Here is a 239,306-nt window from a genome sequence, read left to right as displayed (position 1 = left end):
TGGTAATTTGCATAGTTCAGATATCACTGTGGTTTGTTTTCAGTCTTTTCACAGTTAACATGCATAAACATTTCCCAGTGTAAAAGAACAAAAAATGGAAGAACCCCCCCCCAATAAAAAGTCAAACACTTTTAAAATTCGACATCAGACAACTGACAATTCTGTATTTTAACCCTTAGACAGGTCCCTACAAATGAAGCTTTCCTTTGCTTTGCAAATGGACAGAAAGGGTTTGTGAAAAGACTGATTCTTCCTTTTATTCATAATGTGAACATGCTCAATATTTGTCTTTGTCTTTCTCACCTGCTTTGCTACACATACTTCCCTCAGGCTCCTTCCATTTGGCTGTAAATGGTAACGTCACACCGTTCCTTATAGCTGAGTAGTGTTCCCTTGAATACAACATACCCCACAGCTTTATCCACTCTTCTATCAGTGGACACTATGAACACTTTTTAAGTTACATGGATCCTTTTTCTGTCTGTTCATATAAGTAATACTTGACCATTACAGAGAGGATAGAAAAGGAGAGGGAAAATAATCATCCCCTGTACTCCACTATTCAGCCATAACCACATTACCATGGGAGATCTTTGAGCTTTTATTTTTTTTCAACTTTCAAGTATACACATACACTGACAATTTTCTGCTGGCAGTTATAAATAATTATCCCGGAATATACATCTGTGTTTTTATTTCTTTACTTTTTATTTATTTATGCATACAAGAACTGTGTTGTAGGTCAGAGGTGCGGAGGGTGAGAGGATTCACCAGAGACGGTGGGGAGCACAACAGGTGGATCTACTGAAATACACTGCTGAGGGGAGCAGTGGGCAAGACAGGAGAGGTCTGCTGTGCCATGTGGGTCAGCTCCCTGGCTGGGGATTGAGCTTAGTCCTCAGTGGTGAAAGCGTTGTAGCGCTGAGACTTAACCCCTGCGCCACCAGGGAGGCCCTGGAATATACATCTTTGTACACATCTCTGGGCATGTCCATGAAATAAATTCTAAGAAGCCTACTGGTTGACTCAAAGGTATACACGTAATCAGGGCCATTGATAACATTGCCAGAGAAACTGGATTCTTAGTGTCACTTGCAGTAGAGTTCACTTTCCCCAAACTCCTCCAACACCACTGTTTTTATTGATTTTAATCTTTGCCAACTTTTAAACTTTGCCAACTAGGAAAACAATTATAGTTCTTATGTCAAATTGCATTTCTTTGAAGTTGACTTTTTTTTTTTTAAGATTTTATTTATTTATTTATACAAGCACTGGGTACAGTCAGAAGTGCGGGAGGGCAGAACAGGCAGACGGAGAAATACACTGCTGAGGGGAGCAGCAGGCCAGACAGGAGAGGTCTGTCGCACCATGTGGGACCCTTGCCCGGTGGCCAGGGATCGAACCGGCCAGAGGCTGCGGGCAGCTTCGCAGCCCAGTGCTCAACCGCTGCGCCACCAGGGGAGGCCCTGAAGTTGATTTTTTTTCATTCACGTGTGTTGGTTATCTGCGTTTCTTCTGGTGTGACTATTATGTTTCTATTCCTCTTGGGCTTTTAATTGGCAAGATTATCTCTTTCGTGTTGGTTCTTTTTTTTTTTTTTAAGATTTTATTTATTTATTTATGCAAGCACTGGGTACAGTCAGAAGCGTGGGAGGTGTGAGAATTCACCAGAGCCAGAGCAGGGAGAAGAACAGGCAGAAGGACCCAAGTACACTGCTGAGGGGAGCAGCGGGCGGCAGGAGAGGTCTGTGCGCCAGGTGGGACCCTCGCTGGCGGCTTGGAATTGAGCCGGCGCTGCAGAGGCTGCCGGCAGCTTCGCAGCCCAGCGCTCAACCGCTGCGCCACCGGGGAGGCCCTCTTGTTGGTTCTTAAGATTAAGGAAGGGGCCTCCCTAGTGGTGCAGTGGTTGAGCGCTGGGTTGCGAAGCTGCCGGCAGCCTCTGCAGCGCCAGTTCGATCCCGGCTGCTCCCCGGCCACCGGAGCTGCCCGCAGCCTCTGCAACGCCGGTTCCATCCCCGGCTGCTCCCCGGCCACCTGAGGAGGGTCCCACATGGCGCGCAGACCTCTCCTGCCGCCCGCTGCTCCCCTCAGCAGTGTACTTCGGTCCTTCTGCCTGCTCTGCTCCCCGCTCTGGCTCTGGTGAATTCTCTCACTCTCCCACGCTTCTGACTGTACCCAGTGCTTGTATAAATCAAAATAAATAAATAAAGCACAAATGTTTAAAAAAAACAAACAAAAAAAATTAAGGAAGAAAGCTTTCCCTCTTGATTATAGCTATTAAGTTGTGTGTTTTGCAGATATTTTATAAAGCATGTTTATTGCACAAACATACTCTTTTTTTTTTCTTTTTTTTTAGAGGCATGTTTTTATTTATTTGTTTGTTTGTTTGTTTTGTTTATACATGCACTGGGTACAGTCAGAAGCGCGGGAGGGTGAGAGAATTCACCAGCGCCAGAGCGGGGAGCAGAGCAGGCAGAAGGACCAAAGTACACTGCTGAGGGGAGCAGCGGGCGGCAGGAGAGGTCTGCGCGCCATGTGGGACCCTCTTCCGGTGGCCGGGGAGCAGCCGGGGATGGAACCGGCGTTGCAGAGGCTGCGGGCAGCTTCGCAACCCAGCGATCAACTGCTGCGCCACCGGGGAGGCCCACAAACATACTCTTTAATGACTGAATATACACAACACATCATTTAAACAATCCTCTCTGGGGCCTCCCTGGTGGAGCAAGGAGTTTAGCCCCGCACTGTGAAGCAATCCCCAGCCACTGCAGCAGGAGTTTGATCCTCCTGCTGGCTGGCCAGGGAGCAGCCCACATGGCGCAGCAGACCTCTCCTGTTTTGCCCGCTGCTCCCCTCAGCAGTGTATTTAGGTCAGTCTGCCTGTTCTGTTCCCCGCTCTGTCTCTGGTGAATCCTCTCACCCTCCTGCATCTCTGGCTTGTACCCCAGCTCTTGTGTGCATAAATAAATAAATCTTTAAAAAAATAAACAATCTTCTCTGGACATTTAGATAAACTTTCAGTTTTAAAAATGAAGCAGTGGATGCCTTTTCGTTATAAATATTTCAGGAAATTTGTTAGCTGGTATCCTGATGTGTCTGCTGCTGACCGTTTTACTTCAAATTCATGACCCCCACCCCAGTACCACCTCCCTTGCTGCTGCTGCTGCTGCTGCTGCCCTAGCCCTGCTACCCCAGGTGACTGTTTCGTACCCTCTCCTGTCTCTCCAAACTTCCCTCCCTGGATCTTAACTGCTGGCTTGCTTCCTTCTCATTCCCAAGACTGCTAGCCCAGTGGCCACTTCTCACTCCTCTTGTTCCTTTACCAGGTCTGTCACAGGTGTTCACTCTCCTGTCCTTGCTGACTCTTCCTCTTCTCCCTGACCTCTGACCCTGAGGGGTCCCTGCGCTCATTTCTCTTCACTGGGTCTCTAAGGGTCTATACAGGGGCCCTCAGAGACTTCCTCCATGCTCCTGGCCTCACTCCAAAGGTGCAATTTACACCTTCAGTTCATTGCCCTGAGTTCCAGACTGGGAATGCCCACTTGGGAGTCTAATGGCATCTCAGCTAACAGTGACAGTTAACTTTATAACTCAAAGTTAGCAGATATCAACTAATATCCTGACTTCTCCCCATCTCCCCCAATATGCTCTGCCTGTAATCTTCTCTATCCTTCCTTCCCAGTTGCCCAGCCCTAGTACCCTGGAGTTCTTCCTTGGCTTCTTGTCCACTCATACTCCACTAGCAAATTAGCAAATCCTGTCAGGGCCATTAGCAAATCCTGTCAGCTCCATCTTTTAAATATATCTGGAGCTGGTCTGATCACTCGTCTGGATTATGGCATTATTTCCTAACGGTCCCCTCCCCTTGCTCCATACATTTCATCCTCCACAAAGCAGCAGAGTAATCCTTTGACAGTTTGGCAACTCCTCTGCCTTCCCAAAACACTCATTGCAAAAGTCAAAGTTCTAACAATGGCGCACAAAGCCAGGCATGACAACCCTCCACCTCATTTCTCACCATTCGACCTCATGTTCACTCCATGAGAGCAGCTGTGGTCACCTCAGTGTTCCCAGAAGAGCACACACTTGCTACAGGACATTTGCACTAGTGGTTCCCGCTGCCTGGGCCTCTTTCCTGTCAAATAGCTTCATGCTGGTTCCCTCATGTTCTTCAAGTCTTTATTTACATGTCACACTACCCGGTAAAACCTTCCTTTACCAAGTTTTATAAAAGAATATCCTCCTCCCTCTCCTGAGCCCTGTCACTGCCAAGCCACTCTCCTACTTTATTTATTTTTTAAATATTTATTTATTTATTTATACAAGAACCAGGGTACAGGCCAGATTCATGGGAGGGTAAAAGGATTCACTAGAGACAGAGCAGGAAACAGATCCGGCAGACTGACAAAATACACTGCTGAGGGGAGAAGCGGGTGCGACAGGAGAGGTCTGCCACTCCATGTGGGACCCTCGCTTGCCAGCTGGGATCGAACCTGCGTTGCAGAGGCTGTGGACAGCTTCACAGTGCTGCGCTCAACTGCCTGCGCCACCAGGGGAGGCCCTGTTGTTATAATTGTTCTGTTTTATTATTAGTTATTAATTTCTTACTGTGCCTAATTTATAAATTAAACTTTCCCTGGGTATGTGAGTACAGGAAAATACAGAGTATTTATAGGGTTTGGGAGGCCTCCCTGGTGGCACAAGGGATTAAGACACAGCACTATGAAGCTATTCACAGCCACTGCAGCACAAGTTCAATCCCCAGCCAGGAAGCTACCCACATGGCACAGCAGACCTCTCCTGACTCAGCTGCCCTCCCCTCAGCAGTGTATTTCAGTCAGTCTGCCTGTTCTGTTCCCCACTCTGTCTCTGGTGAATCTTCTCACCCCCCACATCTCTGGCCTGTACTCCAGTTCTTGTATGCATAAATAAATCTTTATAGGGTTTGGTACTAGCTGTGGTCTTGGAGCATATGCCGTGGGGGTAGGGGGTACTGAACACAAATGAAATATGTTCAGTGGTGTTATGTGCCCACAGCTGGGCTGTGAAGCTGCCCGCAGCCTCAGCAGCGCCGGTTCGATCCCCGGCTGCCGGCATGGGTTCCATGGCTCGCAGACCTCTCCTGCAGCGCCCGCTGCTCCCCTCAGCAGTGTATTTCGTCAGTCTGCCTGTTCTGTTCCCCTCTCTGACTTTGGTGAATTCTCTCACCCTCCGCGCTTCTGACTGTACCCAGTGCTTGTATAAATAAATAAATAAATCTTTAAAAAAAAATAATTATAACAACATAATGTAGAAAAAGTTACATGAATGTGGTATCACTCCCAAAATATCATATTATATGTAATATTTTTGGACTGTGATGGCTTGTGGGTAACTGAAACAGAACCACTGGTGGGGGGTGGGGAGAGTGACTGTATTTGCTCATTTTCTGTCTTCCATAACAGAATACATACACCTGAAGACAGGTACTTTTTTCCATTTTACTCACTCTGAGTCCCCAGCATGAGGTGCCTGGAAATGTAGTAGGTACTTTTAAGTATTTGTAAATGCATAGATTCAGAAATGGAATTGCTCAGTATGATTCCTTTTGCAGAACTTGAGACTGAAAAGATTTTCACTTTCACCACCAGTGGGCAGGTTATTGATGTTAATTTTAAGTGAAGCACCTGGAACCCAGGGAGGAAAGATTTATCCCAAGTCACCCAACTTGCTGGTGATGGAGCCTTGGATTCCTGGCACCCAGAAAATGCTGCGGGAATACTGTGGGTGACTCTGGGAGGGCTTTACAGAAGAAGGGGTACTTTTGGTTGGGGGTGGACATGGAAAGAACCATTCTTTTTTTTTTTTTTTTTAAAGTTTTATTTATTTATTTCATACAAGCACTGGGTACAGTCAGAAGGGCGGAGGGTGAGAGAATTCACCAGAGCCAGAGTGGGGAGCAGAACAGGCAGAAGGAGCGAAGTACACTGCTGAGGGGAGCAGCGGGTGGCAGGAGAGGTCTGCGCGCCATGCAGGACCCTCCTCTGGTGGCTGGGGAGCAGCCAGGGATCGAACTGGCGCTGCAGAGGCTGCGGGCAACTTCGCAACCCAGCGTTCAACCATTGCACCACCGGGGAGGCCCGAAAGAACCATTCTTTTCAGCTCAAAACGAGAAGAAATACTGCTCCAGGTCAGGAGTGCTATACGAAATGACACTTGGAAGGGTGGATCCAGGTGGTTGGGGGGCTCCTTCAAGTTTTAAGTGATACCATGGGCACCAGAGAGCCAGGGGGTGTTTAGAGCAGAGGGATGTGATGACAAGTTTTCGGCAGGCTCACTGGCTGCTGTCTTTCAGTACACACGTCTTTGTCCCTCTCCGTGTCTGTGAGTTGCTGTTGGCTGGTCCCTTTATAGCTAAGTCATTTCCTTTTCCATGTCCCAACCCTGACAGTCTACCAGGGAGGGGATGAGCCACAACCCTAAGTCTCTCAGCTTCCCCTGCACCTCCAACCCCTAGAGTGACTGTTAGGGGCTTGCCTCCCCTCCCCCTCCGGGCCAGGCCTCTGGCCCTTACAGTCCTTGGGCTGATTCTCTGTACTTAGTACCAGCCAGTGCCAGCTGGCAGCTCTCACCACAGACGGAGGTGGCCCAAATACGGATGGGGTAGAAGGGAGGAGGAAGTGGGCAGGGGCCCAAGGGGAATAGGGGCCAGGATCCGAGGAGGTGGTACTAAGAAGCTGGGTGGTCAACGTGGGAGTCGCATGGTATGAGGAAAAGGTTAGAATGAGGGGTATGGGAGTTTCCTGGAGAACAAGGTGTCAGGCCATTCACTCTGGCCGTCCTGGTGCTGGCAAACCTAATCTCCCCACCACCCTCTTTCCTCCACATCCACCCCCTTAAGCTGTCCCTAACTAATTCATCTTGGGCCCTTTAAGAGCTTCCTGGGAACTGGGGCACTGGAGGGGGCTGGCAGGGCCCCCCTCCCCCTGCCATGCCTGCCTCTGCTCCACTAACTGCTTGCACAGACCCTGCTGGAAGTCTCCTACGCCTGGGTTAGGGGCTCTACTGCTGGGCTAGGGGTAAGGCTTGAAAGTGATGGGGAGGGGGACCCGAGGTCCCTGGGGTGGGATGGGCGGGTGCACTTTCCTAGCACCCGGCCATGGTGTATCTGTGTGCCTGCTTGGGTGGATGCTTAGGGGCTGAAGGCTTAGGGGCCAAGGCTGGATGATCCTGGGACCTCAGACCGGGGGAGGGGCAGCTCCAGGATCTTGAGGGCAGGGCCTAGGGGGGCAGGATGCCTGGATCTCCTCAGGTTCCACTCCCCATCTCATTTTCCTGGGGCCCCTAATTGCTAAACTCCATCAGCCCTTCCTGCAATTAAAGACACAGGACCCTGATATCCCTTGTAGAGGAGGAAACTGAGGTTAGGCCAACCCTAAGAGGAATCTTGTGGCCGTGGCTGGGGAGCCGGAGGTTAGGCCGTAGAGAGGTTTCCTTCCTTCTCCAGCCCAGGCACTGGTCAAAGGGGACCAGGTGTCGAGTTCACCCCAGCACATTTCTGACTAGCTATAACCACCACCTGACACTGAGCCCCAGCCCCTCGTCAGGACAACTCAGCTCCTTTCTGGAGGTTTCTGTTTCCACATGTCAAGACCCGGAGAGGGTCCCTGAATCCCAGCTGGGTCACTTGGGGGAGGGTGGAGCCTGAGAGGCCTATAGGCTCCCCTAATTGATGCCCTTGGGTTATTTCAGATGTAGCCCCTTCCAATTCTGCCACAGAGACTGGGTCCAACTCCCCTAAAAGAAAGGAGATGGGCATGAGGACCTAAGGACATCCTTCCCTCCATGCTGCTTTCTTCCTTCCTGTTGCAGGACTAGCTTGGTTTCTTCTAGTCCATCATTTCTTCCCCTCTTGCTATGTGTCCGATCCTGGAGGAGAAGATTCTCAATGAGTAGACCCCTCTGGGTCCTCAAGGTCTAGATGCTGAAGCCAGCAAGGATACAACATCAGGAAGTGTGGGGGAGGTGACAGAAGCTCCTCTCAGAGCCCACTTCTGCTTATGGCCTCCCAGCCCCACCCCAGAGGAAAACGCTCACCCTTCACTCCGCCCCAGAGCTAAAAGGGAGCTAAATTTGGCCTGTGAAACCCTCTGCCCCAGACCAGCACCTGCATGCTCATTTCCTCTTGTTAAAAATACTAAGTCAAGAGATGAGCCAAACTCAGTCCCAGGTAGACTGGAAAGTCATTATCTGTGTGAATCAGAGAGGGCAAGAGCTCTATCCAAGATCATACAGCAAGTCACAGGCAGCTAGACCTAGAACTAGGCCTCTGGCTCACCATTACATGGTGCCTGAAGTCAGTGTTGGAGATGTTGGGTTCAGAGAGTGGGGTCCTTGGGTTAACTCTGGGAAGTTACACCAGAGCTCCCCCTTCAGCCATGCATGGTGAGTTTTTCCACGAAACAGAAGCGTTAATTATATCCAAAAGGGCAGGTTCATTATTTTAAAAAAGGGAGAGAGGAATAAAGGACACTTGCATAGAGATAAGCGGGCCAAAAGAGCTGCTCTGAAAGGGACAGGTTTGCTAAAAGAGAGGCCTGCATAGGCACAGACGGGCAGCCTTGCAGGAGCCCTGCCTCTGCTGCTTTGCAAAGAGAGGTCAAGAAGTGAAGCATCCACAGTCACCTGTGAGCAGGAGAGCTGCTGCCAGCGAGGATGGCAAGAATACCCGCGCAGGTATAGGTGTTGCCGCTGCCCCTCTCCAGTGCAGAGATTGCACTGATAGAGTCTTCTTCTCTTTGGGAGGGGCTCATTTCTTTGTGGAGCTAACTTGTTAACCTAATTATGTCTATGGTGGGACTAAGTTGATTTCTAAGGACCAGTGATTCTTTACAATGACTTCCTTCTCCACATCTCACCTCTGGCCTGTGCCTTCTCGTTCTTTTGATAGCATCTGATACTTGCTATAGCAGTTGGCACCTAAGGATTTTTCATTTCTGTAGTTGGTTTAACGTCTATGCTAATCACTTCTACCCCCACCTCCAGCTTTGGGCCTTGTGTGGGCCAGGTTTCTGGTCATGTGGTGCCTCCTTTCCAAATTTCTTGCTCTTAACTTCCATCAGCGCCTTTTTCAGTCTTCTCACAAGCTGGGAGAGCCCAACCTTGGAGGGCACATTCCATTTTACTAATGAAGTTCAGGACCCAGCAGAGACAGGAGGGAGTTCTGGTGGTTGCTCAGAACCTTGGCTGGAAGGGAACCCAAGACCCAGTTCTCGTGCCCCCATGGAGAACCTGCTTGCCTCTGCTTCTTGCACATGGGAAAGACTCCAGCTCAGGCTTGTCTTATTTATCTTTATCCCTATCTAGACGAGGCCTTTGGGAAGTCCTTTCTAAAGTCAGTCCTCCGTGCCTCTCCTTGACCACAAACCTCCCCCTCCTCCTGGTTCTCAGGAGGTTAGCCAAAGAAGCCAGGCAGCTAGCTGGGCAGGTAGCTCAAGAAGAAAGGGCAGAACCTGAAGCTGGCAGTGGAACTCTCTCCCCAGAAGTCAGGAGGGCTTCTGAGGCTTCTTGACAGAGACCTTGTCTCTTGGTTTATTTGCATAGGTGTTTGGGTGTTCTTTTGCCACCCCTTTGGCAAAGGGGTTTGCCTGGGGTCAAGTTGGCTGCCATGCAGATATAATCCCACCCGCACACACACACACACACACACACACACACACACACGCAGTTCCCAGGGAAGCGTGAACCAGTGAAACTGACCACAAAGCGAAATTGGCCCCAGCTGACCCCTGAACCTGGCTGGGGGACAGCTGCATGCACTGCAGGGGCTTCCTGACAGTGGGCAGGGCCGCTGAGCAAGTGCTCCAGGGGCTGGTGTGCCTCCTCCCGCCTCCCCCACATCTGGAGCCCCACCTCCTCTACACATGTGGATCCGGGCACCGCAGAAGGTGGGGCGCTGGGGGACACGGGTAGGAGGAGGAAGAATATGGGGAGATTCTAGTCCCTCCCACTTAGAGATGCGGTCGCCATGGTGACCGAGGACCAGTGAGGCGGGATGGGGTTGGGGGTGGGGGGCGGGGGTGTGGCAGGGACACGAAGGCACCGGCTGGGAGACCTACGCCAGGCATTCCGGAGGGAGGGAAACGCAGCGGCATCCCCAAGCTCCAGGTAAGGAAGAGAGATTGCTGACAGTTTAGAAGGAGGGGGCGGGCCATTGTCTGGCTCTGGCTCTGCCCTGAGAAGGGGGCAGACCGAGGGGTCGGGCCATTGTGTGTGATACTCAGACAGCCTTTCCGCACTAGGCAGACTGGAGGAGGAAACTGAGGGTAAGGGCTGGGGGTGGGCTGGGGGTGGGCTGGGAGGGTAGCGAGAAGTCTGGCAGACAGCGGGGGTGGTAAGAAGAGGGGGATGTTTGGGGACATCCCGAGTACCTTATGCAGAGTAGTCACTTGATAAATACAAGTTGATTTGACTTGCTTGTGATCCTGGAAGGAGAGCAACGGGAGGGGAGACAGGTGGGGGTGAGGAAGGGGAGCCAGGAAGCTGATGTCTCCAGGAATGTGCTCCTTTGAGGCTGCCGCTGAGGCTGGATGGAGTGGGCTTGGGGGCAACTGGACCTGCTGGGTCTTTCTTTGATGAAGGCAGGAGTCGCTTCTCTCCTGACTCTGGGAGCCCCTCCCTCGGTGAGGTCTCCTTGTTCTGGAAGGGTGCAGAAGAGGGTGCAGAGCCCTTGGGGGAACCATGGGGTAAGGGTAGGAAGCCTTATCTCCAGCTCCTCACCCACTTCCACCCCCATGTTAGTCTCTACCATGTGCCCAAATGAAAGCTTGGCAGGTTGGGACTGCTGTTGGATGTCTGTGGTCCAGAGGCCACAGATCTCTGGGGAAGGAATCTCAGGAAGAGCTGGGCCCTGCCAAGGAGTAAAGGGGGAAAGCTTTAACTCAGTATTGTTGTCATGGTGGGGCTTCTCCAGGCTGGACTCCAGGGCTTGGGAGAAAGCAGCTGGGGAACCCCGGATGGGGCTCTGAAAGGCCACAGCCTTCACGGCCTGCTGGGTCTGAACACTTGGCCCCTGCCCACCACCCCTCCTGAACTTCAGACCCAGCCAAGACACTTCCCCTCTCGCCTTGTTTCCTCGTTTGTACCGTGGGGGAGGGGCAGCCCGGTGGCTCTGAGATGATTCCTCATCACTGTGGGCAGGACCTGCTACATCACTGCACCTGCTGCATCATCCGCGAGACCCAGAGCAAAGGAAAAATGTGGGGCCCCATGTTCAAAACAGCAGCAGCAGGGCGCTAGACTGAGCGTGGGCCCTTCAGAACCCGGCCCTATGTGGCTGCGCGGGTCCTGTGCCCACGGAGCCTGTAGCCTGGCTGGGGACTTGCCAGCTGCTGGGAGGGAGACGCTGCATGACTTTGGACCTGACTCCAGAGGTGCTGGTGCAAGAGGGAGGGAGCTGGGGGGCAGGCTGCGACTCTCCCTATCTGGCTCTTCCATGGAGCTGGACCTGGAGGCCCTTGTGGAGGCAAGGCTGATGTCTGTTCCTGAAGGCCATTCTTTGGGGAGTTACTAATCTCTCTTGAGACAAGAATCACCCCAGAGATGAAATTGTTTAGCCCTGAAGCTTGCGCTTGCCAGCCCTTCCCCTCCCCCCACCCCCAGTAGCCTGCATCTGAGAGGCTGAGGGTGGGTTGCACGCACCAGGGCAGGAGAGAGGACTGTGGGAGACTTCAGCTCTTCAGAGGGATTAGCTTTTTGAATGAGGCAGGTCTGAATTTAAGTTGTGCTTTAACTGTCTAACCTTCTGGAGCCTCACTTTCCTTATCTGTGAAATGGAATTACCTATCTGTGAAAATTGCTGGGTAGACCTAAGCCTGATAATGCAAACTATTCATATTGGCTGGAGGGGACAGGGAAGGAGGCCTGGGCCAGGAGGAGAAGCCCTGGGTCTCTGGAGGAGGAGGAACTTGGGAATGGGCTTCAGGCTGGCAGGGTGGGGAAGAAAGGTCCTACCCTACGCCACCCTCAAAACTCCTCCCAGCGACCCAGATAAGCCAATCTCTCCAAGCCCAGAGGCCCAGGGGCAGGGCGGGTGCCCAGATGTCGGCTGGCAGTTGGGGAGACACTGCAGGTGGGGTCCTGGTGGAACTTATTTTTTTATTTTTTTTTTTTTAAATTTTCTAGAGGCATGTCTTATTTATTTATTTATTATTTGTCTGTTTGTTTGGTTTATACATGCACTGGGTACAGTCAGAAGCACGGGAGGGTAAGAGAATTCACCAGAGCCAGAGCGGGGAGCAGAGCAGGCAGAAGGACCGAAGTACACCGCTGAGGGGAGCAGCGGGCAGCAGGAGAGGTCTGCGCGCCATGTAGGACCCTCCTCCGGTGGCCGGGGAGCAGCCGGGGATTGAACCGGCTGCAGAGGTTGCAGGCAGCTTCGCAACCCAGCGCTCAACCGCTGCGCCACCGGGGAGGCCCCTGGTGGAACTTCTTTACTGTGAATCTGGAAGACCTTCTCTGGCCGCTTGACCTGGCCTATGACGTCTCCTAAAAACCTGCAGCTTGCCTCCAGCAGGATCTGGGGGTCTTAGGCAGATCACAGCTGTCCTGCTGTCCTCTGGAGTGGACCCCTCCAGGAAATGGAGGGAACACGGGAGCAGGAGAGAAGGCTCCATGGGCTGACAAGGAATTCTGATTAAGTAGCCTGGGCTGCACACGTGTCCTGTAGGCTGGTGCTGCGGAAGAAGCATGGAGGTTGCACTACAGGAAGGACTTCCTGACCAAGGAATGTACATTTAAGAAGGAGGTGGATTATTTATTGAGGTCAGATTGGCCCTGGGATGTCTGTGCTCTTTAACCAGCCGTCAGCTGTTTGTGCTCTTTAACCAGCAGTCTCAGGCTGGGTGGGCAGGAAACTGCCCATTTTATAGGTCACTAAGCCCTGGGTGCTAGAGGCTTCATTAAGCCTGCATTATGAGGTTCCCTGGAGCCTTCAGGGAGGGTGAGCAGCCACCACTGGGGGTTGGGTACCTCAGAAGTATGTTCCAGAAGTCCAATCTCAGATGGCAACTGTCCTGGGCCTCCTGTTGCCCTAAGAGTGACAGACGTTAGATTACAGGAGGGACTTCCTTGGCAAGGCCATGGCGCAGAGCCTAATGCCATGTTTTTGGTTTATAAAGACTATGGCTTAGCTGAAAGTGGGAGGTTTGAAGGTTATACTGATGTCAGTTTGGAGAGATACTGGGTTCAGAGAGCCAGGTGCTTGGGTTACCTCTGAGGAAAGTTTCATCAGAGCTCCCCTTTCAGCAGCACGCAGTGAGTTTTCTCAGGCTCTCCATAAGGTAGAGACATTTAGTTATATCCGAAAGGGACAGACTTATAAAAATGGGAGGGGAAGTTAGGGATGCTTGCACAGACACAAGCGGGCAGAGAGCTGCTTCTGCAAGGGACAGGTTTGCTAGCTGGTCACAGGCGGGCAGCCTTGGGAGAGCTGCCTCTGCTGCTTTACAAAGGGAGGTTGGTGAAGTGAAACACCTGCAGAGTTGCAGGCGGGCAGGAGAACTGCTGCATCTTGTCAGAGCAGAAATTGCACAGATAGGCTTCTCTTTGGGAGAGGCTCGTCCCTTTGTGGGATTGTTAACTGCTGTTAAGTTAATTATTTTCAGGATTGGCTCCTGAGGATTTTTTTCTATATTGGGTTTGACTAGGTAGATTTGAAAGGACCAGTGATTTTTTCACAATGGCCCTCAATCTTTATAGCCCCGCCTCAGGTCTGCGCCTTTACTTTTCTATAGCTTGTTTAATGACTATGTTAATCATTTTTACCCTCACCTTCAGCTTCTTGTCTTGTGTGAGCCAGTTTCTGGTCTTGTGATACCTCCTTCCCAAATCTTCTACTTCTGGCCTCCATCATTACCAAGCAGGGACTTCCCAGAAGGTAGGAGTGAAGAGGCCCCACTTTGAGACTATGTGAAAAGAGGAATGTAAAATAAAGTGTCACGTCTCCTCTGGGAAACCTCAAACAAAAGGACAGTCACTGCGAGGTCAGTTCCACTAGAAGCGACATGATAGAGGGGCAGGGTAATGGCTGGAATAACCTAGGAACTTTCTGGCCTTTTAAGTCTTCTGGATGGAAGGACTCAAGGGGAGGGGAAGTGAGAGAGGTGTGTCTCTTTTTATTCCCCTCCCAATCCACCAGCTTCCGCCCAAGCCAGGGATCTGTCACAACTGGAGAGGTGGAAAATCTGGTTTCCCTGGCCCAGAGCTTCCCTGCTGGCTTTGGCACTATGGGCACCTGGAGGGCCGCACTCCCAGCCCAGCCGGGCTGAGTGAGTCTTCCAACCTCCCGTGCCTTGCTGTCCCCGGTCCTCCCTGTCTTTTGGGATCTGGGCACCCTCTCCTTTCTCTTGGATGGCACCTCCACCCAGGAGTTTGGATACCTGGATTCCACATGGTAGCTGGCTCAAGGGTATGTGACAGGTATTGGGGGTTGGTAGGTATGGGGATGATTATGCAGAGACAGAGCAGGACCACAGACACCAGGGATTGAGGGGGCAGCCTTAGAGGCCAAGGGACTGCCATCCTCTCCCTGCCCGGGGCCGTGGCCTGGGAGGGCTGTCCTCTCATGGCCTCTCTGCAAGAAGAGGTACAGGCAGGCCTGAGCCAGAAGGACTCAGAAACTGGCTGGGCTAGGGAGGGAAGGGGTCAGAGCAGGCCAGCCAGACGTGTGTGGGGTCATCAGAGAGCAGGGGCGAGCATGTGGCACCGGTGTCAACAGGAGCTTCAGGTCTGTGGAATCTGTATTTTGAGTACAGGGTTCTGCTCCTCAGAAAGTCCCCTGGCCCGGGCCAGAGTGGTTCAAGCTCTGGGCTCTGGGTAGGAAGGACTGCCTGAGTTCAAGGTGAGGAAAGGTAGAGTGGAGCTGTTGGTAACAAGCTCAGAAAGGCAGGATGGGGAAGAGCTGGGCAGCTCCCCAGACGGGCAAGTGAGGCAACAGGCTGAGGCCTGTGAGGGTGATGGAAGTGAGACTCTGGGCCCTCTGGAGAGGAAACTGCCACCTCCCCTAAAACCCGCGCCTCCCCCACCCCACACTTCTGCTGCCTGGGGCTCTGGGATTGGTCCTGAGGGGGGATGTGGTGAGGACTGCTCACCCAGAGTGCCCTGCTGCCTGTTTCCCCAGAGCCTTCTGGTGACAGCCTCTGGCTGAGCATGGCCCTCCCCACCCTGGGCCTGGACCCTTGGAGCCTCCTGGGGCTTTTCCTCTTCCAGCTGCTTCTGTTGCTGCTGCCGCCTACGAATGCCGGGGGTGGTGGACAGGAACCCATGCCCAGGGTCAAATACTATGCAGGTAAGTGTCTGATGGCCAGTCAGTGGAGCGTGGGTTGGAGGGGGAGGAGGAAGGAGCCGGAGACATGTGCCGGGGAGGGGGAGAAAGCGAAAGAGCCAGAGACAGAAATTCACACTGATTTAGGAGGATGATGAAACCCACTCGGGGTGAAGATTGAGGAGAGGGAAGAGGGTCAGGGCACTGCTCCTTCTGGTTCTCCAAAGTCGGTGATTTTTCTTTCCCTCTTTAAATGTCACTGTCGTTAAACTGGGCACCTCAATCCCCAAATCCCTAACTGCTTTCACATCCTGAAGACCGAGGCCCATGCCAGAATGTCACCTGTGCACCTGGCGACCCAGGACACACCCCGCCCATGCCAATGACGCAGGTCACCCTAGGCCAACTGTGTCCTGTGCTGTGCACACTAGGAACATGAGGACTTAGGGTGGCCCCATAGGGGTACAGGCTCTGGAACCCTGTAGGCACAGTCTGGCTGGTTTCTTTTTTTTTTTTTAAGATTTATTTATTTATGCATACAAGAACTGGGGTGCACGGGGTGAGAGGGTCCACCAGAGACAGAGCGGGGAGCAGAACAGGCAGACTGACTGAAATACACTGCGGAGGGGAGCAGCGGGTGAGACAGGAGAGGTCTGCTGCCCCACGTGGGTCACTTCCCTGGCTGGGGATCTAACTCTTGCTGCAGTGACTGCATATAGTTTCATAGTGTAGGGACTTAACCCCTTGCGCCACCAGGGAGTCGCAACTGGCTGGTTTCTTACTGAGGTTGTGGAGGCTGTTAGTGCTCTCACCTCCAGGGAGAGGATTCAGGGAGGACAAGAACTCTATTGGAGTTATAAGGTCTCCTGGGCATGGCTGTGTCTTTAGCATCTTTCTGGGGCAATATGATAAAAGAAATGCATGTTGCCAGTTGATGGAGAGGCCACCTTGGTGTCTGGTGCTTGTAATACTGATATAGAAAAGACTCGGCTTCTGCCCTCAGGGTGCTCACAGTACCCAGGGAAGTTAGAGGCGCAGTCCATCATGCTAGAGGGTGATCAGTATGGTAATTGAGAGGTTGATACCATTCTGGGGGAGCCTGACCTTCCACCCACACACCATTCACCATCTTTTCTTCTTTTTCTTCTTCTTCTTCTTCTTTTTTTAAAAAGATTTATTTATTTATGCATACAAGAGCTGGGGTACAGGCCAGAGTGTGAGGGGTGAGATAATTCAACAGATAGAGTGGGGAGCAGAACGGGCAGATTGACCAAAGCACACTGCTGAGGGAAGCAGTGGGTGAGCCAGGAGAGGTCTGCTGTGCCATGTGGGTAGCTACCTGGTCAGGGATCAAACTCGTGCTGCAGAAGCTGTGGATAGCTTCATAGGTTGCGTCTTAACCCCTTGCCCCACCAGGGAGGCCCCATCCTTTCTTCTTGGTCCTAAGATTCTCTGAGCCTCCAAAGGGTCCAGTTTGCTAGTCAGTCCCTTAACTAATGCAAAAGTGCCACTGTGCTCAGGAGAGAAGGTTCAAGGAGCTCTTTCCTCTTGTGCCAGTGAGACACACACACACACACACACACACACACACACACACACACACGAGGGGTAGAGAGGACCTAAGTGAACCCCCCACAACCAGCTCACCTCCCCTGCCCAGCTGATTTCCAGGTATGCCCACAGGGACTTCTGAAAAGAAGTGTTGCCTTTCTGTTCAACCTATCGCAGTGATTCTAGTAGTGGAAATTTCCGGCAGTAGAGGGAGGGGGAGGAAGTAGGGTGGATGTGTGAAACCTACAATCTTCAGCTCTTCTGACCCACAGTCCTGTCTATGTCTAGCTTTCTTATCTGTGGCTGCTGACACCTTCCTGTTCTGTCTGTCCTTGGTCAGTGAGGTCCAAGGTGTCCTCCCCCATTGGAGCCCCCAAAGTCCCATTGGAACTCCCCCATTGGACACTTTATTTCCTGTCTCTTTGTCCCTTGGGTGCAGGCCATCCTCCCCCAGTCGCTGGCTGTCATTACCCTGTCTCTGCCTGCCTCGCCTCTACTGTGGGCTCAACACACAGAGTTCCTATGGCTGCCAGAGGGAGGGGCAGAGTGGGGAGCTGCTGATGAAGAGCAGGTCCAGCTGCCAAGGCCTGGAGAGTGCTCTGCCAACCCTTCCCCTCCCCTGTCTTATCTCAGAAATCAGCTGTCTACCCACCAGCCCTCATCACTCACCCCTTCTTACCACCTCCCAACAGGGGATGGACGCAGGGCTCTTAGCTTCTTCCACCAGAAGGGTCTCCGGGATTTTGACACTCTGCTCTTGAGTGGTGATGGAGGCACTCTCTACGTGGGGGCTCGAGAAGCCATTCTGGCCTTGGATATCCAGGATCCAGGGGTGCCAAGGCTGAAGAACATGGTGAGGAGGCCAGGGATAAAGGGCATGGGTGAGAGTGATGAGGGGGCCAGCAGCTGCCTGTGTCCGGGCTGCCTGTGCATGAAGAACAGTGCGACTTCTGTTATTTACATAACCAGCAATAATCAGCAATACTTGTTATATATACAGTCCTCCAGCAGGCAAGAAATGTGATAGTGGCTTTGCTTTTCATTGGTAGATCATGAATACTGGTTGAATAATATTAATTGCTAAAACGGTTGATGTGGGAATCACTGACATATGAGAGAAACATTGACTCAAATTATGTCAATAATATGATATCCACCCACAGGCAGAAATCACTGAAGCTTCTGTGCTAAATTCTAGTCACCCTACTAATGGGAACAATGTGAGGGAGAAAGGGAGAGGGAAGTAGGGAACAATGACTTACCATCACCACGGTCTGTGTTTCTCCACCCATGGCTTCCGGACCTCCTGCTGAGATGGCACGCCAGTTAACAAGGCAGATTCTCTGAGGTGTGTCCCAGGAGTTGACATTTTAAACAATTTCCCCAGGAAACGTGTGGTTTGATGGCTCCTGCTCTGCAGGCCATGATTGCATTAGGTGCTTTATAAATGCTACCTATCCGTGTCCTCCAGGAGCCTGGGCAATTGACCAAGGTCACTGAGTCAGTAAGTGGCTGAGCCCAAATTCAGACTCAGATCTGTCTGATTCCATAGACCCGAGTTCTTCCAGGGAATTGTATCCTAAGGCAGGTCAGCATCATCACAGTAAATGGTCATAAATCCATGTTATTAAAGCCCACCAGTATGCTACTCGCCACCATGCCTGCTAGGGATTCACACCAGAGCCAAGAGGGGGTGGCTATTCAAAGCTAGACCTGGAGACCTGATTTCCTTTCCTGTCCCCCACCCCAACTCTCCACTTCAGATACCCTGGCCAGCCAGTGACAAAAAAAAGACTGAATGTGCCTTTAAGAAGAAGAGCAATGAGGTAAGTGGGGGAGATGGTAAACTCTGGTGCCCCCAGACCATCCCTGGATGACCTCAGGTTGGGCAGGCAGCGGAGGACAATTGTTTGCGTGACTGCTACCTGTCAAGTTCTGTAAAAATATATGGGGGCTGCCTTAGCAGAGCCCAGTCCTTCTTCCCTCTAGGAAATGATGGGCAGCCTCTGGGGCCTGGAGTTTGGAGCAAGTGTCCTGAAGGCCTGAGTTTTTTGTCTCCCTCAGACACAGTGCTTCAACTTTATTCGTGTCCTGGTCTCCTTCAACGCCACGCATCTCTACGCCTGCGGCACCTTTGCCTTCAGTCCTCTTTGTACCTTCATTGTGAGTTACCTGACACCCAGCTCGCAGGCCCCAACATCTCTCCTCACATCGATTCCCAGTCCACCCTCCATAGCTCTGGGAAATGTCCAGATGCAGGATCTCCATGAGCGTCCTGGCCCCAGACTGATTTCCTCTATGTCCCTTTCCCTTCCTCCCTCACACCCCTCATGGCCCAGACATGAGATGCTGGCGTTCTGGCCCCCCAGCTTTTTCCCCCCTCTAGGAACTCCAAGATTCCAACCTGCTGCCCATCCTGGAGGACAAGGTCATGGATGGCAAAGGTCAAAGCCCCTTCGACCCTGCCCACAAGCACACAGCTGTCTTGACAGGTGAGTATCAGGTTCCTTGGTGCATCCCATATCTGCTTTCCCAGGTCACTCTGTGAAACATGGGGTCTGACAGTTTCCTGAAAGGCAGGGACAGAGGGAGGGGAAGCCAGGAGCCTCAGAGCACAAGATTAGAGGGACTACCAGGCACTCCAACCATCAACTCCTGCTGAAGTTGCTACAAAGGAGGTGGAGAGATACAGAGGCAGGAGGGTTCAGGAAGGGTCTCTGGCAGAGAAGAGGCCTGAGATCTGGTTGTTTGTTCAACAGATGTGCTCCCTACTTCTCCGGGGAGCAAGGAATCATGCAGGGAACTGTGGGGGTTACAAAGAAGAAATCTGACCCTGTGCCCTCCTGGACACAAACCTTTACAGACTTCTCACCCTGGCTTCCTGGAAGAGGGGGCCTTTTGAGGGTAACCTTGAAAGATGGTAGGAAAGCTATTCAGGAAGAAATGGGTAGGGCCTAAGGTGTGGAAGCAGAAAACACAGGCGCCTTTGGGAACGAGTGATTCTGGTGGCAAGTGGTTCCCCCCTGTGTGTGAGGGAGTAGCCAGAGAAAGCCTGCAGAGTGCCGAAATGGCTGTTTATCGTGGGACGACCTAAACAGGGTGATCAGCATGGGGCTGTGAATTGGACTTTGGCACTCCACAGAAAGATGTAGAACAAAAAGAGAAGCCAGAGACTGATGTGCACGCTGGCCCAGTCAGAGGGCCTGGGCACCCTCCAACTGATTAGGTCTCCCTCCCTCTCCTCTGACCCAGATGGGATGCTCTATTCTGGCACCATGAGCAACTTCCTGGGCAGTGAACCTATCCTGATGCGAACCCTGGGATCCCAGCCTGTGCTCAAGACCGACAATTTCCTCCGTTGGCTACAGTGTAAGCACCTGAACCCCTCCCAGCACAATTTGGCCTCCCTTCATGCAGTCCTGGAGACCTGGCATTTGAAGTGCTGTTAATTCACTCAGCTCTCATATGTTGAGGGTGCACTACATGCAGGGTACAGGGGGTACAGCCAGGAGCAAAGCATCCCACCTCCTGAGCTTTCATCTCATATAAAGAAGCACCAATGGCCTCCCTGGTGGTGCAGGGTTTAAAGTCTCAGATCTGTTGCCAGCCACTGCAGCTTGAGTTTGATCCCCAGCCAGGGAGCTACCCACATGGCACAGCAGACCTCTTCTGCCGTGCCTGCGGCTCCCCTCAGTAGTGTACTTCAGTCAATCTGCCTGTTCCCCACTCCGTCTCTGGTGAATCCTCTCACTGGCCCACTCGCCCCACCTCTGACCTACACCCCAGTTCTTGTATGCATAAATAAATAAATCTTGGGGAAAAAGAAGCAACAGCACCACCACGAAGTGCCCCTCCCCCAGTGGCTACTCCTGGGACAGCTGTGGCACTCAAAGCAACCAATCTTTGGGCCCCCAGAGCCAACCCAAGGGTTTCAGGGAAATCAGGGTTATCAGGTGCCCAATCCCTAAGCCTCTCTTCCTCACTCCTGCAGCGGATGCCTCTTTTGTGGCAGCCATCCCTTCCACCGAGGTCGTCTACTTCTTTTTCGAGGAGACTGCCAGCGAATTTGAATTCTTTGAGAAGCTCCACACCTCTCGGGTGGCCAGAGTCTGCAAGGTGTGTGGCTCGGGTGGGCGCCGGCACTTGCCGCGTGGAGCCCCTGGGGGAGGTGGTAGAGGTGGGGCTTAGAATCTAAGGCCCAATCGGAGCTGGGATAGAAGAGGCAAGGGGCGGGGATTGCGAGGCCAGAGGGCGCCCCCTGACTCAGTCTGGCCGCTCTCCCCAGAATGACGTGGGTGGCGAGAAGGTGCTGCAGAAGAAGTGGACTACTTTCTTGAAGGCCCAGCTGCTCTGCGCCCAGTCTGGACAACTGCCCTTCAACATCATCCGCCATGCCGTCTTACTGCCCTCCGATTCCCAGGTCTACGCAGTCTTCACCTCTCAGTGGTGAGCCGTAGGAACGTGGGGACTGGACACCAGATGCGGGTCAGCACCTGTGTTTCCGAGTCTCCAAGGGACTAGGAACTGACCTGAGCCGAGCACATATCTCCCAGGAATTTGACCTACGTCCTTCATGTAGAGGGGAAAAATAAAACTCAGAGAGGTCCTTGTAGTTTGTATCTTGCCTAGTTACAAAAAGGAGGCATCTTACAGAAGACAAAAATTGAAGTAGGACCTCCCTGGTGGCACAGGGGTTTAATTCACAGTGCTGTCAAGCTATGGCCAGCCACTGCGGCATGAGTTCCATTCCGGGCCAGGGAGGTGACCCACATGGTGGAGTAGACCTCTTGTGTCTCCCTCACTGCTCCCCTCAGCAGTGTATTTCAGTAGATCTGCCTGTTCTGCTCCCGACTCTGTCTCTGGTGAACCCTCTCCCCCGCCATCTCTGGCCTACACCGCAGTTCTTGTATGCATTAATAAATAAAAATAAATCTTTAAAAAAACAAAAATTAAAGTAAAATAAAACTGCCAGGGAAATGGGAATAAAAGGAGAATAAGAAAAACTAAGGGAGGGTCAGCACCTAACAAGTGGTTTATCATTGGATGCTGGTCTCAAATTTAGCTCTGCACTTCCTGATTAATAGAGCAAAGAGCTACCAACATCATCACATAAAAATAAAGTCATTACTTGGAAACTGGGAAAGGTTAACTATTTGCCTAAAGTTCCATGGTGTAAGTCTGGCCCCACAATGTCTAGGTACCGGCTCACAAGTGTCAGGTGCCAGGTAGACCTTTTGTTTCCTCAGACCATGACTGAAGGAATAAAAATCATTTTGTCGACCTTGATTGGTTCTCTGAGGACTGGTGCCCAGGCACCCAAAGGAAGAGGGTTTCCTGGTCTTACCAGGAGCTGGTTATACTGCCTCTCCCTTTGGTGTAGCCCAGCCTGAGAAGTACCAGAGCCAGCCACCCCAGAGTCTGAGCCCCAATTTATTCCCATTAAAGATAATTAAATTTCAGATCCTAAGTTGGGCCAGAGTTAGGGCCTATCTTAGTCCTTAGCCCTGGGGTGCTGGGAAAAGGAGAGGCAGCTGGTTGAAACCCCACACTCCTTTCCCCCTAGGGTTTTTCACAGAGGCTGGAGAGGGAACTTTCTGGTATAGCTGAGATCACAATGTCCCCTTCTTGGCTATCTCCAGGGAGAGCGGCGGGACCAGGAGCTCAGCTGTCTGTGCCTTCTCTCTTGAGGACATCAAGCGTGTCTTTGAGGGAAAATACAAGGAACTGAACAAAGAGACTTCACGTTGGACTACTTTTGGGTTTTCCGATATCGATCCCCGGCCAGGCAGCGTGAGTACCACCCCTCGCACTGAGCAAAGCCTACGCAGACACAGACACACACATAATATACATGTAAAGAACCTATCATGATATGAAAAATGCCCAGTAAATGTTAGTGCTCTTCCCACCCCCTCCAACACACTAGTGTTGTCTGGTCAGATATACACCCGCTCCAGCTATCCATATTCCACAGGTGTCCAACCGCCATCCTACACACAAATCAAACCCCCAATGCCCCAGCTAATTGCACTTCAAATACCTGGGTGTTGCTACTTCTTAATGTTTTATTTTCAGACAGTATCTTATCAATTCTCATTCTGAAGAGTGAGGATTTCATTGTGTTCCTGACTCCCACCTCCACCCAGAGACATGCTGGAGCTTGGGTTGCAGCAACTAGCAAGAACTGTTGGCATATCTCTTTCAAATTTGTGTTCAGTGACATTACACTGGGAACTTGAAATCAACCCTGATGAGAGTATACCGTCTGGAAATTGGCCAGTACTACGGTTTTGCCCCTGAACCCCAAAACCCACCTCACAGCCACCTCCCAACACACCACTGCACCCACCCCTAATCTCCCAGCATCATTTCATTGTCATTTTGGTTAGATCAATATTTACATATTCACTGTTATTATAAACAACCGAGCAAGGTAGTAAACCATGATTAATTTTCCTTTTTGCATATTTTTTTCCCTGGGAGTAGTAATTACCATGTTTTTTTGTTTGTTCGTTTGTGTTGTTTTTTAAGTGTTTATCTTTTTTAAAAATTTATTTTTTTAAAGATTTATTAATTTATGCATACAAGAGGTGAGGTACAGGCCAGAGGTGCAGGGGGTGGGGGTGAGAAGATTCACCAGAGAGAGTGGGGAAACAGGCAGGTCTACTGAAATACACTGCTGAGGGGAGCAGTGGACGAGACAGGAGAGGTCTGCTTCGCCATGTGGGTTAGCTCCCTGGCTGGCTGGGGATCGAATTTGTGCTGCACAGGCTATGGATTGCTTCATAGTGCAGTGCTTAACCCCTTGCGCCACCAGGGAGGTTCCTCTAAGTGCTTATCTTTAATTCAGCCCCAAACTCATCCTCAATTATATGAGTCTCTTCTCAAGACAGACCCCTTAGTTTTTCTAAGTTTCATCTTCCTAGAGAACCTTCCCTTGGGCCATGGTCTGGAGCACAGTTGTCATTCTGGAATCTCCCTTCCTTGTCATTCTGGGCATTCCCTCTGCCTCTTTCTTGTGACGAGCTTGTTTCCTGCATCCCCTGGCTTCCTCTTACTGTCTTTTACCTCATTTTATTGGCAGATGGAAAGGGATACATGGCTACATTTTCTTTGTGACTTTGAATGTCTGAAAAAGTACTCTTACTTTCACGTTTGATAGTTTGGTATAGGTATACCTTCCATGAAGATAGACTAGAATAATCTTCCATGAAGATTTGGAATAATCTTCCAGTGCCGTTGCTGAGAACTCCAAAGCTATTCTGATCCCTGATTTTCTCATCTTGTTGTACCATTTCTTTATCTCTGGTGGTTAAATTTCATGATGCTGTGGTTTATTTGGGCTCTTACTCACTTATTTGTACTGGGCACACAATTTGTCCCTTCACCATGCAAATTTAATTCTTTCAGTTCTAAGTTTTCCCAAGCTACTTCCTCCTCTGTTTTTTTTTTTTTTAAAGATTTATTTATTTATGCATACAAGAACTGGGGTACAGGCCAGAGGTGTGGGGGTGAGAGGATTCACCAGAGACAGAGTGGGTGCGCCACCAGCGAGACCCCTCTTTGCCTCAACAAATATTTTTTGAAGTCAAGTGCTACTCTTCTATGTACTGGAGATACAGCAGTGAACAAAACAGACAAAAGTTCCTTCCTTATGTAGTTGATATCCTAATGTTAGTATTTTCTCACTTCTTTCTGGATACCCTGTTCTTTTTTTTTTTTTTTTAAAGTTTTATTTATTTATTTATTTATTTATTTATACAAGCACTGGGTACAGTCAGAAGCGTGGGAGAGTGAGAGAATTCACCACAGCCAGAACAGGGAGCAGAACAGACAGACTGACGAAATACACTGCTGAGGGGAGCAGCGGGTGGCAGAGAGGTCTGCGTGCCATGTGGGACCCTCGCCCGGCGGCCGGGGATCGAACTGGCATGCAGAGGCTGCGGGCAGCTTCGCTACCCAGTGCTCAACCGCTGCGCCACCGGGGAGGCCCGATACCCTGTTCTTTTTTTAGTATTTATTTTTATTTATTGATGCATACAAGAACTGGGGTGTAGGCCAAAAGCGTTGGAGGGGTGAGAGGATTCACCAGAGGCAGAGTAGGGAGCAGAACAGGCAGATTGAATGAAATACACTGCTGCGGGGAGCAGTAGGCAAGACAGGAGCAGCCTGCTGCACCATGTGGGTTGCTCCCTGGCTGGGGATCAAACTCATGCTGCAGTGGCTGCCAATAGCTTCGTAGTGCTGAGACTTAACCCCTTGTGCCACCAGGGAGGCCCCTGGATACCCTGTTCTGATCCTCTAACTTTTAAGTCTTTTCCTGTTTTCCAGATGTCTGGTTTTGTTTTATTTTCTCAAAGTGTCTCAACTTTATCTTCTTTCTGGTCCTTCTTTCAGATTTTACATTTCTGCCAAAATATTTAATTTCCTGGATTTTTTTTAATTTTTGAACATATTTTTTTAAATATTCAATTATAGAGAATTTTAAACATAAATAAATATATAATGGAACTCCATATAGCCACCAGTTAGCTTCAAGTTAGAGCCAATCAAACTTGTTTTAAGGCCTCTCCTGTGGTGCAGCGGTTGAACGCTGGGCTGCAAAGCTCTGCAGCGCCGGTTCAATCCCCGGCCGCCGGGCAAGCGTCCCACATGGCGCGCAGACCTCTCCTTCCGCCCGCTGCTCCCCTCAGCAGTGTACTTTGTAAGTCTGCCTCCTCTGCTCTACCCTCTGGCTCTGGTGAATTCTCTCACCCTCCTGAGCTTCTGACTGTACCCAGTGCTTGTACAAACAAACAAACAAGACAACTTGTTTTATTTGTACCCCACCCACTCTGCCCTTATTATTTTGAAGCAAATTCTGAATAACATATCATTTCATCTATATTAGTTTCCTTTGGTTGTCACATACATTACCACAAACTTGGTGGTTTTAAAATAACAGAAATATGTTCCCTCATAGTTCTGGAGACCAGGACTTTGAATCAAAGCATCAGCACCAGCAGAGCTGGTTCCTTCTGGAGACTGAGGCAGAATCCATTCCATGACCCTCTCCTACCTTCTGCTGGGCTGTTGGTCATCCTTGGCATTCCTTGGCTTAGAAACACACCATTCCAATCTTTGTCTCTGCCATCGCTTTGCTTTCTCTGTGTGTTTCCTCCACTTCTATAAGAAGTGTCCTTTTTATAGATAGGACAGTTGTCATTGGATTTCGAGCCCTCTGCAATCCAGAATGATCTCATTTCAGATCATTAATGATATCTAAAGAGACTCTTTTTGAAAATAAAGTCACATTCCCAGGTTTTAGATGCACATATCATTTCAGGGGCAGGGGGAGAATAATTCAACTCACTATATCATCCATAAATATTTTAGTATTTTCTCCAAAAGACATGGTTATAAAACAAATTCATAGCCATAGTACCATCATCACACCTAAAAACTAAATAATCTGCATGTAGTCTAATCTACATTTGGTGTTTCATTCTAATTGTTTAATTAAAAAAGCAATGTTTATTTGAATCAAGACCCAGATAAGATCTATCCATTTGGACTGGTTGTTCATTTAAGTCTCTTCTAATTTATGTGTTCCCTTTCCAGCTTCTTTTTTCTTTTGCAATTTATTTGTCATATAAAGTTTTTCTCAGTTTGGTTTACCTCTGTATATTCTGTAAATTGGCTGGACTTAATCAGATTGAAATTTGATTTTGGGCATAAGTCTACTTCATGGAGGTAGTTAGTGTGCTTTTCCTTCAGGACATGCAATATCTCACTTCCCTTTCTGTTTCACAATTACAGTAATAGCACTTATCTCTTCTAAGATAGTAATGATAGTTTGCTGTGAAGCTACCCTTTCTTTGAATCAATTCTGTTTCCTTTTAGGTTTTTGTTGTTTGTGTTGGTCTCTTCACGTTCATGGTTTTATATGCACATATCTGCTGATCCTTGGCTATCTAGTCATATTTAAGAATAGGGAACCATGAAGTTATTTGGAAACTACCTGTGGGTATGACTTGGCAAGTTGGGCTCCATAGTAACTTCACTGAGGAGTGTCTGATGGTGCTGTTTTGTTGGGGACCTTTGATGTCACTGTCTTTGTTTTTTTTTTTTTTTCTTGGATTGTTCATCAACTTTCCCAGAGTTGACTCTTCTAGTCTTCTGCTTGGAGAGAGGTGGTTTGGCTCCTAATGTCTAGAAGCATAGGGATGAAGATTGTGTGTACGGAGAATATCTTGAAGCTTCTGTGTTTACCTGCACCTGGCCCTCCTGTTGTCATGATAGGGTCCTTCCTCAACTATACCTGCTGCCGTCCATGCAGAGACCCTCTCTTTACCCTCTGTATATGTTATAGGGCAGCCCTGATACAAAATGGGGTGCCTGACTGTGGGTCCTCACCCACGCGCTTAAAAGGACTTATTAATACTCTGCTGCAGGCACACGCAGAAGGTTAATAAAAGGTTTATTTACAAGGGAAATGAGGAAATGTACAGCTCAGGGAGAAAAATGGGAGACAAAGTTTTAAATGTGTCCTACCCGATCTGCCGATCTGGAATCCCAAATGGCACTCTGAGAGCTGGTCACGAGCCAGGAGCCATGAAGCCAGGAGGCGAGCGACAGAGCAAGAAAGCCCAAGGCCCACGTGTTTGGTTTTTTATACCAACCCTGGCTGCTTAACTCCACCCTCAGGTCCCAGCCACCTTCCCTTTGGTGGTGATGGGATTTGTCTTTCCCAATGTCCTGATGGCTTTGGTCTGGAGTGGGGGTGGAGTCCACAAAGCCTGTGTGGGATTAGCTCAGGACATCCTTTCCCCCTAACATGTAGAGTAAAACCTCCAGTTTTGGTCATGGTTTCGAGGGTCAGTAACCAGCTCCATGGAGCTGGGAGAAGGTCTATCTGTTTCTTAAATTTTCAAATAATCTCTATCAGGTCCTCTTTTAACTCACTTGCAAAAGTGACTGGGGCAACTAGTTCATGAACTTTAGGAAATCTGCCTTATAAATGAGAGTGTTTTGGGCCCCCTGGGCTAGCTTAAGAAGATTCCTTTTTCTCCTGGTTTACTATTTGTTCATTTGCTTTCCAAACTCCAGAATGCGGTGCTTTAGCTTCCTCTCCATGTAGATTTATCTTTTTTTAAAAAAAAAATCTCTTTAGGGGAAAGTGAGAGTAAGTGCATACTCATTCTGGCATCAAAATGATACGTAGATGTCACTGCCTCACTTTACAGATGAGGAAATTGAGGTTTATAGCGGTAAAGTAAGTTGTCTGAGGGCATAGCTTGCTGGTGACCGGGGGGAGGAGGGGGCTGGCCTAAGGCAGCTCTTGGGTGTGAAGGATAAGGATCCTGACCGCAGATCAGGATACAGGTGTTCCAGAGCCACAGCATGCTCATATTGGCAGGGCCTTTACACAACAGCCGGTCCAACCCCCTCATTTTATGGGTGCCCAGAATGGAAAAAGGAGACTCTCAGAGTCGTGCCACAAGCTCATGCAAAACCATGATGAGAAACACTCCCTGCTACACCACTCCTTTTGGTGACAGCCTGCATTCAGTCGCTGACTTGGCAAGCATTTGTTGGGCACCAACTGTATGCCAGGTCCTGTGTTATGCGTGGGGCTACAGATAGGAGTAAAGCATGTGTCCTCACCCTGCTTCCTGCTGGCTTCCAGGCCTCCTTGATGCAGGTGGTGATGGCGAGGAAGGTGATAACAGCTCACAAGTGTTGAATACTTGACCAAGCACTGATCTAATGACTTTCATGTATTAGTGCTTTTCATCCCCTCAACAATCCTAGGATGAAGTGGTCATATGCCCCCTTCAATGTTCAGGAGCCTCAGGCACATGGAGGCTGGAGTCCAAAGCCAGGCAGCTTTAATTACCCTCCTGAGATGGGGGACTGCCATGAGGGAGGAAGGCAAAGGGTTTAGCAGAAGGGGCTGGGAGGGAGAGAGGAGGCGAGGGGTGAGCTCACTGGAAAGAAAAAGCTGACCTGACCTACCTGCTTTCCCTTTCCCCTTCAGTGCTCCGTGGGCCCCTCCTCTGACAGAGCGTTGACCTTCATGAAGGACCATTTCCTGATGGATGAGCAGGTGGTGGGGATACCCCTGCTGGTGAAGTCTGGTGTGGAGTACACACGACTTGCAGTGGAGACAGCCCAGAGCACTGATGGGCATGGCCATGTGGTCATGTACCTGGGCACCAGTGAGTACAGGGCTCCAGGACATCCTTGGGGCTGGAGCAGGGCCTGTGACTCAGGTTGAGTTCATTCAGTCACCCCTTTGTTAAACAAATGTTTGCTGAGTACCTATTCTACACCCTGCTATGTTCTGAAAATACAGTGTGGGTACAAAGCATCCCAATCCCTTCCTCTTCTGAGCTCCCAGTCTGGTGGGAGAGAGCAGCACGGAGGTCTTTGGTGGCCTTAGCAAGAGCTGTTTATCCTGTAGAGGGAAACCTTGTTGGGGGTGACAAGTGAGTAGGTATAGAGAAGCTGGAAGCAGAGAGTGTACCCATGACTCCTTGAGGATGCTTGGCTGTGAAGGGGGAGAGAGGAGGTGGGGGTTCCTGGAGGAGGGTGTGAGGTCCAAGCTGCATTCTTTCTTTAAAGATGAGACCGACTGTAAGGATCCAGTAGAGGGGAATGATGAAGAGATGGGCAGGTGAGGGGATCACTGGCAGGGAAGGTTGCAGAGGGAGCAGGAAAGCAGAGTGTAGGACACAGGTGAGGGATGGGCCTTGAGTAGAAGAGGGGGCACCTCTGCTGAGGTGGGAGGGAGGGTAAGGAAGGGGTAAGGTGGGAGTATACAGACTACTCGAGGGGGCAGGAAGCAGAGGGAGTGCCTATGTGAAGGCTTTCTTGCGTTCTCATGAAGCAGGGGGTGCTCAAAGTCATGAGCTAAGACTGAGAGGTAGGAAGGAGGGAGGTTTGAGGGGTTGGATGCCATTAGTCATTGTGGAAAGAAGGGGAGAGGGTCTAGCTAAGATGGATGAACTTGAGCTGTAGCGGAAGGATCCACCAGCTTCCTTCACTTTCAGCACATTACTGTAGCAGCCATCCATGTATTTGGAAATACAGTAAAGACCAGAACAGACAGAAATGTCAGTCCTTGTGGAGTGCATGGAGCAGACAATAAACATACCGACGGAGTCAGTGACGTAGTACCCTGAGATCAGGAAATGAAGTAGAGCAGCTGGAGAGTGGTCAGGAATGTCAGTTGGGGAGGTTGCTATTTTTAAAAGGGTGGTGGGGACACTCACTGAAGTGCGTTTTGAGTAGACACTTGATGGAGGTGAGGGAGGCTGGTGATGTGATTTCCTGCAGAAGTGCTCTCTGTCCACTGCCTTGTGTCCATAGAGAAAGTGGATTTCTGGACTCACTGTGGACACAGTTTTTCCAGGCAGTTGCAGAAGGTCAGGGATAAAGATTCTGAGCCATTTACAGGGGAGCTTATCTCAGTACAGAGAGGGAACGGTCTGGCTATTCTGTGTCCTGTGCACATTATACTTCAGAAAGAAGTTTCTAGAGCTGGGGAGGCCACTAGAGACAGAGAGGGCCACAAGTGGGGTCTGTGGTTGAGGTGAGACAATTTCCACTCTGTCTCTTCACAGCCACTGGGTCTCTCCACAAGGCTGTGGTGAGTGGGGACAGCGGTGCTCATCTGGTGGAAGAGATCCAGCTGTTTTCTGACCCTGAACCTGTTCGCAACCTGCAGCTGGCTCCCATCCAGGTGGGAATGCCTTCCGGGGGGGCAGCATGGGACGCCAGGCCCTTACTGGGTGTGGTGGAGGCGTGCTGACACTTTCTCTGTCTGTTCCAGGGTGCAGTGTTTGCAGGCTTCTCAGGAGGCATTTGGAAGGTTCCCCGAGCTAACTGTAGTGTCTACGAGAGCTGTGTGGACTGTATCCTTGCCCGGGACCCCCACTGTGCCTGGGACCCTAAGTCCAGCATCTGCCGCCTCCTACCTACACATATCCCGTGAGTGCCAGTCCTGGATGATCGCTGAAGCTGGCCCTTGAGGACCTTCTAACCCAGTTTCTGCCCCTGTTCTTCCTCTGTCCAGGGGTTACTGACAGTTGTCCCCAAGATTTCCTCTTCCTGTGGTGGGCTTCTCCAGGGATGCAGTTGTGCCAGGCAGCTTTGAAGCAGCTACGGCCACCTTGGGTTTCTGTGTTCTCCACTCTCTTCTCCCTTGCCCTCCACTGCCCACTTCCTTCCTCAGCACCCTTCCCTCTCTTCCTCCGCTTACCATTTTTTGTCTATTTCAATGGGTGATTTTTCTTTCCTTGCCTTCTCAGAAAGTCCTGGAGGCAGGACATGGAGCGCGGGAACCCAGACTGGGCATGTGCCAGTGGCCCCATGGCCAGGAGCCAACCACCTCAGAGACGCCCCCAAATCAGTGAGTGTGAGACTGGGGAAGATGCAAAGCCTCCAGAAGACTTCTATCCGGGGCGGGGGGGGGGCATTTCTGCCTCAGTTTATCCCCTCACACCTGTCTGACTTGAGACCTGAACACGCTGAGTTGGGATGGATTTGGATCCTGGCTATATGGGGGTGGGAAAGGAATTCTAAGCTGGAACTAAGACTTAAAGAGTTAAAGTTGCTTTTGGTGTTCGAGTCAGGGGGGCTGGAGGTCAGTCAGGGGTCCAGACCTGAGATGAGGAAGCGGTCAGAGTTCTGTTTGGGAGTTGGAAGGAAAGTTGGGTCCAAATGTAAGGTAGACTCTCTCCTGCCTTCCTCTGCACCCCCCTCATGCCCTCCATCTTTTTGTCTTTTTCCTTCACCTACAGTTAAAGAAGTCCTGGCTGCCCCCAACTCCATCCTGGAGCTCCCCTGCCCCCACCCCTCAGCCCTGGCCTCTTACCGCTGGAGTCACGGCACAGCCGCCGTCCCGGGAGCCTCTTCCACTGTCTACAATGGCTCCCTCTTGCTCCTCCTCCGGGATGGGGTGGGGGGCCTCTATCAGTGCTGGGCCACAGAGAATGGCTTCTCATACCCCGTGGTCTCCTACTGGGTGGACAGCGAGGACCAGCCCCTGGCCCTGGATCCTGAACTGGCGGGCATTCCACGGGAGCGTGTGGAGGCCCCTCTGACCAGAGTGGGTGGTGGGGCCGCCCTGGCTGCCCAGCGGTCTTACTGGCCCCACTTCCTTACCGTTACTGTGCTCCTTGCCTTAGTGCTTTCAGGGGTTCTCATTCTCCTCCTCGCCTCCCCCTTGGGAGCCCTTCGAGCCCGGGGCAAGGTCCAGGGCTGTGACACACTGCCCCCTGGGGACAAGGCCCCACTGAGCAAGGAGAAGCACCTCCACCCCTGCAAGGAGCACAGGACCTCTGCCAATGCTGTGGATGCCGACAACAACCGTCTGGGCACCGAGGTGGCTTAAACTCTGGACACAGGCTGAGGCTGTGAGGTAGTGCAGGTGGGAGCAGCACAAAAAAAAAACACCTTCCCACAAGAAGAGCTCTCCTGCCTCTGTGCCACCAAGACTTCACTCAGTGGGGTCTCCCACTGGACTCAGTGACTCTCCCACTGGATTCTCTCCTACCAAGCACACGGACTCTAACAGGGTTTCCCGGCCCTGGATCTAGGCCATGATAGAAGGACCTGCAGAGGATCCTTGGGTTCTGGTCATTCCAAGACCCTCCAGAAACATCTACTCCAGGAGACCCGACTGTTCCAGAACGCTGTGATAAGAAATACCAGACATCCAAAAAAACATATACCTGCCGCTTCTGGAGACTCCATCCCGAAAGCAACTGCTGCCTTGGAGACCAACATTCCCCTCTCCCAGGGATCTCAAGGGCTCTTCAGGGAGCTGCCCCTCCTGCTCTGGTTATCAGCAGTGGCCCTGACTCCAGGGCAGATGTCCCTGACTTTCCTTCTTGTTTCAGTTGGGGCAGGCTGGCTCCCTTCTGGCCTAGCTGGATGGCAGGCGTGGTCTGAGCCTTGTTCACTTCTTCACCCTGACTGACGTCATGCCCTCTCTCCACTCCCTTTTCCTTTGTTTTGGGATTCAAAAAGCTGCTTGTCACACAGTTTATTTTTTATTAAAAAGACAAAGTTGATGACTTGTTTCTATTTTGGGGGAGCAGAGTACCCTAGCAGAGGGTTGGTAGGTGTAAGGGGAGGAGGCATTCTGAGGACATCAGCTTGGGGAAGGGCTAGTTTGTGAGATAATTCTCTGGCTTCTGCCCTACAGTTGCACCCTGAGCTCCAGCGCCATAGTCCTTTCTTCAGCCCCAACACTGTTAGGAGCTGTTGGGCCACACATCTCTCTTGTCCAACTTCACCTCCTGTCTGCTGGTCTGTGCCCTGTCCCCAATAGAGGTGTGCTAGGTGTTCTCAGGTGTGCTAGGTCCCTATAAAAAAAAAGGGGGGGCCTCCCCGTGGCGCAGGCAGTTGAGCGCCTCACTGTGAAGCTGTCCGCAGCCTCTGCAGCATGGGTTTGATCCCGGCCGGCCGACGAGAATCCCACATGGCGAAGCAGACCTCTCCTGTCTCGCCCGCTGCTCCCCTCACCAGTGTATTACGTCTGTCTGCCTGTTCTGTTCCCCGCTCTGTCTCTGGTGGATCCTCTCACCCCCTGCATCTCCGGCCTGTACCCCGGTTCTTGTATAAAAATAAATAAATCTTGGGCCTCCCCTGGTGGAGCAGCGGTTGAGCGCTGGCTGCAAAGCTGCCCACAGCCTCTGCAGCACCGGTTCAATCCCCGGCCGCCGGCGAGGGTCCCACATGGCACGCAGACCTCTCCTGCCGCGCCAGCTGCTTCCCTCAGCAGTGTGTTTCGTCAGTCTGCTTGTTCTGTTCCCTGCTCCGGCTCTGGTGAATTCTCTCACCCTCCTGCGCTTCTCACTGTTCCCAGTGCTTATATAAATAAATAAATAAATCTTAAAAAAAAAAAAAAAAAAGCAGCAGCCCTTTCAACCTGTCTCATCTACCCCCACTGGCTTCCTGTTACCATCAAACACCAAGATTGTCTGGCTGCCTCCCCCACCCATGTCTCCCTTACTCTTTTTTTTTTAAATTTATACACTAGCTGGGGTACAGGCCAGAGGCACGGGAGGGTGTGAGGGTTCACCAGAGACAGAGTGGGGAGCAGGACAGGCAGACAGACTAAAAGCACTGCTGAGAGGTCTGCCGCACCATTTGGGAATCTACCTGGCAGGCCAGGAAACAAACCCGCGCTGCAGAGGCTGCGGACAGCTTCACAGTGTTGTGCTCCACCCCCTGTGCTACCAAGGAGGCCCTCTTTTTTTTTTTTTTTAAGATTTATTTATTTATGCATACTCTTGTGTGGGTATGCAGGGGTGTATGCCAAAGGTGTGTGGGGGGTGTGTATGAGAGGATTCACCAGAGACGGTGGGGAACAGAATAGGTGATTTGACTGAAATACACTGCTGAGGGGAGCAGTGGGTGAGTCAGGAGAGGTCTGCTGTGCCATGTGGGTAGCTCCCTGGCCAGGGATTGAACTTGGTTGCTGCAATGGCTGCTGATAGCTTCAAAGTGCTGCATCTTAACCCCTTGCGCCACCAGAGATGCCCTTCCTTACCTTCTTTAATCCCCTGTGGTCTGGCTTCTCCACCTCTGTTCAAACGATTCCAAGGTTACCCATAAACCCCCAACTGCTGAACTAGACCCTGACCTCTGTGTAACCTTCACACATGGGCCATCCTATTTTCACGCTTTTGCTGTGGCTTTTTCTTTTTTAAAAAAGATTTATTTATGCATACAAGAGCTGGGGTACAGGCCAGAGATGCAGGGGGCAGGGGATTAGAGGATTCACCAGAGACAGAGTGGGGAACAGAACAGGCAGACTGACCAAAGTACACAGCTGAGGGGTGCAGCGGGCGAGTCAGGAGAGGTCTGCTGCGCCATGTGGGTTGCTCCCTGGCCAGCCAGGGATTGAACTCGTGCTGCAGTGACTGTGGATAGCTTCATAGTGCTGATGCTTAATCCCTTGTGCCACCAGGGAGGCCCCCTGGCTTTTACTGTTAAGAGCACCCTTCCAGATTTCCTCTCTGTGAGTCCCCTAATCTCTGCCCCCCCCCCCAACCAGGCATCATCTGCCTGTGGAAAAGGCACTGAATCAGGAGTGTGTTCCTTGGGCACTGGTCTACAGTTAGTACATCCAGACAGACTTTCCTGTGTGCACCTCAAAATCTGTACCTGGAACAAGGAATGCACAGCAAGCTCTCCTTGCTTTAAGCATTATAGATTCCTCTGGGTCAGTTTGTTATAGAGCAGCCCCGATATTGAACGGGTTCCTGGCTGTGGGTCCTCACCCGTGCGCTTAAAAGGGACTTATGAATACTCTACTACAGACACACACAAAAGGTTAATAAAAGGTTTATTTACAAGAGAAAAGGAAATAAGGAAAATGTACAACTCAGGGAGAAAATAGGGAAATAAAGTCTTTAACGCGTCCTACCCGATCCGACGACCTGGAAACCCAAAGTCACTCTCGGAGCTGGCCGGACCCTGCGAGCTGGCGGAGAGCCAAAATGGGGGACCCCTCCATAGCCCACGTGTCTGGCTTTATACCAACCTGGCTGCTTAACCCCACCCTCAGGTCCAGGCCACCTTCCCTCTGGTGGTGATGGGATTTGGAGTTCCCAGTGTCTTTGGCTTTGGCCTGGGGTGGGGGTGGAGTCCACAAAGCCTGTATGGAATTAGCTTTAGGACATCCTTTTCCCCCTAACAAGTTGTACAAGTCCAGAGTTGAACTTTCCCCTGTGCTCCAGCCAGTACAAGGACAAGCTGTGGTCGCATTTATTCAGGTGACCTGTTTGTCTTTTCGTGTTGAATTGTGAAATACTCTTTTGAAATGAACTGACTCACCACCTCAGGCCTCCCACGCCTTCCTTTAAATCTCTCCTCCTCTTCTTTCACATTATGTACAGGCAAATAGTTACAGAGCTGGAAGAGACCCTAATTGTCATTTGGTCGACCTCCACTAATGTCCCCTACTCCTGCAGTTTTTTGAGTTCCTAAACTTCAAAATTGATGGTCTAACCTTAGTCTTTCCTGCTGCATATTGGCCTCCTGTTTTAGCTTTCTCATCAACGGATGAGAAAGGTTACCAAAAAAACACAAATTAGATTTGGGTTGAAGGATTCCAACAGACCGAAACACAAGGTGACCCACTTGGAAGAGAATCTTCGAGAACGCGGGGTCACGGCCAACCCCCGGCGAGCAAGGGCACGCACGCGCAGTAGAGCCGAGGGCACCGCTAAGCCAGGGTAGGCGTGGCTTCTGCCCGAATTTAAGATGTCCTCCGGGCCGCCCGCTCCTGCCGCCGGGCGGGGAGGGGCGGGGGAGACCGCGAAGGCTATTGGTGAAACTGTCCCCGGCTCGTCCCCGCCCCCGCAGAGGCAGGAATGACAGCGTCTCTTTCCGGTTCCGGCAGTGCCCGGAGCCGGGTCGAGATGGAGGAAGATGCGACCCGAGGCCCGGAGTCGCCGGGAACAGAGGCTAGCGTGGGGGCTGCAGCCTAGAGATCCGAACTTGGAGTTCGCCCCAGACGCGGCGGAACCGCCCTGATTTGAGAAGGTGAGAAAACACCGCCTTGCGGTGCGCGAGGACTGTGGTCTCTGAGGACCTGGACCTGTCAGAGAGGCAGCGGCTGTCCGCAGCCCGGCTGCGGTGCCGTGGGGGCCTGCCACGCAGTTTTGGGGCTGAAGGATGACTCCTGCGGGGCGTCTCCTCCCGTCGGAGGAGCAGGAGGTTGGCTGACAATGAAAGAAGCGTGGCGAGCGGCGTGGCCGAGGACCCAGAGGCTGCTGTGCTAGGGGCCCCGACTGAAGCTACAAAAAGGGGGTGTCACGTGGAGCAGGTGGAGAGGATTGTCATGTGGTGTCTGTGATACGGGATCACGTGGGTACCTGTAGAAGACCAAAGGAAAGATGAGTGGAAATCTCATCCTACGGGAGGGAAGGGATTATTTCCAGGGAGGAGCTGGGGAGGGGCGGGGGGGGCGGGCATCGCCAGGGATACTTGCCTAAGGAAGGGCATATTTCATTTCGTGGGTGCGCATGTAAATATATTCACTGTTCATATGGGAGATATCTCCTTGCACATGCGTAGTAGAAGCAGTAGGAGGAACAGAGGGTGGAAACAAAGAGTTTCTTTCCAGCTGAAAAGTGAGCACCAAACCCTAATCTTGTCAGAAGCTGTAGAAATTGATCTACTTTGATGATGGGGTGGTTGAAAGAGAAGATCTGAGTAAATCTAGTGATTATCACTGGGCTGAGTTCTGGTGACAAGTCAGGATCCACTGGGGATTCCTAGTCTAGTCATAATGGGCCCAGCATAGCTTTTATCATTGTTATAATGCTCACAGTCTTTAAAGTAGTGTTTTCCAAACCCTGGCACATATACTAATCACCTGGAGATCTTGGTAAAATGTTGGCTGTGATTCAGCGGGTCTGGAGTGCATCCTATAGTTCTGTATTCTTAAGGCTTCCCCGGGGATGCCCCATGCTGATGCCTGTGCACCACTCTGAACCGCAAGGATTTCAAGCAGTGCTATCCACCAGAGCTCTCTACGGTGATAGAAATGCTTTTCTCTCAACAAAATGCTGTTCACGTAGTAGTTCATATGATTTGTACCTCACTGTTAAATAGCAATGGCAGGCTTTATTAACTCTATTTCAAAGATGAGGAAACTGAATTTCAATTAAGTGACTTGGATCCAATCCTACTAGTAAGTAAAGGGAGTAGATCTCAAACGTGGACATCCTGACTACAAGTATTCTTTCCATTGTATGATCCTGCTTTCTCAGTGACACTACCTTCTCCTAAACATTAATCTTATCTCCGAACCTACTAAAGAGTCTGATGTGATTTTTCTGGAACAGGGCAAGTGGAAGTGGAGAGGAGGTGTATCTGCCTGGGCCAGTTTGTTCCTTTCCACATCGAGGGTAGTGGGAGCTCCACCCCAATGTCTCACTTGATGACTTTGGGACACCCTGGGTCATCTGGCGGATCTCCATAGGAAGCATTTCAACCTTTGTGCCTGAGCAGTATAAGAAGATGGGAGAAAATTTAGAATTGGAGAAAATTTAGAATTGGAGCCATGCCCACAAATAAGGTTTGGGGAAGAACCATAGAGAAGTTGGACTGGTTAAGCTGGGAGAAGGTAACTTTAGCTGAAGGAACTTTGCATGCTGGTATGCAAGGAGAATTTGTGCTGAAATGACAATGTGTCTGTCCAGGCACTCAGCCTGGTTACTCCACAGCACACTGGGAAAGCAGAGGCAGCTCTTGGTCTCTCTGGATCAAAGCTGAGAGAAATCCCTGGGCATCTGCATAGCTAGGAGCTTATGTTTAACCTTTGGGTGACCAGCAGTCATGAGGGCATTAATCCTGCCTCCCACAGGTGGGAGTGACCTGGCTTTGGAACATGGAGTAGAAGGCATGGCAGAGTAGAGCAGATAGCCTGTCTCCACCTTTGACCAACTGCATGACCTTGGGCCTTTTCCCTCTTAACTCTCCATTTACCAACTAAGCAGAAATGTAACAGTACACAGACTAAGTGTAGGGATGACATGGGTCATGGGTAATAGGTATTCAATGAATCACAGTGTCTCTTTGTCTCAGTAGTAGTGTAGACATGACCTTGGAAGTCTGGGTGACAAATGCTCTGGGGCGGGGATGATGGTGAAACCTTCACTTAAAGGGCCTCCAAATTGAGACTGGGGAGGAAAGGTGACTTGTGCCCTGTAGCAAGTGGCACCTCAGTGTTCCTAGAACACTGGTACCTAGAATCTCATTCTAGTCTCCATTTTGGCCAACACACTTCTCTCGTCACCTCCAAGCCATTGTTGTCTCCCTTCCACTGTCTGTTTTCCTCCTTCATTCAGACAAGGAAGGCTTGATGACATGTACATCATCTGAGTCTTCCCTCTGCCTACATGTACTCAGTTTGTACTGCAGGTAGCTCATACTTTGATGAAAGTGACACAGTCCAGCTTGGGGAATTCTGAAAAGAGCGCCTTGCATCCCCACTGACTTTGGTGGTAGACCAGAAACTATTAAAGCTACTTGGGACCTTTGGTTGGGGAAGGCAGTTGATTAGATGCTTGATAGGAGATATGCCAAAGCATTGGCATGGGGACTCCTTTTGTAGAAGATGTCAGGCTTCTGGCATTGTCTCTGGACATGGCTACCTCCTTTCCCAGCCCTTAGGGAGTTTTTTCAGCCCCTGACTGGGTGTTCTCTTCCTAGAATTTAAATTCCCACCTTCCCTTCTGACTGAAAATGTCCATTATCTTACATAAGAAACATTATATTGTTACTATATAGTATTTATGATGTCTTCTTACTTGGCAGTTCTTCAGTTGGAAGCTCCTGATTTTGCAATTATCACATTGGTAGGCTTATTAGTGTTGTTTGAAATTTTAGGCAGTAGATACACTAGACATTAGATGACATTATACATTAATTTGGGCCTCCTTGGTGGCCTAGAGGTTAAGTCTCAGCAGTATCACCTCTATGGACTGAGTTCAATCCCAGCCAGGGAGATAACCCACATGGCACAGCAGACCTCTCCTGTCTTACCCGCTGCTCCCCTCAGCAGTGTGTTTCAGTAGATCCTCCTGTTCATTTGTTTTTTAAAAGATTTATTGGGGCCTCCCCGGTGGTGCAGCGGTTGAGCGCTGGCTGCGAAGCTGCCTGCAGCCGCTGCAGCACTGGTTTGATCCCCGGCTGCTGGCTAGGGTCCCATATGGTGCACAGACCTCTCCTGCCGCGCCCTCTGCTCCCCTCAGCGGTGTACTTTGTCTGTCTGCCTGTTCTGCTCCCCACTCTGGCTCTGGTGAATTCTCTCACCCTCCTGTGCTTCTGACTGTACCCCAGTACTTGTATAAATAAATAAATCTTTTAAAAAAAAGATTTATTTATTCATTCATACAAGAACTCTGGTACAGGCCAGAGGTATGGGAGGTGAGAGGATTCACTAGAGAGAGTAGGGAACAGAACAGGCAGACTGACTGAAATACACTGCTGAGGGGAGCAGCAGGTGAGACAGGAGAAGTCTGTTACCTCCCTGGCCGGCCGGGGATTGAACCAGGGAGGCCCTAGATCTGCCTGTCCTGTTTCCCCACTCTGTCTCTGGTGAATGCTCTCACCTCCTGTACCTCTGGCCTATACCCCAGTTCTTCTGTGCAAAAATAAATAAAATCTTTGAAAAAACCCAAACAAACATATACATTAATTTGCCTTGGTTTCTTTATCTCTTTATCTTTGTATTTTATATCCATTTCCCAGAGGGCTACTATGTCTATGGGTGTTTCTTAAAGGCAGTCTTCTCTATCACTTGAATCTCCCTTCATTATCTAGCCCTGGAGTTATGATTTATATTTTGGGGATTGAAAGGGGCTAAGTAAGTTCTCTGATAGTTCTCAAGGCTCTTCAGGGGCACTACTCAGCTCCCGGGGCGTTCTTTGCTTTCTCTGGAGTGAGTTATCTAATAACCAAAGAGGACTCTGACCTTTGACTTATTCTTAATTTTCTAACTCTTTTCATTGGCAGAAGAGGAGGTGGTAGTGGGAGGTGCCCTGGGGTATGAAAGCCCCACTTACCTTCTTCCCTACATTTTCTTCTGTGCAGGCTGGAGAATATACATGTAGTGAGTGTGGGTCAGGGGACCAGAGATAAAGTAAAGTAAAGCCATGATAGATGGTGACAGATGAGGAGGAAAGACCAAAGGTGGTGCCTTCTCTTCTATTCAGGAAAATAAAAATGGAGTGCTTCCCTTCAACCTGTAGGGATGGTTTAAACATAACTTAGTGACATTCCATTAGCCCAGTTAAAAGCCCCATATCCTGCCAACTGCTCAGTTTGTCTGGAGCCTCCTGAGCTCTGCTCAGTGAACCAGGGAAGAAGAATGGGCCCTGCCACCAGGGCCCGGCAGAGGCAGCAGAAGACATGAACCTATAAGCTGGGGGTCAGGAGTTGAGGTGGGAATGGAGCCAAGGAATCACTCAGGTGAGGAAGGATTTCTAAGCAGGGGCCTGAGTGTAAGAAGAAGGGGCTGTGTTGTGATGTGTGAAGAGAGATTCAGGCATAGTTGGCAGAACCAGGCTGAGTGAAGTCTAAGCTTTGGGGAGGTGAGTACCACCAAGAGGAAGCCTGAGAATGGCGTTTCAGAGCCTGGTCAGGAGAAGAAGGTTCCAAGTTCTGACCTCCTTCCTTACATCCCTCTACTCTGCTCAAGCCCCCAGGTCTGCAGGCACGATGGAGGACAAACGCAACATCCAGATCATCGAGTGGGAGCACCTGGACAAGAAGAAGTTCTATGTGTTTGGCGTGGCGATGACAATGATGATCCGCGTCAGCGTCTACCCATTCACCCTCATCCGCACTCGGTTGCAGGTTCAGAAGGGCAAGAGCCTCTACCATGGGACCTTTGATGCCTTCATCAAGATTCTGCGAGCAGACGGGGTAACCGGCCTCTACCGGGGGTTCCTGGTCAACACCTTCACCCTCATCTCTGGCCAATGCTACGTCACCACCTATGAGCTCACCCGGAAGTTTGTAGCTGACTATAGCCAGAGCAACACAGTCAAATCGCTGGTGGCTGGTGGCTCGGCCTCTCTCGTGGCTCAGAGCATCACAGTGCCCATCGATGTGGTCTCCCAGCACCTGATGATGCAGCGAAAGGGTGACAAAATGGGTCGTTTCCAAGTGCGTGGGAACACAGAGGGACGTGGGGTAATTGCCTTTGGCCAAACCAAGGATATCATCAGGCAGATCCTGCAGGCTGATGGGCTTCGAGGCTTCTATAGAGGTTACGTGGCTTCCCTGCTTACGTACATCCCAAACAGTGCTGTCTGGTGGCCCTTCTATCACTTCTACGCAGGTAAACAGGGGCCAGGGGAGTAGGGTGGAGGGTGGGTTTATGAGTGGGGTTGAGATACTATTCTCTCTGTGTTGGATGGCACATTGAATGGGAGCATGGGTCAACCATTCAGCCAAAGTTTGTTTCCAAATTCAAAGATGATTGATACCTGGTTCTTGCCATCGAGGAGCTCATAATAAAGTGAAGGGGGAAGTCACACAAAGTAGATGGCTATAGAGTGCCTCCCCGGTGGCGCAGTGGTTGAGCGCTGGGTTGTGAAGCTGCCCACAGCCTCTGCAGCACCGGTTCAATTCCCGGCTGCTCCCCGGCCACCGGAGGAGGGTCCCACATGGCGCACAGACCTCTCCTGCCGCCCGCTGCTGCCCTCAGCACTATACTTCGGTCCTTCTGCCTGTTCTGCTCCCTGCTCTGACTCTGGTGAATTCTCTCACCCTCCCGTGCTTCTGACTGTACCCAGTGCTTGTATAAATAAATAAAATAAATCTTTAAAAAATAAAATAAAATAAAATAAAATAAAATAAAATAGATAGAGGCACTTGTGGTTAGTTTATTTAAAAAAAAAAAAAAAGTAGATGGCTATAGAAATAGAGGTTGTACTTGGTGCCGTGAGGGTTTGTGGAATACTGGCAGAGAACTGGAAGATGGGGAAAGAGACAATTCATAGGACTTTTGGGATTTGAAGATAAACTTGATGGAGCTTTTGAGTTGGGTGCCTTTCCTCAGCATTGTTAAATTCAAGAGGTGATATAAACTTGGACCTCTACACTCCTATAATGCATTTTGTTATAAGACATTTTACTTTTTAAGTATTTCTTAAAAATACTTAAAAACCTTGAGTCAAAAGGTTTTGAGAGCTACAACAAGTGTACTGCAGATTTCCTTCTGAAAGGGCATATACATCACCAAGGGCAGGAGCTGTGTATTGGCTGCCCTGTGACATCCACAGCCTTGAGCAGTCTGCACCTGCATCACCCCTGCTCCTGGCCCTTCACAGTGTGCATTTTGTCCCATCCCATCTGGAACTTTCCTGACCAAGTTTTGTAACGACTTCCTAACCTATAATCATTACTTCTCCTGCTTTCCTATTTTTCTCCCCCTCCCCTCACCGGCCTCATTATGTTGTTTCCCAACATAAACATCCAATGTTAAAAAAAAAAAAACTTTCCTAGGAAATGTAAGCATTTTCTCTGTTTTAGCCCTTTTCTCCTCATTTGATTTCATTTAAATTGTAGTTGTATGATTCTGATATATCCAAAATCTATTTCTGTTACAGACTAGAGCCTGCTCAGAGCTCTGGACAGACAGTCTGACTGCTAGTGCATGTGTTTACATTAGAGATTTTATTCAATTAACCATTCTTTACCCCAGACCAGTGTTCCTTCTCATGCCAGTGCCTATGTCATTCTCCAAATCACTGAGACTGAAGTCTTGGAAATTGTGCTTGGCCACCCTCTCTTCCTTGTCCCACATCTTGACCCCCAGAGTGACTTTCCATTACCATTGCTTCCTAGAGACCGTGCCTCTGTTACCTCCTTCTGGAATGCATCAGCCTCAAGCTGTCCCCTCTATGTCTCTTCCTGCTACTCCTGCACACAGCTATAACAAAATCATTTTCTTTTCTTATTTTTTTTTTAAATTTTTTTAAAAGATTTATTTATTTATATATACAAGCACTGGGATACAGGCCAGAGGTGCTGGAGGTGGGAGGGTTCACCAGAGACAGAGTGGGGAACAGAACAGGCAGATTGATTGAAATACACTGCTGAAGGCCTCCCCTGGTGGCGCAGGTGGTTGAGCACCGTCCTGTGAAGCTGTCTGCGGCCTCTGCAGTGAAGGTTCAATCCTGGCTGGCCGGCGATGGTCCCACATGGCTTAGCAGACCTCTCCTGTCATGCCTGCTCCTCCCCTCAGCAGCATATTTCATCAGTCTGCCTGTTCTGTTCCCTGCTCTGTCTCTGGTGAATCCTCTCACCCTCCCGCGCATCTGGCCTGTACCTCGATTCTTGTATAAATAAATAAATCTTAAAAAAAAAAAAAAAGAAATACACTGCTGAGGGGAGCAGCGGGCGAGTCAGGAGAGGTCAGAGGTCTGCTGCACCATTTGGGTTGCCCCCTGGCCGGGGATCGAAATTGGTGCTGCAGTGGCTGCGGATACTTTCATAGGTTGCGTCTTAATGCCTTGCGCCACCAGGGAGGCCCTCTTGGGTTTCTTTTAAGATTTATTTTTTTTATTTTTGCATACAAGAGCTGGGGTGTAGGCTAGAGGTGTTGGGGGGTTGGTGAGAGAATTCACCAGAGACAGAGTGGGGAGCAGAGCAGGCAAATCTACTGAAATACACTGCTGACGGGAGCAGCAGGCGAGACAGGAGACGTCTGCTGCGCCATGTGGGTTAGCTCTCTGGCCAGGATCAAACTCTGCGGATAGCTTCATAGTGCTGCGTCTTAACCCCTTGCGCCACCAGGGAGGCCCCTAACGGAATCACTTTCTAACCCTAGTTGTGATATTGAGTGGCTGCCCCTGCTAGCTGAGTAAAGTCCACATGCTTTGGCCTGATGTCATGCTCCCTTCACAGTGAAACCTGCTGCTTCACTGTGAATCACCTGTGCCATTGCCACGGTCCCCCAGCCAGGCGTCACCTCTGCCCCTCAGCTATGTTCCTGGCATCCCTCTGTCCCGGTGCCTTCTGGGTTCATTGAGCCCTGGTGAAATCATGACTTACCTTAAAGTGCTCCTGTTGCTGCTTCTCCCAGGCTCTCCGTAGAGCCTTTAACTGGAGATCTTTCCCTCCTTTCCACCCAGTGACGAAGCTTACGTCTTTCATAAGGCAGGTAGAACATTTGCCTTGATGTCACTTGTTTGTGCCATATCTCTTCTACTAGTGGGAAGGTTCTTTAAAAAAAAAAATGCAGGGGACTCTTGGTGGCACAAGGGGTTAAGATGCAGCACTATGAAGCTATCTGCAGCTACTACAGCATGAGTTCGATCCCCGGCTGGCCAGGGAGCTAGCCACGTGGCGCAGCAGACCTCTCCTGTCTCACCCGCTGCTCCCCTCAGCAGTGTATTTCAGTCAGTGTGCTTGTTCTGCTGCCCACCCTGTCTCTGGTGAATCCTCTCACTCCTGAGCACCTCTGGCCTGTACCCCAGCTCTTGTATGCATACATAAATAAATCTTCAAAAAAATGCATTTTTCCCCAGCTTTATTGAAATGTTATTGACTGGAGAGTTCTTGGAAGGGTCGAGGGGAGGAGCCTAACATTTATTGAATGCCCATGATGAGCCAGTCTCTGTGCCCAGACCTTGCATCTCCCTCATTATTTCGTTCTCACAACAACCCTATGATGTGTGTGTCCTCATAGGATACTTTCCCTGATGTACCAGTTTAGTTTTGTTCCCTTTTTATATGTTCTCATGAAACCACACAACTGTCTCCTACTAGGCTGCAGCTTCTGTGAGCACAGGGGCCTTGTCTGGTTATGTTCACTATTGTTCCTCCCAACTTGTGACTCAAGGTTTGGTGATTAGCAAGTGCTCAGTGGGTATTTGTTATTTGTTTTTGGTTTTTTTTTTTTAAGATTTATTTATTTATACAAGCACTGGGTACAGTCAGAAGCGCGGAAGGGTGAGAGAATTCACGAGAGCCAGAGCGGGGAACGGAACAGGCAGACTGATGAAATACACTGCTGAGGGGAGCAGTGGGCGCGGCAGGAGAGGTCTGTCGCACCATGTGGGACCCTTGCCGGTGACCGGGGATCAAACCAGCACTGCAGAGGCTGCGGGCAGCTTGGAAGCCCAGCGCTCAACTGCTGCGCCACAGGGGAGGCCCGGTATTTCTTATTTGAACGAGTAGATTGGCTCTTGTTACCCTTTTTTTTTTTTTTAGAATAAATGATTGTATTTTCCATTTTATTTTATTTATTTCCTTTCAAAGATCCATTCATCTATGCATACAAGAGCCTGGGGTACAGGCCAGAGGTGTGGATGGTGAGAGGATTCACCAGAGACAGAGTGGGGAACAGAACAGGCAGACTGACCGAAATAAACTGCTGAGGGGAGCAGCGGGCAAGTCAGGAGAGGTCTGCTGCACCATGTGGGTAGCTCCCTGTCTGGCCGGGGATCAAACTTGTGCTGCAGAGGCTGCGGACTGCTTCACAGTACATTATTCAACCCCCTGCGCCACCAGGGAGACCCTCTTATTACCCTTTTTGCTTAAAATCTGCTAATGCTGCTGGGACCTTCTCGTGGCACAGGGGTTAAAGTCTCAGCACTCTCCGGGCCTCCCTGGTGGTGCAAGGGGCTAAGATGCAACCTATGAAGCTATCTGCAGCCACTGCAGCATGAGTTCGATCCCCGGGCAGGGAGCTACCCACATGGCACAGCAGACCTCTCCTGACTCGCCCGCTGCTCCCCTCAGCAGTGTATTTCAGTCAATCTGCCTGTTCTGTTCCCCACTCTGTCTCTGGTGAATCCTCTCACCCCCCACTTCTCTGTCCTGTACCCCAGCTCTTGTATGCATAAATAAATAAATCTTTTAAATAAATAAATAAATAAATAAATAAATAAATAAATAAATAAACCGGCCAGGGAGGTGACCCCCATGGTGCAGCCGACCTCTGCTGATCTGACTCGCCCACTGCTACCCTCAGCAGTGTATTTTGCTCAGTCTGCCTGTTTTGTTCTCCACTCTGTCTCTGGTGAATCCTCTTACCCTCCGGCACATCTGGCCTATACCCTGGTTCTTGTATGCATGGATAAATAAATCTTTTTTTAAAAAAAAAGATCTACTATTGTTGCCATCTAGACACTTAGAGTAAAATCTAATGCTTCCCACGGTCACTGTAGGTGTTCCTGTCTACTTCTCCAGCCCATCTCATGCTGCGCTCTCCTTCACTGCCTGGTCTTCCTCACTGCCTCTCTCTCAGTTCCAGACACATACCAAGTGCTTCTCCTGCGAGACCTTTGCAAATAATGTTCTTTCTGACTGGAATATCCTTTTGTGTGGCTGGGTACTTCTCCAGCTTCTGGCCTTAGCTTACACATTACCTTTGCAAAGACTACCCTTTTGGAAAGAGGGCTCTTTCTATTTTCTTTTTTTAGTCCCTTGTTTCCTTCATAGCACTTGTCATAATTTGAAATTATTATATCTATGACTTCCAGCTCTTTCATTTTAGATTTAAGTTCCATGAAGGTATTTTCCTGTCCATTTCTCAGTTTTTATGGCTAGTGTTTACCTGGCATCTGGTAAGCATTAAGTAAATATTCATTTATATTACTTGTCCAAAGTCATTTAACCAGGAAGAACTTAATACCAGGTCAGCCTGGGTTTATCTTCTGCCTTAATAAGCATTTGCTGAATGAACAGAGGAGAAGGAAAGACAAGGGGCTTTGTTCCCCACCCTCTTGCCTTTATTTTTTCGTTCTTCCCCTAAGCCCCAGGAATTGGAGTCTGAGTCCTGCTGCCGATGGCAGGTCTAGGGGCAAGTGCAGACAGGCACATGAGGCTGGCAGTGCCAGTCTGGATGTTACCTGCTAGTGATTGCAAAATGCTTTCTGAGAAGAAACAAGACTCCCAATTCACTTTGTTTCTGTTTGTGTGCGGACCCTGGGGAAGAGGGCGATGGAAGCCGAGGGAGAGGTGCTCTGGCCAGGCTCAGGGAAACTGGAGACCTGCACTCTGCCCTGCCAGCGCCCACCTTCTACTTGTCCCCTACTCTTTAGTTTCCTGGCCACAAACTGCCAAAATGAGAAGTCTGAAAACAAAATTCTTAAAGATATGGTGGCTGAGGGTCTCCCCGGTGGTGCAGCGGTAGAGCGCTGGGTTGCGAAGCTGCCCGCAGCCTCTGCGGCGGTGGTTCAATCCCCGGCTGCTCCCCGGCCACCGGAGGAGGGTCCCACATGGCGCGCAGACCTCTCCTGCCGCCCGCTGCTCCCCTCAGTGTGTAGTTTGGTCCTTCTGCCTGCTCTGCTCCCCGCTCTGGCTCTGGTGAATTCTCTCACCCTCCCGCGCTTCTAACTGTACCCAGTGCTTGTATAAATAAATAAATAAATCTTTAAAAAAAAAAAAAAAGATATGGTGGCTGAATTGTAAAGCGAAAACTGAAGGACTCTGCGATGATAACCTGTTTTACATCCAGTCTCACTCACTGTGGCTTCAAGGCCCTCAGCGACTTACATCTTGGACCCTACCTGCTGCGCCTCCCTTCATTGGCTCTGCCCTGTATACTGACCTTGAAGACTCCAGGCATGCTCCTGCCTCAGGGCCTTTGATAGGATTTTTACCTTTGCTTGAAAAGCTCTCTCCACAGATCCATGTGGCTTGCACACACCTCCCTCAGATTTTATCTTCTTTTTTTTTTTTTTTTAAAGATTTATTTATTTATGCATACAAGAGCTGGGGTACAGGCCAGAGATGTGAGGGGTGAGAGGATTCACCAGAGATAGAGTGGGGAGCAGAACAGGCAGACTGAGTGAAACACACTGCTGAGGGGAGCAGTGGGCAAGACAGAAGAGGTCTGCTGCGCCATGTGGGTTGCTCCCTGGCCGGCTGGGGATTGGACTTGTGCTGTAGAGGCTTTGGATTGCTTGATAGTGCAGTGCTTCACCCCTTGTGCCACCAGGGAGGCCCCCAGATTTTATTTTCTTGAAGAGGACTTTCACAACTCTTTTTTTTTTAAAGATTTATTTATTTATGCATACAAGAACTGGGGTATAGACCAAAGGTGTGGGGAGGGCGGGGAGAGGATTCACCAGAGACAGAGTGGGGAGCAGAACAGACAGATCTACTGAAATACACTGTTGAGGGGAGCGGCGGGCAAGACAGGAAAGGTCTGCTGTGGTCATCTCCCTGGCCGGGGATTGAACTCGTGCTGTAGTGGTGGGTGATAGCTTCATAGTGCTGAGACTTAACCCCTTGCACACCATGGAAGCCCCACAACTCTTTTACGTAGTCACCTCCACCCTTGCTGTTCTCCTATCTTCCTTTCCTGCTTTATTTTTTATATCTAGTTACCATATATCACCTCCTGACATAGTCACACATTTTGTTTTTTGTTTTTTTTTTTCAAAGATTTATTTATGCATGCAAGAGCTGGGGTGTATGCCAGAGGTGCGGGGGGTGAAAGACAGAGATAGTGGGGAGCAGAACAGGCAGTTCTACTGAAGTACACTGCTGAAGGGGCAGCAGGCGAGACAGAAAGGGCCTGCTTTGCCATGTGGGTTACCTCCCTGGCCGGGATTGAACTTAGGCCATCAAGGTAATAGCACTGAGACGTAACCCCTAGACCACCAGGGAAGCCCTGTAATTTTTTTTTTTTTTAATATTCACATGGTTCAGAAGTCAGTAGGTAGGAAAAGGGATGCACGGAAGCACCTCACCTGCTGGAGTGGCCCAGTTCTTAATATGTCCTTAGACACATTGTGATAATAAGTGCACATGTGGGCCTCCCCGGTGGCGCAGCGGTTGAGCGCTGGGTTGCGAAGCTGCCCGCGGCCTCTGCAGCGCCGGTTCGATCCCCGGCTGCTCCCCGGCCGCCGGAGGAGGGTCCCACATGGCGCGCAGACCTCTCCTGCGGCCCGCTGCTCCCCTCAGCAGTGTACTTCGGTCCTTCTGCCTGCTCTGCTCCCCGCTCTGGCTCTGGTGAATTCTCTCACCCTCCCGCGCTTCTGACTGTATCCAGTGTTTGTATAAAACAAATAAATAAATAAATCTTTAAAAAAAAAAAAAAAAAATAAGTGCACATGTAAGGAAAGAATTAAGTGTATGTTCTCTAGTTTGTGAGTTGAGAGGAGCAGAACACAGGCATAATAAGATTTTTACATCAGGATTTCTGTCAGATGAAAGCTGTCAGCAAGCTAAGTGATTTTGAAATCCCCTTCTCCAGAGCAATCTTGTCCTGTTCAAAATGGGTGATATGGTGGTGCAAGGGGTTAAGCACAGCTCTGTGAAGCTGTCCACAGCCTCTGCAGCATAAGTTCGACTCCCCGCCGGCCAGGGAGCTACCCACATAGCACAGCAGACCTCTCCTGCCTCACCTGCTGCTCCCCTCAGCAGTGTATTTCAGTCAGTCTGCCTGTTCTGTTCTGTCTCTGGTGAATCCTCTCACCCTCCACACCGCTGGCCTGTACCCCAGTTCTTATATGCATAAATAAATAAATCTTTAAAAAAAAAGTAGGTGATAATGTTGGAGATGATTTCTGGATGGGAGCTTAGATTTGTAATTTTTGTTGGTATAGATGGAAGCAGATGAAAGAGAAAACAGGGGCTGTGGGGCCTAAGGTGGTTAAGGAAGGAGGATTTGTTATCAGGGGGAAGGACAACTGGTAGAAACAGCGTGAGGCCAGCCAGGGTGATACCTCATGTCTTGAGACAATGTCTTTCCTTTGATTCCAGAACAGCTCTCCCACCTCTGTCCTAAGGAGTGTCCTCACATTGTCTTTCAAGCCATCTCCGGGCCCTTGGCCGCAGCCACTGCTTCCATCCTCACCAATCCCATGGATGTGATCCGAACCCGAGTGCAGGTAAGAGCAGTTTCCTTCCCCACTTTCCTCTCAGATTAACCATCAGAAGTGTGATCTTTGGCCCCTCCCCCATGTTCCCATCCTTTTTGTGGCCCTCTAGTCCAGTTAACTTTGTCCTGGTCATCCAAGCTCCTTCTTGCAGTTACTGTTGCTGTTTACAGAAACCAGCGGGGCACTTGGGAGCACCTAGGATATTTCTCATCCTCTCTGCTACATTGCAGACCTCTACTTCTTTACTTACCTGTGTCTCTAAGAATTCTTGCTAGTTCCTTCCAATCTTAATCCTATTAGCAGAGCCTGCCAGTCACCCTTTCCTTACCTGTAGGTTTGTGATTACTAGAAACATCTATTTCATTTAATTTCCCAAGTCTGTCTGGTTTCTCCACTAGGCTGTGGGATCTCTCAGACAATGAGAGTGACTGTCCTTAAATTGTGCTGTGTGGACTCAGCAAAAATACTAACTTGGGTGCTACTGTCCAGAAATTAAAGTCCCTGTCTTCAGTCAACTCAAGGACAGTTACACAGCACCTAGACCCAGGAGGTGGGATCTGAATGATGATGTATAATATATAAGTGGTAGATTGTACTATCCGTGGGGGAGGAGGGGGTCTTTGACATTTGATTTAGGCAGCTTAAGAGGAAAGGTTAGCAACAAGATGTCCAGGCCAGTGGGGTCATTGGGTTGTGATGAGGGCAGGGAAGGAAAATAACTTTTTTTAAAGATTTTATTTATTTATTTTTGCATAGAAGAACTGGGGTATAGGCTAGAGGGGCAGGGGTGAGGGGATTCACCAGACAGAGTGGGGAGCAGAACAGGTTGATTTACTGAAATACACTGCAGAGGGAAGCAGCTGGTGACAGGAGAGGTCTGCTGTGCCATGTGTGGGTTAGCTCCCTGGCCAGGGATCAAACTAAGGCAGAAGCAGTGATAGCGCTGGAAACTTAACCCCTAGGCCACCAGGGAAGCCCAAGGAAAATAACTTTAACGAGTTGGAGGTGAGGTCAGATTCCCTGGTACCAGATGATAGGATGGGGTGGCTCATAAATCGTTATTTTTATCTCTAGGAAAGATCTGCCTTATTCCCTCCCCCCACCTCCATTTAAAAATGAATAAATTGACACCTGATTGGTTTGCAAATAATAAAACTCACAGGTTCTGTCCCTATTGTCTCCTGAGCCTTGTCTGGGTGTTCCAGCAGGAGATCCAAGGGGAAAGACAGGCCACTGTTTTGAGGCCCTCCGAAGCTAGAGGAGACAGAGTGCACGTGAGGACTGGAGGCGTGCTTGGAGAGCCTGGGTGGGGCTGTGGATGAGTGGGAGGGTTGGGGAGCAGAGGTGATGGGATGAGAGCATTGTGAAGGAGTGTGCTGAAGGGCACAGGGAGGCGTGGAGCACCGCTGTGAAGGCCACAGCGGATAGGAGAGGTATGATCAGGGAGTGCATCGCCTGCATTGGCTGAGGGTCGGAGGGAACATCTCTAAAGGTGTACTTTGGTGGCAGGGAGTGTGGCAGGACTGTTGAGAGAGAAGAGCGGTGAGCTCTTACCTAGCAAAGCTTCCAGTATGATAAGGAAGAGAGGCCACAGGGTGCATGGGAGACAACAGGGTCAGAGGGGAGGCTCTAACTGGAGTTTCAGAGGGGTTGAGATAATTAGAATCAAAATCACTATTTGAGGGCCTCTCTGGTATTGCAAGGGGTTAAGTCTCATCATAATGAAGCTATCCACAGCCACTGCAGCATGTTTGATCCCCAGCCAGGGAGCTGACCCACATGGCACAGCAGACCTCTCCTGACTCGCCTACTGCTCCCCTCAGCAGTGTATTTTATTCAGTCTGCCTGTTCTGCTCCCCACTCTGTCTCTGGTAAATCCTCTAACCACCCATCTTGGCCAATACACCTCTGGCTTATACCCCAGACCTTGGATGCATAAATAAAAAAAAAAAATAAATCTTTTAAAAAAAAAAAAATCACAATTTGGGGGAGCTGTAGAAGACCTTAGAGATGGTTTAATCCAGCCTTCCCAAGACCAGAGAATTACCCAGTCCCAAGACTCATGCTATATGCTTACCTGCTGACAATAACAATAGCTGACATTTATTTATTTATTTAAGGTTTATTTATTTATTTATTTATTAAGGATTTATTTATTTATTTATTTGTACAAACACTGGGTACAGTCAGAAGCGCGGGAGGGTGAGAGAATTCACCAGAGCCAGAGCGGGGAACAGAGCAGGCAGAAGGACCGAAGTACACTGCTGAGGGGAGCAGCGGGAGGCAGGAGAGGTCTGCACGCCATGTGGGACCCTCTTCCGGTGGCCGGGGAGCAGCCGGGGATCGAACCGGCGCTGCAGAGGCTGAGGGCAGCTTCGCAACCCAGCGTTCAACCGCTGCGCCACCGGGGAGGCCCTTAAGGTTTATTTTTTTAAATGCATATAAGAAATGACATATAGGTTAGATAGATTAGAGGTACAGGGGCTGAAGGTTGAGAGGATTCACCAGAGACAGAGTAGGGAGCAGAACAGACAGATCTATTAAATATACTGCTGAGGGGAGCAGTGGACGAGACAGGAGAGGTCTACTGCACCATGTGGGTCACCTCCCTGGCCCAGGATCAAACTTGGGCAACAGTGGCTGATGATAGCGCTGACTTTAACCCCTGAGCCACCAGGAAGGCCTCTATAGCTAACATTTATTCAATGCTTACTGTCTACTGGACACTCTTTTCTTATTCAAGAATATTCTTTTTTACTGCTCAGATGGCATTGGTCAATTATCACTGTTTTATATTTGAGGAAACTGAATGCAAAGAATTAAATAGACTGTGGACCAGAATTTAAGCCTGGGCAGTGTGCACCAGAGTCCATCTGCAGTCACTGTGGTATACTGTCCCTCTGGCTGTTCCTTCCGACGCCAACCTAAGGCAGAGGGAGATCGCGCAGAGGGGCTCTAAGTGCGGGCCGCAGCCCTCCACTGTGCTGACTTTTCCAGGTTGAAGGCAAGAACTCCATCATCCTGACTTTCAGACAGCTGATGGCAGAAGAGGGTCCTTGGGGCCTCATGAAGGGCCTGTCAGCCAGAATCATCTCAGCGACGCCCTCCACCATTGTCATTGTGGTGGGCTACGAGAGCCTCAAGAAACTCAGCCTTCGACCTGAGCTGGTGGACTCAAGGCACTGGTAACAATGATAGGGAGAAGCCTGCTGCTTCCCAACACTACCTGGGTCAGGGGTGGAGTGGGGAGGAGAGAATCCTCTCCAAGTGCCCCCACCACTGACCTAGCCCTGTCCGGGGCAGGTGGCCTGTCTGGGACCGGGACAGAGACTTTGAACTGCTCTTATGGAAGAGGTTCCATACCTGGATTCCCTGCCTTCATTATTTTTAATTCTCTTGCCAAACTGGGCTCCCTCACTTAGTCCTGCCCTAAGGAAACCCACCCTCACCCCAGTCCCACTCCACCTGCCCTCTTCACACTTCTGGCTTCTGCCCCCACCTGTATCCCTCAGATCCTGAAAAGAGCTGTATATAGAGCTTGCTGACTACTGCTAGTTTTTCCTCTGGGGCTCCCAGCCTACTTTCCAAGCAGCCCACCCTGCTTCGTCTCTTAGGCTTGCTCATTTTTATTTTGGGACTGAAATGCCCATCAGACTACTATGCTTGTCCCTGCCACTGGAGGCAAGGTGCCAGACACTTTTGCATAGGGAATAAGAGAAGCATAAACTTCTGGTTCTCTGGAACACTAGTCTTCCTTTGGAGAGTTACTAGGTTGGGGAGAAATGTGGGTACTTTATTTTGTGGATTTTTTTAACACATGTGAATTAGGCTACTTGTCTTACTCCTGCTAAAACGCCAGTCCTGCAGTCAGAGCCCACCTGTCCCCCGTACATGTGGAAAACTGTAATATAGCTCTTCCCTCAATCCCTCTTCCCCGTCCCTTCCATTTTCCCTTTAGCCCCGGCAACCCCAGGACAATATAAGCTGTTAGTTTCCCCTGGCCCAGGTGATAAGAGTGGTAGGCACAGGCTGGCAGCACACTGGACATGGAGCACAGCCCTGAAAAGTCAGGTCAAGGGTAGTTGGATTGGAAAATGCCAAGAGAATATGTGCAACTCCCCAGGCCACAGCCTAGTAGGCGAGGGCGTGGAGGTTCTCGGCCCAGCCACTTGACATACACAATCACTTGGACTCCTGGAAACATGTTGTTTCACAATGGGAATCCCTGAAATGTGGAACTGTCTGTGTTTTTCTTCTCCCCACTGTGAAGAGCCATCCCAGTCACAGTACCCTCTGGAGGGATGCTGGAAGAATAAAGAGCAGATTGGGAAGTCACCCAAGACCAAGACCACTGCATTTACCAGCCTGATACTGCCGAGATTATCTGTCAAAGCTCTCAGGATTGAGATGATAAGAGCTCCTTCTTCCCATTCTCATCCTCCCTGCTACTCCCCACCTCCTCCTCCAAGTGTGGGTCACAGGAGAGAGGTGCAGTAAATGGAATGAGAAGGGGCATGTCAAACTCTGCATTTCTACTTGAGACATTTGGCCTAGATGAGCCTTCAAACTTTATTGGTCCCACCCCTGGGAAAGGCCATGGTGCCAATTTGAAAGGTGCTAGCTACCTGATGCCTTGATGTTTCTTAAGGCGACCCCAATTCTGTCACCTGCCAGATCAGAAGCTGAAACACATGTTACTCTACCTTCACCACCCCGCTGCCTGTCTTGGTCCCTTATCTTTGAGGAGTATTTTCCCTTTAATTTATCTTGATTTTTAAATTCTATTTGTCCCTTGCATTTTAAGAGCCCTCCAATTTCTATTCACAAATGATCATCCAAAGTTTGGACCCTTGGACCATTCTGAATCTTCCCTGCCCCTCAGTCATCCCTTAACCCTAAGAATCACGATATAATGGAAGCCAGGGGTCCCTCCTTCCTTGTTAAGCTTATCTAATGAGACTTTGGAGAACGATTTCTTCAGCTCCATACTTTCCCTTCCTAGAAGCGTGTCTAGTCCTTCCTCATAGTGGCGAAGAGGGTGAAGTGTCAGACCAGGAGCTAGTCCCCACCTCTCATGTGTTAGGGTTTTCTTCCCTTCCAGACTCCTTTCCTTCTGTTTTATTTTCTTGTACAGTATTAAATAGCCTCTCCCCTACCCCCTATACACAGTTTTAAAGGACGATGTGTAAATAATGAAAGGGACTCCTGACCCTTCCTTCCTATCTAATAGTTTAGGGAGTCGGCTTGGGTTTGATTAAAGTGTCTTGGCAGGGTTGGGGCAGTGGGCTTCCTTCTTCCCAGGACCTCAGATTGGACAGCTGGGAATTTGCGATGTATTGGCTCCAAGCCACAACAGGAAGAAACTTCTGGGAAGCCGGGCAGCCAGGGAAACCTGGAATTGTAGAGGGACAGGGGAATGAAAATGCAGCTGTAGTAAACATTTGATAAAGTGGACTCTTGTGAAAATTAACAGCAAACATTCACTACTGCACTGTAAGAAGTCTTTGAAATGTAATTAAAAATTTTTATTGAGCCCTAAGCTTTGGCCTGCGCTCTTTTCGCCGGGTGGGAGCGGCAGGTGCGCGCTGCAGAGCCGCCGGCCCGCCCTCTCCCTTCCCGCCGCGGGCTCGGTGACGGGCACTCCGCGGCGGCCAATCGCGGGCTCCGGGGGGCGGGCCGGCCGGGTCTCGGATTTGGCGGTTCGACTTCAACATGGCCGAAGCGAGCCGCGTCGACGTAGGTAACGAATGTGAGGGAAAAGGGCCTGAGGCCTCGTCCCCGGAATCTGTGCCCTGCAGCCCCGCCATTTCGAGGGTGAAGCTGCTGGACACCATGGTGGACACTTTTCTCCAGAAGCTGGTCGCCGCGGGGAGGTAAGGTGGAGGAAGCCAGTCCGCGGCAGCTCTGGCAGGGAGGCAACTCTCGCAGGAAGGCAACTCTCGCAGGAGGTGAAGGGGCGAGAAGAGGGGGGCTGTCCCGCGGGGGGCTGATTACGCGAGACCGGCGTGGCGGCCGGACGCGCGCAGTCACGTGGGCCTCGGGCTGGCGGGTCATTGGCCGCGCTTAGGACAAGCCCTTCCCGGAAGTCACGTGGTGTTCGCCCGTCCCCGTAACCCGGGGGCGCCAGTTGTTGGGGGCGCCAGCGAGCCCAGTTACTACTGAAACTCCAGGTGGCAGGAAAAACACAGGCTTTGGAATTAGCTCGGGGTTCAAATCCTGACGCAGCAGGGCGTGAGCCAGGCTTAACCGCTCAGTACCAGGGTTCCTCAAAAGAAAATGGCACAATGGCACCCTTTTCAACGGGGCGTTTTGAAAATCGAATCAATAGTAGCTCCCCTGGCAAGACTGCCCATATGTTTTTATACAGGTCTCTCTTTTTTCAGTCTCCTTTTCCTAATAAACCTTTGCGTTTGAAAACCTTTTGCATTTGAAAATGTAAAACAAGAAATGAATAAATACGCTTAAGGTGCTTAGAACAGTGCCTGCCACATAGAAAGCATTGTGTTTTAGTTCTTTTTATGGAAATAATACCTTCTTTAACTGGGTAGTGTGATGACTGTTACCGTAGAAGCGCTTTCTGCCTTAATTTTTATTTTATTTTTAAGATTCATTTATGCATACAAGAGCTGGGGTGCAGGCCAGAGGGAGGAGTGTATGTGAGTGTGTGAGAGAGGATTCATCAGAGACAGAGTGGGCAGCAGAACAGGTGGATCCACTGAACGCTGCTGAGGGAAGCAGTGCAGGCGCGACAAGAGAGGTCTGCTGTGCCATGTGGGTCACCTCCCTGGCCTGCGAAATGGTACTGCAGTAGCTGCGGATAGGTTCATAGTGCTGACGCTTAACCCCTTGAACCAGCAGGGAGGCCCCTTAATTTTTTTTTTACATGAACAAATTGTAACAGTATTGGACACTTTAAAGGAACAGTTCTGCCCATGATCCCACCATCCCAGCACATTAATGCTGAAACCCTTAACAGCATTTCCAGGAAGTTGGTGTCTTGACCACAAGCTGATACCGAATATGCCCTCAGTTTCCTTCAGCCAATAAAAGGAAACAGTTTGAGGAAAAGGAAAGTGGTTTAATTTGTCGACAAATGAGGAGGGCAGCAGACTCATGTCTGAAAGACAACAGTCCTGCACTTTGGCAGAGTGCGGGGGTATTTATACAAAGGGAAAAAAGGGGGGAAGATGGGCAAGGGTCTGCAAAGGGGAGAGGAAAGGGGTCAGCGTAGAGCCGGGTGGATGCCAGCTTACTTTTTCCTTGGAATGCAAGAAGACTATCAAGCAAGGGGGGGATTGCAAGAAATATGGGAAAGACAAACTTGTTAATGCTTATCTGAGAGACTGGTCATAAAAAAGGCAAACTTGTCAAATAAGGGGGAAATTGCAAGAGATGGGGGAAGACAAACTTGTTAATTCTTATCTGAGAGACCAGTCATTTGTAACTGCACCAAACCTCTCCTTCCAGCCCTCTTTCCTCCCCAGTTCTTTGACCTCATCAAGACTCCTGTTTTCTCCTAATCTGCTTTTTTTTTTTAAGATTTTATTTCTTTATGCATAGAAGAGATGGGGTGCAGGCCAGAAAAGTCGGGGGTGGGGAAACTGGGGGGGAGGTGAGAGGATTCACCAAAGACAGAGTGGGGAGCAGAACAGGCAGGTCTACTGAGATACACTGTTGAAGGAGCAGCAGGGGAGACAGGAGAGGTCTGCTATGCCATGTGGGTGAGCTCCCTGGCTGGAGAGCTAACTCAGGCCTTAGCAGTGATAGCCCTGAGACTCAACCCCCAGGCCACCAAGGAGACCCCCCTTCTGGTTTTATTATTCAACCTGTCCTACATAGACACCTTAAGATCCATTTCCTCAGGCTTCCCTGCTGGTGCAAGGGGTTAAGAGGCAACCTGTGAAGCTGTCTGCAGCCACTGCAGTGCGAGTTCTATCCCTGACCAGGTTGCTACCCATATGGCGCAGCAGACCTGTCTTGACTCACCCGCTACTCCCCTCAGCAGTGTATTTCAGTCAGTCTGCCTGTTCTGTTTCCCACTCTGTCTCTGGTGAATCCTCTCACCCCACAACTCTGGCCTGCACCCCAGTTCTTGTATACATAAATAAATAAATCTTTTTTTTTTTTTTAAAGATCCATTACCTCACCCTGATTCACTCAGCAAACATTTGAGTGTCTACTCTCTCGGGTGCTGGGGATGCTTTAAAGAAGACAAGATGCCTTGGAGCTTACATTTAATGCATAAACAAAATAATCACAGAACTTGGTAAGATAATGAACAAGTGATATGATCGCAACTTGGTGGAAAGGAAAGTACTACATAGCAAGGTTAGGAGAACCCCTTCTGAGGAAGTGATGTTGAGCTGAAATTTGAAGAATGATAAGGAACTGACTTTTTGAAGGAAGAACTAAGAGAAAATGTAGCCAAAGGAAACCACTTGTGCAAGGGCCTTGAAATGGTAAGTATAGCCTAGGAATTGGCAAAGGCCTTCTTGGCTACAACATAGTGATCAGTGGGAGAGTAAAAGCAGAGGAGGATGGACAGGCAGGTGATGACATTCTTACCATTTGACAAGTAATTTTGACATTGATAAAATAATTTATAATTATTTTTAGGGACCAGTCATGATACCATCATTATATGTCTAGGCAAGGTTCTCCTCCTTTGTCTTATTTTTTTTTCCTACTACTTGTCCTCCTTTCTCCTTCTCTTAGTTTTCACTTTCTATTGCCTATATGTCCATTTATTAGTTTATTCAGTTGCATATATTTATTGACCATCTACAGTGTCCCAGGGGCTGTGCTAGGAGCTGGATATTCAGCAGTGATCAAGACAGAAAGGTCCCTGGCCTCCTGGAGTAGACATTCCAGTGCCATAAAAAAGACAGGGGCCTCCCTGGTGGCACAAGGGGTTAATTAAGCACAGCACTATGAAGCTATCTGCAGTCTCTGCAGCACGAGTTCAATCCCCTGGCTGGCCAGGGAGCTACCCACACGGCGCAGCAGACCTCTCCTGTCTCACCCGCTGCTCCCCTCAGCAGTGTATTTCAGTCAGTCTGCCTGTTCTGCTCCCCACTCTGTCTTTGGTGAATCCTCTCACCTCGCATACCTCTGACCTGTACCCCAGTTCTTGTATGCACAAATAAATAAATCTTAAAAAAAAAAAAAACCCACCAGGGGGCCTCCCTGTATTGCAAAGGGTTAATTGGCAGCCACTGCAGCAGGAGTTTGATCCCCAGCCAGGGAGCTGACCCATCAGCAGTGTATTTCAGTCAGTCCACCTGTTCTGTTCCCCATTCTATCTCTGATAAATCCTCTCACCCCGTGTACCTCTGGCCTATACCCCAGTTCTTATATGCATAAGTAAATAAATCTTTTTTTAAAAAATGATGAGATTAAAAAAACCACTCAGTGTGAAGGAATTGTGAGCAGTGAGGAGAGGGATCTGGGTCAACACAAGTGCAAAACAGTGACATATTAATATGTTTGTAACCTTCTAAAACAATGTTTTATATGTGTATGTTTCAAGTTTCTGTGAATGATAATTACGTTTCACATCTTTTTTCACTCAATACCATTTAAAAAAATCTCACCATGCACTATAACATGGTTCGGAGCTTCTCAGAGTTGCTTGTCATTTCATGGTCTGCATCCAGCACTTGCCCGTTCTGCCTCGTGGACACCTGGGTGCCTCTAACACCCTCTTCCACAAGTTATGCGAGGGTGGATATCCTTGTACGTCCCCTCCTGGACTTGTACTAGAATTTCTCTGACATCTGTATCAAAGAGGGATCAGAGAGGTTTCACACCTTCCTGTGTATTGTTAGATTGCTTTATGGAAAAGTTATTCCTGTCTCCCACATCCCTGGGCATCCACCATTCTAGCATTTGCCCCTTTGACAGGTTTGAAGGGGTATCTCATTATTGTTTTAATTTGCCTACCCCGATTCCTCATCAGTTTGGAGATTTCCTCATATACTTGTTAGTCATTTGACCGCAGCTTCTGTGAACTGCTTACTCATTTCCTTTTGTTCTTGTTTTCATGTTTTTTTTTTAATTTTTAAAAAAGATTTATTTATTTATGCATACAAGAGCTGGGGTACAGGCCAGAGATGCGGGGGGTGAGAGGATTCACCAGAGACAGCGTGGGGAACAGAACAGGCGGACTGAAATACACTGCTGAGAGAGGAATGGTGGGCGAGTCAGGAGAGGTCTGCTGCGCCATGTGTGTCCCCTCCCTGGCCCGGGATGGAACTCATGCTGCTGTGGCTGCAGATTGCTTCGTAGTGCTGCATCTTAAATCCTTGCGCCACCAGGGAGGCCCCTTTATCAGCTTCAGACTGAAAAAGGAAATATCCTTATTAGATGTTAACTCTGTTAATAATGTCCTTTGAGGAGCAGTAATCCAGGAGGAAAAGCATCCACATCCCCTATTAAATATAATTTTTATCTAATTATATTAAAGTTGCCATTGACTAGTTGACATGTTGTATTTTGTATTCATTTAAGATAACTACTAGTTTGACTTTGAGCTTTTATTTTTTGAATTTGGCTTTTTTTTTTTTTTTTTTTAAGTCTAAAGCATTTTGTGTGTCCTAGAAAGCTTGTCAGCCCAAAGTCCTGTGGCTGGAGCGTCAGCCGTCTGGCAGGTAAGAGATGTGGTGCAGATGAGAGATGTGAGTGGATGTGAGTAGAATGGATTAGAGGGCAACTCGAGGGAAAGGGAAACAGAACGGAGAAACATGTGACTCTTCAGGACGGTGTTTGGCCTGATGGGAAGAAACACTCCCCACTGAGAGTGGAGGGGTGGAGAAACAGGTCCCGGATTGAAATCATGATCTCTGGAGGGGTTCAGTTGGATCCATAAGGCAGCTGACACACTTCTCTTTCTGGCCACCTGAGCCCCCTTCCCTTCCAGCCTGGTAAAACCCCAAGTTTAGTAGTCTACACCCCTGTGCCCTGACATCCAGCCTGCTGAGCAGCTAGTCACCCACCGTGGTCTTAGGTGGCAGCTGGGGGCTGGAGGAGCTGCTGATCCTCATGGCCCAGCCAATTCTCTTCCCTTCTCCAGGGCAGCTGTTGAAAATGTTAATCTCTCTCTGGCCCATTTCCTGCTGCCCGACCCCCTCAGGGAATCATCCCAATACCTAGTTTGTAGAGAATATTGAGGCCACCAGGCAGGAGTTTCTCCGTCTATAAATTTGGCTGTATGCTGCAGGCTGCCTCCCCTTCAGTTGCCTTCCCTTTGTATCCTGGCTTTGGCTTCAGGTCTCTACATTCCAGGCTCTAGTTGTCCACGTCCGGTGGTGGTCTCAGCTTAGAGCAATTCACCGCCATTCCTTTAAGACTAGCCCTTTCCAGGTCATTAATATTCCTTGTTGCTAAATCCTGTGGATATTTTTTCATCTTTATCCTGTTTTCTCTCCTCGTAGCATTGGACTCTGAAAACCACTTCTCTGTCTTGAAAATTTCTCCATTGGTTCCCAACACTGTTCTCTGCTCCTCTACCTCACTGGCTGCCTCTTCTTGGGCTTCATCCACTGCCCCTTATCTGCGAGCATTACCTGTCCTAACTTCACCTCTGCACGTGAATGTTCACATTTGATACCTTGCTGTTGCCGAAAGCCCTTCAGTGGCTGTCCATTGCTCCTTGTCCAAGCCCCCTTACCAAACCCCCAGTTGTGTCTCCCTCCAACCATACTCGGTCATACTAGTTTCATTTCCTGGACTGTCAAGAGCTTTCCCTGCCATCGGGGCATTTGCATTTGCTACTTGCTCCCCCAGGAATGTTTTTTCTCTGTCTCTTCCCTGACCCTCTCTAAAGCCACAGTTATTCTTTATCATGACACCTTGTTTTATTCCCTCGTGTCATAATTCTGCCGAGCAGCAGAAGTGGAGCTTCTGTGTGTAATTTTATTGTCTGCTTGCATGTTTGTTTGTCATCTGCCCCATATAAAATGTACAGTTCTCGAGGACAGGGTCTTCTCTGTCTTGTATGACACTCTCCTTGCTGCTTATCACAGTGCCTGGTACATAACAGACACTGAGAATGTAGGTTTGGAATGAATGAGGATTGCCAAGCTACATCACCTGAGCTTTGACCTTCCTCGCCAGCTCTCTACTACAAGCAATCAATGCTTAGTGTCCTACAGAACCATCAAGCTCAGTATGATAGAAATAGGATTTCACTATTTACCTACTTACTAGGCCAGAGATTTTGGAGTCCTTGTTCACCCCTTCTTGCTTCTCACGTCCAGTCAACCACCAAGCCTTTCTCCTCAACCTCCTCCTTTCCTGAACAACTGCTTTGATTTAGCCCCTCACCATCTCCCTGGATTGTTATACCAACCTCCAAGTTGGCCCTCCAGCCTTAGCCTGGCCCTTCCTGCAGTCTGTGGCTCAAATTTGAGCATGTCCTTCTGCTTAAAATGTTTAATTTGCTCAGGGTTGCTTCCAGAGTCAAACATAAGCTCCTTAGCACAGCGTCTGAGGCTGTTCACTCCTCTGCCTCGCCCACTCTAGCCAGGTCAGGGCTGTGGCTATGGCTTGCACCTGCTTGCAAGTGCAGAGACACCATGCATGCAAGCTCTTTTGCAGCACGAGGCCACCCACTCATTCTACTTGCAGCTTCTCCCTGCTGGGCCATCCTTCCCCTCATTTGACTCAGAAGGAACAGTTAGTTCCACATAGAAAGGACTCATAAATGAGTATGAACACAGACTTTTTTTTTTTTTTTAAAGATTTATTTATTTATTTATACAAGCACTGGGTACAGCCAGAAGCGCGGAAGGGTGAGAGAATTCACCAGAGCCAGAGCAGGGAGCAGAGCAGGCAGAAGGACTGAAGTACACTGCTGAGGGGAGCAGCGGGCAGCAGGAGAGGTCTGCACACCATGTGGGACCCTCCTCCGGTGGCCGGGGAGCAGCCAGGGATCGAACCGGCGCTACAGAGGCTGCGGGCAGCTTCGAAACCCAGAGCTCAACCGCTGCGCCACCGGGGAGGCCCTGAACACAGACTTTAAAGATGCATTAAAATATTGGGTTATGAAGGATTTTTTTTTATTTATTTTTTTAAAGGTTTTTTTTTTTTTTTTTTTAATAGAGGCATGTTTTATTTATTTATTTATTTGTTTGTTTTGTTTATACAAGCACTGGGTACAGTCAGAAGCGCGGGAGGGTGAGAGAATTCACCAGAGCCAGAGCGGGGAGCAGAGCAGGCAGAAGGACCGAAGTACACCGCTGAGGGGAGCAGTGGGCGGCAGGAGAGGTCTGCGCGCCATGTGGGACCCTCCTCTGGTGGCCGGGGAGCAGCCGGGGATCGAACCGGCGCCGCAGAGGCCGCGGGCAGCTTTGCAACCCAGCGCTCAACCGCTGCGCCACCGGGGAGGCCCTGGGTTATGAAGGATTTTTGCTTGAAAAACAGAAAAAATATGTCATGACTTTTCCAACAACCTAAGACTTGACCCTCCCCTGAAGTCTTAGGTTAAAAGTCCTCAATCCCAAAGACCAGGTACTCACACCTGAGTCTCTAAGTAGTAAACATTGATTTATTCACAAAGGGGTATTTTAGACTCTAGAATGATTTCCCCCACAACACAGCATATTTTTTTGATAAATATTACCTTAACTAGGAGGGCACAATATCTCATATAAATAGAGTGACTGGACAATGTCTGGCCTCACTGGGATCTCTGACGGGGCACGCAGACTCAAGCCCCACTGGTCAGTCAGGGTGTTTTCCTTTAATCAGATCAGCTGAGGTACAGACTCCCTAGTCCCCGCTCTCAGGTTGCAGAACAGAAACCTGACCCTGCTGGGGCTGTCATGTGCGACCTCTGCTTCGTCCGGAGAAAGTAAAGGGTTCTTTTCTGTCCTCACAGCCTCCTGCTTCTCAGCCATTCTGTTTAGCTAAAGTAAGCAGATGCGGCTCGCCCTTTCTGCGCTTTGTCACGAATCAGACCCGCCAAGAGAGCCAATTGGTTAGAGGTGTTGGTGGGACCCAGGTGGGTGACCACCGGCACTTATCAGAGGAAGTGGGATCTGCCACAGGATACCCCACTGCAGGGCCCATGTGGTATCAGTCAGTCCAGAGGGGCGACGGGAGCAGGAGGAGATGGATAGGCACAGTGCTTGAGTTCTTGGCTGCTAGGGTGGCCAGTGCCTGCCTTGGTCTGGTCTTCCAGCCTGTATGTGCGGTGAGGAGTATGATTTCTGTAAATTACTTGATGCCTGTGTCCAACAGTGGCCAAGGGAAGAGCGCTAGCTGCAAACATGCATGAGCTAGTTTTAAACTAGTGGCAACGACTGTTGGTGTTCATAGGAAATGGTTCTTCACAGGAAAAGGAGTAGTTTATATATAAGCTGCTGACTAAACAGTACCTCGGAAATGTCCCCCCCCTCTAAATGTGCGGGTGATACGTGCCACTGCAGTGATTCGTTTCTCTCGTATGGGGATGACTCATCACGCTGTGGTGTGGAACCTCAGCCCCTTGTGCTGATTCTCTCTTCGTGTTTCCAGGCCGCCTTCCTCCTGCCACCCCCGCTGTGTCAGCCGTCTGCTCTGCTCTGCTTCCTCCTGAGGCCCTCCTCATACAAAGCCTGAGGAGCTTTCCAAAGTGCAAATCTGATCATATCCCACCTGCTAAAGCTGCTTTTGTAGCTACTCCTGTCAGACACAGTCTGGAGTCTGTGTGTCTGGCCCTGACCGATGTCCCCGCCCCACCACCCCACAGGCTGGGTGTCTTAGGGGACAGAGCACCTGGCCCAGAGCCAAGTGGCCCCACCGTGTCCCAGCTGGTGACCCCGGGCAAGCTGCTCTCTACCTGAGATTCTCAGCTGAAAAGTGGGGATGATGATACTAGAACCTGCCTCACAGAATCACTGTGAAGATGAAACATGTCTCCATAGGTAGAGCACTTAGAACATCGCCTGGTGCTGAGCATTGTCGGGGAGCCTTTGGAGGTTTCACATCATCACAGACATGCCTGCACTGCAAGCTGTTCACAACTGCTTCGGCCTGCTGCTGCCTGCTGGCCCCTCCCACTTCTTTTCATTTTCAGATGGTGCTTCTTCCAGGGAGTCTTCCCTGAGCACCCTGTGAGGCCCTCCTGGCCAGCCATCCTCTTTTTCCTGGGGATTTATCTGTATAATTAAAAAAACAACAGTACCCCCTTTGAGGATGGGGATCATACTGTCTCATCTTTGAATTTGTACCACTGAGTTCTGCTGGCACAGGGTCAGTGCTCAGTGTTTGTCAGATGAATAAATTAATTTAATCACCCTGATAAGCATTTTTTACTTCATACTAATATCTCTCAAATAAGTTTCTTCTCTTCCTTTTTTTCCCCAAAAAATATATTGTAGTTGCAGATTCTCAATCCTAAATTCCTAGCAATTTCCAAAAAAATCTAAGCAATAAAAGGTTAAATTAGGTGCCTTCCTGGTGGCGCAAGGGGTTAAGATGCAACCTATGAAGCAATCTGCAGCCACCATAGCACAAGTTCAATCCCTGGCCAGGGAGCAACCCACATGGGGCAGCAGACCTCTCCTGACTCACCCGCTGCTCCCCTGAACAGTGTATTCAGTCATTCTGCCTGTTCTGTTCCCTACTCTGTCTCTTGTGGATCCTCCCATCCCCCACGCCTCTGGCCTGTATCCCAGTTCTTGTGTGCATAAATAAATAATCCTAAAAAAGCCCAAAAAAAAGGTTAAATTAGCCTGAGACCTAATAATTTAAAGGCATGATTAATTTTTTAAGTTTTTTTTTAAAGATTTATTTATTTATGCATACAAGAACTGGGGTATAGGCCAGAGGTGTGGAAGATGAGAGGATTCACCAGAGACTGTGGGGAGCAGAACAGGCAGATTGACCGAAGTACACTGCTGAGGGGAGCAGCAGGCGAGATAGGAGAGGTCTGCTGCACCATGTGGGTAGCTCTCTGGCTGGCCGGGGATCGAATTTGTGCTACAGTGGCTTCAGACAGCTTCACAGTGCTGCGCTTAACCCCTTGCACCACCAGGGAGGCCCAATTTTTAAGATTTTTAAAAATCATCAGTCACTGGCATCTTATTTTCATCAAGAAACATTTCTGGTTTTCCCCTCTTTTTTTGTCAGTCTTGGGTTGCTAGTGTGCATTGGATCAGAGAAATGTTCCTTCCTTCCTTCCTTTCTTCCTTCCTTCCCTTTCTTTCCTCTTTCTTCCATTCATCCATTCATGCATACAAGAGCTGGGGCACAGGTCAGAGGTGTGGGGGGTGAGAGGACCCACCAGAGACAGAGTGGGGAACAGAACCTTTGCTGAGGCAGACTGACACTGAAATACACTGCTGAGGGAAGCAGCGGCAGAGACAAGGAGAGGTCTGCTGCGCCATGTGGGTTGCTCCCTGGCTGGCCGGGAATCGAACTCTGCTTCAGTGACTGCAGACAGCTTCACAGGTTGCGTCTTAACCCTTGCGCCACCAGGGAGGCCACCAGAGAAACCTTTCTTAATGAAACTGGGTAACTATACAGGTGGGTGTGGGAGGTGCAAAGCGCGAATTTCTGTCCCAAAATTCCCCAGCTTCTATTTGTCTGCTCTGCCCACCATTATTCTTCTTATTCTTATTCTTATTTTTTTTTAAATAGAGGCATGTTTTATTTATTTATTTATGTTTGTTTGTTTGTTTGTTTATACAAGCACTGGGTACAGTCAGAAGCGTGGGAGGGTGAGAGAATTCACCAGAGCCAGAGCGGGGAGCAGAGCAGGCAGAAGGACCGAAGTACACTGCTGAGGGGAGCAGCGGGTGGCAGGAGAGGTCTGCGCGCCTTGTGGGACCCTCCTCTGGTGGCCGGGGAGCAGCCAGGGATCGAACCAGCGCCGCAGAGGCCGCGGGCAGCTTCGCAACCCAGCGCTCAACCGCTGCGCCACCGGGGAGGACCGATTCTTCTTATTATTATTAATTTTAAAAGGACAGGTTATTAGGAAAAGGAAAGGAGAAGATGTTTGCACAGACATAAGCAGGCAGAAGGAGCTGCTGCTGCAGCTTCGCAAAGGGAAAAGTTTTGTGAAGAGAAACACCTGCCTAGTCACCCTCGGGCAGAGAGCTGCCTGCCCGCCATTCCTTTAGCGGGACCGAAGCGCTGGACCCCACGCGCCCTCTGGCGGCCTGTGTGTGAATTGTGTTCAGTTGTGCAGGGCAGGCCTTGCTGTGGACGGACTAGCGTCTGCTGGTCTCTGCCCCTGTCCTGGTGACCTGCACAGCTCACTTGCACATGTAGCTGACAGACCAAAAAGCCTTGATTCTCGACTTAAATAAAGTTAAACTTAAGTGACAACTCAATTTACAGTAAATTTTTAGTGCAGTAAATGAAATGCCTTTTCAGTGAGTTCAAAAACAGTGGAGCATCTCAGATATCACATAATAAGTGTTTTGGAGAGAAAAAATAGCTTAAAATCAGCTAATACAGTCATCTCTGTTTAGAGACTCAGTAAATGTGGTTTCTAAAACCTCTTTTCATTGATGATAGATGTAGCCCTTCCGGGGGCTTTTCTCTGTAGTGGGGGCCACTTAGTTCTTTCTGCAGTGGGGTTGGTATCTGCACGTGCAGTTGCAGCCAAGATGCATTCATCAAGTGCCTGTCTTCAGGGAAAGAGATTCTCACCTTTGCTGAGCCAAGTTACTGACCTGTTCTTGATCTGACAGGTGTGAGAACTGTTCTGAGAATAGTAATAATAATCATAGTTGATGTGGAGCATTTTGATGTGCCCCACCTGTGCTTCATGCTTTATGTCTGTAACCTCGTTAAATCCTTGTAATAATGCTGTGAAGTGTACCTATTTGGTGTTCCCATTTGACTGAGACTCAAAGAGGTAAAGAAGTTGGCCAAGACCACTCAGTTGTTGGGCCTGTATGGTGACCTAGGGGTTAAGTCTCAGCACTATCACCAATACGGCCAGGGTTTGATCCCCAGCCAAGAAGCTACCCACATGGCACAACAGACCTCTCCTGTCTTACCTGCTGGTCTCCTCAGCAGTGTATATCAGTAGAGCTGCCTGTTCTGCTCCCCACTCTTTCTTTTTTTTTTTTTTAAGATTTATTTATATTCATACAAGAGCTGGGGTATAGGCCAGAGGTGTGGCGGGGGAGAGGATTCACCAGAGACAGAGCAGGAACAGAACAAGCAGATCAAGGGCCTCCCGTGGTGGTGCAGCGGTTGAGCGCTGGGCTACGAAGCTGCCCACAGCCTCTGCAGCGCTGGTTCGATCCCCGGCCACCGGTGAGGGTCCCACATGGTGCCACAGACCTCTCCTGCCACGCCCACCGCTCCCCTCAGCAGTGTATTTTGTCAGTTTGCCTGTTCTGCTCCCCGCTCTGGCTCTGGTGAATTCTCTCACCCTCCTGTGCTTCTGACTGTACCCAGTGCTTGTATAAATAAATAAATAAATCTTTAAAAAAAAAAAAAACAAAAAAACCCAAGCAGATCGACCGAAGTACACTGCTGAGGGGAGCAGTGGGCAAGTCAGGAAAATGCTGCGCCATGTGGGTTGCTCCCTGACCAACCAGGGATTAAACTCGTGCTGCAGAGGCTACAGACAGCTTCACAGTGTGTCTTAACCCCTTGCGCCACCAGGGAGGCCCACCCCAATCTGTCTTTGGTGAATCCTTTCACCCCCGCACCTCTGACCTATGCCCCAGTTCTTTGAAAAATAAATAAAAGATCATTTCAATCATTGGTGGCAGAGATAGGATTTTAACGCAGGCAAAAGTACAAGCAGTGTGTCCCCAGAACTTAATAGCTGGGTGGCCCCTATGTACTCTTAGAAGGCCAAGGCTATTCCAGAAGGGGCAGAGGGGGGACTTGGCAGAGCGGCCATGTGGGATTCTATTAGCACCTACCCCCAGGGCCTTGGGGCAGGGAAGAAGAGGGCTGAGGGGACAATTCTGCAGCGTATCCTGTTATGGGCACCCTGGAGACCTGCTGACATTGTGATGGCACCACTGTCCACAAGGATATTGCAGCAGGGTGAGAAGATAAAATCAGCAGTTTCGATGGTTGTGAATGTTTCTAGAGTGCATCGCTTTTCCTGCTTGTGAATTTAGGGGAAACCCACAGTGGTATTCAAGCCATTGCCAAGTCTGTGTTGGTTCTCAGGGAAGGAGTCACAGGGGAAGGAACAACAGGAGGGGAAGCGGAAGAAGGGGTGTCAACACCCACAAACTTCTAGTTACGAGACAGGTAAGTCCTGAGGCTTGATGCATCGCCTGATGAACACTGCTGTGTGCTGTGCTGGGAAGTTGTTAGTGTAGTGGGGAGAAATGTCCAGGTGAGGCCAGAGGCGCTGGGATGAAAGAATCCACCTGAGACAGTGGAGAACAGAAAAGGTGGATTTATTGACATACACTACTAAGAGAAGCAGCAGACCAGATGAGAGGTCTGAGCCTTTCTTAAACTCTGTTTTCATGGGCTTTCTAACTGGGGGCACCAGTTTGCACTTGCTATCTGCATGTCTGGTCTTGGCCTTTGACATAGAAACATGTCCTGGCCTTTGCTTCTATAATCCTGGAGCTGGGCTGGCTTTTCCAGATGTGGTAGTTGGTCTGTGGCCTTGTCCCCAAGGCAGCCTTATCCATTCCCTCATCTCTCCGGCCTCCCAAACCAGCCTGCTGGGTCCAGAGTGGGGGTTTAGTTTTTAACCTTATTGAATGGTCCCCTGACAGTTAAGAGAGTAGATCCTTAGAATTGTCATCACAAGAAAAAGAATTTTTCTTTGTATCTATATGAATTGATGGCTGTTATGTAAACTTCCTGTGGCGATCATCTTAGTGTGGTCATATCTGCTGTCTGCCTTACCCTCACCCTGTGCTGTGCAGCAGCCACCCCCGGGCAGGGGCAGGACTTGCCTCCCATGCTCATTGACTTGGCCTCGAATCTGCCTGCCTTTCACCTTGTCCTTGAGGCCTGAGCTCCCTGTCTTATGTATTTGTATGCCTGTGTGTGTATATGGGGCGTGGAGGTGGGTTTCCTTCACTTTCAGTGGATTCTCACATGCCGGTGGGACATGGGAAGAATCTCACGGGCAACTCTGGTGGGCAGAACTTGCTGCACCCCGCCCTCTGCCCTCTCTGCTGCCAGTGGCCTGCATGAGGAGAGGGCCTGGCTCAGCCCTCTGCCTGTTGAGTTGGCTGGGAGGAGAAACAGGATCTCCCACATCCAAGCCAAATTCGTTTCAAGCCATAATTACCCAGTTTCGACTCCAGTCCTTCTTGGCCTGGTGTCACGTGTCCTCTCTGTAGCCACAGGCTGCGTGGCTTGTGGGGCAGCAGCAAAACAACCAGATGTCTGGGGCCCTGCTCTCGGGACCGAGGCTGGCCCCCAAGTGTACTGATATTAAACTTGTACCATCTAGTGGTGAGACTGTCCCCCTCACCCACAGGGGGGATGCTCACAGCCGGCTCTGCAGACTGTGCCCTGGCTTGCACTGTTTCTGAAGCTCCCAACATAATGCCACTAAATACGCAAGTGAAGGCGGGCCACAGCGCACCTTCCTACAGTATTTCTTCAGACAAACACGGTGGAAGTCCCCCAAGAGCCAAGTAAAACATGGTGGAATGGTCAGGAAATCGTATATTTGGAGTAGTTAGTACTTTATTTTTAACATAACTCGTTTACGTTGGTGCGATTGAACACTCAATAATCTCTGTTTAATGACTGTCTCTTGGATTTCCTGAACATTTCACAATTTTCTCCTGCGAGCCACTGTGAAGGGACGCCAGCATACCGCTGCCTCGCTCCCCCTGTTTCAAATCCCTTTGTTGGGGGATAGGAATTGGTTAGGGGGCTGGAGAATTGTGAGAACAGAGGGGCCCGGCCGTGATTCCCTTGGCAGGGCTGGAGGCTGTGCCGTGGGGTACTGTGGAGTCTCCCATACCTGACTCCCATTCATCAGGGGCCCCCAGCCTGGTCCACAGGGCCCCGCAGTGAAGCATAGATGGGAGCTTTGACGTGTTTGAGGCTCCTTGGTGACACACTTTCTGCAGTTCACTTGAACGTCCAGCCTAAACATGATCCCCATGGTACTCTGAGCCCATGGCCCTTTTCTTCAGAGCCCTCCCCACGGACACCCTTCCCCGCTGCTGCCTCTGCCTCTCTGGAAGCTCCAGAAGGGCACATCCCTGAGCAACCCACATAGGGCAGTGACTCAAATATCTGGGGCAGGGGAAGGGCCTAAGGGAGCAGGCAGAAAGATGGACAAGAAAAGGAGGGAGAGGAAATGTAACTTATTTGAGTTTGTTGGAGAAGCGTGGCCACTGGGAGTGCGCAGACTCTCTTTGGTTCCTCTGGCTGCGAGGATGCATGGATGGCACTCTCGCTGCCCCTGACACAGACTTGATTTTAAACTGATAAGAACAGATAGTGCATTTGATCTTAGCAAAAAGGCCAAGAAGGATAGACCTAATTTTATTTATTTATTTATTTTTAAAGATTTATTATTTATTTATTTATTTATTTTTTAATTTATAGAGGCATGTTTTATTTATTTGTTTGTTTGTTTGTTTGTTTGTTTTGTTTATACAAGCACTGGGTACAGTCAGAAGCGCGGGAGGGTGAGAGAATTCACCAGAGCCAGAGCGGGGAGCAGAGCAGGCAGAAGGACCGAAGTACACTGCTGAGGGGAGCAGCGGGCGGCACGAGAGGTCTGCGTGCCATGTGGAACCCTCCTCTGGTGGCCGGGGAGCAGCCGGGGATCGAACCGGCGCCGCAGAGGCCGCGGGCAGCTTCGCAACCCAGCGCTCAACCGCTGCGCCACCTGGGAGGCCCTATTTATTTATTTATTTATACACGCACTGGGTACAGTCAGAAGCGCAGGCGGGTGAGAGGATTCACCAGAGCCAGAGCGGGGAACAGAACAGGCAGACTGACGAAATACACTGCTCAGGGAAGGAGCGGGCAGCAGGAGAGGTCTGCGCGCCATGTGGGACCCTTGCTGGCGGTCGAGGATCGAACTGGCGCTGCAGAGGCTGCGGGCAGCTTTGCAGCCCGGAGCTCAACTGCTGCGCCACAGGGGAGACCCTAGACCTGATTTTAAATGGCTTGAAACATAAGAGAAATCCACGACCTCACTAGCCCGAAGCCCCAAGGCAGGGTGCCTCCCTGGTGGTACTTTCAGACACCCCTTTTGTCTCCTTCTGTGCTGCCTTCCCAGGGTGCAGACTACCTTCAGACCAGTGTCCTGGCTATAGTATCGTCCTCAGAAATAGTTTCTTCTTATGCAGCTCTTTTTTTTTTTTTTTTTAAGATTTATTTATTTATTTATACAAGCACTGGGCACAGTCAGAAGCACAGGAGGGTGAGAGAATTCACCAGAGCCAGAGCAGAGAGCAGAACAGGCAGAAGGACCGAAGTACACTGCTGAGGGGAGCAGCGGGTGGCAGGAGAGGTCTGCGTGCCATGTGGGACCCTCCTCCGGTGGCCGGGGAGCAGCCGGGGATCGAACCGGCGCTGCAGAGGTTGCGGGCAGCTTCACAGCCCAGCGCTCAACCTCTGCGCCACTGGGGAGGCCCTTATGCAGCTCTTTTTAAGAGAAAGGGATGCCCCACTGCCACCCCAGCCCCCTGTGACCATGTACCCTGTCCCATAGCCTAGCCTTGCCAGGGGGCTGAGCGACCAGAGGTTCTCAGTGAGGTGTCCAGAGCCACAACTCCAGGGAGCATGTCCAGCCAGCTGAATTGTAATAAACCCTCCTGGTGGTTTGAAGCTCTGTCAAGTTTAACAACTGGGGCTGAATGAATTGTGACCCACGCTGAGGGGACGTCCCTGAACTCCAGTGGGGTACCACTGAGAGGGGAATAGAGCCCTGAGCCAGCCCCAGTGACTGGAGCTGCCAGTGAGACGTTCTGCAGCCACTGCCTCTAGCCAGGGCAGGAAGTAGACCGAGCTTGGAGATGAGAGGCAGCGGTGCCCAGGCAAGAACCATGCTGGACCCGACTCGCCTTTGCCTTCTCCCTCCCTCCAGCTACCAGAGATTCACTGACTGTTACAAGCGCTTCTACCAGCTGCAGCCTGAGCTGACACAGCGGATCTACGACAAGTTTATAACGCAGCTGCAGACATCCATCCGGGTGAGTGGCGAGACCCAGCAGGCGCCGTTGGCTTGAGTCCCGTCTCCAGGTTGTCAGTCCTGAGGGCAGAGACCTGGCTCTGGGCCCCTCCTTGGCCTCACCCCCAGAATTGTCCTCTGAGCCCAACAGGCTGTGGGCCGTCATCCCTCCCCCGCTGTGCTGTGGGCATCTTAAATGCCCCTTCTCTCCTTGTCCGGTATCATAATTGCAGGTTTATGTGCCGTCTGCTCCACTAGCCCTTGGGAGCTCCGGGGACAGGGTGGGGTCTCGCCTCTTTGTCTCTCCAGCATCTGCTGCAGCCAAGGCACAGGGAGCTGCTTGGCGGGGTGTTGGATAAAGTGAAACAGCTCCCCACAGGGAGTGTGAAAACCGAGAGGATCCCATTCCTAACTCAGGATCTGTGATCTCTCTAGAGTTAAATTTCTGTGCTGTTACATTCCAGAATGGGCCTACTAAGCATCCAAATGTGTGTGGTGTTTGCAAAAGATGCCATGGGTGTGGGCAAGAGCAACGGCCGGAGCATTCAGAGGTGATGGCAGAAGGAGAGACACCTGCAGGCTTTTTAAGTGTTCTGTTTTATCATTTTCTTAATGATAAAAGTCACATGTTATAGAAAAGTTGGAATATTTATATAAAGAAACAGAAGAGAAATTAGCCAAATCTGGGGCCTCCCTGGTGGCACAAGGAATTAAGATGCAACCTATGAAGCTGTTGGCAGCCACTGCAGCATGAGTTCAATGCCCGGCCAGGGAGCTACCCACATGGCGCAGCAGACCTCTCCTGACTAGACCGCTGCTCCCCTCAGCAGTGTATTTCGGTCATTCCACCTGTTCTGCTCCCCACTTTGTCTCTGCTGAATCTTCTCACCCCCTGCACCTCTGGCCTGCACCCCGGCTCTTGTATGCATAAAAAAAAAATCTTTAAAAGAAAAAAAAATTAGTCAAATCTTACTAAGTGTTGCTAGCAGTTTACGTGTTTCTACATGGGCTTCTTTGGAATCCTTACAGTTGTTATCTCCTCCCTCCTCTTCAGGAGGAAATCTCTGAAATCAAAGTGGAGGGGAATCTGGAAGCCATCTTGAACGCCTTGGATACAATTGTGGAAGAAGGCAAAGATCGAAAGGAGGCGGCCTGGTAAGAGGGGCTCACAGGAAAGAGGCCACCTTTCAAACAAATGCCAAACAGTAGCCCAAGCCAGTGAAAAATGGCCCCAGTAGGGGAGGAGAAGCCCCCCAAGGGAAAGCTTCCTGGGGGAGCTCACTTCAGAACCACCTGGCCTGGGGGAGAAGGGATGGAGGGAATCTTGGGTTGGTTAGGCCGGGTGGGCATGGGTTTTTCTTCACTTGCCCATTCAGCAGGTATCTAGGGAGCATCCAGTATATTCCTGTGAACTATTTTAGATGCCAGAGATTCAGCAGTGAACAAGACACAAGCCCCTCCTCTCCTGGAGCTGCCGCTTTAGCAGGTGGCTGGGCAGCCTGCTGTGGCCCGTGCAGAGGAGGGGGCCGGGGTGAGGAGTGGAGAGGAGAGGCGTCCGTCCAAGACCTCGAGCCGCCTGACTCTGCCTCCTACAACCCTCCCCTGTCAGTGCAGGCTCCTAGGCCAGGGGAGAAGATGCCTTTCCTGTGCTTTTGACCTTAATACTTAAGAGGATTAAATTTTATAACTGAAAAATCATTTTTTTAAAGAACCCAGAGGGGCTTTTACCCCATTCCCCATCAGAACGGACCCATCTCTTCCCTCTGGGCTTTTGGCGCCCTTAACCTCACCTCCCACACCTGCTCCGTATCCGCCCACATGAGCCAGCATGTCTGCGGGGCTGGGCCTGAGACGGTTCATTCTGCCCCCGTCACTCCAGCTCACATTCTGATGGCCGGGTGCGCAGCAGGGTGGGTGGTCACAGGGACAGCAGCAGGGCTAAAAAGTGGCTTCTAGCCCTGGCGTGGCAGTGGTGGGAAGGAGAATAGGTCTAGGGTGGGGAAGGCTGAGGTAAGGCCTGGTGGATTCCTGGGCACTGCAGCAGAGGGACAGCAGGTCCGTGGTCCCATGCAGAGCAGGGGCCAAGCAGCTGGGTCTTGGGAGGCAGATGGGACCACCGTGAGGCCTGGGAAGCCAGCCTAGCTTGAGACCCGAGGGGGCATGTGCCCAATAGGCTTGACAGTGGAGCCCTCGCTCCACACGTCCTCCCCTCCCATCCTCTCTGCCCATCGTGGCCCCAGGCGCCCTAGCGGGATCCCAGAGAAAGACATGCGCAGCGCCTTGCTGCCCTACTTCCTGCAGCAGAGGGACACCCTGCAGCGCCGCGTGCAGAAGCAAGAGGTGGAGAACAGGCAGCTGGCAGACGCCATCCTGGCCGGGCGCAAGCAGGTAGAGGAGCTGCAGCTGCGGAGCTGGGCGCAGCAGCAGGCCTGGCAGGTGAGTGCCCTGAGCAGAGAAAGGAGCCCCAGGGAGGGCAGCCACTTGCTCCTCATGTCAGCCAGCCTACCTCTGTAGCTCCCCGTGTGACCACTGCGCAGGCCTGTAAAGTGTCACATGCTGGAGTGTGCCCTCTATGCAGCCCTGCCTGTCCTGGGAGGGTGACTTTAATGTTTGAAAGTTGCCCCATGTCTCTTGGGACCAAGTGGGTGACTTGGGCAGAGGGTCATCAGGCAGGTGACAGGGGTGGCAGGTGTGGCTGCAGAGATGAGACAGGTTTTCTTACTGGCTCGCAACATGCTTCCAAAAGAGGCTTTCTAGGGCCTCCCCAGTGGCACAACGGGTTAAGCACAGTGCTGTGAAGCTGTCCACAGCCTCTGCAGTGCGGGTTCGATTCCCGGCCAGCCAGGGAGATTCCTACATGGCGTGGCAGACCTCTCCTGTCACACCCGCTGCTCCCCTCAGCAATGTCTTCCGTCCTTCTGCCAGTTCTGCTCCCCACTCTGTCTCTGGTGAATCTTCTCACCCTCCCACACCTCTGACCTGTATCCCAGCTATTGTATAAATAAAAAATAAATCTAAAAAAAAAAAAGGGGGGCCTCCCTGGTGGCGCAGGCGGTTGAGCGCCGCACTGTGAAGCTGTCCACAGCCTCTGCAGTGTGGGTTGGATCCCGGCTGGCCGGTGAGAATCCCACATGGTGCAGCAGACCTCTCCTGTCATGCCCACTGCTCTGCCTCAGCAGTGTATTTCGTCAGTCTGCCTGTTCTGTTCCCTGCTCTATCTCTGGTGAATCCTCTCACCCTCCCGCACATCTGGCCTGTACCCCAGTTCGAGTATAAAATAAATAAATCTTAAAAAAACAAACAAACAAACAAAAAAAGAGGCTTTCTAGGCGGGCTTGACGGTAACACACTGTCACTTCATTTAACTTGTCACTGAGCCAGTCACCTTGTCTACTTAGAGACACTTGGCTGCTCCCTTCTTGAGGCAGGCCCTCCTGTGTCTTAGGGCCCCACGCCCATGTGGGATCTTGGTCGCCTCTTCCCAAGACCAGTCAGCTCAGCCACCCTTGCTCAGTAAGGCCTGTCCTGTGCAGGAGGAGGGACCCAGCTCAGTCCCCTGCTCCCCACCCCGCTGTCTCCCCAGCAGCAGGGGACTGAGCTGCAGACACCATGGCCCTCCTGGCCCCTCAGCCTGGTTCTGTCTGGTGGGGCTGGTTCCACAGCTCTGAGTTGTGTCTTGGTGCTCTTGAGGCCACCCTGCTGGGTCCTTAGACAAAATGCTGCTCTGCATTGCTACTCCACCTCCTTGAGGCCAGCACCCCCTCCCCAGCAAGGCCATGCTTCTGTACTGGTCCAGTAACGAATGCTCCCAGGGCCGGCCAGCTCTGAATAAGTCATCTATAGTGAGGGGGCTCAGAGCTCCCTGCTCCTACAGCCACACCTTACCCCACAGATCCAGGGCCCAGCCGCTGCTTGAAGTGGGCCTGCAGGATTGTGTTCGTGAGGCTCTAGTAGGGGAGCTTTAGAGAGCTGTTTTCATCATGGTTCAATATTGGTAGCCCAGCTGAAAGACTACTTAATTCAAGAAAATTCCTCTGCTCTGATTCCCCTGTTGGGGCCTCAGGTGGGAAAAGGGGAGGGCCATGGGGCACTTGGGGGCCCTAATGAGGACCAGCTCTGCTCTGGGGAGGCTCAGCCTACATGGGTCACGGCACCCAAATTGCCATAACTCCTGCTTAGCAGGGGGAACTTCCCAGCATGCCCCACTGGGCTTGGACATGAGCTCCAGACCCCTTCCCTTTCAACCTCAGGGGACACTTGGCATGGAATCAAGGACAGCTTGATTGGTTTGAATGTCCACATTTGTTCATTCTGCTGATTTCAGGCTCTGCACAGAGAACAGAAGGAGCTGTTGGCTGTGCTGCGGGAGCCCGAGTGAGGCGGCCAGACCTGGGAGCAGAGGGCAGTCAAGGTCAAGGGCCTGTGGCTGGCGTGCTGGCCTGGGATGAGCTGCCTCTGGGAACAGCTGCAGTGGGGCCCTGTCCCTAAGCAGTGCTGGAACTTGCTGGAGGACCAGTCCTGAGGAGTCCCACACCACTGTGCCTTTGGGGCTCCCTCTGGGTTACTCATACTGACATTACCTTCAGAACCAACTGTTTTCTTCTCACATGAAGATCCTCACCAGTCACCCCTCTAGGTGACCCGCCCCCTCAAGCATGTGCATGCCCTGCAGGTCTGCGCCTCCCAGGCCCTGCCTTGGGAATCTGGTTTCAGTCTCCACTGATTGCCCCCTTGCTGGCCAACCCCAGGGCCTTTGCCATGTTCTCCCCACATCCGTAAATAAACTTCCTCCCCACACTATAATCTGAGGATGCTTCCTCTGCCTGGGCCTCTCCTGGGCCAAGACCCCTCCCATGGTCTGCCTCTGGCTGCTGTGGGTCTTGGAGCTGACCTCCACAGCCTCCCGGCAAGGCGGGGCAGTGGGGCTGCATCTGACCACCATGGGCAGGAGGCCCAGAACCCTGTCACAGAGACCGGGACCCCTGGGTTCCCAGAGGCCAGGATCAGCTGCCAGGGGGTATCGCTCTGTCCCACCAGGCCCACCCTTCTCTTTGCCATTTATGTGAATTGTGAGGAAGCCTCCACAGCGATGCTGGCGCTCCCTCCTAGCAGGTGGGCCTCTGGGATCTCGGCGCCGAGTCCTCACTCTTCGCTGCCAGGGCCAGCAGGGCATCGGGGGTTCAGCCAAAGGCAGTTCAGGTGCTTCCTCTTCACCAGAGGGTAAAGGGGGTGGTACGGGTTGGGGGGCTCACACAAACAGGAGAGAGGCTTGATTGGGTCTGTCTGGGACGGCTCAGGGCATCAGGGTGAGACTGAGGCAAAGCGACTCTAGGGCGCAGGAGGGGTATCGGGCTGGGTGTCCTGCCCCTGGGAGGACAAGTGGCTGAGTTGCTAACACTTGCTGACCCTAAGGAGCCTGCAAGGGCAGGAGCAGAATCAGAGGAGCAGGGGCACCAAGGGACTTGCCATTGCCTTGGAGGGGCACAGGAAGGGGCCCCACCGCCATGCCCACCTGATCTGCCCGGTGTGAAGGGCAGGCCTCACACCCTGCCTGATGTTTCTTTGGCTTTTGTCCTTGTGTGCCCCAACCTGTTCTGTCCTGCCTCACAGGCCTCTGCCATAGAGCTGCCCCACACCAGGCCTGCCTTAGTGTCTGCCTGGGGCACAGCCCCTCCGGGTGAACTGGGGCCTGGCCAGGCAATCCCTCCCTGGGGTTTGGCTTCTGCCCAGTGGGGAGAGTAGAAATCAGAGTCCACACAAGAGTGGGACTCAGCTCCACTCGAATCTATTTTAGACCTCTGGGCCACATCCGCTCTCTGCCCCCCTCTGACCTGTCCCGGCTCATCCATTGCAAACTGAAGCTGGGCTGGGTCTCCAAGGGAGAGCGAGGAGGGCCTGGGGGAGAGGGGAGCCTCCTGGGGCCTATGTCCCAGGCCTGGCAGTCTGATTGCAGCTCACCCTCCTCCCTCATTCCCTGGGACTGCCCAGGCAGCCACAGCCCCAACCACGACATCCTTTGGGGTTTGGCTTACAGAGCTTGAGCGGATGACCCCCAAATAGCCCTGGCAGATTCCCCCATGGTCCACCCATGGTCAGATGCCCCTCCCTCCTCGGGCGCAGCTGTGAGAGTATAAACCGTGCTGGAGCTGGAGAAGGAGCTCAGCGGAGTCCCAAGCAGCAGCCCAGCAGCCACTGACAGGCAAACCATGAGGCCCACGGCAGTCCTAGCTCTGCTGGCCCTGGCTGCCCTCTGCCTTGCTGGCCCGGCAGGTGAGTGCCCAGCCCTGCCCTGGCGTCCCTTCTCACAGAGCGACCTGCTGTCCCAGTCCTGCTGCCAGTCTGACCACTGTCCCGCAGGCTCAGTCCTCTTCCCCCGGCCCTGTCCTTGTGAAGGGAAGGGAGGGAGCGGAGGGGAGCTCCAGAGAGGCAGGGAGGGAGAAGCAGGGTTCTAGGGCTGGGCAGGGGTGACCCGGGCTCCTCTCCTTCACAGAGGCAAAGCCCCGCAGCGCCGAGTCCGGCAAAGGCACAGGTAGGCGGTGGTGTGCTGGGGCTGGGTGCCACATCCCCCAGCGGTGCCACTCCCCAGCCTGCCCAGCCTGCCCCTCGGTCCCCTCCCCCTCGTCAGCTCTCGGGAAGCTGGCCTGCTCTCTGCCTTGTCCTCCCAAACTTGGGACCACCTGACCCCTGCCCCTCTGCCCCACAGCCTTCGTGTCCAAGCAGGAGGGCAGCGAGGTGGTCAAGAGACTGCGGCGCTACGTGGACAATGGGCTGGGGTGAGAGGACGTGCTCAGAGCCCTGCCCGCCCCTCAACTTGCTGGGGGAATCTGGAGCCCCGGGTGTGGCGGGAGGAGAAGTGGGCATTTTGGGTGAAGGCTGATGCCACTGTGTTGGGCTCAGAGCCCCAGCCCCCGCCCCAGATCCCCTGGAGCCCAAGAGAGAGGTCTGCGAGATGAACCCCAACTGTGACGAGCTGGCGGACCACATCGGCTTCCAGGATGCCTATCGGCGCTTCTACGGCACAGCCTAGAGCCTGCAGGCCCCGGGCCCCTGCCAGTGCTTCTCCAGGACCTGACCACTTTCCGTCCCCGGCCCTGCCCTCCCTGCCCCGCAAGCGTGGGGTCCCTAGCATCCCAGCTGCTCCAGAATAAACCCCAGAAGAGGACTTGGTGGGGCTGTGATTCTTTCTCCACCCACAGGGTGTTGGGAAGATGGGGGTGGTGAGCGGCTTTTATCTTTTTCAGTCCCAGAAAGTGCTTCCCAAAGTCTACTGCTGATTTATTTATTTGCACCTCATTCCAGAAAGCATTAAAGGCGACTTCCTACAGTCTAACGCAGGGTCTCCCTCTAGCCCAGCAGCCCTCCCCCACTTCAACACACCACGCCACCCACGACTGCCCAGAGCCCAGGCCTGGACGCCCTGAGTGCACGGCTGCGACCACGGCAGACATCTCTGAGGGTAGGGAGAGGCTGGCAGAGGGCGCTGCCTGGTTTGGGGCTGGGGCCCCAGAGGGCCACCTGGCCTGGTTAACAGCATTCAGGGCCAGCGAGGTTAGTCGTGTTAGTTCTTCCTGGGCTGAGATTTCTCTGAGTAGGAGCACCAGAAATGGGACCCAGAGAGGGCTCCATACCTCCCCGTCCTAGCTTCTGACGGGGGCAGCTCCAGCCTGGACACTCGCACCTCCTCAGACCCTCGGCACTTCCCACCCCCATCACGAGACCTCACTGAACCTCCCCCGCTCTGCCCCATACCCCCCACTCCTGCCCCCTCTCATCTCCTCTGCACTCTTCAGGGACTCTGGCTCCAGGCTCAGATGTGCCCCTACCTTCCCCGGGCCCCGGGCCGGGACTCCTCCCCAGCACCAGGCCCAGGCCTCTGCCTCTGTCCAGGGCAGCCTCTGAGATGGGGCCTCACTGTTGCTTGGCCTTTGTGCCCCCTTCCAGCAGGTCCCCCTGCAGCAGGGAACAGGTTCTGGGGGCCCAAAATAAGAAGGCTGTGAAGGCAGCAATGATGAGCAGGTTCCCGGCCACCGCCAAGCCCAGCGTGGCCACTGTGCCCGCCAGGCCCAGGGTGGGTTCCTGTGTGGCCAGCCAGGCTCGGCGAGAGCCCATATCCACCAGCACTGCCTCCAGCTGAAAGTGGGTGCCAAGCACTGCACAGATGTGGAACAGCTGGTGGCTGTGGCCTGTGGGGATGGTGGACCAGTCAGATCAGAGCTGCCTCAACTCACCCTGTGACCCACAGCAAATGACCCCCTCCTCTGGGCCTGCCACCACCCCCCCAAATTGGGAACAAGAAAACCTGGCCCACAGAGGAGTACGTGCGCTAACACACACGTACGAGGGTGTGGGGCTGGGCGATGGACCTAGACTTGAGGAGCCTCTGACTGATACCCAAGAGCCATGTGACCAGGGCTCTTGCTCTGTGCTGGGAAGCTTCTCCCCTTGCCCCTTCCTGGCCCAGCCGGGTGGGGCCAGGCATCCTCTCACCAATGTAGTCAAAGCGTCCCGGTGCCAGTCGCTCAGGCAGGTGGGATGCAAAGAGAAAGCCAGTGAGCATCGCACAGAAGAGGTGGTAGCCGTGACTGGTGCTCAGCGCCTCCTGCCCACAGTTGTGGGTCCTGTCCCAGCACAGTCCCAGCTGATAAAGGAAACGCAGGGCTGGTGGGGAGGGGCTCAGGGAGAGGACACAATGTACCTGGGATGTGGTAAGGAAGTGGAGGGGTGGGTAGAAGGGGCAGGCCCGGAAGCGGGCACTGAGGAGCCAGGACAAGGAAGCAGGCCCTGGGCAGGGGCCCCAGGTACCCTTACCCGATAGAAGAGCGGGAGGTTGTCGAACAGGAAGGGATAGGCGAAGGCCGCAGTGCGGAGGAACTTACTGAGCCCAGGGCTTTCTAGCTCCGGGAACCTGGGACAGGGGAGGGAAAGGCTGGTCACCATGCTCCTGCTGGGTGGGGTCAGCGGAGGGCAGGGGACTTCAGGGCAAGCTGGCATGTCAGTGTGGCTGAGCGGCTAAGATAAAGCCCTTAGACGCACGAGCCCTCTGCAAAGGTCCACTTCTGTAAAATGGGACAAGACACCTGCCTCTTAGGTGGCTGTGCGCATAAAGGAGATTAACTCAGGTATGTGTTGAGCACTGAATCAGGTAGAAAAAAAGTTCTCAATAAATGGCCCCTTTGTTACTAATGGCGTTGGAGGGTAGTGAGGTGCAGACACACCAGCTCTGGTCTCTCAGCCACCCCGGGGTGTCCTGTCTTGTCCCTCCACCTCTGGTCAAGAACCCACCGGGAGTAGCAGGAGAGGCTGGTGCACAGGAAGGAATTGAGTGCAGCGGTGGGCACAAAAAGCTGGTGCAGACGGCTGTGCAGCCAGGAGGCCGGCATGGAGTAGGCGGCATAGGGGAAGGCGCTTCCTGTGGGGAGGTTGGGGGGCGGGAGCTGAGACGGGAAGGGTGGGCTCCAGGGGGAACCCCCTCTTGCCCCACCCGGCCCTGCCCGAGGAGAAATGCGCCGGTTCCCGGCCCCTGCCAGCTGCGCTCACCCAGGCTGTAGAGGCTGAGCGCGCCGTAGTCCAGGAAGTAGCAGATGTGCCGGGCGCGGGGCGACATGGAGCTGAAGGTGTGCGCGCAGCACGATGCGAAGGGGTAGAGGCAGGCCGGCAGCAAGAAGATGAGCAGCGGCCAGTGGTAGGGCTCCGCCCGAAAGCCCGGGCCCCCCGCGAGCGCCAGGAGACGCCACAGGAAGTACCTGCGGCGGGCATGTGCTCAGGCCCGGCCGGCGGAGCCTCGCCACTCCCGCAGCAGCCTGCCGGCTGGGAAGATTCCTGCCCGCCTGAGAACCCCCTTTGAGCTCATGGCCCTGGCCTCCCTCACCAGGTGGGCAGGAAGTGAGTCCAGATGTTGACCGTCTCGTTGGTCATCTGGAAGGAGCTGAGGATACAGTCCAGGGCGGAGCTGGTAGGGCGGCGGTAGCCAGACATGATACCGTCTTCCCAGAATACCTGGGGTGGTGGTGGGCCGGAGAGAGAGGAGGGGAGTCACTGTGCCCCAGCCTTGCCTCAGTGGCCCCCAAACCAGACCAAACACCATCTGAACCCCCTCTTACTACAGGTTCTAAGAGCTAGAATAAGGGGCACAGGGCACCCTTGGGAAGGACACCGGATGGAGGGGCAGTCAGAGTTCTAGGGAGCAGATCACACGTCTGCTCCATACGGGATCAGAGGGCGTCTCACTGGCGTGGGCGGGAGAGGTTAGCCTACATGAGGGACTCCCCCAGCTGCTGAGCAAGGAACCTGCGCCCCAGTTGGTTAGGTGGACAGTGGGGTGTCTGTGGGCGAGCTGGTGGGGTGGAGCCCTCACCCGGGGGACCTGGTGGACTCGAAGGAGTTGGGGCAGCTTGAGACTGAGCATGGTGACCCGGCACCTCTACGCAGACCTAGAGACAAAGTGGAAGATGGGGAATCAGGTACCTGCCGGTCTGCAGGCCTCTTCTCACCCAGGACTGGTCTGCCTCAGCCTGGACTCCCCCTTGGAAGGCTGCCTCAGTAACCTTGGATCCAGGCTCCTAAGCCTGAATCTCTACCTCTGAATCCCCTCTCATGGGGCTTCCCTAGTGGCGCAAGATGCCGCAGCCTCTGCAGCACGAGTTCAATCCCCCGACCTGCCAGGGAGAAACCCACATGGCGCAGCAGATCTCTCCTGACTTGCCCGCTGCTCCCCTCAGCAGGGTACTTCGGTCAGTCTGCCTGTTCTGCTCCCCACTCTGTCTCTGGTGAATCCTCTCACCCCCCGCACCTCTGGCCGGTACAGGTCTGGGGCTCTTGTATGCATAAAATAAAAATAACTTTTTTTTTTTTCTTTTTAAAAAAGAATCCTGACTCATGGAGGTCAGTGCAGAAAGCCCATGCACTCCCTTCACCCCAGGAAGCCCCTTGGCCCATAGTGCCGGGGCTTGAGCACGGAAAACCCACAGGGCTCACGGGGAGTTCCTGGAGGCCACCAGCAGAGCAACGAATAGGCTTTTTTTCTGATGACTATACATGTGCCTCTGGAGCACTGTGGGTCCCTGTCCCTCCTGAGCCCTGCGCCCCTCAGCCCCAGACCTGTGTGCTGACTCCGGGTGGCCTTGGCTCTGCTGGCCCGCCAGTCTCGGGCTGCCTCTCCCAGGCACATTCCTTGGCACAAGTGGAGGGGCTGGGCCTGCTAGGCGGGGAACTGCCCCAGGAATAGAACACTCCCCCACCTTCCCAGGCCAAAACTTTCCAGCAATTCTACAGCCTAGGCCCACCCCTCTTCCTGCCCCCAAGGCTGGCCCATCTGTGTTGCACGTTCTCGGCAGGCTGTCGGTTCCCCAAGCCTTTGCTCAGTCAAGTTTGAGGGTCTTTGCTGGGTGCTGGGACCCTGGCAGACCTAGCCCCAGCCCCTATACCAGGCTGAGCTTGTAAGACAGGTGAGGCTTCCCAGGGTATCCCCTGCCCCCCCAGGAGCAGATGGGAGTGGTCTGACCTGGGTTACTAGGGGAGAAGTGGGAGGTGCGGGGGAAGATGCCAGGCCCCACCCCAGCAGAGAACTTTCCCTTAATAGTGAGGTACAGGTCTCCGGAAGGGTGTGCTGTAGCCATGGAAATGAGGGGGTGACTCTGGCTCCAGAAGAGTTGTGAAGGACCCAGGTGGGCTTCCTTACCCAGAGCTTGACAGGTGCTCCAAAGCTGGAGGGTCAGCAGGCCTGGGGCTCCAGGAGCAGGCGGAGTCCCAGGTTCCTGCCAGCCAGGCCGATGGCAGGGAGAGGAGAGTGGCGGCAGGCGGGCCAGGCCTGGGCGGGGAGTGGGAGACAAAGGGGAGCTAGGAACAATCCCAGCCTTGTCCAGCCTCCAGGGAGCAGAACGGGGTGGCCCAGCCCATTAGCAGGCAGCTCACTCGGCCTCCTGCACACAGCCGGCCCCTCCAGCCTGACCCAACCCCACTGAGCCCAGACTGGCCAGAACAGGCAGGCCAAGCCAGGATGCCGCCAGGGTGTTCAGAGCCAACCTCAGAGGAGCCGGATTCTCCCAGGAGACGGTTTTGCCTTGGGCTGGACAGAGAAATCCAAATCCCGCCAGACTGGATTTCAGAAGCCACCTCTCACCGTGCTCACTGCCTCTTAGCGCCTGGTGCTGGGCAGAGTCCAGAACAGATGCCTTTAGTAAATGGCATTTGGTAAGTGCCTTTGGTTCAAGCACAGGGATTTACCAGGCATGTTTACTCCCCGGACACTGATGGTGCCAGTCTCTGCAGGACGACAGGAATTTAGGGGTCTGAGACTAGTTTCAAGGCTCATCCTGTCCGTGAGGACGTTTCTCCAGTTCCGAGGACCCAACTGGAGACAGCAAACCCCCAGGCAGCACTGTTGCCTTCGAGTTTGTCCGCCGCTCACCCTTTGGAAGGCACCCTCTCAGCATGCAGGCGGAATAAAGGTAACAACGTCCACCACACAACTCTCTCTGGGGCTTCTTGCCTTCATGAGTCCACGTCAAAGAAACCTTCCCAAATAACTGCCAATGTCCCAACAAAACTGTACAAAAAGGCACCAGGAGAGAGACATGGGCTTTGGCGGGGGGAATCTTTATTAAATCTCTGCCAGGGACTAGGAGTGGGGGTCATGACCCACTCGCCCCAGTTTGTCCCAGACTTGCTGTCTTAGAGGAAGGAGGCAGGGAGCCTGCTCTCCCCTGAGAACAGCTTGGGAAGCTAGGCCAGCTCTGGGGTAGGGGACAGCAGAGCTGAGACGCCCCCAACCCGAGCTATACTTCACACTGATGGGAGGGGCCGACTGTCCTGCCCAAAGCCTCCCACACGCGGACCTGCTCTCGCGGCTCCATTCAGTGCCCTGAACTATTCATGATCTCTGCTCCCACAATTCACATTGGCACTCCAAAAGCTAGCCCCATGCTCAGCCCTGCCAGGCCTTCAGTCCTGGGGAGGGCAAAAGTGGACAAGTTCATCAGGACAGAGGGCTCCTGTCTGGGCAGCTTCAAGGGGCCTCTCCTTTCTGCCACCTACACATACGCAGGTGCCTCCCTAGTGAGCAAGGGGGTGGCACCTTCAAACAGCACCCCCTTTCCTCTTACTGGCATCCCACTTTCCCCGCATAGCAGCCAAGAGCACAAAGCACGGTGATTGTGGGGCCGGTGGGCAAGGAATCCTCACTGGCATCAGGCCAGACTGCCTGCAGCCATGGGTGGGGGCCTGCTCCCTTCCCTGGAAGCCGACAGAGGGGCACAAAAAGCAGAAGGGGCAAGTGGGTGTGCAGCCCCTGCAAGAGCAGGAGGGGATGCAAGCCCGGGCCCTACTATCATGCAGGCAGCTCCAAGCCGCTCCAGGTCCCTCTTCTCTTAGTCCCCAGGACTCCAGAGCTGCCCGACCTCCGCAAAGGGAGATGAGAAGAGGATGGGTGGTCCTGGAGGAAGGGAAGGGTGTGCAGAGAACCACCTGGACACCTGCTATTACCTCACTTTTCCCCCAAGGCTTGTAGGCCCCAAACTCCCGGCCCCACCCACCCTGCACCCTTTCTGCTGTCCCTTCCCCTGGTGGTCCAGGAACCATTCCAATGAAACACAGACAACCATGCCTACTACCCGCCCCTGGGGACAGCAGGGGAGCTGAGGTGGGAAGGCTGGCTAAGGGCCCTCAGGCTCTCCTGCTCCAAGCACTTTCCTCACTTTCCTCACATCGTCTTGGCAACAGGGGGACCCCGCCCTCCCAGTCGGCTCCTGGGCCCTCCCTGCAGCCTCTGCACAGCTGGGCTTCCTTCCTGTGTGCGTGCGTGAGTCTGCATGTGGTGGGGTGACTACAGGTGGTGGTCCTGGCTGCCAGGGAGGGCAGGAGAGATCTGGAGTCAGCCCCACTGCAGGGCCTAGGGGTCAGTCTCAACCAATCTCCTTCCACTGCTTGTAGAAGTCCAGAACATTCTTGATGTCCACACTGGCGTGTGCAGCGGCTTGCAAAGCTGCCTGTGGAGGGGGAAAAGAGGACCTGACCTGAATCTATGGGACAAGACACATACGGGCTGAGGAGGGAGTCTAATCCCACACCTTTCCCCATCCCACCTGACCCCCTAACCCACCTGCATAGGGCCTGACAGTGCGCTCGGGTTGTCCAGTTGGAGACCTGTGACGATGGTCACCATGCCACTTGGGTCCTCCTCACCCGCCCCCTGGGCCAGAGTCAGCTGTTTGCAGCTGTCCAGAATCTTATAGAGAGTCCTGGTGGAGAGGAGGAGGGCAGTGGGCAAGAGTCAGCATTAGTCCAGCCTGCACAGTAGTGTCTGCAGGGCACAGGGGAAGCTGAGCAGGGGGACGACACCACAGAGAACCACGCGCAGCCAGAGTCAGCCTGCAGATGTGTTCCTGGGTGGACAAAGATGCACTGAGCGAAGATGGAGCCCAGGCAGCTCAGAGCAAGGGTGACTCCTCCAAGGTGAAACCTGCAAGAGGCCCAGCTGGTCCTGCCGCCTGTGAATGCCTGCCTGCCCTGCTCCCCAGGGCGTGCATGGAGCAGCACGGCAGGCACCTGTGTGAGGTGCGAGGGCAAAACTGGACCTTACCAGGCATTTGCATCCTGCCTCTTCAGCTTATGGCGCTCAAAGCTCTTTCCCACCTCTTTCTGGCAGCGAATGTACCTGCAAAGGAGACGACAGAGTGGAGCTGGGGGCAGAGGAGAGGGAGGGCACCTCATATGAAACAGCCCTTTGTGGCACAGGAGGCCTGGTTTTATGGGACGAGGTAGGGGATTTTCTCCCAGCTCATCTACTTGGAGCCATTTTGAAGTGGCTTCCTGGCTGGGGAGCTCAGCTCAGTTTTCCTCCTGATAACATCAGTTCTTTGGTTCCTCCCGGGGGAGGACTAGGGAGGGGAGAAGCAACAGATGCTTTTCAAGTCAGGGCTTCTGGAGACAAAGTCCAAACAAGCAGGCTTTGTGTAGCTTCCTGCCTGTCCTGGGGTGGGCCGGCTAGCAGGGTGTGGGGGAGCTCTCTCCCTCCTCCCACACCCACTGCCTAGTCCTCTTCCGGCCCCAAAAGCAGGAAGGGCGGGCCTGTGTGGGGCTGAGCATCTACATGCTACATCTAGTTGTGCCTGGATGGCTTCAATGGGAGGGCCCAGGCAGCCCTGCCCTGGTAAACCATCCTGGTAACTGGACTGCCAGCCCCAACCCCAATGCAGGAGGAACTCCTGCCACACAGCCCAGACTGGAGTTGGTGGGTCTGCTCCCCTTGCTTTGGTGACACCGATCTTATGTCTGCCCCAGAGGCTCCATGGACAGCAGGTCAGTGCTCCCGCACGGGCTCCTGTGATCACCCCCTATTTCAGCACTGAGGATCCTGACTTCTAATTATGTCTTTAGTCTCTCTTTCCAAGCAGTGAGCAAACAGAGCAGGGACTGGTGAGTTTCTTAGCCACAGGGACTAAGGCACACATACGCACTGCTGTCTGTGAGATGAACAGGCTCAGTACAGGTTCAGCCAGGCTTGTACTCACCTATTTCCTTTCTTAAACTCTGCCTCCAGGTATCGGATCCCATCCCGGGCGCCTGGGTGCTCCTTCTTCAGCAAATCCAGGCCATCAATCACTGGTGGGCAAGGAGGAGACAGGTCAGTGTAGAAAGCTGTGACAGGGGCTCCAGGGAAAGTGCTCCTTCTGTTCTTTAAAAGAACGATATTCTGCCAGCAGCACACCTGGCAGCTTACCAAGTGCTTTCACTTAGATTTTCTCAACTGTCTTATGAGTCAGGGTGTAACAGATTGTTATGCCTGCTTCACAGATGAAGTAACTGAGGTTCAGAGAGGTGGAGGATTTGACTAAGACCACCATGTGAAAACAGCCCAAATAAGGATCTCTATTAGCAACCCTGTCTCTGCTACCTCCCCAATATGCTCACCTGTCCTTGGGATGATGACAATGAAGCGGCCACTGGTAGCAAGCTGGCGGATGACAGGGAGGTGGTGGCAGAGGGCCTGGGTGTCAGGGACGAGGTATGGAGACATTGCTGACTGGGCCTTGGGCTGCTGCAGGCTCCCCTCCAGTTGAGAGACCTCAAGCTGGTGAGAGAAGGCAGAGTGGGGGAGCCATGTGGGGCCCCTGCTGCTTAAGCAGGGGGAGCAGAATGGCACTCAGGTTGGCTCTCACAGGGTTCCTCCTGCTGCCAAAAGGGACAGGGACTCCTACTGATGGCCTTGGAGGACAAATAGACAGAAACCAGGGTTAAGTAAAGAGAAAGAAATTTAAGTGATGGGAGAAGGGGGCACAATTCTGAGTGAGAAATGAGCACTACGAGGGCAATCCAGGAGGCCACAGCAGAACAGACAGCGTGCCCTGGCCAGAGAGGTAGGACTCTGCCAGCAGGGCAAGCAAAAGCAGAAGTACTGGGCCCTGATTTCCTACCTGAAGCCGTAGCTGAGCCATGTCTCTCATTAGCCTGTTCCGTCGAGCTTCTTCCTGGGCCTAGGAGGGAAAAATCAAGTGCTAAGCTTGGGCAGAGGAACTGGTGCTATATTCCTTTCTCCTGCCATCAGAGGGCCAAGAGGAATTTGTGGGGTTTGAAATAGATACAATCTCACATAAAGTCCCCTCATCATTCCTGCTAAACGAAGGGGAGGGAACGCACAAGATCAAAAAATGTTCCTCTGGGGCCTCCCAGGTGGCGCAGCGGTTGAGCGCTGGGTTGCGAAGCTGCCCGCAGCCTCTGCGGCGCCGGTTCGATCCCCGGCTGCTCCCCGGCCACCCGAGGAGGGTCCCACATGGCGCGCAGACCTCTCCTGCCGCCCGCTGTTCCCCTCAGCAGTGTACTTCGGTCCTTCTGCCTGCTCTGCTCCCCGCTCTGGCTCTGGTGAATTCTCTCCCCCTCCCGCGCTTCTGACTGTACCCAGTGCATGTATAAACAAAACAAAACAAAACAAACAAACAAATAATAAATAAATAAAAATACCTCTATAAAAATTAAAAAAAAAAAAAAATGTTCCTCTGGTGCAATCTGAACAACTTCCACTGCCAGCTCACTGCTGCTCTGCACTCCAGGCAGCCCAGGAGAGGGAGGGAGCAACCATGAACCCACACCACGCAGGAGCACCTGGTTGTGCCTCGGGATGTACGATGTGCTCCTTGCTCTTCCCAGGCCATTACGCCCAAGGGGAGACCCATCCAAGAACCCCTTCGCCTTCTGTCACTATTGACTTGCCAACTTCTCCCATATCTACAGCTTCAATCCAGATCTGACCGCCTGACAGCCCACCTGCTCTCAGAACCTGTTTCTCTTCCTCTGGGATCTCCAACTTGGTAAAAAAATTGTCTGCCCCAGTCAGAAAGCTCAGCTGGCTCTAACTTTTCCTTCTCTCAGCCCCTTAAGTTAGCTTTCCACTTCTGTCAATCCTTCCTCCTCCCTCTACCTCCACCACACAACTGTAAGTCTAAGCCAACATCTCCCTTCTTGATTATTATAACCATATCCTAACTGGTCTCTGCCTCTAACCTGAACCATTTTCTCTGCCTGCAGCCAAGGCAGTCTTTCAGGACTCACATAATGTCCACTATGGCCCTGATTCAAAAGACTTTGAGAGTTTTCCTTTGTCTTCTGGAGGAAGTCCAAATTCCGTAATACAATCTAAAAGATGAGGTTAACAATGGGAACTTGCCCTAAGAGATATGGGGAGCCGCTGAAGGCTCTTTGATGAGCAACATAGCATCATCAGAGTGGTGCTTTAAAATATTCATCTGGGGCCTCCCGGGTGGCGCAGCGGTTGAGCGCTGGGTTGCGAAGCTGCCCGCGGCCTCTGCGGCGCCGATTCAATCCCCGGCTGCTCCCCGGCCACCTGAGGAGGGTCCCACATGGCGCGCAGACCTCTCCTGCCACCCGCTGCTCCCCTCAGCAGTGTACCTCGGTCCTTCTGCCTGCTCTGCTCCCTGCTCTGGCTCTGGTGAATTCTCTCACCCTCCCGTGCTTCTGACTGTACCCAGTGCATGTATGAACAAGCAAAACAAACAAACAAATAAGTAAATAAATAAAACATGCCTCTATTAAAAATAAATAAATAAATAAAATATTCATCTGGAATGTATCATCTCATTCTGATCACGAGGCGACAACAAAGGCAAATTGAGAGGCACCCCACAATATGATTAAAACTGTTCAGAAGCATCAAGGTCACGAAGGGCAGGAAAAGACAGAATGGAGGAGACTAAGGAGACATGACAACCAATATAGCATTGTATGGGATCCTGGAAGAGAAAATAGATATCTGTGGGCAAACTAGAGAAATCTGGATGGATTATACCTAATGGGATTGCTCCCATCCTGATTTTTTAGTTTTGATCATCATACTAGTTTCGCGTGTCTACAGTACCCCTGCAGAGTCCTGCACAACAGAGAACAATTCTGCCCCGAATGCCAAAGGTATCCCCAGGGAGAAACTGGTAGAAGGACAGAGGGGAGGCAGAAGACCAGCACCTCAGCGGGCATGTTCCCATAGGCCCTGCCAGCAGGCTGTAAGACAACTTCCCCTCTTCACCCTGCAGAAATCAATGCCAGGAATCTTACTTTCAGGCTATAATTGGAATTGTGACGCCCTATGTTCCAAAGAAAGGATGTGGGTGCCTAGTATCCCCCTCCCCCCACTCCACCACTGCAGGTAGGAGCTGTCTGGCTCAGGAGGGGGACTGCTGCGCTAGCTGTGCTCCAGGGTAACCAGTCTAGGTCAGCATTTTCCCCGGAGAAAACCTGGGTCCCTATACCAGGCAGATGCAGGAGTCCCAGAAAAGTAGAAGCAGCAACCCTGGTGACCACCCTTTCCCCAGACCCCGCCCCAACCTACAGAGATGCCCAGCCTCTACAGCAAGAGCCTGGTCTGTCTGGCCCCACAGCCCTGGTTGCCTGTGGACAGCACCTCTTCTGTTGTTCTGTGCTGTCTTGTCTGTGGAATGAGGATGTAAACACCCCCTCAAGGGCTGCTACAAGGGTTATGTGAGAGGTCACATGCAAATCAGGCTTTTGATAGAAAGCTCTTAATAAATGACAGGTGATGGCAATATGATGACAATACTGCTGCTACTAGGGGACAAACCCCTTGGGACTAGACTGTGACTCAGGCAGAGCGGGACGCAGCCCCAGAGAGCATCCCGCCTGTGTCCAGCTTGGCGTGTGATGTTCACACCACATGAAAGGGGCTTTCAGGCACCCGCCCCAGGAATCCTGGGAACTTCGGGCTAGAGGAAATGCCTGCAAAAATTCTTTAACATTTTTGGAAACTGTGTAACTTCCCTATGATTATTTTTGAAACTCCCTGTGTTTTCCCCTATGGAACAGTAAGGAAAGCCTTAACACAAAAGGTTTGTTTTTAAGAAGTGGTGTTTCAGTGAGCCCGATGGGAGCAGAGCGGACAGGGAAGGGCAGGCCTGACTCACCATGCGGAACTGAGCCTGGGCCTGCTGCAGCAGGCTCTCCTGCTCAGACTGAGCAATGCTGACGAAGATGCCGACCTCAGGGTTGAACTGCAGGATGCTGCCTTGCAGGCGGGCAACGAAGTGGCCAAAGCTGCGAATGCAGCAGATGCGTACGACCGACTGTGAGGAGACACCGGAGGTGGCTCAGCTGAGCGGGGCCATCGAGCCTTCCCGCCCATCCTGGCCCCCTCCTTCCTATGCCAACCACCCCAAGGGCTGCTTGGAAAGGAGGTATAGGATGGGGAAGAGGAGCTCCAGAGCTAGAGTCTCTAGCTGCCAGAAAGAGGGTAAGCAAGTTGGGCAGGGGACTCCCCAAAGGATCAGAGAACCAGGACTCAGGGCTGAGAAAAAAGAACAGGCCCAAGATGAAGGAAGGGGATGTGGGTGCTAATGCCATAGTTCTCCTCTGGGTCAGTAAAATGAGGAACTGGTCAAAAATGGAACCAGGGCCCCCCTGGTGGCGCAACACATTAAGATGCAACCTATGAAGTTATCTGCAGCCACTGCAGTATGAGTTCAATCTCCAGCCAGGGACCTACCCACATGGTGCACCGGACCTTTCCTGACTAGACCGCTGCTCCTCTCAGCAGTGTACTTTGGTCAATCTGCCTCTTCTGCTCCCCACTCTGTCTATAGTGAATCCTCTCATCTCCCACACCTCTGGCCTGTACCCCAGTTCTTATATGCCTAGCTAAAATAAATCTTAAAAAACAAAAAAACAAACAAAAAAACAGAACTAGATCAACACCTCCCAACTTTCTTATCCAGAGGCCTCAAATAAAGTCGGGGCCTACCTGGTGGCACGGAGGGTTGAGCGCCGTGCTGTGAAGCTGTCCGCAGCCTTTGCAGTGCAAGTTTGATTCCTAGCTGGCCGGGGAGCAACCCACATGGCCCAGCAGACCTCTCCTGTCTCGCCTGCTGCTCCCCTCAGCAGTCTTTGGTCTGTCTGCCTGTTCTGCTTCTCGCTCTGTCTCTGGTGAATTCTCTCACCCTCCCGCGCCTCAGACTGTACCCCAGTTCTTGTATAAATAAATCTTAATAAAAAATAAAAATAAAATAAAAAAGACTAAAGTCAAGCTACTCTGGCTGGAGAAACCAAGGCGTGCATGTTGGGGAGGGGGCAGGGAGGCCTGTCTGCCCTCTGCTGCCCCCAGATGGCCCACAAGACAACACAGATTCAACGGTGAAAGTCTCTGGACTTAATTAAGTGAGCAGCACATGCTCTTCCACCTCTTTCTCATTGTCTGACATTCAGCTCAGCGGCTGGGCCCAGAGTAGAAAAAAAGACTGATGAAGATCTCAAATCCCTAATAATTCACTTATGTTTTCCTCCACAAAATGTTAAGGGGAGGGAGGCTTGTTCTATAACAGCAGACCTGTGAAGGCCTTGTTGCCCAAGGAAGATAACAGCACAAATGCTTACTGACCAAAGGACTCATAAGCTGCAGCCCGGAGCCCTGGGTCTGACTAGCACATGGACTCATGGCCTGAGAAAGGACAGCCTCACCTCCTCTAAGGTGCTGAGCAGGGGCCGATCTGTGTCAAAGTTAAAGCGCCTGTGGGCAGCCCGGAGGGGTGGCAGGTTACGAAGTGCCATGTCCTCTGGAAGCAGCAAACCAGAGGGCAGGTCAGGCAGTTCACAACCGTCCAGAAGATCTTGGACCTCAGGACACAGGGCCAGGCCTGGGAAGAAAAAGGACACATGAGACCACCTACACGTGAGCGCACCAGTCAGTGATGCAGCCCTAACCCTCTGGGAATTCCCAGGAGAATGGGACAAGACAGAAAGTGAGAGAGTGGGGAAGGAAGGAGAAAGATATTCAGGGCCAGCTCCCAGCGCTCAGGGAGAGCAGTGCTGAGGGATTAGCGGAGCAGAGCAGGGGAGGAGAATAGGGGCAGCCCAGCATGGGAGGCTGCCTGACAACAGGCTACTCCGTCAGGGCAGACATGAGAATAGGGGCTCCGGTGGGAGGGGCAGGGAAGTGAAGAGCTTTTGATAAGTCCTGGAGGTATAGGGTGTTTCCAGCTTGAAGGTGGATGAGGAATGAGCCAAACTGATGAGCTCTGGAGGTCAAAGTCAATTTTCAATGACCAGGGCGTCAGTGCGACACCAGAGACTGGGCTTGGCTTCCAGGCTCCTTTATCCCTGCTTCCACCCACCCAGTGCCTTCTCCAGGGAACACACACCCTGGCACACCAGGCCACCTGTCCACAGAGGGGCAGTGTTGGGTGGGAAACTGGAGAAACCAAGACCACAATGACGGCTATGTGACAGGAGGCTGGCCACCGAATCCCATTAACCTCCTTACCCCAAGGGTCAGGTTACCAGGAAGGGGGGATGGGTTCAGAGGGCCAATGAGGGAGAGTGGACAGGAGGCCAGTGCCAGGGACTCACTCACCAGACTCTTGGAGTTCGCCAGCAGCTGGCAAAAGATTCAGCAACACAGACAGGCGGTTCCACAGACTTTGAGAGCTCTGGGGGAGAGAAAGGAGGCCTTCAGCTGGGGCAGAATGGGGGGAGGAGGAGCAGCAAGCGAGAAAAATACTAGGCTTGGGGGGCTCTGGTCTCAGTCCTACAAGGATCCGCTGGAGAAAGGAACAAAAAAGGCCCAGGAGCTTGTGGAGGAGTTAGAAAATGCGGAGCTGGTCTCACAAGGAATGAAGAAGAGGGCCCATGGAGGTGGGCCATCTGACTATCAGCCTCACTACACTGAAGGTATGACAGTACAGGAAAGGTATTTTGGATCTTGGTAGCAGGAAAAGTTAGCACACTGGCGGAGTCGTCTCCCTGTCCAGCGCGTGTCTTTCCTTTCAGCCCTCATGTGCCCACCTCTATCACACCTTCTCCCCTAAGGACCAACGACTGACTACCTCTCACCAGACAGAACACAGCAAACACAAAAAGGGTATGCTTCACCCAGACCCAAGTGCTTCTCTCTAGGGAGTCTAGGCAAGAAGGCAGAGAGAAAAGGGTCTTTCACAGAAGGGCAGATGCAGCTGTAACAAAGTAACACTAATAAAAGCCTCGGAACTAGAGGAACCAAGTTGAGACTCAGAACCTAAGAAGGCTGCTGCTGCTGCCCTGCCCAGCCTCCAGGGCAGCCAGTCCAGACACCTCAAGATCCATGCAGGGCGCTCCTTCAGCTGTTCCCCTGCTTAGAACACCTGCACACCCTGTCTAGTTTCCTAGAGCCCATCTCTCCGTCACTACTCAGTGCTTTCTCCCCTCTCAAGACTCTTGTATTTACTTACTAAGTTTAGCCCCGGTCACATACTTTCACCAACATTACCCGTAACGGCAGGGTTTATGCCTCATTGGGTCTCAAAGCAGAATAAGCAGCTCTTTCACTTTCCCAATCCACAAAATTTATATCCCAGCCCAGCCACAGGCTCCTTGAGGGCAAACACCACACTTACTCCTTCTACAAAAAGCATAAGGGCCCTACAGAGGAATAATGACTATAACTGTTCTTAATCAGACTATCTGGGGGCTTTCCAGGCCCCATCTGGCTGACCCTCACCCCCAGCACCACGAAACCTGACAGAGCAGTGACTTACCTGCGCACACACGATGATGAGGTCAGGGTTGGTCCGCAGCCAGTCCAGGAAAACTTTCACTGCGGGAAGCAGCCCTTCAGCCATCAGGACTTGCAGCTTCTCCTGGACACTGCGCTCATTCCGGCAAGAGCGCCCACTGGACTCGCTCCCTTCCGACTCTGAGCCTTCCTCAGAGGCTGGAGTGTTTGAGAGAGAACTGGGATGAGTAGGTATACAGAACAGGTTTCAGCTCTGTGTGTGTGTGGGGGGGGGGCACACACCAAAATGGTCTGAAGAATTCTGATATGAAAAGTGGAGAATTCATTTTTAGACCCCTGCCTGAATTTTCAAAGCCCACTAACTGGATGCTTTAAAGCCAAGAGCCTTGGGCCTCCCTGGTAGCACAGGGGTTAAAGAGCGCTATCAAGCTATCGCCAGCCACTGCAGCACGAGTTTCATTCCCCAGCCTGCCAGGGAGGTGACCCACACGGCACAGCAGACCTCTCCTGCCTCGCCTGCTGCTCCCCTCAGCAGTGTATTTCAGTCAGTCTGCCTGTTCTGTTCCCCACTCTGTCTCTGGTGAATCCTCTCACCCTCCCCCCACCTCTGGCCTGTACCCCAGCTCTTGTATGCATAAATAAATCAATCTTAAAAAAAAAAAAAAAGCCAAGAGCCTGATGTCATTTAAAAATTTGATTTTTCCAGACTCAAGTTGTGAGGCTGTTTATAGCAAATCAACTCAGCCAATGTTCATGAACAGCCTAGTTGTACCAGCAGCCAGAAGGGAGCTAGCAGTAAGAGAGGGAAGACAGGGACGCACATAAAGGAAGTGCTTCCAACTCCCAGCTCTTCAGCACTGCAGGTTAGTGCTGGTCACTGTATCTTTGTGCATCAACTTCCTCATCTCTTTTATTCATCCAATATTTCCCAAGTTCCACCCATGTACCAGGCACTGTGTTAGGGACTGAAAGCACTGCGATAGACAAAATACAGGCTGTCCTGACAAGCTGTCCTGGCCACAAGAGGCTCACAGTCTAGTTGGAGAAACAGACAAGTCAACAAACAACTTCACTTGAAGGAAAGGGTTGGAGGCTATGGTGATACAAGTTACAGGAGCCCTCAGGATGGAAATCTAATCTAGTATTGAAGTCCCACACCAAGTAACTTAGAAGCTAACATCTAGGGAAGAAGAATGAACCAGTGTGGGGCCTCCTTGGTGGCACAGGGATTAAAGACAGTGCTAACAGGTTATTGCCAGCCACTGCAGCATAAGTTCGATCCCTGGCCAGCCACGGAGCTACCCACATGGCGCAGCAGACCTCTCCTGCCTCTCCCGCTGCTCCCCTCAGCTGCGTATTTCAGTAGATACATCTGTTCTGCTCCTCACTCTCTGGCAAATCCTCTCACCCCCTGCACCTCTGCTTTACATCCCAGTTCTTGTATGCATAAATAAATTAAAAAAAAAAAAAAAATAGGGCCTCCCCCGTGGCACAGTGGTTGAGCGCTGGGTTGCGAAGCTGTCAGCAGCCTCTGCAGCGCCAGTTCGATCCCTGGCTGCTCCCCAGCCACCAGAGGAGAGTCCCGCATGGCACGCAGACCTCTCCTGCCGCCCGCTGCTCCCCTCAGCAGTGTACTTCAGTCCTTCTGCCTGCTCTGCTTCCCGCTCTGGCTCTGGTGAATTCTCTCACCCTCCCGCGCTTCTGACTATACCCAGTGCTTGTATATAAATAAATAAATAAATAAATAAATAAATAAATAAATAAATCTTAAAAAAACAAACAAACAAAAAACCAAGCCAGTGACAGCCTGAGGGCAGAGAGCATGGTCCAGAACTAAAGAGCAGCAAGGACAGAAGCATAGAGGTTAAAGGAAAACACTGAGACTAAGCTAACTCTTCCACCACAAGACTGCTCTGAGAGTTCAACATGCCAATACCCGTGGAGCCCAGTTTAATGCTTGCTAGAGGTGGCGCAACAAATGTTGGCTGCCCATGAAGCTCCCTTTGCAAACAACCCCCTCAGGTGACAAATCTCACTCTAATCTACCTGCCTCTATGGGTGCTATTTTTTCTAGCTTCTGGGACCCCTAGCAGGACCTGGGAGAGCACCAGGAGAGGAAGCTGCAGCCACTGCTGTTTGCAAGGAGGAAAGCCCTGAACACACAGGGCAAGGTGGTGAGGGTGAAGAGTAAGACCACAAAATGGGTTGAGTTGGCATTGAGCGAATGAGGAGAGGGCAGTCTCAGGAAAAAACTCCAGGCCAGCATAGGCAGAAGCAAAAGTAAGGCAGCGAGGGTGGAGTAGGTGCTTGCAGAGAGAGGAAAGTGGCAGCTCTCAGGTGAGTGGCCACAGCATGGAGGGTGTGAGCCAGGCCAGGATGAGGAAGAGGCCCAGATACCTGGCTCTGAGGGTTTGTCCACATCCCCATTGACACAGGGCCTTTGGCCATCCAAGGTGTGCGGGTCGGTGCTGGGCTGGAGGAGCAAGTTGCTGAAGGTGGGGGCCAGTCGAAAACAGCGTTTGGTTTGAAACATCTGGGTGGACATGGCTTGCAGATTGCTGGCAAGGCTGGCCTCATTGGGGGCCAGTGGGCCATTGAGGGCCTCAGGAGCCTCTGATTTGACCCGAGAAGGTTCCAGGGCTGGGGACCGTGTCCCCTCTTCATCTTCCATATCTTCTAGGTCTGAACGGGACTCTTGGCTGTTCATTTCCGAGTCTGTCTCGGCATCAAAGGCCGTCCCCCCACCTTCAAGACTCTTGTCGGAAGCACTGTCCGAGCCCTCGCTGGCCCGGGCTGAGTCATGGCTCGAGTCCGATTCGAAGCCTTCACTCAGGTCACTGTCATCACCAGCTTTGGGTGGGTGACGGCGGCGGCGGAGGCAAGAGAGGCGGGAGAACTTCCGGCTCTTTCTGACCTCACCTGTTTGAGGGGCTGTGGGAGGAGGCTCAGGATCGGGCTCCTCCTTCTCTAAGGGTTCCTTGGACTCCGGTTCATCTGTGGAAAGAGGACAGGTCAGGAGGGGCCTAGAGACAAACTGGGGCAACTGGAACTGGAAGGCGGTACACTTCAACATCACCTCCTCTGCCACACTTGTGCTATCCCCACCCCCTCACCTTTCCACAGTCACAATCCCCCCAGTCTTGCACCTGTGCCATCGCTCTGGAACGCCGGAACAGGGTTCTCACCCTCTTCTAGCTCTGACTGCAGCCGTATGTTGACATGGTTGACAAGATGGGAGAAGAGGGCCAGGGTGAAGGCAATGGCTGCACTGTACTGCTTGGAGCCTAAAGTCAGAAAAGGCTGACATTAGTAGTCCAGGACCCTGACCATCAATTTCAACCCTATCCCACCTATTCTCAACCTTACCAAGGATCCAGATACCTCTCAAAGCTTCTCCTAAGGTAAAAAAAGCATTTCTCAGGTCTCTGCACTATTACCTGAAATATGTCAGCCTACCCATGCTCCCTCAGGTAAGCATATCCTCTTGTCCTGTCTCACCTTCCTTGATTAATGCACCTACACACGCAGTCCTGCCACTCCTTGCTCCACGTACATATCTGCTAGAAAAGTCCCAGTACTGCCTATTTGTCCCTAACAGCAAGGTCTGAATTTTGTCTGGATCATGAGCTATGTACCCCCTTAGCAGTATAGTTCAGTAGTTTTGCCTATTCTGCTCCCCACTCTGTCTCTGGTGAATCCTTTCACGCCCAGCAACTCTGGCCTTCACCTTAATTCTTGTATGCATAAATGAAAATAAATCTTAAAAATTAAAAAAAAAGGGCAGTGAGTATCCCAGAAGCCAGACTGTGAGAAAAGAGGGATAGAGGGAGCATTACCTGCTCTCTTCAAACTATGCACACCCATAAGGCAGATGATGATCATCTGAAAGATGAGAAGGTCTGGGAGGAAAGCATATCCACTCTCATACTCCTCCTCATCCTCACTGGCCAGGCTGAGGTTGGGTGAGGAGGGCAGGTAGAAAAGACAGAGGTTGAAATCCTCCAGGACTGACTGGCAAAGTGATGTCAGCTCTGAGTCCACGGAGCTATGGGAGGGGAACAACAGGTTAGTGATGGGAGCTGGGGCAGGTGAACAGTTGGGACACCTGCAGGGGGGACTCCAGAGGAGCAGCGGGGACTCAGTGCTAGACTGATCTCCAAAGCAGACAAAACAGCATGGAAGTGCAGATACTTCATGTGGAAGGGACATGGGTGGAATTCCCATTCAGCTACTCCTTCAATTTCTATTAAGTGCCTACTTTGTGCCAGAGTGAGCTGCTCAGAAAGATAGGCACAGAACCCTTGGGCAGTCAGGGAAGCCAAGAAAGGACTAACTAGCTACAGAATTTCCAACTGACAGGCAGAGTTCAACAGCTAGTCCCTACCATTCAAATCCCCTCTGTAAAAGAGCCATCCTGGATGCGGTTCTTACACTCTTTTACTCACCTGCTTTTTGGCTGCAGGAGGCTTTGCAGGTACATAAAGTTCACCAGCAACCTCTTAATGTCTTTACATCTGAAATGAGAGGAGCCTGAGGTAAATGGTGAATGGTTCCAGAGTCCCTGGGGTCCAAATGCACCAACTATAGAAAAACCACTCCTCCCCACAAGTCCCACCCACCGTTTCTTGCTAGGAGAGAGTTTCCGAGCCTCACACTTCTTCAGCTGGTGGTACATTTTGGCTGCTTTGTCATACAGCCGCTTGAGGTTTCCATAAGCCCCTTCAAAGGAAACTTCTGACTGGATGCTAGAAGAGATACACAGGTGAACTACTGAGTTTTGGTGGGAAGAGGTGGAAAGGGGAAAATGTCATTCTGCCAGGGCTTTAAGGAACAATGTTTCTAGTAAATACAGACTGTCCCCCACTTTCCATGTACACACTCAGGGTAAAAAAAAGCAGCATGAGAAGGACAGATACTTCAAGCTATCTTTCCTAATAAAATATACAATTTCCTGGGCCTCCCCTAGTGCAGGCAGTTGAGCGCAGCTCTGTGAGGCTGTCCTCAGCCTCTGCAGCGTGGGTTTGATCCCGGCAGCCAGTGAGAATCCCACATGGCATGGCAGACCTCTCCTCAATCTCCCGCTGCTCCCCTCAGCAGCGTATTTCACTCAGTCTGCCTGTTCTGTTCCCCACTCTGTCTCTGGTGAAGTCTCTCACCCTCCCACGCGTCTGATCTGTATCCTGGTTCTTGTATGTATGAATAAATAAATCTTTAAAAATAAATAAATAAATAAAACTTTTTGAAAATATATACAATTTCCAGATTAAGCAGGATAAAGACAATGTCTTCATCTAGAAATGAGACAATTAATCTTACTCTATTGCAGTTATCATCTCTGAAATATGTTTTCCTCCAACTTTTCCTTAAAGCACAGAGCACTTTATAGGCAGCATTTAAGAACTATTTACTATGTGTGAGAATATTTTCACTTTATTTCAGATAATCCTCAGAATAATCCTCATTAAATGCAGATCGGCACTGAGCACCTCATTTTGTCAGGTGCTGTACCTTAACACTGCCCACATTTACCAACGAGCAAGCGGAGCCTGAGAGAACAAGTATGTTGGCTGCCAAGTTCACATGGCAAGTACCTGGCACCACTGTCTCCTGCACAGTCTAAGACCTCAATACTACACTATACTGTTCTGGGTCCTGCTTTTTGGAAACAAGCAGATCAGCTGAATACCAACAAGGAACAGGAAAAACCTATGTCTGGGTGAATTAAAGATAGTCACAGGATCTTTGATGATACTCTATCCACTGAGAAGTAGGTTCTATATCTCCGCCTCATAAATCCTGGTGGATGGACAATAATACAACTGCTTTGACTAATATTGTAGAAGAGACTCTTGACAATTCCTTGACCCAGGCCTCAAGGAACCACTAGATTCTAAGTCTCTTGGGTCATTATGCACTGGTGAAGCCTTTAGCCACCAAGTAAGAAGTCCATCCACCCGAAGGAAGAGACCACATGGAGAGTCCCTGAGACTACACAGAAAGGGAAAGAGGCCCAGGTGAACCAACCCTCCAGACATGTCAGACCTCCAGATGCGCTGAGTACCAATGACGGACCACAGACTAAATCTTACCCAAATGCTACACACCAAGAGACAGCCTTGTTTTTATATAACAGGATAGGTCCTTAGTGGGCATCTCCCAAACGTGGATGTGCTAGGCTCTCTTTGGAAGTGACTCACCCTAAATCATGTTCATGAATGTGATAAGAGAAGCAGGACGTAAAGGGGGGGCATGCTCTGAAAGCCATCTGAGGAATGGAAAAGATGCAATGGAAACTTGACAATCACACTTAAAAATGAATACAGTGGGCCCCTTTGGTGGTGCAAGGGGAAAGACGCAACCCATGAAGCTATCTGCAGCCACTGCCAGCATGGGTTTTATCCCCAGCCAGCAAGGGAGCAACCCACATAGCGCAGCAGACCTCTCCTGCCTCGCCCGATGCTCCCCTCAGCAGTGTATGTCAGTCAATCTGCCTGTTCCGTTCCCCACTCTGTCTCTGGTGAATCCTTTCAACCCTCCCCCCCCCACACACACACCTCTGGCCTGTACCAGTTCTTGTATGCATAAATAAATAAATCTTTATTTTATTTTTAAGGATTTATTTTTATTTATACAATAGCTGGGGCACAGGCCAGAGGTGTGGGAGGGTGAGAGGATTCAATAGAGACAGAGTGGGGAGCAGAACAGGCAGACATACTGAAAGCACTGCTGAGGGGAGCAGTGGGCACAACAGAAGTCTGCCGCGCCATGTGGGAATCTCCCTGGCGGGCCGGGAATTGAACCCACGCTGTGGAGGCTGTGGACAGTTTCACAGTGCTGTGCTCAACTTGCTGCGCCACCAGGGAGGCCCAATAAATAAATCTTTAAAAGAATAAAAATAAAAATGAATACAGTAGTACAGGATACCAGTCTGTACTGATCTAGAAGACGAGCAAACACTATGCTGATACAAGGAATAATAGATTTAACTAGGTGAACCAAGGATTATGGCACATGGATTTATAAGGCAGAGAGAAATACTTAACTTCACACTTAAGTATTTGGCCACTTAAAAACTATGAAGACTGAGTGCTCAGTGGCGCAGTGGTTGAGCACTGGGCTGTGAAGCTGCCCCGCAGCCTCTGCAGCGCCAGTTCGATCCCCGGCCGCCAGGCAAGGGTCCCACATGGCGCGCAGACCTCTCCTGCTGCACCCACTACTCCCCTCAGTAGTGTATTTCGTCTGCCTGCGAGTTCTGTTCCCTGGTCTGGCTCTGGTGAATTCTCTCACCCCCCACCCCACGCATCTGACTGTACCCAGTGCTTGTATAAATAAATAAATTTAAAAAAAAAAAAAAAAAAAAACAACTATGAAGACCACCTTATTACCTTTGCTTTGAACCCCAGTTCACTATATAACCTCTCTCGCTTTTATTTCCCCCGGGAGAGCATGAACAAAGCCCCCCACTCCCCCCCACCACCACAAATTATACAGTCAAGACTCCCATGTTTGGGGCCTCCCCGGTGGCGCAGTGGTTGAGCACTGGGCTGTGAAGCTGCCCGCAGCCTCTGCAGCGCCAGTTTGATCTCCGGCCAACAGTGAGGGTCCCACATGGCACGCAGACCTCTCCTGCCACACCCGCTGCTCCCCTCAGCAGTGTATTTCGTCAGTCTGTCTGTTCTGCTCCCTGCTCTGGTGAATTCTCTCACCCTCCCACGCTTCTGACTGTACCCAGTCTTGTACAAATAAATAAATCTTAAAAAAAAAAAAAAAAAAAGACTCCCATGTTTGGGGAAATCACAAGGGTTAGCACTTACGTGCAATGGATAAGCCTCGCTCTCAGAAACCCACCTTCGTGATCATGGTATCTCCCCCGCCAGGTAAGTGTATATATATATGTATATGTAATCTCTTCTAAGAATGATGTGGCTCCTGAGATTTCAGGCCTGATTAGGCGACAACAGTGGGTTTCCCAGTTTTCCTGGCAGTTCACCCTCCCCATTATAATTTAATCGGTCTTTCTGGTTCACCAATCAGTTTCATATGCTTTTGGTTATGATGACCAAGTCAGTGACCCAAGCCTAATCAATTTTGGGTGCCCTGAAAAAATTGTCTTTTATTGAGTTCTGAGTGTCAAATCTAGGGTGGCAGTGACTCACCATGCTAAGCTTGTCCCAGGCATGCTACCATGTCTGTTAACACTGACGTTCTATAACTCTGAGGCCCTTATCAGAGGATACTTTGGTAACATCTTATCAACATCAAATTTCCTCCTCCTTCAGGAAGACAGCAATCCTGTGTTCTACATAGTAAACGGAATCCCTTAATCTTTTCATTCCTCTAGCTATCTAAGTCTGGAGCTAGGCAAGGGAGGAAAAGAAGAGAGCAAACAAAACGGGAATGGGGGACTCCCTGGTGGTGCAGGGGTTAAGACGCAGCCTATGAAGCGATCCGCAACCACTGTACTCGAGTTCGATCCCTGGCCAGGGAGCTACCCACATGGCGCAGCAGACCTCTCCTGTCTCGTCTGCTGCTCCCCTCAGCAGTGTATTTCAATCTGCCTGTTCTGTTACCTACTCTATCTCAGGTGAATCCTCTCACCGCCCCCTGCCCCAACTCTTGCCTATAGTCCGGCTCTTATATGCATAAATGAATAAATCTAAAAAAAAAAAAAGACAGGAATGGTATGGATATGAAAATAAGGCTGGAAAAAGAACAAATACTTACCAGCGCAGGTAGCAATACATGGCTTCCACATTATAGTACTTGCTGCCCGCAAGGGTGCCCAACTGGTTAAAGGGCATTCCTGGAAAGGAGAAGTCAGGCAGTCAGTGGCCACAATCCTCACCCAAAGCTGCTGAGAACTCATGGGGAGAAGAGTTGGGTCTGCAGGTGACAGTATCTTGGGATTAGCAGCCTAATCTTGTTCCTGTAGAGGGCTTATTGACCTTTTCTCACTTCCTACCAGTTTCTTCCCACCTGGCCTGCTAAGGATTTCCACACTGATGGCACACCAGCTGTGATCTTTCAAGGCTGACAGTACTCCATGGAGCCCTCTCCTCTACTGCAGCTCAGTTCCTCTGAGTTCTCCTTTCTACTACAGCTGAGTTCTCCTTTCTACATGCTGCTCCCTGTCTGTCCCTGTGGTGCAGCCTTAGTCCTTTTCTTACTGTGCCTCCTGCAGGGGGCAGTGGAAGCAGTTTCTTCTTTCTACAGAGACCCCAGGGAAGTTATCTTCTCTTTTTTTTCTCTTTTGCCTTCTGTTGAAGATTTTCCCATATCTCTTCCCTTCCCACCATTTTCTGACTATGTGTCACAAGGGTAGAATGCAGAATGGAGATAAAGTATGAGAGATGAGTGTATTAAGGACCTGGGAGAAATGAGTATTATCTACCTGTCACCTAACAACATCCTCTTCCCCTTGGAAAATACTGCCGGGTTGGGAGGCCCAAACAAGTCCACTTACCAATCTGGGGAGCTACTGACAGGGCTTGATAGTAAAATCTTTCAGCTAGCAGCTCAGTGTCTACACCAGCTAATTCATTCTGATATCGCGCTGCAGAAGAGAGGAGAAAGAGAAACACATAATTCCAGGTTTCAGAGATAACTCCCCTTGTCTGGGAGTCCACTCTGTGGAGCTGTAATATGAGCCTAGGAGGAAGATACCTGAGCCAGGAGGCAGGCTGCTTGGGTCTCTGGCACAGTTTTATATCTGCATTATTATGGGCAAATTGTTCAACTCTCTTCCTTGCTGGTAGGTTTGAAATGTAAAGAATATTTAGTGTTTATAAAAGAAACAAGTTTTTCTTGATTATCTCTTCCCAATGAGGGGGAGCTGCAGCCTATGTAATTGCTTGGAAAGATCTTTAACATTGAGTTCTGGATTGCAACCACTCTATTCTAGAGAAGACATTACTAGTGACACTTGGTCAGTCAAATGTGAAACACTGGTTCTCTCCGTTCACAATGCCTATGAGGGGTTCAAGAATGGGCTAAGGGAAGGAGATGGGTCTCAGGTCAACAAATGATAATGTATCCAAGAGCCACAAACCAGCAGCCTAATGAGGAAACTTTGTCTAGTAAGACTTGAGCCCAGAGGTCATAAAGCAAGAAAAGAGTTTTTCATTTTGAGAACTATTTGTCAGGCACGTAAATCCTCCCTGAAGTCTAACTTCAATTCCTCTAGGAGTCTATGAAAAGAAAACTTCTACTAAAGAGAAAGACATCAAACAAAAAATTCCCTAACCCTGACTTTCTCAAAGCTCATTTTCCTTCCTCCTGTATTTGTGATCCTCTCTGTCTCACAGAAGAGCATAAAAAGGGATCACTCACTGTAAACAGACTAGGAGGAGAAAGTTATCAGAGGCCAAATTCCTCCTGTTTTACAATCATGTAAAGTGTGGTACCAACAACTGAAGCAGCCTGAGCCCAAAACAGAGAAAATGAAAGGTTCATATTCTTACACAAATCCCCCAGGTACACTAGACATCGGTGGCATGCCATCTGTGCCCAGTCCATCTCCTTCCCCGAGGCCGACACTGGCTTCTTGCATCCTGAGAGAGAGAGAGAAAGAGAGAGAGATAGGAAGAGAGAGTGTGTGTTGTGAGCCTGTCCTCTGCCCCATCTGTGGGGAAATGCCCTTCCTTGGTAGAGAAAGGAAATCAAGAATCCAGGGTTAGTCTTAGAATACTGTCTTACGAGGCAGAGAAGACACCAATTCAGAACATACAGGCTCACGGGGGCACATAGGTAGGCTTCACTCACTAGACTGAAAGGAAATGGAAGAGGAGGGCTGGGGTTCTCAGTCTAGAACTGCTTCTAGGGGGAGGTCATGTGAAAGGCCACCATAGGAAGATGTGAGGCTCAAGTGTCAGGACAGCCATGGATGACCTGGGTAGAAGCTCTGGGTGGAAGGTAAAAGCTTGGGTAAAGATGGGAAACTTGTCCAGAAAGAATGGACTGTGAATGAGGCCAAGATAAATACTCCTGGTTTCTGTCAAGTGGCCAAGGTCCATGGAGAAGGCAACTAGTGGAGAGTCTGCATGTGAAGTGGACACAGGGAGTTTGCCTTGCCTGAGGACTGGCGGTGGCCAGAGCCCAATGATACCTAGGCTTTCATCTCTCCCTTTGCACAAGCTGCCTTAAACTTCATTTGAATCTGAGCTCTTTGGGAGACAGTTTTCCCATGTGCCAGGTATTGGCCTAAGAATTTTACAACAGCAACTTAAATTCACAGCAACCCCACGAGGTAGTTATTTCTTATTATTCCCATTTTACAGTTGAAGAAATCAAAGTCACACAATGAGTAATCTTGTGACAGAGCCAACATAGAAAAGGCAGCTGGCTCGAGACCATCCTCTTACCCACACTATCCTGCACTCATTTTTTGAGGTTAGCAGTTCCAATCTAAAAAGCCTTCCTAATGTTTTCTATAGAGACACTTAGTTAAATTAATAGAGAAAACATTAGAGAGGAGAAAAACTAGAATGGCCTGAGGAACTGACCCTTGGACATAAGAGTTCTTAATCTTTTTTTTTTTTTTTAAGATTTATTTATTTTTGCATACAAGAACTGGGGTATAGGCCAGAGGTGTGGGGGGTGAGAGGATTCACCAGAGATAGAATGGGGAGCAGAACAGGTGGATGTATTAAAATACATTGCTGAGGGGAGCAGCGGGCGAGACGGGAAAGGTCTGCTACACCATGTGGGTCACCTCTCTGGCCGGGGATTGAACTCATGCTGCAGTGGCTGCAGATTGCTTCACAGTGATGCATCTCTTGTGTCACCAGGGAGGCCACCTTAATCTTTCTTTAGGCTCCTGGACCCCTTTGGCCTATGAAGTCTATCTCAGATTGCTGGGTTTTTTTTAAGGATTTATTTTTATTTATTTATGCACACAAGAACTGGGTTATAGGCCAGAGGTGGAGGGGGTGGAGGTGAGAGGATTTACCAGAGACAGAGTGGGGGAGCAGGACACGTGGATTTACAGAAATACACTACTGAGGAGAGCAGTGGATGAGACAGGAGAGGTCTGCTGCACAATGTGGGTCACCTCCATGGCCAGAGATTGAACTTACATTGCAGTGGCTGGTGATAGCTTGATAGCATTGAGACGTTAGTCCCTGCGCCAACAGGGAGGCCCCAAATTGCTGTTTATTTTTTTTTAAAGATTTATTTATTTATGCATACAAGAATGGGGTACTCACCAGAGGTGCGGGGGGTGAGAGGATTCACCAGAGACAGAGTGGGGAGCAGAACAGACAGACTGACCGAAATACACTGCTGAGGGGACCAGCAGGCAAGTCAGGAGAGGTCTGCTGTGCCATGTGGGTTGTTCCCTGGCCGGGGTTTGAACTCGTGCTGCAGTGGCTGTGGTCAGCTTCATAGGTTGCTTCTTAACCCCTTGCGCCACCAGAGAGGCCAATTTACTGTTTTTTTAAACAATTAAAATATAACGGTGTGCCTCTGATACAAAAAGTCTATGATCTGATGAGGGCAGGGGCGGAGGGAGGTTGTGCAAGAGGTAGAAGAGTTCTAAGAAGAGTGAAGGAGCTCTGAAGGGTGACTGAACTGAAGAGAAACCACACCCAGAAAAAGGCAATAAACTCGAGTGGCTAGTAACTCAGGTAGCGGAAAAGGGATTGTCCAACATTTCTGCAAATTTCAATACTTTTATCAAACATTGGAAAATAATTTCTAAAGTTAAATGAAACAGTGCCAGTCAAATTCAATTGGAAGAAAAGAAATGCATAAATACCATCTTCCAGTGCCAGACTTACTCTAGAGATCATTCCATCCCTCCCTTTGATTCCACCTCAGTCTAATCCTAAGTCTTCCCTTCCTTAACATTTTTATCTTAACTCATACACTTATTTGGATAAACCCAAATTTCATAAACCATTTGTAGGTCTTACAAGAATTCTTTCTGCCTGGGTGGGCCACAAAGTACATGAACTCTGAGGGATAAGAAGGCCAGAGGTACAGGCATATGAACTTGCTCCTCAAGTCCACCTTTCAGATTTCACTGACCTATGAGGGGGTCGGTGACATGGGTCCAGTCGATGCAGCACTGCAGCTCAAGCTGGTAGTGGGACTGAATGTAGAGAAGGAGATGCTGGTAGAAGCCAATACCAGCAACCAAATGTGTCCTGTAGGCACATTCCAAGGTGCTCCGGCTGTGGATATGCTGGAGATTGAGGAAGGGAAAGAGTTGGTTCAGCAACAAGCTCAGAACCCCCCTGACACAATCCCTGTTTTTTTCATTTTTTTAAAGATTTATTTATTTATTTATGCATACAAGAGCTGGGGTACAGACCAGAGATTGTGGGGGGGAAGGAGGGAGGGATTCACCAGAGACAGAACAGGCAGACGGACTGAAATACACTGCTGAGGGAAGCAGCAGGCGAGACAGGAGAGGTCTGCCTCGCCATGTGGGTTGCTCCGTGGCCGGCCAGCCGGGGAGTCTGCAGAGGCTGCGGACTGCTTCATAATGTAGTGTTTAACTCCTTGCGCCACCAGGGAGTCCCCTGGTTTTTCATTTTAAAAAAGATTTATTTATGCATATAAGAGCTGGGGTACAGGTCAGAGATGAGGGGGGTGAGAAGATTCACCAGAGAAAGAGTGGGGAGCAGAACAGGTGGACTGACTGAAATACACTGCCGCGGGGGGGACAGTGAGCAAGACAGGAGAGGTCTGCTGCATCATGTGGGTCAGCTCCCTGGCTGGGGATGGAACTCGTGCTGCAATGGATGCCGATAGCTTCATAACCCCTTGCGCCACCAGGGAGGCCCCTTGGCCCCAATTCTTGTTAATCTCACTGAAGAAATAAACTTATCTTCTTAGTCCCGAAACTTTATCCACAGTCCTCTCACTCACAATTTAATCCCATACATTTAAACACCCTTACCTTAGATCGACTTCTTTGGTCTCCCCGCCAGGGATTAGGCTCCTGTCCTCTAATCCTAATTTTATCTGACTCTCTTTCTCCTTTCTACCATCTCTTTTTTCGCTCCCCTATCTCCAACCATGCTCTGGCCCACTTTCTTACCTCTCTCTTCCTTCCCTTAGCTCTTCCCCGCCTCTTTAAAAAAGATTTATTTATTTATTTATTTATACAAGAACCGGGGTACAGGCCAGATGCGTGGGAGGGTGAGAGGATTCACCAGAGACAGAGCGGGGAACAGAACAGGTAGACTGACGAAATACACTGCTGAGGGGAGCTGCGGGCGAGACAGGAGAGGTCTGCTGTACCATGTGGGACCCTCGCTGGCCAGCCAGGATGGAACCAGCGCTACAGAGGCTGTGGACAGCTTCACAGAGCGGTGCGCAACCACCTGCGCCACCAGGGGAGGCCCCCCTCCCCTTTTTTAAAGATTTATTTATTTATGCATAGAAATACTGGGGTATAGGCCAGAGATGCGGGGAGTGAGAGGATTCACTGAGACAGAGTGGGAAGGAGAACAGGCGGATCTATTGAAATACACTGCTGAGGGGAGCAGCGGGCGAGTCAGGAGAGGTCTGCTGCACCATGTGGGTCACCTCCTTGGCCAGGGATTGAACTCGTGCTGCAGTGGCTGTGGACAGCTTCTAGTGCTGAGACTTAACCCCTTGCGCCACCAGGGAGGTCCAGCTTCCCCTTTTTTTTTTTTAAGATTTATTTATTGATTGATTGATTGATTTATACATATATGCATACAAGCACTGGGTACAGTCAGAAGCGCGGGAGGGTGAGAGAATTCACCAGAGCCAGAGCGGAGAGCAGAACAGGCAGAAGGACCGAAGCACACTGCTGAGGGGAGCAGCGGGCGGCAGGAGAGGTCTGCGCGCCATGTGGGACCCTCCTCGGGTGGCCGGGGAGCAGCCGGGGATCGAACCGGCGCCGCAGAGGCCGCGGGCAGCTTCGCAACCCAGCGCTCAACCGCTGCGCCACCAGGGAAGCCCCCAGCTTCCCCTTTTAAGACAAATTTCTTCCCAAGTTCCCTTACCTTTTTGTTAGTCTTGATAAGCTGGATAACTTCATAGTATACCTTTCTCCACAGCAGCTCCTCAGCCTTCCTCCCATAGTCCACTGGGTGCAGGAACATAAGCTTGACGCAGAGTTCACGAAGCCTGGGAGGGTACAGAGAGCACAAGGGAGAATGCCCACTCCCTGAGGGGGGATACAAAAACTAAGAGAAAGGAGGCATTTGCCAAATCAACAAAATTCCGAGTTTCCCAAGAGATATCCTGGTTCAGTCAGTATGACCTACAACAGCAGTTGTGGAAGGGAGCAGATCCCCCCCACACCCCTGCCTCAGAGATAGTAAGAATCTCAATCAATCACTTTCTTTTTTAAAAGAGTGCCACTGATGGTGCACTTTCTTTTTTTGGAAAGATCTTATTTATTTTTGCATAAAAGAACTGGGGTGCAGGCCATAGGGGCAGGGGAGGGGGCTGTTGAGAGAATTCACCAGAGACAGACTAGGGAGCAGAACAAGTGGATCTACTGAAATACACTGCTGAGGGGAGCAGCTGGCAACAAGGAGAGATCTGCTGCACCATGTGGGCTAGCTCCCTGGTCAGGGACTGAACTCAGACCATTGCGGTGACAGCGCTGAGACTCAACCTCAAGGCCACCACGGACACCCTCAATAAGTCACTTTCTTCCCTGCATTCTACCTAATCTTTTTTTCTCCGCCTTATTTGCCCCTCTTCCTCTCCTTTCATTACTATGGCAAACTTTCTTAACTCAAATGCCATCCTTCTGGCATCAGTCTGTTAGATGGGTAAGAGTTGAGGGATCCCCACCTCCTCTCTTAGGAAGGTCAGAGACTTCATAACCCATTCCTGTACTGTGAGGTCAGGCAGTAAGTGAGCACATGTATCTGTATGTCTGGATTTTATAGAGGGGTAGAGAAACTGAGGATTGTGTTTTAGAAATGTCTCCAGCTTACTTGTTCCTCAGGCTAATGTTCTCTGGTTTGAATACTTCTTGATAAGCGGTTTTGTTGCAAAGTATGAGATCAAGTCGATGCACAGCCTCCACCACAGCCCTGCAGGGAAATATAAGCAAATAGTCTTGAGCCAAACATAAGGTCCTAAGATGCTAGGAAGAGGATCCTAAAGGAAAAGCTGAAGAATCAGGGATGGGGATACAAGAAGGCTGCAGGTTGGGCTCTGCACAAAACAAGATAAATACATTCTCCATCCTAACACAGCAACACCCCCACCCGCAGAACACCTAGTAGTGATGGAGACATTTTTGGTCGTCACAACTCAGGGGAGGGGGATGCAGCTGGCATTTAATAGTGCTGCTAGGCACCCCCCAAAACACAGGACAGTCTACAATAACTACCCTGTCCAAAACATCAACAGTGGCAAAGCAGAGAAATCCCGTGATCTGGGAAAGGAGATTTTTCCAATGGAAGGGCACAGACTGTGAAGTGAGGCAGAAAATCAAGGGTGTGAACTCTGGCTGTATCTTATTACCTGTAATTTTGGGCAAATTACCTAGCCTCTTTAAGCCTTCACATAAATAAAATGGAGATAATAATAATAATAGCAATCATCTCAGAGAACTACTGTGAGGATTACATGAAATAATTTATATTCAACATTGGCATGCAGAAGGCATTCACTAAAAAATGGTGGAATGAGCTACTATTATGCAAGAGCTTATTATCTCTGACATAAATAAGAAAGGCATTATAACTATAAAACTGTGCTTTAGGTTACTAGGTTATAGGAAAGTAGGGAGCAAGGGAGTTCCTAAGAGGCTAAATTGTAAGGTCTCCTGGATTCTGCTGAAGGAATTGTTTGTTTAATATAGAGGGTGTGCTCTGGAACCAAACTGCCTAGGTACAAATTTTGGTACTTTCTTCTGACCAGCTATGTGATCCAGGCAAAATGCCTAACTTCTTTGGAGCTCAGCTCTCCCACCTATAAAATGGGAATAACATTACCACCTACTTTGTTTTTTTTTTTTTTTTAATAGAGGCATGTTTATTTGTTTGTTTGTTTGTTTTTGTTTATACAAGCACTGGGTACAGTCAGAAGCGCGGGAGGGTGAGAGAATTCGCCAGAGCGGGGAGCAGAGCAGGCAGAAGGACCGAAGTACACTGCTGAGGGGAGCAGCGGGCGGCAGGAGAGGTCTGCGCACCATGTGGGACCCTCCTCCGATGGCCGGGGAGCAGCCGGGGATCGAACCGGCATCGCAGAGGCCGCGGGCAGCTTCGCAACCCAGCGCTCAACCGCTGCGCCACCGGGGAGGCCCATTACCACCTACTTTGTGAGGACTAAATTAGCTAATTCATACAGCACTGATAACAGTGCCTCATACATAAAAAGTACTCAGTAAATATTAATCTCCATCCTTCTTCTTATGAGGCTGAGGGAAGAGACTCTAGACACCAAGAAAAAAGATCAAGGAAACAACAATGAATGGCTAAGAAGTTCCAGAAGTAGATGTTACCTCTGGAAGGGCAAAACCTAGAGGATGACAGACTGCAGCAATGAGAGCAGGTGAATCTTACACCGCTGTGAACACAAAAGCAACCAAAAACAGGGAGTGACGAGTTCCTAACAATCCAAGATTGTTTCAGAATACCCAAACGTGTTTCTGAGCTAGGGAAAATGGCCACAACACCCTGTGAAATCTCAGGTGGTACACCATTAAAGGTTGCTCTGTGCAGGGCAAAGTGACTACCAGCACCCAGCCTAGTGGGTGAGATAATAATCAAGGCCTTGTCACAGACAATCCCAGCTCAGCATTTCTCCAAATATTTCTGTGCTGCCTTAGAGATTCTAGCTAGGCCTTTGAAGCCAGCCTGGCCCTCAATGCCAGGAACAGTATCAGGAAATAGGTCTTCAGAGATTTACTCTATGCTAGGACTTTTTTTTTTTTTTTAATTTATTTACTAATGCAAACAAGAACTGGGTTGTAGGCTAGAGTTGCAGGGTGAGAGGATTCACCAGAGACAGAGTGAGAAGCAGATCAGGCGGATTGATGGAAATACACTGGTGAGAGCTAGACAGGAGAGGTCTGCTGTGCCATGTGGGTCAGTTCCCTGGACAGGGTTCAATCTCAGGCCATGGACTGAACTCAGGCTGCAGTGACTGGTGATAGCTTGATATCACTGACACTTTAACCCCTGGGCCACCAGGAGGCCCTCCATGCTAGGACTTTTTAACTTCAGTGTCATGGACGGATCATGGATGAATCAGTGTGATGTGTGTGTGTGTGTGTTTATGGTCAGGTTCCAGAATTCTCTACTTAGAGTCTCAATCCAAAAAAATTTAACCACTACTCAAGGAGGTTCTAATTGCAAATTCTTAAATCTGGGAGGACTCAGCACTTCATTCTCCAATTCCTATCAGGTCATAAACTTTTCCACTTTCGAACAAAATGCTAAAAAACTAGTTTTGTGTCTCACTATTATAATCTCAGGGTTGGCACAGTATTAAAAAAAAGAAAAACGTCTAAAAAAAGTTAATGGACCTAATTAATTGATATTTGTATTCCCTCCAACATCGCTTCTCCATTATGGGAGTTCCCCAAATTTACTAAAGCTCAAAGTAAGAGTTTTTAAATAGTCCAGTAACACATTTATCTTGGGCAGAGAAATCAGACCTTCCTACCCCAGTTCTTTCCACCAATCACCACTGCTATAGTGAATTATAAAAACAGAGATCACAACCTTAAATTTCCACCCTGCACAAAGCAACCACATACAATTACAGGCAGGACACCCATGTGCACATATATAAGCCTCACATGCAAACACACCAGTCATTCAGATCTGGAGGCAGTGGCTTGAGAAAGAACTAGATTTGAGAGTGAATAGAAGGATGACCAGAGATATTACCAAAAGCTGGAGACAAGGAATTTAGCAGACACTGCCCACGCTGTCTGACAAGCAGTACTGACACTTGGCAGCAAAATGAAGCGCACACGTGCCACCCCCAGCTAACTCTTCATTCACCCAGAGACTGCTTGGGGCAGACCACAGTGGGAGCCCAGGGGCAGCTGGACTGTATCACTTTTCTATTTTTGGAAGTCTATACTCCCCTCCTCTGCCTTCTGATTTACAATGCCAGAGCAGACAGGATGCCTATCAAGGGAAGAAAGGATGACATGCTTTTGACTATTTCAGTGCTGAGAGGGGACCCAAGGCTCTTAGGGTAGTCTTATGCAAACACCTCTATATATAGATGCTGAGCTAAATGAAAACCTCAAGCCCCACTCCCAATTAGAAAGCAAAATAAATAAATAAAATCAACTTGACCTCTATGCTTATCCTATTGTGATCCAGTTCCAGATCCCCAGTTCCAGCTGCCCCCCACAAAAAAATCCTCCACCCAGGGAGGGAAGAACTCATAGGAGTCTGTTCCCAACAGAAGAAAGGGACAAAGATGAGACTTCAAGGATGTGAGTGGCACTGTGCAAATCAGAAGCCAGGAATGGACTTTGCCTGGCATAAATATAAGAGCAAGGCAGGATTCTCAGGAGTCCCCAGGTGCCCCGAAATGGGCGCCGTGACCTAAGAACACTCTAGACTCAAAGTCCTTCACGACCCTTCCGGTCCATCACAACTAACCTTCCACCTTCTTCCTTTGTCTTCAGATTCTCCCAAATTAGCTCTAAGGGGAATCCACAGCACATCCGGTCCAATCTCTCCTTTTAAGGCTAAGGAAACTGAGGCCCAAGGTCACACAGCCAGAGTGATTAAAGCAAGGACCTGAACCTGAGACTCCTGATTTCAGTCCAAGGCTCTTTCCTGCCGATCCTCAGGGGTTCTAAGCACCCTTCCCTTTCGGGTTTTTCTCCATCAGTGACCCCCTCATCGTCACCTTCCTAACCCCTCCAGGTACCAATTCCCACCTGCTTAGCCCAAATCCGCAAAGCTCAGTTCCCGCCCCGAGCTCACTGCGGAGGGAACTCCTCCACGTGTTTCCCTCCAAGCCTCCCACCCACCCAATTCCTCCTTTCAGCTCCATGCCCCGGTTACGCGGCCCCGTCCCCCCGCCCCATTCCAGCCCCCGCTCCCTCCAAAACTGCACTCTTCCCTCCCCGCACCCGAGTTTAGCAATGGGGCCCCGCCCGCCCGGGAAGCCCCGCCCTAAGCCCCCCCACCCCCACCCCCGTCCCTCCGCGGCTGCACTCATCACGCCCCGGCCCCTCTCACCGGTAAAGCCGCTTAGTGTGGAGGACCTTCGCTTCGGGCTCGCTGCTCTCCCCTGTGGGGGGGCCTTGGCTCATGGTGCCCGGGTCCCGGGGCGGCTCCCGGTCACAGGCCCCCGCCGCCCACCACTACCGCCATCACTGCCGTCTCCGGGTGCAGCCGCAGCCACCACAGCCGCCGGCCCTGCTCGGCCGCCATCGCTGTGAGGCGGCTGCCTGCGAGAGCCCCGCCTCCGCCTGCCAAACCTCGCGATAACAACTGCAAAGTTGCGGGCCAGTGGCCTACTGCTGCCAAATCTCGCGAAATTAGTTTTCCCTCCAGGAAGTTGCCAGAACTAACTCTGGGCGGACTTGGCCTCTTTCCGGCTTCTCCAAGCCCTTGAGAAAAACTTTATTAACAAAGCTGCCGGAGAATGGACATTGGACCCAGCGAGAGGGCTGAAGCTAAGGTGAATGGGACAGATGGACTTGCAGCTAGGAGCATGATTTTGCTTTGTCCTACAGTGATCATTTGGTCCATCTTTCAGCCCTTCACTCCTTCCCGCTCCATTTGGGCCTACCCTCTGTTATATTGGTTAGAGTAATTCCAATTCTCCTTTTCTCACCAATAAGCAAGCAAAAAAAAAATAAAAATAAAATAAAGTTTGCAAAGGTCCTCCCTTTGGCTCCCCCCCCAAAGATTTCCACCTGCACATCCATGTCTCACCAGTCGGGCAAACATTTATTGAATATTTGCTGTCTTCCAGCTGCCCTGCTGGATTGTGAAGTTTAAATTACATTAGAGGTTAGGTCCTATAAGAATGAGAAGCCAGGGCCTCCCTGGTGATGCAAGAGGTTAAGCCACAACCTATGAAGCGATCTGCAGCCACTGCAGCACGAGTTTGATCCCCGCCCAGGGAGCTACCCACATGGCACATGGCACAGCAGACCTCTCCTGTCTTGCCCGCTGCTCCCCTCAGCAGTATATTTCAGTCAATCTGCCTGTTCTGTTCCCACTCTGTCTCTGGTAATCCTCTCACCCCCCCACACCTCTGGCCTGCACCCCAATTCTTGTATGCATAAATAAATAAATCTTAAAAAAAAAAAAAGAATAAGAAGCCACTCCCTCACTTCTGGCCCCTGGTCCTCACATTGCAAAAGCCACTTTGGTGTCCTGTTGTTTTTTTAAACCTTAAATATAAACTAAAAAGCAAGGTTTTTGGAGGGCCTCTGTACACTTTGTAATGGGAACATAAATTCCTCTTCCAGCATTTTGCTCCAGGTTACAGTCACCAACTTTTCTGTTCTTGAAACAGTCAAAGTCTTTCTTACTTGGGGGCCTTTTACTTAACTATTTCTCTGCTTGGAACACTCACATTCCTGATTGCTGATCAGGTTTCAGCTTAAATGTCACCCTGTCAAAAGGATTTACCTACTGAAATTGTCTTACTGATTTAGTTGCTAGTCTCTTTTATTCTCTGTTACCCCAACAGAACAAGTTTTTCAAGGGAAGAGATCTTGCCTATCATTTTGTCCTCTTCTACTTCTGTGCCTAGACTACTGCCTAACCAATAGGTGCTCAGTAAATACTGAATGAATAAGAATAAATGTAGAAATCCCATCTCTTCTGTATCCTTTCCTAGAGCACCCTTTGATGCCCAAACCCAGTCTTCCCTCTCTTCTTTCCTGAACTGGGGGTTCTTACATATCCATGTGTCTAGCACACACCTCTATGCCCAGCAGCACCCACACTTTCAGGAAGGATGACGTCCTCTTCTAGTGCCTTTTCTGTCGGCAGATTTGGCAGGGCGGGACCTGCCCCTTTAAACTGGGCCCCACCTGCTCTGGTCAGACAGGTTTGGAGACACAGGTAAAGGGAGGGAGACTGAGAAATACTTGCAGAGCCAGCAGGGAGCTAAGCAGCTTGTTCCGGACTGATGGACTGACCTGACGGTGGGGACCCTTGGACACTTCGCCTCTCCCCAGATGGAAAGTAAGAGGGTGTCATGGGTTCAAATGACAAGGGGAGGAAGCCCCTGAGGTGATAGAGGGAGGGGAATCAGCCCATTCAGAAGAAATGAGATGGAAGACGACAGGGAGGAGGAAAAGACTGGAGAGGAGACATGGGAAACAGCCATAATTAGATTTAGAAGTCAGAATGGACAGATCCAGGCCCCTTGAAGTTGGGTGAGGTGGGCTGCGATCCAGTTTGGAAACTGATTGATGAAGTACCCAGATTGAAGATGAAAAGACAGAGTGTCCTGCTATTTCCAGCTTCTTGGGACAGATTTGTTGGCAAATCACTGGTATCATCTGCCAGAAAGGTTCAAAGGGGACCTGCAGGGAGCAGGAGAGGTATGAAAGTGAAGGGGCAGCTTTGCTATCCACAAGAAGATCTTTATTTTTATTTCTATTGTTCAGTTCCCCACTCTGTCTCTGGTGAATCCTCTCACCCCCCGTTCCTCTGGCCTGTACCCCAGTTCTTGTATGCATCAATAAATAAATCTTAAAGAAAAAAAGATTTTTAATGGGAAGGAAGAGCTTGGCAAAGTCCTAGGCACCTCCTCCTTCTCCCATTCCTACATTAGGGAGGCCATGACCCCAGGGGTTTTGGTGGAGGTGGATAGAATACGTGGGTGGGGGCTGGCTGAGGCCATAGCTGACAAGGCCCATGCCCCCTGACTCACCTCCTTCTGTACAGCATTTGATTTCGAAAGGGAGCCTCCATCCCATTTGTTCACTACCTTCCTGCCTCCCTCTGTCTCAACACCTTCCTCTGCCCCAGAAGGGGCTAAAGCCCATAAGGCCAGCTGCCCTGAAGAGTCCTAGTTCTGTCAACCTCTCCTAAGAGCCACAAGTCAGGAGCTCCTAACAGTGCTTTCCTCTGCTCCCTCCAGGGTGACATGACGTTGCAGTAGACCCCAGAACTGAGACCCCAGTATGACAGAACCTGAAACATTGGCTTTGCTGGAAGTGAAGGGGCAAGAGGCTCCTGAGAAGAGCTCACCCCAGGTCTTGGTCCCCAATAGCCGGCAGGCAGAAGAGGAAGGTGGGGTTGAGTCCCCCGGAACTGAAGACTCCAGAGTGGGGTCTTCAACTGGGTCTCCCACTGCTGGAGAGGGGGCTGAGGATGGTCTAGACAGCACAGTAAGCGAGGCTGCCACCTTGCCCTGGGGGGCTGTTCCCCAGCCCAGTGCCCCATTCCTAGATCCCCCGGGCTGGCGGGACATTGAGCCTGAGCCCCTTGATTCAGAGTCACCCACCAAGCTAGAGGAGTTGCCTGAAGATGACGCCAACTTGCTGCCTGAGAAGGTGGCCCGGGCCTTCGTGCCCATTGACTTGCAGTGCATTGAGCGGCAGCCCCCGGAGGACCTCGTCGTGCGCTGTGAGGCTGGGGAGGGTGAACGCCGCCGGACCTTCCTGCCCTCCCGGACCACCCACCCTGAGCCCTCTGAGCGCAAGTGGGCTGAGGCAGTGGTGAGGCCGCCTCACCGTTCCTGTGAGGGCTGTGGGAGCTGCGGGGGGCGTGAGGGGCTGAGGGCCGTGGTCTCCGTGGGAGCTGCCCTTGTCTTCTTCCCCTGCCTGCTGTATGGAGCCTATGCCTTCCTGCCCTTCGATGCCCCACGGCTGCCTACCATGAGCTCCCGCCTCATCTACACGCTGCGCTGCGGGGTCTTTGCCACCTTTCCTATCATACTGGGTGAGCCTGGGCCCAGTGAAAGGGAAGGGGCATCTGGGAACTGGGCTTGAGGGCAGGGGTTGCTGGTTTGGGCAGCCAGAATTTCCCATTCTAGGCCTGGATCCCTCAGAGTGTCCCACACTCTGCCACCCTGTTGACCTTCTCTTCCCAGGACCACCTCACCCCTATCCCCCCAATTCCCTGCCTGCTGTTCCTATTCTGATCTAGTGTGTTCTCCAACACCACCCAGGGCTCCTGGTGTACGGGCTGAGCCTGTTGTGCTTTTCTGCCCTCCGGCCCTTTGGGGAGCCACGGCGGGAGGTGGAGATTCACCGGCGGTACGTGGCTCAGTCGGTCCAGCTCTTCATCCTCTACTTCTTCAACCTGGCCGTGCTTTCTACCTACCTGCCCCAAGATACCCTCAAACTGCTCCCTCTGCTCACTGGCCTCTTCGCCATCTCTCGGTGAGTGGGACTGGAGGTGGAGCATGGGGAGGTGATGGTGCTATAGGGATTCAGGCATCTGAATGTCTGGAGAAACAGTCAAGGAGCTTTCTGGATTCTGTATCAGTCCAAATGTGCTTGGAGAGTTCACCTTCTCTTTTCCACCTTACCTCAGCTCGTGATCAGCTCATGTCTTCCCAAAGGAAGTTGATTTCAGAAACACACATGCTAACCTAGAACTGAAGGAATTTCAGGTATCACTAGCCCATTGCAGCCACTCCTCTGTGGCACTTTGGTCTAATGGCCAAAGGCCTCTAGTTGAACACCCCTTGTGACCAAGTTCTCAATTTCCTTATAAGGCAGTCTTTTATTTTTCAGAGGTTCTATTAGAAGGTTCTTAATAGTTTGCTAAAAACTGCTACCCTGACTCTGACCTCTAGACTTGCCTAAGACAAATTCAGCTATTTGACAACCCCTCCACTCCAACACCTGCTCCCCCAGTCTCTGCTTTGCTAAGGGCCCAGGCTCCTTCACGGTCCTGGCTTCCCTCTGGGCAATAAATTCTCCTGCTTGTCATTAGGGAGGGACCCTGGTTAAGGGCATTGTCCTGGACGCAGAAAGTGAGGCTACATTAGCTTTTGTGCCAGCCTCATTACTCTCCTTTCATTTAGAATGTAAGGTCATCTGAAATCCTTAGAGGTGTTTTCATGTTAACTACTTAACCCAGAAAGCATGTTCTAGTAATTTCTGAAGCCAGATACAGGTTTTACCACTTTTCCCTCAATCCCTTTTGATACAAAATTCTAGGTAGGTCTAATGCTAAAACATCCCTCCTATTGAGCTAAGATTTATCTTCATGTCACTTTTTTTTTTTTTTGGTGGGACCCTCGCCGGTGGCCAGGGATTGAACCGGCACTGCAGAGGCTGCAGGCAGCCTCGCAACCCAGCGCTCAACCGCTGCGCCACCAGGGGAGGCCCTATCTTCATGTCACTTTTGATTGTAATCTAGTAGTCACCTGTCCCACAGGCCTTCTGACCACCATGCAACCCTGTATTTTCTCCCAGATGTTCCCCAGGATAAATAGTTCCTGCCCATGTAACTCAATCTCCCATCTCTCCCGGAATACTGGTCTCAGATAGAAGTTGGCTTAGTCAGTAATAATCATCAGGGAGCTAAGGGAAGACTCAGTGACTGTCTGGTCCATCTTACCCATTTTACAGAGAGGTGATCACAACAGATTGGAGGTGAAAAGCTGCTGAGGATAATCAGCAGCAATGGCAGGTTTAGAATCCAGGGCCCTTCCCTCTCTCATCCAGAGTCCTTTCTTTCCTGCCATAGGAAAGTTACTTAAACATTCTGTGCCAGTTTCATCATCTATAAAATGGCATTGTAAGGATTAAACGAGTTAATTCATGTAGTGTGCTTACAACAGCCTGACATGTTACGGTTTGCTAAATGTGAGCTCATTACTATGCCCTGCTGCCTAATGGTGCAGTAGAGAGCGGCAGTTCCTCTTCCCTCCTTCTCACAGATGAAAAAGCAGAGGCACACTGGTTTTGTAATAAACAGTCTTTGAGAGAAGGCTGCTGCCCAACCCCACACATGGAGGGGTATTTATTTTGAGTCATTCTTCCAAGAGGGGAAATTTGGGCATAAAGTCATTCCTCTGGGCATAAAGCCCTCTTGAGGTTAGTTTCCTTTCTCTCTTCTCTCCTCTTTCCCTTTAAAATGTCGAGACAGAGGGTGATGAACAGGCGTGGGGTCAAATCATAGTTTTACTATTTCTCAGATGAATGACCTTGGACATGTTTTATTTCACCCCTTTGTAATCTTAGTTTCTTCATATGCAAAAGGGGAAATAAATACAATGGGATGTACTGCAGCTGTAAAAGAATGAGGAAGCTGTTTATATACTGATATGCAAGAATTTCCTAGAATTATTAAATAGGAAAATAAAAAAACCAACATGCAGACCAGTCTATATATGCTACTACAAAAAGAGGGGAAATATAAATTTATTTGCTGTATATGGCTAAAACATCATTTGATGTACAAGAAACCTCAATACTGGCTGCCTGGGATAGGAATGGAGTAGAGGTAGGGGTGAGGGAGAAAATAGGGTAAGTGGGAATTAGTAATATTTTACTCTTGTCATTGGTACCTTTGGATTCTGAGCCACAAGATGGTATATTGCCTACTCAAAACACTTTAATTAAAATTTGATAAGCAGCAGATCTCTGCCCACTTGTGTCAATGCAGGTGCTTTCTTTTCCTTTTTTTCTATGCAAAAGGGGAATACTTCTTAATATAAAAAATTGATAATAAAAGAGAGGGGAATAACAGACTCACCTCATAGAGATGTAGTTAAGTCTAAATTAAATACAGCTTTCACCTTTTATCTGAAAAGACAGCATTCAGCGTTCCTGTTGGGTATGATTTGATAGATTGTTTTAGGGGTCTGGGAATGCTGGCTCGGTATAAATTAATGGTAATAGCATTCCTAGATCCCTAAAATAACCCACCAAATCATACTCAATACCCTATTTGGGTAAGGGTCGGAGGTGGGAAGGGGGTAGAGCTGTAGTTCTCTAAAGTAATTAGCATCATGCCTAGCATATAGTAAATATGTTACAGCGCAGGGTGAGGACCTCCCCTTTCCCTGGGGACCACCCTCTCATAAATACACAGCATTGGCCGGTTTTATAACATTAGTGTTCACATGTCTCCCTATCTATTCTCCCTACCATCAGCCCACTGCCACTTATCTGATGCACTTCCTTCGAGGGTAGCCTGAGCCTTCTCTTGCCCCCACAGGCTGATATACTGGCTCACCTTCGCCGTGGGCCGCTCCTTCCGAGGCTTTGGTTACGGCCTCACCTTCCTGCCCCTGATGGCCATGCTGATGTGGAACCTCTACTACATGTTCGTGGTGGAGCCCGAGCGCATGCTTACTGCAGAGAGCCGCCTGGACTACCCTGACCACGCCCGCGCAGCCTCAGACTACAGGCCCCGCCCCTGGGGCTGAGCAGCTCCGTCCTCTGGCGCCCAGCCCTGGTGTCTCTGGGATGAATCCCACTATTGACCTGGCAGGGCAGAAACAGACTGTTATCTTTCTTGCAGGGCAAGAGGTGGACAGCCATGTCCCTTAAGGATGCTGAGGGCGAGGGGCCAGCACAACGAGCAGCATGCTTCCTTCCTGAGTTGCCTCCCACCCTGCCACTAGGGCCTACCACTGCTGGCCGCTGCTCCAGCCTCCTGAGAGGGAACGGGCCAAGCAACAGCCAACATTCCGGGCCATTTTTCTAAGCTGAAGGCCTCAAGGAGACTGGAAATACTGTGTACGCCTAAGGATAAAAGCTGGATCAGATCAAAATAGGACTTGGCTGAAAACGGAGGGTGGGAGGTATGGAGGGGAAGGTTGAAGACCCTTATCACAAGCCCTCACAGGCTGTTTAGCCTCAGCAGAGGCAGTGTAGCTGCTGTCTTCCTTACAACTGACTTAGGCCTCAGTAACTTTCCACCTCTAAACTGCCTAGAAGTCACACCTCTCCTAAGGGAAGGGATGTGGATAAGGGAACTGGTGTCCCAAGAGAGGTTGGAGGGGGTTGTCTGTGTGTGCCCACACATGTGGTTGGGAGTGGCTGGAGGGCATAGTGGTTGTTGTTTATCCTGGGTGAATGTATGTGTACGTGCAACAATAAATGATTGCACAGAGCTCCTTGGCTCTTTGTGTTTGCCCCCAGTCTCAAGTGTCCCTTGTTTCAGACTTCACCAGAACCTCCCTGTTCCACGTGACATAGGCCTGGTCCCATGGCAAGGGCATGGGACCTTGCATGCACAGGAACTTGCCTCCATGCCCATCTTAGAGCTCTCATTCCCTGGAACCAGCCCCAAAGTAGCCCAACAACACTCACAGAGAGATGAACCCTGTGGGGGGAAAAAAGTCTATTTCATGCCTTCCAGGCCACCAATCAGTCAGAAAATCTCCTACAAAGGTGAGAGAGATGTGTGTTCCATCCAAAGGAAATGGGGGTGAAGGGGCAGAGAGGCAACACAGGGCAGCCTTCCCTCTAGCAGTAACCTTGGCTCCAGTTCCTCCCTGGAGTGAGGAGAAAGTCCCACCTGTGGGTCCCCAGGAAGTTGAGACTGGTTTCTGAGGTTCCGCAGAAAAGCAAGATGGGAGAAGAGACAGCTGTCTGGGAACATTAACCCTCAAACCTACAGAGATTCGAGGCACATCAAGGTAGGTCCAGTAACGTCCTTCCCTCTATAGAGTGACCCTCAGTTTATGGGTTGGTATTCTGAGTACCGCTTGGGGCCCAGCAGCAGAAACAGGCCTCCTGCCAGCAGCATGAGCCCTGGAGCACCCAGGGCTACCGCCATGATGCCTAGGACTAGCGGGGAAAAGGTATCCACCGGAGGGGTGCCCACACCCAGAAGCATCGACCTAGAGCAAGCAGAGTGAGAAAGAGAGGTAAGTAGGCTTAGGAGGGAAGGCCAAGAGGCCCAGCCCTCCTTCTCTTCAACCTCCCAACTCCCTAGGCCAAGCGCTGACTCACCAGCTGAGGTAGTTTTGGTCCCAGTAGCCAGGGCCTGTGGAAGCCCCAAACGTCAGATTGAAGGCACAGAAGATGGACCGGGACCCAAAGAAGGCGCGAACAACAGGTGACTGGGGAAGATGGTATGCCGTGGTGGAAAGAGGGGAAGCTTGACAGGGCATGGCTGATTCTCGGCCCCCCTGCTTCTGGGAGAAAGCTACTGGTCGCCACTGCACAAAGCCTGACAGGAGGGAACTCCATAACAGCTGGTTCAGCTGTGGAGAAAGACAAAAGAGGCAGGATGAAGAGGCTCGACCTCTGCCCAACCTTCTATTCCCTCACCCTTTTCAACCTCAGTTACTAGTCATCCTCAGTGCTAGGTCTGGTTCTAGAACTCACAGGTTGTTTGCACCAAGGCCTCAATCTCTCCTCTGTAGAAAGAGGAATTGGACAGGATGGTAGTGAGTCTCTTTTCAGAGACTGTAAACCGGCACTCAGCTCCCACCTGCCAGAGAGCCCTTCACACTGCACCACCTTCCACCTTCCCTTCTGCCTGTCACTGAGGACTAACATTGGGCCAAATTCCTTAGCACATGGTCCAACACTTAAAGGAGTTGAGTGAAATATTGCTACATGGTTGAATAATTCTGAGGTCCTAATGGGGTCTCCCTTAAAACCCCTCGCCACCGCACACACACAGCTGCCCCTCCGCTGGAAATCAGAACTGAAAGGGGTCTCCCTGGTGGCACAAGGGGTTGGGATGCAGCATTATGAAACTGTCCGCAGCCTCTGCACCACAAGTTCGATCCCCAGGCAGGGAGATACCCACATGGCACAGCAGACCTCTCCTGTTTCACCTGCTGCTTCCCTCAGCAGTGTATTTTCAGTCAATCTGCCTGTTCTATTTCCCATTCAATCTTTGGTGAATCCTCTCAACCCCCACACCTCTGGCTTGTACTCCATAAATAAATCTTTAAAAAAAAAAAAAATCAGACCTGAAAGACAGCAGGTGCATATTCATCATCGATGGAGTGCTGCTCCTGCATGGAGGGGCAATCAGGGCCCTGGCCCAAGGTGGCTACCTCCAGTGCAAACAGGGAGTGGTTTCCTCGGGGAGAGGCCCCAGTCAGGGCCACCTCAAGTTGGCAGGTATCCGCCGTGTGCAGGAGGCGTGGGGGCTGGTCAGGTCGGCCAGATTTGGAGAAGGCCTGCACCTGGGACAGGGGAGGCACAGGAAGTAGATGGATGTCTGTGCTTGAAGGTCACCTCCCATCATTAATGCCCACCCTCATAAGCCAGCCTTTTGAGTGTTTCTGATGCCCCACACCCTTACCTTGAAGATTAGGCTGCCATTGGCAAAAGCCCCAGTGGGGTCATCTGTGGGATGGCCTTGAAAGGTGGCAGTCAGGGTAACAAGATCCAATGAGTCGGTGATGTTGTTCCAGGAGAACTTACTCAAGGAGTATGGGGGATATGGTTTCCCTGGAGGCTTTGCTGCTGCATCTGTGCTGTCAAACTCAAACAGCTGGGGGCAAGGTGGGTGAGTCTGAGCTTGCTTGAGTGTGCCTTTCTCCTAAATCACCACCCCCAGTCACCGGCCTCCACCCCCAAGCTCTCACACCAGACTCTACTTCACCAACCCCCAGTCCTCAATTCCTCCCTGGAATTCAGTGAGCCCTCTCCTCCAACCAACTCACCCTGGTAAAGACAAGGGCAGAAGAAAACTGGATGCTGTCCTCGGGGAATACCATCAGACCACCAGTGGGCTCAGAAGAGAGCAGGCGACTCCAGTTGACGTGTAGTACACTGTGGGGGGTGTTGGTGGCCACCAGTAGCGCTGCTGGAGGTCCCAGGCTGCTCCACACATAGTGCAGTGTGGAGTTGCTGCCCACTGCCCGGATATGAAGCAGGTTCTCGGGGGGCCCCAGCAAATCAGGGATGACCTCCAGAGATACCTGGAATTGGAGCAGTGGAGGGTCAAGGAAACAGCATAAGGGAGACAGAGCAAAGGAGAAGCTCGGAGGTGGAGGGGATGTGGGAAATGCTGGGGTGGGTGGGACCTTAGGGGATGGCTAGGCAAGAATGTGAGTGGGAGTAAAGGAATCCTGGTGGGAGGAGCAGAGATGGTGTGGAGGAGTGGGTAGAGCAGGCTCTGTTCTGACCCTGTTGGGGAGATCCCGGCACAAGATTTAGAGGAAGAAAAAAATTCCACACTTGCCTGGACCTGGGTCACAGCTGAATCAGGGTCCAGACTTCACGGGAAGACAGGAAACCCTCACACTCACCCTTACTCTACAGTCACATACAGGACCCTCGGCTGCCTCCACCCGCAGGCTGAAAAACTTTTATGCAGTCACCCTCCACCCTTGCCCCTAGGTTGCTATAGATCTCCACCACCCTTCAAGGGTAGTTTCCTGAAACCCCTATTGTTCCGGCCTCACCTGGCGGGTCTCCTCCCCCAGCAGGCCAAGTGGAGCCGCACACAGAAGTAGACTGAAAAGGAGCATGGGGCTGGGGGCACAGCGTTCCGAATCCCAGCTGGGTGCCTTACAGCTGCGCATGCGGCCTCAATTCAGATGGCGGAAGACATAAGAATCATGTGACTCATAGATTCAGCTGATGTCTTTAAAGGGTGGGCCGGCACACAAGTTCTTAAAGAGACCGTTTACCTTAAACTAGAGAGAGGTTTGGATGGGAATAGAGTCAGAGGGAATGGGAGTTTATCATCCCCCAACTGGGCTGGCAGGATATCCCAGATTGGCGTGCAGCCATTGTGGTTTTGATTTGTTTATATTTTAATGTTAATTGGCCGTCTTACATCCTCTGGCTATAAGACACTATTCAAATCTTCTGCACAGTTTTTAATTGGGTTGACTGTTTTTTTGTTAATTTGATTAGTCCCAATTGTTTTTTTTTAAGATTATTTATGCATACAAGAACTGGGGTGTAGGGCCTCCTTGGTGGTGCAAGGGGTTAAGCACAGCACTATCAAGCTATCCACAGCCACTGCAGCATAAGTTTAATTGCTGGCCAGGGAGCTGCCCACATGGCACAACAGACCTCTCCTGTCTCGCCGCTGCTCCCCTCAGCAATGTATTTCAGTAGATCTGCCTGTTCTGTTCCCCACTCTGCCTCTGGTGAGTCCTCTCACCTCCACCCCCCACCCTGCATCTCTGGTCTGTACCCAAGTTCTTGTATGCATAAATAAATCTTAAACGAAAAAAGAACTGGGGTGTAGGTCACAGGTGTGGGGGTGAGAGGATTCACCAAAGACAGTGGGGTGCAGAACAGGCAGATCTATTGAGATACACTGCTGAGGGGAGCAGCGGGCAAGACAGGAGAGATCTGCTGTGCCATGTGGGATCAAACTCAGGCCACAGCAGTGATAGTGCTGAGACTTAACTCCTAGGGCACCAGGGTGACCCCAATTTTACTAATTTTTCAAAGAAACAACTTGGTTTCATTTTTTTGTATAGTCTTTTTGATTTCTATTTCCTTTATTTCCACTCTAATTTTTATTATTTCTATCATTTTACTCACTTTTTTTTTTTTAAAGATTTATTTATTTATTTATACAAGTACTGGGTACAGTCAGAAGCGCTGTAGGGTGAAAGAATTCACCAGAGCCAGAGCAGGGAATAGAGCAGGCATACTGACGAAATACACTGCTGAGGGGAGAAGCAGGCGCGGCAGGAAAGGTCTGTGCACCATGTGGGACCCTCGCCAGTGGCCGGGGATCAAACTGGCGCTGCAGAGGCTGCGGGCAGCTTCGCAGCCCAACGCTCACCGCTGCGCCACTGGGGAGGCCACATTTTTATGTGTTCTTTTTATCTCTTGTTGGCTTGTGTTCTTTTTATCTCTTGTTGGCTTTTATGTGTTCTTTTTATCTCTTGTTGGCTTGTCCATAGTTGTAAGTGAAGTGTTGAAACTCCCTATTATCATGTTGCTGTCTCTTTGATTCCACTAGTAATTGCATTATATATCACTTTTAAAAAGATTTATTTATTAATGCATACAAGAGCTGGGGTACAGGCCAGAGGTGTGGGGAGAGGATTCACCAGAGACAGAGTGGGGAACAGAACAGGCAGACTGACTGAAATACACTGCTGAGGGGAGCATCGGGTGAGACAGGAGAGGTCTGCTGCATCATGTGGGTCACCTCCCTGGCAGGGGATCAAACTCATGCTGCAAAGGCTGCCCATAGCTTCACAGTGCTGTACTTAACCCCTTGCACCAACAGGGAGGCTCTGCATTATATATCTTGATGCTCCATCACTTGGTGTATATATGTGTTGTATCTTAATACTATTAGGTTCTTATTTTGGAAGACAAGAATTCAGTTCTTTTTAAAGTTTATTTAATTATGCATACATAGCTGGGGTGTAGGCCAGAGGTGCAGGGGGCTGAGAGGATTCACCAGAGACAAAGTGGGGAGCAGAACAGGCGGACTGACTGAAATACACTGCTGAGGAGAGCAGCAGGCAAGATAGGAGAGGTCTGCTGTGCCATGTGGGTCAGCTCCCTGGCTGGGAATCGAACTTCTGCTGCAGGGGCTGCAGATTGCTTCATTGTGCTGAGATTTAACCCGTGAGCCACCAGGGAGGCCTCAAGAATGCAGGTTCCCGTCTTGGAAGAGCTCACAATTTTGTGGATACCTTAGAAAATACACGAGGGGGGCCTCCCTGGTCGCAAAAGGGGTTAAGCACTGCATTATGAAGTAATCCGCAGCCTCTGCAGCACAAGTTTGATTCCTGGCCAGAGAGAAACCCACATGGCGAGGCAGACCTCTCCTGTTTCTCCCGATGCTCCCCTCAGCAGTGTATTACAGTAAGTCTGCCTGTTTTGTTCCCCACTCTGCCTCTGGTGAATCCTCTCACCCCCCGCATCTCTGGCCTGTACCCCAGCTCTTGTATGCATAAATTTTTTTTTTAAAAAAAAAAAGAAAGAAAATACACGAGGGGCCTCCCTGGTGGTGCAAGGGGTTAAGACGTAACCTAGAAGGCTGTCCCCAGCCACTACAGCATGAGTTAGATCCCAGCCAGCCAGGGAGATACCCACATGGCGCACCAGACCTTCTCCTGATTCATCTGCTGTTCCCCTCAGCAGTGTATTTTAGTCAATCTGCCTGTTCTGCTCCCCACTCTGTCTCTGGTGAATCCTCTCACCCACCCCCAGCCCCCGCATCTCTGGCCTGTACCCCAGCTCTTGTATGCATAAATAATCTTTTTTTTTTTTAAAGATGTATTTATTTATTTATTTATTTATTTATTTATTTATTTATTTATTTATTTATACAAGCACTGGGTACAGTTAGAAGCGGGGGAGGGTGAGAGAATTCACCAGAGCCAGAGCGGGGAGCAGAGCAGGCAGAAGGACCTAAGTACACTGCTGAGGGGAGCAGCGGGCGGCAGGAGAGGGCTGCGCGCCATGCGGGACCCTCCTCCAGTGGCTGGGGAGCAGCCGGGGATCGAATGGGCGCTGCAGAGGCCACGGGCAGCCTTGCAACCCAGGGATCAACCGCTGCGCCACCGGGGAGGCCCTGTATAAATAATCTTTTAAAAAAAATTACACGAGCAATGATTTTGCCCATCAAGTAAATTACCATCCTGCTGAATGAGCACTTTTTGTTATTGTTGGGAGTCTTTTGTTTAATCTTTTTTAAAAAAAATATTTATTTTATTTATGCATACAAGAACTAGGATGTAGGCTACAGATGTGGTGGTGGTGGGGGTTTGTGTGTGAGAGGATTCACCAGAAACAGAGTGAGGAGCAGAACAGGCAGATCCACTGAAATACACTGCTGAGGGAAGCAGCAGGTGAGACAGATGTCTGCAGTGCAGTATGTGGGTAGCTCCCTGGCCGGGGATTGAACTCAGAATGCAGTGGCTGGTGATAGCTTGATAGGGCTGAGACTTTAACCCCCTGTGCCACCCAGGAGGCCCTTTTGTTCAATCTTTTTTATATATATATCATTTTTCTAGTACTATTCTTTTTTTTTTTAAAGATTTATTTATGCAAGTACTGGGTACAGTCAGAAGCGCGGGAGGGTGAGAGAATTCACCAGAGCCAGAGCGGGGAGCAGAGCAGGCAGAAGGACTGAAGTACACTGCTGAGGGGAGCAGCAGGCGGCAGGAAAGGTCTGTGTGCCATGTGGGACCCTCCTCCAGTGGCCGGGGAGCAGCTGGGGATTGAACCAGCGCTGCGGAGGCTGCGGGCAGCTTCGCAACCCAGCGCTCAACCGCTGCGCCACCAGGGAGGCCCTGTTTAATCTTTTTTTAAAAAAGATTTATTTATCTATGCATACAAGAGCTGGAAGTAGGCCAGAGGTGCAGGGGTGGGGGATGAAAGCATTCACCAGAGACAGAGTGGGGAACAGAACAGGCGATCCACTGAAATACACTGCTGAGGGGAAGCAGGCGGTGAGACAGGAGAGGTCCGCTGTGCCAAGTGGGTCAGCTCCTGGCTGGAGATTGAGCTTGTGTTGCTATGGCTGATGATAGCTTCATAGTACTGAAACTTAACCCCTTCCGCCACCAGGCAGGCCCTTCTGCTTAATCTTTTTGACTAATAAATACATGTCCTACAAAATTCATGCTACCAAAATAAATCACACCTGTTTCCCAGCATCCTGTTCCTGCCTGTGACAACCCCCATTAGGAGTTTGTGTCCTCTCAGATATTCTGTACATATTCATTAAGTGTATGTATGTGTAACACACACACATACTCATACAATGACATCTGCACTGTTCTGCAGTTTATTTATATAGATGGTTGTTCTATATTAATGCACTTGCTCATTTTCTACAGTATTCCATTGCAGGGGTATATAGTTCTTGGATATATTTAGCAGAATCTTGTTTCCAATATCTTGCTATGGCAAACAAGGCTGCAAAGAATATCCTCGCACACACAGCATTTCACATATATTTTAATAAAATCCCAGGATAAATACCCAAGGGCAGTACTGTCAGGATAAAGTGTACTCTTAAGGTTTATCAATTGACTTACACTTTGTGTTTTGACATTATTTCGCCCACACCCTTGCAACTATTTACTAAATTTAATTTGCATTTCCTTATGAATAGTTACTTATCTCCCTATTTAATCACTTCTTTTGCTTCTCTGACACACAACCTTTGCCTATTTTTCTATAGGTCTTTTATTAATTGCCAAATTGTAGTTCTTCAATGGAAAAAAACTTGCATTGTTCCAAACATTCTCTCCTATTGTCATGCAATTTTTAAAAAATGGAGTTACATTTATTATTTTTCCCCAATATATTTTAATTTTTTTAGAAGTGGGGCACAGGCCAGTCATGGTGGATAAGATTCACCAGAGAGTGGGAGCAGAACCGGCAGATGTACCGTAACACACTGCTGAGGGGAGCAGTGGCAGAGACAGGAGAGGTCTGCTACACCATGTGGGTTGCTCCCGGCTGGCCGGGGATCGAACTCGCACCACAAAGGCCGCGGACAGCTTCACAGTGCTGTGCTCAACCCTCTGTGCCACTAGGGAGGCCCCTAAAAAAAGATTTTTGCATAGAGCTGGGGCGCAGAGGACTGGGGGAGGTGTGAGAGGATTCACCAGAGACAGAGTGGGGAGAACAGGCAGATCCACTCACTGCTAAAAGGAGCAGCATCGGGGAACAGGAGGTCTGCTGTGTCATGTGTTTAGCTTCCTGGCCAGGGATTGAACCCAGGTCGTTGTGGTGGGCTTTTGCCTTGGTAGTGCTTAGACTTAATCCCTAGGCCACCAGAGAGGCCCACAATATATTTTTTAAATCCCAGCCTTTTCTTTTTTAAAAGATATATATTTATGCATACAAGAACTGGGGTACAGGTCAGAGGTGTTGGGGGTGAGAGGATTTACCAGACAGAATGGGGAGCATAACAGGCCGATGTACTGAAATACACTTCTGAGTGGGCGAGACAGGAGAGGTCTGCTGCACCATGTGGTCAGCTCCCTGGCTGGGGATCAAACTCATGCTGCAATGGCTGGTGATAGCTTGATAGTGCTATCTTTAACCCCTGCGTCATGTGAAGACCTTTTTCTAGTGTTCTTACACTTCATTTTCTACTTAAAAATTTTCACCTACCTGTAATTAAATGTGTGAGGTAGGGAATCCAATTTCAATCCTGCCCCCCCACTCCCGCCCTTAATGGTTGTTCTACAATAAACTCTTGTTTCCTCACTCATTTTTGAGGGGGAAAAAAAGTACTCTTATCCTCTGAGGTATCAACTCTCACACCTGATAAGGGAAAAATAAAAACAGGAGTTTGGGCTGAGTACAGAGGGTCTGAGTAGTCAGGAATTAAAACCACTCCCACCAGCCAAAATATTTTATAGGGAGAAAAACAGAATTTGTGTAAATCGTTTGATTAATGGAAAAGGCCATAAACAAAGTCAACAAAGAATACTGTGTTCATGATGGAAATACCAAGTTTAGTCTTTTAGGGTTCATGAAGGCAATAGAAAAAGTGGCTTGATGGCCTTTAATCACTTTGGACTGGGTCTCCCTGGTGACGCAAGGAGTTGTGCACAGCACTGTGAAGCTATCCAGTCTCTGCAGCACAAGTTCGATCCTCTGCCAGTCAGGGAGCTACCCATATGGTGCAGGAGACCTCGTCTGCTTGCTTACTGCTCCCCTCAGCAGTGTATTTCAGTCAGTCTGCCTGTTCTGTTCCCCACTCTGTCTCTGGTGAACCCTCTCACCCTCCACACCTCTGGCCTGTACCTGTTCTTGTATGCATAAATAAATCTTTGAAAAAAAAAAATCACTTTGGACTGCACAAAGGAGAGCTTTGAAAGTTAGAGGGAAGAGTAGAGATTGACCGAACATGTCAGAAGGTTCATTTCCATAGGCCTAGGAGACAATGGAGGTGCTTACAGAAATAGGCACTGAGGACAGAAGGGTAGACTATCATGTACAACTATCTAAGTGATGGGGCCTCCTTGGTGGCTCAGTGGTTGAGCACTGGGTTGCGAAGCTGCCTGCAGCCTCTGCAGCACCGGTTCGATCCCCGGCTGCTCCCTGGCCACCAGGCGAGGGTCCCACATGGCGCGCAGACCTCTCCTGCCGCCCGCTGCTCCCCTCAGTGGTGTACTTCGGTCCTTCTGCCTGCTCTGCTCCCCGCTCTGGCTCGGTGAATTCTCTCACCCTCCTGCGCTTCTGACTGTACCCAGTGCTTGTATAAATAAATAAATAACTCTTAAAAAACAAACAAACAAACAACTATCCAAGTGTTGTTTAACCGTTAAAACTGAAACCAGAATGGACCTGGAGGATGGACATGTGGATGGTAAGAACCCGTAGAGTGTTTAGTTTCCTCAATCCATAATTTCTTGTATCTTACGGCATTGTTTCTGGAAAGTTTTTGAGAATATCATCTCTAAGGTCTTAAAACTGAAGGAATGTTTAACATTGCAAATAATAAGGTAGGGATATCTGCGCAAAGTAGGTAGGTTTATTTCAAGAGCTGTCAGAAGAAAAGCCAAGGACTTCAGACTGAGCTAAGCAAGAAGCTAAATACTAGGTATGAACTGAACTATGTCCAGAGGGCTTCTCAACAAGCCCTTTTACTCACATCGCAGTTCAGCCAGCATTGCCAGCTATAAAAGTATGACTTCTAGAATTAGGCACCACACAGGAATTCTATGTCTGCCATTTGTCAGCTTTGTGACCTTTAACAAGTTACTATACACTTTATATATAGTTTTATCCCTGCCCCCTCTTTTTACTTTACACTATAGATCCTCCATCATAAAATGGAAAATATTGTCTGTTTTGAAGGGTTGCTGTGAGGATTAGTTAATAATATATTCAGGGAACATGTCTATTATACAGTTGGTACTATGTATGTGCTATTCTCTATCTAGTATTTAATTTAATATGACTAATTCTTGTGGCAAGGGAGGAGATAAAAGTGAAGCATGTGAGTCATAAGGACAAAGGCCCAGTAGTTAGGAGGAAGGACACTGGAGAAATGAAAGGCTAGCTGCACTAGTTTCCAGCATCCCAGGGCCGATTCTCTTATTTTTTACCTTGATAAAGCACAAAATGAGATTTCAATCTTTTGTTTTTGCTTGCAGGGAGGGCAGAGGTCCAACTTAATATAGCATAATAAGCCAGCAAGCCAGGCTATAGATTGGGATCAGAACACCACCGGGAGAGGGCAGAGGAAAAGAATTCCAGGTTAAGGTATGAAGGATTCTGAAAGCTACACAAAATACAAAAACATGTTCCATGTTCATTAGGACAAATGCCTGACCCCAAGCACGTATTGGGTGTTGCCGTACTTGCGACACAGATGGGAAACACCCATGCTTTGGACAAGTTTCTCCTGTTCTTTGGGTGCTGAGTGTAAGGTGGTACTTCTAAGTTTGCAGTATCTATGAATGCCAAAGGGGTCCTCCCTACTAGCATCTACTGAGAAAGTCTGAGTAATACCCCTCAAAAGGGCAGAAAAAAAAAAAGACACCAAATGACCTAATTTCCATCTCCCTTCCTCTTCTCCCCAGTAAGGTGTTTTGACTCTTCCCTCTTTGCCAGAAAGTAAATATAACCCAATGTTGAAACACACACAACTGTCTCCAATGACTTAGATTTAATCATCGGAAGCAAACTAAATGGAAAGCTTACAATAGAGAAGAATTACATGTCAGTGCCTTTTGCAAACTGAGCTGGGACAGAAAGGGACCGGGGGCTGTCCCTCAACCTGATCCCTTCCAAACAAAGACATCCAGTGTCCCTGACAGTCTGGCTCAGGGAGAGGGAGACTGCTGGCTCTGTGTGCTGAGGTCACCTAGCCCACCGATCACTCCTGGCCAGCATCAGGAGCACCACCTTGCCGGCTCTGGTCATCACCCTTCTTTTTGTGACCTGAGACGATGTCATCAATCCGCAACAGCAGGACTGCAGTCTAGAAGAAAAACCACCGCCCCAAAGAGGTCAGTAGAGAACATTTTTCTTTTAACTTACCACTTAGTTCCTCCCACAGAATTACCATATTATCTGAAATCTACCTTTTCAGAGTCTTGAAATATAAAATGCAGTTCTTTCTAAGCAAAGGATGTAGCTTATGCTGTTACCTTGCTTTTTATATGAGCTAAAGATAAGTAGGGGTGGTAGTGGGATTCCTTGGGAGATCTTTGGGGAATATGCTCCCTTCTATAATTCTTCCCTTCAAGATTGGATTAAACACACTGGTTTCTGGTTATCTCAAATAGCAAATGCCCCAGGATGCCTCACCTCCACTGCTGTTTTATATGTTTGGAGCTTCACCGCCAGTGGTTCCCAGATGCCCAATTCTTTCATGTCCACCAAAGTACCTGTTTCACCATTTACACCCCAGGTCTCACAATTCTCCTGGGTATGTTTAGCCTGTAATTGAAATAAGCATACACAGTTAAAGAAGATACGAGGAACAAGGAAACTGGCAAATCTGCACTTGATCTTAGCCAAAAGGCTGAGAAGCGATAAACTGGCAAATCTGCAAACCTAATCTAAAATTACTGGATTGGAGGGCCTCTCCGGTGGCGCAGTGGTTGAGCGCTGGGTTGCGAAGCTGCCGGCGACCTCTGCGGCGCTGGTTCGATCCCCGGCTGCTCCCCGGCCACCTAGGGTCCCACATGGTGCGCAGACCTCTCCTGCCGCCCGCTGCTCCCCTCAGCAGTGTGCTTCGGTCTTTCTGCCTGCTCTGCTCCCCGCTCTGGCTCTGGTGAATTCTCTCACCCTCCCGCGCTTCTGACTGTACCCAGTGCATGTATAAACAAATAAAAAAATAAATAAATAAATAAAATAAAATTACTGGATTGGGGACTCCCTGGTGGCTTAGGGGTTAAGGCTCAGTGCTATCACCACTACAGCCTGAGTTCGATCCCCGGCTGGGGAGCTCACCCACATGGCCCAGCAAACCTCTATCTTGCCCACTGCTCCCCTCAGCAGTGTATTTCAGTAAAGCTGCCTGTTCTGCTCCCCGCTCTGTCTCTGGTGAATCCTCTCCTCACCTCACACTTCTGGCCTATACTCCAGTTCTTCTATGCAAAATAAATGAATTAAAACAAAACAAAACAAAACAAAAACAAACAAACAAACAAACAAAAAAAACGGGCCTCCCCTGGTGGCGCAGTGGTTGAGTGCTGGGTTGCGAAGCTGCCTGCAGCCTCTGCAGCGCCAGTTCGATCCCCGGCCGCCAGCGAGGGTCCCACATGGCGCGCAGACCTCTCCTGCCGCCCGCTGCTCCCCCTCAGCAGTGTATTTCATCAGTCTGCCTGTTCTGTTCCCTGCTCTGGCTCTGGTGAATTCTCTCACCCTCCTGCGCTTCTGACTGTACACAGTGCTTGTATAAATAAATAAATCTTTAAAAAAAAAAAAAAATCTTGACCCCTGAGAAATGCAATAAATAAATAAATAAATAAACAAACAAACAAACAAATAAATAAAATTACTTGGTTGGAAAGGAGGTAATGGCAAAGACAGCAAGAGCTTTTAAGGGAATAAGCTATGAGGAGAACCTGACCAGATAGAAGTAAACCATCCTCTTAGGTCAAACACAGACTTCCCTAATCAAGAACATGGAAAGGAACTTACCCGGAGGGAGGTAAGTAGACGGATGGTGCTAGCCCCACAGTTCTGGATAAGGGTACGGGGGATGACTTCTAGGGCCTGGGCAACAGCCCTGTATGGCCACTGCTCCACACCAGTCATGGCCTTGGATTTTTCTGTCAAGGCATGGGCCACAGCCATCTCAGAGGCCCCACCTCCTGGTACCAGCTGAGGGTCCAGAAGAACATTACGGCACACTTGCATGGCATCCTGGAGGTTGCGTTCTACTTCCTTGGGAAAGTAAACATAGCATGAAATCAATCTTTGATGACTCGAGGACAAATCAGGAGTACCAGAAGGCTTCCTGATTGCCAGGTTTAGTCAACCACCAAAGGAGGGTAAGAAAGACTGTTACAGACCCTACCAGGCTGGGCAGACGCTATTTACCTTGGAAAGACACATAACTATGACTGCACGAGGGAGAGGCAAAGAAGGTGTCATCTGGTGAAAGTTCTGTTTCGTTCATTATACTAGATAAAAGATATACCTTACTTTGTTTTGTTCTACTTGTATCCTTTCAGAGGTTGCACGATATAGTAAAAACTCTTATTTATTAGTTATGTGCTTTAGGGTAAGCTACTTAATCTCCTCTGAGAAACAAGTAATATGTGTCACTTCAACCTAAAAAATAAGGATGCAGTGTTGCTTGGGGCTGGGGAAATGCTGAGTCATTATTCAATATAGGTATTATGTCTCAGCTTTTCAAGATAAAAAAGTTCTGGAAATCTGTTGCACAAGAATGTGAATATGCTAAAAAATGGCTAATATGATAAATTTTATTTTATTTTTTTACAATTAAAAAATAAAAATAGTTTTAGAAAGTAGGCTATAGATACAAATTAAATGCCTGCAAATGGGCAGCAGGATGATTTTAGGCCCTCTGGGAAACTCTCAAGAAACATATTGACTTAGCTCATTTAGTCACATTTCCAAGGGTGACTCACCGAAAGAATCTCTTTGCTAGCCCCCCGGAGGAGAATGGTGCAAGCCTTGGGATCCTTGCACTCAGTGATGAAAGTAAAGTATTCATCTCCAATTTTCTTGATTTCCAATAAGCCTGCTCCTGTGCCAACATCTTCTTCCCTTAGTTCCTCTGGTCGGCTGACTATCCGGGCCCCACAGGCTCTATAGCAGGGGTGAGGGGTTGGTGAAGAAAATTAGATGATGCCAGATACTGTGAACCCAGCTTCTCATTACCTAGAGCCTGTGTCTGGGACGATAAGGGCAAAGTAGACTGCTAGAAACATTTCTATATCACCTTAGAGATCTTGCCTGCTAGGTGAAATAGATTCTCAAACATATAAAGGTGAATTTTCCTAAACTAATATGGCCTTTAAAAAAAAAAAAAAAAGATTAATTTATTTATTGCATACAAGAACTGGGGTACAGGCCAGAGGTGCTGGGTTGAGAGGATTCACCAGAGACAGAGTAGGGAGCAGAACAGGCAAAGTGACTGAAATACACTGCTGAGGGGAACAGCAGGTGAGACAGGAGAGTCTGCTAAGCCATGGCCGGACAGGGATCGAACTTGTGCTGCAGAGGCTACAGATAGCTTCACAGTGCTGTGCTTAACCCCTTGAGCCACAAGGGAGGTCCTAACATGGTTTTATAAATAACAATGCATACCTAAGGTAACTACCAGAACTAGGTTCAACTGAAGATATATTCTGTGGTTACTAAAAATTGGACTAGAAAGAACTGCTATTAGAACTTGAGGCCAAAGCTAGGACTGCACCAAAAAAGGGCAAACATCAAGCAAGAAAGGTGAATGAATATGTAAGCGTATGTTTCACTCAATTTTAATGAATATAGAGCTAATTTATTTTTCACTTGTTTATATAGGTAGAGTCAACTATAGCTATGCATTTATGCACAGAGTTATGCAGAGTTTAAAATTCAACTGGAACCTGTGGTATCTGATGGTGGGGTACATTTACTATCTTTTTATACAAATACTAAAAATGGATGATATCCGAGCAACATCAATGGCAAATTTTTTAAAAAAGATTTATTTTTGCATACAAGAATTGGGGTATAGGCCAGAGGTACTGGAGGGTGAGAGGATTTACCAGAGACAGAGTGGGGAACAGAACAGGCAGACTGACTGAAAAAACTGCTGAGGGGAGCAGCGGGCGAGACAGGAGAGGTCTGTCATACCATGTGGGTATCTCCCTGGCCGGCTGGGATTGAACCTGTGCTGGAGAGGCTGTGACCAGCTTCACAGCGTTGCATTCACCTGTCCTGCACCACGGGGGAGGCCCAGTTAATGTAATTTTTATTGCATTAATAATTAATATTGCATTAACAGCAGCTGAAGATCCAGTCAAAGAACTCTGATGATTCTGGTACATTCTGAGTTAGTTAAAAGACTACTCTGTAATGGCCCTACTAATGCAGTGATCACAAATATCTAAGCTGTTCACACCCGGTTAGAAGCAATATAGAAAATACACATGGGGTAAATCACTGCTAGACTAGAGGACTTCAAAAGAGGGAAAACAATTCAACCAGGTTACTTTCACCTTAACTCATTTGGCTGAATATCTCCTACATTAAGCCTTTTCAGGTAATGATGACTACTCTCAGGTGCCCCACCTCCTGGTACCAGCTGAGGGTCAAGAAGAACATTACAGCACACTTGCATGGCATCCTGGAGGTTGCATTCTACTTCCTTGGGAAAGTAAACATAGCATGAAATCAATCTTTGATGACTCGAAGACAAATCAGGAGTATCAGAAGACTTCCTGACTGCCAGGTTTAGTTAACCACCAAAGGAGGTTAAGAAAGATTGTTACAAACCCTACCAGGTTGGGCAGATGCTATTTACCTTGGAAACACACATAACTATGTGTCTAAGAAGCTACCAAATATAAACACACGGGAAAAAAGATGTCATTCTTCACTGGCCTACTCACCTAGCAATGCGATTATTGTCTGTCTTCCGGACTCTTCGGATAGCTGTGATATTGGCCCGCATGAGGTAGTGCTGAGCTAAATCTGTAAACCAAGAGTAGAGGTGTCAAGGTGGAAGCTGTAACTCCTGGGTTCTGAATTGGTTTTATCCCCAATGTATCCAAACTTGTTTATTATGTATCATCTATGCCAACATGGGGTGGGGAACCACCCATCTTCTACCTCAAACACAGGCTGGAAAAATGGAATCCTACCAGAGATCCCCTTTTCCGTGATGACCACGTCAGGCTTTAGGTGGATAATGTCCTCACAGAGCTGCTGGATGTACTCTTCTTCCATCTGGAGGATTCGGGTGAAGTCTTCCTCTCGTGTGATCTCAATGTCAGTCTGCGTGAAGAAAAGTGACTCTGATTCAAAATCCTTAATGGTGAATCTCTTTGGGCTCATCCCAACAATGATGTTCCCTCCACCCAATCCTCCTCTCATGTATCCCAGAAAGTATGAGTCTGAATAATGTTAAGAAAAATGTTAAAAAACCATGATCCCACATCGCTTGTCAATTTAACGCAATCATCTAATTTTAACCCCTCAGTTAGTTAAGAAAATGGAGTTCATATTCTTAAAGCAATCAACAGGGTTTGTCTTTTTTTTTTTTTTAAAGATTTATTTTATTTTTATGCATTTAAGAGCTGGGGAACAGACCAGAGGTGCAGGGAGTGAGAGGATTCACCAGAGACAGAGTGGGTAACAGAACAGGCAGACTGACTGAAATACACTGCTGAGAGGAGCAGCGGGCAAGGCAGGAGAGGTCTGCTGCACCAAGTGGGTTGCTCCCTGGCCAGGGATCGAACCCATGTTGCAGTGGCTGCGGTTAGCTTCACGGGTTGCGTCTTAACCCCTTGCGCCACCAGGGAGGCCCCAGTAGGGTTTGTCTTAAGGCCTCTGATCACCCAGTTATATGATACCTCAGCTATCCTGTAAGTGTGTAGGATAATTCTTCTTAGCAATTAAACTGATTCTTAAATCCCAGTCCTTAACAGGTTTCAATTATTTTTTTTCACCCAAGGGTAGAGTCTTGTGTGCTTCCTAACCCCCAGAAATTTTCCTTTAGCAGTTCAAATGAACGTAGGGCTAAATTAACCCCTACTCTGTATTCTACTGATGCATTCGGAAAGGTGGCACAGTAGTATGGTATTGAAGCCAAAAAGAGTTTATTTTACTTATTTATTTATTAAGAAAATTTATCTATTTATTTATACAAGCACTGGGTACAGTCAGAAGCGCGGGAGGGTGACAGAATTCACCAGAGCCAGAGTGGGGAGCAGAAGAGGAAGATGGACTGAAGTACACTGCTGAGGGGAGCAGCGGGCGGCAGGAGAGGTCTGTGCGCGCCATGTGGGACCCTCACCCGGGGGCCGGGAATCAAAGCGGTGCTGCAGAGACTGCGGGCAGCTCTGCAACCCAGCGCTCAACCACTGTGCCACCAGGAGAGGCCCAAGAGTTGAATTTAGATCTGATTTGGCCAATACCAACTGCATTTCTCAAGCAATTAACCTCACTTCTCTGAGCTTCAGATTCCTCATGTGTAAAGTCATTACAACTGTTTGAGAGGGTTGTTGTATGAATCAGAGATTATATTCGCATGAAATAATAAATGCCTTTTATTTCCCTTGTGCATACTGCAGTATGTTATTATGTAACTTTTAAGGAATAGCCAAGAACCTTACCTGGCTTTCTCCTTTCTTGTATTCCAGAGAAGAATCCAGCAGCACAATGCGAGGATTCTTGATATAGCGCCGCATTCGTGGATGGGTCACATCCTTGTTAATCATGACACCACGTAAGACACATGAATCTTCAATGATGCCTCCAGGTATCTGAGTGATAGATGCATTTTAAGCCACAACCAAGAGGAGACAATTTATCAACTTCCTTCCCTGATGTTCACCTTTTCCCAAATGACACTATTTTCAGGTTTCTAAAGTATCTTCCTCCCACAAACCTCAAAAAATACAGTTCTCACCAATCTAGTACGCAAAAGTAGTAGGGCTATAACCAACTTGAAGGTCAGTTAGACACACAGAAATATAGTGACCAACAAAGATTTAAAGAGGCTCATTTCATATCTACTTCCAGGACAGTCCCAGAGAATTTTAGGTGTGGGGCTCCATCTACTGGCCACAGGCTATACTGCTACTTTTTGTTCTTTTAAGAAATTAGAGATGGAGCGTTTTCTGGGGCTTATAAACAACATAGTGGAGCTGTTGTTTATATTCTGACCAGTTAAGCATGCAAACGCACAAACATGGAGATGCCAATATGCCTATCCCAAGGACTTGTAAATCCTGTGTAGGTAAATTATTTCAGCTAAAAGCAAAAATTATTTCACAATTACTCCTTGGGCTCCTCTTTCAAGTTGGTTTTTAGGCAGCAATTATTGTTCTTCCTACTTTGAACTATAAAGACATCTTGCTTTGATTTATGCTAGGAAATAATCTGTGTACAAGTACACATTGGACGCTTACTTTTTCCACCCTTGCGTATTTCTTGATATCAATCTCCTTCCGACCATTCTCCTCAAACTGTACAGTTTTGACAGCATCCAGGGCAATGTTGCAAGCCAAAGAGGACCATCTACCGATTGCTTTGGTAGTAATGGAGCTGTTGATGATGTTCAACATCATATCTCGGTTATTGACGTCAACAGGGGAACTGGAGAAAAGAAAAAATAGTAGTATGTTTTGCAGGGATCTTCTTTAAATAAAGAAGTCCCTAACCTCTATCTCAGTGATATATATTAGTGGGCCAAGAGACAGAGCTACAGGAAACTGTTCCTTTGTAGGGAACTAAAAATGACATCAGGAAGTAATCTTGTACATTCCTCTGCTTTTTACCAAGATTTTTTCAAGATCCCTTGAAGGTGTCTCAAATCTTTGGGTAATCTGTTCCCATGTTTGACAAGTCTGCACAATTACATTCAGAGCACATCTAGTAAGTTATACATGGTATGCCACACAGTATTTTCTGTTTTGGGGTTAGTCTCCACTAAAGATTATGTACTTGTACATAGAGACTATTTAGTATCATAAAGTGGAGTTGCAAAATTCAAGGTATTTTCCTTTATTTATTTTAAAAGATTTATTTATTTATACAAGCATTGGGTACAGTCAGAAGCACGGGAGGGTGAGAGAATTCACCAGAGCAGGGAACAAAACAGGCAGACTGACGAAATACACTGCTGAGGGGAGCAGCAGGTGCAGCAGGAGAGGTCTGTTGCGCCATGTGGGACCCTCGCCGGCCAGCCGGCCGGGGATCAAACCAGCGCTGCAGGCAGCTCCGCAGCCCAGCGTTCAACTGCTGTGCCACCAGGGGAGGTCCCAAGATTTAAGGTATTTTATTCAAATTTTCATACTGCTAAAATTGCTTTTTTAACCATCTAAGACACAAAATATGCAGTTTTTAAGCTGATTAATGTGTTTAGGAAAGACACATTGGCTCCTAAATATTATCTAAGATATGTAGGAGTTACTCCTTCAAAAAAAAAAAAAAAACAAACGATTCAGCTCCACACATTTGATAAACCCTGTGAGTATCTACATTCTCAGAGTTTATGTTACAAAAATAATTTCTATCAAGCACCTTATTCCTTAAGAGTGCTAGAAAGTGGGGCCTCCCTGGTGGCGCAAGGGTTAACTTTTAGCGCTATCACAACAGCCTGAGTTTGATCCCCAGTCACAGAGGTCTGGTGCAGCAGACCTCTCCTCTCCAGAGACAGGGTGGGGAGCAAAACATACAGATCTACTGAGATACAGTGCTGAGGAGAGCAGCGGGCCAGACAGGAGAGGGAGGTCTGCTGCGCCATGTGGGTTTGGTCCCTGTCGGGGTGATAGTGCTGAGACTTAAACCCTACGCTACCAGGGAGTTCCGTTTTATCTTAAAAAAAAAAAAACTTTTAAATTTATGCATGCAAGAACTGGGGTACAGGCCAGAGGTGCGGGGGGGGGGGGGAGCGGTGTGTGTGTGAGAGGATTCACCAGATACAGAGCGGGGAACACAGCAGGCGGATTGACTGAAATAAACTGCTGAGCAGAGCAGCAGGTCAGCCAGCAGAGGTTCTGCTGCGCCATGTGGGTAGCTCCCTGGCCAGGGATCAAACTCATGCTGCAGTGGCTGCGGATAGCTTTATAGGTTGCGTCTTAACCCCTTACACCACCAGGAAGGCCCCATTTTATTCTTTAAAAAGTTTTTTAATAAAAAATCTCTCCTGTCTTGCCTGCTGCTCCCCTAAGCAGTGTCTTCGGTCCGTCTGCCTGTTCTGCTCCCCACTCTGTCTCTTGTGAATCCTCTTACCCTCCCACGCATCTGGCCTGTACCCTGGTTCTTGTATAAATAAAATAAATCTTTAAAAAAAAAAAAAATCGCATTCTGCATTGTGACAACTTAACGAACATTTCCTAAAGTTAGAAGTTACATATTTCTACATTCCTACACTGCCTTTTTAGCACAGATTTATAGATTAATGGAAGTTTTTCAGTTCCAGTCCTTTTGATTTTAATGGAAAATTTCTGACTATATCCCCCACAGCACTTCAGAACACTGAACTAGAAATAATCATACAAGATGTTTGGATATTATATAACTAAGACTTGAATATTATTTAGTTATTTTGCTCCTCATTTCCCCCATCAGAAACAAAAATCTTAGGAAATAGGTTTATTTACATTTCCCATGACAGTGTCTAACATGGGAAACTTGAAGATAGCATGTAACCAAAATGTATTTTGAAAAACTGATCCTAGCTCCTTTCATATTTGTCTATTTCTTTTATAAAAAAGATTTATTTATTATATTAACTTTTGAAATACGCTGCTGAGGGGAGCAGCACATGAGACAGGAGAGGTCTGCTGTGCCATGTGGGTTAGCTCTCTGGCTGGGGATCAAACTCGTGCTGTAGTGGCTGCCAATAGCTTCACTGTGCTGAGACTTAACCCCTTGCGCCACCGGGGAGGTCCCAACTTAATTTTTAAAAATTAATTTTTTATTTATTTATGCATAGAAGAACTGTGGCGTAGGCCAGAGGTGGAGGGAGTGACAGGATTCACCAGAGACAGAGTGGGGAGCAGAATAGGCAGATCTATTGAAGTACACTGCTGAGGGAAGCAGTGGGTGAGAGAGGACAGAGGTCTGCTTCGCTATGTGGGTCAGCTCCCTGGCTGAGGATTGAACTCGTGTGCAGTGGCTGGTGATAGCTTGATACCACTGAGATTTTAACCCCTGTGCCACCAGGGAGGCCCCCATATTTGTCTGTTTTATATCCTTTCTCATTTTATGAAACTTTCATTTCCCTATGGTTTTAATTGTGCTCTCTTCTTTGTTTCTCCTTCTTACAAAATAACACTAGGTTACAAAACCACTTCTTATTGTGTGACTTTGTCTGATTTTCTTTCATCACCTAAGAATACATGTGTTGCAGGTCTCCCATATTTCATACTATCTCTTCTAGGGTCCCCAGTACCTGATTTTCTTAAGGGTGCTGATCATATCATCCAATGCCTTTCGGTAAGCACTGATCACCACCGTTGGGTGCATCTGCTGTTCTAGAAAGTGTTCAGCCACAGATAGCATCTCCCCTGCTAGAAAAGGAGACAAATACCTTGTTTAAAAAAGGCACCTGGATATCAAGGCGACATCATGACGCTTCTAAAAATAACTTATCTTTTTTCCTAAAATAGACTCGCCCAAAAGATGTGCCATATGTTAATGCTATTCCACATTTTACACTTTGTACATGTCAATTCATAAAAGAAAAAAATCCTTATCACATACATCTACACATATATATATATGTGTATATACATGTATATTTTATAAGGACAGGTTTATTAGGAAAAGGAGAAAGAGGAAAAAAAAAAGAGGTACCTGCACAGACATGGATGGGCTGAGACCTGTTGCTGCTTTGCAAAGGGAAAGGTTTGTGAAAAGAAATGCCTGCATAGTCAACAGGCAGGTAGAAGAGCTGCTCAGATATATTTTAAATTATCAAAGAATGATCCCCAGAGTTTAGTTAACCTCTCTCTCTTTTTTAAAGATTTACTTACTTATACATGTAAGAATTGGGTACAGAACAGAGGAGTGTGTGTGTGGGGGGGTGTTGAGAGGATTCACCAGAGACAGAAAGGGGAACAGAATAGACAGACTGACTGAAATATACTGCTGAGGGGAGCGGTGGGTGAGTCAGGAGAGGTCTGCTGTGCCATGTGGGTAGTTCCCTGGCCGGGGATTGAACTTGTGCTGCAGTGGCTAACGCTAGCTTCATAGGTTGTGTCTTAAAGCCTTGTGCCACCAGGGAGGCGCTACTTAATCTCTTGATCTAACTAAGTATTTGCTTATCAGTTTCCTAAATTAATGGGAAATAGTATCCTAAAGACTCTGATATAGAAAAATATATAAGGGAAAAAAGACTTATTTACTATTATCTCAACACCTAGAATACAATTAAACTGTTGGTAATAAAAACAACAAAACATAAAAAACACACAAAACCTTATACCTGAAAGAATATTGACAAAAATATACAAAATTTATCCATCTTCTGGGCCTCCCCGGTGGCGCAGCGGTTGAGCACTGGGTTGCGAAGCTGCCCGCAGCCTCTGCAGCGCCGGTTCGATCCCCACCTGCTCCCCGGCCACCGGAGGAGGGTCCTACATGGTGCACAGACCTCTCCTGCTGCCCGCTGCTCCCCTCAGCAGTGTACTTCGGTCCTTCTGCCTGCTCTGCTCCCTGCTCTGGCTCTGGTGAATTCTCTCACCCTCCCGTGCTTCTGACTGTACCCAGTGCTTGTATAAATAAATAAATCTTTAAAAAAAAAAAATCCATCTTCTGGGTGAGGAATTATTTAAAAAGGCTCCTTTTGAAAATTATTTTTTTATTAATACCCACGCAAAATACATGTATAGACATACACTAAAGCTTGTCTCTAAGAGTTTAGAAATGCACATTTTGGGTAAACCAAAACAAAAAAAAAACCCACACAAATTGCTTGTATTACCTGTCCACTGACACTTTTTTTTTTTTAAAAGATTTATTTATTTATGCATACAAGAGCTGGGGCACACGGCTAGAGGTGCGAGGGAGTGAGAGGATTCACCAGAGACAGAGTGGGGAACAGAACAGGCAGACTGACCAAAGGACACTGCTGAGGGGAAGCAGTGGGCGAGTCAGGAGAGGTCTGCTGCGCCATGTGGGTTGCTCCCTGGCTGGCAGGGAATTGAATTCACGCTGCAGTGGCTGTGGAGAGCTTCATAGGTTGCACTTTAACCTTTGTGCCACCAGGGAGGCCCCAATGACACTATTTTTTAAATTGAGTTATAACTGACATATAACATTACTTTCAGGTGTACAACATGATATGATATTTGCATATATTGTTAAACAATCAGCACCAGTAAGTTTAGTTTTTTTTAAAGATTTATTTATTTATCTAGTCATCTATCTACCTATCTACCTACCTATCTACCTATCTACCTATCTATCTATCTATCTATCTATCTATCTATCTATCTATCTATCTATCTATCTATACATACAAGCACTGGGTACAGTCAGAAGCACGGGAGGGTGAGAGAATTCACCAGAGCCAGAGCGGGGAGCAGAGCAGGCAGAAGGACCGAAGTACACTGCTGAGGGGAGCAGTGGGTGGCAGGAGAGGTCTGCGCGCCTTGTGGGACCCTCCTCTGGTGGCCGGGGAGCAGCCGGGGATCAAACTGGTGCTGCAGAGGCTGCGGGCAGCTTCGCAATCCAGCGCTCAAACGCTGCGCCACCGGGGAGGCCCACCAGTAAGTTCAGTTAACCTGTTACCTTAACAGTTAAAATATTTTTTCATGTTAAGAACTTTTTAAAAAAAAAAAAAGATTTATTTTATTTATTTATGCATATACAAGAGCTGGGTGTAGGCCACACGTATGGGGGTGGTGGTGAGAGGATTCACTAGAGACAGAGTGGGGAGCAGAACAGATGGACTGACTGAAATATACTACTGAAGGGAGCAGCAGGTGCTGAAGGGAGAGGTCTGCTGCGCCATGTGGGTTACTCCCTGGCTGGAGATTGAACTTGTGCTGCAGTGGCTGCTGATAGCTTCTTAGGGCTGAGACTTAATCCCTTGTGCCACCAGGGAGGCCCAAGAACTTTTAATATCTACTCTCTTAGCAACTTTGAAATAAGGCATTATTAACTAGTCATCATACTGTACTGACACTAATTTTTAAAACTTACACAAATGTGCCAGAGGTCACATATATGTTCTTTGGCATTTGCTCAAATGTCTGAACTCAGTATTTTATATCAATTCCTAAATGACCATCATGTATATTAAAGGAAAGATAATCAATGAAAAAATATATTAAAAATGCTTGAAAAAATAAAAAAATAAAAATGCTTGAGCAAGCAAACTTAGAAAAGGTTATGTCCTGTTAAAGAATAATCAAAACAGTCAATAGTAGAAAAATGTCTTCAGGGGTGGCCAAGTTGATTTTGTTTCTTCTTTCTTTTTAAAGCTACTCAATCTAAGATAACCAAACTCACACACTTAATTTACCTAAATCTCCAGGACTGCCAGCCAGAAAATTCTGCCTGATAGTTAAAGCTTATCTTCTAGCTTATCTTCTAGTGAGAAAGCAGTCTCTCTCTCTTTTTTTTTAAGATTTATTTATGTATACAAGAGCTGGAGTACAGGCTGGAAGGTGTGTGGGGGGGGGAGGGATGAAAGGATCCACCAGAGACAGAGTGGGGAACAGAACAGGCAGACTGACCGAAGTACACTGCTGAGGGGCGCAGTGGGTGAGACAGGAGAGGGCTGCTGTGCCACGTGGGTTGTTCCCTGGCTGGCCGGGGACCAGGGATCGAACTCATGATGCAGTGGCTGCGGACAGCTTCATAGGTTGCGTCTTAACTCTTTGAGCCACCAGGGAGGCCCTGAGAAAGCAGTCTTTCCTTCCTTTGTCATCCTCCAAGTCCAGATGTGGTCATAGGAGCAACCCACATGGAGCAGCAGACCTCTCCTTACTCACCCGCTGCTCCCCTCAGCAGTGTACTTCGGCTGATCTGCCTTTTCTGTTCCCTGCTCTGTCTCTGGTGAATCCTCTCACTCCCCCACACCTTTGGCCTGTACGCCAGCTCTTGTAAGCATAATAAATAAGTCTTTAAAATAAAAAATTGGTTCTAAAGATTGATTAGTTGGTGGTGACTATTTCCATTCAACTCACCATACTCAAAATGCAGTACAAAGGCATTTTAAAAATAATTTAAGGGGGCCTCCCTGGTGGCTCAGAGGTTAAAGACAGGCTATCAAACTATCACCAGCCACTGCAGCAAAGTCTGATCCCCGGCCGGTCAGGGAGCTAACCTACATGGTGAAACAGACCTCTGCTCTGTCGCCCACTGCTCCCCTCAGCAGTGTATTTCAGTTAATCCGCCTGTTCTGCCCCCCACTATCTCTGGTGAATCCTCTCACTCCCCACACCTCTGGGCTACACCCCAGTTCTTGTATGCCTAAATAAATATTTTATTAAAAAAATAAGTTATTTTTTGGGTACGATTTTAAAATTTTGTTATTTATTTATGTGACTTAAAAAAAAAGATTTATTTATGCAAGCAAGATCTGGGGTGTAGACCAGAGGAGTGTGTGTGTGGGGTGGGGGGGTGGGACTGGGAGAATTCACCAGAGACAGAAGAGGTCTGCTGTGCCAGGTGGGTTAGCTCCCTGGCTGGGGATCAAACTTGCGCTGCAATGGCTGTGGGTAGTTTCATAGTGCTGACACTTAACCCCTTGCGCCACCAGTGAAGTCCTGTGATTTTTTTATTTTAGGAGGCCCTCTAAAAATAATTTAAAATGTCACTTCTTTAAAAGTTATTATAATTTTGTTGTAAGTACTTCATTTTTAGGCATATGAGCCAACATTATAACATGGTACCCCATAATTTGAAACTGTTATTTCCTAACAATGTGTTGCTGCAATCAGATGTTTTAAAAAAATCAATGATTCCATTATAAAAACGTCACCATCAACTAAAAAGTTATATAAAAATTATAGGCACTTTGCCAAACTTTTAGTAGTGATTATTTATGATACTATGGGGAGCAAAAAATTAGCCATTAAAACTTTAATACTCAAAATTCATTATTCTCAAGACTCTGTATCTGTTGCTTTGCTTACTAATTACTTTATTTGTAACCCCAATAAAAACATTCATGACACTTTCATGGTCAGAGACATACAGAGGTGAAAAGTTTGATTGACCAGAGCACACACTATCCAGATGAACTCGAATAAGGCAATGCTCTGTATTGTTTCAGCTCATATTGTGAACAAGTGTCCTTCCCATGGTATATTTAGTACCATTTGTTGATTCCACTGTTTAAAATGGCTCAAGTGTAGTGCTAAAGAACGGTTTAGTGATGCCAAGTGCGAACAGGCTGTGATATGTCTTATAGAGAATAACCCATTAGCCAAACTTCATTTATGTATGAGTTATAGTGCTGTTTGCCATGAATTTAATATTAACAAACTAGCAATATACTTAATAAGGTATATTTAAGATAACACTACACACACACAATAAAGGATATGTACATACACATGAGTTGATGAAATATGAGAACCTCATCCTGTATTTCCCATAAGAGCTATGTATTCTGTAATTCAGTGTTGGTGGCTAACCTTACAGAATATAACTTTCTTTGAATGAGAATAGGTTGTATTTTATTCAAACATTTACAGTTCATCCTATATATTGTTTTATACTTAAGTGGGGACAGTAAAAAAAAAAAAACCAGCAACAAGTTATTTCAATATTTGTAATTAGACTGTTAACTGAATTTCATTCTTAAAATATAAAAGGCTATTTGTGGCAAAAATCTTTACATTTCAACCCAACTTTCTTTATCAATCTTTCATTTCCCTCTTACCCAGAATAATTACTGATGTGGTCCCATCTCCAACCTCTTCATCCTGTGTCCGGCTAATTTCAATCATGGACTTGGCTGCTGGATGCTGGACTTGAATCTGAAAAGAAAAATGCAGATTGTTACTGAATCACTACTACTCAAAGACCTCTTAACCCATTCTTAATTTTTTTTAATTTAAAAAAAAAAATTTTTTTAAAGATTTATTTATTTATTTATTTATACAAGCACTGGGTACAGTCAGAAGCGCTGGAGGGTGAGAGAATTCACCGAGTCAGAGCGGGGAGCAGAGCAGGCAGAAGGACCAAAGTACACTGCTAAGGAGGGCAGCGGACGGCAGGAGAGGTCTGCGCGCCATGTGGGACCCTCCTCTTGTGGCCGGGGAGCAGCTGGGGATCGAACCGGTGCTGCAGAGGCTGCGGGCAGCTTCGCAACCCAGCGCTCAACCGCTGCGCCACCGGGGAGGCCCTTAACCCATTCTTGATGCTAACTAACTCTAAAGAGTCTAGCTTCCATGCATCTCTTTTCCTTTGTTTTACCACAACTTGAAAGATTGTAGCAGTTCTCAAAACATTTAAGTAAACCATATTTCCAAGTCACTTTCTTTTTTTGGGGGGAAAAATGCATTTATGCCAACTGAATTATTTAAAGTATCTTGAAAACAAAATATTGTCTCTTTGCTTATTTACTGGGAACACCACTGCTGTGACTGAACAGTGTCCTCTAAAAAGATATGCCGAAGCCCTAAAACAGGGAAACGGAATTTAATTGTTACAAATGGGGTCTTTCAGGTGTAATCAAGTTAGGAACATTTGAGACGTTAGGGTGTCTAAATCCAATCACAGATGTCCTTAATATAAAATATACACAAAGACAATGCCATGGGGATGGAATTTTATAGGTCAAAGAATGCTGCAAATTACCAGAAGCTAGAAAAGGCAAAGAAGGATTGTTCCCTAAAGACTTTGGAAGTATGGTCCTGCTGACAACCTGATCTCGGACTTTTAGCCTCTAGTCTATGAGAAAATAAATTTCTTTTGTTTAAAAGTCACTCAGCTTGTGGCAGTTTGTTATAGCAGCCCTAATAAACTAATCATCACCTCTAATATCATGGGTGGGTCCGCTAAAGAACTGTTACAAAGCAAAATGAAAAGTCACACCTCTCGAAGAATGGCATTGCCATCATTGGTCATCACAATGCCTCCCATTGGGTCCAAAAGCATCTAAGACAAAAGCAAAAGTTATAGTTAACTATCCTGGTAACATCTGGAGGTAAAATTTGTAGTCTGAGTATTTCATTAAGAGATAAACCTACCTTCATCATGGACTTGGGTCCCAAACAAGTTCGGATGATATCTGCAATAGTCTATTGGAAAGAAAACATTAAAAATGCAAACACAAATCAGAGAACATTATGATAGTGGGTTAGGTTGAAGGGGCATGTATGACCCACAGGGTCAGTGTTTGAATGATGACACCTCTTTTTTTCCCCAAGCAGTCCTTTTTTTTTTAAGATTTAGTTTTATTTATGCATACAAGATCTGGGGTGTAGGCCAGAGGTGTGTGTGTGTTGGGGGTGGGGTGGGGGTTGAGAGGATTCAACAGAGACAGTGGAGAGCACCGGGTGAGACAGGAGAGGACTGATGTGCCATGTGGGTCAGCTCCCTGGCTGGGGATCCAACTCATGCTGCAGTGGCTGGTGATAGCTTGAGAGCACCAAGACTTTAACCCATTTGCCACCAGGGAGGCCCCAATGATGACACCTCTTAAGTAAATTTAGGAACCACTTTAGATACAGCATATCATGTAGCTTATTCTGTGTTTTCCCATTTTGGGAATGCTTTCAGGGTGACGTAGAAAGAAATAACTTTTCACAGGAATAAAGGGGAAATGTGTCCCAGAGCTTGAGTATCCTAACAGTCCCAATAACTGGAAGTGTATGCCTTAATATTTCTTTTCATGACAGTGGCTCCCCCCATCATGCTAAATCATATCTAGGGTTAATTCACTCAAAAGCATTTACTCAATACCCATTTAGAGTGGGCACTAGGAAAATAAAAGGGAATTAATACAATTTTTTCCCCCTCAAGTAACAAAATCTAGGTTGGGAGACAAACACAAATGCAATATTACAAAACAATACACTGCAAAAGAATTATGCACAATATGAGAAGGCTATTAGGTTTCAGAGGGAGGATTTCCTTTTCTGTAATGTCCTGAAATAAAGGAGGTGAACAATTGCTTTGCCTAATTCAAACAAATATGTAAATGCTAATGAAAGTTGCTGGAGGCAAACGGCTATACTTTACAACCTCAGCATCACCAACATATACACTGTTGTGTAAGTGCTGCTCACCGACAATCGCACATGGAGCATGCTATCAAGAGCTATATTTCAAACACTTAAAAGACAGGCTACCTTGGCAGCATTGATGTTTCCAGATTGAACTTTTCTTCCAGATTCACGCTTTGTGTTCTGGCCTGAAATAGGTAAGAACAAAAGGCAATAGCACGGGATTGCTCTGTTTTGCTTAAGCTATTTATTCAACAACCTTTGAAAATAACACAGGTTTCACAAATTATACATAGATAAAAGTTTATCAAAATGGATACATTAAATGTGGCTTATTGTGTGCCCACTATAACTCAAAAAACTGTTAAGAAAATAAACAAATGTGGGCCTCCCCGGTGGCACAGCGGTTGAGCGCTGGGTTGTGAAGCTGCCCGCAGCCTCTGCAGCACCGGTTCGATCCCCGACTGCTCCCTGGCCACCGGAGGAGGGTCCTGCATGGTGTGCAGACCTCTCCTGCCACCCGCTGCTCTCCTCAGCAGTGTACTTCGGTCCTTCTGCCTGCTCTGCTCCCCGCTCTGGCTCTGGTGAGTTCTCTCACCCTCCTGCACATCTGACTGTACCCAGTGCTTGTATAAATTAAAATAAATAAAGCACAAATGTTTAAAAAAAAAAAAAAAGAAAATAAACAAATGTACCTATTGCTACTTACTTTACTTCAAACCATCACACTAAGAACAAACCACACCCTCTCTTCTTTGGAATCTAGTCATTGTGTTCACTTTAACCACTCATATATTTACACAAGAATTTATAACCCGAGGTTCATGGATGGGACTTGGTGGGACAGTGAAGTCCCTGAGAGAATAAAAAATGAGAGCTACTGCATTTTTGTCTTAAAAAAGGATCTATAACTATCTCTATATTCTCAAAGGGTTAGTGACCCTAAAATGCAAATTAGTGCTTTATATAGAGCTTGGGGGATCATTGTTTTTACTTGGATAGGGGAATCATACTGACAGTCACAGCGTAATTAGTGATACCCCCCTTGCTGTGACATGACAACACTCTCATGTAAGTACCCCATTTTGTAATATACAATAACCCCATGCTCAGAGAGAGTAAGAATGCTTTAATAACTCATTCACCATCACTAATAGTCCACTGCGTATTTTAACAGGAAGCCTAACCAATGACAGCGGTTAATGCCAGGGATTAAAGCAGACTTGAAAAAGGGCTTCACAATGTCCCACCACTCAACCCAGCACCCTCTGAACAGAGAAAAGCTAGTTGTTATAGCCAAACCAAGCCAGGATGCTTATTTCCCTCCTCTCTCCAAATTAAACATCCCCCTACAACTTAAATCTACAAATTTTTAATCGTCTAAAAACTTTCTTAAGATTTCCTATTTCAGGCAATTGTAATTAAAACCCTGCACGGAGCTGTCGAAGAGGTACAGTGGCTTAGGGCTTTTTCCTAAGTAAATTTCTGTGTACAGAAAATGGTGAACGGAGGGAAAATGGTTAATCAGGTTCTTAGGAGGTCCGCAGATGGGGTGCATAAGTCACATACAGAATGGAAACAGAGCAGGGGAAGACAATGTAGGTGGGCCTCCTTAGACAGCAATTTGAGATGTTCCGGAAGGGTGAAGAGAACCAGGTGAGAAATTTGGGAAAACTCTCTTGGGAGTGGGAAATTTGACAAGACAGGGGACACTGAGGGAATAATCAACTACCTAAGGAAGGCCAATAAAGAAAGTAAGGATACTTCGCAACCGGCGTTGCTGAACGGAAATTCAAGGCCTGGTATTGGAAAGACGCCAAGGATACCACTCACTACTTAAGGATGGGCCAAGACCATAAAGTCAGGCCTAACTAAAAAACCATTATTCACTCAGCCATAAACTGCGAGGAAGGAGGAGGGGCGGGAGAGACGAACGAGACACAGTGGATCCCGAGGCGAGTGCCCGTAAGGACAAGCGGATCGGCGAAGAGAAGAGCGGTTTGCGAGACAGGGAATGCGTTAAGAGAAGGCAGGAAAGTGGAAGAGGCTTCCCATGAGAACGATGCCTGGAAAGCTCAGCGGCCGGACCGGGGCAGGTCTGGGCTGGGGCAACACTATAAAAAGTGTGGCGAGAGGAGAACAAAAAGGGGTCCCTCCCTTGCTTTCCCACAACTCACTGAGCACGAGCACGGGACGATGGCCCATCATGGCGGCGCGATGTAGAGCCGGGTACCCAGAGCTGAGGGAACCGGCAGAACCTTCTGGAGAGAGAACCAGAGAGAAGCCTAGAAAAACGCTGCCTCCTCAGGGCTTACACCTAAACCCGCTACTGGGCGGGTTACCGCCAATCACCGCGCCCAACCCTTTGACCGGCAGAAAAACAGGCCAATTGGCATTCTTAGCTCCGCCTCCTACGTCAGAACGGCAGGGCAAGCTAGTTAGAGAGAGCGCGACGCTAGCAAGGGGAGAGCCGGCGCACTTGCGCAATAGGGTGGCCGCTCCCGGCCACGTGCGGCGCCAATCTCCGCGCAAGCGCCCAAGCGCGGCAGTTGGTCAGCTCGACACTGCGCATGTGTATCAGCTGCGAGGGCGGGTGGTGGGATTGAGGCTTTCGGTTGGCACCACATGTGAGGTTAGTGAGCTGCCTTGCGCTTCAGCTGGTTCAGGTCGAGACGGGCAAGAGGGAAGTGGCAGCTTCTTCTCCTTGGTTCCAGCCTTAGCAACGGGGCGGGGTGGACAGAGGAGCGGAACTTGGAGCACCAGGTGAAGCAAGACCTCAGCCATTTGACGCAGGGTGAAATGGGAGTTGTAGTCGGAAGGGGCTGGACTGGCCGGTAACCAGCCTTTTTTGGGGCACGCTGGGAGTTGTAGTTTTTTGTCGCTGCACTGGTGGCTGTGTGCGGACCTTTCTCCTTTTAGGCAAAAGCTTTCTACTTAGGTTGTGAGCAGTACCAGAGGGTGATGGCCTTTCCCCGAGTTATCTTAACTAAAACATTTTCTCAAGTGTTCCTTGTAGTACTTTGAGATTTTTCTTTCTTCACGGCTATTCCCTCTCCTGCCCTTCTCATCCATTCGCCGCAGGTGCTCTAGCTATCATAAGAAGCCGTAGTTTTAAAATTACTATCCAGGAGAGAAAAAAGGACTGATAGGACACAGAGTAATTGCCCGTTTGCAGGACACTTTCGGGTTTGGTTAAATGGCTATTTTGTCCAGGAGGAAAAAAGAAAAAAACAACCAACCAACAAAACAGTAATCATAGGAACGTCTGTTTCCCAAACTAGTGAATGGACTGTTGAGAGCACAAGCTATTCAAGAATAGTATGCTTTTCCTCCCAAATTGGAAGAGACTGAGATTTGTAGGAGAATTTGTGAAATTGTCGATATTTGTGAAATTGCCGATATTAAAATACTAGTGTGGGTTGTTAATCATGTGACGCTAAGATTCTTTCCCAGGCACCACACCTTTGGTGTTCAGGTGAAGCAGCATACTAGTCATCCTACTAACAGAAAAGGTGCGTGTCAGAAGCTCTTCTTCCCTTCCCTTAAAATCCAGGCTTTATCTGATCAGCATTGGGGAGAATGCTTCTGGCTGTATGTATTTTTTTTTGTTACTTGGCTAACTGGAAAGTGTTTGTATTTGTTAGGCATCCCTCATTAAATGGAAACATTGCTGCATTCCCAGGGCCCAGAATTGGGTCTGTTTAATAGATGCTCAATAGTTCTTTGTCAAATGAATATATTCTTCTTTTGCGTCTCTTCTTAATACTTAGAACAAGACTTGGGCCTCCCTGGTGTTGCAAGGCGTTAAGCACAGCACTGTGAAGCTATCCGCAGCCTCTGCAGCACGAGTTCCATCCCCCAGTCCACCAGGTAGCAACCCACATGGCGCAGCAGACCTAGTCTGTCTTGCCTGCTGCACCTCTCAGCAGTGTATTTCAGTAGATCCACCTGTACTCCTCCCTTCTGTGTCTCTGGTGAATCCTCTCACCATCCCCTACCTCTGGCCTGTACCCCAGTTCTTGTATACATAAATAAATAAATCTTTAAAAAAAATACTTAGGAACCTCCCTGGCGGCGCAAGGGGTTAAGATGCAGCACTATGAAGCTATCTGCAGCCACTGCAGTATGAGTTCGATCCCTAGCCAGGGAGCTACCCACATGGTGCAGCACACCTCTCCTGACTCACCCGCTGTTCCTCTCAGCAGTGTATTTCAGTCAATGTGCCTGTTCTGTTCCCCACTCTGTCTCTGGTGAATCCTCTCAGCCCCCCACACCTCTGGCCTGTACCCCAGCTCTTATATGCATAAAAAAATAAATGAAACTTAAAAAAAAAATACTTAGAACAAGACTTATGGACAGGGATTCCAGGAGACACACGTAGTGTTGAATAGCATGAACAGATACTCAGTGGGGCAGTTCATTGGTGGTGAGGGAAGTCCCTGAGCCTGTCTGGACTCCAGATCCTGTTACTTAACTATAGGTGGCATAAGTTACTGTATTTGAGAAGCCCACTGCATTTAGCATGGACATAAATGAACTGACTCTTTTCACAGAGTATATAGAGTGGTGGTAAAGAGCAAAGCTTTGAAATCTATAGGTCCAGATTTAATTTCAGCACTGCCACATTCTAATTGTGAGCACATTTCCTGACTTTACATTTCCTCAAATGAAATGTGAACAAAGTCATCTACTTCATATGGTCATTGTAAGAAATATATGAGATAATTTTCTCTGTTCTACCTCCTTTGACTTCTCTTCAATTTCATCCTCTGTTATACATTGTCAGAAATCCTTTAGGGGCCTCCCTGGTGGCGAAAGAGGTTAAGTGCCAGCACTATCAAGCAATCGCCAGCCACTGCAACATGAATTTGATCCCCAGCCAGGGAGCTAACCCACATGGTGCAGTAGACCTCTCCTGTCTTGCCTGCTACTCCCCTCAGCAGTGTATTTCAGTAGGTCTGCCTGTTCTGCTCCCCACTATCTCTGGTGAATCCTCTCGCCCCCTGCACCTCTGGTCTACACTCCAGTTCTTATATGCACAAATATATAAATCTTAAAAAGAAAAGATTAAAAACCAAAGGAATAATTAAAAAAAAAAAACAAAAAGCAGTAGGACTTGAAATCCACAAACATGGTGAAAAAAACCTAAATTTCCCTCATTGAGAGCAACTGACAGGGAGCAAAACAGATGTCAACTCTCATTGGCTCAGTGACTTTCCAGACAAAATTGGCCTCAGCCTGGAGCACCCCCATCAGCACACTTCCTCTTGGCAGGCCTTCCTGTTTGCATTCTACATAAAAGACAAGAATAACAGGGGCTTCCCTGGTGGCAGGGGTCAAAGATAGCTATCATGCTATCCCCAGCCTCTGTGACATGACTTCAATCCCCGGCCAGGGAGCTAACCCACATGGCGCAGCAGACCATTTCTGTCTTGCCCGCTACTCCCCTCAGCAGTGTATTTCAATACATCTGCCCCTTCTGCTCCCCACTCTGTCTCTGGTGAATACTCTTACCTCCCACACCTCTTGCTTATACCCCAGTTCTTGTATGCATAAATACATATATCTTTAAAGAAAAAAGACATGAATAAGACCTCTACCTTCATACAACTTGCTTGTCAACCTCTGTTCTGCCCCAAGGCTTGTTTATCACGGAGAGACATTCTCTTTTTCTTCATCCTTCAAATCCCAGCTGAGATGACATCAAAAATAATCCACACACTAAGTTGGATGCTCTTATTGGACTTATGGGATATAAGGGGCACCCTTGACTGCTTAGCGACTGTCTATGCGATACTGTCTCTTTCCTGAGAGTAGCATCCACACCCTGAGAGTAGCTCACTTTGGTATTCTCAGGGACAGACAACATTGCGGGCACAGAGCTGTCTCTTACATGTATAAATGAATAGGCAAATTCAGTTTTTCTATCCTTTTAAAAATTTCATTATGACATTGAATTCTGGACTTCCTGTTAGGGGGAACAGGATGTCCTAAAGCTGCTCTATAACATTCCCACTAACTGAAATGCTTTCATTCTTTTCATGGTCCCTACTATTCTGCCTTTCTAGTCATCACTCTACTTTGTCACTTCTTTTATTTTCTAAACTCCTGAGGAGGTCTTCCCCCAAAAGAACAGTTTTCTTTCTCAGATTTTTCCCTTGCAGAGCTATTTTTGCAGCTTCTTCACCTCTTTGTGGCTGGCCTGGAAGTTTGACCTTTTACCTGAGCTCAGGTGCTATGTCTCTGGCTCTTTCTCTAGGCAGTCATATTTGGACTGCCTAGTCTTACCTAAGATTCAGTATGTCCAAAATATGATTTATGTTAATATGGCAGAACCCCAACTCAGACTCCTGAGTAAGAAAGAAAGTTCATAGGATTGCACAGTTGGGATGTGAGATAGCCACAGAACAGGAAAAAGCTGCAAAAACCAGGGCCTCAGGGACTGGAGCTGGGGTTTCAAGGCCTGTAGGAGTCTGTCTATCCACCTCCTACATGCTATCTCTTGCTGTATCAGCTTCTTAGGACATGCTGGTCAAATTCAATAGATTTTATTAGCTCCATCTTTATGCATAGCAAATGAGAAGCAAGCAAGCTCCTTTGACACAGAATTTAGATAGTGAGGGCCTCCCCGGTGGCGCAGTGGTTGAGCGCTGGGTTGCGAGGCTGCCTGCGGCCTCTGCGGCGCTGGTTCAATCCCCGGCTGCTCCCCGGCCACCGGAGGAGGGTCCTACATGGCACGCAGACCTCTCCTGCCGCCCGCTGCTCCCCTCAGCAGTGTACTTCGGTCCTTCTGCCTGCTCTGCTCCCTGCTCTGGCTCTGGTGAATTCTCTCACCCTCCCGCACTTCTGACTGTACCCAGTGCATGTGTAAACAAAACAAACAAACAAATAAATTTAAAAAAAAAAAACATGCCTCTATTTAAAAAAAAAAAAAGAATTTAGATAGTGATCCCAACAATTTGCCTCATGTACTTGCCCCTTGGATCAGTCAATAACCATGTTGGCAGGATACCATGATTGGCTTGTGTTGGGTCACATGTTGAGGGAGAGGGACCTGATGCATTTCTACCAGTATGGCCTGGAAAGTAGAGAAAGAATAGTTTCCCAGAGAAAGGGTTTTCCCTAGACAAAAATAACATGTCTATTCCAGGGCCCAGTATCATCTACCTACAAATCAATTTTTCCTTCTAACCTCACTATTTTGCTAAAGGTTATCTATTTTCCCATTGAAGAAATTCTTCCATGGGCAATCCATCTTAATACCGTTAGATTAGTTAAAATACAATTTTATCTTGTTTTCTAATTCGAAATCCTCAATGACTTTTCACTATATTCAAGAGAAACCTGAAGTCCCAGATTTGCTATTGTTAAAGGTCTTCTGTGGCCTATCCTGCCTCCTCATTCTCTTCACCCTTAATTCTGGCCAATTTCCTAGACTCCTTGTCATTCTAGCAATATTCTTGCTTGCCTGCCTTTGCTTATGCTGTCCTTTTTGCTCCCACCTGAAATACTTTTTCCACTCATCAAAAGCTCCCTAAGTTTTCAAGGCGCCCAAAATATTCTCCACCTACATGGAGCTTTCTCTTTTACTGTGATATTCATACTGAGCTCTTGCCCTTTTCTTTTTTTAAAAGATTTATTTATTTATTCATACAAGAGCTGGGGTGTAGGCCAGAGGTGCAGGTAGGTGAGAGTCACCACCAGAGACAGAGTGGGGAGCAGAACAGGCAGATTGACTGAAGTACACTGCTGAGGGGAGCAGTGTACTGCACCATGTGGGTATCTCCCTGGCCGGGGATCAAACTCATGCAGTCGTTGGAGATGGCTTAATAGTGCTGAGATTTAGGGCCTCCCCTGGTGGCATAGCTGTTGGGCGCTGGGCTGCAAAGCTGCCCGCAGCCTCTACAGCGCCGGTTCAATCCCCGGCCACTGGTGAGGGTCCCACATGGCGTGCAGACCTCTCCTGCCGCACCCACTGCTCCCCTCAGCAGTGTATTTCGTCAGTCTGCCTGTTCTGTTCTCTGGTTCTGGTAAATTCTCTCATCCTCCCGCACTTCCGACTGTACCCAGTGCTTGTATAAATAAATGAATCTAAAAAAAAAAGAAAATAACATTTAAGATTTAATCCCTTGCACCACCAGGAAGGCCCCTTGTTGAGCACTTCTGTGCCATATATTGAACACTTATGTACACTTTCATGCTAAGAATACAGTAGAGAACAAATCAAATTAAAAATAAAAGCAGGGGCCTCCCTGATGGCGCAAGGGGTTTAACACCGCACTATGAAGCAATCCGCAGCCTCTGCAACATGAGTTCGATCCCCGGCCGGCCAGGGAGAAACCCACATGGTGCAGCAGACCTCTCCTGACTTGCCCGCTGCTCCCCTCAGCAGTGTACTTTGGTCAATCTGCCTGTTCTGTCCCCCACTATGTCTCTGGTGAATCCTCTCACCCCCCACTTCTCTGGCCTATACCCCAGCTCTTGTATGCATAAATAAATAAATCTTTAAAAAAAAAAAAGACAGCAACCCTGTATTCCTGAATTTTATATCCTGCAAGGGAACTGAAACAAAAATACATATGAACTTAAACAAAATACGTATGATCTTAATACTGGGGAAAACAAAGCAAGGGAAAAAGGGAATAAATTCCAATGGTGGTTTCAAATTCGAATAGGGAGGCAGCTGGGTAGGCCTCACTGAAGAGGTGACAGTTGAGCACATGTGTACCTGGGTTGAATTATGCCTGGAAAGACTAGAGGAGCCGCCTTATGTACTTCCAACCTAACTACAATTAGCCTTTCTCTTTTGCCCCTTTGCACCTCCATTGCTTTTCCTTCAGGAGTTGACCATCAGCCCAAGCAATGCCTAGGACACCTAGAATGTATGTATGCTAATCTCCATTTTCAGACTCAGCTTGCCCAACAACAGATGGCTATTTTGGAAAATTTACAAGCATCCATTACATAACTGGCTCCTGGGAAGGAAAACCAGAACTCTACTCTCCCAGTCTTATCTCACAACCTGTTTTTAAGTCACCTGCCCCAATTCAGTAAATGAATTGTGGAACAAAGTTAGTATGTATTTTTTTTAATATTTATTTTATTATTATGCATACAAGAGCTGGGGTACAGGCCAGAGGTGCAGGGGAGGCGGGTGAGAGGATTCACCAGAGACAGAGTGGGGAACAGAACAGGCAGATTGACTGAAATACACTGCTGAAGGGAGCAATGGGTGAGTCAGGAGAGGTCTGCTGTGCCATGCGGGTCACCTCCCTGGCCAGGGATTGAACTTGTGCTGCAGTGGCTGCGGATTGCTTCATAGGTTGCATCTTAACCCCTTGTGCCACCAGGGAGGCCATATTATATATGTTTTTCCCCTCTCTCTTCCCAACAAAGCTTTGGTAAAATGTGGGCATATATATTCTATTTGTGGTTGGTTCGTTCACGGATTCATATTAAGTGCTTACTGAGTGGGAAACATTGTGCAAGGCACTTGGGGATACACATTATAGAAGAGACAATTTGGGAGGGATTTACTGTCTGGCAAGACAGATGAGACAGAGATAATTCATTGCAGAATTCACTGGTACCCTGAGAGATAATGGGAATTGGGAGATAATGTTGGAGGTTACCAGGATACAACTTGATCGATCTTGGAATCTTGCTGGAGGAAGCAGCCTTATGAGGCTACTTTATGATGGGGTGGGGTGGGGTTGGGTGGCACGGACAGATGAAGTCAGGTAGTTGTAAGTCAGTTGGAAAGCTTGGCTGAAGACCTAGAGGTGGGAGAATAATAATAATCAGAAATTAGGAGAAGAGATTCTGTCCCCCTTCTAGAATATAAGATAGCAACTAGAATGTAGAGGAGTCAAAATACAAGACAGCTATCCCCATGGAATTGTCTTGATAGCAACCATTAGAAGCTTTGGTTTTATTTGAAGCACCGGAGAACCATTGGATGCCTTCAAGTAATAGGCAGGTACACATAGCATAGTAGAAACACCATGGGCAAAACATTTTGGGGTGGAAGGAGAATTGGAAGGCAAGAGACCTGCATAAACGAATCATAGCACTCTAACATGAAACTTCCATGGTGTGGATGAAGCATTTAGAAATAAAGATAGACCATGGATAAACCTGAGCTATATTGCAGAAGATTAGTCTTGAACTTAAATACCAAGACAGAATCAGGAATTTCTAAGTTGGGAAGCTGGTTTAGCTCTAATGAGTGTTCAAGAGCAGCCATAAGTTTTTGGTATTTGAAAGGGTACAAATGAGGTTAGCTCTTTGAGCCACATTGCATAATCACTTTCTCTTATAGTATATTGACAAATTGTTCTTGATATTGGGTGCTCTTTCCCTAGAGGCCTTATTTTTCTGGCACAATATGGAAAAGATGAATAGGGATTTAGGGTTGAATACAGAGATGAAAAAAAAGTAAGAAAGCAGTGATTGAAAGAGGATTTTGCATCGGACTTCAACTCTTTGAATGGCTTTTCAGAGAGATTTCTTTGTTCTGCCCTATTAAAGAGGACAGAACGAGAATAAGACAGACATGAAGCATGAGGAACTAGGGTTTGGCATTCAGGAATAATTTCTTATAAAGCTATGGATCATGGGGAAAGAGAAAGTGGGGATTAAAATAACTCTAGAGAGAAGCCCAATAGTTGTAGATAAGTTTGCATCAAATTGTGCTTGAATACAAGGGGAAGAAGAAATTATGTCTGAAAACTTGTTTCAGCTTCATCATCCTATCATTCTCATCAAACTGCAGTTTTTGAATAAAATCTGAATAGGGTTCTATCTTCCTTAAATTTGATTTTATTTTTATTTTTTAAAGATTTATTTTTTCATTTATTTTATGCATACAAGAACTGGGGTATAAACCAGAGGTGCAGGGTTGGGGTGCGATTCACCAGAGACAGAGTAGGGAGCAGAACAGGTAGATCAACTGAAATACACTGCTGAAGGGAGCAGCAGGTGAGACAAGTGAGGTCTGCTATGCCATGTGAGTTATCTCCCTGGCAGGGTTCTAGTGAACTCAGGCTATAGTGGCTGGGGATAGCTTGATAGCACTGAGACTTTAACCCCTGTACCACCAGGGAGGCCCACACACTTAAATTTTAAAAGTCATGCTCAGTGGAAAGTTATCCCATGTTCATGGAGAGGAAGACTCATTTTTGTTAAGAAGTCAGTTGTTCCCAACTTGGTATATAGATTTAATGCAATCCCAATCAAAATTCCAGCTAATTAGTCTACTGATACTGACAAACTTATTCTGCATGTGTAGATTTACCACATACTTTTAGACTGCTGCATGGTATTTAATTGTAGACCATTATACAGTTTAGTTCCTTACTAATGGATATTTATATGGTTTCTAGTTTTTCACTAATACAACCTTCCTCCCCCACTGCAATAAACAAATACTTGTTACTATAACATAAATTCAGCAATGAAATTATTTATTTTAAAAATGAGTTGCTTTATAGAACCACTGCATTCTCTATGTGAGAATCCTATAAATGGTGTTTATTGTCTTTTTTTTTTTCTTCATTCATTCATTCACCAATTCTGTCTCTCATGTGCCATGTTCTGCCTTGTGGAGATTTCATTTTAGTGCAGGAAGACTGAATATAAAAAACAAGTAAATACATAGTATGTCACATGTCAATAACTATCATAAAATAGTGTAGTATGGGGGTTGTAAAAAAATGGGGCTGGGGACTCCTAAGTGTTGCTAAAGCCCTTGTGGGGGATCCATAAGGTCAAACAATTTTTTATAGTAGTACTAAGAAATTATTTGGCTTTATATTCATGAGTATATTGTGGATTTTTCCAGAGACTATGTGGCATGTGGTACCACAACAGATGGGATTTAGAAACAGTCATGAGAATCCAGTCATCTTTTTTATTAAGCTGAACATTGAAGAGATTTGTAAACATGTAAAACAGTGCTCTTACCAAGTTTTTTTAGATAATGTAGTTATTTTTATCAAAAATATGGTAACATGTCATCGGGTTGCTATTATGTGTAAATGAGTACATGACTCTTTTTTAATGTCCTAATTTTTAGTAAGGTAAATATTGATAGCTCTAAATGACATAAACAAAAGCTCTTTGAAGTCCTTTATTTTTAAGAACGTAGAAGGGTCCTGAGACCAAAATATGTGAGAACTATTGACATATGATAGTGAGGGGAGGAGACTGATTGTGCATTTGAGCAAACCCTGAAGGTAGAGGGGGAATGAGCTATATGGAAGTAGAACACTACAGGCTAAGGGAACAGAAAACACAAAGGCTGAGAGGTCTGCCCAGAATTCCAGAAGAAAGAAGTCAAGGTGACTGCAGTGATATGACTACAAGGAAGAATAGATGGAGATGAGGTCAAGAGAGGAGGTGAGGATCCCAGATCATACATACGGCATGCAGGGTACTTTAAGGACTTTCACTTTTATTCTGATGGAAACGGGAAACTGGTGCATTGGAGGATAAGAAGAAGAGTGTTGTGATTAGAATTTTTTTGACAGGATGATTCTAGCTGTTCTGCTGAGAATAGGTTGTGTAGTGGCAAAGAAGGGAAGGAGGAGGTTATTTCAAGAGTCCAGGCAAGAGATGATGGTGGCTTGGACTGGGTAGTAGCCACCAAGTTGGTAAAAAAAATGTTTGGAGTCTGAGCATATCTTCAAGGTATTACTGTTGGTATTTGGTGCAAGACGGGTATGATGTGTTAGAAAAAGAGAAGTCAAGGATGGCTCCAGATTTTTTGACCTGAATAGCTGGAATGACAGTTTTCATTTATATGATGGAGACACCTAGTGGAGGTCTTTGGAGGGGTGGGGCAGAGCAAATGCTTTTTTTGCCCATGTTAGGTTTGCGATGCCTATTAGATATTTATTTATTTAATTATTATTTTTTATTATTATTTTTATTTATTTATTTATTTTTAATAGAGGCATGTTTTATTTATTTATTTGTTTGTTTGTTTGTTTTGTTTATACATGCACTGGGTACAGTCAGAAGCGCGGGAGGGTGATCGAATTCACCAGAGCCAGAGCGGGGAGCAGAGCAGGCAGAAGGACTGAAGTACACTGCTGAGGGGAGCAGCGGGCGGCAGGAGAGGTCTGCGCGCCATGCGGGACCCTCCTCCGGTGACCGGGGAGCAGCCGGGGATTGAACTGGCGCTGCAGAGGCTGCGGGCAGCTTCGCAACCCAGCGCTCAACCGCTGCGCCACCGGGGAGGTCCTAATTATTATTTTTAAAGATTTATTTATTTATGCATACAAGAACTGGGGTATAGGCCAGAGGTACGGGGACGAGAGGATTCACCAGAGACAGAGAAGGGAACAGAACAGGCAGATTGACTGAAATACACTGCTGAGGGGAGCAGTGGGCAAGTCAGGAGAGGTCTGCTGCACCATGTGGGTCAGCTCCCTGGCCGGGGATTGACCTTGTGCTGCAGTGGCTGTGGATAGCCTCATAGTGCTGCGTCTTAATCCCTTGTGCCACCAGGGAGGCCCTAGAGATAGAACTCATGCTGCAGTGACTCGCAATAGCTTGATAGCACTGAGACTTTAACCCCTGCATCATCATATGAGGAGGCCCCAATAAGAAATTTTTTTGAAAAAAATAATTTCAACATCATTATTATACCAGAAAATAATTATAATATCTTAAAATAAGATAGCCAAGGAATGTTCAAATATAAGGCTGAGGGCCTCCCTGGTGGCACAAGGGGTTAAGCACAGCACTGTGAAGCTATCCATGGCCACTACAGCAAATATAAGGCTGAGTTTTTGTTCTGTCAGCTGGTCTTAGAAGGCTTCCCATGAGACCATTGGTGTGAGTTGAGGGGAAAGCACCGATGCAAAGGGCATAGATACCATGGGCATCTTGACCACCAGTTCATGTAATAATTAGCATGTGTCTTTTGGATTTGCTCTTCCCAATTTAAATATGCCACTTTGCAATTGTACAATGGATTGCTCCAAGGCCCTCCCAATCTTATGACTCAGTAGATCTGACAATACCCAGTCAAGATTAGTAGCTCTACACAAATAGTCACCGTATGTCCCATAGCCAGAAATGCTGGGTCTGGGTCAAGTCCTGTATCCTATTTTTCAAATTGCTAATCATTTTCTGCCACGGTATGCAAAGTTTTGCTCTAGAATGTTGAGAGTCTGTGCTACAGCTCTCTTACTGGGGTTGTCTAGAAAGACTGTGTATTCTTACCCACTATAAGTACTTCTGAATTCAAAGTATGTTTTTGTGTCCTGTGACTTTATTTTGTTTAATTTTTTTAAAGATTTATTTATTTATGCATACAAGAACTGGGGTACAGACCAGAGGTGCAGAGTATTCACCAGAGACAGAATGGGGAACAGAACAGGCAGACCAACTGAAATACACTGCTGAGGGAGCAGTGGGAGAGATAGGAGAGGTCTGCTGTGCCATGTGGGTAGCTCCCTGGCCAGCCGGGGATTGAACTTGTGCTGCAGAGGCTGCGGGCAGCTTCACAGTGCTGTGCTCAAACCCTTGCACCACCAGGGAGGCCCTGTCCTGTGACTTTTGTGGCAGGACAGCTAGAGTCGATTGCAGTCTGCATCTGCTGCAGAGCTCTTGCTTTGAATCCATCCAAACTGATAGCCTTCTAGGTCCCCTAATGAATTGTTTGGAGGAATATTCCCATGTGTGGGTTATGCTGCTTCAAAACTCTAAACAGTCCTGCCATCCACTATGCCTCACTCTCAGTAGGAAGGAGCACAAAACAAAGTGCAACAATAGTCCTTCACCTTAGAGAATCTGTTCTGGCTTGCCTCAGATTATTGGCGCCCTCAAACTTCTTCAGTGTCAGAAGTCTGAATCTACTAGTCTTCCTAGACTATTGGTCACTTCCTGATTATCAGGTTCAGTTAGCAAGTCATTGACATAGTAGACTCAGCATGATGTTGGGCAGATGTCAAGACAATTAAGTGCCCAGCAGACGCTATTGGGTTAGAGAGCAGGAGAATGAACATGACTGTGTGACAAGGCAGAGACTGTGCTACTGTCTTCCCCATTCAGGGTGAATTGCTCTTAACCATCCTTACCAGTGAGGATGGAGAAGAACACATTTGGAAGACCAAGAGTCACATACCAAGTACCAGAATCTGTCCAGTGAAGTTACTACATCATATGGCAGCTATGACTGGAGTTGTGGTGGAGTTAATATAAGCCATTATCACCTACTGCAATCATTTGGCTTCTGTAGTGGTCATACAAATGAATCGAATAGACTTGAACCCTTATGTACCCATCACATAGGTCCAAAAAAACTGCCATCCTGTATCCTTTATGTATTTGGCGATGGCGCTAATAGCTGTGACTCTTTTTCCAGGGCAGATACTGCATTTGATTTATTATCTTATTCAGGATGGAGTAGGTCCGCTCCCGGGCCTTCCTCTTGATCCTTCCTGCTATAACTGCTCTTATTCCTGTAATTAAATATATTTGTGTCAATTATACCTCAGTAGCTGGTGAAAGAGCCATAGGTGGATCCATGAACTGTTGGGCCCACTGTGAGACAGATTTGGCCAGCATTCCACTCATCACCTGGAAGCCACAGCTCCCCTTCTAACCAGCCAGCCATGAGTGACATGGTTGGCTGGGACATTCAGGTGCTTTGGTCTCACTGTTATTATTAGCTCAAACTTTCTATATAATAGATCTCAAAAGGCATGAGTATTTTACCCGTTTCTAGTACCTGGGAAATGGATGCAGGTCCTTTTGGGGAAAAATGAAGGAAAATTTGTCACAAATTCTTGTGATGGTGTTGTGGAATTTTTCCTCAGGGGAACTTGACTTTCCCTTCAATCAAAGGACTCTAGATTTGTGAAATTACATCTGAAAATTAGGTGAGGGACTGTGATTTTTCCACCGTGATGGCTTCTGCTTATGATTTCTGATTTTTAAAAATCAATTTTACAAGTAATCTCTCGTGTTTCTTGAATTACCTTGACCTACTAGCCATTACTACAGACCCCCTATACCTTAAGGCACCCTGATTACTACTCTGGCTTCGTTGTCCCTTATAATAATTATGTTTATTTTGTCTCTAAAGGTTAAGGGTCCTACTGGGCTCTGATTTTTCTGGAGTTCCATCTTCCCAATTGATGGTAGAATCTTGGTTCTATGGCAGTATACCACTACTGCCAATCACAGCATGTAGATGACAGCAACCATTGAATTTCTCAGATTCTGGTGCCCCTCTTACCAGCACGTTCTGTGTTCTCTTAGTTTTTTATTTTATTTTATTTTATTTTAATTTTTTAAGATTTATTTATTTATACAAGCACTGGGTACAGTCAGAAGTGTGGGAGGATGAGAGAATTCACCAGAGCCAGAGCGGGGAACAGAACAGGCAGACTGACGAAATACACTGCTGAGGGGAGCAGTGGGCGCGGCAAAAGAGGTCTGTCGCGCCATGTGGGACCCTCGCCGGTGGCCGGGGATTGAACTGGTGCTGCAGAGGCTGCGGGCAGCTTTGCAGCCCAGTCCTCAACCGCTGCGCCACCCTCTGTGTTCTCTTAGTAAAGTGGATGCTGTTTTATGTTCAAGGAGAATGTAGTCAGGTAGTGGGTCCTCTGGATCTCACATGATACATTCATTCTAAAACTCCCACCTCTTTGAGTTTTCTCAGCCTCCCAGTACTATGTCAAGACAGCTTTGACATTTCCAAACAAAATGTCTATATTTTCCTCAATGAGAGACTGTGGGGGGTGTGCCTGTTGCAGTGGGTGTAGCCTGTCATTGAGTCCAAGCCTCAGGGCATCATCTCTTTCACTGGCTCCTGATGTCCTTGCCAGGACATTGACTCCAATGACAGAGAGAGTGCTCCACATCAGGAAATGGCCCCTTATCCTTCTGTTCCACAGCCCCCCTTTATCCCAGATTCATGCCTTGTATTCTCCCAGTTCCAGCTAGTTAATGCTAGCTAGGTTTTGCAATTCTTAAGATGTGTAATTATTTCTTCCAGGGGCAGGAGTTGCATGTCTCTGCTTGAGCTATGTTGAGGCCCTAGTTTTCTCCCTGAAGATTAAAAAAAAGGGGGGTGTGTGGCAACAAATCCAGGGTAGTAATAAGAGTCCCTCAATGTACAGGGATCTGTGGTGATGGAAAATAAGTCAAGGTATTTCAAGGGACACTTGGTAAGCTTATGTGACGTTTTGAGACATCTTTCTGATGGGGGTTCTTTGCAGTTCTCCACACTAAGGTAGCTTACTTTTCTTTTTTTTTTTTAAATTCTTTTCTTTTCTTTTCTTTTTTTAAAGAGTTATTTATTTATACAAGCACAGGGGGACAGGCCAGAGGCACGGGAGGATGAGAGGATTCACCAGAGGCAGAGTGGGGAGCAGAACAGGCAGATCTACTGAAATACACTGCTAAGGGGAGCAGCGGGTGAGACAGGAGAGGTCTGCCACGCCATGTGGGAATCTCCCTGGCTGGCCAGGAATCGAACATGCGCTGCAGAGGCTGCGGACAGCTTCACAGTGCTGCGTTCAACCTGGGGTGCCACCAGGGAGGCCCTAGCTTACTTTTCTTTTACCAAGAGAGAAGTTTGCTTTTGCTGACCTGGAATGTTTAAAAGAATCTGGAAGTTCAAAATTCACAGGTTCATGTACCCAAATGTTTCACCCTAGGTCTCTGGGTCTTGCTCTTTCCCTACCCCTTACCATATCCCAAAAGCAGGTCCTGATTTTGATATAGGACCTTGTTGACACTGTGCGTTCAGTCCCTTTTGTGGTACTGCCACTCTTCAGTTAGATCCTATATCTGACTCTCAGCACTGTCTGCCTGCAACTTACTGAGTCTTCTTAAACATTACCATCAAGGCTCTCTGAATTTCACAGTATGCCTCGAGTTAATAGTTGGCTGATCTTGACTTAAGCCTTTAATTTTCTTTGTCATCAGAAGTTCTAAAGCAATTAACAAAAGCCAGCTAATGCTCGCTTGTAGTTACCATTGTCCCCAGATCAATTCAAGAGTCATAGCTATCACATAACCCAACACTTCACCTTTTACCTCCCACCAATCCACCACAGGCAAGAATCTTTGTCATTTGATGTGGCCATATGGCAGGAACTATCAGCTGTGGGTTCTTTCATTGCCATATGACTAAAGAATGATCCAGTTTCAAAATCCTATCCTGAGGGTCTTCATTCTAGTCTGGAACCAATTGCTTTAACCACATTCTCCCAAAAGCAGAGAATGAGTGAAAGGTTTGAATGCAGGTAGTTTACTTGGGAATGTGATTCCGAGAGCAGGGATGCAGAGCAAAGGGGGCAGCATAGGGAGAAAGGGTGACCTGAAGATGTATCATGCAGGTGACTGGCACTCAATGCCATGGGACCTTCTGAGGTGCCTAGTGAAATGTATCTCAGAGCTACTAACTAAGGGGGAACGAAAAGGGAAAATTTTTTGTATTGGCTCCTGACCCTTATTGGTCAAGAGTGGTCCCACTAATGTTCCTTCCCTGCTTTAGTTGATCTGGGGTGCAGTAAAGTACATAGAACAAGCGTCTTATCAATAGTAGAGATTTATCTCTCACAGCTCAAGAAGCTGGAAGTCTGAGGTCAGGGTGCCAGCAGGGTGGATCCTAATAATGGCCCTCTTCTTCAAGGTTGCAGATTGCCAACTTCTTCTATCCTCACGTGGTGAAAAGAAGGCAAAAGAGTTCTCTGGGCTTCCTTTTAGAGGAGCCCTAATCCCACCCATGCAGCTCTACCCTCATGATATCACCTTCCAAGCCCCCACCTCCAAATACCATCACATTGGGGTGTAGACTTTCAAATGGGGGGGCATAAACATCCGAACCATACCACCCCCCCAAGTTTCCAGGTTATACAAAGAAACCCCAGGGCCGGAAAAGGAAGATGCATGGTAAGCGTTCACCATGAGGCACCGTCAGGTTGTACCTCAGAGGTTGAAGCTTGTATGAAGTTATCAGTGCAGCATTGGCTGGAGGAAGGTTTAGGGCCCAGAGAATTCATGGAATAAGTGTATGTTACAACATGCGATGTGGCTTGGGGACATCCTCATGACAATGTCTCGGAGGGAATCGTAAAGAGGCACATGGAGGGCCTCCCCAGTGGCGCAGAGGTTGAGCTCTGGGTTGCGAAGCTGCCCGCGGCCTCTGCAGCGCCGGTTCCATCCCCAGCTGCTCCCCGGCCACCAGAGGAGGGTCCCACATGGCGCGCAGACCTCTCCTGCCGCCCGCTGCTCCCCTCAGCAGTGTACTTCGGTCCTTCTGCCTGCTCTGCTCCCTGCTCCGGCTCTGGTGAATTCTCTCCCCCTCCCGCGCTTCTGACTGTACCCAGTGCTTGTATAAATAAATAAAAATAAATCTTAAAAAAAAAAAAAAAAGAGGCACATGGAGAGGAAAGATGGCTGCTGTATCCGAGGCAGGGTTCTCTCCTCCGACTTCCACCCCAGTGAGGCTGAGATTTCAACTGTTCCTCTTCCGTCTTACCTGAATACATATCGTAGACAGATCTTCCATAGCCTTCTCTCCAGGTCTTGATTCCTTTTTGAATTGGAGATTTCTAATTGTTCTAAGACTGAAAGAAGGATATGGAGAAAAAACCTCTGCATGGAACCTGGGTCCCTCCAGAGCCTGCTCCACTACCTTGGGACAATCTATCGATGGAAACTCTGGGATCCTCAGAGCCTCAGCCAGTGCTGCCAAGGCTGAGCCCCCAAGTGCCACCCTGCAGCGGCAGGAAGGCATAGAGCAGGATCTCTATGACCTGAGCAGACGAGGTAAAGGAGGAATCCTGGAGCCCTCAGTGGCATTTTCAGGCTTTTATTCCATTTACCAGCTACATGGCAGGCGGGGTGCCGGGGGCCGGGAGGCTGGCAGGCCTCCTAGCCCTCGGGGTACCTTCACTCTTTCTGGGCTCTCCGGCCTTCTCTCGAGGTCTCTGCTTCTCTGCTGGTTCTCTTCCTGTCTCTCGCTTGTTCTCCTTCTGGTCTCTCTTTCGCTCTGCTGGTGTCCCTGTGATGCTGCCCTGGTAAACCCAGTCTCAGCCCAGGTGTACCCACCTAAGTATGCCCACACCCCACTCCAGGTGCCCGCCGTCAGGCATGCATTCAGGACTGCAGGGATCCATCATCAATCCTAATGGCGGGAGGGTGGAAAGCCTGACAATTATTTACCCTACCCACCCCCCAAGCAAGCCCTTTACCTTGGGCTATTACATGGGGGTTTGGTTTTCCCACCCCAAAATGGCTGGCATGTTGACTTTTTTCCTCCAAATGAGGAGGTGGTCCAGGGACTGAATCTCCTGCTCAAGGCCATTTTGCCACCATTTTCTCCCCTGGATGAGCCAGGTGTCGCTAGCGCAGGTCCTTCCCTCCTTGCACCAAAGTTGGACTCCTGGTGATGGATGAAAACCCAGGGGAGAGCAAGGTCCCACGCGTGATATCCACATAAAGCAGCAGCAAGGCCCGTAGGACCCAGGCAGTGGCTATGCCGAGACAGGTGCGCCTTATTCAAGGTTCACCGTCAAGCTGGCAGACTGAACACTTGCTGAAAAAGTCTGAAGATGGGTAGTTTCTAGTTTGGATTTCTATGAAGCGTGACATTGTAATAAAAAAAAATGCAATCATTCTGTGATCTCAGGTCTGACTGGTTTGTCTTCTAGGCAGGTTAAGCCATGAACACACATCCTAGGCTAAGAGAGTAGGTGATGCTGGACCTTTGTTGCCCTGAACTTCTGAGATGCTTAGGCCTTAAAGCACCTTAAACATTGACAGGCAGCAGAATGCCCCAGAGCGTTAGGATGCAGACTGCTGGGCCCCTCCCCGGATTTCTGATACAGCAGGTGTGAGAACTCTCTTTCTAGCAAGTTTGTAGGCACGCTGCTGCTGCTGGTCTAAATCAGCGACCCTCAACACCAGTTACACGACAAAATTGAACAGAGAGCTTAAAAAAATATACCTGTGGGGCTTCCCCGGTGGTGCAGCAGTTGAGCGCTGGGTTGCGAAGCTGCCCGCAGCCTCTGTAGCACCGGTTCGATCCCCGGCCGCCAGCGAGGGTCCCACATGGCGTGCAGACCTCTCCTGCCGCTCCCCTCAGCAGTGTACTTGGGTCCTTCTGCCTGTTCTGCTCCCTGCTCTGGCTCTGGTGAATTCTCTCACCCTCCCGCGCTTCTGACTGTACCCAGTGCTTGTATAAATAAATAAAAAATAAATCTTTAAAAAAAAATACACATGTGGGGCCTCCCTGGTGGCACAAGGAGTTAAGCACTGCACTATGAAGAAATCCGCAGCCTCTGCAGCACAAGTTCGATCCCCAGCCAGCCAGGGAGAAACCCACATGGCGCAGCAGACTTCTCCTGACTCGCCCGCTGCTCCCCTCAGCAGTGTATTTCAGTCAGTCTGCCTGTTCTGTTCCCCACTCTGTCTCTGGTGAATCTTCTCACCCCCCACATCTCTGGCCTGTACCCCAGCATCTCTGGCCTGTACCCCAGCTCTGTATGCATAAATTAAAAAAAATACACCTGTGCTGGGATTCCACCAAAACCTATTAAATCAAATCTCTGAGGGGTTAGGGAGCTCAGGGGTTGAGGTCAAGGACTGGAATGTTTTCAATGTTTCTCCCCCAACACAGGAGATTTTGGTGTATAGTCATGGTTGGGGTCACTGATCCAGGTCATCAAAGTTCATCTGGTGGGAGGGTGCTGCCACGTGGGTGCCGCAGACTTGCACAGCAGTGAATGATGAGGCCGTCTCAGGGTTGAGAGACTGCGCAGGGTGGTCAGGGATTCGGTTAAAGAAATGACAAACAGACACACTTCAAGAGTGAAAATCTGAGTGTAATTTAATTTGAGTTGGTGACCAGTATATATATGTTTTCTAAAAGCATAGGAATGGCGAACATCAGTGAAGAAATCAGCTTGCTTATAGGTTTAGCTTATCATTGCCAGGGCAGTGATTTACATCTGGACCCAGGCGCATAGTAGTTAGGCTATTAATTTTTCTTTTTGTTTTATATGATTACTTTTTGTTTTAACTACTCACTACCACTAAATTACTATTAATTAACACGGGTGAATTTTACTTTTCACAATGTAATATTTTTATCATTAAGATTAATGCTAACAAGGCTAAGCATACAACAGAGAAATTATTAAGCTAACAGTTCTATTAGCACACAGAGTTTAGTAACGTTTTATTTGAATTAGCCTAGTTATTAGATTTCGTATGTTATTTTTTAATCAGCAAACCAATGACCTTTTAGACAGAGAAAGAGAAAAGATTTTAGAAAGAGAAAAGATTTTAGAGAGACAGTTGTATTAGAATAAAGTTTGTGGGCCTTGAGAAGGCGAGATAAGTTTCCGTGCGGACAGCATTCCTGCAGTGGCTCTTGGTGGTCGTTATTTTTCAACAGGCTTCCGTCTTATCTATGTCTTCAGGGGATTTTGCTGTTCTCCCCCTGCGCGCTGGTTCCTTGCCCAGCCGGACCTAGGGATTCCTAGAGGTCACTGCGGGGGGAGGTGCAGCAGGTATGTCTTCAGGGGGTTTTGCTGTTCTCCCCCTGAGCGCTGGTTGCCCAGCCGGACCTAGGGACCGTGGCGCAAGCCATTAGCCCTAAGGGTCACTGCACGTGGGGTCTTTCAGAAGGCCCCCCTGCCATTTGATCTTCCTGCCAAGAGTCACCAGGCTTCCAGCCCAGCTGCAGGGAAGACTGTCCCCCATCAGGGCAGCAAGTCTGGGAGCTAGAAGTTTCTTTTTGTATCTAGACCTGAGTCTGATTCCCACAGATTTCTCCAAATCCTTAGTAAGCCAGTTCTGTCTTGAAGACTAAGACCAACTGTGCCACCCCTCTCCCTTTTCCAGCTAAAGCAACCCCACTTTCTCTAACTATGGTTTTCATCCAAACTGCCCAGCTCAAATGTGGCCCTTCTCACTGAGTCTGGAGCTTGGGTGTGTCCTGTGGGAGGCGAGATTCAGAACCCGGAGGGCGGCTTGGGCACACTACAACCCAACTCACCTTCTCCCTTGGGAACACTGGACCTTCTGAGTTCTTTCATCTTCTGACATTTAACCTTGGCAGGAGTTTGGTGCATAGTTGGGTGAATTTTAAATTAGTAAGTTTCATGTTCAATGAAAATCAGGGTTGAGTTTTCTTTTCCTTCTTTTCAGTTTTTCCAAGGTGCTATAACAATGCACAGACAAGCGCCTGGCCCATAACTGGCTCTCAGTGGATATGTGCCCCAAATTTAAATGGCTTCTACAGTGAAATACTTAGATAAACACTTATCGAATTAGAAAGCAGAAAAGATGATGTACACCAATTGATGTAACTGAGAAAAAAGGAAGGTGAAGACACCTTGAGAGGCTGCCAGGGAGCACAGCCCAGTCTAGGATACCACCCTCCTTGACTAGTGGGGATACTACTGCAGCCAAGGATACTACCAGGGAATACCTCCCGGTCAAAGGAGGTGCCCTCCTTTCCCCTCCACCACCAAGGGTGTTGCTGCGGGCCATGCTCCCCCTTCCATGGTAGCTAACCTGCTTTGGGGCCAAACTGTGGGTGCCAAGCTGCAAGCCTAGGGTGCAGTGTTGGTGTGGGGGAGGTAGGGTCCGTGTTGACTTTGCTCTGCTGCCAGGGGCCCGGCTGCTCTGGCCGTGGATGCGCAGGAAAAGGAAGCAGCAGCCAGCAGGCAGGGCAGGAGGGTGGTGCACACTGACCTCCCAGTGTCCGCTGGGGTCACCTGAGTGGGGTTAAATGCCGTCCCCTTGCAGACAAACATTTCATTCAGGAAGTGGGAGTGGGGACCGTGGTATGCTAAGTAGAGGGGTCACCCTCAAGGTACCCCAGTCCAGAGAAGGGGTGAAGATACAAATCCCAAGGGAGTATATGTGTTCTTTTTTTTTTTAAAGTATTTTTTTTTTTAATAGAGGCATGTTTTTATTTATTTATTTATTTGTTTGTTTGTTTGTTTATACAAGCACTGGGTACAGTCAGAAGCGCGGGAGGGTGAGAGAATTCACCAGAGCCAGAGCGGGAAGCAGAGCAGGCAGAAGGACTGAAGTACACTGCTGAGGGGAGCAGCGGGCGGCAGGAGAGGTCTGCGCGCCATGTGGGACCCTCCTCCGGTGGCCGGGGAGCAGCCAGGGATCGAACCGGCGCCGCAGAGGCCACGGGCAGCTTCGCAACCCAGCGCTCAACCGCTGCGCCACCGGGGAGGCCCGAGTATATGTGTTCTAATTTGAGTTGGTGACCAGTATATATACTGCCCAAAGGCAGGGAGGCGGGCCTTGAAGTCATTAGAAGTTTGGTGGTTTAGCAGAAGAAAGGGCCTGCAGGTGCTCCTGTCACAGCCTGGAAAGTGAATGGATCTGTGGGAGAACAGGCTGAGAGTTGGGGTGTGGTCTCATTCCCTGCCCAGCAGGCTTCTGTCTCCTGGTGGCTGGGGGGCTGGGAGTTGGGGGGAGGATGGGGGAGGGGTGTGTACTGAGCAGCAAAGAAGGGGAAGAGTGAAGCTCGGCTTTCTGCCCGCACCTTGACCAGAGCTGGCTGGCTCCTGAGCACATGCAGGGATGGGAGGTCGAAAGGACACTCCAGGCCAATCATGGAAGGACAGAGGACCTGCTCCTGCAGCTCCGGTTCCCCTCCAGTGGCCTCAATCATCATCCGTTCATGCCTTCATCCACCCCACAAGTATTCACCCAGCGCCTACGTCTCTCTGACATTGTGCTAAGCACCAGAGGAAGGTACATTGGACAGGACCCCTCCCCTCTAGGGGGTCACAGTCCATCTATTCATGACAGTCCTATATAAAAATAGTTATAATAGCTCTGTTTATAGTTCGCTCTGGGCTAGGCACTTCACACATGGCATCTTAGAATCAAGGTGGGACTGTGTTCCATTCTCTATATATTCTCTTCTTAACAGAAATTGGGGCCAGGGACATTAATTAGTTCTAGGTCATGTGGCTCACTGGGGCTTAGCTCAGCTAATGAGTTTCAAATCCAAGTCTGTTCGGCTTCAAAAGCATGCTCTTTCCAACCTCCCATAAACTCCTACCTAAGGAGCCCGAGCCTGAGACAAGAGTGGGCATCAGAGTGCCCACCCTGGGTGGGCAAGCCTGAGAAAGGGAGGGAGGAGGTGCAGACATGAGAGGCCAGGTGCCCTGTGTTCTAGGAAAAACAGCCTCACTCATCAGGATTTTGCTCCCTTGGTCCTCCTTCCGGGGTCTCCTGACAATGGACTCACTGTGGGGGGGGAATGGGGGGAGAGGGGGGTCTTTGGGTGGCACAGCAGGGGCACCACTGGCTTTCTGTCTCAGAGGTGTTCTGGCTGTTTTCAGGTTTCCTGTCCTCCCCACCGCTCACGCTCTGCGCTTGGCCTGGCTCTCTCCCAGAGCCACAGAGAAGCTCACTCATCTTCACAATTTCTTTTTATTCAGAACTTACTTTCTTCTATAGCTGCTGTGTGCTTTAAGGAAGTGAAATATTTGAGAACTCTCTTTTTTTTTAGATTTTATTTATTTGTGCACACAAGAGCTGGGGTATAGGCCAGAGATTTGGGGGGGTGAGAGGATTCACCAGAGACAGAGCAGGGAGCAGAACAGGCAGACTGACTGAAATACACTGCTGAGGGGAGCAGTGGGAGAGTCAGGAGAGGTCCGCTGTGCCATGTGGGAATCTCCCTGGCCAGGGATCCAGCTCGTGCTGCAGTGGCTGCAGACAGCTTCATAGGTCGCGTCTTAACCCCTTGCGCCACCAGGGAGGCCCCGAGGGTTTTAAGATTTTTAGGCCCAAAACACATACTGCCACAGGTGAACTGCTCAGAATGTCTTCCAACATTTCTGCTAACTAGTCTTCATTACCCTCATTTGACCTGGAAGTGGTCTCATGAACAATGGTTCCAATAAATTCCAGCATTTTACCAGCTCAAAAGCACTTTCAGCTCTTTACTCCAGGACCACAGAGAACAAAAGGCTGTGTTTTTCATTCTAAATTTTTTTGGTTTGTTTGTATCTGATTTCTTTCAGGACTAATTGTGTTTCCCTCATTCTGTTCGTTGCTAAATTATTTCCTATTTGAAAAAAAAAATGTCCTTGGCCTTCCTACCCCCTCCGTCAGTTGCCATCTCCATGGCCTTCAGAGCAGAGCTCCTGGAAAGAGGTGGTGCTGTTTCCCTTTCTCTCCTTGCATCTCTTTTGAACCTACATGGACGAGGCTTTCTCCCCCATCTACTCAGACAGCGCGTCAAGATCTCCAGCCCCTCCCCCGCTGGCCTCCTCCAGCTGGCTCATCTGGGTGTCCTTTGCTGAGGCATCCCCCCTTCTGATCTCTAAGTGTTGGGTGCTATCTTCCCCCTTCGCTGTCTCCACTTGCTTCCAAGGCCATCTCACCCTGTCTCACGGCTAAGTAACGGCTCTTCTCCGACGACTCCCGGAATTCTGTGCTGAGCCCAGATCTCTCTTCTGAACTCTGGACTCCCGCATCTGCCTATTTGACATCTCCATGTAGAGTCGCCCGGACACCCGAAACCGTGCATCTGGAATCAACTCCTACTTGTCCCTGGGCCTGCTCCTCTCTCAGTGCTCCCAGGCTGGGCAAGGGGCCTGGCCACTCCACCAGGAGCTCAGTCAAAAGCGGGGCACCATCCCTGATGGCTGCATGTGTTGGGCTGCTATAACAAAACCCCACTGTCGGGCTGGGAGGAGGGGTGCTTAAATAAGAAACATTTATTTTCTCACATTTCTGAAGGTTGAAAGTCTGAGATCAGGGTATCAGGGTGGCTGGGTTCTAGTGAGAGCTCTCTTCCCGGCTTGCTGACTCTGCCTTGTCACTGCGTGGGCGGGGGGTGGGGAAGGGGGGGCAAGGGAGGGAGTGGCGGTGGGGGAGATGGTGCGAGCTCATTCTGGTGTCTCTTCTCACATGGGTGCTAATCCCATCTCGAGGAACTACTCCCAAGACCTCATCTGAACCTAATTTTCTCCCAAAGAATCCACCTCCAAATACCATCACCATGGGGCTGGCACTGTAACATCTGGATGTTAGGGGTACACAACTCAGTTCACAGCAGCTCCTTTCTCTCTCCCCCATATCCAATCCTTCAGTGAACCCTGGTTGGTTTTACAAGCAAGCCCAGCACCTGACTGTGCCTCGCCTTCCCCACTGCTACCACTGCCCTTGGCTCTGGCCTGGACTGTCGCGGTGGCCTCTCTGCAGGTGCCCTGCTTCCACATGCCCCTATAGCCTGTACTCCCGGGCAGCCAGAGGAAGCCTTTCAAGTAATAAAACCAGAGAATGTTGTTTCTCTGCTCTTAACCGCTCAACTGCTCCCTATAGTCCTTACAGTCAGGTCCAAATGCCTCACCAGGGTCTTGAGCCCAATGTGTGGTGTCCCCCCTTCTCCCGTGCCCCCCATTGCCAGGCTGCCCTCATTGCTGTGCAAGGGGCAGCACATTTGCCCTGCCCAGATGTCTGTAAAATGCCCTCTCACTTCCTGCCTCTCTCTCCCGAGGCCTTGCCTTGCAATCCACTTGAGCCTCACGCCCAGCTTTATTTTCTTCAAGCCTTTAGGACACTGTATATCTGTGTGTGTGTGTTTATTGTGTGTTGCTCCCACAGGAATGGCAGCTCCATGAGGGTAGTGGTGGTGTCTCTTTGTGCACGGCTGTGTCTTCATGGCTCAATAAATGGCTGTGAAATGAATGGCTGAACACTTTGGCCTGACAGCACTTAGAGCCCAGAGCGCACTTCTCTCCTGGGTCTCAGGAGCCTGCCAAGAATGTGAGGCTGAAACAGCCCTTATCCCTAAATGGAGGGGTACAAGGGACCAAAATCTCCTGTGTTCACAGCCCAGTCTGGTCCCTCCTCTGCTGCTGTGAGTGCTTGTCACCACCCACGTCACCACCTATGCCCCCTGCTCCTACCCTGCTGGGCCAGGTCTCTCACCAGGTCCTGGCCAGAGAAGTGCTTCCAGCCTTCACGATGGTTCTGTCCCAGCTTCCGCTCACACATTCCTTTTCAGATACTCCCTCTCCAGAGGAGAGAGGGTTCATCAAGAAATCACTCATGTTTGGGTGGGCATGGGGAGGATGGGGCAGGCAAGGCCCCAATTCCAGGGTTTTTGGCCAAGAGCTCCTGGCAGAGGGAAGTGGTGGGATTGAGCCAGCTTCCCTGGCTGCTCCAGGCCCTGTGTGGTTTTGTTTGCTTCGCTGATGGAGGTGCAATCCTTGGGAGAATGGCAGAAGAAAAACTGGGTTGGGGGTGTGTGGCTTCTCACCTCCCTACCCCCCTTTAACTGTGGTCGCCTCCATGTAACTCATTCCTAGAAGCAAGGCCACTGAACCCAGGATTCCCTCCTGGCTTTTTCTCCAGTCAGGTGCTTGAGAATTAACTGAGCACACTTCCTTTTATTTTCAAAACTAAGGCACGAGGGCCCATTTTCCTAAGTCCCCAGCAATGCGCAATGTCCCCCTAAGGCTAGGATAGGAGGAAGACAAGGAAAAGCAAGAAACAGCAAGCCAAGATGTACTCACTTCCTTGTTCACAGGACTAGCCCTGACTACTGCTGGAGGCAAAGGGCAGGTCTGTGCCCTGGTGGAGCAAGCAGAGGCAGGAAGCGCAGGTTCCGGGCATGGAGGCAACTTGTTCAAAAGCTCTTTGGGGCAGAGCTGGGACTCTGACTTATGTCCCTCTCATTGTGAGGTCACGCTCTTACCTTTGGCACTTCGCTGTCTTTCAAAACTTTTGCTGCTCAGGAATTGATGATGACCGCCCAGCAGGACAGGCAAGAATCAGTCCATCGCAGGAGGGCTGCTGTCAGGCCTCAGGCGCTGAGACTGTCTCTCCCCATCTGGGCAAGCTGGGAAGTCTGCACTAACCACCTGCATCATAGGTTAGGGCCTCACAGGACCTGTCTCGCACATGATATCCCTCCGCACAATGATTGCCTGCTTATTCATTCACATGCCCCCAGGGGGCGCTCTTGTGCCCAGGCAGGTCTCTATCTTCTAGCACAGTGCCTGGAACACAGTAGGAGCTCAATATGTTTGTTGAAAGGAGGAAGACTCTGCTTTCCCCCAAATCTCCTTGATTCAGGAGTTGTTACTTCACTGGGACTGAGGGTATGACAGTCCATCCTGAGTGTGTTTGGCCTAGGCCCCTGGGCCCTGCTGTTCTCCCCTCCAGAACACTTGGAAGTCATGTCTGTCCCTCCATCAGCTCTGTCCTTGCAGATGCCCTGCACCACAGCGCACTGGGGTCAGTGGCCCACTGGCCCTCTCTACTGAAAGAAGAATAATAACCACGGCATCTGTCGAGAGCTTACAAAAATGCCAGTACTCTGCATCAACTACTTGTGATCCTTACAGCAATTCCACAGGGGGAGTAGTGTTAGTCCTGCAGACAAGGAGCCTCAAAAAGGACTCAGTAGTTTGCCTGAGGTCTTAGAGCAAAGATGTGTTGCATGAATGAATACACGCATGTGTGAATGCATCAACAAGTGTCTTAATGATTCTGGTGCTTTGCTACTTTCTTATTCTGTTCCCCATAAACACTGGGGACAGTTCAATGGAACGAAAGGAGCTGAGAGACTTTGGGGAATCCTGAGCCAAGAAAGCAGGGAGTAGGAAAGGAGGAGGTGCACTGAGTAGAGTGCAGCCCCTAGTTACTCAGTAACCTGAGCCCTGGGCCCAGGAACAGCCTGGCCAGGCTGGGCCAGGGCAGGCAGCAGACATTGGTTCCCCTTGGTCACACTTCATGCACTTGACTGGTCACAGCTGGAAATGAGATGGGAAGTCAAAGATTGGGCAGACCCCAGGCCAGGCAGGATGGGAGCTGGTGGCAGAGTCAGGGGCCCTGCAAAGGATGTCTGGGGTAGGGGGGAGAGTGAGAGATGAAGCTCTCCATTCCGTCAGAACTTTAAGGTGATGGGAGGCTGGAGGAAGGACCAAGGGCACTACTATAACTCGGTGACCCAAAAGAAAACCATGGACTGAGCCTGGCAGACAGTGGCCCTGGGAGCCCTCAGGAGGAGGGTGGAAAAAGAGGGAAGCTCAGAAGGGGAGGATGTCAGGATCTTGCTTTCTGCTGGGCCAGGAGTGATACCAGCTAGCATCCAGGTTGGGAAATAGCTGTTGCCCAAATTTCTCCAGAGGCTGGCCCTGCTATCCTGGCCCTATCCCAGGGCTCCCTTTAGGCCTCCCCACCATCTAGCAAACAAAGGGTAAGCACCTGCCAGGGACTCCCGCTTCCAGGACCCTACCTAGTTACATATGCTGACTAGAACCTCAGGTTGGCCTAAGGTTGGCACTAAGTTGGTGTTGAATGAGCAACAGAGGAGAGGGGAAATTTTAGATACAGAGACATTGAGAGACAATAGGAGAGACAAAGGGTGAGAAGTGATGGGGAAAGCTGGAATCAGGGAGGAGGCAGCCAGAAGATGCTAAGAAGGCCCTGCTCATTCCTCCTTGCTCTCTGGTTCTGCAGCTTTTGCAAGCTCTTCTTGCAGGGCCTGTCTGGTCCCTGCCTGGGTAACCCAGAGCCACCCCACTTCCAACCAGGCCTCAGAAAGGCAGGCTGCATCTCTGCAGCAGAAGGCTGGCCCTGGGGGGTGGCGGGGGGTATCCCAGATGCCGAATTATCCAAGAATTAATATCCAAAGGCTGCTGACCAGACACCTTCCCACCCCCATCCCCCACAGGAGCTAGAAAACAGCCTCCCTGCTGACCAAGGAGTGAGAGACAGACTTTGGGCCAGGGGCCACCGGGGCCAGAGAGCCTGTGTGGACTGCTGGGAGCAGTATCACCAGAGGCTGCCACCCAGACGCTGGCCCCGCCTCCCAAGCCTGCCTGGCGGGGCACTTAGGAAGCTATAGGCCTAAAATCCAAATGTTCCCCAGAGCCCATTCTGGGTTGGGGGCTCAAGCCCTTGAGCGGAGGAGGTGAACTAGGGACAGGAGGGGAGGTACAGAGTGGAGTCAGGGCCTCCACTGTTACCCCGTGTCTGACACTCCTGAGAAGGGAAAGCCCCACCCTGCATCTGCTCTGGGGAGTGGTTGCCCCTATGGGCCGAGACCACCCACCCTGGGGATGGCAACTCTTCCTTCAGGCTGGGGTCTGGGGCACCTTTGTCTCTTCCACACAACAGCTCCCTGAGTCAGCTGCGCAGCAGTGTAGACAGAGCGCCTCACTCCAATTAGCCTACCAAGCCTACTAAGACTGGCCTTCAGTTTCCCTTATTTTTGAAGGCCCTCTGACCTGCAGGAGTCAAGCACAATAGTGCCAGAGTCCTCCACCTGTCTGGAATCCTCTGGTCCCCAACTGGTGAAGGCCCTGTGCCTCAGCAGAGCCTGCCCTGCCTTGAAGTCCTTTCTAGACTCCCCACCCCAGGCCTCAGTTCCTGAACACACTGGACACTCACAGGCCAGGCATATGTCTATGCCAGTCCCCTTCTAGAAACTTTCCCTCCTCTTTCTTCACTTGCCCAGTTTCTAAGTTTTTCTTCTAGACTCCCAGCAGACACAGGAGAGATTAGGAGAGGAAGCAGCCCTCTATCTTTGTCCCCTCCCTCACCTCTGCAGGGCCTGCAGCCTCTCTTCTTGGGTCCCCACAGCTTAGGGGTTTCCCCAGTGGTAATTGAATCCCTTCCTAAGTGTCTCTCTCAACTGGACAATGGCTTCTCAGGGCCATTTGGCTCATCTCTGAAGCCTGGGTCACAGCAAGTGTTCAATAAACGCCTGTCTCCTGGCTGGTTGTATCCCATGATCTCCATGAAAGCAGACCTTGCTTGTGTGACAGCCAGCTCCTGACTGTTAAGGGAGTCTAACTAGCTGCATCTAGCTTCCCTCCCTTCCAGCTGCAGAGTTGGTCCAGGCCTCTCATAGCCACCCCGGGCCCCGCAGGGGACCCAGGAGCACAGCCTGCTAGCTACACTGTGGTGGGGTGCAGATGGGGGTGAGGAGGTGGAGGAGGTTTGGAGGGGGTTAAAGAACTCCACTGCTGAGACTCAGACATCCGCCACCAGGTTAATATCAATGCTTGGAGAGAAGTCTCTTTATCTCCAGTCTCCATCTTGCTTTTGCTTTTGGGAAAAGACTGAGTAACCCCTCTACTCTCCTGTGTTAACTCTGGGGGTCCAGACCCAGGCCTTTCAAGGTCACTTATTCTTTGGGAAACCCTCTAAAGAACATCACGTTTGAGGGGGCAGGTCCCTTCTCTTTCCCCTGTCTCCAGGTCGACAGTTGTGCAGAACACAGAGCACCTTTCCAGGGTCATTTCCAAGGACCTGTCCTGCCCTGGACAGAGCCAGGGTCAGACGCCCAAGAGAGACAGGATCTGCGGGTGGCCTCCCGATCCTTGCTCCCACGCAGACCTTCTGCCCAGCCCCCCCCCCCCCGCACCCATCTCCTACCCAGGCAGGGCGGGCTCTGGCCAGAACCTGCCCCAAGCTTAGCCAACTCGGGGGCGGGGCCTGGCTTGTGGGGGCGGGGCCCAGGTGGGCGGGGCCCGGCTCCAGTGAAACCAGCCGGGCCCGCCCCGCAAGTGTCTGCTTCGCCAGCTCTCCAGGAGCCCTAGCCCGAGGCTGACAGCCACCGTCCCATGGCCGGGTCCCCACGCCGCGCCGGGAGCCGGCGACTGCAGCTGCCCCTGCTGTGTCTCCTCCTCCAGGGCGCCACCGCCATACTCTTTGCGGTCTTTGTCCGCTACAACCACGAAACCGACGCTGCCCTCTGGCACTGGGGCAATCACACTAACGCCGACAATGAATTTTACTTTCGTTACCCAAGTGAGTGCGGGTCGGGTCAGGGCGTGCGGGGAGCAATGATCCTGACTTCCCCGGTGTCTTGGGAGGGGGCACTTGGGTACCCAGATCTATCCCTAGGTGGGCAACCCTTTTGCTCTGAGATGAAGGTGCGCCAGATTTATAATAACACCCTTTCCAGTGTCTGCCATGTTCCAGATTTATATCTGAGGGTGGTACATGCATTTTCTCACTTAGTCTATGTGGTAGACAAAGATGGGGAAACTGAGGCTCAGAGGTTAAGTCCACGTTGACAATGTCAGAATTGAGGGAGTTGGGATTTGAAGCCAGATATGACCCAGCTTTGCTGGGCTTTGCCTTTTCTAGGGCCTCCACCCTGTCTGACCACAGAAAAGAGAATCCTTTTGGGCAGGGGAGGTAGGGGACCAGATGCAGAAGGAGGTAATGGCAGGCATTAGCTGTGAAGGCAGTCGAGACTAGTAGGATGCAGGCATTTCTTCTCTAGCCCCCAAAGCTGGTTCTTCCAGAGTCAGAGAGAAAATGAGACTACTTAACAGACAACTACAGAACAGCAGCCTCAGTCCTGGGAGGGAGGCATGGCAGGGCCATTAGCCCGTTTCACAGGTGAGGAAGCTGAGGCTCAAAGGGGCTGTGGCTTGCTCATGATCATCCATCAAGTGAGTTGACAGAGCTGGGAGTAGATAGGACTCAGGCACCCTAAGCCTCTTGTACATAGCTTACTTGTCTGCTGATAAAGTCCAGGCTGGGGAGCGTGAACCCCCTGGACCTTGCTGGAGAAAGAGCCTCTCCCTCAAGGTTGTGGACCCAACCATGTGCTGGAGCCCAGAGCATCTGGGACCAAGGACACCAGATCTCCCAGACTTCATCACAAATGCTTGGGCAGATCTTTTCTAAGCCTCAGTTTCCCCCATCTGGGCAATGTTGGGAAGGATGCTTCAGTTTGAAGGTATGCATTCAAGCAAGGCCCAGGTTATGGGAATCTCCTATTAAAAAACAAACAAACAACAAACCCAGACTGTTATTACCCTACTTCTGCATGCAGAACTGGTGGCTGGCTGACCCCGGCTGACCCTGTCCCAACCCCAACAACAACAAAATGAAGCTCACAGTGCTGGAGGGCGGGTGGGCATGAAAGATCAGGTCCCCAGCCTTACTAAGCAAGAGGGGTCTCTGCCATCTCCTTATTTCACCCCCATCTCTGGAAAAGGTGAGCCTAGAAGCTGGGATGGCAGATTCTTGGGGTCATGCATTTATTGAGAGAGATAGGGAGTTGGGAGGGAACAGTCCAGGAGAGGCCAGGAGAGGCCAGATTTTCTCTTCTTGAAATAAGTAAGGGTCAGACCTGGCTACCTGCCATGAACCCCCACCCACTTCTTCCATGGGCCTCACTCAAGTCCCCAAAACCTGCTTGTTTCAAAGTCTTTCCTGAACCCTCCCAAACCTCTTTTTTTTTTTTTTAAGATTTATTTATTTATTTATACAAGCACTGGGTACAGTCAGAAGTGTGGGAGGGTGAGAGGATTCACCAGAGCCAGAGGCAGGAAACAGAACAAGCAGACTGATGAAATGCACTGCTGAGGGGAGCAGTGGGCGCAGCAGGAGAGGTCTGCGTGCCTTATGGGGCCCTCTCCAGAAGCTGGGGATCGAACCAGTGCTGCAGAGGCTGCGGGTAGCTTCGCAGCCCGGCGCTCTACTGCTGTGCGACCAGGGGAGACCCTCTCCCAACCTCTTGCCCCTCTACTGTGATGGCGGCTCTCCTTGGACACCCAGCTTTTCATCCCTGGACACAATGAAGGAAACCGTGGGAATCCTACCTCTTTTTCCGCCTTAGTTTCTATCTCAGTGGACTTAGAACCTTGGTGTGGGGAAAGGTGGGGGGAGGGAGGTGTGAGGTCCCTGGAGCCTGGGCTTTGATGAGCCGGGTCTTCACCTGTCCCTGAGTCCAGGGAAAGGGACCGGGGCCAGAGGGGCATGACCCCTGCCCTTTGATGCAGGAGATGAAAGGCAGTTCTGCAGCTGGTGTTGAGCTGTGGGACTGGCCAGTGCCAAGGGATGGCTGCTCGAGGGGCTCTCTGTTATTTCTCCAGGAAGGGCCCTCAGAGCCCACCTGGTCCACTCCTCTCAGATGTGGAGAGCCAATGAGGTCATATGACCACCCAAGCTGATAGAGCAAGTGAGCCAGGCTGGAACCGGATCTCTCTATTCCCCATCCACAGCCTTTCCCCTATATTGCAAACATCTTATCCCATGAGGCAAGAAGAAAGAGGGAAAGAGGGGGAAAGAGCAAGATTACAGGAACCACAGAAGCAAACCTGAGACAGGGTTCTAAGAAAAAGTACGGAGCCATCCTTTTTTTTTTTTAAGATTTATTTATTGATGCATACAAGAACTGGGGTACAGGCCAGAGGTGTGGGGGGTGAGAGGATTCACCAGAGACAGAGTGGGGAACAGAACAGGCGGACTGACTGAAACACACTGCTGAGGGGAGGAGCGGGCAAGACAGGAGAGGTCTGCTGCGCCATGTGGCAGCTCCCTGGCTGGGGATGGAACTCGTACTGCAGTGGCTGCGGATAGCATCATAGGCTGTGTCTAAACCCTCTACACCACCAGGGAGGCCCTGGAGCCATCCTTTTTTATACAGCTCCAGGGTCTGACTTGCAGGGAGGGGATTTTGGCTAGAAGGGACCAGGATCTTCTGGGAAGATGAGGAGGAAGGGGACCAGAGCGGTCCGAGGCTACTTCTAGGAGAATGTAGCCCTGACTAGCCTCCTAGAGGCTGGTGCCCAGATCTCTCCCTAGGTGGGCAACCTCCTCATTCTGAGATGAAGTTGCCCCAGATTTATAACAACACCCTTTCACGTGTCTCCCATGTTCTAGATATACCACATATCTAGGGCGGCACATGCATTGTCTCAGTCTATGAGATAGACAAAGATGGAGAAACTGAGGCTGAGGAGGTTAAGTCCAGAGGTAGAGTATGGTGGGGGGGAAATGGGCCCTTCCAGCTCTCTGTTCCCTTCTCCCTGCTCCTCATATTTTGTACCCCCAGCTAACAGAAAAGGAAAATGCAGCTCAGAAAGGGCCATGTCTGCCCAAGTTGCATAGCCAGAGCGAAGGTCAGAGGGAATGTAAATCCAGCTCCATCTCAGCTTTAACTGCTCCCCAGTCCCGCGGTCTTGTCTCACTTAGAGGTCATCTGGTGGGTTTAAGGAGGCGCAGGAAGGGAAAGCGGGAGGGCGATAGGTGCCTTTGGAGGGTTTTCATCTTCTCCAAAACCAATGGGTGCGGGGGTTTGGCAGGGGAATGTTGAGGGGTCATCTTATCCATCTCCCTGCCTCCAGCTGGAACAGCCCCATCTCCCCCACCGCCCCGGAGTGTGTCTGCATGGAATGTTGTCCAGGGAGGGAGATTTCTTGATGATTAGACTCCAGTTGCAAGGGATTGAGTTTTTATTCCAAACAACCTTGGGGTGGGAGGTGTAAATATTATTGTCATTCAAGACCAATTCTGGGGTGGTTTCAGTGTGTAATGGACACAGAACCCTGTGACCCAACCCCCCTCCTTATCTTGCTGTCCTTGGCATGAGAACAGACAGGACACCCTACTATTTGCATAAGAGAAAAAGAAGTCAGGCAATGAATTCTGAAATAACCTGGGCAGCGGGCTGAGTCCTGCCTGATGCCTGTCCTTTCCTGTTTAAAGCTGGAGGGAGACAGAGCTGGGTGCTCTGGGGAGCGGGCAGAGCTGGAGAAGTGGCACATCTAGTGAGGCTCCAGGGCCCGCAGGCCCTCGCTCCGCTCAGCTGCTGGGGCTGCAGCTGAACTGCAGACCTTCGCCGCAGCACACCCCTCTGCCCAGGGCTGCAGACTCCTTTCCTTTCACTCCATAGGTAGCACGAAGAAAACCAGAAAAGTGGGCTTTCTCAAAGTTATGACTGCACTTTAAGGTTCAATAATATATATATATATATATTTTAAAGATTTATTTATTTATTTATACAAGCACTGGGCACAGTCAGAAGCGCGGGAGGGTGAGAGAATTCACCAGAGCCAGAGCGGGGAGCAGAGCAGGCAGAAGGACCGAAGCACACTGCTGAGGGGAGCAGCCAGGGATCCAACCGGCGCCGCAGAGGCCGCGGGCAGCTTCGCAACCCAGCGCTCAACCGCTGCGCCACCGGGGAGGCCCTCAATAATATATTTTTGACCAGTTGGTACATCATGTTAAACAAAAAAAGGTGACCATGACTTTTTCTACAAGAGGTTTAAGGTCACTTACAGCCAAAACACTCGTCGAAGAACAAGAAAAGTGAAGCAGAGCACAAATAATGAACACTGGCAGGGTAGACGGGTGCTGCAGCTGCCGTTACGGGGTAGTCTGTGCTTCCAAGCTGCCGAGAGAAAGGGGACATGTGATCAGTGACGGGTGCTCCTAGAACGGTTCTCCATGTCTGTCTTCCACGCTCCTGAGGACAGGGCTGTGGCTGCCATGGGGTAGCATCACTTCCAGATCCTGATGTTTGGTGCTTAGTACTTATCTGTCATCCGAGTGTGGGGAAGCAGCTGGTTCTCAGGGGTGGTGACATTTCCCAGCACTAAGTTCTGAGAGAAACTCAAGAGGGGCTTTATTTTTCAATTTTTAAAAAAGATTTATTTATTTATGCACACAAGAACTAGGTCAGGCCAGAGGTGCAGGGGGGCCGTGAGAGGACTCACCAGAGACAGAGTGGGGATCAGAACGGGTGGATCCACTGAAACACACTGCTGAGGGGAGCAGCGGGTGAGGCAGGAGAGGTCTGATGCCCCATGTGAGATTCTCCCTGGTCGGAGGGGAATCAAACCGGCGCAGCAGTCTGTGGACAGCTTCGCAGCGCGGCGCTCACCCGCTGCTGCGCCACTGGGGAGGCCCTCTTCCAGTGTCTCTTGATTAAAATCAAAGGTGCACCATGGGGTTACTAGATGTACGAAGCCCAGACAGAGGAAACATGGCTGGATGCCCTGGCTGAGCATCACAGGAGGTTATGTTTCTAATCTTATTTATAAGTAGATAGGGGGAAGCACAGAGCAAATGAATACTAGGGCAAAGTATTGGTCTTTATCCCATTTTCAATATTACCATATATTATTTTTATTAGCTCAGCTTTTTTTATGCATTGTGCTACAAAAGAGAAAGCAAACAGAAAAGATCCCAAGTCTCCCTGCCCAGCCACACACTAACACTAAAAAACTCAGGTAACTCATCTATAAAATTAAAATATTTAGACTATAGGGGAAAAAACTAAAAAGACTAAAAAGCAAAATTCCTTTCCTAGGGTGGTATCATTTACATTGAAGTTGTGCATCTCAGCAGCTCTGTCCCCCTTAATTCTTTTCCCCTTAGGTAGTCAATCTCTTAACAATTTAAAGCTATTTCATGTTATTTTAAAAAAATCATTTGGGGACCTCCCAGGTTGGGGGGGGGGCGTTAAGCACAGCACTATGAAGCTGTCCGCAGCCACTGCAGCACGAGTTCGATCCCTGGCCAGGGAGCTACCCACATGGTGCAGCAGACCTCTCTTGTCTCACTCGCTGCTCCCCTCAGCAGTGTATTTCAGTCAGTCTGCCTGTTCTGTTCTCCAATCTGTCTCTGGTGAATCCTCTCATCTCCCTGCACCTCACATGTTTGCATAAATAAATAAAATAATTCTTTTTAAAAAATCACTTAAATCTTAAAAATGGAGAGGTACAGAATCTGAGGTCTGAGGGATGGAGGTTAGACATCAAGAAGGACTTGCCAGCCTGAAGGGAAAGAGACTGGCACATGGAAGGGCAGAGGCTGCAGCAGGAGGGCACACAGGTTGGTGTTTAAGAGAGCCAGGTCCCCGGACACCGGGTGAGGGTCCCACATGGCGCGCAGACCTCTCCTGCAGCCCGCAGCTCCCCTCAGCAGTGTACTTCGGTCTTTCTGCCCATTCTGCTCCCCGCTCTGGCTCTGGTAAATTCTCTCACCCTCCTGCGCTTCTGACTGTCCCCAGTGCTTGTATAAATAAATAAATAAATCTTTTTAAAAAAAAAAGAGAGAGCCAGGGACCAGGCAAACGTGTGGGCACAGAGAAGCGAGCCGGAGGCTCTGAGCCCTTGCAGTGACTTGGAGACAGCAGGGCTGGTCTGATCTTGCCACCCAGAGCTGGCCAGTTCTCATGGGGGGGTGGGGGGGCAGATAGGGGCCAGGCTGGGAGGCACTGCCATGCCTGGGGAGTTTTATAGGCTCACCTCCAGTCTAGAGTGGCCCTGGCTGGTGAGCTCTGGGGGCACAGGTGGTGCCGGGTGGTGGCCAGAGCAGCTCCAAATGCCCCACAGGCTTCCAGGACGTGCACACCATGGTCTTCGTGGGGTTCGGCTTCCTCATGGCCTTCCTGCAGCGCTACGGCTTCAGCAGCGTGGGCTTCACCTTCCTCCTGGCTGCCTTTGCCCTGCAGTGGGCCACCCTCGTCCAGGGCTTCTTCCATTCCTTCCACGGCGGCCACATCCATGTTGGCGTGGAGAGGTGGGCAGCAGGCCCTGTGCTCACTCCCGGGTGTAGCCGGAGATCCCTGTCCTTCATGTTGGCCTCCTGACCTGGGTTTCTGACCTGTCACTGGGTTTCTAAGGTGCTCTGCCTGTTCTCATAGCCTGATTTCTTCTCCCCTCCTCAACCCACACTCTCAACCACACCTCCCCATTTCTTCAGGCCCCTAATTACCCAAGAGCAATTGGGAGACTGGAGAGCTTCATGGGAAATAGAGAGCAGGGTTTAGGGGAGCTCCTGGTTCAAGAGCTGGTTCTTCTACCTTCGTGGGTTTAGTTCGAGAAATCACAGAACCTCCAAGACTTGGTTTCCTCATCTGCAAAAAGGAGAGGCACCCCCTTCCCACCTGCCAACGGGGAGCTTTGACCTCTGCCCCACTCACCTCCCCATGTGCTGTCCTGGTGCCTCCTTCACCCGCCCATCCCATGCCCCTCCCCCAGCATGATCAACGCTGACTTCTGTGCTGGGGCCGTGCTCATCTCCTTTGGGGCCGTGCTGGGCAAGACGGGGCCAGCGCAGCTGCTGCTCATGGCCCTGCTGGAGGTGGCACTCTTTGGTATCAACGAGTATGTGCTCCTCAATGTCCTGGGGGTGAGTCTGGATGTGGAGGAGGGGTCAAGGGTGAGGGTGGCCAGGGCCAGGCTGGGAAAATATGGGGTGGGGATGGGGAGTAGCGCTTGGAGTTGCCCCTCCAGCTCAGCTCCCCCTCTCCAGGTGAGGGACGCAGGGGGCTCCATGACTATTCACACCTTTGGTGCCTACTTCGGGCTGGTCCTCTCCCGGGTCCTCTACAGGCCCCAGCTGGAGAAGAGCAAGCATCGCCAGGGCTCTGTCTACCATTCGGACCTGTTTGCCATGATTGGTGAGGCCTGCTGAGGTGGGGTGGGGTGGGGGGCTGTTCCAGATGCCCCCGATCTTGCTGGAAAGGACCATCTCCAGGCATGGTCTCGGGGTGCCACCTGTCCCTCGAGGCTCTGCCTGGAAGCTCCCTTCTGATTTGGGTTTTGCCGTAAGAGCCTGGGATCTATACTCATCTTTCTCCTTAGTTTGATAGCAGGTTCTTAGGACTCAGCTCTGGGCTACGCACATGCCCAGGTTCACATCTGATCACACCAATCCCTGCTTAAAACCCTCCAGGTCCCCACCACCCACAAGCTACAGGCGGACTCTTTGCCCTGCTATCACCACCCTAGCAGGGCTTGGCCACTCTGTCCTTCCTCCCACTCACAGTCCCCCACACTGGCCACCAGCCAGACTTGCCTTTCCCCTCTTATCAGCACATCTGCCCCTGGGTTTCCTGATGCCACTGTGCTCTCAGGGCGGGAGAGGCAGTGTGCAGACACCCGGGAGCAGCAAGGTGTGACCCGGGAGCACCTGCCGCCACCTGCCTCTCTGAGCACGCGTCTTCTGCTTCTCTGCCTTCAGAAATGAGCCAGGAAAAGAAATTTTTTGCAGGCAGTACTCAATCGTGACTGAAGTGCTTATTCTTACATGAAAGAGAGAGGAGGTTGATTGTTTATTTCCTGCCACCCTGGGTTTGTTGTGAAATAGAGCACGAGGAACCTTAAGTCAGCCGAGGCTTCCTTGCCCTTTGAGACGCAGATAAGTTTGGCTTCAAGTCCAAAGGCTTCTCTAAGCTGTCTGTGCCTTCCCAGGCAGCTTACTTTCTCAGGCCTCTGCCTCTCAGCTCCATCCAGCTCCATCCTCTTCCTCGATTCCCGCCTAAACTCTCTCTTCAGAGGACGCGCGCATGCGTGCAGTCAATTTCACTGCCCTTAGGGTTGCAGGGAGACCTTATATTGCACCCCAAGGACCACTCAGAACTGGGGGACGGTTCCTCGAGCCTCCTTGCCATGCCAGCCTAGCCTACAGGGTCCCTCACCTTGTCCCTCAGCCTCTCCCCCTCTCCCTCCGGGACCACCTGGGGACCTTGCAAGGGCACACAGGTATTGAGAGCACCCCAGCTAGTGCCAGGTGGCAGAGGCCTCTTCCGTATCTTGTAAGGCCCACCCTCTAGGGGGAACTGAAGTTATAAAACAAATTATTTTCCTGATCTAACTAGGAAGTACCTAGTTTAGTGCTTGATATGAGGGACCTTCGTCTCTTTTTTCCTTCCTTTTCTGATACTTAAAAAAAAAAACCCTCAAGCCCTGGTTTTCACTCCTCATGCCTGCACCTGTGGTGGCTACCATGTGTTTAACATTTAGTGCCTGCTCAGCCATGGGCTGTGTCCTTCACATCACCCTCACCCTGTGAGCTCAGTACTGAAGCCCCCATTTTACAGATGAGCAAACAGCTGCTGAGAGTAGGTGACTTGCATGCAGTGGTAGCTTGGACCTGGCAGGGGAGCCACTCCTCTCACTCAGCTGCCTGCCCACCACTTAGGGACCATCTTCCTGTGGATCTTCTGGCCAAGCTTCAACTCTGCACCGACCACTCTGGGGGACGGGCAGCACCGGACAGCCCTCAACACTTATTACTCCCTGACGGCGAGCACCCTCAGCACCTTCGCTTTGTCAGCCCTTGTCGGGGGGGATGGGCGGCTGGATATGGTATGAGGAGTAGAGGGAGGGGTGGGAGGAGAGGGGGCGCCTGGGTCCTGGCAAGGCCACTTCTCCAGGGGTGCAGGCAGAGGGGGCTCCTCTGCTCTGGAAGCAGTGGGCCAGAGGGGGAGGGGATGACCCTATAGCTGAAGGGTCAGAGGTTAGATGGTGGAGAAATTTCTGGAAGCAACAGATGCCACTGTGGTTGAAGGGGTTGTCTGGGTGCAGGTGACCTTCTAAAAATGTCTCGCGCCTCTGGCACCTTGCTTTTTCCTGCTTCCTTAGGTCCATATCCAGAATGCAGCGCTGGCTGGAGGGGTGGTGGTGGGGACGGCAGGAGAAATGATGCTGACACCGTTTGGGGCGCTTGTAGCTGGTTTCCTGGCTGGGACTGTCTCCACACTGGGGTACAAGTTCTTCACGGTACAGATCTCTCTCGGGCTCTGGGAAAAACAAGGGGGTTGTTGGCACCTTCCTTTCACCTCTCCCATGGTCCAGGGTCAGGGCGAGAGGGGGCACATGAGACTTATTGTGTCTTGTCCTCCAGCCCATCCTGGAGTCAAAATTCAAAGTCCAAGACACATGTGGCGTTCACAACCTCCATGGGATGCCAGGGATCCTGGGTGCCCTCCTGGGGGTCCTTGTAGCCTGGCTGGCCACCCATGACGTTTACGGAGATGGGTAAGTTCACTCCCACACACACACTCATACTGCGATCCTTGTCCCCGGGAGTGATCTTTGTCACTCTCTACCCCCTTTGTGGACCAGCAAAAAAGAGTGTCTATTTTCATTCATTCATTCATTCATTCATCCATATCCTGGGAGCTGAGGAAATTGAAGTAAATAAGACCAACTGGGTTCTGCCTTCTTGGGCCTCAGTCAAATGCAGCAGAAGGTCATTGAAAAATGATTCAAAGGGCTCAGTAAGATATGAGGACTCAGTATCAATTTTGTACCCGGGGCTCAGAGGAGAGGGCAGGGGAAAGTGACCCTTAAGCCAAGTCTTGGAAGGTGAATAGGTGTCCATTGGTAAGGGTGCAGGTCGGGGTGTTGGGTGGGGGCGGGTGTTCAGGCCGGCTGCTGCTGCATGGTGCATGGCTGCCACGGCCAGCCTGGCTGCAAGCTGTCTCTCTGTCTCTCTAAACCCGGTCTCCCCACAGCCTGGAGACCGTGTTCCCGCTCATAGCTGAGGGACAGCGCAGCGCCAAGTCTCAGGCCGTGTACCAGCTCTTCGGGCTGTTCGTCACACTCATGTTTGCCTCTGTGGGTGGGGGATTTGGAGGTGAGTGACCTTGGCTGGGCACAGAGACCTGGCGGGAGGTCCAGGGAGGGCAGGGGATTGAGGGGAGGGCGTTCTCCAGAGGAAGGGCCACAGGATCCCATCCCTCTGACCATCATTTGTTCACTCACAGGTACTTACAGAGCGCCTGCTTTGTGCCAGGTGAGGGGTGGGGTTGTAGAGTTCAGGGGTAACCTCCCCCAGGCATGAAGGAGAAGATGGACATTTGTTCCCTCCTGGTGCCAAGGAAGGGTGGGGAGGCAGCTAGGTGCCTCCGCTGGGTCCCTCTGCTCCGGTTCCACTGCTTCCTGCTGCGGCTCCCTCCGCCCACTAGAGGGCAGCCCAACCTCAGGATGAGACCCAGAAGGGGCGGGAGGGAAGGGGCCGCCTGACTCACCACTAGACCCAGCACACAAACCTGCCACAGAGAGCTGTCCCCAGATGCCGGCTCAGGTCAGCCTTCTTGACGTCTGACCTTAGTCCTCTTGGCATTCGAAATAAAACCTGCGGTTCAGTGTCCCCCACCCTCCTGCTCTCACCTGCAGATTTCCATTCTCCGACAAAGTTCAGCTCATGCACTCATTGAATTACTCATTTATTCAATAAACACTTTCTGCACCCCAGTGTAGGAGGCCACAGAAAGCTCAGCAGTTGTGCTTCACGACAGAATCACAATTTTAACCTTTACTGACTTGAGCCAGTTCCTTAACGTCTCTGAACCTGAGTTCCCTGCACTACAGGGATCACAGATCATACCCATTTTGCAGGGCTGCTGTGATTGCCCAGGAAGGTAATGTGGGCAAGCGCTCTGCACAGGCCCAGCGCAGAGCAGGTGCTGGAAAAACCCAGCTGCAACCTTCACGTGCCCTTGCCTACTGGCCCTCTGTGCCCTCTGGGGTGGCGAGAAGTCTCACATGCCCTCCCTTCCTACACCAGGACTCCTGCTGAAGCTGCCCTTCCTGGGCTCCCCACCGGACTCCCAGTGCTATGAGGACCAGATTTACTGGGAGGTGAGTGGGAGCCGCCGCCCCTCAGGCCCTGGGTCCACTCCCCCTCACTCTGCCTCCTTCCTGCCCTGCCTGCTCTCTCTTCTCTGGAGTGTTGTACTTCTTGGCTGTGGCCTTCCGCTCTCCGGAGCTCCCCCTTCACCTGATTCCCGCCCTTGCCTTCCAGGTGCCTGGGGAGCATGAGGATGAGGCCCAGGGACCCCTGAGGGCTGAGGAACCAGATACTCGGGCCTAACTTGCTTCCAGCCCCCGAGAGGACACTCTCCTTTTAGAAGATGATGATTGGCTATTGATGAACTTCTGGGAAGCTCTTCTTTTCTAGCTCACTTTCCTCCTGCTACAAAAAAGAAGCCATGAGCTAGAAGAGGCTTCCTTTCTATAGGCACAATTGGGGGAGGGGCCTTAGAAGACTGGGGAGACATGGGGAGGTGTAGAGGAGCAGGGCCATAGGTGGCTGTGGTCAGGGGGAGAACCTCACCATAACCGCATGCCACCACCCCACCAACCCGTGAATGTGGGTAGAAGGGGACACAGATGAGGCACCCAATGAGTTCTGACCCCACAGAGCCAGCACCACACAGTCACTGTGAGCTCTGAGCCAGGGCCTGGCTCTAAGGGTGATAAACTCCACTTCACCAAGGTCTCTGAATCCTCTTTCTGTGCCCTGGGAATTTGGGAAGTGCCTCTTATGCTCTAACCCTTTCTCTGGCCCATGGGGCTCCCCTAGGAGCCCATGTTCTGCTAGGTGCTGCTCAGCTTGGGCCTGCCTGCCTTCAGAGACAGAACGGAAGAAGAAGAACTCATTCTTTCCCAGAAAGCTTGTCTGTTTTGGCCCGCTCAGGCTGCTATAGAGTTTCCTATTCCAGAATGGCTCTGCCCCTCAACTTGGCTAGCTTCTGAGCAGAGTAGGAAAGAGGGTCCTCCTCAGGGCCTAGAGGGGCACAAGGAATTCTTTGCCACTAACTCGTCAGAAGTTGGAAGCAACCAGGTCCCAGATTCCGGCTTATGTCCCTCCCTGCATCTGCCCAGTGGGAAGTAGAACAGATGAGAGCTGCCCCAGAGAAGGGCAGCTTCTCTGGGCAAGGCAAGCCCGGGGCCTCCAGTGGCCTGAAGGCACCTGACCACCAGGAGGCGCTCCAGACCCAGCAGAGGAAGCTGCGGCCTCGCCGTCCTCTACCAAGAACAGAAGTCCTTCCCACAGCTTAACTGCCTTCTGTCTGCTTCACCTGGCCCTCACCACTCATGCCACAAGATTTTTTGAGCTCTCAGCACCCACTACATATGAGGTGGCTACTAAGGTCTTCAGCTGTCTCATCCAAAGAGAATCCTTCCCTCTAGTAGGCCAGAACTCCCCTCCCAAGCCTGAAGGACAGGGACACCCTCCTGCCCTCTCCTGCCCTATGCCCCCCAGTCCTCTGGCAGGAGTTGAACTTGACTGTGACGTCTCTCCCTCATGACCAAGACCCATTTAGACTTGGCATCCAAGGAGGAAATGAAGGGATCTGTGGACCAGCCCTGGACAGGGCAAAGGTGCCCCATCAGGCTCCATCCTCATTCAGTGGAGGGACAGATTTGCCTGGGGAAAGATGCCAGGCACAGAGTGGGGGAGAAAGGGAGGAACAAGGAAGGTAGTGGAGGGACAAACCCTCCTTGGAAGTCCGCTTCCTGCCCTTTAGCTCCCTCCTTGCTCCAGAGGCCCCCTGCCCACTGCTGCCTGGGATAGGTATGGGGTATCCGTATGCCCAGGCAGATGACTGCTGACTTTGCAGAAAGGTTCTCTGTCCTGGCAGCCCCACCCCTGTCCCACCCCTTGGGGTCTTTGCTCCCAACCCTGCACCTGTCCAGGTAGGGCCAGCTGACCTGCTATGTCCAAAAATCCCTACGAGGCCTCAGAGATCTGAAAGTCTCAGAAGGGGAGATTCAAGAATAAGATGAGATCCTCTCTGCCCCATTCATTCTGGGTGGGGAAAACAACGAAGAGTCACTTATTTCTTGCCACCAAGATTTTAACATCTAATCTCCCTCTACTGCTGATTCCTTCTTGACCATAACAGATCTCCAGGGCTGAAAAATTGGGCTGCTCTGGCCCAGCATGGTCATGGTGCCTGGGGTGGCAATCCCTGGAGGCTTCCTGGAGAAGGGACAACTGAGCCCTCTGGGGGAAGGCAATTACCCAGCTAGCTTCCAAAGGAGGAAAGTCTAGATGTCCCAGTATGGTTCCCCAAGTTCCCTAGAAAGTGGGTCAGCGTAGGTGTTGCCCTGCGTGTCCTGTAGTTAGACTGTTCTCGGCTCCATCACCTCCAAAAAGCCTCCTGCTGCTTGGGAGATACTGCTGAGTTCTATAGGATCCAGCACCTTCGCCCATGGCTCAGGGAGTGTGTCCAGGGCTGATCACTCCTAAAATAGGCCCTTGGTGTTTCACTCTGGGTTTCTTCCTCCCCTCCCCCAACCTTGCCCAAAGTGCCCAGCACCCCAGTGAACACTGCATAGACTATTCCATTTAATCAGACTGGGTTGTTGCGTGTGGGGGTGATCATCTCATCACTACTTTCAGGCAAGGAGGGCAGGAAATCTGGGTGTCCTTGGTGCCCCTCTGCTGATGCAAGCCCCTCCCTCTTCTCCCTCTAGCCCCCAGCTCTGCACCACCAGTCCCCCTCACTGTGGCCCATCCATTCAGGCTGGGTCAACAGGGTGACAATGGGGTCAACCGGGTCAAGGAGATGGCGGGGCTAGGGACCAGGGGGGCTCCTTCCTCACCCCTTCAGCACAATGAGGTCTCTGCCCTTCAGGGACAGCCCCTCTGATCACCACTATTATTACTCTCAATGCAGGACAATCATACACTTGCCCACTCATGAACTCTGTGTGTCCAGCCCCAAGGCCTGTGCTTCGGGGACAATGATGGACGAGGACACCGGGCCCTTGCCCGCCTCCCAGGGCCCCACCAATGGGATTGGAAGGCTATGCTCGGGTCAGTGTCGGCCCCCAGGAAAGGAGGGAAGGGTTTCTTGACAGGGTGACTGTTCTGGCTTGGCACAAGTATGGGTGGGCCACAACAGGGTTTCCCGCCCAGACATTTGGCAGGGAGGTCACCTCAGGGTGTTTCTGTGGGGCCAGAGTGCCCTTGGCTAGGACCTACTAGCTGCTCCTCTGACCTCTGGAGGACCCGCACTCTTGGAACCCCCAGCCGCCTGGGAAAGGCTGAGATCCCCCCCTATTGGGATTCACATCACGGCACACGGCAGCCCCAGCTCGGGAAGGAATTAGACACGGCGTGGGTGTCCAAAGTGGGGGGCGGTGGCTGTCCCGGAGCAGACAAGCTCAGAAGCCGCGTCCCCCCACCTCACCCCGATATTTCTCTCCCACCGTCAGGCTCTCCCCCACCTGTCGCCTCCCGGCTCTGCTCGCCCCTACGCCTTTGTCTGGCCCTCCCGCCCTCTCGCAGCCCGTCGGCCGCGCCGCCCCGCGCGCCCGGCCCCGCGCGCCCCGCCGCCGCCGGGGAACAATGCGGGCCAATGTCTCCCGGCGGGCGAGCCGGCTATGCAAATGTTCCAACGGCCTGTGAGAATCCCCCTCCGCGCCGCCCGGCTTCCACCGCCTGAAAGGGGCTGGCGGCCGGGTCGGGGTGGGGGAGGCGGTCACTGCATAGGGATGAGCTGTCGTCCCGGAGCGCCCGCCCGGGACAGAGCGCCATTGTCTCTGCGCCGCCGTCTGATCGCCGAGGGAGCCTGCCAGCCACGGAGAGAGGCCGAAGGTGACCCCGACCGGCCCCGGGGCGAGGAGGAGTGGTGACCTGCCCCTCCATACCTGCTCCTGGCCCCAAAGAACCTGGACTTTGGGGTCAGACCATGCCGGCGCCCACGTGGGCACCCCCCTCACTAGCCTGGGGGAGCCTGTGCAAGTCCGCTATTTCTCTGAGCCTTTGTCTCGGAGGTTAAACCAGTTGGTGCTCTTCCCATCCTCCCGTTCCTTCCCAGCTCCCTCCCCATTCTCCCCAAGTTTTTGCCTCCCACTAGCCCAATGGACTCTCAAGCTGTCTCGGGGCCCATCTTTCTAGAGCCCTGAGGGAAATACTGATGGTTCCCCAAGGTGACAGCAGATGCACCCGCTGTGGAGCCCAGGCCCAGTCCAGATCTTCCTTCCTCTTCCTTCTGCCAAGTTAAGGAGTCCCCCTTTCCTGGGAGAAAGGGCAGCCGTGCAGGACTGAAGCTTCTCCAGTGGAGAGGTGTGGGTAGTGGCAGAAACCGCCTCCCACAACTGAAAGAGGGGTGGCCCTCCCCGCAGGCCAGGAGGCCATGTCCATCTAGCAGGTGGCACTGGTCACTGGGTTAAAATTCCTGGAGGGAGCGCTGTGCTGGGAGCAGAGTCCATCCAGCTGGGGACTGGGCCTTCTGCTCTTGGTCACTGACAAATCTGAGCTTTAGGCTTGAGACACAGCAAGGGGCAAGACGTGTGTCCATCTTCCCTAAACTCCCACAAGGATTCACGATCAAGGGCTGGGCTGACCCACTCAGGCAATGGGTCTCTGGGGATGGAATAGGTCTCTTGAAGCACTGATGCTCCCAGGACTCAGTTTTCAGGGCAGAATCAGTGGGAGCAGTACCAAGACCAGTAAGTTGAGATCTTTAGTCTGGGAAGGCAGGAAAAGACTGAGAATGAGAGCAGGGAAAGGAGGTGGGGGCGGGGGACGGACGTCTTCTAGGAGTGGGGGTCCTCACCCTGCCTCGGAGGCCTTATGGTTTCTGATTTGGCCCGGCCTTTCCAGCTACGATGGCTGGCATTCTCCCTTCTGTCCTGGTCCTAGAGGCTGTGGGTGCAACAGGCCTGTTAGCCTCTCCCGGGAATGTGGAGAGGAAGTTGGGGCCAGAGAGCACCTCTGAGAGCCCTGGCACCAAGGAAGCAGCCAGAGTTTCGTCTGCCCCTACACCACCACCTCTGCGAGTAGACCCACCTGTACCTCCTCCCGCACCTGGCTGCTTTCTGAACCCAAAACCTGGACCCCTCCAAAGCATTCTAACCCGGGTCTCTCTCATAGAAACCCCTCCACAGACCCCAAGGCCACCTCTGAAAGCAGCCAAACCCGAGTTCTCATGCGTCTCCACACATGAGCCTCCACCCACCTGAGCACAGCCTCCCTCTCATAACCTTTGTTGCCCATGGGGTTTGCAGGTAGCACCTTTGTTTTGGATAGTCCCCAGAGCCCCCACCCACCCACACCCACCCCCCGCCCTGAAGGCAACCCTCTCTCTTTGGCCTCCGTTTTCAGAACTCTCTGGGATGGCTCTGGCTGGTCTTTGGGTCTCTAGGCAGGACCCAAGCTGGTCCAGCTTGGCACTGAGGCTGGGAGAGGAAGTGGGCTTTGTTGTGCCCCCAGCATCCTCTGAATTCTTAAACTCACTTTTCCCACCCCGCTTTTCTTGGCAGAAGAGCCCTCAGCTGGAGAGGCTGCCCCCCACCCCCACCCCAGAGTCCCTCCTTCCCAGCTCAGCACCATCCATCTCCGTCTCCCCAGAGCAAGGAATGTGGCTCCAGGACACTGTGGGCTTGTTCCCAATCCTCTTCTAGCTCATTTCACTCGGGCTTTTACAGACTCGCCTTCATCCCGCAGGCTGCCGTCTGGGTTCTGGCTCTGAAGGCACAGACAGAGGGCCGCCCCTCCCTGCCATTCCTCACGCTTCATTTTGTCCCAACACCATCTGAGGAGGCTGCACCATGGGGGGTCAAGGAACCCTGGTGTGGGAGTCAGTGGGGGGCAGGGTCCCCCTTTTTCCATTTCTCTAGCCACTGGGCCGCCTCTGCTGTTAGCGGGACCTGCACTACAGGCAGCCTGCAAGCAAACCACCCCTCACCCTCCCTTCCCGTCCACGCCCCGCAAGCCTCGATTATTGGTGGAATTAGCACCGGGCTTCTTGTTGGCAGTTGCTAATTAAGACCATTAATAAACTCGATTATTAATGCTGTAGCAGGCTGCAGCCGCCAGCATCCATCACCCGCGCCGTCGGCAAGGTGCCGCTCGGCCTGCTTCTGCCTGCCTCCATCTTGGGAAGGGCACTCCACTTCCCCGCCTCTGGCCACCCCGCTCGGGCCCCTCCGGACAAGGGCAGTAGGGACAGAAGCTCAGAGGAGGGTTAACTGAGGCTTCCAGAGAAATAGAGAGCCAGCCTTCACCCCAGGGAGCCCCAAAACTAAAACCAGGGAAGTCAGCATGTGTGAAGGACCATGTGAGCCGCAGAGGGAGGGAGACCCCAAGGAGATCAAGGGTGTGTGCCCTAAGGTGTGCACCCCAGCAAGCTCTCGGGGAGTCCAGAGTCCTCACTGGCCTTAACCCAGAAGAGGCAGTATTTGAATGTCCACTCCTGTGATTAGGAGACCATTTCAGTGCGACCGTGAGACTCTCTCCAAAAGGGCAGGATGTGTCCAAGAGGAACATTTGCTTCACAGTCATGGGACCCGACCAGGCGCTGGGCCTCAGGGATGCTCTCATCAGTAAAATCTAGTCCTCTCTTCCAGGGACCCTCTCTAATCCTCCAGGCTGTTTGCAGCTCTATCACCCCTTCTACACTTCAGCCTGCCTCATGGTGGGTGTGTCACAACAGGGCCATCGGTGCATTTGCTCACCCCAAGTGGACTGTTCTGCTGGAGCATGGCAGCCATGTGCCATTTACTACAGCTGTTATAGAGCAACCCCGATATTAAACGGGTTCCTGGCTGTGGGTCCTCACCCGCGCGCTTTAAAGGGACTTATGAATACTCTACTACAGACACACGCAAAAGGGTTAATAAAAGGTTTATTTACAAGAGAAAAAGAAATAAGGAAAATATACAACTCAGGGAGAAAATAGGGAAATAAAGTCTTTAATGCGTCCTACCCGATCCGACGACCTGGAAACCCAAAGTCACTCTCAGAGCTGGCCGGACCTGCAAGAGCTGGCTGGCAGAGAGCCAAAATGGGGGACCCCAAAGCCCACGTGTCTGCCTTTTGTATCCACCTGGCTGCTTAACCCCACCCTCAGGTCCCAGCCACCTTCCCTTTGGTGGGGATGGGATTTGGAGTTCCCAGTGTCTTTGGCTTTGGCCTGGGGTGGGGGTGGAGTCCACAAAGCCTGTATGGAATTTGCTTTGGGACATCCTTTTCCCCCTAACCCAACCACAACTGGGCCTCCCGGGTGGCGCAGCGGTTGAGCTCTGGGTTGCGAAGCTGCCCGCAGCCTCTGCAGCGCCCCCTCGATCCCCTCGATCCCCGGCCACCGGAGATCACCTCGATCCCCGGCCACCGGAGGAGGGTCCCGCATGGTGCGCAGACCTCTCCTGCCGCCCGCTGCTCCCCTCAGCAGTGTGCTTCGCTCCTTCTGCCTGCTCTGCTCCCCGCTCGGCTCTGGTGAATTCTCTCACCCTCCCGCGCTTCTGACTGTACCCAGTGCTTGTATAAACAAATAAATAAATATTTTAAAAAAGAGAAAGAGAGAGAGAAAAAAAAAAGCCCCATGACCTTCCTTGGTGCAGCCTTTACTGTCTTGCTCTCTCCTCCCTCACCTCTGCTCTCCGGCTCCCAGAACATGATGGGTGGCAAGGAACCCTTTGGCCTAGTTTGCCTCCGTTGGACCCCACCAGGTGTGGGAGAGGCTGTTGAATCCTCAGCTGAGACTCAAGGAGGTGGAAGGGGGCCGGCAGCAGGACTGGAAAACCAGGGTATGCCCATGCAGGTCTGTCTGGGCCTCCCCTCTGACCCAACTCAGCCCCTGTGCCTCCCCCCACCACTCCTGCCCAGGGAAGTGGTCTACAAGGCCCAGGAGATCTTGGGAAGGGGCTCTCTCCCCACACCTGCTGTCCCCCATTCTTCTCTACCCCTAACTCAATGTCTTGACTTTTCCCTGCAGCTTTTGAAGGAAGGACACACCAAGACTTTAGTCTCCCCCAACCCAGGAAAAGAAGAGAAAAAAAAGTCCTGAAAACAAAAACCCTACAACAACCTTAAAGTAGGAGAGATTGGTTGGAAGGCTTTTAATCCCTTAATCCCTCTCAGATGGGCCTTGAGACGCTAATGATTTTCCTAATTATTCCCTCCCATTTTCCCATCGCTCTAAGGACTTTCTCGAGAGGAGAGAAATTCCATGTGAGGAGTGAGCGGGTGTGGGATGAATGGTGGGCCCACCTCCCCCCCAATGGAGCCCCAAGTCCAGGCGGCTGGAGAGGTGGGGGAAGGGCCAGGAGTGCTCCAGCTGGGGGCTTAGGCTTCCCTGCCACTGACACCACGTGCAAGGCTGGGACAATGAGGCAGGCGGGAAGCTGCCTGAGAGGGCCAGGTGTGGGGCTGAGGTCCCCTCAGTGTGAATGGCCCATTATCCTGACCGGAGGATGGGAGTTGAGGGTCTCTTTGTGTCCCCCAGGAGAGGCCCCTCTGGGTGATAATCGCCCTGGGAGGGAGGTGGAGGTGGTGATAAGGGTCTTTAAAGGGGGTCAAGCCTCTTCAGAGAACAGTTGGCCATTCAGGCCTTGGGCCCTTCACTTGCCTTCAACAGCCTGGGAGCCAGAGGCCCATCCGTGAGGGGTGGGGGTGAAGGGAGGGCCAGCAAACATGGTCAAGCTCTGGCTCAGAGCCTCCCCCCATCACCGTGGCCCGCAAAACTGAGCTGGGGGGGGTCCTTCTGCATGAAACCACCCCCCAAATCCTTTCCCAACCTCCACCTTGTCTTTGGTAGCTCATCTCACCTCCACCAAGTGACACCTGAGCCTGGGGCTAGACCTGCCTGAGAGTAGATCTTGATCTTGCTGTTACTCTACTTGCATGAAGCACTTGCAGGAATTCTAAGCCTCCCAGCAAGCTCCCTATGGGCTAAGGGCCTCTGCCCCATTTTGCAGATGATAAAATTGAGGTTGAGAGACAGGTTTCCCAGCTGGCAGGGGCAATGCTGAGCCTAGAGCCTGGTGTCTTCCAAACACACCTGCTGTCCCTCTGGCTGGAGCGCTTTCCTCCCCAAGGACCACAGGACTGCCTTCCTCACCTCTCTGGGTCTTTGCTCAAGTCACACCCTCCATGAAAGGAGAGGCCTGGGATTGGCCTGGAAACTGTGTGGGAGGTGGGGCAAGTGGGTGGAAGTGCAGATGAAATAACACTGGCAGCCCGTTGATGGGTAGGTGGTGGGTCATTATAAGAATCTGCTTATTGGGCCTCCCCGGTGGAGCGGCGGAGCAGCGGTTGAGCGCTGGGTTGCAAAGCTGCCCACAGCCTCTGCGGCGCCGGTTCGATCCCCGGCTGCTCCCCGGCCACCAGAGGAGGGTCCCACATGGCGCGCAGACCTCTCCTGCCGCCCGCTGCTCCCCTCAGCAGTGTACCTCGGTCCTTCTGCCTGCTCTGCTCCCCACTCTGGCTCTGGTGAATTCTCTCACCCTCCCGTGCTTCTGACTGTACCCAGTGCTTGTATAAATATATAAATAAATCTTTAAAAAAAAGATCTGCTTATTTTTGTATCGATTAGAAATTTCCCACAAGAAAAAGTCGAACAAAATCCAGCCTTCTCTAAGCTCCTTATTTTCAATTGCAATTCTCCACCCTAACACCAGCTCTTCGTGTCCCCTTTCCCTGTTCTAATTTTCTCTAGATCATTTGTCACCCTCTGACACTCCATGTATTTGACTTATTTGTTTGGATTCTTGTCAGTCTCCCACACTAGCCTCCTGAGGTCGGAGGTGGTAGGGTCTGTTTGTGCAGGCTGGCCCCTGCAGGCTGGCACTCAGAGGTGCCCAGTGTGCATTGGGAAAGGCCAAATGACCTGAGTTTGCATGTGAAGGCTCGTGACCATGGCACATTGCAGCAGAGAAAAGGTGGCCTCTGGCAGCTTGGGTTTCTGGCCTGTAGTTCTTCAGCACCTGGAACCACAGCCTGAGAGTCCTTCCCAGCGCCCCCAGCCTGGGCTAAGCCCCTAAGTACCCCATTATGCACACTTGCTTCTCACTGTGCAGGCCTATCCGCAGCCGCTGTGTCCTTTTGTCAGAGGGGCCTGGGAGTGCGAGGGCTATTACCACAAGGCCTCATTATTCCCAGCCAGAGCAATAATGAGGAGTCCCTTCCCCAGGCTAGCACATTTTTCTGGATCCCTCCCCTTTAATAACTATAATAACAGCCACCTTTTATGAGCCCCCCACTCCGTGCTGGTTCTGCGCCAAGCACTTTACATATATTATCTCATTTAATTCCCCCAGCAGTGCCGGCCAGTGGCTACTGTCTGTATCCCCATTTTTCAGATGAGAATGCTAAGACAGTGACCAGGGTTCCTTCCTCCTCAGCTCAAGCATCCATGGAGGGGCAGGGGCTCCTCTGAGTCCCAGATGGGGCATGGAGGTGCAGGGAGGGGAAGTGACCCCAGGAGGGCACACAAGAGATTAGTCCTGTGAGGCGCAGACTGAGGGCAAAACGTAGGCCCCTAACTTTCCAGGAGAGGGCGCAGTGGCAGCAGGGGAACAGCCAGGCCATCACTGGGCCCCTCACGGGGCAGATGCTGGCTCATGGGGACCTCAGATACTTGCCTATGTGCACAGGGCTAGTGAAAATCCAGATGTTGTGCCCACAATTCCAACTGGATAGGGAGAGGGCGCTCCTGCTCTCCAGGCCAGTGCCCAGGCCTCCTGGAGGACCTGGGAGGAGTGACAGGCCCAGCTGCACTGGAGGAGGCTGGAGCAGGTGAAGAAAAGGGACTGGAATCCCGCTGTCTCCTCCCCAGCGAGGAATGTCAGGTTTTCTCTCAGGCATGTTGGCCTTTGGGGTTAAACACTGTCCCTTCCCAGCCTTTCAAAAGAATGCAGTAATTAACATCTGTAATTAAATATATTTCAGAATAAGTGACTTCTTCACTTTGAAGGTACAAAATCTTCAAGGCACAAAAGGGGGACTGTTTAGTGCTCCCTCCTGCCTCTATCTCCACCACCCCACTGCTTAGGGATGTCCAGTGTGCCAGCTTTTTCAGGTCTTTGGTTATTTGGTCATCAAAGCAAACACTAGGCCTCACTAGGCCATGCTTTTGTGTTCTAATGCAGGGTAAGTACCTCTGCAGTTAGGCTCTGGGGGACCAGAAAAACTGACCCTCAGCTCTCGGGAGTCCGGGATGGAAGGGAGAGGGAGCACGTTCAGAAAGGTAGCACTGGGCCTCCTTGGTGGTGCAAGGGGTTAAGCACAGCACTGTGAAGCTGTCCACAGCCACTGCAGCATGAGTTCCATCCTGGCACGCCAGGGAGCAACCCACATGGCGCAGCAGACCTCTCCTGTCTCACCCGCTGCTCCCCTCAGCAGTGTATTTCAGTCAGTTTGCCTGTTCTGCTCCCCACTCTGTCTCTGGTGAATCCTCTCATCCCACACACACATACCTCTGGGCTATAACCCAGTTCTTGTATGCATAAATAATAAATAAATCTTTTTTTAAAAAAAAAAAAAACAAAGGCAGCACGGGGCCTCCCTAGAGGTACAAGGGGTTAAGATGCAACGTATGAAGCTATCCATAGCCACTGCAGCATGAGTTCAATCCCCAACCAGGAAGCAACCCACATGGCACAGCAGACCTCTCCTGACTCCCCTCAGCAGTATATTTCAGTCAATCTGCCTGTTCAGCTCCCCACTCTGTCTCTGGTGACTCCTCTCACTCCCAGCACCTCTGGTCTACATCCCAGCTCTTGTATGCATAAATAAATAAATCTTTAAAAGAAAGAAAGAAAGAAAGGCTGCAGAGCAGCAGGAGGGGCGACAGTCCAAGCTGATGGAAACAGCGCTATGACTTAGCTATGTGATGCCCTGACACCCAATGTGTGTCCAGGTTCCTCGTGTGCATTTGGCACGAGAGGCTGGTCAGGACACTGCACACACTGGCAGCCTCCCATAGCCCGAGGGCTGTGGACTTCGAGCTACTTGCTTCTGACCCTCAGCCTGAGGGCTTTCAGAACCCAGAGAGGGTTTGTCCATCTGTCCTTCCCAGAAAGAAGGATGTGTCTGTAAGGGGCCACTTCTGTCAGTGAGACCCCTGGCTCAGTTGGGGGCTGGGCCAGCTCTAAAAAGGTATCTGCCCTGGACTAGTCCTGACAGGGAGACCGACTTCACAGTGTGGTTGTGAGTTAAATGCTTTTATGGAGGGTTATGCAATGCTTGACACTGAGTCCCCTTCCCACTCATGGCAGCTGTTATCATTCCAAGGACATCCCAACCATCCCCTGACTCAGTGGTCCCTCTCTGCGGGGTCTGAAGCACTCTCTTTGTTCATCCCTTGCCCCCCAAATTCTCCACATCTCCCATAACTACATGATGTTGCAGATTTCATCTCCGTTTCTCAGGAGGACAGTGTGGGGAGACCCTGAGTGCTGGGGTGTTCAAAGAAAAAAATCCCCTTGTGGGCCCCTTGACTCCGCCTCTTCTCACCCACCCTCCTTAAAAAAAAAAAAAAACAAAAAACACCCCACTCATTACTAGGAGCCCTAGGAGCCAGCCCTGGCTAGCGCCCTGCTGAAAGGCAGCAATTAGATCGTTAGCACCAGCCCCAACCCACCTGCTCAGGGTCCGCAAACGAGTTTTAATTATAATCCCTTAATCTCCCTCAGATGGTGAGGCTGGCCCCTGGGCTTTTGCCCTGAACAGCCCCTTCCTTCCCTCTCTGTCCCCAATTAAGGGGTCCTCTAGGCAGAGAGATCTTTTCTCAGCTTAAGGCCTCCTGACCTCGAAGGAGCCAGACCCTGGCTCTGTCCTCCTCTGTGAGAAGGGGCTCTAGGGGACAGACAGTCCACCTGAAACTCTTATGGGTGTAGCTGACCTCCCTTGTGCTGTGTGCCCCCTGCCTTGGCATGAGATGCCAGGACCATGTCTGCCCCCAGGAGGCCCTCCTCTCACCCAGATCACAGTGATTTCCATTTTCCTCTCCACCCAGGCATGCCACCCTGATCAGGTCAGCTGTCTCCTTGGTGATTCTGTTGCAGGTGGGATGGAGCGCTGGGCCTGATGGGATGGCTCCTGGGGTGGCCCGCCTTGGCATCCAGGACCTCAGCAGCCCTGCCTTCCGCCCACTCAGGGCCCTCTGGCAGCCTCAGCCACATAGGGGCTGGCAGAACTTCGGACAGGCTTCTCTCCCTGAGACTCAAATGGGGCAGAGGCAGGGGAGGGACAAGATGACCCAGCATGTGGCCCTGTCTGAAGCTGAGTCTGGATGAAACTCTTTCCTGGGAAAGTTCTGTCACTAATTGACTTGCAAATGCCTTGTTTGTCCCCAGATTCATAATTAGTGTTAAGGATTTCTAGGGCCCCATCCTGAAGGGGCCTTTTTTGGGGGGAAGCTATCCCTCTCCCCCCACTGAGGTCAGCCGGGCTGGGGGTGGGCAGAGCCGGGCACCGGTGCCCAGCTGCCATCCAGCGTTCCCACGGCACTGGTGCCAGCGTGTGAAAGGCGAGGTGTGGGGGGCGCGGGGGCTGGGGCTCCCCGCCATCTTTCAGCTGGGACGAGGGCCAAAGCCCTGAGGCTCCAGGAAACGACAGTGCTGGGGAGTGGACAGTGGCAGCGGGTGGAGGCTGGCTGGCACCCCCAGGAAGGAGAGCCCAGCTGGGGGCTGGGGGCTGGCATCAGCCAAGCCTCCGGCAGGATGAATGGACCAACAAGGGGCCTCTCTTCCCCAAGGCTTCCCCACAAAGGCCTTGGCTACACCATTGGAGGGGGGGCTGGGGGCCACCGGAGGAAGAGGAGAGGCTATTCTCAAAGACACCTCCACTCCCAACCTCCATGCTCCCCAAGAAAGGGCCTCTGGGCCGGGGCCCAGTGACCTGGGTTCAGGCCCAGCTCAGATCTGCTGAGTGAGAGGGGCAACCTTCCCAATCTCTCTGCACCTCAGTTTCTCCCCCTGGATAATCCCTGGCACCCTTCCCAGCCCCAGAGTCCCCCTCCCAGTTTCTGCCTACTCAGCTACCCTCCATAGCCCACCCCACCCTTCACTGCCAGTTCTCAGTCTTCTGCAGACCCTCTCTGGGCCTGAGGCCCAGCTAGACCTCCCCTGGGGTCTATCAGCACCTCTCACCCAGGCACAGACCTGTTAGGGGTTGGGGAACCCCTAACAACCTTCACCTCCCGCAGGCAGGGCAGTTGCAATCTCCGCTTGCCTGAAAGGAGTGGGAAGGCCCACAGTGGCTGCCTGCTGTGGAGTCAAACAGGCCCGAGCCCTGCCGCTTGACCGGATGTGTCTCGGCCTCTCTGGGCTTCATCTGGGAAGCGCGTCACAGGATTACCCCCAGGATCCAATGAGACTGAGCGCAGCACACCCCTGGCCTGGAGAGGGTGGATGCTCATTTGAAGTTCTTTTTCCTTCTTGCCTCCCTCCCCAAGCTTACTGTCAGTCTGCCTGCTTTCCCCTGTGACTGTCACGTTCTTTCACAGCCCACCCCTATCTGTTTTGCCTGGTTCTCCCAGCAGTCCCCCTGTATTTCCTCAGTTCATCATTTTCCTTTGGTAAGTCCTTCCTGAAGTCTAACCTTCTATTGCTGTTCGCCCCTCCCAGGCCTGGCCTCTTCCCAGGCTGCCCTGCAGCTGCAGGCCTAAGGGGAGGGGCAGGTGGGCTCTATGGTAACCCTGAGAAGAGAATGCCCTCTCTCCTCATCTGCATACAGACGGTCTCATTTGCATACAGACAGGGCTCATCTGCATATGCTCAGTGGGGCTCTAAGAGCACATTCCAAGTGTCCCGCCAGTGTCCTCCCACCCCAACTCTGGCATCCCTGTCCAGGGAGGAGCCCCTCCCTGTCCCTTCTGTCCTTGTCTGTTTCTGGATCTTTCTGCTTCCAAAGAGCAGCCCACCCTGCCTCTCTGCTCCCACCTGCTGTCACCAGTGTCCTGCTTTCCTTCCCTGTGCTCAGGGGAGTCCTTCTGCCCAACTCGCTCGCCTGCACCAAACTTCAGCTAGGAACCTCCCTTCCCAGCCAGGTGGCCCCTAGCAAAGGCCAAGGCCCTGCCTCTTCTTGCACAGGCCCCCACACCTGGAGGGTAAAGGGGCCATGAAGACTGATGCTTGGGCACCAAGCTGTGGTTCAAGTGAAAGCAAGGGGAAGGGGAGGGCCGACTTGAGCAGCTTCTTTCATGCAAAGCCAGGGCCAGACCCTGCCCATTCACCCCTCCTCCTCCCCAGGGACACACCAGCAGGGGGTCCTTCCAAGCCCAACAACTGAAAGAGCCCTGAGAGAAGACTGGGCACTTTAGAAGAAAACACCTGGCCTGATGAGTCTGGGCTCACCCCTAAATCCCTTAAATTTGGGGGCCTCCCTGGTGGCACAGAGGTTAGTCCCAGTGCTATCAAGCTATCGCTAGCCACTGCAGCATGATTTTGAGCCCCCCGACAGAGAGCTACTCACATGGCACAGTAGACCTTTCCTATCTCACTCGCTGCTCCCCTCAGCAGTGTATTGCAATACATCTGCCTGTTCTGTTACCCACTCTGACTCTGGTGAATCCTCTCACCCGTCCGATACCTCTGGTCTACACCCCAGTTCTTCTATACAAGGATAAATATTCTTAAAAAAAAAAAATCCCTTTAGGGCCTCCCCAGTGGTGCAGCAGGTTAAGTGCAGTGCTGTGAAGCTGTCCACAGCCTCTGCAGCATCAGTTCGATTCCTGGCTGGCCAGGGAGATTCCCACATGGCGAGGGAGACCATCTCACCTGCTGCTCCCCTCAGCATGTACTTTGGTCCTTCTGCCTGTTCTGCTCCCTGCTCTGTCTCTGGTGAATTCTCTCACCCTCCTGCGCCTCTGGCCTGTACCCCAGTGCTTGTATAAATAAATAAATCTTAAAAAAAAAAAAATAACGGCATCTTCTCATTCTCTCTCTCTCTCTCTCTCTCTCTCTCTCTCTCTATATATATATATATATATATATATATAATCCCTTTAATTCCCCAGATTGTGACACAAGTGGAACTGCCACTTCCTGGCTGCATCCTTTCTTTCTATCAGCCCTCCCAGGCCCTATCCTTGTAGGGGACCCTTGGGCTCTTTGGCAAGTAGGCTGGGTGGGACAGGGGTTTTCTCCTGGCAGGCTTCACCACACAGAGCGCCCTGGACACAGTTCTTCTCTCTGGCCTCAGTTTTCTCTGTAAAATGACCTGGGCTAGACCAGATGGCTCTAAATGTGAACCTCCTCCTGGAAACAGTGCTTAGTTGCCCTCTGCATCCTGTGTGCAGTTTCAACAGGTACAAGGATCCCCTGAGGGTCATCTTGACCTCAGGCTAGCAGTCCTGAGATCAGTGTTTACCCAGTAGGGGGAGGTATATGTGTGCCTGAGCACATGGCGGGGAGGTGGGGGCGCCGGTCATCTCAGCGATGCCATGCCAGCATTTGCCTTTTGGAGAGGTATTGGCTGAAGATAGGGGTAGGAAGAAGACACAATCTCCATTTTGTGCTGTTGGAATTGTACCACTTGAGGCCTCCCCGTTGGCGCAGCGGGTTGAGCGCAGTGCTGTGAAGCTCTCCGCAGCCTCTGCAGCGCAGGTTGATTCCTGGCCGACCAGGAGAAACCCACATGGCATGGCAGACCTCTCCTGCCTCACCCACTGCTCCCCTTAGCAGTGTCTTCGGTCCATCTGCCTATTCTGCTCCCCGCTCTGTCTCCGGAGAATTCTCTCACCCTCCCGTGCCTCTGACCTGTACCCCAGTTCTTGTATAAATAAATAAAAATCTAAAAAAAGGAAAGAAAATAACTGCAACTGATATTAAAAGATAAAAAAAAATTGTACCACTCGTATTATTTTTTAAAGATTAATTTTTTATTTATGCATACAAGAACTGGGGTGTAGGTCAGAGGTGTGGGGGTGCATGTGAGAGGATTCACCAGAGACAGAGTAGGGAACAGAAAAGGCAGACTGACTGAAATACACTGCTGAGGGGAGCAGCAGACAAGTCAGGAGAGGTCTGCTGCGCCATGTGGGTAGCTCCCTGGCTGGGCATTGAACTCGTGCTGCAGAGGCTGGTGATAGCTTGATAGTGCTGTGTCTTTAACCCCTGTGCCATGAGGGAGGCCCAGAATTGTACCATTTGTATTATCTTAACTCTTTTTTTTTTTTTTAAGATTTATTTATTTATACATACAAGAACTGGGGTACAGGCCAGAGGTACGGGAGATGAGCGATTCATCAGAGACAGAGTGGGGAACAGAACAGGTGGACTGACTGAAATACACTGCTGAGGGGAGCAGTGGGCGAGACAGGAGAGGTCTGCTGTGCCATGTGGGTTGCTTCTGGCAAGGCCGGGAATCAAACTCGTGCTGCAGTGGCTGACGATAGCTTGATAGCGCTGTCTTTAACCCCTGCGCCATCAGGGAGGCCCTTAACTCTTTTTATTTATGAGAAGTCTGGGATTCAATCCCTGGAGGAATCATGATTAGGTGGGAGCCCTTTTCAGCAAGGGCTGGAGGACTTAAAAGATGCTGGCGGGTCTGGGCCCTGCTGACACTACCCACTTGGAGCTCTCTAGAGTACAGGGGGCCTATTTGAGGGGATCATATTACAAACAGATGTGTTATGGGGAAGTAGTGTCAGGAGCACATTCCCCCCTCCTTCTTGTTGGGCTGCCCCATCCCCTAGGGTTTCCTCCAAGGTCTTGCGATTGCTAGAAAGTCCTACCTGCTGGCTAACCTGAATCCATCTTGCTAGTCGCATTCCCTTTGGTTTCTAATGAGGGTAGACAGAGAAAGCAGGGCTGGGTGGCTCAGTGGGGCAGGGGTGCTCCTGTTTTGTGATCTGTTCAAACTCAAGATGACATTTCTGAGGCATAGTCACTTCATGGAGGAGACAGAGGGCCACTCAGCCCTCCCATGCAGGCACTCTGGGGGAGCACCCCCATCCTCTTGGATCTTGGGATGGCACTGGGGGACTCCTGAACTGGGAGCTTCAGCCCACTGCTTGAGTTGGGACTGACCAGATCATGGATGGAGTCCGGGAAGCCTTGAGGAGGCTGAGAGAGGTGGAGAGAGCCGAGGAGCTCTCTACTGTACCGCCAAGCCCCAGGAGCTCTGTCTTCCGTGAGGTGTTCCCCATTGTTGCAATGTTGCTTTTAGGCTTGGTCTTTTAGAGAGACCAGCATTGCCTTCCACTCATTCAGTCGGTCCCCCTCACCCCCCAGCCCACCCAGGTATATCCACCGCTACCAGTACTGTTGTTCAATTGTCTTTATTAGACATGAGGTGGGACTTCCATCTCAGGTGACAGGATGACACGAAGTGGGCCAGCCAGGTCAGCTCGTGGTCACGGGAGCCCAGCAAAGCAAAGTCCTATTCCAGGCAGCCCCCAGGTAGAAGCTGGGGCCTCCCACCTCCATCCCGCTCAAAGGACCCCTGGAGGAGCTGGTCAACTTGCTAGCGTTCAGCTTCATCTTTTGGTTAATCTAGGAGGCTTCTTAGAGGGAACCCTATCCAGCTGGGTGACGCAGTTTCTTCTTTTTGATCTGCAAAGAAAAATTGTCAAGAATGAAAATGCTTCTCTTTGGATGAAGACCTTAGCAGGAGCAGGGCAAACCTCCAAGGAGAGTTTCCAATGGCTATAGAAGGGCCTCCCCTCCTTCAGAAAGGGTGATGGATTGAGGCGGCCTCCCTGACAAAGGGGTTACTGCGACAGTGTCTAGGATCCCTTTCAGGGGCTCTACCCAGGGCTTGGGGGGTGGGGGGAGGGAGGGCAATGCCCAGGGCAGGACCTCAGGTCCTAGGCAGGTGAGAGATGAGCCCGTGGCCCAGGGAGGATTTGGGTGACTTCCAAGGCTCCTGCGGCCTCTTCTCCAGTCTGTCTTTAACCTGTAAGGACTGTTTCGGCATCTGTCAGACTTAGTCCTTCCCCTGAGAATCGGCTGAGAAGTCCCCTTGCTTATTTGGACCTCTCTGCTCTCCGCCCCATAGGGGGTGAAAACAACATCCACTGTGGGATCCACAAAGCCACATCTGAAGCCAGTCCCGCTACTGGTCCTGTGACTGAGCGCTATTTATGTGTCTTTCTTGGGCTCTGACTCAGCCTTCCTAAGTGGGGACAGTATCACCCAGTTTTCAGGACTGTTGGAAGATTAACTGAGGCAATGGTTAAGAAGAGCCTTACACAATCAGGTGGGTGCGGGATCAGGGTCAGTTTCTTCTGTCCTTCCCGGGTGGGGGGAAGTAGTGCTTAAGAAAGATGGATAAGGGCCTCCCCGGTGGCGCAGTGGTTGAGCGCTGGGTTGCGAAGCTGCCCGCAGCTTCTGCAGCACCGGTTCGATCCCCGGCCTCACGGGTGAGGGTCCCGCATGGTGCGCAGACCTCTCCTGCTGCCCACTGTTCCCTCAGCAGTGTACTTCCTGCTCTGCTCTCACCTCTGGCTCTGGTGAATTCTCTCACCCTCCTGCGCTTCTGACTATATCCAGTGCTTGTATAAATTAAAAAAGAAAAAAAAAAAGAAATGAAATTTAAAAAAAAAAAAAAGAAAGATGAATAAAATCAGGCGAGGGGCTGCACAGAAAGCAGGATCAGAAGCACAGCTGTGGGCACAGCGTTCCTTTCCTGCCCCATCCGGAGTGGGGAGCCAGCAACCTTGGAAGCTCCCAAAGTTTACCTCATCTGGCTTCTCCAAAGGCATTAACTTCAGAAACAGGAGGGCCTCTGAGTTAAGCACCTTTCTCTCCCTGCTCCCTCCTTGCCAGGTCCCTTGATGTACTAGGGAGGGGAGAAGCGGGGAGGGGGAGAGGGGAGGTCCGCCTGGCCCTTTATACTGGACGCTCCCCAAAGGCAAGGCTGTTTCCCTGAGGCCTGGGCTCCTTGAGGTGTGTGTCCCTGATCCCCTCCAGCTCCGGCCCTGGGCGCCCAGCTGAGCCGCATGTTCCTCCACATCTGAACTAAGTCTGCAGGTCTCTCCCTCCACAGTTCCCGCCCTCATTCCTTGCTCCAGATCCTCAGCTTCCTGAGAGTCGCACTAGCTCCACGTTGGCTGAATTTGCTGGAGACTTCTGTCTGTCAGGGCCTGGAAAGGGGTGGTGGATGAAGTTCAGCATAGGGCCTTCTGGGAGGGGGGCTGGGAAGACAGGAGTCCAGATGGAACAGTCCCTGCCTGTTACACCCTCCCAGCCCCAGACAGAGCCAGGATCGCCTAGCAACGGTACAGTAGCAGGGGCTGGGGAGAGGGCTGGGGGCTGGAAAAGTGGGTGGGGGAATGATATCATAAATTATCCCCAGCCCCTCCCTGCCATCTCAGCTGAGAATGGCCTCCTTTCTTTCCCCACCTGCTCCTCATTTAAGATTCCCTCAGCAAAGCTCACCCTCTCAGTGCCTCTAATAGATACCCCTACAGGCCAAGGTGAACATTCTCTAACCTTCTGCTAGGATTCCTGAGGGACGGAATTCTCACCATCCTGGGATCACCCAGGGACCCTGTTGGAATCTCCCCAAAGGCAGGATAGGGGAGACTGGCCTTGTGGGGGAAGGTGCTCCTCAGGGAGCCTGGGAGATTATAACTTTCCAGTGGCCTCTGGTCCTGCCCCTTTCTTTGGGTAGGGATGGAGGGGGGATTTTAAAAGCATTAGTGATGTCGACTCTTTCTCTATACCTAAGGCTCGAGGGGCGCTTGCTCTCACAAGGCTTGCTAAGCAAGTCTCAGTCTCCCTGTACCAACAGCTGGAAACGGACCCCAATGGACTGCCTCAAGCAGAGTGGCGATTCCTTCCTTACTTCTCCAATCAGCTATGTCAAGCCACGGGACAGAGAGCTGGCTCCTCAACAGTACAGATCATGGATAGATATTGGGAAGGACTTCTCAAGACAGGAATAAGCAAGACCATGGAATTTCCTGCTTGGAAAGAAGACGCTATCATAGAGACAAGAACCTGGTGGGTACCTCTTAAATATATCCCCTTTTGCTTTCCTGGCCATAATAAATAACACATAGAGTACCGTGCAGACTGCCACCAAGTAAGCCTCTATCTTGTCCATTTTTTAAAAAATGAATATAATTTTTATTGGATAGATATAGGGAGAAAATCCCTGGAGATCTCTCTCCCATCCTCCAAGAACCCATGGGGAAACCCAGTTATGAGGTAGAGCCCGGAGTACAAGATGGCAGCCAATTGCCATGGCAACAGCAGAAGGAGTCTGGTTGGTTGCAGGGGTGGTGCAGGGAAGCCAGCTGGCACCAGATGGACAAACCCAGCAGAAGGCAGCCCCAGCCGGGTGAAGCTCATGCCCCCTGTGCCCAGGGCTCTCCTCCATATGCCAGCCTCAGCCTGGTCCTCCCTTCAGCCCTAAAGCCTCCATTGCTCTCTGCAGGGGATGATGCCAACACCATTCCTCCTCCTGACTCCTACTTGTACAACAAGAAATGACCGCTTAGAAACAAAAGACCCTCCTGTTCAGAGCCTCCCTGGCCCATGGGCCCAGGGATCTAAGTCAGTCTGAATCGAGCGGCTTCTGATAGTCCAAGGAGCCTTAAAAGCAGGGACTCGAGCAGGTCCTAAGTGGCAGGGCCCGGAGGTGCCATTTTGGATGTGTCTAGAGAAGGGCCACTGTGTCTGGCTGAACTCCCTCTGGAGAACAACATGGGTAAAGCCTGGAGATGAGGATGGCGGAGCGGGAGCAGGGCAGGGCAGGGTGGGATGGGCTTATCAGCTTCACTCCTTCCCTCTTCTCTTCAGAGGATCACTGGACAGTTTTCATACAGGGTGGTGGCGAAGTTCTTCCTGAGAGGGAAAGAAGGTGTGGTCATGCAGTCCTCCGCCTATTTGTTAAAAATGAGTGCCTCCCACACCAGTCTCGGCAAGATGCTGGCCTGCTTGAGGCCACAAGCACTCCAGGCGGAGGGGAGACCTGCTGCCACACTTCCTGGGCATCAAGGACTGTGCCCAGGGTCACTTCACTCTCCTCCCCAGCAGTCTGTGCCCTCACTTCCCAACTCTGGAAGCCGTTCCCCAACTGCCCCCACTGATCTGCAGCCCCTCTTTTTTTTTTTTAAGATTTATTTATTTATGTATTCAAGAGCTGGGGTACAGGCCAGAGGTGCAGGAGTGAGAGGATTCACCAGAGACAGAGTGGGGAGCAGAACAGGCAGACTGACTGAAATACACTGCTGAGGGGAGCAGCAGGCGAAACAGGAGAGGTCTGCTGAGCCATGGGGTAGCTCCCTGGCTGGGGATCATACTCGTGCTACACAGGCTGCGGATAGCTTCATAGGTTGTGTCTTAACCCCTTGAGCCACCAGGGAGTCCCCTGCGACCCCTCTTATTAAAACATTTTTTAAATTTATTTTTGCAAGTCTCCCTTGTGGTGCAGGGGATAAAATCTCAGCACTATCAAGCTATCGCCAGTCACTGTGGTAGAAGTTCTGTCCCTGGCCAGGGAGCTACCCACATGGCGCAGCAGACCTCACCTACCTCACCCGCTGCTCCCCTCAGCAGTGTATTTCAGTAGATCTGCCTGTTCTCCTCCCCACACTGTCTCCGGTGATCCTCTCAACCTCCCCCCCGCCCCGACTCCACACACACCTCTGGCTTACATCCCAGTTCTTCTATGCATAAATAAATAAAAATAAATTTAAAAATTAAAAAAATTATTTTTGTGTAGAAGAACTGGGGTGTAGGGCAGAGATGCAAGGGGTGAGAGGCTTCACCAGAGACAGAGTGGGGAGCAGAATAGGTGCATTTACTGAAACACTGCTGAGGGGAGCAGCGGGTGAGACAGGAGAGGTCTGCTGCGCCTGTGGGTCATCTCCCTGGCTGGGGATCAAACTCAGACCATAGCGTGACCACCAGGGAGGCTCTGCAGAACCCCTCTCTAATGCTGTACCCTTCAGCATTTAGTATTAACACTGGGCTTCTGCACAGTCTTACAAACTCACTGACACCAACCCACCTGATTCTCAGATGACCCCCGGGAGGGCCCAAAGACAAAATGACTAGCCTAAGGTCACCCAGCTAGTAAGAGGTGGAAGCCAGAATTTGAATCCTGATCAGCTTGTCCAGTTCCAGCATCAAAAACCTCCTCATGGTAGAGCCCCTCTGCTTACCCAACTTGTGAGCACCTACAGGCTGAGTTGTATCTGTTTTCATTCTACTGTTTCAAATACCCCCGATCCCAACATTTAGAAAGGGCAGTGGCACAGGGGTTGGAGGTGGGGAGGTCTGCACACTGCTGATTAGCAGTCTGTGGCCCCAAGGGGAGGCAAGGTGAGAAATCTTCCCGGGGAGGACAAGACTGGGAGAGGAGGCGGAGATGGCCTCTGAGCTGCTTTTTGGCTCTGGTCAGTCTTACCTTTGCACACTTCCAAGATAGCCTGCCCTGGCGGGCAGTCCCTGGGGCTGCGGGGATGAGGTTTAGGGCAGGGTGGGCCCAGAAGCAATAGGGAGGGCCAAGTGTATGAGCTGGGGAAGGGAAACTGGAGAGGACTGGCAGGATGGGGAGTTCAGCTGGGAAGAAATGGGGAGCAGCAGGGCAGGGCCTTTGTGCTGGGACCTGCGGGGGGGCCTTATGGGTCATGGTGAGACTTGGGGAAAGTCTCAGTTACTGGACTTCCTGCCCCAACCTGGGCTTTAACCAGCCATCCCTCAGGCCTCCCTTCCTTCAACCCCCTTGCACACGACCTGCAATGAATCCCAGAGCTAAGTTCGCTCACCCGACAGGGCCACTTCCAGGGTCACTCATACAGAAGTCTTTGTGCAGAGACTGGGTGTGGGACACAAGTGCTAGCAGGTTGTAGCGGGTGCTCTCACTTATATCCCACCCCCGCGGCCAGCAGTGGTGTGGTCCTCAACCGTCCCTCCATCCTCCCACCCCCTATCTCTAGGAACAGTCCCCTCAGAGCCTTGGCCACTCCTGCATACCTCCTCACACCTTCCCTCGTTCTTCCCCTAGGAAGTTTGCAGGTCTGAACCCCCTCCTCTTTACCCCAGTCCCCTTGGCCTTCAGCCTTGCCCTACTGAACCTTTCTTTTAAATAAGCTCAGAGGTTGGTTGGTTGCCCCCATGAAGTCAGAGTCAGCGCCCCTGCGTGCCCCATCACCCTTAGTGCCCATCTCCAGGCCTTGGGGACCAACCTCCTGAATTCCCACAAGCCTGCATGTGTGTATGCGTGAGGGAGAGACACAATGCCTCACTGGGTGACTCCCAGCCTTTCCCAGCACTCCCTTTGTTCAAAACTAGCTGAGAGCCAGTTAAGTGAGACCTACTGGGTGGACTCAGCAGCAGCTATTGCAGTGTCCCTGTCCTTCCTAGAGTGGTTACGTGCTGCTCCCCAGCCACCCTGGACCTAGTGTCTCTATGGCTGTCGGCACACTTCCCAGAGGCTCCTCCCCAAACCCAGCCTCCCCGGCAGGAGCACACCAAACTCAACTGAATTTCTGTCTCTATTTCCCAACTCTCCCAGCCCAGTGGGGCTCCAAGCACAAGCTATTTCCTACCTCCTTGCCTTCACATGTTATTCACTCTCCACCACCCGCTCCTTCACACTCCTTAGACTGACAACCCTGCTTATTTTTCAGCCCCCCTGGGAGGCCCCTTAACTCCCCAAGGTGGCCGCGGCTCCCACCCCGTGATCCACAGCACCTTGTCTGGGCTTCAGCGCAGCACTCTGAATGCTGCCCTGTCACTCTTGGTGTGTCTGCCTCCCTGCCAGGCCCCTCTCCTCATTTTCCCCTTCAGCACAGCTCCAGCATACAGTAAGTATGTAATAAATGCCTCCTGCCTCAATGAGCTGACAAGGAGGCAGGAGTGAGAGAAAAGGTGTGGATGTGAGGAGTACTTGAAGGAAGAAGTGATGGTTTTGATGTGGCCCATTTGGGGCAAACGTAGGACAATGCTCAGCATTGAGTTCCCGGGAGTTTAATGATACTGCTAATGTCAGTGAAGAAGCAGGGACACAGAGCAAGACTTGAGTTTGATGTTGAATGAGTGGCTATCTGAGTCCCCTCCTGTCTAGGGAATGATCACCTCCTGCGTTTGGGAGAGGGGCTGTGCTTATGCAACCACAGAAGCTAGAAAATGGGGCGCTGTCCCAGCCTCTTGACAGCAGGGACTGGGCACATTGTCCAGGGGTAGTGTCAGATGCATGCACTGCTTGACACATCTGAGTGCCAACAGCACCACCAAAGGTACTTTGAATACGAACCTGGAGTCTATAAGAGGTCAAGGCTAGAGAAATGAGTGAGAGTTTATAACTCCAGATGATGATGATGTGATAAAAGTGAATAAGTGCGGGCCTCCCTGGTGGCCCAAGAGGTTAAGACTTAGCACCGCAAAGCTATCCACAGCCACTGCAGCACCACATGCCGCATGAGTTCAATCCCCGGCCAGGGAGCTACCCACATGGCGCAGCAGGCCTCTGACTCACCCACTGCTCCCCTCAGCAGTGTATTTCAGTCAGTCTGCCTGTTCTGCTCCCTGCTCTGTCTCTGGTTAATCCTCTTATCCTCCACATTGCTGGCCTGTACCACAGCTCTTGTATGCATATATAAATAAATCTTTTAAAAAAAATATGTACACCAGGGAGACCCCATAAATAAATAAATCTTAAAAAAAAGTGAATAACAGTAAGAAAAAAAGGAAGAGGGCCTCCCTGGCGGCGCAAGGGGTTAAGACACAGCACTACGAAGCAATCCGCAGCCACTGCAACATGAGTTTGCAACCAAGCCAGGGAGCTGTCCACATGGCACAGCAGACCTCTCCTGTCTCACCCGCTGCTCCCCTCAGCAGTGTATTTCAGTCAGTCTGCCTGTTCTGCTCCCCACTCTGTCTCTGGTGAATCCGCTCACCCCCTCACCTCTGGCCTGTACCCCAGTTCTTGTGTGCATAAATAAATAATCTTTAAAAAAAAAAAGAAAGAAAGAAAGGTTGATAGCAGGCCCCTGAGAAACACTTTGAGCTGGAGGACTGGTGCAAACAGAGAATTGAATGAATCAAACCTAGAATGAATCGTCAGGGATATAACAGAAGAACCGAAGGCCAATGAAAACAAGATGGACATCAATATGAAATGCTTCATGGAGGTCACCAAGTCTGACTACGGCTGCTGGTGAGGAGGCTGTGAGTGTCTCTGTTTCATCAGAGTTGTGAAGATGGATGTCAGGCTGTCTACTGAAGTTCTACAGAAGACCTTGGGCTTCACCTCCAGGGCACAGCAGCCCTTCACAGTCCCAGATATGCCCTCAGATAATGGCCGACTGTACCCACCCACTACCTCTCCACCCTCCTCATGCACTCCCAGTGGTGAGTGCCCAGTACTTTTCACAAGTCCTCTCACAGGAGCCTGGAACTAACGCCAGCACGAGACTCCTCTACCTCCCCTACTCCTGGGTGGAACCTCACATCTCTCCTGGGGAGGACTTTCCTCATCTCTCCTTCCTGCCTTCTCTCCGCATTTCCATTGGCAGGGAGACTCAACAATGTTCCTGATCAGCCAGGAAGATGATCTCATCTTCCTCCAGGTCCACCACTCAGAGAGGGCTCCCCTCTATACCTGCCAGGGTCGGCCATTTTATAGGCGCCAGCTACCTAAGATGGCGGCTTCCCTCTCTCCCTCTGCTTCCGTTCCCACAGCCTGGCCTCCTACCCTTGCCTCTTTCTTTCTGAAGCCCGAGTCCAACAAGGTGGGGGGCCAGGTTGGGGAGCCAAGGCCGGAGGAAGCAAGACAAAAAAGGACAGAAAAGCCAGCCCCTTGGCACCTCTCTTTGGCATTTGAGTCCAGCTCAGAGAGGGAGGGCAGAAGGGAAGAAAGAAAGTAGTGTGAGTTTTTATTTCTGTCCTCTTCCTGCCACCTCCCCCCCACACACGCACACTTTGATGAAAACAAAATCTCTCTCCCTTTCTCTCTTCTCTAACCCTCCCCCTTTTTTCCTGGCTCCTACCATGAGCCTCCTGGAATGCAAATGAGTTGTATTATGCAAATATATGCAAATCAGGCTTAACGAGCGGAAGGAGGGGGCAGAATGCCTAATGAGTAATGGCGGAGGGTGCAGATGGAGGGTGGCAGAAATGATCCCCTTCTCTTCTCAGTTCCCACAGCCTGGAGACTTGCTGGGAGTAGTGGGGTGTCCCTCATTTCTGGGAAGGAGTAGAAGTTCAAGGACCCATCATTACAATGAAGAAGACCTAGGATGGCTTTGGCTATGAGTGAGGGACAGATGAGCTTGAGGGAAGAGAGGGTTAAGTAAAAGGGACTTGTGCTCACTTGTGCATCATTGCCCAGGGACTCTGGATACACCAGATTCCCTGCCTCTATGGCTTGCTGATGGCAGAACATGGTGCTGAAAAGAGGGTGATGCTTATGCATGCCTAGGCCTATGCATCAGAAAGGATTCCCAAGGGAAGATTCCCAGCCAGACCCAGGTTCTTCCTGAGGGTAGGGGTGAAAGCTGTCTCTCTTTGTGCTTTGGAAGATTTGGGGGGGAGGGTTGGTGGTTGCCATGGCAATGTAGCATGGAACACCCACCTTCCCAACATCCAGCCCCAGAGGACCTAGGAGTTGGGGGGGGATAATAGATTGACACCCTCTGATACCCCCACCACCTGGCACTGCCAGCCGGAGATGGCGGCATCAAATCCTAGAGATAATGGCCCCTTTGTTTCTAGGCTCATGGTGTTGGGGGAGCAGGCCTGGGCACACAGAAGGGCCTTTCCCAGGCTCTGTTCCAGTTTGCATGACTCTTGTCGGACTCTGGAGACTCCTTGTGGCCATCCACTGGCCTCTGGGCCCTGGCAAATGGGTGCCCCCTTGCCTTTTCTTCCATGAGTTTGCCAGCTCCTGCTAGGTATAATGTCCTCTGCACTTCTTCTTGAGATATCTCTTCCCAGCCTCCTCAGACCATCAGTTCCACCTCTCTCTTGCTTGCAGGGACACCCCACAGGCCTAGATATGCATTCTGCCTTCTTTTGCATGGGTGCAGCCTGTGAACTCTCCCTGCTAACATTAGACCCGCTCCACCAGCTCAGCCTTCTAAAGGACAAAATAGTCAGGGCCAAGTTGGACCTTAGTATTTCCACTAACCAGCTGGGTGATCTTGGTTATACCTTTTCTACTCTCATTTTAGAATCTGTAAAATGAAGGATATAGGACTGGTGCTTTCAAAACTCGTTTTAAACCTGATCCATACACTCTGTATCTTACATGAACTTAGGTTAAATCTTTCCTGAAACCTAACCACTTTCGTTCCCGCTGCTGGGGCAGCCCGTCTCATTCAGACTTCCCAAAGAGGACAAACCCAATTTCCTGAAGATGAAATCCTAACTGCCCTCAGCCTTTTCTTGTGCCTGAGATACCACAGCTCCCTACAAACAAGGGGAGGGGAGGGCAGAAAATACAAAACCAAACTGGAGTCTTTGATATCTGACCCTGCAGAGAGGAGGACCCCTTTCCTAACTCTCCCCAAAAGGGTCAGCACTGTCATCGCACTCACCGCCCGGGAGCTGTCCATGGTGCTGGATGCGGCCCTGGTGCACGCGTGGAGCAGAGAGCGCGGCAGGGTGGTGGAACACCCACCCACCGCAGGTAAGAAGCTAAAGGGAAGAGAACAAGCAGAAACATTTGGAAGCAGTAAGGAAAAGGGATGACGTATTCCTGAAGAAATTTCCCCTCTCTGAAGATCTCCAAATTGCCAATACTACTTTGGGGAAGGGCAAGCATAAAAACCAATGAAACTCTGAACCTCCTACCCCAACAACCCAAATGACTTAAGTGTCCTAGATGAGCTCAGTCCTCATGTTGGCTTCCTCATTTGGAAATACAAAGGAGATGGAGTCACAGCTCTTGCCCTTGGAGAGAGGAGTGCTTATATTGAGGTAGGAGACAGGGCACACTTCTCTAATTTCATCCTAAAGTGTAAGCTCCAACAGGAATTTAGTAATAAAGTTGAGAAGATACAGGGGAAGATACACAATCTGCCTGATGCTATAGATATCAGGAGCTTGGGAAGGGGATGTAGGAAAAGACATGTGTGTGCCTGCAAGCACAGGTGTGTGTACGTGCGTGTCCCAGGCAGAGACCCTAACTCTAGCTGCACATTAGAAACACCAAGGGAGTTTTAAAATGAGACTGCTGCCAAGGCATCATCCCCAGACACTCTCTTTTCATTGGTGTGAAGCTGAGCCCAAACACAGTATTTTTTTAAAAGCTCCCCAGGTGATTTTAGTGCATAACCAAGTTGAGAATCACTGGCCTGGAGGAAAAGCAGATAAGACAAAGTGCATGGGTTGAGTCTGATCATCTGGAAGAAGAAGCGAAGCTGATACCCCTGGAGGGAAAAAAAAGAGAGATGGACATGCGAGTAATTCCCTTTTGCTAGGAGTTCCCAATGGCCCCAGGTCTGGCACTCAGGTGTTGGGCTTGTCTCATCTGTATTGTGGAAGCTCAACCCACCCCAAGGCAATGAGATGAACTGTTTCCCTACCCCAGTCCCTGGTGCAAAGACAGGGAATGGGTGCAATGACCCTGAGGGCGTGCTACTCCCCTTCACCCAGAAGGTCCCCAGGGAGGCAGTTGTGGAAGGTAAACAGTAACAATGGTTTCTTTCAGTGTCCAGATTCCAACCCTTCAGTCCAATTAGCAGACACAGCAAACAGCAATTCAGCTGCCTTCAACCGCTGTCATAACAAACTCAGAGCAGCCTTAATGGGGGGATTAGGGCAGGAGGAGGGGGGTGTCGCTCTAAGTCCTGGGAGAGCCTGGGTGGCAAGGACCGATTCCCCTTTTCTGAACTCTCTCCTATCTAAATATGCACCCACCCACCTTTACCTTCCTTAACCCTGCTCCTCATTCCCCTCAAAGCTCCGAGAAGGTTTTTATAGTTTTCTCTATTCTTTCCTTCCAATGATTTTAAAACATTAACCTAACCTCATTTATCAACTTGGGAAACTGGAACATGCTGCCTCTGGATGAGATAGTGCCATAAACCCCAAGATATTTGAGGTCTCAAAGCAAAGGAAAGGAGGTCCCCAGGACACCGGGGTGGAAAGGACATTAAGAAGCAAACATCAGTATTCCAGCCACCAAACTTTGGGAGGTGGAAACTTAAAGGACCTCCAAATGTAGGAGACTAGAGGAGCCTGTGCTTCACTGGTGGGCTGCCAAACTTGGGAATTGGAGTTGGGATGATAGGCACGGGGAGACAAGAGGCAAGGAAACTCCCCTTAAAGGCATTCAGTCATAAAGCAAAGTCCACATGCTGACAGGCAGATAGCTATTTGGTTCATTAATATACTACGTCCTCTAGCATGTCCTCTAATTTAATAAGCTGTGTTTTTAGTAACTCTAGCTTAATGAAATAAACTTGGAATTATCATTTGCAATGCCATATTTACATGTGCCATACTTTCTATCCACATAAGTCAGCTTTCCAGTCCTAAGTACTCTTCCAATAAGTGGCCAGATCTAAGGTGAAGGAACACAATGGGCCATTCTGCCATGTGGGACTCTAGCCTCTTCCCTTAATAAGCTTCCCAAGCACTATTCCTCCTCTCGAGGGCTTCAGACATTGCCTACCTAAGTCCCCAGGAGTCCCTCCTCAACTCCAAAGCTGGGAAAGGAGGAACATCCTCAAATTTAATTTTTTTTAAGATTTATTTATGTATGCATGCAAGAACTTGGGTACAGGCCAGAGGTGCAGGGGGGTGAGAAGACCCACTAGAGACAGAGTGGGGAGCAGAATAGGCAGATCTACTGAAATACACTGCTGAGGGGAGCACCGGGAGAGACAGAAGAGGTCTGCTGCGCCATGTGGGTCAGCTCCCTGGATAGGGATAGAACTTGTGCTGCAGTGGCTGGGGATAGCGTCATAGTGCCTGAGACTCAACCCCTGCGCCACCAGGGAGGCCCAAATTTAAATATTTTGAGATCCGTAGTCAGGAATATGTCAAAGAACTGTCCTTTCTGCATTCTAAGATACTGTTACCTGCTTTCAAACAGTCAATCCAAACTATAGCCTTTAACCCTCCTGCAGTTTAAATATTACTCTTTACCCATGGGTATCATAGCATATAAGATATGTTTTTATATATCTTAATATATATCATAACATCTAAGATCTTTTATACAGAATTCTTTGTTCCATATAACAACCCTAAGGGTATAAATTCTTATCCCCATTATACAAATAGTGCTGAGGCTTAGAGATCCGAGTGCCTGGTGACTTACACCTAAACACAGTCCTCAGTTCAGTCTCATCCGTTCTTTCTATCCCCACCCGCACCCCCAGGGCCTGCTAACTGCCATGATTCTTATGTAAGGTTCTTTCAGCAAGACCCTCTGAAGCCTAGGATTGGGAAAAAAAATTGTGGCATGATGAAGGTGTGAGTGACAATGCAAACTTGAGTCAAATATTTCAGATAAAATTCCCTTGAACTCCTGAACTTGAAATTCAATAGGAGGTTATTGGGATGAAGGGCTGAGGAGAGAAATGGGTAAAAAAATGAATTTAGAATTTGCTTTCCAGTAGAGGTAGGTGGATGTTGCAAGATCTGAATAGAACTAAAAATTCTTTAGACACTACAGTAGTACAATGTTACAAAAGAACATTTTCTAACTAGTAACTAGTGAGGTCCCTCTAAGCCTCTTTCAACCCAACTTCCTTGAACCCCCACCCCACCAGTTCTCCTTACTGGGTTTAGATGGAGGAGGCACTGTCCCTATAAAGAGGGGTGCGGGGTGGGGGGAGAACAGGAGGTGGGAATCAGTGGTATCACTGATGTCTTCATTTGGAAAACTCCTCCAAATCTCTGAGTCTCTGTTTCTCTAGAAGTTTTTTATGCCTATGTAGCCAGACATGCCTAATCTCACACGGGAGCTTCCTATCCCCCTGCCCCCCATCACACACATCCAATCCAGGTCACACACCACTCAGTTTTTCACCTTCATCAGCAGACACACACAGCACACAGTCACCCATCATTCTCCTGGCAACCTGCATACACACCCACACCCTATCTACATGTAAGGCAGATACAAACTGTCACCCCCACATTCCTCCTGGCCTCTAATCCCCCTTTCCACTGAGGTCCTTGTTTTGTAGGATGTGAACCTCCAAACTGCCAGTTTCTCAAAGCCAAAATTCTATTTTGGAGACCCTGTGGTCAAATGTGCTAATAGGATACAACAATAAAAACATAAACCCATTCTGATTAATAACATAGGTTCTTAGATTCATATGGACAAACCTTAGCAGATCCCAAATACATATTTCCAACCAGCAACATTAAAAGTAAAAAACAAAAAAGCACAGTTTTCTTGGTTGTTCTCTTCCCCTGATCCCAACTCACCCTCTCAGATCTTCCTGCAGGCAAGGGTAGAATGATGAGAAAAGCTCTGGCTTTGAAACCACTGGGTGACATTAGCAACTCATTTGAGTTCTGTGGTTCCTCATCTGTAAAATGGGGTTAATGACAGTTATCTCACTGTGTTGGTGGGTCAAAGAAAGGCATGTAAGCAGAAAGCCTTTACCCAGGAAGTGTGGTGTGCCGTTAGGGATTATTAGTCCCCAGCCCAAAACCTGCTCCTTTTCTCCCTAATCTGACATTTAATGCCCCCCTCAAAAAAAAAAAAAAAAAAAAAAGAAGAAGAAGAAGAAAAAGAAAAGACCCATACACATAAAAACCAAATTGCAAACAGCTGAAAAAGCAAGAGGCCATTAATCTCTTTCCTCCAAACCCCTGATGGGAGGAAACATATGAACTGTAGGCTCTCTGAAGCCCAGTTTTTTTTAGTTTGGATTCCCCCAATATTCTCCCACATAATATATAATTGAATTATAAGCTTCTAGCTATAAAATCAGTTCCTGGGAGGAAAATTTAAATTTAGAGAGGAAACTAGTGTCAGTACAAGGTCATTTTGTTCAGTTCTCTTCACTTTTACTCCTTATTACACCTGCCCTGTGTTCTGCAATGCCAAGGGGTAGGGGACTCAATGGGGAGGAGTAAATGCAGAGGGGGCTAGTCCAGATTTGGCTACACTTACTTTCACTCTGCCAAGTAGCTCCAGACCATCCTCCTCTCAACTGTATCTAAAGCTTTTGCTTAAAATATTTAGGTCAGGCCAGATAAACGGATTCTTTTAGGAAAGGCCCTGACTAATCTCTCTAATTCTTTGCTTTCTCTGGGCAGTATAAATACTAAGCTACAAATTCCTTTGTGTTTGAGTGCCTTGAGGCCATTTGCTCTTGGCTCTGATTTCCAAGAGAGTGAGGGTGGGGTGGGAGGGCAAGGTGTCCTGAAACCCCAACTCAACCCCTTTGAGCAGTGAGGACAAAGCTGGCATGAGCTGTTTTTCAAGACAGCAGACTCAGGTCCTGGGTAGCAAGGAGGAAAGATGATGGAGACAAGGAACTGAGAAAGACTGCACTCCTCGGCCCCTGAAATCAGGCGGGACAAAAAGGTGCCTGGGGGGAGGAGGCATCATGTTCTCTTTTTTGAATCCCTACCCCCACCCCAGTACCTGCAGGCCACCTCAACTTATGGCCATTATACCAATGCCCAGCTCCCAAGCAAGCTGGACAAACCGATGTGGCTTCAGGGGGCCACGAAAGCTGCACAGCGTTCTCTCTCAGGTGACTTCCCCAGACCCTCCCGGCCCAGCAAGAGCTCCCCATAGCCCACAGCCTGGGCAAACGGGACAGGGCCCGGCACGGGCCGGAATAACCCTGCCACTACCTTCAACAGATCCCCCTTGAAGCAGCATCTCCGGCAGTGACCCAAATGGCAGGCGATGGCGGAAAAGAGCCCAAGTAGTAGCCACAAAGCTCCTTTCCCGCTCCAGACTCACTGGGGGAAAGACGGTGACCTGGCTCAAGTCAAACGGGACGGCGACTCCTACCTGCGCGGGCCGGGGTGGAGGGGTGAGGTCGCCCAGCCGGTGCGGCCATGAAGCCCGCTCGCCGCGGGGTCCTCTTCTCGCCTCCCGCGGCCCGGCGAGTCCTCGCGGCTCTCGCGCCGACTCAGGCCCCCCGCCCGCGCGCGGCCAGCTCCCCGGGCCCCTCTGCGCAGTGTATGGGGTTATTTTTACTTTCGGTTATCTAGCTTTATGAAGACTCCACACCACTCATACAGCTAGATAACCAAAGATAACAACCAACCCCGCCTCCTGGCTGCCGCCGCTTCCACGCAGCCCCTCGGCCGCCGCCAGCACCGCCGCCGCCCGGCCGCCCGCGGGGCCAGGGGAGGCCGCCGTGGAGATGGGGCCGGAGAGAGCCCGGTGCGCGACGCCAGGGCTCGGTGACACGGGGACACGGGCAGGACAGCGACCGGCAAAGAGAAAGGCGTGCAAAAGGCGCCGCGGCCGGTGGGGTCTTAGTCGGGGGTCGTCCCCAGACTCGCACCTCGAAGCTTCCGACGCTGGGCCTCGGCTCCCCACTCCCCCAGAGGCGGGACCCCGCCGGCCCCCCGGAGGAGGTCCTCGCGGACTTTTCGTGCCACCCGGGTAAGCCGCGGGGACGCAGGCGGAGGCTGCCCCCTCCGCGCGGGGTCTCCGCGCCCTGCTCGGGAAGATCCGGGGTGCAGTCCAGAGCCGGCGCCTTAGCTTTCCGGAGCCGGAGTCTCCGCGCGGGGGTCGCAGAGCCGGGGCGCGAAGCCGGCCCCCCCACACCTCCCAACTCTTGCGGGCGGCGAAGGCGAAGCCGAGCTGGTGCCGGGGAAGGGGCTGGGTCCCACTCGCCGGCTAGAGGGGGAGGGGGCCCGCGAACCCTGGGGGTAAAAATCCTGGAGGTGTCCCAGAAGGAAACAGGGAAATCCCGGCAACCCAAAGAGCGAGGGAAGCCTGTGGGGGCAGGGTGGGAGGCGACCCAGAGACTCCCAGGCGAATCTCTCAAGGAGACACGGGCGAGGACCCACCCGGGAGAGGATTCCGGAGAACACCCCCAGGACGGGGTGGGGGAAGGCAGGCGGAGGCCGGCCCGGCAGGTGAGCCGAGTCCCAGGCCCGCGGGACCTCCCCCCTCCCCAGCCCCCCGAGAAACGGCTTAGTACAAAGAGGTCCAGGCATCACCCCGGCTGTGAAAATGGCCGGGGTCCCGGGTGAGAGGTGTCCCAGGGGCTGGCGGGGATTCCGATCGGGAAGAAAATCCTCAGGGAGGTCCCGGGAGCCGCGAGGGGGGCTTGGGGCTCCGCCAGCCCCTAGCGGCAGACGCGCCGGCACGCTGGATTCCGCGGCGCTCGCCCACCTCGCGCCCAAGCCCGCCAGGCCACTTACATCGAGCCCGGGGCGCCCATCCGTGCTCTCCCGCGAGGTCCTCCCGGCCCGCTCCCTCCCGCCGACCGCCGCGGCCCGGGTCGGGAGCGCCCGGCTCAGCGGCGCGGGGCGGAGGCGCCCGCCCGGATCTCCGCCTCGGCAGCCCCGCCGGGGCGATGGCAGAGCGGGCCTCGCGCCCGAGCTCGCTCCTCCGCCTCGGCTGCTGCTCTGGCCCGGGCGCGCTCCGGCTCCGGACTTTTCATTCATCCTTTCACGCTCCCTCCCGAGGCCCGCCTCTGATTGGCCCCGCCGAGTCTGACGTCACCTCTTCGTTTCACCTCCCCCCTGCTGCCCCGCCCCTCCCCCTTCTCGGAGGAGCCGGAGCGCGCAATTGGGGCGCCCCTCCCCCCGGAGAACGGGGCGGAGGCGGGGCGGGGGAAGAGGGGGAACCACTATGTCAGTGTGCTGCTTCCCAGCCTCCGGCTGCCTCGCCCTCTCCGGAGACGCTCCTGCCATCTCCAATTCAGTGCCATTTGTGATTCTGATTCCCAATCTCACTTTTTGCAGGTCCTACATTTTCCATTTTGGCCCTAGGTATGTCGAAACAGGACAAAAGCTCAAAAATGGAAAAGAGATCGGGTGCAATCTCAACAAGAACTAAAATGACTGGCGACTCTACTCCTCCCTCCTCCTCCTCTCATCAGGATATTCTTTGTGCCCTCTTAGACAGTGATCCTCATCTTTCAGGAACCTCTCTTGCTGGTTTTCAGCCCAAAACAGTGAGGGAAAGAGTCTGGAAGTTTGAGAGTCTTACTGGGAGAATGGGGATCTGAGCGAGGTCGGGCCTCCCTTTTCACCAAACAGATACCCCACATCCCTTGAACCTGTTCGCCGTCGTGCCCAAATCCTGGTGGGAGAGTCTGGCTCATCCCAGCTGGCATTAGCCTGGGCAACGCCCTCAGGTTTTGACTCAGCCACGCAGGCCCTCGCTCACGCTTCTCTTTCGCCACCGCCTGTGCCTCCAACCGCGAGCCCTGAGTGCCCACCGCGTTGCATCTCCAGGTATCTGGAAAGTGTGGGGGTCAGATTCCGAGCTTTTCCGACCCTGTTCCCCATCTGACCCGGAGAATGAGAACCAAATACTGCAGCATCCCACTACGGGCGGCAGCGCCTGCACGCCCACAGGCGGCATCAGAATCCTTGCAGCCTGAGTGGGGAGCGAGCAGCGGTACCCTGCCTGAGCCGCTGTGCCCGCCTGGAAGCTGCTCAAATTTAGGGTCCCCCACCCTCGAGCCCTTTTCTAAAAATGTGACTTAGATATCTGGAGCCTCTCTGTCCCCTTAATGTGGGCAGGCTCCCACCACCAGGGATTCTGGGCACTAGATAACATGGGTACACTCCAGGGGACCCCAGGTTTGGCCTAATTGGGCAGACTTGTATCTGTCCGAATGGCCCACCTCTGCAGTCTAGGACAAAGCCTAGCTCCAATGCTGTTTGCCTTGGTTAAATGCTAGTAAACATGGGTTTCATGTGATGCTCCCCTCAAAAAGACTGGAGCATTTTGAACACTTGTGTGATGGTGGGGCAGGGGACACGTCCAATAGGATAAAGCCTATTTCCCTAGCAGAGTGTACAGCTCTGAAGCAGAAAGTTTGCTTTCTCCAGGTCTGGTGCATTCTCAGGGCTGGGCTTTGGAAAACCTTTTTCCATCTATTGGCCTCCATGGTTCTCAGGGCCCTACCCAAGGAAAATCTTTCTAGAAGCTTCCACAGTGTCAGTTCTGCACGCTCCCAGAACTAAGAGCATACCAGTCAATGGTGGGTTGGGGGAAGGAGAGACAAAATACCCACTCCTTATTTGTCTCCTCCTGCCCTCTCCCAGGTGCCCCTAGAGCTCCCAATACAGCACTGGGATCCCTGTTACTCCAGCACAATAGTAAAAGGGCAGATGCTTTCCAAACACTCCCACAGATAAGCTCACCCTACCGACATACTGCTAAATCACCTCCCTAAGCTCACCCCCTATACCAGCCCCACGGAAACTTTAGACCCCTCCAGCCTTTCTTCTTTGTGTCTACAAACCTCTTAAAACATTTCTCAGTACACCATCTTATATCCTTTTATAGGATAGCCAATTTCCTCTAAACATTCCAGCAATCCTAAATAAGGCATGCACGTCTCCACACACTAACCTGTCCTACAAATATTTCCCTACTTGCCCTTCTACAAGATCCCTTACAAGCCACTTAAGCAAACCTTTCTCCTCCTCCTTCCTCTCCTGACCTAATGCCTCTTGGAACCAGTTTGTGGGGTAAAGAATGGGCAAACTGCTAGTTAACACTCTCCCCTTTCTTCTCTGTCACCCAATTTTCAACCAAGTTCTCTGCCTTCTGTGCAAACCAAATTTATCTCCACAACCCCTTACCCTGGCCTGGGCCATCCAGATAGCTGGGATGGGTGTAAACTTAATTCTCTTTCACTCACTTCAATTATTTTTTTGGGAGGAGGGAGGACAGAAATATTTCTTTGCCCAGTGAAGAACTCCTACCCCATTCCTTTTGGCCAAATTCAGACCCAACTGGATTTCCCCCAAAACCAAGACTGGAAATAAATATCTAAATTTCTCCAAGTGGCTAGATAAAGAGCTCTCTCAGCCTAAACAGAGTCCAAATTTAAGGAGGCCCTCACAGGAAAAAAAATGGAGATTAGTTCAAGTAGTCCTTAATTATCAACATGGCATCCCCTCTCCACCCAGAATCCCCATGAAGTAACTTTTTATTTGTTTTCATCTGGGTGGTCTTGACCCCCAATCTGCACTCACTGCTCCTGCTCAGGGAAAAAGGTGAGTGGGGCTTCTGTCTTCATCCCAAAGGAAATGGAACTATAAGCCATGAAAGAAGCTGAAAACTCCCCACCATCACGTTAACCGGAATTGGTTTGTATACCAAGCCATGTTGCTTGAGTTTCAAAAAAAGAAACTATTTCAAGGATGGCAAATGAGACAGCTGAGGGGCTGAAGCAATGTCATACATATTTGAATCTATGGTATCTAACACTATGCCTTAAACATAGTGGATGCTGGAGTAATGGATGAATTAATAAAGGTCTGTTTGTGCCTGTGGGTTTGTCTGCAAGCCTGAGCTTCCTACTGAGTGGCTGGAGCACATTATGGATGGAGAGGGAGTACAAAATATGTGGGATCTGTGTATGTGTGTGTGAGAGGAAGGAGTTGTATCTATCTGGTTGTGTGTTAGTGACTATTCGGTAGTTCCTTTGACCAGAAGAGACTCTTCTATTTAGAACTGGATACAACAAAATGGGTGTATTAGGTCCCCCTTGTGCTTGGCCCACCAGTCTCAATCTCCCTAGGAAGGTCTCAGTCTGAGCAGAACCCCCAGCTTCCAGCACACCTTGTAGTTCACTGCACTATTCTGTAGAGTGATGGTCTGCAGACTCCATCTCGGAGTCCTTCCAGGGAAATCCAGGGGACTGTGGGCACAGCATGCCAAATCCCTGGTGCTGATCTAAGTCTGTGAGTGTCTCAATTAGCCTAGGAGCCTGCATTTTTTGCTAGGGCCAGTCTCCACCCTCATCCCTACCATCCTGATGCCCACCCATTGTCTGTGTGCTGAAGAGGCCCATGTATAGGAAAAACATGGCCTAAATGCTCTCTGGCTGCAGCTTGCGGACAGATCTATATAAATTGGATCCCAAAATACAGTTTGGCATGAAACCACCCTCTTGAATTATTCAGGTAATTAAATAAAAAGCATATTTTTCTTTGTTTCAATCACCAGGACAATTTACCTTAAAGATGCAGATGAAAGCTGCCTTTGGAGGAGGGTGGGGTCAAATATTTATTTCTTATAAGTGTTTCATTAATATGAACATTAGCATGCATTATTCTTTAGCTATAGAATATTTGCATTGTCTATGGGATAGTGACAAAAGCAAGATTTGGCGGTAAAATATACTGAGCTCTTGCGTGTGTGTGTGTGTGTGTGTGTGTGTGTGTGTGTGTGTGTCCATATGAACAGAAGTGTTGAGAGTGCATGTAGACATGATCTGGAAGATTCATCCCTGGGAATACCACCCTTCCCTCCTCACTGTAATGTTTTTTCTCCCTTTGAAGAAATAACCTGAGAATCCCTCAGCTCTGCCTAATCACTGCCTTGACTGCTTGCTCCCAATTTTGTTCTTGAACCCCCCTGCACCTCTCACTTGCCAGAGTACCCCATGGTATCAGGGAGAGGAGCACCAGGTGACAGAGCAGGTAGAGGGCGGCCAGCAGTAAATGGTCCTCCATGAGTGGCGTACAAGTGCACACACATGCATACACACTCACACAAGCTTACCAACAAAGACAAATGTGGTGACACATCTACATCCACGGGCGTGCCCGCCCAGCAGTGCCACATCCCAAGGCTTACAGACTCCCCCCCCCCCATACACACACACACACACACACACACACCTGCCTGGGCTCACACTTCACAGCATTTTTCTAAGCTCCCCACAACCGCACTCACCACAGCCCACATTCTTCTTCTCTCCCACTTCTGTCACCTCCATACAAATATCTCTGTTCCCTACTGCAAGCAACTGCCTCCGCCAGGGCTAACTAACTGGCCTCCACTGAGAAGGAAAGGACACCCTTGACTCCCCAGTGCTTCTCCTTCCCTTCACAGAGCTGGACACAGGGTGGCCTTTCACTGCGAAGCGGACAGGTTCCGTTCCTGTCATCACAGACTACACAGGACAACTGGAGCTGACCCAAATCAGGGACCCCAGTTAGACCAGTCAGGCGAGGGAGGAAAGTGTCAAGAGCAGGGACAAGCACAGGTGATGCAGCATTGTTTTCCTTCTCCTCCCACACCCACACCACCAGCAAAGGAAACAAGTAAGAAAATAGATACCCCAAAGCCAAAGGAGGCCACCTACGATGACACCAGAAACAAGCCAGGCTGCTTCTTCTTGGGTGCCCAGCTCCTGTCAAGGAGGAGAATGCAAAGGTTAAAGTCCCTTGAGTGACTCCAAGCATCTCTCCTTAACAAGCCCCACCTCCCTGTCACTCTCCCACCAACTCCCTGTCTAGTATTTCCAAGACCTAGACAGCCTCTCGTCTCCGGGCTTCAATTTTGAGAGCTCCAGAGAAAGCTCTGCTGAGGGAGAGAGCTGAAAGGGAAAAGCCTAGAAGCGTAGCCATGCAGGGAAGGCAGGCCCCTGGCCAGAGCTTCTCCAGCCCCATCTGGCCTGGATGACTCCATCCAGTCAGGTCCCCAATACCTCCTGCCGCCCCTCCAGATATGCTTTAGGGCCTGGGGCTCGGAGCTGAGCCTATGGAGAGGCGGTGACCTTTCTGACTCCAACCTAAGAAAGCAAGTCCTTGCCCAATGGACACTGTTTCCTCAGATTGCTGCTGCTCACGGGTCTATCAGGAAGCACACTGGGGTAGAATGAAGGTTCTGGGGTCAGGGATCTATATTTGTCCTTCTAGAACTAACTGCACTGCAAGCTGAGCGCTGTGCACGTTTAAGAAGCCCCAGCGGTGTTATGTCTGTCCCCCCCCACCCCCACTGGCATTACCCAGCGGCTGTCCCCACCTGTGCACACCCCCAGGGAGCCACACAGATCCCTCCCTTCCTCGCCTCCTTTCCCACTGACACAAAAGGGGTGACTACACAGCAGGCGATCAGTTTGTTTTTAATTTTAATGTTGGGCATGGGACCCAGTCCCAATATCTCACAGTTTTACCTTCTCAGTATTTTGCTTTCAGGCTAAATTATTATTGGGGGGAATGTCTAAGGGCAGACATGTGGAGATGACTGAAATACCAAGAGGAGTGTATTTATAAGTGTTTGTATGTATGTGTCGGTGTGTTGGGGTAAGTTGATAAATCTGTCTACTTCAATTCCACACCTAATTTTCTTCTTGATGGTTTTTAAGTCATAAAAACAGAAAGATAACCTACCTCCATGGCGGGGGGGGGGGGGGGGGGGGGGGGGAGAGGGAGGGGAGAGAGAAAGAGAGAGAGAGAGAGAGAGAAGAGAGAGAGAGAGGGGCAAGCACTGGGGAGCAGGGATTAGCCTTGAATGCAAGCCTGATTTCTAGGAGAGGTGGTTTGAATGCCCCTGCTCACTTCTAACACTCACTTCTGCACA

The 239,306-nt window shown here is 50.4% G+C and overlaps 11 protein-coding genes across 16 annotated transcripts; 7 read left to right on the top strand and 4 right to left on the bottom strand.

The window, feature by feature from the left end:
• Positions 1-13,958: 13,958 nt before the first annotated feature.
• SEMA4A (semaphorin 4A) lies at positions 13,959-32,894 on the top strand. 2 transcript variants are annotated; one of them, XM_037500255.2, is made up of 15 exons: positions 13,959-14,018; positions 15,155-15,322; positions 17,542-17,702; positions 18,613-18,675; positions 18,914-19,012; positions 19,236-19,341; positions 20,102-20,218; positions 20,841-20,965; positions 21,135-21,295; positions 22,489-22,639; positions 28,869-29,049; positions 30,457-30,575; positions 30,666-30,823; positions 31,144-31,244; positions 31,636-32,894. In XM_037500255.2, exons 2-15 carry the CDS (start codon positions 15,184-15,186, stop codon positions 32,226-32,228), a joined length of 2,274 nt encoding a protein of 757 aa, XP_037356152.1. In that variant the 5' UTR covers positions 13,959-14,018; positions 15,155-15,183; the 3' UTR covers positions 32,229-32,894. The 2 variants fall into 2 exon arrangements, with proteins under 2 accessions (XP_037356152.1, XP_037356151.1); XM_037500254.2 differs by lacking the exon at positions 13,959-14,018 and adding an exon at positions 14,235-14,443.
• A 3,309-nt stretch (positions 32,895-36,203) lies between these two features.
• Positions 36,204-55,773, top strand: SLC25A44 (solute carrier family 25 member 44). The gene is made up of 4 exons (XM_037499651.2): positions 36,204-36,394; positions 41,061-41,705; positions 50,093-50,220; positions 53,209-55,773. Exons 2-4 carry the CDS (start codon positions 41,081-41,083, stop codon positions 53,398-53,400), a joined length of 945 nt encoding a protein of 314 aa, XP_037355548.1. The 5' UTR covers positions 36,204-36,394; positions 41,061-41,080; the 3' UTR covers positions 53,401-55,773.
• Positions 55,774-55,879: 106 nt separating this feature from the next.
• On the top strand, positions 55,880-78,108 carry PMF1 (polyamine modulated factor 1). Of its 2 annotated transcripts, XM_054691749.1 has the most exons (6): positions 58,359-58,670; positions 60,811-60,860; positions 73,205-73,310; positions 74,343-74,443; positions 75,529-75,724; positions 77,613-78,108. In XM_054691749.1, the coding sequence occupies exons 1-6, from the start codon at positions 58,668-58,670 to the stop codon at positions 77,664-77,666; spliced, it is 510 nt and encodes a 169-aa protein (XP_054547724.1). In that variant the 5' UTR covers positions 58,359-58,667; the 3' UTR covers positions 77,667-78,108. The 2 variants fall into 2 exon arrangements, with proteins under 2 accessions (XP_037356870.1, XP_054547724.1); XM_037500973.2 differs by lacking the exons at positions 58,359-58,670; positions 60,811-60,860 and adding an exon at positions 55,880-56,084 and having other exon boundaries at positions 77,613-78,106.
• A 74-nt stretch (positions 78,109-78,182) lies between these two features.
• Positions 78,183-80,469, top strand: BGLAP (bone gamma-carboxyglutamate protein). 2 transcript variants are annotated; one of them, XM_037500974.1, is made up of 4 exons: positions 78,183-79,558; positions 79,779-79,817; positions 79,992-80,061; positions 80,186-80,469. In XM_037500974.1, exons 1-4 carry the CDS (start codon positions 79,495-79,497, stop codon positions 80,313-80,315), a joined length of 303 nt encoding a protein of 100 aa, XP_037356871.1. In that variant the 5' UTR covers positions 78,183-79,494; the 3' UTR covers positions 80,316-80,469. The 2 variants fall into 2 exon arrangements, with proteins under 2 accessions (XP_037356871.1, XP_037356872.1); XM_037500975.1 differs by lacking the exon at positions 79,779-79,817.
• Positions 80,470-81,089: 620 nt separating this feature from the next.
• Positions 81,090-84,105, bottom strand: PAQR6 (progestin and adipoQ receptor family member 6). The gene is made up of 7 exons (XM_037500976.2): positions 83,643-84,105; positions 83,157-83,284; positions 82,826-83,031; positions 82,571-82,697; positions 82,097-82,193; positions 81,776-81,926; positions 81,090-81,471 (listed from the first exon to the last, which is right to left on the bottom strand). The coding sequence occupies exons 1-7, from the start codon at positions 83,691-83,693 to the stop codon at positions 81,197-81,199; spliced, it is 1,035 nt and encodes a 344-aa protein (XP_037356873.1). The 5' UTR covers positions 83,694-84,105; the 3' UTR covers positions 81,090-81,196.
• A 1,405-nt stretch (positions 84,106-85,510) lies between these two features.
• On the bottom strand, positions 85,511-116,670 carry SMG5 (SMG5 nonsense mediated mRNA decay factor). 3 transcript variants are annotated; one of them, XR_008550427.1, is made up of 23 exons: positions 116,444-116,637; positions 112,214-112,312; positions 111,266-111,389; positions 109,311-109,467; positions 106,745-106,834; positions 105,748-105,837; positions 105,009-105,087; positions 100,904-101,029; positions 100,730-100,798; positions 100,121-100,329; positions 99,431-99,568; positions 98,682-99,278; positions 96,307-96,482; positions 95,148-95,223; positions 94,256-94,431; positions 92,710-92,868; positions 89,698-89,757; positions 89,195-89,354; positions 88,795-88,885; positions 87,864-87,938; positions 87,384-87,522; positions 85,695-87,270; positions 85,511-85,549 (listed from the first exon to the last, which is right to left on the bottom strand). XR_008550427.1 is itself a non-coding variant. In XM_037500971.2 (22 exons), the coding sequence occupies exons 1-22, from the start codon at positions 116,515-116,517 to the stop codon at positions 87,187-87,189; spliced, it is 3,048 nt and encodes a 1,015-aa protein (XP_037356868.1). In that variant the 5' UTR covers positions 116,518-116,670; the 3' UTR covers positions 85,751-87,186. The 3 variants fall into 3 exon arrangements, 2 of the variants coding, with proteins under 2 accessions (XP_037356868.1, XP_037356869.1); XM_037500971.2 differs by lacking the exon at positions 85,511-85,549 and having other exon boundaries at positions 85,751-87,270; positions 116,444-116,670; XM_037500972.2 differs by lacking the exons at positions 85,511-85,549; positions 106,745-106,834 and having other exon boundaries at positions 86,817-87,270; positions 116,444-116,634.
• A 108-nt stretch (positions 116,671-116,778) lies between these two features.
• TMEM79 (transmembrane protein 79) lies at positions 116,779-123,592 on the top strand. Its single transcript, XM_037499804.2, has 4 exons — positions 116,779-116,888; positions 119,316-120,118; positions 120,348-120,561; positions 123,356-123,592. The coding sequence occupies exons 2-4, from the start codon at positions 119,359-119,361 to the stop codon at positions 123,564-123,566; spliced, it is 1,185 nt and encodes a 394-aa protein (XP_037355701.1). The 5' UTR covers positions 116,779-116,888; positions 119,316-119,358; the 3' UTR covers positions 123,567-123,592.
• On the bottom strand, positions 121,439-127,661 carry GLMP (glycosylated lysosomal membrane protein). Its single transcript, XM_037499803.2, has 6 exons — positions 127,521-127,661; positions 126,777-127,034; positions 126,413-126,604; positions 126,075-126,293; positions 125,101-125,354; positions 121,439-124,988 (listed from the first exon to the last, which is right to left on the bottom strand). The coding sequence occupies exons 1-6, from the start codon at positions 127,638-127,640 to the stop codon at positions 124,823-124,825; spliced, it is 1,209 nt and encodes a 402-aa protein (XP_037355700.1). The 5' UTR covers positions 127,641-127,661; the 3' UTR covers positions 121,439-124,822.
• Positions 127,662-135,673: 8,012 nt separating this feature from the next.
• On the bottom strand, positions 135,674-156,193 carry CCT3 (chaperonin containing TCP1 subunit 3). Its single transcript, XM_037499222.2, has 14 exons — positions 156,029-156,193; positions 153,978-154,039; positions 152,874-152,924; positions 152,719-152,781; positions 151,562-151,658; positions 146,114-146,231; positions 143,124-143,310; positions 142,326-142,475; positions 140,853-140,985; positions 140,601-140,682; positions 138,630-138,810; positions 137,671-137,916; positions 136,330-136,461; positions 135,674-136,000 (listed from the first exon to the last, which is right to left on the bottom strand). Exons 1-14 carry the CDS (start codon positions 156,057-156,059, stop codon positions 135,896-135,898), a joined length of 1,638 nt encoding a protein of 545 aa, XP_037355119.1. The 5' UTR covers positions 156,060-156,193; the 3' UTR covers positions 135,674-135,895.
• A 6,396-nt stretch (positions 156,194-162,589) lies between these two features.
• TSACC (TSSK6 activating cochaperone) lies at positions 162,590-162,909 on the top strand. The gene is given in 1 exon segment (XM_037500795.2): positions 162,590-162,909. A coding segment is annotated over 1 exon segment (318 nt). The 5' UTR covers positions 162,590-162,591.
• Positions 162,910-186,424: 23,515 nt separating this feature from the next.
• RHBG (Rh family B glycoprotein) lies at positions 186,425-198,676 on the top strand. The gene is made up of 10 exons (XM_037498656.1): positions 186,425-186,644; positions 192,977-193,163; positions 193,625-193,775; positions 193,899-194,046; positions 195,570-195,736; positions 196,013-196,150; positions 196,275-196,408; positions 196,888-197,009; positions 197,943-198,016; positions 198,180-198,676. Exons 1-10 carry the CDS (start codon positions 186,458-186,460, stop codon positions 198,246-198,248), a joined length of 1,377 nt encoding a protein of 458 aa, XP_037354553.1. The 5' UTR covers positions 186,425-186,457; the 3' UTR covers positions 198,249-198,676.
• The last annotated feature ends 40,630 nt before the right edge of the window (positions 198,677-239,306 follow it).

This window comes from Talpa occidentalis, unplaced genomic scaffold (assembly GCF_014898055.3).
Source record: "Talpa occidentalis isolate TD23 unplaced genomic scaffold, MPIMG_talOcc4v2.1 talOcc4.9, whole genome shotgun sequence".
Classification (NCBI taxonomy): domain Eukaryota; kingdom Metazoa; phylum Chordata; class Mammalia; order Eulipotyphla; family Talpidae; genus Talpa; species Talpa occidentalis.
Note: the sequence above shows the minus strand (reverse complement) of the source record. Positions and strands in the feature narration are given on the sequence as shown.

Excerpts from the sequence above, each read along its gene's own strand:
- SEMA4A (XM_037500254.2), top strand. The coding sequence starts at position 14,386 with ATGGCACCTCCACCCAGGAGTTTGGATACCTGGATTCCACATGGTAGC. Across the intron at positions 15,323-17,541 it reads CAGGGTCAAATACTATGCAG|GGGATGGACGCAGGGCTCTT; the intron begins GTAAGTGTCTGA and ends ACCTCCCAACAG. Across the intron at positions 22,640-28,868 it reads TCGATCCCCGGCCAGGCAGC|TGCTCCGTGGGCCCCTCCTC; the intron begins GTGAGTACCACC and ends TTTCCCCTTCAG.
- SLC25A44 (XM_037499651.2), top strand. The coding sequence starts at position 41,081 with ATGGAGGACAAACGCAACATCCAGATCATCGAGTGGGAGCACCTGGAC. Across the intron at positions 41,706-50,092 it reads CTTCTATCACTTCTACGCAG|AACAGCTCTCCCACCTCTGT; the intron begins GTAAACAGGGGC and ends CTTTGATTCCAG. Across the intron at positions 50,221-53,208 it reads TGATCCGAACCCGAGTGCAG|GTTGAAGGCAAGAACTCCAT; the intron begins GTAAGAGCAGTT and ends TGACTTTTCCAG.
- PMF1 (XM_037500973.2), top strand. The coding sequence starts at position 55,924 with ATGGCCGAAGCGAGCCGCGTCGACGTAGGTAACGAATGTGAGGGAAAA. Across the intron at positions 73,311-74,342 it reads AGCTGCAGACATCCATCCGG|GAGGAAATCTCTGAAATCAA; the intron begins GTGAGTGGCGAG and ends CCTCCTCTTCAG. Across the intron at positions 75,725-77,612 it reads CGCAGCAGCAGGCCTGGCAG|GCTCTGCACAGAGAACAGAA; the intron begins GTGAGTGCCCTG and ends TGCTGATTTCAG.
- BGLAP (XM_037500974.1), top strand. The coding sequence starts at position 79,495 with ATGAGGCCCACGGCAGTCCTAGCTCTGCTGGCCCTGGCTGCCCTCTGC. Across the intron at positions 79,818-79,991 it reads CGAGTCCGGCAAAGGCACAG|CCTTCGTGTCCAAGCAGGAG; the intron begins GTAGGCGGTGGT and ends TCTGCCCCACAG. Across the intron at positions 80,062-80,185 it reads TACGTGGACAATGGGCTGGG|AGCCCCAGCCCCCGCCCCAG; the intron begins GTGAGAGGACGT and ends TGTTGGGCTCAG.
- PAQR6 (XM_037500976.2), bottom strand. The coding sequence starts at position 83,693 with ATGCTCAGTCTCAAGCTGCCCCAACTCCTTCGAGTCCACCAGGTCCCC. Across the intron at positions 82,698-82,825 it reads GCTCAGCCTCTACAGCCTGG|GAAGCGCCTTCCCCTATGCC; the intron begins GTGAGCGCAGCT and ends ACCTCCCCACAG. Across the intron at positions 81,472-81,775 it reads GGGACGCTTTGACTACATTG|GCCACAGCCACCAGCTGTTC; the intron begins GTGAGAGGATGC and ends CCATCCCCACAG.
- SMG5 (XM_037500971.2), bottom strand. The coding sequence starts at position 116,517 with ATGAGCCAAGGCCCCCCCACAGGGGAGAGCAGCGAGCCCGAAGCGAAG. Across the intron at positions 100,330-100,729 it reads CTCCTGCAGCCAAAAAGCAG|CTCCGTGGACTCAGAGCTGA; the intron begins GTGAGTAAAAGA and ends CCCCTCCCATAG. Across the intron at positions 87,271-87,383 it reads CACTGTCAGGCCCTATGCAG|GCAGCTTTGCAAGCCGCTGC; the intron begins GTGGGTTAGGGG and ends CCCCCTCCACAG.
- TMEM79 (XM_037499804.2), top strand. The coding sequence starts at position 119,359 with ATGACAGAACCTGAAACATTGGCTTTGCTGGAAGTGAAGGGGCAAGAG. Across the intron at positions 120,119-120,347 it reads CACCTTTCCTATCATACTGG|GGCTCCTGGTGTACGGGCTG; the intron begins GTGAGCCTGGGC and ends AACACCACCCAG. Across the intron at positions 120,562-123,355 it reads GGCCTCTTCGCCATCTCTCG|GCTGATATACTGGCTCACCT; the intron begins GTGAGTGGGACT and ends TTGCCCCCACAG.
- GLMP (XM_037499803.2), bottom strand. The coding sequence starts at position 127,640 with ATGCGCAGCTGTAAGGCACCCAGCTGGGATTCGGAACGCTGTGCCCCC. Across the intron at positions 127,035-127,520 it reads TGGGGGAGGAGACCCGCCAG|GTATCTCTGGAGGTCATCCC; the intron begins GTGAGGCCGGAA and ends CTCCAATTCCAG. Across the intron at positions 126,294-126,412 it reads ATGGCAGCCTAATCTTCAAG|GTGCAGGCCTTCTCCAAATC; the intron begins GTAAGGGTGTGG and ends CCCCTGTCCCAG.
- CCT3 (XM_037499222.2), bottom strand. The coding sequence starts at position 156,059 with ATGATGGGCCATCGTCCCGTGCTCGTGCTCA. Across the intron at positions 151,659-152,718 it reads GCAATGCCATTCTTCGAGAG|ATTCAAGTCCAGCATCCAGC; the intron begins GTGTGACTTTTC and ends TTTTCTTTTCAG. Across the intron at positions 140,683-140,852 it reads CACGGAAAAGGGGATCTCTG|ATTTAGCTCAGCACTACCTC; the intron begins GTAGGATTCCAT and ends CTTGGTTTACAG.
- RHBG (XM_037498656.1), top strand. The coding sequence starts at position 186,458 with ATGGCCGGGTCCCCACGCCGCGCCGGGAGCCGGCGACTGCAGCTGCCC. Across the intron at positions 196,409-196,887 it reads CATGACGTTTACGGAGATGG|CCTGGAGACCGTGTTCCCGC; the intron begins GTAAGTTCACTC and ends GTCTCCCCACAG. Across the intron at positions 197,010-197,942 it reads TGTGGGTGGGGGATTTGGAG|GACTCCTGCTGAAGCTGCCC; the intron begins GTGAGTGACCTT and ends TTCCTACACCAG.